This window comes from Falco punctatus, assembly GCF_963210335.1.
Source record: "Falco punctatus genome assembly, chromosome: 17".
NCBI lineage: Eukaryota > Metazoa > Chordata > Aves > Falconiformes > Falconidae > Falco > Falco punctatus.
Window position 1 is genome coordinate 4,517,289 of NC_137597.1, and position 235,104 is coordinate 4,752,392.

Consider the following 235,104-nt stretch of genomic DNA (forward strand, 5'->3'; position numbering starts at 1 on the left):
TTCAAGATGTCATAAATTTTAATTTAGGACCCAAAGATAGCACAATGGGAGAGAGCTGGCTCTCTCCAGCAGTTGCTGGCTGGCTGAGGGAGGTGGAGGTGGTGGGAGGGAGGTGGTGGGAGGGAGGTGGTGGTGTGGGAGGGGGGAGGAAAGAGAAATGAAAGGGCTGGTTTGATAAAAGATGGTGGGGTTTTAAGGAAAGATGGGGAAGGAGGGAAGGGAAGATGTGCCCAAAGGCCGGGCAAGTGCTCTGCCCCATTGGAGGCAATGGAGGAGGAGGGAGCCTGCCGAGGGACGAGCGCTTCCCCGGGAGGAGTGGGAGAAGAGGGGCAGTGCCGGATCCTGCCAGGGCACAGCGTACAGCAGACCTGAGTTTTGAGCCACCAGCACAGCCCAGCATCCCTATTTGGTCCTTCCAAATCCCCTTCCCCGGGAGACATCCCTGACACAGCAGCATCACTGACACAGCTCAGCCCTGGCCCGGTTCTGCTGGGAGATGTCCCCCAGCCACCCAGGGGGAGGGTGGGCAGAGGGCTCCAGCCCCAGCTCCCTGGCTGGAAAGCAGAGACCGGAGGGACAGAAGCTCAGGGATGTGATGCTGCAGCAAGAGCAAATCCCTGCGCGAGGATGCTCTTCATGCCATCAACGCACACTTTGCTTTAGAAGCACATTAATGGTAGATACAAACTGTCTCAAGCAATCCCATTACTGCCACTCCATACGTTACACTCGGCCGAGTGGCGAGAAGAGCTGTGGGAGCACTCGATCCCAGGGGGCTCAGCTCAGCCCCCAGAGCCCAAGTCACTCCCCCAGCTGCCCAGCTCCATACCCACGCCACTTGGACCTGCTGGGCTGGGATGTTTGCAGCCCATGGGTCAGCTGAAGAGTGGGAACGGGCTATTGCCTCCCACAACAAAAAGTTGCTTTTGTTCTGAGTAAAAGTAGCTGTCGGAACTTTATCTGCACAGGGCAGGAGGGGGGTTGTAGAGCAACTTTTGCAGACCTTTCAGCCCACCTCCCCTGCAGTCAAGCCCTGATAATCTCCCTGCCAGGTTTTTGGTACCCTACCCATGCCAGAAGATGCTCTGGTGAGGGTTGCCATGGTCACCCCTTCCCTCCCACCCCAGCCCATGGGTGCTTACTTAAACCTTTGTGAGACACCTCCTCTCTCCCCTTCCCTGCAAACTCTGCCAGGACCAAACACAATTACAAACCTCTTAAATTTTACCAGTTACCAGGCTCCATGATTAATGAGTTCAAGTGTCCACATCTTTAAAAAATAAGGGGGCGGGCGGGGGGGGGGGGGGGGGGGGAGAATCAGAAGAAAAGCAGCTCCAATTATAGGCAGCTGAGGGACTCTGGCCCACTCCTGCGCTATAAGAACATATATCCAGAAAGGTTATGTTAATTTTTAATGTACAAGACTGTAATTAATTTCTGGGGCTGGCTGGATTAGCAGAGAGTGTAAATTCCAGCCTCAGCTCAGGCTGCAGATAAACCAACACCGCGGAGGGCTGGGGCCGCAGGGCTCCCTGGGGCTGGGAGCAGCATCATGCCAAGGCCACGGCTCCTGGTGGCTCCTGGGGACCCTGTGCCCCCACACACAGATCTGGCCAGAACCCCCTTGCCAGCCCTGGTGGATGGCGCTGGTGGCACCAGGGATGGGATTGCTTCAGAGGGTCCAGCCAACCCTGCACCGTGTCCAGCGTTCGAGATGCTAAAGCATCCAAAGCCACTTTGGAAAGGTAAAAAGACAAAATAATCCCTCCAACGGCCTTTGGAGAGACTGCAAGGAAAGGGTCTGGACCCAGCAGGCAGGGATCATGTGGCCTCGAAATACAGTAAGTTTTTAAAGGAAAGAAAAGGCTCCATTATTCTCCCATTAAACTCTCCCCAGCTCCCCCCCCCACCCCCCCGCCTCTCCCTTCCCTCTGTCAGTCTTTCGTTCGCTCGCTGACTTCCCCCAGCCTCTCCGAAGACAGATCGTTCCCTTAATCACTCTGGAAAAGAACCCCAAGCCGATATAATATTATAATTAATTAATTCACTAAAAAGGTATTAAATTTCTTTTCCCCCCTGTGGATATTATCTGAATTCATTGACCTTTAGAAAAATCACCCTCTAATTGTAACCAGGTTCAAGTGCATTTCCAGCCTGTCCCTTTTACATTAATAATATCTTCCAGGACTCCACTATGCTGCTTAAATATTGTATAAATTTCACTGCCCCCTCAAAAAAGGAGAGGGAGAAAGACATGAAATGAAAACTATGAGCTGATTAAACCAGCTCTGGAGTGTGGGGGGGAAGAGGCAAAAGGACTCCATGGTGGCCTGAGAGATGGGCAGACCCACAGCGGGACCCCGAAGGGGCTCGGGATGAGGAGTGATGGTCACCAAGGTGGTCACCAGCTTCCAGCTGGGAGGAAAATCCCAGGGCCAGGATGCAGGGTGGCTCCCAGGTGGAGCATCCTTGGGAAAGCAGATTGCCAAGCACCCTGAGGTGCAGCATGGTGGGAGAAGGGGTCCCAGCGTGTCCGCAGCAACCTCTTCGGGGTGTCTGTGTGGCACAGCAAGTGCCAGAAGACTGGATTTCCAACAGGATTTCTAAACTCTGAGACAAATGGGGCACTGCTTGTCTCAGCCAGGCCCACTCAGGGTCCCAGCACCTCCACGGGCCCCAGGACCACTGCTCCCAGGGTTTCTGTTGCTGCAGCCACTGCTCTTTCCATTCCAGGTGCCCGTTGTCCCCTTTTCTGGTTGCAGGGACAGGGCTCTGCTGCTCTGATCTCAGCGAGACGATGCTCGAACGACAAGCTGGCCAGCAAGTGTTCCAGCATCCGGCACTGTAAATTCAGTGTCAGGCATGGAAAATCCAGCTGGGCTGCTGCTGTCAAGTCTCTCGGGTATTCTGGGCCAAAGCTCCCCCTGGCAGAAATCCCAGCCCCATCAGGGCCGGTGGAGTGGGGCCATTTGGCTCCAGCAGGGATTTGGGGGTGCAAATTCCTGATGCTCTACCCATCGCCCAGCAGCAGAACTCAGCCTCTCCCAGCACCCCGGCTTGTCCCAGCCAGATCCGACATGCGGGGCCACGCACATCCAGCCAGGACCTGGGGTTTTGCTCCACAAGTTTGCATCCCGTGGGGAAGGGGCTGCTCCGCCACCACTGCTCCATGCCAGCTGCCACCTGCACCACAGGGGCTCAGCAGCAAGGGCCGGGTCACCTCCCCTGTGTCAGTCTTTGCATCCTCACCTGGCTGGTAAGGAAACTAAGGCATGAACCGTCTCCATGTCCTTCTCCATGAGGGCTTGCTACCTGCACCTCATTTTCCTCTTCCTAGGGCTTTTTCCCAGCAGATTTGTACCCCTCTCCACACCCAGCAAGCCACTATCCTTCAGCCCCAGCTCTCCTGGCCCTCTGCTTTACAGCACACGGCCGCTCCTGCCGAGGCACCAGGAATCCTGACAGCAGTTAAACTGCCTGCAAGGGCTCCACGCACGGTCCAAAGGGCTCCCCAACCCCGCAGCCTGAAAAAGCTGCTGACGGAAAAACAACAGACCAAACACATCCAGGGAGCAATCCTTCCGAGCCAGGGACTCGCCCAGGGACCAGCCTAGCCCCTTCTCTTTGGAAGCAATTTCTGGACAGGCATCAGAGGTTTTCCAGTCTCTCCCTCTTTATTACATGCAAAGATTTACTTGCAAAGAGCTGCTTTGGTTTCTCAAAGCCAAGGCAGCCTTGCTGCCTATTCCCCCACCTGAAAAAGCCATCCCTTCCTCCTGACCTCATCCCAACCGTTGCCACAACAACCCCCGATGACGTCAAGGTGGAGGATTAGGGCTTCAGGTGGGGAAGGAGCAGTAGGAGTAGCTCAAGTGCTCAAACCACAGAAGGAGCTCGGCAAGAGCCAGAAAGGAAATGAAAGGAGATGGAGGGGGAAGGAAAACACAGCAAGAGCCCGAGACAGAGGATTGCTTCCAGATTGCAGGTCCAGTTGGTCCCATGCCAGGGATGCCACGGAGCCAGGCAGGGATGCTTCGGGCCCACAGAGCCCAAGGTTTGGAGTGGAGCAGGGGAAGTCCTTCGAGCCATCTCCCACTCCTCTTGCTGCCTCTCCACTGCGCTTCTGCTCCAGTATCCAGGGATTTGAATGAGCTTCTCACTCTAGAGTTGCTGAGGGCTGGGCTGGCTTTTGCTCATTCCTTCTTGCTTCAGGATCAAGCCCATCTTCTGTCTTATTGAAGTTTTTTTTCCCTCCCCAAGAAAACCTTTTGCAGAAAATTCTCTGGGGCTTGAGAAACAACTTGCCAGCAGCATTTCTGAGGGGACTGGAGAAATGTCTAGGCAGCAGTGCCTAAAGGATGGCGCTGGGGAAGTCACAGCTCTCTTCACGCAGCATTCTGCTTTCAGACAGGTCCAGTCTAACAACAAAACAACACACCCAAGCCCAGCCCTAAGACCTGCTGCATGGAGCAGCCCAAGGGGATGTGGTTGCATCCTCCTGGAGAGCCTGGTACCCGTGGCTCAGCCTCCTGGTGCTGTGTGTCAGAGGGTTTCAATCCTGTCCCGGTTGGATGTGGGTGCTTGCCCTGTGCTCACACAGCCCCTGCCTGCAGCCCCTCTGCTCTTCTCCAGTCCAGTTCACCCCCAGCCTCTTCCAGGGGTTCATCCTTCCCCCCAGCTTTTACCAGCACTTTCTGCACAGGGAGGTTAAAGACTCAGCAGGCTGGTTTGTTGGGGGTGCTGAGCACAGGGCCTGCTCAGCACCTTCCTCTGTCAGCTGGTTTGGTTTTAACCCTCCTGGGTGTACCAGAGCCAGCTCACCAAGGGGGACGGTGCAGCGGCCCTGGTGAGAGGCTGAGAGCACAGGAGGAGATGCTCTTGCTGGAGGAGAGCATCAGCTCGGAGCTCTCCGGGACCAGCACATTCCAGCATCAGCTACCGGGTGGGGGGCGGGGAGCTGGACGGGGTGATCCCTACATCCCCAAGCTGGGGCCCACAGCAGCCGCGGTGCTACGAGCAGCTCCCAGCCAGCGCGGGGCGGCCCGGGGGGCAGCCGGGGATGCGCATCCCCGGCCGGGGGAGGCTGGGCTGGCTCCCCGGCTTCTCCGGCAACGGTCTGGCTCTCTCTTGTGGCTGCTCAGCCCCGGTGCAGCCTCGCTGCTCCCGCCGGGATCCAGCCCAAATCCTCCGGGATCCAGCCCAAATCCTCCGGGAGCCCGCGGGCGCCCCGTCCACGCAGGGACAACCGCTCCGCACCTTCCGCCGGGAGAAAACCCGCAGCGTGGGTGGGACAGCAGGGAAAAGTGCCACAAGCAGCGTGACAGCAGCCGAGCAACCCGAGGGCACGGGTTGGGGGGTTCAGATGCGAGCCCTCCCAGTGCAGCACCCAAACCCCCCGGGGCATGGCAAAGGGCTGCGGGAGCAGCCGGGGTGACTTGCTGCCCGGTCCCCATCCCTCCGCTCTGTCCATCCATCCCGGCCATCCCCGCAGGCACAGCCCGGCCGCAGCCCCAGCCAGCACTCCCTCCCTTTTATATCCCACTTGGAGCCTTGACACCGATATTTTTTTTTTTAATTTTTCTTTTTTTTTTTTTTTTTCCGTGGGTGGCTCACAGACTGTAATTAAGAGCCCTTCTTCCCCGCCTGCCCCAGCTCCCGTCTCTAGCAGCTGCTGTTTAAGCCAAGGAAACCCCCTTTCGTCCTCTCTCTCCTTTATAATTTTTTTTTTTTCTCCCCCCTCCCTTCCGAACATAAAGGGATGACAGTGCTCCAAGCCAGGGTCTTTTGCATTTCTGAGTTGGTTCTGTTAATTGGAAGGAGGGTTAAGAATCTGCAAGGTCGTTTCAATCTACATCTGACCTTCAGAGTAATCCTCTATGCCAACACCAGAGCATGTCATTAAAATGAGGCCCTCTACCATATCCCGGCATCCCTTTATTCTCTCCTTGTGCACATTAATTGCTCATAAGTTGATTTGATCTCCCTATTCTGCAAGAAGTAAATTGCCCTCTTATTTTGCCATTTTCATCCTGTTTTCTTAATTAGGCCCTTAAAAATCTCTAGGGCCTCAGCCAGGCCGCAGGCCTCATCCTGGGAATAAATTTTGATCTCAGCCTGATAAAGAGTGAGCAAACCCAGAGATTGAACAATGTCATTCTCCCCCCTCCCTCCCTCCGCGCTATTCTCTTGACATGAAAAGGCTATCAGTTTTTCCTCTGTGTTAATATAGGAAATAATTCACACTTCAGGCGTTGTTCTCTATTTAGTGTTCACACTCCCCAGATAAATCAAATCAGGGAATTTTTTTTTTTTAAAGTGTCTGAAACTACTTATTCTTTCTCTCCCCCCAGCCTCGTCGCACTCTTTTTTTTTTCCCCTCCTTCTTTTAATAAAGTTTCCAAGATTAGCCCCTGTGATTTTCCATCCTAGGAAGTCTATTTTAAGGTGGATTTTCTATTATTTTTTTTTTTTTAAACTTGTGTGTGCGTTTAGCACCATCACAGAGGGGAGCGAGGGGCAGCGGGATCCTGGCACGTGGCTCCGCAGGCAGGGTCTGCTGGTGTGGCACGGGATGAGTTGTGCCAGGCATGGGCTCAGCCCCCTGCTCAGCCCAGAAGGAACTTAAAAGCACATTTTCCCCCTTGCCCTGGGCAGGAGGGTCCCCAACCTGCTGCAGGTTTGCAAACAGGAGGTGGGAAATACCCTGCACCAAAGCCTGCCTGTACCAGGGACCCCCAGCATGGTTTTGGAGCACCCAGGGGTGATGCTAAGGCAGCTCCAGCAGTGAGGAGGGGGCAGGAAGCCCCCCCACCAGCTCCAGAGACCACCCAACGTTTAGGATAAACACCCCTAAGACAGCTCCACCATCACACTCACCCACAACCAGGACAGCCACCAAAAACCTGCCCCACTCCTGGCACCATGCTCAGCTCCAGGGACACAGCCCCTCCCAGCTCTGCTCTCTGGGGCCTTGTGACTATTATTAATTAAGGGACCAAGCCTGGTTCCAATTAAGCAATCAGCAGATGGGTCAGCACCTCACAAGTCCCAGCTGTGCTCAGCACCAGGAGCTGTGGACCTCCCTGAAGCACCCAGCTGCAGGGCTGGCACCCTTCCGGAGGGACCCTGAAAACCCCAAACCACCCCAGGACCAGCTGAATGAAAGGAACAGCGGTGCTTCCCCCCCTAACCAAGCCAAGCTTTCCTGCAAAAAGAAAAAAAAAACCCAAACACAGCCCCCCAAATCCAGGGCAGCTCCCCTGCAAGACAGGGATGCTGCTGCAGCCCTACCTCTGGGCACGGCCGTGGCATCGCTGGGAGAAAGCATCTCTGGTGCTTTAAGCATCACGACCCTCCCTCCTCCAAGATGAGAAGAAACAGCCCACGCTGCAACACTCTGGGATGTTGTAAATAAATATATTTTAATGATTCTTCTTCCATTCCAGTTCATTCTTTTATACATTTATTTATAAAACAGTAGTAAAATTTTTTAATCAGAGCACAGTGCATTAAAAAAAGAAAAGAAAAATAAAACAAACAAAAACCCCAAAAGATTAAAAAAAAAAAAAACCACGATAATAATCCACAACTGTTTACTCACAGCCGGGGGAGACACATCTCATGCTGAGCAGCGGATGGTCCTCTGCCTGCTGGTGCCCGGAGCAGGGTGCAGAGCCGGTGTGCCCCCCAGCCAGCCCCACAAGTGATGTGTACCACCAGTGAGGGCCCGGCAGGACCACCCTATAGCCACAATAATCCCAAGCGACGAGGGATTTTGTATGCCCACCCTGAAGCACCTGCACGGACCCTCTGGAGTCATCCACAGATCACCTATAGGCACTCAGCACAGCGTATGGGGTGCTGCCCCCCTGCCAGGGGGGATTATTCTCTTTGCAGGCACCAAGGGCAGTGCACGAAGGATGCCAAGGCCTCCCGTGAATACGCAGGGTGAAGCAGCCCCAAACCCACCAGCGCACAGCCCAGTGCCCCTCACCCAGCACGCCAATGCCCCCTCCGCTCCCTTCCCTGCACCCCTGCAGGGCAGCAGCCAGACCCTGCCCTGTCCCAGCGCTCCAGGACGCCTCCGACACATCCTCCCTCTTCCCTTCCCCCTTCTCCTCCCCACCTTCTGCACTTCCCCACACCCTCACGTCTGACAGGCACTTCTCCAGGGGGGCACCGGGGCTGTCCCCCACCTTGCAATCTCAAATCCAGCCATGACAGAGCAAGCTTGTCCCTCCTTGGCTGACCTTTCCCCTCACGGTCCCAACCCCGTGACATCCCCCATCCTTGGTCCAGGATGGAGTGCACCCAGTGACCCCCATCCCTGCACGGGCACCCATCGATCCACCCATCCACAGCTCGGGGGGTGATGCTGTGCTGTAGTGCAGGACCGTGAAGGGGTCTCCTCTCCCCAGCCTTTCCTCCTCTCCCTGAAGAAATTCGTGCAGTATTTTCCCTGTGAACAGCATCCCCCTCCCCTGCCCAGCCCCCTCCCCGCCACCAGCCAGGCTGAGAAGGCAGAAGATGATGCAGAGCCCAAAGCAGCCCCCCATCACCAAGCCATCCTGGCTGGGGAACAAGCTGGTGACACTGAGAAGAGAAATAAACCCGCCGAGGCAAAGGCAGAGAGCAGCAGCTCAGGTTTGGCAATCAGTACAAACCATTCCCTGGTCCCCAGGCAGAGCCTGGACCTCCGTGCCCAGATGTGGGGCAGGACATCTACTTTCAACAAGTATCCCCCAAAAAAACTGTTAAAACCCTTAATTGTTCCTCCACCTGAAGAACCAGGGCTTGGTGTTAGGGGGCAGAGGCACCTCTGTGGGGATGTCTCGAGGGAGGCTGAAGGCTGCCCAGCACCACACAGCCCCTTGTCCAGAGGCTGGAGAGGTTTTGGGGTGGTGGGTGCTGCCAAACCCCAAGGTGGGGCCCCCCACAAGGTGGGGGGTCACAGCAAGGAGTTGACTGAGCATCAAACACCCCATCCCTGCTGTTCTGGAAGCCTTCAACGTCAACCTGAATTCATAGCCAGCTCACTCGGACAACACCCCCCCGCCCCGTGCCCCGTGAATTAAACGTGCTCCAATTAACACCTCCCTCCAGCCCTGCAACCCAGCGAGGCAGCGGGTGCTCCGAGGAAGGAGGAACCATGAAGGATGTGGCACCGTGAAGCATCTGCAGGGCTCAGAGGCCACCGCTGGGGAACACTCCTTGGGGACGTGGGCTCCCGGAGCGAGATGGAAAGGAGGCAAAAAGCCAGACAGAAAGCTCTGAGCATCGTCCCTCTCCTCTCCTCCCAGGGCCTCGAAGGCTCCTGCCCGCTCTGGGGAAGGGGTTTGGTCCAGGAGGGTTTCGCTGAAAGGCAAAGCAGCCGAGCTCACACTCCCAGGCTGGGGAATCTGCAAGTCAGGCCAACGCCACAGCAAGCCAAGAAGGTCCGCTCCAGCTCCTGGCAAAAAAAAAGCTTGCGAAAGACACGGCGGTACCCGGCGAGCCTTGATCCGAGACCCCCGTTGCATAGAGATAAGGTACTCCTACGTAGATTCAAGTGCGTGGCAGGACGGGCTCCTCCTGCGAGTAAGTGCCCTGTAACTTCACTAACCAAACTCGAAGGTCCAGTCCTCGCTCCCAGCGCCAGAGCAGCTCCTCGTCACAGCATGTCTGCATCCTCCATGCTGAAGCTGCTCCGGCGACTGCTCGCCTTGGAAGCCTCCGGGGACATGGCCGAGAACAAGGGGTCGGAGGCCAGGGGCAGCATGGTGTCCTGCATCAGCATCAAGTCCAGCTCCTTCTTGGATAGGGATGGGAAGGAAGCACTGTGACCAGGCTCCAGGCTGTCCGGGAAGCCCCGGGAGCCGTCGTCGAAGCTCAGGCTGTGGGTAAAGTCCAGTTGGTGGTAGGGAGACTGGGGTGGTGGAGGCAGCGCTGGCTGCGGCTGCGATTCGGGGTCCAGGGGTGGCAGCAGTGGCTCCAGCGTCCCCTCGTCCCCGCTGGCTTCTTGCTTGACCACCTGCTGAGCCAGCTCGGCCACGTTGACGCCCGAGGGCGAGGATGTGGGCAGCCCGTGGACACGCGCCTGCATCTCCAGCTCCTGCCAAGACAGCACAGGAGGTCTTTGGTGGGGACATCGCGCACGGGGACACGGCACAGGGGCCTTCATGGAGGTGGCAGGGACAGAGGGGCCAGGAAGCTCACAGGGAAGGAGCCCACGGCAGAGGTGAAGGATGCAAAATGATGAGCCATGCAAAGCTCACCAACACTCACTGCAGTGACCTGAGCCTCAGACGTCTGGTTTGTCTGAAGACTTTGTTCCTGGTGACTTGACAGCCGTAGGAGGGAGGAGAGTCCCTGCCTGTCCCCTCGGCAGGCAGGAGAGAGCTGCTCGTGGGGCTGGAGCAGAGCGGAGGGAGAGGAGAGCACAGGGAAGCTCACCTGGATGCGGAGCAGCAGCTGCTTATTCGTCATCTCCAGACGGCGCGAGTGATTCTCCAGGTCTCGCGACCTCTGCAAGTCCTTCTGCATCCTCTTGATGTAGTCCACAGATGCCTTCAGGATTGTCCCTTTGTTCCAGCGCACGTCCCTGCCGTGCAGGATGGGAAAAGATTTGCCACCTGCATGCCAGCAACGTGTCCCCTCACCCCAACTCCACCAAAAAGCCCCTCTGCGAGTATTGCCTGCCACGAGACGCACAGCTACCCCAGCCCCCCAGAAACCACCGATACGTACAGGTCATTGGCCTTGGGGATCAGCATCCCCAACTCTTTGATGCGGTCGTTGATGTTAAACCTTCGCCGTCTCTCAACTGCGGGGTGAGAAGAAAGGGTTGGTGGTGAGGAGGCTCCGTGTCCCACAGCTCCCACTGGCCAGCACTGCTGTTCCCAGCTCACGGGGCTGGGAGCCACTCCCAGGCCCCAGCCGGACCCTCCGGCATCAGGGGGCTCGGGGTGAGAAACCTCCTGGACCAACTCTTTGGCACCCTGCTCCCATCCATCACCCCGGCAGGTCCGACCTTCCCCCAGCACTAACGAGGAGGACAACAGGGTGCCTCCTGCACCGCAGGCATTTTGCGGAGCCGGGAAAGAGGGAGCCAGGGCAGGGGGCTGAGGGGGTATTTCCTGAGGGTGAGGTGGGATGGGAAGGGGGACACAGCTCAGAGGGAGGGAGAATGAGGATGAACAGCGATAGTGAAAGGGCTGCAGGGGTCGGGGAGGGAAAGCCAGGTCACCCGTGGGCAGCCGGCGCCGAACTCACTCAGGTTGTGATTGTCTTTCTTCTGGCGCTCTTTCGCCAGGGCTCGGCTCTCAGCATCTGCAACAGAGACCCACCACGTCACCCAGAGGGGACGCGGCTGCATCTCGCCCCACGAGCATCCCGGGCTGGTGTCGGTGCGCCCCAGCACCCTCAGAGCCACCCTCCCCACCCACGGGGACAGGACAACCCTGGCCAGTTTTGGCACTCGCTGTCACTGCCAGCTCTCCGCCAGCTCTGGGGCTGGGGACGTACCTGTCAGCTCTCTCTTCTGGGTGAGGTCGGCAGGGCAGGAGCTGCTGGTGACACCTACGAGGGAGGCTGTCACTTGGGGGTCCCCGCTATAGACATTCATGTGACTGCTGGACATCGGCAGCTGAAAACCAGAGGGACAGGCAGGTTAGCTCCATCCGGGGCCGCGGGATCGGGGTTCCAGTCCAGCTGCCTGGCCTCCAGGATGTGGGTGCGCAGCCCAAGCGGGTGTAATTGCCTTCCCGGGCCCTTAAACCAGCTATAATCAGAGTCGCAAAGAAAACAGGACTTCAAAGGGCACAGCTGATCCCCTCCCACGGCCAACATCTAAAATAGGGCAGATGAATCACATCTGAGAAGGGCTCGGCAGGATGAATCCCACTGGGAAGCACAAGCTGTCATACGGATCCAACCTGGGAGATGGTGTCGCTCCAAGGAAGCTTCTGGCTGGGAAACCTCCCCTGGCACCAGCATCCCCCCACGCTGCAGCAGACGCCCGGTCCCTCCCAGCACCCCTCTCCCGTCTCTCTGGCTTTTTATAAAAGGGCTCCCAACTGTCGTTAAAGATGAGAAGAAGCTGAACTGGCTCTCGCAGTTGCAAAAGGGAGATCTCGCTGCCTCCCAGGGACGAGGCTGGTTGGGCTGGCACCCGGACATCGCTGCAGGGATGTGGCAGGACAGGTCCCCTCTGTGCCACCTCCATCCCTGCAACCATGGAGCTGTGGGACCCCCAGGCCACCCTCCCTCCCGGGGTCTGATCTCTTTCTAACACGCATCGGAAGACTCACTGTGTTGGGCATGTGGACTTCGGGGTTCATATAGCCTAAAACATCATCCAGGCGCATGATGTCATCGATGACCTCATCGAACTGAAAGGGAAAGCACAAGGTGCCAGTGGGCTTCGTTGCCCTTTCCAGCACGGTTGCCTCCGCCAGCAGCACGGTGGCATCCCCTCACCTCCCGCTCGGGGTTGGAGCTGATGTTGAGCATGGCCATGGGGCTGTTGGGCGCGCTGTTGCCCGCCGAGGAGGACATGACGTGGCTGGGTCGGATGCCGGGGGACGCGGCGGGGGGTGGCTTGGGCGAGTGGCTGACGGGGCTGACGTGGGCAGCAAACTTGTTCCCATAGGTTTCAGAGAGATAAGCCTGAACCTTCTTATCCCGCGACTTCTGCAGGTGGTACGTGGTGGGGTTTTCCAGGTAGGACTGGACCTGCAAGGAGACAAACCCTCAGGGACCCCCGCAGGGTCTCCCCTCAGCTCTGGGGTCGGGGGGACACCCCCAGCGCTGTACCTTGAGGACCTCTCCAGGCACGGGCGGTGGGGACTGGTAGTGGACGGGGGTGTTGATGGCCGGGGTGGAGGCTACCGGCATCCGCTGCTGCTGCATGTAGTTCATCATCATCTGCTGCTGCACACGCTCCCTCTCGGCCTCCTGCTGCGCTTGCTGCTTCATCAGCTCCATCCGCAGACCGATGCGGGACGCCATGGTGCAGCGAGGGGGTGGGACACGGGCGCCCACCGGGCACGGAGGTGACCCTGAGAGGAAGACACGGCACATCAGCCTATTCTGTAGCAGGGAAACTGAGGCACGAGGAGGGAGCAAACCTCCCGGAGCACCTGTAGCAGCCGGTAACTAATCCAGGACGATCATCCCAACACCAGACAGACGGGTCTGCCCCCCTGCCGCTGCTTCCCACCACGCCACCACTCTCCCTGGGGACAACCGGGGCACCCCGGGGGAGACAGCTGCGTGTGGACTCACGTACCGCCGGGTTCAGCTGGAGCCACCGATGGGCTTTGAGCCACCGATTTCCGAAACACCAGAGCAAAGCAAGAAGGGATGGGGGGAAAAAACAGAGCCTGGGAGCAGGGCGAAAGGGAAAGAGAAAGCAAGGGAAGAGCAGGAAGAAAAGGCTGGTGGGTGCCAGGAGCTGGAGGCAGGGTCTAACCCTCAGCACGGCCGCCCCAAAACCTCAGCTCCGGCGCGGGACGAACAACGCAGCTTCTGTGCGGGGCCGGCACGCGAGCGCGGGGGGAGGCGTGCGAGGCCCCCGCACGCACAGACCAGCCCTTGTTCCCCCGTACAAAGGGGACGGCGGCCCGTGGAGGGGGGGGGGAGAGGATGGCAGGGTGGGGGGAGCTGCCCAACCCGGGCTCCCCAGGGCACCACGATGGCTTTCCACCAGGCTGGTTTCCCAGGCGGGGATGGGGATGCAGGAGATGATGGGGTCTGGACCACAGCATCCACAGGGCGGGAGGGAAAGCGGAGCACAGGACCCAGAGCAAACGCTGCCAGGGGAACAGGCAGGAGCCAAACACCCAGGGTTTGCTTTGCAGCAGCGTAACCAGACAAATCTGGAGGGTTTTGCTATTTAAACACAATGTGTAATTGCAGACAAAGGGGCCGCGGTGGATACGACACACACCGGGGTTTCTGGTGAGGCATCTGAAACACGGTGCCACGCGATATCCTAAGGGGGAAATTAAATCAAGCCAGCATGGACAGCAATACGATTACATGGATCAAGAGCCCGCTATTGAACGGCAAGAGGAAGGTAATTAATTAGACATGGTGGCCCGTCTGAAGGGGGATGGGAGACGAGGAGCCTGGGACAGTTATCAATCGGAGCTTCGTTAAGACGGCTGTCACAAATGGCCTTAGAGGAGCGCACAGGGGGATGTTTGAGACGAACAAGAGCAGAGCCCTGGAAAAAGACACAGCCACGCTGGGGACAGCCCGCAGCAGATAAAACAAGACTGAAGGGGGTAAAACCACAGCTGATGCAGACGGCGAACGTAATAACCCCAAATATTAAGGGCAGGCTGAGAGGAAAAGCCTCCAAGAGCCGTGAGATGGGATGAGCCAGCACAGCGTGGAAGGACTGGCCATGCTTTGCAAACCCAGCTCACGCTGCACGGCCAGGGCAGGGAGGGGGAGAGGCGGGGGGCCATGCAAGGCTGGCATTTTTGGGGGGCTTCCAGCCCTGGCGGAGAGCAGGAAAGAGATTTCAGGCTGTGCACAAGAAACTTTGCAGCCAGACCCTATGCTCACAAGCAAGCAGCTACCCACCGCCCTGCAAAGCACGGTGAGCTGAGCACAGCCCGTGGGTGGCGGCACGGGCACCCCGGCTGGATGGGTGCAAGGAGGCGGGGGACGATGGAGAGGCTGGCACCTCTGGTGCTGGGGAAACCTGGTGTCAGGGGTGAGGACGGAGCTGCCCCGCTGCAGAGCTGGGGGAGTCCAGGCTTTTCTCAGGAAGGGCAGCCGGTACAGGGGGGCAGGGGGGTGTCCAGTAGAGCGTGCTGAGGCACAGCCACGCACGGCACAGCACCCACACACCCCCATCAGCCCCAGTCCCACCACCCTGCCCGGCTGCAGGACCCCCCCAGCACTGCCCTCTCCACTGGGAAGCTCCCAAAAAGAGGAGCTGCCGAGGGCGAGGATGGGAAAGGGTGGCCAGAGCTGGGCCCAGTAAGGAGAGGGGGAAAATTAGGTCCGGTTTAAAATAACCTGCTTAGTTCTGCTTGGCTTCCCTCCTGCCCCCTGAAACACTGAGCAGCTTCTGCTTTCGCTCTGAGTCAGCCCCGTCGGGAGGGTGGCAGCCGGCAGTGGGAAAGGATGGGGACCCTGCCGACATAACGGTACAGGCACCCCACCCCGGGGCGCACGTCCTGCCATCCCCTGGTCGGGGGGGGGGACAGAAATCAAGCAGGCAGGATGGCAGCTCCATCCAGGATGCCCGTTATTCCTGGGAAGGCATCCCAGAAAATGCATGCCCAGTGGCTCTCCCGCTGAGCTGGAGCCGTCGCCGTGCCAGAGGCAGCCCCAGCCTGGTCCCCACCTGGAGATGCCGGCGAGGGTCCGTCCCAGCGCAGGGGCAGCTGCTTGCCTGGCTCCGAGCGGGCAGCGCGGCAGGCCAGGGCATGCCTGGGCATTGGGTTTCCCAGCGGGTGCTGCCAGGGCACCTGCTGAGGCCACGTCCCCATCAGTCATGGGGAGGGAAGAGCAGGGGAGGAGAGGGAGGAAGGTGGTGGGAGGCCCCGGGTGGGTGATGGAGCAACAGGAAAGGGATGGAGAGGGACAAGAGGGGTGGGAAAGCAGGAGGAAGCAGGGAACGGGTGGACAGCCTCGGCCCCTCTCCACACCCCAACTCCACCTTTCCTGTCTGGGGGGACACAGGGTGGCTTTTCCATGGCCCAGGTGGGCTCTCGACCCCCTTGCCCCGGAGCACAGGGCACACTGCCCACCACTGCCCATCAGCAGGAGAAGCCGTGGAGCTGGGCTGACCCTGACCCTAGCTCCACAGGGAAGCCCAAAGCACCAGCCCTGGGTCAACCCAGGCATGCAGGGAAAAGGGGCAGATTTCCCAAAGGAAACTCAGCCTGTGCTCTGAAAACGCCGTGACACCGCCTCCACCTTCTTGGGGTGCAGGAAAAAGCTAAGCCCATTTCGTTGCAGGGTTGCACCCGAAATCCAGAGCAGCTTTTCGAGGGAAAACCTCCTGGGTGCTGGAGAGTGGTGGGCTCCATCAAGCGCCTGGGGGCTGCCAGGCATCAGCTGTGCTCCACCACCGCACACCAGACCCACCACCGGGACAACGTGCAGGGCTGGAGCCAGGGAATTAATCTCCCTTCAAAATATCTCTGCTGCTATTTAGCAACACGGTTATTTCTGGACCTTTCTTGCTTTTCCTCTGGGGGTGTTATTTCATCAACAGCCCAACACGCTCCCTCCGTGCCAGGGCAGCACTTCAGGGGTAGCTCAAGCCAGAGGATCCCCAGTGGCACCCAGAGCTGCCCTGACCCTCGCTCATCCCTGCAGGACTCTGCACAGCCCCGAGCTGTCCCCCATCACCCCAACCCAGGCTGTGACAGCCACCGGGACTTTTTTTTTGGAGTAACACTGGATGCTGCTCTGCTACACACCGGGCTGGGCTGCCCACGGACCCGCTGCGGAGAGCCGGCGTGGGGCACCCAGCGCCACCCCAAAGGGACAAAACACCCAGAGCAGCACCCCACCCCAGGTGTGGGTTAGAAATAAAAGCTGATTTAGCTTTTTCCAGATTTAGCCCCTGCAAAATCCAGGGGGCTCGCGTTACCCTCCCTGGGCAGCCCACCGGGAAGGGACACCCGCGCTGCCTGCCCTGCCTGCAACATACGGGCACATCCCGTCCCCACGAACGCAACACGTCTCCTGCCCAGCCCTTGGATGGATGGGATGAGCCCTGGAGACAGAGCTGAGAACCCCCAAACTCAGGGCACCCCGGCGCCGCCTGCCCAGCCCCACTCCCTCGCGCGTGTTTATTTCCCGGTCGATCGTGACCATTTATGAGCGGAAAAATCAATCGGCAGCTTCAGCCGGGAGTGGGGACCCCCGGGGAAGGAGGGGAGCTGGGGCGGGGGCCATGCCGCCCACCCACCCGCCGCTCTGGGCTGCTTCGTTGACAACCAAGAGGGCAGCGAAAAGCAAAGGGAAAAGAAAGAAGTGAGAGCAGCTCCGCTTCTTGCTACCGCCAGCAAGCGCCCACTGAGCCTTCCTTCCTCGTTTGTCATTTTCAAATGCCGGGGCGGGGGGGACACGATGGGGACGTGGGGGCCCGGCACACCCCAGCCCGGGCAGGGGGAAGCACCCACCACCATTTCAGGCAGGCGCTGGGTGGCTGGATCCCGGCAGCTGGGAGCACGGCGGGTGTTTGCTCCGCACCCAGATCTGCTCCGACAGCACCCAGCTGCCACCCAGCCAGGCACCCGCAAAGCCACCCCGTGGGTGTCCCCAGCACAGGGACAGGCTCTGCTGCCACCCTGCAGAAGGGGGACAACAGGGCAGGGGTTACCTGCGCACAGGATGGCAGGGCTGGGGGGGTCCAGGTGCCAGGGCCAGTTGGTTGCAGCTCCTCTGGGCTCCTTGCCGGGGCCAGCCCTGGTCCCGTGTTTCCTCATTTTCAGGACCCCGCTTTTAATGTGGTAGCAGCCACACGGGGTGTGCAGGGGGGTGGGGGGGAAGTTGCAAAAAACCTCCAAACCTGTTTGTTTTTCTCACTGCAACACGGGAGTTAGCAACTGAGCTGAGAAAAAGCACGGCAAAAATAGATGCAGCCACCGCCGCTGGGCTCTCCGGGATGCCAGACCCCATCGTGTCCCCTCCTGCAGTGGCATCCCTGCCTGCAAACACACTGAGGGGCAAAAGCCATCCCTTGTGACTCCAGGGGACCTGGCACAGGGACCCCTCACCCTCCGTGTGCCCCGAGCAGATGCAGACTAAGCACCAGCATCACGCAGCCAGATCTGGCCCCGCTGGGCAGCACATGTGGTCCCCTCCAGCACCCACAGCTGGTCCCCACCAGGATGGCGATGCCAGCGATGGCCAGCACCGGCCAGGATAAAGGGATGACAAGGATGCCTGTGTGACACCCCATGCAGCTGGCACGATGCCGGGGACACCCCCCACGGCCCTGTTGTGCGAAGCTGCTTTGCACTGCATCTTTGCACCGCATCCCCTTTGCAGCCATGCTGGGGGTGCCAGCGTCCCATGAGGGCACCACAGCACCTCCCTGCACACCCTGAGCTGATCAAGCTCCCCTGCTTCCCCCCTGGAGAAGCTTTCCTGGGCCAGGCCAGCAAGCCACTGCTGTGCCACCGTGCCACCATGCCAGCAGCATGGCCAGCAACCATCTACTCCCGCGCAGCTGGGACCAGCCCCCCAGTTTCTCCCTTGGGGAACTCGCCCTGACTTGGCAAGGCCACCGCGGGAATGATTTATGCCATGTCAGCATAGCCGTGGTGTCAGAGGTCGGGTAATGCTGGCACCCAGCAGGAAGGAGGCCGGGGTCCTTTCATCTTCATCGGCACGTGGAGGAGCGCAGTGCTGTGGTTGGCAGCCCCAGAAAGGGGCAGTGGCACAGGGTCCAACCCAGGGTATCAGAAGGGGATTCCTCACCATAAAGGTGGCCAAACCCTGGTAGCGGACCAACCTCCATGCTTGGAGACCCCGATCCAACACCAACGTTGGCCACACTTGGGGCTGGACCAGAGGCTCCAGAGGTCCCATCCAGCCTACGCCCCTCTGGGATGAGGATGGGGTGGTGGGAAAAGAGGGGGGACGGCCCCGTTTCCAACCCCAGAGAGCAGCATTGCCCTCCCCATCACCCACCCAGCAGGAGACGGGTCAGGCAAGAGATGGGTCAGGCAGGTGGATGGCCAGAGCCACCCCAGCCCCATCCAGAGGCACCTTCCCTGTGCGGCAAGCACGCAGCCCTGAAAGGGAGAAGGAGAAGGCGGAGGGACTTGGCAAATGAAAGCCAGGGTCAGTTGACAATGCCAGCGAGAGACTGAGTCACTGGGACTGTTTTTAGCCCTGGCATCTCAGAAACGTGGACCGCGACATTGTTAACAGGCGTTTGGGTCAGAGGCCAAATGTTTTCCCTTCCATGCGTTAAATACCGCCCCTGGAAGTGGCCCAGGTATCCAGCACAGTAAAAACATTAACGCAGGTCTTGTAAGGCAGCAGGACCCCGGCTAAAGCGGTCCCCAAACTGCCCAGGTAGGCTTGACCCACCAGGGAGGTGTCAGGGACCCAGTGGAGGGAAAAGCATCACTCCCTGGGTACCAAGAGCCAGGACTGAGCGTCCCTTGTCACAGCATCACTCCCAGGGCAGAATAAATGGGGTCCATAAAAAGGCCCCCTGGTTCTGGTGGTGCCACAGTATACCCACAGGTGCCCACCTGTGAGTGGCAGCCGTTACGGGGTTAATAATACACAGCCTTGCTCTGACACCTCTCCTTCACCCCAAAAAGCCTCTCCCTCACCCCAAAAAGCCCCTCTGCCCAGCGTGGCACACCTGGGGGACACCACGCACGCCATCCCCCTGGCTGAGCATGGCAGGTGGAGGCTGGCACCCACCAGCCGGGTCCCCAGAGCAGGGCTGGGGGAGACGGGGGGGGACACCACCACGGTGGGGCCAGATCCTGCCTCTGTGGTTCCCGCAGAGCGGCTGGCAGGGCGCAGGAGCCCTGATTGAAACATCACTGTCCGACTGACCGCCCGGGGAATTCACAGCCCGCCAGCGCAAACAGCCTGAGACAACAGGATCCTGCCCTCCCCTCCCGCTCCCCGCTCGACAGCGGCAATTAAAAATAAAAGTGTTAACAGGCAGAAGGATGTTCCTGGGGCGAGGACGAGGCAGCGGCAGCGCAGGGGCTGGGGACCCGCTGCAGCCCAGCACCACCCCGGGCTGAGTGATTAATCAGCCCCGTATCGTGTCCGTACCGTGTCCGCCTTCCAGCGGGGAGGCGCGGAGAGGAGCGGGGTGACCTTGGAGGGGCCTCGGCCACGCTGGCGGGGAGGGACGTGCCGCCACGCCGTGTCCTGCTCGCTTCGGCCAGGAGCAGGGCTCTGCGTGCAACCCCTGGCCAAAGAGCGAACCCCATCCTGCTCCAGCGCCGGCTGACTCCGGGCAACTTGGGTGTTGGTTGTTTAATTTGTTTGTTGTTTTTTTTTTTTTTTTTAAATAACTGCATAAATGAACAATAAGGGGAACTGGTAGGACAGCACCATCCTTGGCCCCCGGCTTGCTTACGGCAGGGCAGATGTCATACAGCACAGCGCTGGGATTTGGAGGCACTACATACCCAAAAATCCTAGAAACCACCCCAGAAAGTAGGGACGCTCAGCAAAACCAGCCCTTGAGCCCCAGACGCCCCAAGGTCACGGTGCCACTTGCCATGAGCAGAAGGCGCAAGGTGACAGTGGCCACCCCGTGCTCCCTCCTCCCCGTACCAAAGGCACTCCCAGCACCTCCCCATCCCTCCTCCCTCCCACCACGGCCCCATGCTGCTGGAAGGAGGTAATATTTATAAATACACCCCGTGAGTCCCCAGCACCCAGCCAGGAGGCTTCTAAGGCGGCCAATTTCATGTAACTGTACCGCAGGCGGCAGCCCCAGCGCCGCAGCCGCCCCGTCCATGGGAGCCACAGCTGTTCTCCAGCCCCAAGAATAAACAAGTTGGGGACAGCCTGTGACTTGTCCTCCCAAACAGCCCCCGGGCTCAGCCCGCTGCCATCCCAGCCCCGGCAGCACCTCTTATGCCTGGGGGGGAGCACCCAGCCATCGCCGCTTACCCGCCGAGGACAGGTTTCTCCTCTCCCCTTGCCCCCCAGCTCAGCCCGGTGCTTTCCTGCTCCGTGAAGGTCAAACTCGGTTCTCAGGAGCCCCCGCTGCCAATCCAGCCCCTGCCCTGGCACCGTGCCGCTGCAACCGGGTCGGGTCCTCGCGATGGGTGCTGCCGCCTCCCTGGCACGAGTTACACCGGTTTGACCATGAAGGAGCCCAGAGGTTCTTTCCCACCAGGCTGGGCTTTCTCCAGGCGAGATCTTCACCTGCTCTGAGCCTGGAGCTGTCCCCGAGGAGCAGCCGGGGGGGCCAGGGCTGAGCACGGCACCCACCCCGCTGCAGATAAGACGGGAGCCGCAGCCAGCGCCGAGCCCGCTGGCACCCAACCTCCGCTCCTCCCGGGGGTTTGCAAGCTGGGAGCAAGGAAAATGCTCCCTGCACGCCAGCTGGCTGCAGACCCCATTCCATCAGCCTGACCCGGCTGCAGCCCCCTCCTCACGCAATTCCCCCAAAATCTCAAGGAAAGAGCCTGGCAAAAAGCCAGAGCTGCTGTCGTCGCTTGTCCCCAAGGCTCCAAAAACTCCCCATCCCGTCCCAAAGCTCACTGCCAGCCATTGCCACCGAGGTGTCCCAGCCCCGACCCTGTGCTGTGGACCTCCTTCAGCCCCTCTGCTTGCTCCCGATGTGGCGGGGGGGGGTGGGGTGGGTCTGAAGGTGCCCAGGTCGGATGCCCCCCAGCCCTGCTGATTTTGGCACCCGGGCACTACCGCAGCAGCTGCACTAACTGTGCCGGAGGTGCAGCCGTGCACGGAAAGGAGAATTTAAAACTGAAGGAGACTCCCGGGATAACGCTGTGCCGAGGGGAAGGGACGGAGCCGGGGCTGGGTGATGGGAAACCTTCGGCTTCGCAAGTGTTTATATAAGTAAATCACTTTCGTTAGTAGTGTACATATACATATATATACATAAGACCATGTATGGGAAGGAAAGAGAGGGATGTAACCGGCAGGGAGGAAGGATGCTGCCTGGGCGTTTCAGGTTTATCTGGAAAGAAAGTTGCACTGATTTAATTAAAGGAGGGGATTTCAGCAGACAGCAGGGTGCGGGGAGTTTGTTGGGGGTTGAATGCACTTGTAGGAAGGGTGACAAAACCCCGAGAGCAACTCTTCGAGGAGTCTTTAAGATGCCTCAGCCTCCTTGCAAAGACTGTAGGCACCGTGGGGCTGGGATATACCACTGAAAGACCTCGAACCCTCCCCAGGCAACCTCGTCCAGGCGAACCCACACACCACCCGCTGCAAATCCCCTGGGCCACACTGGGGTGCTTGTCCCCCTTCTCCTGCTCCCAGCCCCATAGCACCTACCTCCCCAAAATGCCTCCCGACCCACACGCTGCACCTCCAGACACGGAGCATCGCCCATTCCCCTGGGGGCTGCTGGGCTCTCCCTCCATCCAACAGACCTACGGCACAACACGAGCTCCCGGCAGGCAGGATCTGGCCCCACACCATCCTCCTGGGCTGGATACCCCCCCCCCTCCCCCCAGCATGCCAAGCTGCTTCCAGGCAGGCACTGTGCAGCCCTGCTCACCTCTGTCACTCAGGGCTCGTTTTTCCTCTGCCTGCAGGGAAATTGTGTGGTTTCTTCCCTCTTTTTTTTTTTTCTTCTTTTTTTTTTTTGCAATTTAATATTTATAGCTTTACTCCGCTGCCTGTTTGTTCAGCAGAAAGTGAGGGGGAAGATGCCTGGAGAAGGGAAGGCTTCTCCACAGATGCTGTCAGCATCTGCTGGACAGGACTGGGGCCAATATCAGTGCCGGGATCGTGCCCATCGTTCCCATTTTTCTCAGCAATGTGCCACCTCCATCTCCAGCCAACTCCTGGAAGGCAAGGAGCAGGAACTGGAGCTCATCCTAGAGCACAGGACTCAAGCCTCCTGCATCCCTGGGCTGACCACGTCGTGGGACCCTACGTGCATGCAAATCCGCAAACCCACCCTGAGTGAAACCCAAGTGCCAGGCACCAACCCTGCAATGAATCCGGGGGAAACATCACGGCTCCTAGATGCACCAGTGGGGGGAAAAATAGGGGGGGGGGAAAAAAGGATGAGCACTTATTTCCTGTGTGTTCACAAAGAAATCATCCTTTTCATCCCTCGAAGCGTTACACCGCCAGCACCTTCCCCTGCTTCAGCTGCGAGGGTGACAAAACCACACTCATCCTGGGAATCACCGGCTTGGGGACCGGTGATCACCAGGACCGCACACCAGCTCACCGAGCTGCTGCCTCGCCTGGGCTCATGGAGGTGATGCCACCGCAGAAAGGCCACCACGGGATGCCCGTGGGGCTGGAGCCAGCATGGCACAGCGCAGCGGCAGGCACGTGTTGCACCTCCAAGCAGCCTCTGCTCTTTTATGGGTCTATAAAACAGCCAGCGCTGGCTCCCGCGGCTGGGAAAAGCCTTGTAAATCTCCCACAGCAAACAGAGGGTCAGGGAAGCTGTCATGAAATGGCCACCACGGGTCAACACCGGCACAGGGTCCAGTCACTGGATGCCACCAGGGTGCTGCCCCAGGGACGTGCCAGCGGCGCGGTGCCACTGCCGGGCTGCAGCACCCACACCAGGGACACCGCTGTGCTCAGTCAACCCCGGTAAGTCGCTCCCCCCCTACCCACCCCCCCAGCCCGGTTCCTCTTCAAGCGGGGAGCAGGGTAACCCCACGCAGGGCAGGATGAAATAGCTCCTTTTCGGTTAGGGCGGCTTGAGGTCCCCCCCAAAAAAAACCCCTAAACCAGCTGTCCCCAGGGACGGAGCCCAGAGGTGATGGGGATGGGCACTGGGAGAACTCCACCACCCCCCACCATCCCTCCGCATCCCCCAGAAAGGAGGGAGAAACAGCAATCCAAGGCTGAAATCCCCCTGCGCCATCGCTACATCAAGACCCCAGCCCCACCTGCAGCACCCCACAACACGGGGAGAGCCACGGGGAGTCAGAAGGGAATTTCTACCACCACGACACGTGCTTTTGAGGGGGGGGGGGCGGGGAACCCCCTGCATGGCCTCCCCAGCCCCATTTCCCTGCAGCAGCTGTTTCTTTCCCCGCAGGGCTGTGCCGCTTGGGCTCCAGGGCCACCCCACCCTCAGCCCTGGAAATGTCCCCCCTGCTCCGATGATTCATCACTTTGTCGCTGCACACGCAGGGCTCTTCCCTTTCCCCACAGCACGGCCGAAACCCAGCAAACAGGGAAACCTGGTCACGGCAAAGGCGATGGCAGGGCAGGAGACCGGGAACACACACGTGCCGTAAACTCGGCGCCGTGGAGCATGGAAAAAGAAATAAAGACCTGGCTGGAATCACAACCTCCAGCCCAAACACCCGGATGCTGGAGTCGCCCCATGGCAGCCAGCCCCACCCCGGAGCGGTTTCCTACTGATAAGGGCGGGAGGCAAAGCCAGCATCCCTCGGGAGGCAAAGCCAGCATCCCTCGGAAAATAAACCCAGCATCCCTCGGAAAACAAACCCAGCATCCCTCCGCACGCCGCGGGGTCAGCACGTGCAGCCGCCCACCCCCGGCCATCGTCACCCACCCCTAGAGCCTAAATCTGGTAGTTTCTCAACTCCAGCAGCCCAATTCCCAAAAGCCCACCGATCCAGGGTTTTTTTCCCACTGGATCCCCCAGCAGCAGGTAAGCGCAGGCTCAGCCGCCGCCAGCCCCGCTCCCTCCTCCGGCCGGAGGAGCAGCCGTGCATGAAGCCAAGCAAACATGGCAGGGGAAACTAAACGGGGGGGGGGGGGAATAAAAACAAAAAAAATCCCCCAAACTCCACACCTTCGCTCTCTGCTGTTATATATAAAAAAGCACAAAATCCCCCCGCCCCCCCCCCCAGTACCCCAAGGGCTGGGAACACGCAGAAGCGCTGCGATTCCTGGGAATGGGTCCTGCTCGTCCCCGGACTTGCACAGGCTTATTTATTTATCTTAAAAGAGCACAATAACCACCATATTTTCTCTCATTTTCCTTTTTTTTTTTTTTTTTTTTAAGTAAATTTCCCCATCATCTGACTCACTGAGGCTTTAGAGGGCATGAGCGTGAGGGCTGTCGTAATCTTTCCTTTTGCGATTTCTTTTGCTTTGCAATTAATTCACGAATATAATTAATCAGCGGCTGTAGGTGAAGTGCAGCCCCCTCCTACATCCCCCTCAAACTCCTGCTGGTTGCAAGCTGGGGGGGGGGGGAGCTACTCTTGGTGATCCCCTAAAAGCTGGGTGACATAGGGTACCCCCCCCCCCGGCCTTTTGCAGACCCCAAAAGCAGCAGGGTTGGGGGGCCGCCAGCTCCCGGGGGGGCCGCACTCTCCTGCTCCCCAGGCCGGGAGGAATTTGCAGCCTGTCCCGGGGGATGGGGCGGGGGGGGGGGGGGGGCACGGAAACCCCCCAGCAAACCCAGCGCTGTCAGCAGCGAGGGCTGGAGCATCCGTGCCTCAGTTTCCCCACGCGTGGGGTAAACGCGGCGGGGGCCGGGGGGGGGGGGGGGGGCGCTGGTAAAGGCGACCCAGGCAAGTCACCTTCGGCTGCCGGAGGGGCTGGCAGCCCCTGGGACCCTCGGCCTTTCGGAGGGGGCACCCGGAGACCCCCGACCCCCGTCCCCCCGGGAGTCACAGGGGTGCAGCCACAGCCACGGCCCGGCTGGAGCCTCCTGTAAGCGGGGGCCGCTGCCGGGGGCGGCCGGGGGAGGCGGGGGGGGGGGGGGGGGGGGGCGTTATTATTTACAGGAAAGGCGGAAAAAACCCAGAAACAACCCGAGTTCCAAGCACCGCGGGATGGGCCAGGGGGACACCCCGACATCCCCCCCTCCCCCCCAAACCGTGCTCCGACCCGAGGGGTCCCGCTGCACGGCCGGTCCCCCCCCGCCCCGCTGCACTCACCGGGCGGCTGCGGGGGCGAGCGGAACGGCGAAGGAAACGAAGTGCCTCGGTTCGGCCCGGCTCGGCTCGGTTCGGCTCCGCTCGGCCCGGCTCGGCTCCGCTCGGTTCCGCTCGGCCCGGCTCGGCTCGGTTCGGCCCCGCTGCACCCGCGCCGAGGGAGGGCAGCACTGCCCGCCCGGCCCGGCCCGCCTCGGCACAACACGGCACGGCCCGGCACGGCCCGCTCGGTGCCGCAGCACGCCGGGAGCTGTAGTCCGGAGCGGGGCCGCGCTCCCCGTGCCTGCCGGGAGCTGTAGTCCCCGCCCGGGCCTCAGCAGCGGGGGGACGGACGGGGACTGCGTGGGGTGGGGGGATGGGTGAGTGGCTCCCTCCCAACAACGGGGCCTCCCGCCCCCCCAGCGGGCCAGGAGGTGGGTGCCGGGGCAGGGGGCGAGGGCAGGGCCGTGCTGGCGTCACGCAGCCCCTTGCACCGGGATCGTGCAGCTCCTTGCACCAGAGTTCTACCAGTTTTACCGCTCCTTGCACCAGGGTCGTGTAGCCCTTTGCACTGCGGTCGCATAGCCTCTTGCACTGGGATCATGCGGCCCCTTGCACCAGCGTCGCATAGCTGCTTGCACCAGGGTTTTACCACTCCTTGCACTGGGGTCACGCAGCTCCTTGCGCTGGGGTCATGCAGCCCCTTGCAACCTGATCACACCGCTCCTTGCACCACAGTTATGCAGCTCCTTGCACTGGGTCACGCAGCCCCTTGCACCAGGGTTTCACCACTCCTTGCACTGGGATGACACAGCTCCTTGCACCACAGTCATGCAGCTCCTTGCACTGGGTCACGCAGCCCCTTGCACGGGGGTTTTATCACTCCTTGCAACATGGTCATGCAGCCCCTTGCACCAGGATCATGCAGTTCCTTGCATCAGGGTCACGCAGCCCCTTGCACCAGGGTTTCACCACTCCTTGCACTGGGATGACACAGCTCCTTGCACCACAGTCATGCAGCTCCTTGCACCAGGGTCATGCAACCCCTTGCACCAGGGTCATGCAACCCCTTGCACTGGGGTCACACAACCCCTTGCACCAGGATCATGCAGTTCCTTGCACCAGGGTCACACAGCCCCTTGCACTGGGGTTTTACCACTCCTTGCACTGGCATCATACGGCCCTTTGCACCCTCACACAGCTCCTTGCACCACAGTCATGCAGCTCCTTGCACTGGGGTCGTGCAAGCCCCTCGCACCAGGGTTTTACCACTCCCTGCACCGTGGTCATGCAGCCCCTTGCGGGGGACGCTGCAGCAGGGGGGAGCGGTGGGGACCAGCACATCCCACTGCACCTCGAGTCCCCCAGTGCACGGCGTGACCCTGCCACGGGCTGCCGGGGTGGCAGCAGGACGGTGCTTCCCTCTCCGTGGCTGGGAGCTCCACGGGACTCGCCGTGGCAGATTTGGCTGGAAACAGCAGATTTCACGGGCGGTCACATGCCCCAGTGGGGTGACTGTCATCTGACTGGGAGGTGGGTGTCAGGCAACCAGCGATGGGGCCCTTGGGTGCCGCAGCTCCCGTGCATCTCCCCGTGCTGCACCTCGAGGACCAGCCTCGGCGCTGGCTCAGGCACTTGGTGCTGGCCCCATCCGTCTGACGCTGCATCTCCTCTTGGGGGGGATCCAGGCACCCCGAACTGGTCACATCTGCAACCCAGGCACGTCTGTCCGTCCGTCCGTCGTCCCCCCCCCCTGCCCCTTCTTCTCATCACCCATCCTTCTGGGCTGCAGCAATGGAGAGATTTATCCCTCAAGAACAAAACCAGGGGGGGGTTCTTCAGCTTGAGTGTCCTCGCCTGACACTTTTTAATCCCTCATTTATTTGCAAATACATGTGGGCAATTCCCCCAGACCTAATGAACTGGGAGCTGTTCACACGCAGCTCCTTGGCGCGGCTCATCCTGCTCTGAACTGGTTCCTGAAGCCTCCAGCGACTGCACCAGTTCAGCCCTGGCGTCCCCCGAGCTGTGGCTGAGCACATGGTGCAGCCTGAATTTCTCCTGGTCATCCCACTTTCCCAGCCAGCTCCAGCAGGGATCCGGGTTCCAATCAAAAGGGTGACCCCAAATTTGTCATTGCTGCCAATCGAAAGGCTCCGCGCTCACCGGAAAGCCCAGTCAGCCCTTGGAAACCTTGAGCATGAACTCAGATTTTGTTGTTTTATTAGGAAGAGCTGTGCCAGATCCTGCTCAGCCGCAGCCCGATGAGACACAAGGCGGTTACATCCGTAGCCTTTTTATTCACTTCAGGAGATTTGGAGCCTACTCATCACTGTACACAGATGCAAGGGAGAATAAAGTCTTGCAGGGACAAATTATCCCACGGGCGATGCTCAGCATCCCTAGGCTGACAGGGCAAAGCCAACTTGGTTGTTTGCCAAGTCGAAGATGGAGTAATACTGCCGGAGGAAGATGTTGCCCAGGATCCAGAGCGGCTGGCCGTTGGTAGAGGGCACGTATGTGCTCTCGACTGCAACGGTGCAGATGCCGTCGTTCTGCCGGGGGAAAAGGAACACGTTTCAGTGCCAGTGAGGAGCACAGGAGATTTGTGTTTCCCATGCCTTCACGGCTGCTTTGGCCCGGAGCAGGATTAGATCCCCCTTACAGTCACATACAGGCACGCAAAAGCACCGTGAAATTAGGTGCTGGGAAATACGGCACTCGGGCTGCTGGAAGCTTCTGCGTTTGAAAAGAAACTCCCGACTTTCTCCTGAGCAAAACTGCCCTACGAGGTTGGGAATGATAAAATCACACCTACGTTTAAGACATAGATAGAGGGTGGCAGCGACAACTGGGTTCCGCTGATGCCGAAGTAGAGGGTGGGCATGCTCGGGACGCTGTTGCAGTCAACGACGTACTGCAAAAGAAGCAAAGAGGGGCAGAGGGGTCAGGACCCCCTGGGCTGGGCACTGTCCTTCCTCTGGCTGTAACCCCAGCCATGCTCCCTAAGGATCAGCACAGCTCTGACTTCGGTGGGGCTGTGCTGATGTGGGTTTAACATATTTGGAAGAATTCCCATTGCAAGGGGAGATAGAGCTCTGCAGTTTTGCTCCAGAGATGCCAGGAGCCCTCCACAGCTCAGCATTACCACCCAGACACATCCTCATCCCATGGCATCAGCCCCTCATGGGCACAGGGCAACCTTCCCACCTACCCCGTAGTCATTCTCCTCTGCACCCAATGCCTGCAGGAATTCTGACATGAATTGTGCTGGGATGGTCAGCAGGAACGTCCCAGTGTCCACAATGCCATGGCAGCCTTGGCTGCACCAGCCCGTGCCCGACTGCCCGATGGAGAACCTGGAGACAGCAGCAGAAAAAGCATCAGAAAAGGCTCCCGTGCCTCCAAGATCTGCTCCAAGCCATCGTGCAGCGCTCACTCCTCAATGCCGATCTTCCAGTAGAGTTCCTGGATCACAGGAGTCCATAAAATCTCCCCAGTGTACAGCTGCGAGGCAATCCCTCCGAGGACGACTTCCCCACCGTACTCATACGTCGGGTTGCTGGAAAGACACAAAATTAAACCCTGAATCAGGCAGGCTGCCCAGTGGCAAGCGGTGTGTGGGGAGAACATGCGGATGGAGAGTGGGAGAAAGGGTGGGATCCAGGCTGGCTCTATGCAAGAGGGAGACCTGCTGTCAGAGGTCCTACCGTGAGAAATAAAAGCTGAAGATGGGTTCTTTGAGCTGGTTCTGCTGCATCATGTTCTGCAACAGCGTGTTGTAACCACTGATGCCAACGCCTGGGTAAGACATGCCCAAAATCCCATCGAAGTCCTGGTAGTAAAAGGGACTGCTGGGCTCATCCAGGCTCAGGCCGAACTCCTGGTTCCTGACGACAATGTTCTGGATCTGGAGGGAGAGGAAAGATGCTGGGAGATGATTTGGGACATCCCCCTTGACAGCAGCATCCCACCAGGGAGTTTCTGGGGAGAGGCAGGGGTGGCCAGGCAGGTCACAAAGGTAAGTCTGCACTGAGAGGTGCTGAGCTCTTCCCCAGATGGGAGATGGAATCGGGAGCAGCCTGGCTCATAGTCTTCGTGCCATCACCATTATTATTTTGTAAAACCAGCCACAAAAAAGCGTTTTGCCTCCGTTAAATTGATTTAAAATCACACTTCCATTGCACGCAAGTCTCGCAACAGAACATTTCTTCTGGCCCGTAATGACAAAGCTCAGCCATCAGTGTAAAAAACAAACATGGCCAAAGATATTTTGTCACCCCTTAGCCCAAAGCAGCGATGAAAATCCCAGGGGATTCAGCCAGAGTCAGTTTGCGGTCTCTGAGTGAGTTTATGCAGACACGCCATCAGCTCTGCATGGGAGGTCCAGGCACTAACAGCCAAAACAAGAAGGTACTTGCAGCTGCGCCGTAAATTTTTACAGAGATTGGGCTGATCACCACCACCGTCCCTTCTTACCCCCGTTACAGCAACACACCGATGCAACCCGTCACTTACTGTCACGGTGTCGTACCCGAGCGCCACCGCCACGTCACCAAACCCGTAGCGCAGGGTGTAGGTCACGTCGATGCTCGAGAAGGTGGACGACATGCTGCTGTTGAACCTGTTATGATTCACTGCAGGGAGACGTCACAGCCCCCAGGTCACATCCTGCCCTGGGTTCAGCATCCCGGTCCCCACACAGGCAGAAATCCCCAGCAAGGAGCTTCACAGGGAAGGGGCTGTCCCAAACCAGCCCCGCCGGTGTCACCGGGCAGAGCAAACACCAAACCCCACCGGCTGTCCCCGATTTCCCTGTCACAGCTCCATCCCCAGCACGCAAGGGATGTCTGAGTGCACCAAAGGGTGAGGAGCCCTGGCCCCCCAGCTCTGCCGCGTCCCCCGAGGGATGCTCACCACAGGCTGGATCCTGGCAGTAGGTGGAGGGCACCCACAGGTTGGCAGAGCCGGTGTCAAAGATTACCAGGAAATTTTGCGGGGGGGTCCCGATGCTGATCTCCCCAAAGTAGAAGGACTGTGAACAAGAGCAGGGGGGTGGGGTGGGGGGTGTCGGTCTGTTTCTGCCTGTTTCTTTGAATGAGAGTTTTCAGCTCTCTGCCCTCTGCTAGCTGAGAAACCCAAACTGCCCAGGGGTCGTAGGAAGGGCTCATAGTCCTTGAGTGCACCCAGGGTGGCTAAAGCACGGAACGGGGCAACGATTTGCCTATGATACAACAAAGTCAGGCTGGCAAGGGCAGCCCTGCCCTATAGCCATCCCACTCCACTCTTTCTGCGAAGGGAAATCAATTCAGGATAAGCCGTGCTGCCTCCTGCCTTTGTCTCCCAGCATCACCCAGCCCTCGGAGCCAGGCTACGAAGCACAGATCCTGCCCATGCCCAGCGCAGCCCCTGGGCTTGGGAGTGGGGATGGAGCAGAGCCGCCTGCTGCGGAGCTTCCTGCGGGCAGCCGGGAGAAGAGGGGGAGCATCCCCAAAAACCAGGGCTGGGCGACCCAGAGGAGGAAGGAAAAGCTTTACTACTTACATGCAGGTAGTTCGTTAGCGCTTCGTAAGTCACAGCATTACTGAACTGGTATTTCCTACCGGGGTCACCTTTGAGGTTCTTCAGGAAACCCTCCGGCACCCCCTTGTCCCTCATCAGCTCCCTCATGGACTTGCCTTTCCTCAGGGGGATCCTGCGTGGGATGGAGATGGCGGTGAGAGATGCTGGGTGGCCCCATCCACGCCTGCACCTCCGCGTGCTGAGGGCCAGCCCTGCACCCTCGCACCCAGCCCAGCCCCAGGGCTCACCTCACCACCCCAGCTCCGAGCTGGAAGCAAAGCAGGGCCAGCACCAGCCACCGCATGGCTCTGGGTGCCAGTGGCTCCATGGCAGCTCCTGCACCGCCTCGGCCGGGGCAGGGTATATATAGCCGGGAGTTGTGCTCAAGACACCGCTTTCCTCTATCGCTGCGCCCAGCCAGCACCAACGCTTGCAGCGCCTTTATCGCCGCAACCGCCTTGATTGTGCCTCCTTACCCGGCTGCTCAGGCGCCAACACACCAGCCAGTACCTCTGATACCGAGACCAAACACGGGATATCTGATAAAAAGCAAAATTCTGTTGTTGGCAAGAAGTGATTTCCTCTCGCCTTCAGCACCAGCTTGATCTTTCCATAAAGCAAAAGCAAAACACACCCTTTATGGCAAATGGAAATTTATGACGCTGGTGTCCAAGGTCGGGCAGGAGCAGCCCCGCTGCCCTTTGCTGCAGGGCACTTGCAGCCTCCCCGGTCCCTGCCAGCGGTGGGGATGGGTCCCCTCGGAGCCTTGCTCCTTCCATCCCAGCTGCCGGCACTGGACCAGTGCTTCGAGCCTGTGGCAGCTCAGGAAAGCCCCCAGCACCCCTTCCTCCTCCACGGCATCCTGATGGATCTGCCTTCGCTTGGACAGATCCTGCAGGGAACAAAGGCAAGAGCAAAGACCAGCAGGGACATGGCCAGCCTTCACCTGTCCCCTCCTGCCACCGTGGCTGCCAGAGCTTCAGCTCTGGGAAACCTCCCATGTCGCAGGAGAGGAGTGCCCTTCGCTGCTATCCGCACCCATCTAATCTCCGTCTTGCTGCGCTCGGCCTGTGTCAATATTTTGACACAAAGCACAGAGGAGTTTGTGTCCTTTCTCCGGTGAAATGACAGAGCTATTAATACATCTGATAATGAGCTCCAAGGATAAAGAGCTTCTAAGAAATGAGTTCGGATTCCAGGAAAGAGTGGTGTCACCTGAGCCTCCCCCGGCCAGGGTGTTCCCTGTCCCCTTCGGCCACAGACCATGACTCCCAATACTCTGGCTGTTGTTTTAACTGACTGAATAGCCCCGTTTCAGGATTTAGGGGTCATTTGGATGTCAGGGTTAACCTAATCTGGCCTCATATTCCCACTATGATGTAACGACAGGACTTTGTTAAACCTTTTCCAGCTGCAAGGAAGATCGGTGCCTTCCCAGATGCACCCTGCTGAGGTTTCCCAATGCCCAGCAAGACTGACCAGCCCCACAGCTTTATCCTCGCCTGGTTGGAGCGATTGCTTCAGCCCTGCAAGCACCAGCAGCAGCAAGAGACAGGATGGTGTGTCCCTGCATCACTCCAAGGTCAGCACAAACTGCAAGCAAAGCAATGTCCACCGCCACCGGCTCGCTCTGTATTTGCTTGAGTAGGTGCTGGTGAGCATCCCCCTGGAGTGATGTAGCAGCAGCTGGGGGAGGATGAAGCCGTCCCATCCCGCTAGGGACCCACACAGCACTGTTAGACCTGATGGCACAGAGCAGAACCAGCTTTTTGTGGAATCCCTGGGGGAACTCCTCTCCCCGGGGCTGTGGTCGGTGTTTAAGACCAAGCCCAGTGACCTTTTCTTTGTGTCCTGCCCCCCTGCACCGCAGCCGGGTGTATGGTGCTTGTCACCTGCAAAGCAAAACCCTTGCAGGGGTCAGACCCTCGTTCTGGGCTTGTCCCCCCACTGAGGACAAGTGGCTGTATTGCGGTTTTGTGGCAGGTTTTGGTAATGGCGGGGGAGGGGGGCTTCTGTGAGAAGCTGCTAGAAGCTTCCGCCATGCCCAAGGGAGCCTGTGCCAGCCGGCTACCAGCTGGACCCGCCACTGGCCAAGGCTGAGCCCATCAGTGCCAGTGGCAGCGCCTCGGGGATAACGTGTTTGAGAAGAGGGAAAAAGCCCTGAGCAACCGCAGCTGGAGAGAGGAGTGAGACTGAGTGAGAGCAGCAGCCCTGCACCCCCCCGGGGCGGCGCGGGGGGTGCTCCAGGCGCCCCAGCAGAGGTTCCCCAGCAGCCCGTGATGAAGACGCTGATGAGGCAGGCTGTCTCCCTGCACCCATGGAGGTCCACGGGGAAGAAGATCCCCCCCCCAGTTCAGAGAGGACCCCATGCTGGGCAGGGGGATGCCCGCAGGGGGCTGTGACCCACAGGCAGCCCACGCCTGGGCAGGGGGATGCCCAAAGGGGGCTGTGACCCATGGGCAGCCCATGCTGGAGCAGCCCCTGGCAGGACCTGTGGCCCCGTGGAGGGGAGCCCAGGCTGGGGCAGGGCTGGGGACCCCCCAGGGACCCCCGCTGGGGCCGGCTGTGCCTGGGGGGCTGTGCCTGGGGGGGGGACCCACGCTGGAGCGGGTCGTGAAGAACTGCAGAAGGGCTCACGCTGGAGGAGGGCTGTGAACTGACCGCAGCCCCATCCCCATCCCCTGCAGGGAGCGGGGAGAGAAATCAGGGGTGAAGTTGAGCCCGGGAGGAAGGGAGGGGTAGGGGGAAGGTGCTTTAAGCTTGGTTTTATTTCTCATTATCCTACTCTGATTTGATTGGTAATAAACTAATTTCCCCAAGTCGAGTCTGTTTTGCCCACGACAGTAACGGGTGACTGATCTCTCTCCCTGTCCTTATCTCCACCCACGAGCCTTTCGTGATCGTTTCTCTCCCCTGTGCACCCAGGAGAGGAGCGACAGAGCAGCTTTGGTGGGCACCTCGCCTCCAGCCAGGCTCAGCCCACCCCAGCAGCCCCCCGCTGGGATTTGGGGGACCCTGCTTTCCAAGGCACAGAGTCTGCAGCCCCTGGCTGAATCGCACGAGCCTCACCGAGGGGACGGGGCTGGGCGGTGGGATGTCTGTGTACCTAAGGGCTCGGAAGGTGGGCTGCACCTTCTGCAGGAGCTACCCCAGCACCAGCGTGGAGAAGGACCAGCAGCTCCTGTCCCTGCACCCCATCAGGCTGTGAGCTGAGCTGCAGCTCGGAGCCCACTGCGCTTGCCAGAGCCACCCCTGAGGTCAATAATTCACGACAGATAAAGGCTGAGACTCAGTCCCACAGCTGTTAGGAGTTGACAGCATGTCATACCCCTTTGCAAAAAACATAAATACTTCGGCTTTGGATTTGAAGCAGCCCAGGGACAGCCTCCCCACCCCTTTCCCCATGCTGCCTCTGCAGAAATCTGCCTAGGAGTTCATCACGGTGCTCAGCTTGCTGGAGAAAGAGCATCTGAGAGATGCAACCCACCGCTCCGCGCTCAGTCATCACTCAACAAACTCAGGTCACAGACAATTTGGGATGTTGCTGTTTATTTGTAACGGGAGACCGTGAGGGCACACTTAGACAGAAATCCTGGAAGGACAGGGAGCCATGCAGGCACATAAAGGAACATATGTTCCTTTAGGCTACAGGAACCCAGTAGCGCTCCAGCAATGCTGCCTAAGGTGCGTTTGGCCTGGAGAGGGGCTGGATTTTGCTGGTTTTTTCCTCTACGCTGACTGGGCGAAGCCAATGCGGTTGTTAGCCATGTCAAAGACAGTGTAATACTCCTTGAGGAACACGTCACCCAAGATCCAGAGCGGCTGCCCGTTCTGGGAAGGCAGGTAGGTGACCTCAATCCCAAGAGTGCAGTACCCGTTGTTCTGTAAAGGGGAAATAACAGGGAGTCAGAGCCTCCAACAAGCACCAGGACCCCGCCAGCTGGGCTGCGGGGAGGGAGAGCATCACTGTCAGGGAGCACCGGGTCCTTCCCAGGCCCCCAAGGGCTCGGCAGGATGAAGCTGCTCAGCTAATACTTACGTTCATGACATAGGCAGAGGGGTAGAGTGGGAGCTGAGCTCCGTTGATGACGAAGGTGATGGCGGGCATGTTCTGCACCTCATTGCAGTCAACTGCGTACTGCGGAGAGAGGGTGGAGAGGAGGTTATGGCTGGAACAGCACCCGCTGTGAGAGGAGAGGGACCCCCCTATGTGGGGGTAACACACACTTTATCCCCTGGCAGTGCCGTGCTGCTCCGTCCTTCCCCGACATGCCTGCCATACCGCGTTCTGTAGGTACCACATGAGTTTTGTGGGACCTGGTCAAGCCCACAGCTTCTGGCTCACGTGCAAGCCTCCCCACCGCTCCCCGCGCATCTCCAAAGCATCCCCTGCACTTACACCCTCACTGGTCTGCTGGGCGCCCAGGGACTCAACGAAGATCTCCATGTAATTCTGGGGCACCGTCAGCAGGAACGTCCCCGTGTCCACGATAGCCTGGCAGCCCTCGCTGCACCAGCCGGTTGCTGACTGCCCAATAGCAAACCTGGGAAAACCGGGAGAAGGACATTACTTGAAGCACCCACTGGCACCTAATCCTGTCTTGGCTGGATCTGTAAGTCTGGGATGCTCTGAAATACAGTGCTAACCCCTGCCTGGAGCCCACACCTGCCCGGTTGGACCATGCCCATCAGGTACAAACACAACTCACTCATCAATTGCGACCTGCCAGTAAAGCTCCTGGGTCACCGGTGCCCACATAATGTCCCCATTGAAGAACTTGGTGTCAACTCCTCCGAGAACCAGCTCTCCCCCATAGTTGTAGGTGGGTTGGCTGCAAAAAAAACAGAGTCAAAACAGCAGATTGGTAAATTGGTGCGATAGGCATGGGCTAGCCAGGGACCAATGCACCAGGAACCTGCGTGGGGACGGGCAGAGGGACACCGGTGCACATAGGACGTGCAGAGGGGCCCCAGCAGAGCTTTACCGAGAGAAATAGAAGCTGAAGATGGGCTCGGTGAGCTGGTTCTGCTGCAGCATGCCCTGCAGCACAGTGGGTGTCCCTCCCACTGCCAGCGAAGGGTAGGCCATTCCCATGATCCCATCAAAATCGGCGTAGTAGAAAGGCTGGGTTGGCTCGCTCTCACTGAGCCCAAACTCCTGGTTGGTGACCACGATGCTCTGGACCTGCAGGGGACAGGGATGCCAGGTCAGGCTGCCTGCTTGGGCAAACCCGAGCAGCCGTCGGATGGGACAACTGATGCTCTGACAGCCCAAAGAGCACACTGCAAGGTCATAGCTGGTGAAAACATCACCAGGCAGCTGGGAAAATTAGCAGGAATTGCATTAAAACAAAGTAAAACCCCAGCTGGGAAACTGATGGTGGCGATAACAATTTTATGTTGGTTCTGCCCATCTCAGGCCCTGGTTTGCCAAAGCCTTGGCTATGTGAGACGTGAGATCTGCCCTCAGGCTGTCCCCCAGGCTCCTGCCATCGGGGCAGCCAGCTGGTGCTGGGGACACAGCACCCAGGAAGACGAGGACGGCGTGGGATGCACTCACTGTCACTGTGTCATAGCCCAGCATCACTGTGAGCGAGCCGCTGCCGTAGGAAAGGGTGAAGGACTGGCCGTTGTTGACGAAGGTGGAGGAGTCACTGGGCTGGAATAACGCGTGGTTGGCTGTGTGAGAGAGGAGGGCAAAGCTGCTGGCACACGCTCGCCTGGCTGCGGTGGGCTTCCACCGCTGGTCGCTCTGCCAGGATAACGCCTGGCAAAGCGGCATCCCCGACAGGGAGCAAGTCCTGAAGAGCAGAACAGGCTGCTCCTCTGCCTGGAGGTTATCCCTAAGGCAGGGTTTGCATCCCAGTTTTGCCTGCATCCCTCTCCAGGGAACAGCTGGTGTGATCACCACCCCATCAGCCACCCAGCGTGAGCAAAGCCATGGGCAGTTACATCCCCATCGCTCTCCCGCTGGCACCCAGCTCCATCAGACGAGCTCTGCCAGGCAGCGGGACATCAGCTCCGCGATTCCTAGCTTTGCTCTTCCCTCCACCCGGCCACGGAAAGTCAGGCACAACCACCAAGATTTCTGCACTCCGGGGACACCCACAGCTGTAGGGATTTGGCCACTTCCATCAGCCAGGCACGGAAGGGCAGAGGGCTCCGTGTTTCCCAAGGAAGGCACCAGCTGGTACCGGTAAGCAGCAATCCCAGAGGGGCGTGCTGGGATCATTTTTGATCTGGTACCCTGATTTCCCCAACCAGGCTGTGCTGCTGGGAGAGCTCTGGGCTGCGTGGTTGCGATACCAGGGTTGTGGTACTCACTGCACGCCTGCGACTGGCAGTAGACGGAGGGCACCCACAGGTTGGAGGAGCCGGTGTCGAAGAGCACCATGAAGTTTTGGGGGGGGGTCCCGATGCTGATCTCCCCGAAGTAGGAGGACTACAGACAAGAGATGGCCACAGGGTCAGGGACAGACCAGGCTTTTGCCTGCCAGTCCTGCGGTGGCATCCCAGTGCTTTGCAGGGCAGTGGGGAACACCAGGCTCACTCCTCCAAATCATAAAGTTGCCAGGAATGGACTGAACTCTCACTTTTTCTCCCCAAAGATGTCATATTAAATATTTATTTTGTCCTGTCTTTTGTTACGTACAGAAAAGCATCGCTTTTCACGGCTGGGGGAAAAACTTTACCAAAGTCTCAAGTAGAAGCTTAAAAAAGAGTGGGGAATAAAGCAGCCTCTCACTCCTGGAGGCTCAGGGATGAGCAGATCGCTCTGGCAGCGGGGATGGAGGAAGGAGGAGGGAGCGCGGTGTACGGACAGGCAGGGACAGGGAACCTGCGGTACTCACATCCAGGTGGCTGGTCATCGGCTCATACACGACATAGTCCTTACTGAAGAGGTATTTCTTAGCTGGATCATATTTGATCTTCTTCAGGTATTCATCCAGCACTCCAGCCTCCCTCATCTTCTCACGTATAGACTTGGCTTTCTTCAGTTTGATTCTGCAGAGAGCAAAAAGAAAAAAAACACCCCACCAAAACACAGCAGGAAATCAGGAGATTTGGGCATTTTCAAACAGTCAGTTCTCTGAGCTCCTTTGAACCCTGCCATGATGACTGCCCTCCCCTCATCTGCCTTGTGCACCCCCAGGGGCTGCCCTCCCAGCACGGGATGCAGCCTGGACTAGGACCACCGTGATCTGTGGTGGTGCAGGAGGCCAGCTCACACCCGGTTAGGATGCTGAGCATCCCTGGGGATGCAGTGCAGCCCGTGCAGCTTACGACTGCAGCCAGGCTCTGCCATCTCCCCTCTCCCCACTCATTCTGCCGCAGGACACCCACCTCACCAACCCCTCCGAGAGCTGGAGGCACACGAGAGCCAGGATGAGCCACTTCATGGTGCCGGAGTTGTCTGCTGGTCCTTGGACACCCTCTCAGAGACCACAGCAGCGAACCAAGCTGCCCAGCCTCCCTGGTTTTATACTGGGAAGCAGCGACACCCCCTCCCTTATCTGCTGACCTCCATTTTCCATTACCACCAGGCGCACCCCCAGCTTCTTTGTATTTTGGGCCACGGGGATTTTGAGGAGTTTGTGTCCTTAACGAGGCGCTTCGGTGAGAATAGAGCAACACACACCTTTGACGGCAAGAACAAATTGTTATCATCCGATAAGAGACCAGCTCTTAGCGCAGCAAAGAGAAGAGTGACCCAAACATCATGGCGGTGGGGCGTTATCTGTGTTTGGTGAAACCTGTTTAAACCATTTCCCCCCTCCTCCCCCCCCCCAAAAAAAAAAAATGGTGCTCGTGGCTCTTGGTGTAGGATGGAAACACATCGGACTTTTGGCTGCAGTCTCAGCCACCCACCTGTGGGGACCTTCTGGCGTGGAGGAGGGATGGCTGCTGGCGCTGGGGCTTTTCCAGGGCACGGCGCACAGAGCCGGGCCAGCTGCTTGTCCCAGGGGTTTGCTGAGCCTGGGAAGTTTCTTCTCTTGTTTTCCCTTAGGTGGTTGCCAGTGCTGGTCCGCCTTCTGCTCTGTCCTCCTCCACTTCTCCATCAGCCTCCCAGTCCTTCATTATCCACTCTTCCAGGTACAGCTCATTTCCATATGTCGCACACCTCACTCCTGCTTCTGCTTTCTTACTCTTTTGGACAGAAATCACCTATTTTTCCTTTTTAAATTATTTATTTTATTTTGTGGAGCAACCGATTCCCCTTCCATCCTGCGTTAGAAGGCAGGTGCTGTGCCTCCCTGCATGGGGGAGGTTTAACCCCCTCACCGGGTCCTCACACCAGCCCAGAAAGTCAAGAAATTCCTTGTTTGCTTTTTTTTTGGAGGGGGGTGGGTGGGTGGGGAAGAAAGAACCACAAACACAGACCTCCCAAACTGCCAACAAACACCCAAACAGGCCAAAACGTTTTGGGTTATAACCCAAATATTTTCTAAGAAATGGACCCAAATGTTTTTGGTCATAACCTAAATATTTTCTAGGAAACAGACCAAAACATTGTTTGGTGATAACATAAATATTTTCTAGCAAATGGGCCAAAATGTTTCCAGTTATAACCTAAATATTTTCTAAGCTTCCTCTGGCACTGCTTTGCATCCCCAAATCTGAGCAGCCTGGCTCTTCACCAGAGGGGAAATCGCGTTCCCCGTCATCTCCTGATAGCCCAGCGTCGCTATCGCTGCACTCATCCCATGTCAACGCGCTGCACAGATTCCATTCCCTCGGGAGCACCGGGGAGTGTGTGTCCTTTGCTGGATATTGAGACTATAATAAAGCAATTATCTTGTTTGCTAGCAGGATTGATAGAAAGATCAACTTATTAAGATTGGATAAAAAGCAAATTCTGGCTGAAAGCAAAGAGCAGTTATCAAAACGTCAATATACCGACTGTTATCTGCCGGTCCCCACGGGGACTCAGCCTTGCCAAAAGACAAAGGAATAAGGTGCCCTCTACAGCACACAAACACATTCTACTTGTGGCATTTCTTGACCCCAAGTTAGACAGCGCTTGTTTGCAGAGGCGTTTAGTCTAACGGGACTCAAGGAATTACAGTTTCCAACATCACGGATCCCGTGTCCCCACACGGAGCAGGACTCGGCCAACAGCACGTACCCATGCCGCCCCAAGGCAGGACTTCTCCTCGGGGCCAAGCTCCGGGCACTTCTCTTTCTTTGCTTTTGGTTTTTTTCCTGTGTTGGTGCAACGGCCCAGCCCATCTGCAAACAGGTCCAGCCCAGGGAATCCCAGCTCTCCCAGCTGAGTAGGGATCCCCTTTGCGTCCCATGGCCAACTCCACCGCCTTTCCCGGGAGGGCAGGGCAAAACACGATGAGCCGTGAGCAGCAGCTGTCCTGGCCAGCCAGAGGGATTAAGCACTTTCAACGTGATCCAACCAATCCTATAAAACCAGCAGCCGCTGCAGAGGTGGGCACCCTCTCCACAAAGCCAGCAGCTCCCAACAGAGCACTTTGCAGGATTAGAAACGGGCTCTAAAGTGGGATCCAGCCCCCCCGCCCCAAGACCCAAAGATCTCTTCTGCCTGCAGACACCACTGCAGAGCCACCGGGGGACAGAAACCTTTCCAAAGACATTGCCACCACCCTGAATTTCCTGGTCTGCTCTAGGTTCTGCTTTACCCATGACAAAAACACAAAGAAGCGACTGGTCCCACCTCCAGGACAATTTACCACCCCAGTTCCTGCGCCTCTGCCCCAGACACAAGCTATTGCTATTTACCTCAACAAACAATAGCACAGAACTTAATAAATATGAATATGGGATGCACAGGAGCTTCTCCTGGTCATTAAAGCCTGTTGTTTTCTTAGGCACTTTGTCAGCTAAAACCCTTCCTGAAGGTGCCAAATCCCATCTGAGTTAATGCTCCCCCTTGAGCATTTATACAGTCTTGCTTTACACAGTTAATTTAAAATAACATTAGACATATTGCCTGGCACACAACTGCTCTCTGCTTGGGTTCTACGACCAAGAAAAGCTGTTGGTGGAAGCATGCATGTGTCCAAAGCAGCTGTGTTTATGATCTGCACACAAGCGCACACGTACCCTTTACTCAGTGCTGCACGGGCTGGTTTTAGTGTTTTATTTCCAAAACAGAAGTTATAGATGAGCAGCTTTCATCCCGCATCAAAATTAGTATCCCTCTTTTCCCAAGCAACCCTAAAACCAGCTCCTGAAATAAACCATTCAGCTCCAGGTCTAACATTTAACTTCCCAAAGCAGGGCGAGGATCAGCCGGTTCGGAATGATTTTCTCTTGCAGGCAGTTTCTGAAGAGACCCTCCGGTCCCCCCCTGCTCAGTCCCAGGCCCCAAGCTGATCCTGGAGCTCTGCACCACCTCCTGAATACACCCCAGAACGGTCCCCACCTTCCTGCATCAGCATCCACTCAGGCGTTAGAAACGCGCTCATCACAAGAGATTTTCCCACGACGCTGATGACTATCCTGAAAACTCCAAGTCAAACACCAGTGGCAAATGCCATGCTATTTTCAGGCAATTTTCTTAGAATCATAGAACATTTTGGGTTGGAAAGGACCTTAAAGATCATCTGGTCCCACCCCCCTGCCACAGGCAGGGACACCTGCCACCAGCCCAGGTTGCTCCAAGCCCCGTCCAACCTGGCCTTGAACATTTCCAGGGATGGGGCACCCACAGCTGCTGTGGGCACCCTGTGCCTCACCACCTTCACAGTAAAGGATTTCATCCTAATATCCAATCTAAATCTACCATCTTTCAATTTAAAGCCATTTCCCCTTGTCCTATCACTACATGATCCAATTTCTTTCTGAGAGCCCCATCCAAGTCTTCCTAGAAAGAGAAATTAAATTCATTGTGTTTTCCTGGGGTGGACACCATAACATGGGGTTATCAGCGGTTGCGTTACCTCCGTTTCCTTTCCAGTTCTTGCATTTTAGAAAGTCACGGAACGATTCTGAAGCAAAGAAACAGACGGGTTTGGGTTGGAGAGCCACCGCACGCGACAGCACGCTCACTTCGGAAGGCACAGGATGGCCCTAGTAGCTGTTCCGAAGTCGGTTGCTGTTGGGGAAGTGTTTCTGGGAGGAATTTTCTAAGCCAAGGAATGAAACTGTGCATGTAACCACACGATTAGTTCTCATTTTTGGAAAAAAGCAAATCAACTCTTTGCAGAGCGCTGGCAGAGAACCCACAGAAAGGCTCTGTGCCTACAGCAGATCAGCACAGCCAGGGAGAGCAAAGCCAAATCTTGTTCAACATTGGAAAAAGCACCTCATTCCCACCAGCCCCCAAATTCCACCATCTCAAGCCACTAGCTTAAATTACCCATGGTGGGAACAGAACATCTTAGAGGGCAGGGATGCCAGAGACCACGAATATTCTTACTTTGTTCAACCGACATTCACGGCACATCGATTTCCAAGGCAACTTCACGATTCCCTCATGATGCTCAGCTCCGTGGAAACGATCTACCCCCTCATGACCAACCACCAGCGATGGCTCTGCCCCGAAGAGAGACACCATGAAAGAGCCCGTGGCTTCAGAGCCTCAGCTCCTGTATGACATGGGCCAGAGAACCTCACCCAAACATTTCTGTGAGTTCAGCCTCCAGCTGGAACAAGCAGCACGTGGAATTGTCCTGCAAAGATACCCCTGGGGTCACCAGCCAACAGAGAGGGAAAGGTTTCCGTCTCTGCATACACGTTTCTTGTCATTTAATTTTTAAGCCTACTGCAGGTGGAAGACAGCACCAGGTAGAACACATAAGGACATAAGACATTATTCCCTCAGGGAGACCTAAAAAAAACAAAGGTTGCAAGAAGTCCCGCTTGAATTGTGGGTGAATTTTGGCCAGGCTTTCGATTTTAAATGAAAGGTAAAGTTCACTTTTAAATGTGACCATCGTTTCTCTGCACCACACACAGAAGACAGGACCACCGGCTAATTGTCATATCCCATTTATTCTGTATACATTCGTAGTGCACGTTAACGTAAGACATGAGCACTCCTCAGGTCCCATCGCGCTGCTTTTGTTCTTCACCTCTAAGTTTACACCCGGCTGAGCTATAAAGAAGAGGGACTGACTGGATATCCACAGAAATAACCTGAAGAAGCAATTACACAGCAAGATCAACCCCTCTGGTCAGAGCAACCTGAATCCCCGGTGGCCAGAGCCCCGAAGCACCTTTGTTTTTCTGCCGTATCCAAAATGTTTTGTATCAAAGACATCGGTACGAGTAACAACAAGGAGAATTGCATGGGAGAGCTTGAAATAACACAGATGCATCTGGGCCTTTCAACTGTAAATTCACATTGACTTATGGAAGAAAAATAAATTAGATTCCTTCTTCACAATTAGCCTTTTCCATACCCTGGCCTGTAATTGCCAACTTCAAAGCTCTCCAGATTTCCACTAATGTATTCACCTCCCGTCCTGTTCGGTAACAGGAATCTAAACCTGTTCTTCTACCTGTGCACGGCATTTCAAGACGAGCCAAGTTTGGGGGAAAGACAAACTTCCCAGAAAGCCCGATGGCAGCCCTCCCAGAAGCTGAATTTAGGCAATGCGTTCATTAATGATCATTCCTTCATGACGCTTCACAGTCAAGATACCACCCGAGAGGGCTAAGCAGCATCAAAGGGAGGGAGAGAGGAAAGACTTTGGGAGAAAATGGCTGAGAGAACAGACGGCTGTAATACCAGGCTCTGGTTTGGTTTTTCTCCCAGTAAACAGCATGGCTTAGGTAATAAAAATAATAATACTTCCGTAATAACTAACACATTTGAGTCTCTTTGCAGAAATACTGATCCTTTAACCTTCAAAATCCAGTCTCTCCTTTGCCATCCTCTCCCCATAAGGCAGGTACAGCTCACAGACATTCCATCCTCCTTCCCTGGAGGAAAAGCAGGCACAGAAAATAGGTTAAAAGCAAAAACAAATCCCAAAATTCTCCCACAATAAAAAGACAACCGAGTGCCAGGAGAAGCTGTATTTCTCCCGACAGGTTCTCAGGAAAGGGAAGGATAAAACATCCATTTACGCATTCACCAGGGAAGAAATACCAGGGGAAGAAGTACCAGGGGAAGTTGTCCGATTGATTAACTCAAAAGTCAAACAAGAGCCACTTTAAAAGGTTAAGACGGTCAAATTCTCTCTGCATAGCACACGGCTACTTACCAAGCCACCCCTTGGACTTCGACCTCACAGGCAGAGGAAGGGGACCAGCAAAGATGTCACACAGCCCCCAGCGGGGACTCCACAACCCCGCTCCGCCACAAAGTACGTAAACCAAGAGCCACGCTCCTGCTGCCGGGTCTTAGCCCTTACCCAGGCTGGCTTCATTTTGCTGCCTAAACCCTTTTTTTCAGAACCAAACAGCGTCTCAGCAAACATGATAGTTGACTGAACATAGCTCCTTTTTCCAAGTTACCAATTCACAGACAAAACGTCGAGGCGAACCATCTGGCTGGCAGAAGCGAGCTTGAGGGAGTAAGAGATGTCACCGCTTCTACTCCGCTTAGGGACTAACTCCAGAGCAGGTGTCAGACGTCCGCGGGCTCGTTCGTTTCCTCCTAGTCACCCGTGTGGCACCAGCTGGATGCACAGAGCCCTGGATGAATCCCTCAAACTCCAAACTGGATTTATGGACGCAGCCACAAAGTGTGAGGTATGCTGCGGTGTGGAGGTGGCCTTTACTGTGGGGGCTGTTCCAGGGTTGAAGGGACAGGAGGAATCATCGAGTAGCCCTCGTATAGTTTCCCATCCAAGCATGCACACACGCACATATTAGTATGCAACCGCTGGAAAAGTCCAACGGACTTGCACGTAAGGCCCAAAGCAAAATCTGTGAGACCCATCTTTACAAGGTGCCATAAAGATACAACATATTGCATAAACAGAATCTTCAAAGAGAAGAAACCAGGAACAAGGTAAGACTCCAGAGAGTTACGGGAAGGGACCCCTCCTGCCCATCACCCGAATCGAAGAACTGAAGGAATGAGAAAACCCCAACCCAGATGTCCTCCTCGCCTTTCAACCCCATACTGGTTTCTCCGCTGCAACCATCTCAAGCGTGGCCACTAGAGGAAGCTGCGACACTGGTGAGCACTGTAGCACTGGGAGAAATCCGACACAGTGACATTCCAGCTCAGGTGCTCCAAGAACTACAGCCTCGGTGTTCAACCACCACTCCGGTCTTTCCTCGCACTTCCACACCACCTGAAAAACTGAATACTAAGAAGTTCTCAACATATCCTGGCTACTTAATGCGGACATTGCTCTTGCAAAGTTTTCCAGAAAAGCCAAAAAAGCAAGAAAATCACTGGGAGGTGAAGCTGACGTGCACCCTGAAAGCTGTAAACGACAACTGGTTTCCTGCCTGCCTGCATGGCATTTCCCATTTAATTGCTTAAACATTAAACAAACTCACTGCAAACAATGAGCTGTGACCGGCTTTTCATTCCCAAAGCTTTCTGGGGAGCTTGCGATCCCACCCGAGCGAAGCCTGCTGAGCCAGCAGGGCTGCTCCCCGACCCGTGGCCCCCACAGAGAACATAATGGGATGTAAAAGCAGAGGACGGCGCGGCAAGGCACCCACCAGATCATGGTGCAGCCTATATTTTCTCATCTTTAAGCTCAAGGAAATTCTTCTTCTCCTTCTTCAAACAGGTGCAGCATCCTCCACTATGAACAGGATAAAGAATGTCATCAGGGAACAGCGGTAACGTGTTTGCTGTCGGAGCACACAGCGATTGCACGGTGGTCTCCTTATCCCTGCTGCTTTCAGCATCCTCGGGAGGTAGGGGAGCATCAGATCCATTGAAGAGGAGAGGGAGGCACAAATCAGACAGCCCGGTTTGTCTGGAGGACGTGAGAGTCAGCAGTTCACAAGGTCAAAGGCAGCTTTCCCAAAGCAAAGCCCATTTAGAGCCACCTAAATGGGATTGCGGCCGGAGCTCGAGGGGAGCCCAGCCTTTCCAAGGAAGCACCAGCACCGCTGTGCTTTCCCTGATCCCCGGAGCTCACAATGCCTGCAGACCCTCCCAGCAGCCTCATCCCACCCGTCAGAGACCAGCAGCCAGGCTGGTGGCCACGGGGAGCACCCAAGCAGCAGCCCCGGGCTTCAGCCGCTTTCTCCCAAGACACAAGCTGCCACCCAGCTGCATCTTCCCTTGCATTTCACCAACCTGCAAACCTCCTGTGCGGGTGGGAAAGGGCCCTCACCTCTTCCTCTGTGTAAACGTAAAACATTTCATCCTTTTTTCCCTTTCTGGGGGGAAAAGGAGAATATGTATTTCGCATTTCTCAGCTCAGGCAGGGGCAAGGCAGGTTCCTGTGGGGGCATTGCCCTGTGCTGGCATGTGGGAGTTGCTGTGCTATCCCAGAGGGTGACACATAGAGCTCAGATAAACTCTTTATTTAGTTTATTTAAAGTCTAACGCACTTAACTTTATATATATATAGATATATAAACAATTTCTTCTCTCACTTCCCTAAATGAAAGTTAGATTTAGGGGGATACATTACTTGTCTTCCCCTCCCCTCCCCCTTCAAATAAAGTCATTTGGTATACGTATAAAAATATATTACTTGGGCTTCTTTTCGGTTATAGATCACACAAGGGCTGGGGTGGAGAAAAGAATGGAAGACAAGCACAAGGACTTCCAAAAAAACCCCACAAGACACAACAACAGAAAAAAACCCCAGTGAACTTAAGCACGTGGTGCACCTTGAATTTATAGTGCAACAGCAAGCCAAGAAATCCATGTTCTGCCAACACAAGCATGGCATTACTCACATTTTTGATCACTTTTTCTGAACTGCACGGCACATGTCCTCGCTCCCAGAAGGGTCACATTGCAATATGACATGACAGCACCACAACCAAAAAAGGCTGAACTTCAAAAATCTGGAAATCAAGTTTCTGGACCTCAGAAGCAGGTTGCAGCCGGGTGATGATCAGCTCCTCTCCTCTTTCACACCAGAGGCTCACTGACTTCGACATAGATCAGGGACAGGGAGAACACAGCAAGGTTTGGCAACGTTTCTGGCAGCAGGACACCTCGCAGAGCACTGGATCTCTCACCTCCTATCCCTGAGAGGACGGTGAAGAATACAGACAGCAGAAAGGTAGCGCTCCAGACTAACCCAGAGTACTTCTGTCTCATTGCAGCAGCTTATAATGGCAAAGAGTAATCCAGGGAGGGATTAAGCTGCAGCAGAGAGGGGTGGTGGAACATCCCGCGATGGGGAAGGAGCAGAGACCCTACACAGTACCTCACACAGAAGCCTGACAGCCCAGCTTAGACTCAGCCCTGGTATCAAGAGAAAAATCCACATCAAAGGCCACAAATTTCCCCGAGAGCCGAAATTTAGCCCTTCCAAGTCCATAGTTGTAGGAAACAAACCGCACATTCACTCAAAACACTGATCAAATATTTCTCATGGACCCAACCAGGCACGTGGGTGTAGGCAACGACTTTGATACAACTCCAAGCTCAGCTGCCTGGCAGCTCTGCTCGCACTCCCACACCTCCAATACCATTTCCCACCCACTCTGTGACAGTCAATCCCAGTTAAAAATTTTTGGATTCACAGCTCCTCTTTTTGCCCAAGTGCAGCTCAGCAAAGCCACCAACCTCTTCCAAGCTCTGTCCCCCAGACAGGAGTGAGCCACAGCAAGTACACATTCCATATTGGCACCGGTCTTGGCAATTACCACTGGGATGCAAAAGAACATTTAATAAATAAGTAAATAAATAAATCAATCAACAACAGTTCTGAACAGCCACCAAAAAGAACCCTTAAAAACCAAAACAGGGTACGGTACAATTGAAATTTTCTACACCAAACCTCAAATCTCTCTCATAGTTGCGGTCTTCCCCTCCTCTTTTAAAGCAGGGACTCTTCTTTAGGAAACCAGGTTTATGTGATCACAGTGTCTGTGCCCATGACTGTCTGCCCTCCTCTATCAATTCCTAGAGCTGCCCAATTTAAATTCGATCTGAGAAAGGGACAGAAGTATAAAAAGATTCTACAAGCTTCAAGAGAATAGGTAACAGTGCAGAGGGCAGAAAGGAGCGAGTTGGGGGTGGAGGGAAAGACCGCAGCATGAGCTCCCACGTCACCAGGGACCAGCGAAACCACAAGGCAAAACCTGACTTTGGAGTGGCCCGGCTGCAGAGCTGGCCTGGAGCCGCAAGGCATGAAATCTACGGGAAACGGGCTTGATTTGCAGTGGAGCTCCTAAAGCAACTCGCTTTTGGAAACATGCCTCCACCATGCTACTGCCTTTCCACTGCAGCCAGGCTGCTGGCACCGCTCACGGAGCTGCCGGGCAATCAGGAGAGCTAACCCGATTCAAGGCTGTATTCACACAGTGCCGGAACTATTGCTGGCACCTCCTGCCCCTCTTGCCAGAGATTTAACCTTCAAACGGTGTGGTGAAATATCCCAAAAGGCGTTCCAAATTGACTACACAAGAGAGACGGCGAGGGGAAGATGGACAGACAGATTGGCCTCAACATCAGCTGTAGGAGCCATCCCGTGACACCAGGTAATGGGGCAAACAGGGAAGCAGAAGGCAATGGCGAATGGAAGTCACACCGGGCAACGGACTGGAGGGCAGGCACCAAAGCCACGACACAGTGCTTGCACTTGGCGTTCCCCCTTACAGAGGCAGGTCAGTGCTGTTATGTCGAGTTTTCCGTGAAGTCCCATCATCTCTTGGCAGGGCCCTTTGCAAACTGGACATGGCCGCTGTCTTTTTTAGGTCAATGACCGCATAGGAGTCCGTCCGGCGGGCTTCATGGGTGGCAGGAGGTGGGACACGGGGGACCGGTGTGTTCTGATGTCCCTTGCACGGCTCAGCCTCCAGTTCCACCTGGATGTAGTTGAGTTGCCGTGGCTGCTCGGGACAGGGCCGGGGGAAGTCGAAGCTGAAGACGCTGGGCACGCAGCTGCGACGAGGCTTTGGCAGAAAGCCGCTGCGCCGCTGGCTGCTGCCCCCGTGCAGCGCGGTGTTTTCTGAGTTCACGTAGTTCTGCAGGGGAACTTCTTCACCGGTCTCGGAGTAGCCACTGGGGGAAGGCGTCAGCATGTCCCCAGCGCCCACGTCCTCCTCGCCCTGCCGGAGCGGCTGGCACTCCCACACCGGCGGCAGCGACGGCAAGTTCTCATAGTGCAGCAACGCCGTCCTGCGATGGGAGCAGCCGGGTAAGCCCGCGTCCTCCCGGGTGAGTTTCAAGCGCCCGCTTCGGCAGAGAGAGGAGGTGCTGGGGGGCAGCAAGCCATTGACGTTCTCATAGGTGCACTGGGGCGACGGGCACTCCTCCTCGCACTCGTTGTTGTTGTTGTTGGGGGGGCAGAAGTGCGTCCTGCACTCCCGGTGGGGCCGACAGACGCGCCTGAAGTTGGATGTGGGACCCAACACAAACTTAACCTCCCCTGGCTGCAGAAAGACCTGGGGATTGCGGTCTTCAAGGGAGCAGCTGCGGTTCCTAGGGGGGAAAGGAGGGTGGACTTCAGGCAAGGAGTGCATACAGTGTTGGCCCCTCAGCTCCTGATCACCATTGGCCGTGTTGACGTAGGTGTGGGACTGCAAGGAGAGAAGCAGAGGGACAGTGAAAGGAAAAGAGACGAGACAAGAGCAAAGCAGCTGTCAGCAGCTGAGAAACCAACAGGAATGGAACATTTTCCGGTGGCTGAAGAAGCAGGAGGAGATGAAAGAATTTCAGAAGTTGAAAAGGTTTTGGGAAGCAGAACACAAAAGCCGTTCCTGGATTTGTGGGCTGAAGGAGAGACCACAAGGAGTCCAACGGCAGAAGATACACATCATCTCTTCCACACTCAATGCATATGGCAACAGAACTAAAAGCAAAGCCACTTGCAAAATATTTCCTTGAGTGGCTTACACTGGTGTTATGGCAGCACTCACACCTACCTAGCCTTCTCTGATAATGGTTGAGACAAGCTGGATTTTGTAGGGGAAAATCTTAAATTCTCAAACTGAGAACAAAGAGCTGAGAATCAAAAATAAAAAGAGTCTGACCTTGGGTATGCATCTGCACATCAGTTTAGGGGTTGCAGCAACAGCTGACAGACAGGGCAGTATGACTTGGGCTCACAAAAGCTGAGTGCTGCTGTTAAATAACTGCCACACAAATACCAGTGGTTTAAGGAAGCCAACTCAAGCCAGCCTTGATAGAATGCCTGTTCCAGTGAAGTGTCACAGAGGAGTCTCCAATGGCAAAATGAAGCAAAAGAGAAAAAAAGGATGACAAGGTATGAGGATCCCCTGAACTTTGCTGAGTAAGAGAAACGCAGAATTGCACAGGACTGTGAGACAAAACAAGCTGCTTGTTCACTGCTTGCAAACAGCAGAATTTAGGACATCCAGGTTTACCTGCTCATCAGGCCCAATAAGGGCATGAGTAGAGTCTTCACCCACAGAGGAATGCCTCAGGCTGCTCACGGAGGGGTGGCGGGCTGCGGAGTATGATAGCGTTTCTCCAGGGAAGCTGGGAAATCCGTTGGGAAATCCTGGAACGGTGTACCCCAGACCTGGGAGAGAATCAGGACAGGTAAGCATTAGAGCATCGTTTGGCACAAGATAGAGTTGACTTCACTCTCACAGTGAGCTAGCCTCTTAACTGCACCCTGCAAGTCACAACCAGCCTGTCTAGGGAAGATCCCTACGATGAAGGACCTAGTACACATGCAAGGGCTAGGCCCTCTTGTTTAAATCTTTAAATCGCTCCTAACGGAGGCAGGAATTGAGCAAATTGAATCCTTCCAGATGCGGTTTCCTCTAGGAACCACCTCATCCTTGTAGGTGTTATTTAAAAAAGGCCACTTGGCAGCGGGCAGATGAAAACCAACTGAAGGATGACAACCCGGCTGACTATTTGAATGGCTTTTTGTTGCTGTTTCCTTGGAAACAAAATACCACTTCGCAGACAGGCGGGGCCTTAAAATAAACATGCTGCAAGGGGTACATATGGACATAAAGATACGGGTCAGCAGCGAGGCAGCACAAGGGAGAGATCCACGGGCTGCAAAGGGCAGTTTCACGTAAGCAACTGCAGACGTCAGCCACGTGCTCCCTCCTCTTCTCCCCGGTCACTGAAGGAGCCTTACTGTTGGGTGCCTGGGGGGTCCGGGAGAGCTCCCGCTCCGTGGGGTGACTGTTCCTGGTGATGACAACAGGCTCTTCCACTACGTTGATACTGTTACACTGCATCAGGTCCTGAAGCAGGTTAAAGATCTCCTCTGCTCTGGAACACTTGAAGGCAAAAATCCCTGCACAGTAAGGAAGAGGAGGGTCAGAAAAGCAAGAAAGCGATCCGGCTTTAACAGGAGTATATGTAATTCCTGGCTCTAAACAAATGGGCAATTCTGATTTCTTTTGCTGCGTTTAACGCAATCAACCCACAGCCACAGGAAAACAACCAACAATTTGGTGGATTATTACATCAACAGAAATACAATGCCATGACCGCCAATCTGACCAAACGGTGCATTATCACAAGAAAAACAGTGAGCATCCCAGTTATCTTACAACGATCAATCCCACACAGAGAAGTGGTGTGAAAGGGACAAGCTAACCGCTCTCGTTTCATCTCTAATCTTCTATTTTAACTCACTTGGCACCCAGTCCAATTCTCACTGCCAGGGGAAAGCCTATCCAGTGACTTCTCAAAGCTGAACTGGGCCCTGTGGAGCGTGCACGCAAGGGAGGGACAAGAATGTCATCTTTAAAAAAAATATGTATGGAATTAAACAGTGTCTCCCCAAACGAGCAGCCCAAACCAGAGCTGGTGTGTGCAGAGCTAACCAATCCCAAGCTGGCACGCACACACACGCACAAAAGCCATAGCAACGAGAACAGCATGGCAACGACGGCTGCTACCCCAAAGAATAAGGTTTTAAAAATTTTGGCAAAAAAATAAAAAACAAAAAACAAACAAAAAAAAAAGAAGAAGAAGAAGAAGAAAAAAAAAAAGCGCTGTATCTGCCTTATATAAGGTGGGGAGCAGCATCAGGAAGGAGTCCTCCAAATGAAATCCTACAAGGAAGGGAGAAAACTCATCAAAACACACCACCATCCCTCTCATTTCTGTCTGCTTTAAGACTGATGAGTAAGTACGTGTCTGCTAAAAAATCTGTAATACATGAAGAGCAAACGGCTCTGCTTTATCACCACTATCTGGACCTAAACAAAAGCAAAACGCACAGAGGGCAGAATTTTAATCACTGGTTTGCATCCTGCAAAAGGCAAAACAGAAACCAAAGGCGAGCAATTCCCATCGCTGGCAACTGACAAGCACAAGACTCCAGGAAAGGAAAACCCCACTCACATAAATATTAAAGAGGAGCATACGGCACTACAGATTTGCGCAGTGTTTTACACAGACACTGAACAGTTACGCAGAGGCCTTTTGGATAAGAAGGAGTTTAAAAACATATTAATAGAATGAGGAGACGAACTTTTTTTTTTTTTTTCCTCTGGGGATACAGATGCCAAGAAAATGTTCAGCTCTTTAAAAGCGAGAGAGACAGACTGGTAAAGGAACTAACAGGCACCATTATAAATCTGGAGTCTATTCCCAGCACTCCTGATGACTTGGCATGTACTCCTGGGTGACTCACTTCCCTCCTCTATGCAGAGCATCCCCATGCATAAAATCAGTACAACGTAAAACTCCCCTCTACGTTACAAAGTGCTGCCAGACACAAAATGCAAAGCATTAAGAAGAACCAGCTCTAATGGAGGCAGAGAGAATGCACCCAGAAAAACAAGATGTGCTCAAACAACTGTTGCTACTGACACGCATTCGGCAGCTCTGCGGAATAAGCGAACCCTAAGAGGGACCAGGGAAGAGGCGCAGGTGATGCTCTTTTGCTTTACCCCCAGAGTTAAAACATGCCTAACAAAGCTTCAGTCTTGCAAAAAGTACTTTCTAGCTCCTAAGGAAAGAAGTCCAGCAACCTTCCTACCACAGCTGTGCATCGCTTGGTACTGAAGCACAGAGCTGACAGCGTAACCAGCATCCTCTCTGACATTAAACACGCCCTGTCTAGCGCTCAAGCCTGCTTCGCCAATTACCTCATGAGCCCCGATGCACTAGCAAAATGAGACCATTAGATTTATGCCTGGGTCCTGAGCCACGACATCGTTCTCATCGGTGTTTTAATCAGGAGTATTAACTGTACGTGCATGTACACTCCGGTATTCTGGGGGAACAGAGGCTGCAAAAGAACCTGTTGATTCATTAGGTGCAGGAATATGGGAAGACACAAACATCAGCGCACTCCAGCTGCCTGGGAACAGAAACCTCGGCGTTCCTTCCGCCAGGAACCTCCACACTCACCCTGCCCTGTCTGGCAGCGACGACCGCTCTCAAAGGAGAAGAGGTTGGAGTCATAGCCATAGCGGCGCAGGCAGAGGTAGGGCCACCTGACAGCATCTCGCTTGTGAGTGTGCAAGATGAGCTCCGTCTGTGTCAGCTCCATAATCCCAGATCCCAGCTCGTTACCTTCATCATCCACGTTCGTCACCTGCAGAGGCCACAGAGCTTACATCAGGAAACTCAGCACATCGGTATTAAAAAAAAAAAAATAAAAAAAAATGCCCACCCACGAAGATACTGTGGATAATCCCTGTGGATTCCCCCTTCATTTACTAAGATGCCTTTTTCTCAGCTGAGAGCATGAATTCATTGCTGGCAGAAGGCGCCAAGCCAGCAGCCCTGGAGACTGTGTGCTTGGCAGTTCAGCCGATGTGTCTCAGCACAGACACTGGAACACAGCCCCGAGCAATAAAAGGTTTCTCTCCAGTTCCCCATTTCCTTGCTCAGGCTGAATCTCAGTGCAGAGGCAATTTCTGCTGCAAATACAAACGTGTTTCCAGCAGAGGTTGCTTAAGAAAAGGAAAAAAAAAAAATCAAACTGAAACAGTAGCATAGTTGAAAATCTTATCAAGTGAAAGACTTCTCTGCAAGAGCAGAGGTTTTCTTTCCCTTCACGACCAGAGTCCAACCCATGCTGGGCTTTGCTAGTAGTCAGTGCTGTCACAGACTCTCTGACGGGGATGAAGGAGCAATATTTACCTTAAATTTGGTGGGATGGTTGTCTGGGATGCTGTCTCTGCACAGACAACTGCAGCAGCTCCCCATGATGGCAGCATAAGAGGCAATCCCTGGGGAGAGGACACAAAACAGAGGACAATCATATTTTCAAACCAACTCCTCCCACCCTCTCCAAACATGCAGCATTTACAGTCTGCATGCTCCTTGATCCCCCTCCACGTGGCTCAGTGGGTTTGGATCTCAAACTCTTCAATGTGTTCCTCAATTAATGGATATCATACAATATAAGGCTAATTAAAAATAACAGCTTTCTTACCATTAGGCAACTGTTGGAATTTTTTGGAGGAGTGAGAAGAAATTCCCACTACTGTCCCTCTATCTCCTTCAGGACTTCATGGTAAGCAGGTTTCAGAGTCACCTAAAACACAAGGGAAATGGTCCCATCTTCCACCTGAGAAGGAGAACACAACAAATTAAAAAAACAGAGAACATTGAAAAGGAGGGGGGAGGTGTTTGTGACTGAAGTTCGCTTCAAATACCACAACGAAGGCAGATGCACTTTTTTGTTAAATTAACTACCTGCATTTCTACGAATATAGAAAATAATTCTGCACAGACCACTCCTGTGATTTCTAAAAAAAAAAAAAAAAAAACAACCAACAAAACAAAACCAAAATTACAGTCTACAGCTAAAAAATCCTAAACCTAAGAGATACTTTATTTCTTGGCTTTGGGATCCTACAGAGGAGTGGGGGTTATCAGAACTACTGTAGTGCAAATAAAACGCAACAGTGATACTGGATGGTGAGGGTGGTGAGGGTATGAGGAATCACACACATCTGCTGCTTCGGAATGTGAAGGCACCTTCATTCAGTGGAAGGTCTTCAAGGGTCAGAGAACCAGCAGCCTTAAACGCAAATGAACACAACAGCTGTTCGTTCTACTTTGGACTATGAATGCCAGAAACAAATGCCAGAAAACACAAAACCTCCACTATCTGACAACAGTCAGCAATCACAAGTATCAAGCAGGCGTGAGTTGCATGCACTAGTAGTGAGAAATAACTGCTGTCTTTGATGCAAACTTTAAGGACTCGACATCCACCTCAGGGCAGGGGATTCAGCAGCAGCTAGCAAGAAAGGGAGCCATGTTTTATTTGGCGAGAACAGCTAACAATCTCTCCATCCGAGGCGTGAGAGAATAAAGCCATACGGATAACCAGCCTGGCACTAGAGCACTAAATAAAATGAAAAGGCTATTGGAAACCTCTCACTCTGCCATGCCAGAATCTGCCTCAACAGTCGCTCCAAATTAAACAATGAATCACAGAGTTGCATCTCTGTGCAAAACCATGTTGCACGGCTGCCCTCAGGCTCCCTCGTGGTGCAGAGCGGTGTGGAGGGAGGGGGAAGAGCGAGCGGTGAGCTGCCCAAGGGGGTCCCATTTCATTTTTTACATCAGAACAGAACTTAAATCACCTTCCACTGCGACCCCGTGCCTTAGCTTTGACCCCTGAAGAATTCCTTACCACATCCTAACCCTGCAAAGTCCCCCAGAAGAGGAATGCTTCCTTTTGGGCAAGCTGAAGGAGCTCGGGCACAAGTCAAGCAAGGTGCCACCTGCCCTCCTGCACATACCCATCACCCCTAACAGTAATAACGCCACACACTCCCTTTTCAACACCGCATCCCGCTCAAACCATCCTACTTGTTTTTCTAGGCTCAGTACGGATATACTCCCCACTGACCTTACAGACTTTGATCAATAATTTAGCAACAGATACCCCTCCGCTTCATCTAATCTGGTCACTAGGGGCCTTGTCTTCTACTGTCTCCTGCTCCCAAATCATCAATTCCCTCAGTAAAAATAAAACAACCTTGTAGAAAACATTACCTTTGCCCCCTCTTTCTTCTTTATTCTCTCCCCCTCTGGTGCTCCCTCCACCTGTGCCTGTCTAACCTGCGAGGGGGGTCGGTTGAAGTGTCCTCGCCTACCTTCAACAGTTATTATGGTCAGAACTGGAAAAAAAAAAAAAGAAAAAAAAAACCCACATTGTTAGATCCCTAACGCTCCCTCGGTGCTTCCCACAACTCCTCGCTGTTAAATATTTTAGCAGCATCCCTTTCAGGCAGACACTGAGACTCGCAAGGCTCCAGCCTTTTTGACACCCACCTTTCCAGCGGCTGTTTACCAGTTCAGAGCCTCAACCAGCTGAACCCACCGCTCTGAGGGTACGACACGCTCCCCCAGGAGCCGCAACACGTGCCCCCTAAGAGCAGCATCCCAGGAACCAAACCTGAACCCTCCTGAAACCTTGGCAGCCCTCCTTGGCTCCAGAGCGCAGCTCACCTCTCCCGATTCCACAGCTGGATGGCTCGCCCTCCTCCCAAGGAAGCTCCGTCCGGACCCCCCCAGCCTGCAGAAGACCCCCCCTCACGCCTTTGCCCCCCTCCAAGCCATTCCCTGAGCCCCAGGGCCACCTGGCTCACCCTCCTCCCAAGGAAGCTCTGTCCGGTGCAGAAGACCCCCCATGCCTTTGCCCCCCTCCAAGCCATTCCCTGAGCCCCAGGACCACCTGGCTCACTCTGCTCCCAAGGAAGCTCCATCCAGACACCCCCCCCAGCCTGCAGAAGACCCCCCCCTCACTCCTTTGCCCCCCTCCAAGCCATTCCCCGAGCCCCAGGACCACTTCACCCACACAGGCCCAGGGCAGCCCAGCACCACCGGGACCCGCACACGGACACCTGGCGTGGAAATGGATATGGCCCCACACCAACCCCCCCAGGACAAGTAGCATGGCCCCCCCCAGCCCCCCACCAGCCTGGGAGGGAGGAGAGGGGCTGCAGGGGGCACTGGGGGGCTGCTGGCATGGCGAGGGGGATGGAGGGAGGAGGAAGGGGCCTGCACCGCCCGTGGGGGGGGACGGGGACGGGACAAGGGGAAGGGGCGAGTCCCGGGGAGGGGGGGGACGGAGAAGAGGGTGCAAGGGGGTGGCTGGGGGGGGTACGAGGGGACAGCGGGGGACACAACAGGGAGAGGGCACAGGGGGCGGGAGGGAGGCCGGGGGCAAGGCGGGCGGCCCCAGCGAGGTGCCGCGGGAAGGCCCCGGCGCGGGTCGGTACCTGAGGCGCTGCCCGGCTCCGCCGTCCGGGAGCTGAGGCCCGGGCCCCCGCTGCCAGCCGGCCCCCGGCCCGGCCCGGCCCCTGCCCGGCCCGGCGGGTCCGGGCTGGGGCTCGGGGACCGGGTGCGGGTCGAGCCCCGCCAGCGCCGCGTCCCCCCAGCCCGGGCCGGGCCCGCCGGGAGCAGCGAGTCCAACCGGCCGCCGCCTAGAGCGTCGCGGGCTGGGAGGACCCGGCCAGGCAGGCGCTCGGCCGCCAGGGGGCGCGCTGGCTCCGCGGCGCCACGGCCCCGGGGGCGGGGTCAGGGAGGGGGCGTGGTCACGGTGAGGGGCGGGGCTGGGGACTGCGGGGGGGCTGGGAGGCAGGAGGTTGCGGGGGTGTCCGTGGAGGGGGATTGGGGGGGGTCTGGGGCAGGAAGGAATGCTGGGGGGGGTCGGTGGAGGGGAATTGGGGGGGTCTGGGTTAGGAGGTTGTACGGGGGGTCAGTGGAGGGGGATTGGGAGGGTCCGGGGCAGGAGGGAATGCTGGGGGGGGCGGGGGGGGGATTGGGGGGATCTGAGGCAGTAGGTTGGGGAGGGTGTCAGTGGAGGTGCATTGGGGGAGTCTGGGGCAGGAAGGAATGCTGGGGGGATCAGTGGAGGGGCACGGGGGGGGGTCCGGGGCAGGAGGGAATGCTGGGGGGGTCAGTGGGGGGGGATTGGGGGGATCTGAGGCAGTAGGTGGGGGGGGTGTCAGTGGAGGTGCATTGGGGGGGTCTGGGGCAGGAAGGAATGCTGGGGGGTCAGTGGAGGGGCACTGGGGGGGTCTGGGGCAGGAAGGAATGCTGGGGGGGTCAGTGGGGAGAGGATTGGGGGGGTCTGGGGCAGGAGGTTGGAGGGGTGTCAGTGGAGGGGGATTGGGGAGTCTGGTGCAGGAGAGGTGCAGGGGGTGTCAGTGGAGGCAGGGTTTGGAGTGTCTTGAGCAGGGAGATGCTCTCAGGGGGTCAGTAGAGGGGGATTTGGGGGTTCTGAGGCAGGAGAGGGTGCTGGGGGGGTCAGTGGAGGGGGATTTGGGGTGCTGGCCAGTGCGCTCTGCACCCAGCCGTCTCATTCAGAGCATACACACACGCCGCCTACCCCAGTTCCACCAGTATCGGGGCACTAAACCAGCACAGGCAATGGCAGCTCGGTGCTGGGGCCCCACAGGCAGCTGCACCCCTGCAGCACCTCGCCGGGGTCGGGCTGCACAGGGTCCTGGCTCAGCCCCGGCACTGCTGGTGTGATGGGCTAAATCCTACCAGCCGGGACCATGCAACTGGGGGGGCCATGGGAGGGCTCAGGGGGCTGCCCCACACGCAGGACAACAGGAGGCCACAGGGAGGGTTAGGCTGGGCTACCAATTTTACAATTACAATTTTTACCAAGTCAATTTTGACAATTGTAGTTGCTCTGCAATGACAATCCCATCGGCGCTGGTAAGGCGTGGAGCTGTTGGACATCAGCGGTGGCTTTGGAAGGGTGACAGGGGCTGCCACTCTTCGGATGTGACGTGTGAGCGCTCCTGGTCTGCTCCAGCGCCGGGTCACCAAGCCGTGCCTCCGCAGCCCTTGCTGTGGGGATGCTGCTGGCTGCACGCCGCGGTCCTTTGGCAGCAGGGAAGCCTGTCGGGCCACCATCCTGCCCATCACACTCACCATGTCGCAGGCGCATGCTCGCCCAGCACCGTGGGGGACCTTGTGGCATTTGCAGGGTGGTGGCTTTGTTGGAGAGGTCCCACCTCAGAAAGCCCTGAGTGATCCATCTGTCGAGTCTGAATCGTGGTGTCCGGCTGGTCTCCTAACGAGCACGTTGCCCATTAATCTTTCCACCGTGCAGAGGGATGGGGGAGCATGGGGAGTGCAGGCAGCAGCCACTCTGCAGCTCGGGCTGGGGAGCTGGGGGGGGGAGGAGGGGGGACCCGCCGCCACCACCCAGGGGTACAAAGTCCATAGCAGCAAACTCAAGATAAAGCTGCGGAGACCAACCTCCTGCCAAAGCCAAACAGGGATTCACTTCCCTGGGCGCGGAGCTGAGACCTTAAAGGGCCTCTGGGGAGCTGCGGCACTGGTTCACCAGCACTGCTGGGACCCCCTGTGTGGGGATGCGGAGCATGGCAGCCTGCAGAGATGCTCCCCTGCCCCTTCTCCTTTTCCTCCTGCTTCTTTCCCCACCCAAATGATTTTGCAGAGATAGAGACCACCGGTGCAATAACCTGTGCACCAACACGGCCTCTCCCAGCACTGCCACCAGCTTGTGGTGGAGCCTGGCCACCTCCTCTGACAAATTACCATCGCTACGGATTTCCACTGCTGTCCTGACCCTGTTCCCGGAGACCTACCTAACGCAGGAGCCACCTGCACCCCTCGGGGCTCCCGATGGAGCCCCAAAACAAGACACAGCCCCTGGGCAGCGAGGTGCTTGGACTACACGGGTAGCAGGGGTCTGGTCCAGTCCACGCAGAGGTGGGATGCTGCGTTGGTGCCCGTCCCCGAAGTCACATCGGCAGGCAGGAAAGCCTTATGGCATGTAAGAAGTAACACAGAAATACAACAAAGACGCTCTGCCTCACGTCAGAGACTCTGATAAATTTTACCCTGACTGTTGCCAGAGCTGAAGCCGGACTAAATGGCTTTTAGGAGACTCGTCAGGTGTTCAGGGCTTGTGAAAACTAGGACATCCTGACTTGCCTCTGGCTAACTCCTTTGTGAGAGCCCAGCCAAAGGTTCTCCACCTCTAAATTGGGGTGTAATGACACTTGCCCCCCCCTCTTTCACGAAGCTTCACCTCTTTCTGATCTAAGTAGGAAAATAATTCACCGCGCGGATCATAAAAGTCATCAAAACGGCAACCCGGGGTGAACTGAGCCGCAGATGGAGGGAAGGGCGCGGACGCTCGGAAAATGAGAGGTGGAGAGAAAAATAGCTGTCATCTGGAGCTCTTTCCCCTGTAGGGTTAATGTTCACTCCCCCCTTCGCCATCCTTTGCTCTTCCCCTCCCTGCCCGTGATTCCCAGCCATTGGCTGTCTCTGTAGGTTTAGGCTAAAAAGCCTGTAATTAGGACCCCGGCTGACACAGATCCAGTTTCCTGGGCAGAGCAGATTAAAAAAAAAAAAAAAAAAAAAAGAGAGAGAGAGAGAAGAAAAAAAAAAATTGTTTCCCTGCCTGAGCTTGGATGTTTTCCTTTCGCTTTGCAAAGTTTTCCCGGCTCAGCCTCCATTCCCTCCCCTCCGCCGGAGCGGGGCGGGCCGGCGGCGGCGGGGCTGGAGCGGGCGGCGGAGCGCGCAGCGGCGGAGCCCGGGGACCGGGGCGCCGGGAGGGGGCAGGTAGGTGAGGCTGGGGGCGGGGGGGGGGGTCCTGGGGTGGGTTACGTGTTGGTCTGGAGTTGGGGGGGCAGCGGGAGAGTCCTCGTCCGGGAATTGTTGCAGGGGATGGGGAGGCGAAGGAGGGGAGAGGGTTTTGGCTGTTCTTTGGGAGAAATAACTAAGGGAAGGGGAATGGTATTGCTCCCCCCGTGGGCTTTTTTTGGGAGAAAATGTCCCCTGAGAGCAGGAGATGATGTCCACTCCATCACCAGACTCTGCCACCCTGGGCCGTGTGGACAGGTGCGTGGGCAGGGGGCTGCCAAGGCTGCCCACCTCCTTCGGCCACCCAGGGGACCAGGGTCTCCACCAAGGTGTGCTGGCTCTGCCATCCCTCCTCCACCCGGGATTCAGCGGGAATGGGATGTTTTGGGCTTGGCGATGGAGGTTTTCACTGGAGGGGGCTGGGCCCCATCACACACCGACATGCCGGGATGAAATCCGGTGGCGGCGGGGGGCTCGGGGGCTGGGTTCGGACCAGCGGGTGTACGAATGGCTGAGTTACGGTGGGTTAATGGGTACCCGGGGCAGCCAGCCGTGCCTGTGCTTTCACGAGGGGGGAAAACACACCAAGAAAAGCCTTTTGCAGCACTGTCACATCCCCCTGGAGAGCAAATAGGCCATGGCGTTGGCCGTGGTCCCCTCCAGTGATGTGGAGGACATGGTGCCATATGGCGGAGTGGGATGCTGAGACACCCCCCTATCATTCGGGGGGGCTGCACAGCCCCTGTCCCTCCACACTGCTGGCCCATGAGACTGCTGTGCCCGGCCAGCAGCACCCAAGCGTTGCTCCACCTCGTGCCATCACAGGTCCAAAAGCCACCCCTGGCTCCTTTGTGAGACAGGCTCCAGCTCAGGCAGCCTGGCTGGGGCTGCGTTGCAGGATTAGCTGCTCTGGCTTGCCTTGCCAGCCATCATCAGCTTATCTCACCCCAGAAAAAGATGCATCTTTATTGTTCTGCATCTTTATTTCCATGTACCTTCGTTGCAGCTGTGTTGACAGGAGCTCAAACAAAAACAGGTTATCCTGTGGGTGAGGTGGTGAATACAGAACTATGCCTCTGAAAGCTGCCAGGGGTTTTGGGTGCTTGAAAGGGGATCCGATCTTTTTGGTGATGGCAAGCTATTGTGTTTCCTCAGGGTGGCGGAGCTAGGGAGTGTTGGGTGCTTCTGAAAAATAGGCTAGAGGGGTCTGAAGGTGGGTCTGCTGAGATGAAGGGGTGACTTTAGAAAACCAAAAGCTGGGGCAGAGATGCAGATCAGCCCCTGGCCACGCTGGGAAGGGGGAGCCTGTGCTGAATGCGAATGGACCAGGGTGGCTGCACTGCAAGTTAATGTGTGACCTTGGCAGGAGAGGGCTGGGAGCCTGCACATGCTCCCATGGCCAGCTGGAGACAGGGCTGCTCCTGGGGAGCCAAATAAGATTAATATTTCCATGCATTTTAGCTTCTCCTACCCAGGGAGCTGTGACTGCTTCGCAAAGGGCTGTCGCTACTGTGGGGAACGTGCTCAGAGCAGTCAGGGGAGTCCTGCGGAGCCTCCATGGCTGCTTGCAGCCGTGCTAACACAGAAAGGCAGGGGAGCATGGTGGGGACATTGCCCATCCTTCAGAGAGCACCAGGGAGCAGAGCAATCAGTCTGGAGGAGCTTCCACAGGCAGGACAAGAGGCTTTTAAAGCAAAGGTAAATGAATGCCGGTGGCACTCAGCCTGCTCAGCTGGCTCGTCACACGTCCCTTCTTGGGGGATGCACCTCCAGCGCTTGGGTCTGTGCTGGCAGGGAGGAGCAGCTCCCCCAAAGTGCTCTCCTGCCATCTCTTCCGATGCCTGGTCCAGACTTTCCTGCCACTAAAGTTTGAGAGCAGAGACAGGCTGGGAGCATCCCGGTATCCTTTGCAGGACTGCCCGGAGGCAGCAAGGGAGGGCAGGAAGGAAGAGGGGACAGGGAGCAGAGGAGACAGACCTGTCAGGGCTGCCTGGCTCCTTAGCATGGGAGGCGCGTACCTCTGTCACTGTCTGGGGCTAATTACAGGGACTTGTCTACGGCCCAGACAGCTGCCAGCCGGTGTAATCACATCAAACTGGGCTGGGCTCTGCAGCACATCCCCATGGATTCACAGCGGGCAGGAGCCCTGCCCTCCCTACTCTCCCCCATCATCACCCTGCTGGGCTCCCTGCTGACAGCCCTGTGCATCCTGCCACGGGGCTGGGGCCACACAAGCACCACCAGCGCCGCTGCATCCACGGAGCATCCGAGGGGTCTGTTTACAGCAAAGCCCCAACAGATTAGACAAATGCAGCTTAGAGGCTTAATAAGGCAAGCACAGCCCAGGACTGCCATCCACCTCCCATGGGGAAGGAAAAGCAGAGATGCATGTTACCCAGAGAGGTGTGTTACCCTCACTCAGCATCCACACGGATACATGCAGTCCTCCTGCACAGCTGTAGAGCTGGGGCTGCTTACTGGCCCAACAGCAGCAGTGGTACAGTGGTCCTTCAACAAGTCAGCAAGGCCAGGACTGTCCTTGAGCTGCAAATACACAGAGTTGAGTCAGATTATTTCATCCCCATCCCCTCCAGAGCTGTACACAGCTTTGAGCAGCACCATGCAACCAGCCCTGCAGACTTTCTGAGCTAACCCCAGGACCAACAGACCCCAAACCCCAACAAAGAGCAAGCAGCCCTTTTGTTTTATCCGGCTGATGAGTCAATCTGTGGCGTTAATCATTGACCCAGGTGCAGGCAGGGAAACTTGAGCTGCCCCGGGCTGATGCCACCTGCTTCCAGCTGCAGAGCTGGCCACGTTTGGGTGCAACATCCCCAGCACCCCATGATGCTACAGAGGAAGGGGCAGCTGTGGTGGAAGGAGCACACTGGGAGCAGGGGCTGAGCTGGGGGTTTTGAAGCTGTTAGTGGGACAAGCTGGTGCTGGGCAGGATGGCCCTGACAGCATGGGCTGGCAGTGGGGGATAAAACAGATGTGCAGAAGTAGCATCCCGTTGTGGAGGAGTGAACCAGTCCTCACGGTGGCAGTGATGCAGGAAGACCTAGGTGCGTGGCCTGGGGGTTATCGCCCCTCAACCCTGAGCCTGTGCCAAGCCACTTGCTGTGTAAAACGCTTTCCAGAGCAGCTGATCAATCCAGGGTGGGCATTGCACAGAGTGAATCCCTGGCGCTGTTTGGTCACAACACCGGGACTTGCCCCCAGAGCAGCAGCTCAGTCCATCCCACCCACATCCCACCCTTGCTCCCCATGCAGGGGCAGTAAGCGTGGGCACAGGGTGTCAGGCTCCAGGCTGGTGTCCAGGGAGCCCCAGGAGCCACCAAACACCATCTCGCCTTTGTTTTGGAAAGCCAAGCCAGGAAGGAAGCGAGCCGAGAAGAGCAGTGCGTGGGGAGGAGGGGACGGGAGCCGATGGGTTTCCACTGCGTAACCATCAGCCCGGCGAGGTGGTGGCGGCCGGGCGAGCTGGCCGCCCAGGCAGGAACAGCCACTCGGGGCAGAACAATAGCAGCCCGAGGGGAATAAATTATTTTCCACTGAACTGCACTAGACCTCCGTCTCCTCCCACTGTCCCACTGAGGGCCAGGCCACTAGACCAGGGATTAGCTGTTGCCAGCAAACGACTGGTGGCAGCCAGGGAAAATCTCCTGCTGTGAGTGAGCGAACGGCCAGTGCTATTTCCCAAAACCTGTTGTGCCGTTTTCCAAAACCTGTTCTAGCTGGAGAACCCAGGGTCTTCCCAGCTCAGCTTCAACCCATCAACATCCTATCAGTGCCTCCTGCTCGGCAGAGAAAGCCCCAGCCCTGCCAAGCACCCATGCCCTCGGTGTGGGCTTGCTTATAACCCCTGCAGAGAAGGGAGCAGCCCCCAAAAGCCCTTGGAATTCTGCAGGGGTTCAGCCAAGGGTCCTGAGGTCGTGGTAGTGCTGAGCATCATCCTGGCTGGACCTGCCCTGGGGTCCCTCCCTGGGCTGAGGGGTTGCTCATCCTGCTGCCACATGGAGACAGGTCCGCGCTGGGCAGGTGGGATGCTACATGTCCTGGGGATGGCCCCCTGCCCCCTGCCTCCCCGGGGGTCTCACCAGCTCTGCTCCTCTCTCCCCAGCTCATGTCCCTGCCGAGCCCTGCATGGCCCCAGCGGGACGAGCCTCCCCCCTGCAGCACCGCCACCGGGCTGCCGCCGGCCTCGTCCGACAGCGACTCCGGTTGTGCCCTGGAAGAGTACCTGGAGCCCCCCGTGGACCCCGTGCCCCCTGAGGTGGGCAGCACCCCGGCTCTCCCTGGGCTCCCTCTGCTCCCCACCCTCCTCAAGCCCTGCGGGTGCCATCCAGGGGTGGTACCCACAGCAGAGCATCCCCAGCCCCGGGATGAAACAGGTTTTAGCAGCTTGGAGCAACGCAGCTTGATCGCCCTAAAAAATCTGTTTGTGTTTCTCCCGTGCCACATCCCAAGGTCCCGCTGTGCTTCGGCACCTGCTCGCCGCCGCCTGCCTCTCCTGCCGACAGGATCCAGCTCCGTGCCAGAGCCCTCCTGCAGCAGCTGCCGCCTCAGGACTGCGATGTAAGACACCTATTTGTTGGGTGCTGCCCACCCCGGGCTTCACCCACCGTGCACCACCTCACCTCCACCTCCCCGTGCAGGAGCGGTACTGCCCCGACCTTGCGGAGGAGGAGAGGAGGCAGCTACGAGCCTTCAGCGCCCGACGGAGACGTGAGGCGCTGGGGCAGGGGCTGGCATGTCCCGTGCCGGGTCCTTGCCATGGCTGTCCCTGCAAGAAGGTGAGGCATCCCCCCAGCACCCATTCCCCGGCGGGGACCTGTCCCCAGAAGCCAGCCTGGCCCCAACCCCGCGTCCCTCTGCCTTGCAGTGCGGCAGGAAGCTGAACAAAGGGGACCCGGGGGTTTCAGCATCTCGGCTGGGGGACCAGTTCTGGCACCCGTCCTGCTTCTCCTGCCATTTCTGCCACCAGCCGCTGGTGGACCTCATCTACTTCCAGCAGGACGGGAGGATCTACTGCGGCAGGCACCATGCTGAGCTATTCCGGCCCCGCTGTGCCTCCTGCGACCAGGTGCGTGCCGGGCAGGGGAGAGGCTTTTACATCCCTTGTGCTGCTGTTGCTGCACATGCTGAAAGAACCACTGATGGGCAGGAGGAAAGGCTCCTTCCTCAGCCTTGCAGCGAGCCCCATGCCCATGCCAAGGCATGGGGGCTCCTCCTCGCTCCTCGGCACAGCAAAGCACCCTCCGGGCTATGGGTTTTCTATCTGGGTGCTTAGGGGATGGGGTTTTTTTCATCCTCCAGCTGATCTTCATGGAGGAGTGCATCGAGGCGGAGGGCCGGCGCTGGCACCTGGAGCACTTCTGCTGCCTGGAGTGTGACGTGCCCCTGCGTGGGCAGCGCTACGTGATGAAGAGTGGCCGGCCCTGCTGCTGCGGCTGCTTTGAGAGCCTCTTTGCCGAGCCATGCCAAGCCTGTGGAGACCCCATCGGTATGGCCCCTGTCCCCCCCAAACCCTGGGCAGGGTGCGCTGGGGCTTCCCTGCCCGGGCAGGCAGCACCTGGGCTGGGAGGGCTGCAGAGCCAGAGCCCCGCGGCTCGGCTTGGCGCGGAGGATGGGGTTTGGCACACAACCATGGGAAGAGCCTCCCCCTCACCCGTGGTTGCCCCTCAGGTGCCGACAGCGAGGAGGCCACCCACCAAGGGCTCCACTGGCATGCCCGAGCCACCTGCTTCTGCTGCAGCCTCTGCCGAAAGCCACTGCGTGGGCAGCCCCTCACCTCCCGCCGTGGCCGGCTCTTCTGCTCCGAGACCTGCAGCCTGGGGCAGGATGCATCCTCCACCGCCTCCGACTCCTCCGACTCCGCTTTCGCCTCGGCTCCGTCCCCTGACTCGACACCCCTGTCCAGAGCCAGCCCCGGCAGCAGGACCACGCCGGGGACGGGCAGCACCTCGGCGGCCGGGGGCTGCAGGCAGCGGGTGGAAGGGGCTGGTAGGGATCCTACTGCTCCACTTGCCACGTGGCACGAGGGGAGCGGGAACAAAGCCAGGCTCTGGGGTGGTTTATGGGTTATGTCGCATGGGTGCAGCCCAACTCAGGGCTGGAGCAGCAGCCACGAGCCCCCAGCCCACCTCCCACAGCAGGGCGAGCGCTGGGGGCTGCGGTTTGGTTGGTACAACCCTCTGTTGCAGCCTGAAGCACTGCGTGAGGGGCTGTGTAGGGCAGGCTCAGCCTTCCTCTTCCTCACCCATCCTTGCTTTCCTTCTTCCAGAGGCTTTTTTGGATCAGGCCCCTGTGCATCCTGCATTCAGGAGCCTGGAGGACTGTGGAGCAGCTGCTAAGGAGCGGAGCAGGGATGCTGCGCACACAGGGATGCTGGGGCCACCAGCCGGCCACCCCTCCACCCTCCAGCCCAGCGCAGAGGGTCCCAACGAGCCTGGAGCCTTGGGCCACCCAGTTTCAGGGGTCCCTGACCCCCGAACACCCACAGGCAATGGAACCCCGCAGTTCCAAGCGGGCACACCCCCTGCCAGGCACAGCCCACGGCCGGAGGACATCGACCTGCAGGACATCACGGAGGAGGACGACTCCTGGTGTCCCACCTGCTCTTCATCTTCGGACTCAGACTCGGAGGAAGAGGGTTTCTTCTTTGGGAAGCCCATTCCCAAGCCCGGGATGAGTTCCCTGGGCAGGGAGCCCCCGGGGAGGGCTGGGGGCAGGACGGCGAAGCTGCGGGGCAGCAGCAAGCACTGCAGTGTATCCTAGCAGTGGGGACCCGGGGGCCCTTGGCTGGCACTGCTGTCCCACCGGTCCCTGCCGGGTCCTGCCAGCCGCTGCCATAGTCTTAACAGGTTCCACGTGCGTTTTGGACGCAGCCCAAGGCTAGTGGGGAGAAGCTGCTGGGATCCTTCCCCCCGGCAGCTGCTAGCAAAGCACAGCCTGCAATTCCTGCCGGCCTCTCCCGCAATTAGGAACTGGTAAAGCAGGTAGGGAGCAGAGAGCCGGCAGCCCGGGCCAGGGCTCCCATCTCAGACACGGCGGCGGCCCCGGAGAGCAGCCGCACGCAGGGGAGGGCGGCCGGGTGCTTAAGACAAAGGCAGCTGCCTGCATCGTCCCGCTGGGGGGCTGCTGCTGAGGACCCATGGCGACAGGAGGGGTGCTGGCCACCAGGCTCGGATCCTTCCCTCAGACACCTCCTTGAAGGATGAGCAACACTGCCAGATGCTCTCCATCCCTGGTGGCACCGTGTCCTGCAGCCACCACGGGGAGGGGACCAGGGGCGATGCTCCAATAAAGTTTGGCTGAAATCCGAACGCAGGAGAGCCACCACACGTCTGCCCCTTCCTCCTCATCCCAGGGTCACCGCGGCACTGACCGTGCCACCAGAGCAGCATGAGCCCCAGGGGTGGCCGCTGCCCTCTGTCACGACCAGGGGTCCCCCACGGTGGGTTCACTGTGGGACCCCTCCCTCACCGGCCCCAGGAGAGCGAGACCAGAACGACAGCAAAACAAGGGCTGCAAAGATCACAGCCAGTTTATTATTAGATTTAAAGCCAAGAACAACCCCCAGGGTTTCTGGGCACATCCCTGTGAACCAGGAACAGAGCGTGGAGCCAGGGCGGCGGGGAGCTCCCTGCAGCTGCTCTCCCTCCCACCACCCTCCAGTCAAACCAGCTCCCCCTTTTGCTGCCCATACAGGTCTGGGCAGGGCTAAAACTAAGCATCCCCCCCCCCCACTCCTCCATCTCCAAGAGGGACGGTGGGACCACACCAACATGTCCATAGTACCTTGCCCCGAGGGTTCAACACCATCACAAGCACCCCTATGCACCAACAGGGCCCCCCATCACCCCCCCAGCCCTGGCTGGTGAGAGGGGGTGTCTGTCTGCTTGCCCTGGCCACCCCCTCAGTGGCTGAGGGTGGATGAGTCGTAGTTGTTGATGAAGTCCTCCAGCTCCTGGAGGTGATGGATCCGGCCCTGGCGGAGGTTGGCCCTCAGTGCCAGCCCCAGTGCCGCCTCCATGGAGGGCTCTTTGTGCAGCAACATTGTGGCCACCACCGCGATGGTCAGGCTAAACTGCTGGTAGGACTGCAGGGGAACAGCACGAGGTCAGCACAGGGCACCCCAAAACCTCCCAGCCAGCAGCATGCAGCCCCGTCCAGGGATATTTTTCCCTCTGAGGTGGGTTCATGAACCCTCTGACAGCATCTGAGCCCCTGCAAACTCCTTGCCCATGAGCACCTTCCCCTGCATCCACCATCACCAGGAGGGGTTTCTCCTCAGCGACCCCAAAGATGCCAAATTCATGTCCCCCCATCACCCAACACTGCTTCTCCCACCACGGTTCAAAGGGTCCTCGGGTGAGCTCCCCCCCACTGCAGCTAGCCCCAGACCCCTGCACTCCTTGGCCAGGGGCCACCGGGACTCACCAGCTCGATCTCCTCCTTCCTGGCGAGGATGGCGGCGGAGCGGAGGTCCGTGCTGGCTGGGGAGGGTGTTGGGAGCGTGGAGCAGAGCTTCTGCTGGCCACCTGCATCCTGCGTGGTGGAGAAGGTGAGGAAGGGTCAGATGCTTTGAAGGGGAGAGGGACTGGGCAAGGTTGGGGCCAAACGGGCTGCCCATACCGATTACTAGCCAGGGACTGGTCACCCTGCGGGGGAACCCGCTGGGACCTTGGCTCCCTGGGGTGCTGGTTTGCCACCCTTCCCTCGGGCGCGAGAGCTGCCCCCAGCTCTCCCCTCTGCCCAGCCCTGGCAGCATGACCACCGAGAGCCCCACCAGCCATTTCTCTTCCCCATTAGGCAGTAATTAAGCTGCTCTGCAATGCTCTCATTTGCTTCGTTAAAGCTTGAGTCCCGGGGTCGTTCACGCTCCAGCACGCTCTCAAGCCTCTAGTTATTTTTTTGGCCTTTCTCCCAGCTGTCTCCCGTTTATCAGCATCTCCGCTGCAGCCAGCTACAGGCTCAAAGCAGCACTTTAACCCCAGCCCGTAATCCTGCAAACAGGGAGGCCAGAGGGATCCGAGGGATCCCACTCCACTGCTCCTGGGCTGTGGCAGTATCCCTGAGCCCTGGGCACCTGCCTCAGGGTGAGCGCGGGGGAGCAGAGGCACCCTGAGCCCCTTACTGGCTCCATCGCACTGGACCCAGGAGGGTGCAAGCTCGGCGTTGAGGTCTCTGGTGTGGTGCAGGTGTCCAAGGAAGCCTGGCTGGGCTGTGCATCGGGCTCTGCGGCAGCTCCTGTCGGGACCTGCGAGTTTTCGGATGGCTGAACACCTCCGAGATGCTGCGGGAGAGAATGGGGCTGGGGGACACAGGCAGCGCTGCCCACACCCCCCCTGCCTGCAGCAGTGCCCTGGTGGGCTCCCACCCAGGGTGGGCGACCCACCCCATCGCCAGCAGCGTGTGCCTCGGTTTCCCCAGCTCTGCTCTGCAGATGCTGCCGTCCCTGGGAACGCGGATGCAGCTCAGCACCGACCTCTCCCACGGAGCTGGCTGCTGTGCTGTCCCTGGGGACAGGCTCCAGAGGGTCTGTGGGATCCGAGGGATGTGACCCACCACCGGTGCCAGCCTCAGGGACACTTTGGCTGCACGGCTTTACCTGTTCAAAGGATTACAGATGCACTGCGGGGTCCATGGGGAGGGCTGGCAACGTCACCCAGCCAAGGGGAGAAAGGGGTTGCAAAGGGGACTGCAAGCTCCCACCACCCCTGGGCACCGCTTTTAGGTGGGAAGAGCAGACGCATTAGCTGGTACCTCAGGGTGCTTCTCTGTCTCAGCAGAGCTCTCCTCCGGGGGGGCTGGCTCCATTTCCAAAGCAGAGGGGCCCTGGCTGTGGCTGCCCGCAGGTTTCTCCTTGGTTTCCGACTCAACCTGGGGAGATGCAATGGTGTGAGACTGGGACACAGGTCTGTTCTGGGAAGAAGAGCTGGGAGAGGGGACAGATGGGGTGCTAAAACCCAAAGGGAACCATGGGGCTTTGCAGCCCCAGAGAAGAGTCAGGAAAATTTCCGTGCCTGGCAAAGAGACAGCAAGGTGAAAAGCGAAGAGGCTGGATGAGAGAGAAGGAAGATGTTACGCTGGCCGAAGAGACACCCAAGCCAGGCACGTCCAAGGGGCACAAGCATCCCTGCCTGTCCCCAGCAGAAGGATGCTGTCCTACCGGCATCACTCCTGCTGCCTGCTCCGGCTCCACAGCCTCTGTCGTCGCAGCCTGAGGATCAGCGGCTGGGCTCCTCTGAGGGGTGCTGGCCGGTGTGGGGGGCTCAGGGACCTTGCTGCTCACTGCTGGCGGGCCCTGGGGGAGACCACCGTGGTTGGGGGCATGGGGGCACCGTGCAGGGCTCAAGACCGTGCAAACTTGGGTCACTGCTGGGTGCTGGGATGGAGCATGTGAAAACCTACAACTTGAGCCTTCTGTTTCCTGCTGTTACATGACTTAGGAGGACCACGGTGCTGTGGGTTACTGACCCTCCAATTGCTCATCCCAGAGAAGGACCTTGGGGGTGGTTTATTCCCTGCAAAGCAAGAAACACAATGGGCGCACCTCCTTGCTCTGCCCCAGGAGATGCTGGTGAGCACCGTGGAGATGCTGCTGCTGCGTGGGGCCCCTCACAGCCCTGAGCAGCTGGTACAGGGTTGGCACAAACCTCTGGAGCGCCAGGTACACTGCAGGTGCTGGAAATTGCTGCGCTTTTGGTGCTGAAGGTGAAGGAGTTGGCTGCATGCCTTAGCACGGCCACGAGAGCCCCTGAGCAGCCAGCCATCCCTGAAGCCGCCTCGCCTCCTGCAGGAGCAAAGGCAGCCCCAGGGTGGGGGATTTAGGCTGGAAGGGGTCTCTGGTGCAGCCCCCCTACCCTGAGCACAGCCAGCTTCAACGCTGCATCACCCCTTGGCTGTGCACCGCTGCAGAGCATGGCCCCAGCGCCCCTGCTTGCCACCCCACCGCTGCACAGTCCCCCCGCGCCCCCCACCCTTGGCATGGGCACCCACCATGGCAGCCTGGCGGGGTGCCTGGGTGGGTGCTGCATCTTGTCCGGGAATTCAGGCCAGGCAATGCAGTTGGGGTCAGGCATCTGTGGCTCCTGCGGGGAAGGGGGTGGTTTGAAGGCACCGAGCGGTACAGGGGATGCTGCAGCTGCAGAGCAGAGAAGCCAGGCTGCTGCTGCTGCCAGCACTGTGCAGGCAAACCTGTCCCCATGCACTGTCCTTGCCACCAGGGCAGTGAATGGCCCCTGCCCCATTTCACCCACTCCCTGCCCTCAGTCCCACTACTGCTACCACCCCCTGCAGCCCACCACCCCCTCACCACCTGCCTCACCTCTCCGAAGCAGCCCTCAGGTCCTTGGTTGCCTTCTCTGTCATCCCAAGGGGGTGCTGGGGGACAGTCATGGGGTCCCCATCTCCTGTCCTCCTTGTCCCAGGGAACATTGGCAGGGCCATGGAAGGGTCTGGGGTCCTGGGGGCCGAACTGCAATGGCAAATCACCACCAGTGACAATAGTGGCATGCGAGGGACAGCCACCAGCTGCCACCATCGGACCCATCTCCCCCTCACCGCCTGCCTCACCTCTCCGAAGCAGCCCTCAGGTCCTCGGTTGCCTTCTCTGTCATCCCAAGGGGGTGCTGGGGGACAGTCATGGGGTCCCTGTCTCCTGTCCTCCTTGTCCCAAGGAACACTGGCAGGGCCATGGAAGGGTCTGGGGTCCCGGGGGCCGCACTGCAATGACAAATCACCACCAGTGACGACGGTGGCATGCGAGGGGTTGCTCCACAGCCGCCACCACCAGACCCATCTCCCCCTCACCACCTGCCTCACCTCTCCGAAGCAGCTCTCAGGTCCTCGGTTGCCTTCTCTGTCATCCCAAGGGGGTGGCGGGGGACAGTCATGGGGTCCCTGTCTCCTGTTCTCCTTGTTCCAAGGAACATTGGCAGGGCCATGGAAGGGTCTGGGGTCCTGGGGGCCGAACTGCAATGGCAAATCACCACCAGTGACAATAGTGGCATGCGAGGGACAGCCACCAGCTGCCACCATTGACCCATCTCCCCCTCACCGCCTGCCTCACCTCTCCGAAGCAGCCCTCAGGTCCTCGGTTGCCTTCTCTGTCATCCCAAGGGGGTGCTGGGGGACAGTCATGGGGTCCCCATCTCCTGTCCTCCTTGTCCCAGGGAACATTGGCAGGGCCATGGAAGGGTCTGGGGTCCCGGGGACCGAACTGCAATGGCAAATCACCACCAGTGACAATAGTGGCATGCGAGGGACAGCCACCAGCTGCCACCATCGGACCCATCTCCCCCTCACCGCCTGCCTCACCTCTCCGAAGCAGCCCTCAGGTCCTTGGTTGCCTTCTCTGTCATCCCAAGGGGGTGCTGGGGGACAGTCTGAGGGTTCCTGTCTCCTGTTCTCGTCCCAAGGGCCATGGAATTGTCTGGGGTCCCTGGGGCCGGACTGCAATGACAAATTGCCACCGGTGAGGACAGCAGCTCGCTGAGTTGTTTTGGCTTTGCTGTTGTTCCCCCTCCCCACCACAGCCCCCAGCTCCTTCTGCCTCTCCTGCTCCTGGCAGAGCCCCTGAATTCTGACCACCCTGGATGTGCAGGTGAACCCCCCAGTGCCACCAACCCTCGCCGCAGGGCTGCTCGCCACTTACTGGGCACATCTGCCCCTCCTGTGCTGCGGGCCGTAGGCGCAGGGCGACAGGGATCCAGCCTGCCATGGACCACGGTATGGAGAGGGCACAGGGAGATGAAAGCAGGATGAGACCCTCACCTTTATCCTTATATCAGCTGGATGCTAACCAAGGATGGGGAGCCAGAAGCCCATTCATCCTCCTTTCCCGGCTGAGGTCCCAGATGACTCCCCATACCACAGTGATGCTCTCCCAGCTCCTTAACATCCCAAGCGATGGAGAGCCGGCACCCATCCTTGCTCCTCCATCGCAAACCACAGCTGTGTGGCAGCAGGAGGGTTGCAAAACCACCTACCTTCCCGCTGAAGTTCGTCTGCCTGCCCACCAGTGAGAACATTTTCCCAAAAGCTCGTCCTGGCCCCAGTCCCAGCGAGGAGAAGGGCCCCGGTCAGCACCCAGCTGCAAAGGGAGAGGCAGGTGTTATAAATTGAGACCACAACAGATCATAATCCAATTAAAATTTTATTAATTATAGCAAGTAGAATATGAGCAAAAACAGCGCTGGACGGCAGGGGAGTCTGCGCTCCGCCAACTGCCGTCCTGAGCAGTTCAAACAGTCCCTTTTTATACATCTTTACTTCCGTGTTCATGAAGCAGTGGAGGTACTCTGCGCATGTTTCAGTTGTTGTTAGGGGGGTCGTTTTCTGCCTCCTGGTGGTCGTTGAGGCCGAAGTAAGAAGTCTTCCTCCTTCGTCCCATAGTTGACCCCTCACTCATATGTCCTTATATGGGGTTGTTTGTCCTGTTTCTGTCGGTTCCTGGACATCTGGTGGTTATCTTATCTTGCACAAGTGGTATCTGGTTTAGTTTGTGTAAGCGATTGTGGTTATCCTACCTTACACAAGCGGTGTCTGGTGGCTGCACAAGCAATTTCATATCTTTTGCTGTCTGACCTTTACATTGGGCTTAACATAAATCTTAATAAACAATACCCTAGTCCATAGTTTCTCACACAGGGGTGAGCACATCCCGTAGGACAACACTGCCAGCTGGGGGACAGCTGCCTGTCCGGTGCCACCTGTGGTGCTCCCAGCTCTGCCAAGCGTTGGGTCACCTCCAGCGCCACAGGGCACCACCACCAGCGAGGACCCGCAGGAGATGCATCAGCTGGGGGCCACATGGACCCGCTCCCCATTTGGGGAGGAGACATGGCACCTGGCAATGCCACGGTGGCTCCCTTGGCACCGGCACGCCTGCAACTTGCCCGAAGCCTCCACTTGCTTGCAGCCACGTTTCAATCGCCCTGTGCCAGCCCCACGGGTCACAGCACCCAGCGGCACCACCCCACTATTGTCCCACGGGATCCTGGCCCAGCCGCTCGCCCTCGCCTGCATCGCCCCACTGGGCTTGGGCAACCTGCCCGCTGGGTGCCCCTGGGCAGCCCGCACCGGAGTGGGGTGCAAGCCCCGCTCGGGGCTGCATCCCCGCCCCCGTGCTGCTCCCATGGGACACGGTTTGGGCTCCCCATAGGGGCTCGGGGCTCAAACCCTGCAGATGCAAAGGGCTCCCTGGGGTGGCCTTTGGGGCTTCCCCACTGCCAGGCTGTGGGGTCAGGGAGCAGGGCTCACGGCAAGAGATGCGGCCGCGGTGAGCAGGGGATGCTCTGCCCCAAAACCCACTGATCCCAGCCCGGCTGGGGCACTGGGCTCCCAGTTAAGACTGGCCACCCCCTCCCCAGGCTAGCAGGGGTTAATGGCAGCACAGGCACCGCTCGCAGGTCAGCAGGGACAGCACCAGAGTAAAAGAGAGAATAATAACGACACTTTTCTCTCCAAATTGAGGGGTTTACCTGGCAGATCAGTCCCACGTGGCCCTGGAGAGCAGCTTGCCCCGCCGAAGAGCTGAAGCAACGAGGGGGAGTGCCGGAGAGCCCCCCGCCCCCAGCTCAGCTCCGGCAGCCTCTCCCAGCGGGGCCGCCAGATCGCCCCCACCCCCACCCCCACCCCACGTGTGCTTTGTGCAAACCATCAGCCGGCGATCGCCGAGGGCAACCAGGTGCCAGTTCCACCCCAGGGAGCTCCCCCAGGGCCTCCCCAGCATTGATTGCCTTTCCTAGAAAGCCACCCTGCCCTAATCCTGGAAGCTTTTCCCTCCTGTTTGCGTTTGCAGCTCCTTACACCGAATTCCAGCTGCTGGGAACAAACCCTGGCTAGCTGGGGGCACGGACGGGGCAGACACCCCCCGCCTCATTTTCTGAGGGCAGCACCTCTTCTGCCGTCAGCCTCTGATCACCGGGGCCAGCCAAATTCCTGCGGTTATCTCCGACCTCTCAGCAAACCTGGTTTAAAGCCCTTTGATGCGAGACCTGAAGATCTGCATTGCATCAGCCTCTGGGCGCTGCTCCCGATCCTGCTCCATCCCCACCTCTGCAGCCCCCGTGCAAGGGGACCCCCTGCATCCCCAGGGCACGGAGCCCCCATGCAAGGGGACCCCCTGCTTCCCCAGGGCTCCATCCCCACCTCTGCAGCCCCCGTGCAAGGGGACCCCCTGCATCCCCAGGGCACGGAGCCCCTCTGCATGGGGACCCCCTGCATCCCCAAGGCACAGAGCCCCCATGCAAGGGGACCCCCTGCTTCCCCAGGGCAGAGCCCCTGTGCAAGGAGGGGGGCCTGCATCCCCAGGGCATGAAGCCCCCATGCAAGGGGGCTCTCTGCATCCCCGGGACAAGAAGCCCCCATGCTAGGGGGTCCCCCTATATCCCCAAGGCACGGAGCCCCCTGCAAGGGGACCCCCTGCATCCCCAGGGCACGGACCCCCATGCAAGGGGACCCCCTGCATCCCCAGGGCACAGAGCCCCTATGCAAGGGGACCCCCTGCATCCCCAGGGTGTTACAAATATTTGAAATCAAATGAGATTTAATATAGAAATATAAGAAGATAAGTGTGATAGAACGGGTACAGCAATAGCAGGTGTGGTGTGTTTTGGCTAACTATAGAAACAATATGTTCTGCTTTAGTATCTATAGAGTTAAATATTTCAAATAATTAACCATGGAGTTGTAACTATAGGATTGTTAAGAAACTGTTAAGGAGACCGTCATGGATACTAGTTACGTACAATGGACACCAGTTACGCTGCTTGGAAATCCCATTACCCTTCTGTCTTGATTTGAATATCAAGGATGCCAATCAGTAGAGCTACGCAGATTTGACCAATGATTGTAAGTTTTAATATATATATATTAGATGTGTATATATATGTAAAATATAGTAAGATTGCAATATCGATGGGATCGTGCGATGGGTGAAACCACCCAATGTAAAGGGTAAATTGAAGAGCGAGCATAGTATGCATTTTTATGTAAAAGAACTTGTTTTTCTTTTGTTCATATGTTCAAATAGGTTCAAAACAAATATGTTCAAAAGAACAATGACTTGACTGAAAAAGTGTATAAAAACTCTGGAATTTTGATGCTCGGAGCCATCCCCCACGTCCCCAGCGCTGCAATAACGCAGTGCCTGCTTCTTCAGCCTGCATTGGTTGTTAAGAGGGTTTATTCCTGATTTTGGTGACAGGAGCAGCCAGGCACTGAGCACCTCTGCCAGGCACCTCCAGCATCTCCTACTCCTTAATTCCCCGCATTCCCACAGGGAACGGCACCCCCGGGAGCCCCTCAGCACCAGCCAGATGTGCCAGTACAAGGTACAGACATCTCGCCTGGCCCCGCGGTGGGATGCATCACCTTCCCGATGCTTAACAAACATCTGGATTGTGTCAGGTGCTGACAGCAGCGGGAGGTTTCGCTGCTGGCTGGGAACACGGCGATAACAAACTGGTCTGAACTGGGCTGCTCAGCGCTACACCAACACGGCAGGGGAAGAGGAGTCTGTGACCTTGCAGGAACGTGGGAAGAGATAAAAGGGAACAGGGAGGCTCCGAGGGAGCTCACTGGTGCTAAACGTTAGCAAGGACGGAGATAAAAGGGAAAAGCCAAAGCTTGAGGTGGAATAAAATCCTTCAAAATCGGTGAACGCGCGGTGCCGATCGCAGGGACGGGTCAGCCCACGGCCCCTCGGAGCTGGCTGATTCTCAAGGCTGCTCCCACCGGGCAGATAACACACAGCTTTCCAGCTGGTCGGTTAATTAGAGGCTCTAATAGCTATAAATCAATTAACTAACTGGGTGGATCAATTAGCTCTTTGGGATTTGGGGTTGGAAGAGAGCAGCAGGGACAAATGTGGCTGCAGCCTGGATGGGTGGTGTCACGGAGAGGGTCCTCGCCACGCTGGAGCCTGGCTGGGTGACCCGGGTGTCCCCAAAGAGCAGAACTGGCTCTCGGGGAGCAGGGAAAGGGGAGTAATAGGAAAGCGATGCTAATTGCTAGAAATTCTGCGTGAGGATAAGCTAAAATCTTTATAGAATAGTAGTGTAATTGCAGCCCTGTGGCCAGTTCTCGTTGCACAAAGGATCCTTAAACAGACCTGGCGCATCCCCGCAAGTGGGTGACCCCTACTGCACCCCAGAAAGGGGCCAACCGCAGTGTGTTGGGGGTCCGCAGGATCACCCCTGCTCGGGCTGGTGCCGTCAGCTCTCAGTCCCACCAGCTGCTTTTTCCAGGCACAAGAGGAGGAGGAGACCACCAGAGCCAGTGTGGGACACAGGTCCCATCTCAGTGCACTGGTCTGGTCCTAGCAAACTCCGCATCCAGCCGGTCACCAGCCGGCACGGTGATGCCAGTTGCTCCATCCTGGCTCGTTTGATGTGACACCACATGGACGTGGTCATCTATAAAACCTTCACAGAGCGTGGAACTCGGGGCAGGGACGGCCGCAGCGCCAGCGGGGTTGGCAGCAGGGCAAGGGGAGGGATGCCCGGGAAAGCATCGGTGCACGGTGCCCTGGCACCAGGCACGTGGGCAAGGCTTAATGACACTAATGAAGTGAGTTTGGCTGGCGGGAAGTCCCATCCCGATGGAAGCAGGAATCTCCTGGGAAAGGTGGTAATGCCCGAGCTGGCAGAGAGAATTTTTTTTCTCCAAAAAGCTGCAAAAGCTGGGGTGGGGGTGGGGGTGCTGGAGCGGGGGGCTGAGGTTGGGGGTTCGCCATATGCAAAATGGAGGGAAGGAGCAGGGAGGAGTCGCAGGGAAATGGGAGAATTTGGGAGCAGGGAACAGGGCGAGGGTTTGGGCGCAGGCAGGGAGGGACGGGGGGAGCAGGAGGAGACATTTTTGGGATCCCCCACCTGCAGTGGGAACGCACAGTCCGAGCGGCACGGCCACGGCCCACGCAGCGCTCCAGCCCTTCCCTCCCTTTCCACACATTCCTCCCATACCTTCCCTCCTCGCCACCCCCCATCACCGCCCGTGCAAACCCCGCTCCCCACAGGTTCACCCGGTTGCACGGTGGGGGACACATGGGGACCCTCCTGAGCTGGCGGCACCCACCAAGGACCCCCAGTGCAGAGCCCAGGTGTGCAAGGGCCCCCTGCGAGCGTGCAAGGCAGGGGTGCCAGTGGGGGGCTTCGCTGGCTGGTGTCCCCCTGCAGCCAGCCCCCTGACACACACGGTGCACCAGTGGCCGTGGGAAGCCACACACTTTGTGCAAGGCCACCCTGCCGGGCTGCATGCTGCACACGAGCACGTTGCACGCGGCACCTGGCACGTGGCACGCTGCACCTTGCATGTGGCACGCTGCACACTGCACCTTGCATGCAGCATGCTGCACCTTACACGTGGCACGCTGCACCTTGCATGTGGCACCTTGCACGCTGCACCCTGCATGTAGCACGCTGCACCTTGCACCTTGCATGCAGCATGCTGCACCTTACACGTGGCACTCTGCACCTTGCACGTGGCACCTTGCACGCTGCACCCTGCATGTGGCATGTGGCACGCTGCACCTTGCATGTGGCACCTTGCAAGCTGCACCCTGCATGTAGCACGCTGCACCTTGCATGTGGCATGCTGCACACTGCACCTTGCACCTTGCATGCAGCATGCTGCACCTTACACGTGGCACGTTGCACCTTGCACGTGGCACCTTGCACGCTGCACCCTGCATGTGGCATGTGGCAAGCTGCACCTTGCATGTAGCACGCTGCACCTTGCACGTGGCGTGCTGCACCTCGCATGCGGCACCTTGCATGCAGTACACTGCACCTTACACGTGGCATGCGGCACCTTGCACGCTGCACCTTGCATGTGGCACCTGGCACCTTGCATGTGGCACATGGCGCCTCGCATGCAGCACGCTGCACCTTGCACGTGGCATACTGTACCTCGCATGTGGCACCTGGCACGCGGCACACTGGTATTCCCACTGAATACCTAATGATTGACATAATAATTTTATTATTTTGGAAGTAAAGTGTGCGCCCTGATCAGAATCAATGTACTGGATTATCCCATATCTAGGTATCAAATGCTCTAATAAAGAATTGCAGAACTAAGGATGAAGGAACTTACCCGGCAGTTATACTTCTCTTGCAGGATTGTTCCTTCTCTAAATTTTTACCACCGTTTGTGTCGTACCTCGTGTTACAGGCTAAGTTTTTACACATTGTGTTAAATGATTTACTATTACCAATAGATATTTTATCCTCCCTACCTCGGGCAATTCAGTGAAATCAACTTGTATTTTCTCAAAAGGTTTGTAAGTTGTGTTTTTCCCTCCCGTAGCTACTTGTCGAAACACTTTCTTATCTTCTGACAAGTTAAGCAACCTCGTGTAATTTGTTTTATTTCAAAAATCCCAATGTAGCCAAATTGTTTAAGGAAATGATCACTTAACGCCTTTGTACCCCAATGTGTTTGTGCATGCAGATGTTCCAGTGTTTCCTAGCACAGGCTTTTTTTTAACATCTCTCGCCCGCCAGGCAGTGTCCATTTTCCTTGTTCTAACTTAGCCCCTATTTTCTCCAATTTTGTTTGCTCCTCAGGGGTAAACTTCTTTTCTCCTTCCTCTCATCTTTCTTCCTCCTGTACTATGTTAATTTTAACGACCTGAGTCCTCAAGGCTGCTTCCTGGGCTTCTTTATCTGCTAAATTATTTCCTCTGGTTCGGTAATCTAATCCCTTTTGGTGTCCTCTTACATGTACCACTGCTCTCTCCCTTGGTTTTCTTAATGTCCTTAAAATTCTTACTATTAATTCCTGATGTATAAGATTCCTCCCTTGAGTATTAATTAAACCTCTTTCTTCCCAAATTTTTCCAAAAGTGTGGACCACCCCATATGCATGTTTAGAATCTGTAAATATAGTCCCACTTTTCCCCTTTAATAATTCCAGGGCCTTACACAGGGCATACAGCTCACAAGCCTGAGCTGATCATGATGGACTCAAAGGTCCTGATTCCACAGGTTCTAGGTCCTTATTAATTATTTCATATCCTGATTTTCTTTTTTCACAGGTTCTAGGTCCTTATTAATTATTGCACATCCTGATTTTCTTTTTCCTTCCACCACTCGGGAGGAGCCATCTACAAACAGTGCTTCTCCTTTCTCCAACTCGGTATCCCTTAAATCTGGTCTCACCTTAGTCCAGGTCTTAATTACCTCTAAACAGTTGTGTTGTAATTTCTCCAATGGTTCTCCAAAAAAAACCTGTGCTGGACTCTGAGCAGAGGTTACCCTCGGTTCTAAGTCAGGGGAGTCAATCAGTATCGTTTCATCCTTTAGGATCCGGCTATCCGTTAACCATTTTTCCGCTTTCTGTTGCAAAACACTTCTGACGTTGCGTGGAGCATACACCTTTAAAGGAGCACTAAAGGTCATCTTCCTAATTTCTTCTATTAATAATGTTGTAGCGACCAAAGCTTGGAGACAAGCAGGCCATCCTCTACTTACTGGATCAAGTAACTTAGACCAAACCCCACGGGTTTCCCAATTCCTGCCCAGTCTTGAGTAAGGACTCCATATGCTGCCTGGTTTGATGTATTCACAAAAAGATAAAAAGGTTTTCCCACATCTGGGGGGCTCAATACAGGCACTTGTATTAATGCCCTTTTTATTTCCTCGAATTTCTGATCATCTTCGGTGAGCCACTTAAGTTGGTTATTAGTTAATTTCTCATATAAGAATTTGACCTTTTTGCTGTAGCTTTCCAGCCATGGTCTACAATTCCCTAATAATCCCAATATTTGCCAAATTTCCTTTTTAGTTTGTGGGGGTCTTAAGGATAGGATCCCAGATACCCTGTCAGGATCTAATTTATTTCTTCCCTTACTCAGCCAATGCCCTAAGTATTTTACTTTTTGTTCTACAAACTGTAACTTTGATCGAGACACCTGTGATTCCTTTTCTCCTAGAAAATTTAACAATTTTAATAGTAGCTTCTCGGGTTCCCTCTTCAGTTTCTCCTGCTACTAATAGATCTCCACATATTGTAATAATTTTACCCCCCCTGGGTAATGTGAAATCTTGTAAGATTTTTCTCCAAAGTTTGTCCAAATAGATTTGGTGACTCTGTAAACCCCTGTGGTAGCACAGTCCATCTTAATTGTTGTTTTCATCCCGTTTCGGGGTCCTCCCACTCAAAGGCAAAATAATCTCTGGATCCCTCATCCAGAGGGCCGACCCAAAAAGCATCTTTCAAATCTATTACGCTATACCAAGTATGTTTGGGAGATAGACGGGGAAATTTAGTGATTGTTCGCTGATTTACAGCTCTCAGGTCCTGTACCATCCTGTATGACCCATCAGATTTCTTTACAGGGAGGATGGGTGGATTATGAGGTGACACACATGGTTCTAAAGTTCCTTTTTCCAGAAGTTTGTCAACTACAGGTTTTAATCCCTTTTTTCCCTCCATCGGTATATGGTATTGTTTGACTCTAATTGGATGAGGCGAATCCATTTTATGGGGTCCATTTTTGTCTTTCCAGTTTCCCCCTCCTTATACCATACCGAAGGGTTAATGGCTTCTTCATCCTCTTGTGTTAAAGTGTATAATTTAATGTGCAATTTGTCCCCTCGACTCTGGATGTTCAAGTTTTTTTCAAAATCAAATCCCTTCCTAATAAATTGTACTCCGCTTCAGGGAGTAAAAGTAAATCATTAAGGTAAATTTTCTTCTGTTTTTACTTCTACATCTTTCCAGACAGGTCCTTTAAAAGGCTCTCCTTTTGCCCCTACTACTGACATATAACTCTGCCCTTGGTAGTTTTTGAATGGTGGATTTTTCAGCCCCTGTGTCCACTAAAAATAAAACTACCTCTTTATGGGGACCAACTGATAATTTTATCAGGGGCTCTGTTGATGCTAAAGTCCCCAGAAGATATAGCCCCTGACACCCCTGTAGAAGAATGGCTGCAGAAGCGTGGCCTTAGAATCTCTGAAGATCTGCACAATCCAGGCCTGGTATTCAGTACAATCAGAATTGTACTGAAGTTGCTGTGCTGAAGTCAACAAGAAAGGTAGCCTTGAGCTATTCTTGAATCCTGAGACCAAATAATTACGTTGTGCCAACAGGCCGTGGCTGTAACAAGCTACAGCTGCTGGGAAAGCAGGTGCAGGGCCAAGAAAGATGGGGACCGGTACGGGAATATAGGGAGGAACAACCTACAAGGCTGAAGCACAGCAACACAATTAGCTACATGGATAGAATGCTTATTTTAGTCATGATAATTAGGGGTGTGAGAACCACGCATGTTTAGAGACTACTAACCAATTCTATTTCTGCTTTACGAATATGCATGTGTCTCGGTTCTATATAAGTAGTGTTAGAAACTAATAAAGTTGAGCAAGATGCACAACTCATATTGAGCGTCTTCTTGACTCCGGCGAACCCTTCTTCCAACACACCCCTATTCTTCTTTGAATATTTTTTCATCTTGTTCCTGCTTACGACAGTTCTTCTGAACACGTCCCTTCTTGTTGCAATAGTAACAGACGGGAACTGTGGATCTTTCTCGATAAGATTGTCCCCTGGGTGTTTTCTCTATTTTTCCCCCCTCTCTCTGGACGGGATCTTATTTTTCTGACTTTCTCTTACTGTTGTTACAAAGACTTTGGCTTTTGCTTTTTTGTTTTTCCTCATCTCTCCTAACATATACTTTCTGTGCTTCCCTAAGTAACTCTTCTAATCCTCTCTCTTGCCAGTCTTCCAGCTTTTCCAATTTCCTTCTTATGTCTCCCCAGGATTTAGCCACAAATTGTGTTCTAAGGAGTGCGGTTCCGGCCGCTGTGTTCGGGTCAATTCCAGAACACATTTGTAGACTTTTCCTTAATCTCTCCAACCATACCACTGGAGATTCATCTTTCCCTTGTTGTTCATTAAATGCTTTATTAATGTTTTGCCCTCGGGGAACCGCTTCCCTTATTCCCTGTATGATTAATGTTCTCAAGTCCCTCATATTCTGTCTTCCTTGGGGTTGTTGATGATCCCTGTGGGGATCCACGTTTGGCCATTTTTGATCTCCTGGGGGGTCCTACCTGATTCTGTCTTCCCCACATTCTCATTCCAGCTTGCCTAATCATTCCCTTCTCCTCAGCAATAAATAAGATCCCTAAAACGGACTGTATTTCTTCCCAGGTGTAAGTATCGGGGCCTAGGAATTGGTCCAGTTCTTCAGCTACTCCAAGGGGATCATCTAACAAGGTCCCCATTTCTTTCTTGACATTTCTCACATCTGTGGTATTCTACAGGACTGCCACAAACCCGATGCCTCCCTGATTGCCTCCGAGGGGCACCTCTCGTAAGGGATATAAGGAAGCTCCCTCAGATACGGCGGTCCTACTCCTCGTACACGCAGCCGGAGGTCGGTCTAATTCTGGTGCTGTTGGTGGTGGAGGCACTGGTGGTACTGGTGGAGATACCACTGGTGGAGCTGCCGCCGGAGGTGGATTATTAGGATACGGAGGTGGTAGGTTATCCAATGGCTCTCATTTGTCATCTTTTTATTTTTCTTGTTTTCCTTCTTCTTCTTCAAACTTCTCATCTGCTTTTAGTGTAAGGATTGAGGCTGGAAAAGGACGTGAAGTCCTGATCCACAATCCTACATAATCACTTTCCCCCTGACTAAAAGGTTCCTTTGAATTAACATCTATATTTAAGGCCTGGCAAATCCAGTCTTCAAAGGATCCAAAACCAGGCCAAAAGACATGTGGTCTTAAAGGTTCCTTTGGTCATTCTACCATACAATCCTGGACCACTTCTAATTTACTTTTTTCCTTTTCTGGGGCCCCTATCGTTCCAATTTCTAATCATTATTCCTAATGGACTTGCTGGTGGTATGTTGGTAATTTGCTCCCTTTCTCCTGGTCCTTGGTCTTCGATTTTGTCTGACCCATCTAGGAATTTTACTGTGGCAATTCCTACAGTCCTTGGTGACCTTAGTAGCAGTGTCTTGCAGGGGGTTTAGGACCCATCACCCACCCACGAATCCTATAGGAATTTCTTCGGTCCTTCACCGGCCAAGTCCCTCGCGGGAGATTGGAACGGCAGATAGAAGACCTCCACAATCGCTTTGGAACAAAGTTCCGTCCCGGTCACACTCCTACACACCCAACCGAACGGTATACGCCTTAAATACTTACAGCTCCGTCGTCCTCATTCGGATCTTCACGTGCAGAATTACGGGCAAAATATAGTGCTGCAGCTGGCAAGGGAGCTCATAAAAAAAAAATCAAATTCTTTGCTTGCCTTTATTCAGGTTCAGGATGGCGTTAGTCCTGTTATAAAAATGAACTAGAGTCAATTTGCAATTTGAACGGTTAATTTATTGAGATTAGCAAGCAAAGCAGTGCTGGGCGGCCGGGGAGTCAGTGCTCCACCAACGGTTCTCAGTTTGCAGGTTTGCAGCTTTCCTTTTTATATGTTCTTCTTTTGATTTCTGAGAAAACCCCTCCTTGCTCCATTTCCTGGGTTTTGCATAAACTTCGGTATATTGCGCATGCTCTTATCTGTTACTAGGGGTCGTTTGTCCTCCTTTGGTGATCTTGGGATGAGGGGAACGTATACGTGGCTGATTCTTGTACAATCGCATATCCTGTCGTTCATTTCTTTGTCTTTATTTAGCAAACCTGCAAAACCCACAGTACACACTTTGGTGAACAGCTTCGCAATCTTTACAACCGCAATTTTCCACTTGATTGTGCAAACACGAATTACAACCGCACTTTCCTTCATTCCAGTACAGACAACCGTTACAGTCCCGACCCGACTCGAACAGGAGCCACCAATCGGTGGGGCGCCCTTCCTCGATCAAGTCAGAATTCAGGAACCAAAGCCATCCTGGACGAGCCCCCAATTGTGATAAATAACTTAGTCCTAAAATAGCATTACAATCAAAGTTTGCAATTTATTAAGCAAATAGAGGCAAGGAAACAGTGCTGGGTGCGCCGGGAGTCTCCGCTCCACCAAGACGCGCGCTGTACAAAATTTATTTTTGGTTTGTATTTCCTAAACTAATACACATGCATAGCTATTTCTAAGAAAGGGTCGGTTTATGTAAATGGATCCTTGGAACAGGCGTGTACTTCGTGGCGCATGCTCTTTCTATCTCCTAGGGTCTTCTTAACCCCTATCTGGTGGTCGATGGATGAAGTCAGCAGTCTTCCTCGGCTCACCCTTAGGATGACCCCAGATTTTATGCATGCGCCCTGTAAACTTCTCTTACTTAACACTATGCGGTTAGCAGCTCAGCCTGCATATCAGGGTGTGTAACCAGATGTTCTTTGCAAGATACAGGAACTAGGTATGTAGCCAGATGTTCTTTGCAAGATGCAGGAACTATATACGTTGATGACTCTGTTTTCTTAAGCGTGTGGTTATGCAAGGGTATGTAAGACAGAAGGTTACATTTCATCATGTGGTCCTAGCATTGTTCTATATTGACACGAATCAAATGAACACATTTCACATAAACCAACCCTTTCTTAGAAATAGCTATGCATGTGTATTAGTTTAGGAAATATAAACCAAAAATAAATTTTGTACAGGGCACGTCTTGGTGAAGCGGAGACTCCCAGTGCACCCAGCGCCGTTTGCTTGCTTCTATTTGCTTAATAAATTGCAAACTTTGATTGCAATCCTATTTTGGGACTAAGTTATTTATCACAGACATGTGGTTACACAAGGGTGTGTAAGACAGAAGGTTACATGTCACCATGCGGCCCCAGCATTGTTCCGTATTGACATGAATCAGATGAACACATTTCACCTTGCATATGGCATACTGTACCTGGCACGTGATTTAAAGAACGAAGTCAACATTTCTAAGTGACTAAGTATCCTTTATTGGCAGCGTTGGATGCACGGGGGATCCTTCCGCCTAACGCGCATGTCTAAAGTAACTAACTACTTTATATTTATACCATAATACAATGAATATTCAATTAACGCCTAGACATAGTCATTACCTAAACCCGCCTACTCTCACTTCGTATGTTAATTAGCTTATCAGTCTTTTGTGTTTGCGCAAATCTTCCAAGAACTGTGGGCAGGTGTCCTCGGGACGTGGGCGGTGGTCTTTGGGAGGAAGGCCGTACATGGTGTACTTTTCACCTTTTGCCAGAAAATGCCGAGTTGGGTGAGCTACCAGTTTCAACCAGCTCCTGCTATCTGTCTTTCCTCCTTGGGTGTGTTTTGTCTTAGGATGCCGACAGATAACAGGATGTCGACAGCCTCACAAGATGTTGGCAGACACAATACGCAGGGGATGTCACGTATCTTATATTCATTACATTTTAACTACAACATTCATTCTATCCTAGAGTGAGCTCATACAATATCACACACGGCACACTGCACCTTGCACCTGGCACCTGGCACGTTGCACCATGCGTGCAGCATGCTGCACCTTGCACGCAGCCTCTTGCACATGGCACGCAGCACCTTGCACACCCAGCACTGCGCACCTTGCACACCGCACCCGGCGCACACAGCACGTTGCACGCCGCACCCGGCACGCTACACTCCGCATGACACGCGCACTCGCGCACACACGGCATTCCGCACCTTGCACACTGCACCCGGCGCACACACGGCATTCCGCACCTTGCACACTGCACCCGGCGCACACGGTTGCACGCCGCACGCGGCTTGTTGCACGCTGCGTGGCACGCCGCACCTTGCACCCGGCACGCTGCCCTTTGCACCCGGCACGCCGCCCTTTGCACGCAGCCCCCTGCCCGCGGCCGGCAGCACGAGGGCCGCCCGGCGGCCCACGCGGCTGGCACGCGGAGGCGCTGTGCGCGCCGTTCCCCCGCCGCGCGCCGGAAGTGACGGCATCGCGCGGCGGCGCGGCGGGGCGGGGCGGGCCAGGCGGCGGCATGGCGGCGGCGGCGGCAGCCGTGGCGGCGGCGGGTGGGCCCGGGCCCGCGCCGCAGGGGCTGCGCGGGTGGCTGCGGAGGGCCTACCGCTTCGCCACCGACCGGAACGACTTCCGCAGGTCGGGGCGGGGCCGGGGGTGGGGCCGGGGCGGGGCGGGGCGGGAGCCAGCGCGGGAGCCAGCGCTGCCGGTGTCTCTTGCAGGAACCTGCTGGTGAACCTGGGGCTCTTCGCCGCGGGGGTCTGGGTCGCCCGCAACCTGACGGACATCGACCTGATGGCCCCGCAGCCCGTCCCGTAGCGGCGGTGAGTCCCCGGGGGGCGGCGGGGGGACAAGGGGCCACCGGGAGCTGCCACCCTTACTTGCCAAACCTGCCTCCAGCTACTGGTGCCCCGATTGCTCACCGGTGCTGGCAGAGCCCCCCCGGGAAGGGGACGGCCCCTGCGCGGTGACCAGATCCAAGCTAACCGAGCTACGAGAGGGGCTGAAGCGAGCGGGAGCGTCAAAGCCGCCGCCAGCCGCTTCGGAGAGAGCTGCAGCGCTGGGTGAAAGCGCCGCATGCCCGCAGACGGGCTGGGAACAGCCCTGCCTAACGCTGCTTCATTGCCGCCCTAGGAAAGGAGCGGAGCCCACCTGCCCTCCCCGCGCCCCAGCACCAGGAGAGATGCCTTCAGCCGTTCCCAGTTGCAGTACGTTCACGGGAAGTACCTGCTGGCCTCTGCAGAGCTGCTACTTGCGCTTCAAAGCTGTCACGCTTGAAGCGGTGACAAGGGGGTGAAGCGTTTAAGTGTGTGGAGCATTTATTTCCAATTTATTCTGCAAGGCACAAGGAGAATAGTTTTCTCAAGGATGTGAAGCCATTGCACATGGAATTTTCTTTTGTACCCCCATACACATGTTTATTAAAGTCTGTAGAATAACAACATCACCCACTGGAATTTCATTTTTTTAATAAGAAACTTCAGCTTACAAAAACAAGGTGTAAAAAGAGTAAAGATTTACAAAAAAATCATAAAAACATGATTTATATTTCACACCCGAAAGACAAAAGGAACAGGTCCAGTCCTGGGTTGTAAGCAGGACCCATCAGCTACTTTTTCAAAGGAAAACTGAAACTTTTCAGTTTTTGAAGCCCTCGGTAAACTCCAGCCACCAGGTTTCCTGGGTAATGTCTGGATGAGATAAAGCTGGGACACTTACTGTAAAGGAAAGACAACTGTGTGTGTGGGAAGAAGAAGCCATTTGGTGTTGCATAGCATTTTAGTGCCCAGGACTGAGGCTGTACAGCTCGCTGTTACCAACTTTAAAGACCAGCTGTGGATGGTGAAGCTGTTTGGGGGACAGCAGAAGCACCACGTGGGAGCTGCGGCTGTGATTCACTCGGCTGCGTTACACAACAGCTCCTCAAAGGTGCTATTTCGTAGAGCAGAGTAACTTCCCAGCTCTGAGCATTATGGCAGTAGGACCGCAACATGGCTTCACATTCTTTGGACAGTTATGCATGGGTTTTTAGTTTAAGACATTCTTACTAGTACTTACTAGGCATACTTACTAGTACTAGTAGTGCTGCCTCCACATTCTGTGACAGAGAACTGCCCCCTTTACCTGCCCCAGAGAGAAACTCATTCCGCTACTGATAAGATTCTTAAAAACGCTGTTTTCAAAGCAGGTATTTTTAACATCCTGTAAAGACATAAAGTTCTTCTGAAGTACAGATAATCCAAGTTATGCAGAAACAGTTTCTGCAGGAAAAGGGGATTAATTAGAACATTTAAGTCATTTTATTGTTAATCTTAGTTTTGATTTAGAACACACTAATCTCCTCTGAGGCCTGGGGTCAGGCAGGGGGCAGTTCATGCAGTTAAGTACATAAGGCTGCCATAGGTGACTTGACTGGATGTTGTCTTTAACAAACCTCAAATAAAATAAAAGCTGCTGAACCTGCGATTAGGAGCAGTGCGCTCGCACCGAGCTGCCAGACAGCTGGACAGATTGCCAGAAACATTCAGTAATTAATTGGATTCTCTCGTCACTTGCTGCTGCCTGGGAGTGTCCTTGAAGCAAAGGCAGTCTCATTCACGAGCACAGCATGGCATACATCAGCTTAAGTCATTAGTGACGTAAGTAACAAACTTGAAGCAGAAACTAGAGGCTGTTCTGACTTAAAAGCCCCCACGAAAGCCCTTGAAAACATCAGGAAACCCACCCAAGCTCCAGCTTGGCTCCTCACCCAAGAAAGCAGCACAGCATTTTGCTCCTGCTTTCACAAGGGCCGCCAGGGGATTTCATACCAAGGGAAAACGGCTCATCTTCCATCAACCCTCTGCCAACAGCACCCTTCCAGCAACCTTAACTTGGAGCGGGATTAACTTTTCTTAAAGTGCTGAAGATTAGCTTTAATTCTGCCCTTCCTCGAGTCAACAGCGAAGCTTCCAGGGCATTAGCAGTAAGTGGGGTCTCCCCTAGCTGCGTCCTGCCCGAGCCCACCATGCCTTAAGGGAGACTGCCTGGGCAGCACTCCTCCCCAAGAAGCTGTTGGAACTTTCTAAGCTGTGTTTAAGGTTCTCTTATGGAAAGGCAGACCTTTAACAAAAAAAATTTTACTGGAAACAAACTTAACCACTTGTTCCTTTCCTATAAACTGCTCATTGGATGTCTAGGAGGCTGTGACTCAAGGGTTTGTGACTGCCTAACCAAAGCTGAAGTTAAGCAGGGAAAAAAACAAGACCCAATTCTCTTTTACAGGGGCTCTAGGTTGCCAGTGGTAAGTGGTTTACACATTGATAAGCTAAGCAAAAATTTGGTTTTCACCTGGGAATATGCTGTTCGCCTTGTAGCAGTAGGAAACAGCCTTAAGGGCCAGGCCTAAAAACCGTTATTTAATAAATGTAGGGAGAGCGAAGATGACACTTGCTATGAAAATGCTATTTGTAAATCAGGTGGAGTTAGGCAGTCCAGACACTATGCTAACTGTGCAGAAGAGGAGCCTCACAGGTGGCTACCCTAATCTCTCAGCTACCGATTCTGTTCGGCGGTGCACCGCGAGCTCTAGCCTGCCCGTGTTACCGTACATTCTTTAACCTCGTCTAGCCACCAACGTGGCACAGATTGGTCCTAACACAGTTGTAGCAGTACAAATTATCCCCATGGTACACGGTTATCTGAGGAAGCAAGGCTAGCCTAAGTACTTTACACTTCACCCTGCCCACGTTGAAGGGAAGCTGTTGTTCCTCTTTAGCAGGAGCAACATTCAGAAGCCCCACGCTCCCAAAAAAAGATGTGCTCAGTCTTGAGTGACACAGCAGAAAGTGGCTCTAAAGCCACAAAAAGAAGAGGAGGCTTTTACTCCAGATTCCGCCAAGTCCTAGTTTGACAAGTCAGGGCACAGCACTTCAGCACGGGGTGGGGGATCAAATCCACCACCTGCCACCTCTATGGGAAGCACGTTATCAAGACTAAAAATTACAAATTAAATAGATAAAGTAATCAACTTTTATCTCCTTTCTCACTTCCAGTTATGCAAAGCATTTACTGTGACATTGTGGGCTTTAATTAGGTAGCTCCTTTATAAAAACTTGAGAATGTGGGGTACTGTTCCTTAGGAACTGTAATATCTAATGGAAAAGCACCATTTGTTTTGCCAGTACGAGGCTACTGATCAGAGAAGTTCTTGCCACAAAAACAGGAAATTGCTGTAAACGAGACTGCGTTTGCATTTCGTTAATGTCTCTGTCTGTAAAACATGCAATCCTCTAGTACACAAGGTCCCCTTATCAGATGCTTCCTGTCTCTTCTAAATTTAGATCGCAGCTTACTGCTGATCTCATTCATCCCAGCCCCTTCCCTACCCCAGCCTGGACAAAATCAGTAGTAGAAGAACCCTAAGGGTATAGCACTTTGCTGTAACTGCAATGCATTTTGTTATCATGCACAAACTTCACAGCAATAAATAGTTAACAGTGGTTAAAGTTGATCATGGGCCCTTTAGGCTGGTCCTTTTCTTTCTTTTTCTCACCCCCGCTCCCCCACTTTGGAAATGTACATTGCAAAGCTCATTTTTAAGACTTAAGAACTCTTTTGAAAGAATTTTGGCCCCACCATCCTCTAAACAAGTACAACCCATACACGCACGCACAAAATAAAAATAAGTACAACAGAAGGAGCAGCCTAAAGGCATATCCCTAAAATCAACTGGGGCAAATAATCACTAGTTGGTACAGGTAACTAAGGTATGTAGCTTTCAATCATTTAAACGTGGTTTTATAAATTCAGAAGCTTGCTAGAATGCTTCACATTCCCATCTGCAATAAACAGGTATCAATATTAATGTAACAGACACCAAAAAAACCCTGAATTGAGGTTTTATATTCCCACAGGCAATAAATTCTCAACCTAAGTCCACCCTATCCGATCTCAAACCTGCTGAAGGGATTAGACACACACAAGAAAGTAGTGTTCAGAGCCGGTGCTTGGGTTTTACTATTTAATTTGAAGAAGGGACACTTGGCCACCTTACACAACTGTATCTATTGCCTATTAAATTTATGCAGAAATTACCAGCACATGCTTTTGCTCACGTGTGGAAGCGTGTGCTAGGCTGCTAAGAGGAAACCTGTGCAAACACTGCCATGGCAATGGGAGCTGTACTTTTTTTCTTTTCTAAACTGGCAATAAGCATTAGGTTTGTAACAGAAGGTGCTTCCCAAAGCTACAGCTGCTCTACCAAAAAACCCACCGGATTTTTTATTTGTTGCTTTATACTACATGCTCTGACAGATGACAACTTACTGACCTGACTGGAGGGGCCTGGATGATACTAAGAAAATCTAAAAAGCCAAATCTAATCCGCCTTTGAACAAGCTGTTATTTGAATTATTAAAAATACAGAGATTTCAAACATGTACCACTAAAATCCTAGCTTCTGAGCTTGCTGGCAAACTTCAGTTGTGTACAGATAAGAAATGTAAAACCGTTGGTGATACTGAGTACTTGTAAAAACACACAAATCTGTCTGCTGCATCAGCCAGGAGGGGGGAATTCACAACTTATTTCCCAACATTTCTGTCCCATGCGAAATATTATTGGATACAAGGCACCAGCTCTAAGGAACCATACAAAATTAGTTCACAAAACTGTATTGTCAGGTAACACTGATCTCCCTCTCTCTTGCTTATGTAGTTCTCGATCTGCAACACCACTGACCCACTGGAGCTCATCCTGGGGTAATCTGGCAACAGCCAGAAGCTTCATTAGTCTCTCTCATTGGGCTGCAATTAAGCACATTGAGGCCTGGGGATGATACAATCAATAACAGAGATATAAATTACCACCAAGACAATATTTATGCTGGAAGCCTTGCCTTCTAAAAGCAAAAAAACCTCCTGATGGCGAGTCCATAGGACACACTTAATGCTTTTACAATTTCCAATTTTATTTCTACACCCTACAAAAAACATCCGGAAGTTCCTAAGTGGGAGTGGTACTGCCACCCAGAAAAGGCGGGTGTCAAGCATTTAATATCCATTACTCCATTTGCTGCTTCACATTAACAACTTCAAAGCCAGACCAGAAAACTCTTCTGGTCAGAACTTACGGGGAAAAAAAGATTGCTTTTTTCAGTCCTTTGCACAGAAACTGTTCTTGCAGTATGCATAGTTTAACTTGGGAATACATGCAGTCAAAGGATAAAATTATACATAAAGGCAAATTTATGTAACTAACTTGCTAGTGGAATAAAGTTAGCTAAAATAAAGTGGTTTCCAACAACCACAGTAGATGCTGTATCATACCTGGCCATGGATTCATCAAGATCCTTCATTCTTAAAAACAAAAAATTAAGGAATGCCAATTTACTCACAAGCTGGAATGGAATAAGGATATACCAGGAACAGTCCCATCCCAAAGGCTGCACACTCTGGAGCCTGAGGGTCTCTCTGCCAGCGTATGATGGCTTCCTACACCTTGAGACAATAACCTGCAAGGTGCCAAGAACCTCACACTTGCTCTGAGCATCTCAAGCCGACTAACTCCTTGCTACAGAATGGAACTCCAGTATAGGAATCCCAACACAGAGAGAAACCAATTCTGCTCCCAGCTGTACCAAAACGAAGGTTTTTATGTTGCAGCCACTTCGCTTGCAACTTAGTGTGACCACTGAACTCCACGCAGGAGTTAAGTCACATCATCCGTCTGTGTATTTACAAAAGCAGAGCCTAAACTTGGAATTATACTGAATACGCACCAGTGTATCGGTGGGATTTGGAGCCAAACTGTTAGAGGAGGGACAGAGTTCGCTTTACAGGCTACCCTTTGTCAGGCATGCACTTAAGTGGGCGTCACTATAATTGCAAATAGTATTTTCATTTCCTGATGCAGAGAGGTAACTTCCAATCAGGATTTCTGGCAAACAGGACACTATAAAACAGTGTCCACCATGGAGGGAGCATTGGGCTATGCTTATATAAAGAAGCCTGCAGTAGACAAATATAAACCAAACAGCATAAAAAATGCTATACGCTATCGCTTCCAAATAAAAGCTAAATATTACAGAAACCTCACAGTGTTGGAAAAAGCAAGCTTATTTACTTTGAAGTATAATTCATTCTTTCCCTATCAGGGCAATCATTTTTTTCTGACTGCAGTATCTCCACATCTCAGCACAACTAAGCTAACATCACATGGAGAGGCCACTAATGTCAAAAGATGTCACCAGCAAATGCTACAAAATCTGCTTGGGCAATCAGATGCAGCAACGGCTACAGGTACACTCCCAGCTCCCCACTCCCCTCTGCAACCCATTCGATCCACATGACAACTGTATTACTACCTGAATTCAAATATTAATGCAAAACACTCAGTCAAAAGATGAGCATTCATAGCAAAGAGTCTCAGCTCACTGCAGGAACAGCCAATGCTGCGTTACAGTTTGCCTTTCTATCGCATTTTTATACAAACAGGGCCAGTACAGCTAAGGGATTCAGAAAGTGAACGTACCATTTGGTAGTCATAGCAAACCATGACTCATTTAGAAGAATATAATCCTGTTAAGGGGTGGACAGGCCTGGAAGGACAGATGCATGGGAAAAATACCAGTCTTCCCTTCCACCTTTCAGATTAAAAAGGCAACATTAATCCCTATTTCTCCTTTCATTTTCTTTTTGAGACACAGAGTCTTCACAGAGCGTATGTTTTGCTCTAGAAAAGAATCCATCATGTATCTGATAATCACAAGCACTTGGTTTTGATTCTTTCAGGAGTGTCAACTTCTACCTGTGCTGAACCCAACTCAGCTTCCCCTTAATCAGCAGTCACATTTACTTTTATCAGATATCAATTTGGCCTATTGCATTTTTAATTAATTTTATTTACTGGTAGCACAAAAAAATTCCCTACCTAGTAAATACGAAGATATACAGACATTCATAAGAAATCCTTCCAGGCTCTGCTACATTTAGAGGAACCAAAACTGAAACTTAGGACCGTTTCAAACCGTCTCATTTCCAAAAAAAGTAAGAGCACATGATCTCAAAATTATACTTAATTGTCAAAAAGTCAGGTTTTGTAGGTTCAAAAAGCAGCACGTTGCTCAGACATAGAGGAAATGGGAAACTTTAAGGGTGGAGGAGACCTAGCGTGACACTGCGCTCAGAGCACAGTAACAGTCCCTTGCTTGCTGTGCTCCTCTCTGCATAGCTGAAGCGATTAACAGCAGCCAAAGCAAGGGAGACCGATTTGCCCATAGGACAGGAGATTAAAAGTCACAGTAACGCCAGTGGAAAGCGAGGAATGGTATTTGGGAGACTTACCTCTTCACCCCCTCCAACAACGTAAGGTTGTCAGTGTGTGTCTGATGGGCAAATGCTGACAAGAACAAAAGGAGAAGTAGGGGGGAAGAGAAACACGCTTTCAGAACTTCTGTCTGAAAACAGAACCAATTTTTTTGAAGAACTCGTAATTCAGATTACTTCACGTTTAACCATTTCAAAAAACAAACCAAAGCATCAAGACTGAAAGAGGTCATGTCTCTTTGCAGTTACATATTCAGATTGATTAAAACATGAAACGTGAACAGCGAAACCCCAAATAGTAAAAACACACCTGAGGTGCAACTGTAGGTTGAGAAGTGACTATGAATAGTCAACTAAGGCCCTGTGTTTGTCATAGAATTGTAAAATCAAGATGATTACAGATACAGACATTTTGGTAGCCTTTCCAAACTCAGTATGGGAACTGGAGATTTAACTACATTCCTTCTCTTTATGGCCCAGCAGAAACAGACTTCACAGGCTGAATTCTGCGCACTACACCTGTGCAACCTCGCGGCCTCCCGTTAGTCTGGGCCTTGTGTGACAACTGCAATTAATGAATATTTCCATTACAGAAGCAGTAACAGAAGCTAGCTCTGTCCCCCACCGCTGTGGTATAACCACCACCCTGAGGAAAACAAGTCACACTTGTAAAAAAGTGCTAGTTTGCCAGTGTTAAGATGCCTCCACACTACCTGCTTCTGCTGTCACAGCCATGCAAGCCAGGGTTCAGACTTCTTTAAAATCCCGATGACAAAGTTATGCCAGCAGAAGCCTGTAGTATAGGCTTTGTTTTTGCCGCCACTGTAAACAGATACGACACACGGGTACATTCCTGTTTTATTTCAGGGTTTTGCTTTTGTTTTTAAACACACTTTCTCCAGAGCAGAACTGTTTTAAAATCACATTCCTAGTGAATTTAGCTGCTTGTTCAATTCAGCCCAGAGAAGAAACCACCAAGTGTGCACACAGCCCCAGTAACACTGAGAAGAGCTGTTGACAGACCTTGCCAGCCATGGGTTTGCCTTCAACTGATGGCAAACAAATTGCTATCAGAGAGATAGCTAAGGCGTGGGGGAATATTTTCTCTGCTAGAAGAAAGTAAAACATTTCTCCAGCAAGAATAGCTCTTGCGACAATCAACTCCATCTATCCCAACAACTGTTTGAATAAATACCTGGGTGACTGTGTGATTCAAACCCTGGAAATCTGAATGGCAATTAAAGGGGAGGGTACTATACCTGTTCCTTTTGGAGTTTCATCAGCATTACTAGGAACTGAATGTTTTTGAAGACAGTGGAATGCTGCTATTGCCTGGTTGTGCTCATTTGTTACGCGCCTTACGCAATTCCTTTTTGATATGAGATGAATGATATACAGCATCAAACTTTCTAATTTCATTTTGTGAGCGTAATTTAACAACGAGATGCTTTAAAAAACAAGATTCTGACTACAATCTCACACGTCAGAATTGCACAGCTTGATACGCTTTTCCACACCCTGGGTGGCAAACATCATGGTCTGATCCCCTTCCTGCAGCGAGCCTTTGTTCCTACAAAGAGGGAAGATGTGAACGCCAATGTTTAAAAAAAAAACCAAGCAAACCAAACTGAGACTGTTGATGGAGTTACAGAGCTCCCCCATCATGGGAATGTCAGTCTTCTGTCCTTATCGCTATTTTTGGACGGCACCTGAGCTTGGAGTTGTTTTTCTGAGATTCTTGCTTTGTCCTGCACTGTTCTTTGAGTGTAAAAAAGAATGTAGGCCTGGGTTTTGCACACCTCCTCCACACTACATACATTCAGTTTGGAGTCATTGCAGTGGACCCAAAAACCTAGGAATCAAAGTGAGAAAGAGGGCATTAGGAAAGGAGGCATAATTCCTTCTGCATGCATTTTGGAACTGTTCGTAGGAAACATCCACAGAGAAAAAGGACAACGTAGGAGGAAAGGCATCTCTATCTTTTCCTCTACAGATGCTTTGGAAAGGAGTTTCTAGTCTGGAAAAATTTTGATCCTTTCTGTGCTATTAACAGAGTTTAGAAATACCAAGTCATAATTTAACCAATCATATGTTACAGCGCAAAAACTCAATTAGGGAAATAAAAATTCCCTGAAGATAGCCAATTTGTAACTCTTTCTCCACAAGTCAGAAGGCAGAGTCAATACTAATTCAGCTGCAGAAAGAGACTGCTGGAAATTCACAAAAACCCTGCGGATGTTATTCATGAATAGTTCCTGTCCAGTTTCAAAACACTTTCTGTTTATCTCATCATCCCAAGGATACTGAGAAAAGACACCCAGCTGGAGCAGCTCCATGGAGTTACATTGCATGAGAAAATGAAGCATTCATGCTGTTAGCAGCAAGCAATAAAAGGCATCCCAAAGGGCTGCAAAGCAAAGAGCAGCAATCTGTGGCTTTATGCACTCCCCCCCCCAAAAAAAAAAAACAACCAACCCAAAACAAAACAAAAAAGCAAACATGCTACTAGCAGTACATTCTGGGAAACAAACTCCTCAATGTCAGGAAATTTGATTCCAAACAACTTTGATCATAAAGCTTTACAACACACTACGCCTATGGAATAAAACCCGAGTTACTTGAATTTGTTTCCCCCATAATAAGGCACACGCACCTCCCTCTGTGTTGTAGCAATATGCTGTGTAGTGTCCTGAGCCAAACCCTTTCCCGTGATGCATCACCACAGCGGAGAGGTCATAGACAAAGGTCTCTTTGTCAAGAGAGGAGAGAGAGTCCCTGCAGCAGTAAGGTTCCATGTTTAATACCTGGTCAAAGAGGACATGGACCCCAATCTTCTCACGGTGATTACGTTCAGACCACCTGCAAACACAAGGGCACGAATCAAAGACTTGGGATCGTGCTTCTCACCAGCGGTGCAGGGCTGTGGGAAGATGCACACAAAAGTAGCCACTGCTAAACAACTCTGAAGAGCTTTCTGTAGTAGGGTTAAGTAGGTGTCATGTAATTTTTTCCATCTGTTTTCACTCTTAACATCTACTACAGTCATCTTTTGCCTACATCTCATTGACACCCAGTTGTTATCATTAGGATCTTGTTGAGATTTGCCACAGCCAAACACAAAGCAAGACAAAACATCTACCATGACAGTCAAACTGCATTTAAAATACTCAGTTATGTAAACATAAAACCCACACACCTCAACTGCCTGGGCTAACTATTTCAGAAACTTTTCATAGTATTTTGACCTTTGTCTTCTATGTTTTTTTCAACAGGTAAATACATAATATGGGCATTCAACTACCACAGGCTTCCAGCTTCAACAAATCTTACACTCCACTTAGCAGCTCATCTACCTCACAGTCACTCTTTCAAGTTGTCTGCAAACTCAGACGAATACCATTAAGTACAATTAAAGGAAGTCGGTATTAATATTTACAACACATTACATTGTGCATATAGTAGAAAACATGCTGTAAACTGGCTACTGACTGTAACGTAAGTAGTACTCTGAGAGGGTATCCCATACGCGGTTTGTGTAAAATGTTTGTACACATGCATTTACCAGAAAGCAAGGGAAGTTACAAGCCCACACTAATTACTTCTTGCCAAAAAAATTAGAGGCAAATCGCTTGCCTGACCCCATGCAGTGCGCCCCACTCACCTGAATCGTTTAAGGTGCAGTCGGAGGACCTGAGGTAGTCTGTAGATCATTAACTGCTTTTTAGCTTCACTCAGAACAAGAGGTTTAGGAGAAGACTTTCGCCGTTTGCCTACCAAAAAAAAAAAAAAAATTAAGGCAAAGATTGTTAGGCACAATTAATTTTCAAAAGGGGAAAAAAGCACATTATAAACTCTTTTTTTTCCAGTAGCAGTAGTCCAGCTCACACGCACTCAGGATGGACACACAAGTAAACTTTTCTTACAAATTCCTTCATGGAGCAGGAATGTCTCTATAATCAAAACTCCCATGTTTAAAAATATTTAAACTTTTTCATTTTTGTGACGCTCATAATCACACAATCAGTTATCACCTTCAAGCTGCTCATGCTGACCTATTGCTCTGAGAAATCCACCAGAAATATTAAGACAGAGCTGCAACCAAAGACATCTAGGGCTGTAGCAGTTTCAACAGGTGAACTACCAGCACACAAATAATACTATTTGACACTGTATTCTGCCTACTACTTTGATCCTCTTATACCACTAGAATAAGGCTCGTAGTAGCAAGCTTTACTAGCTCGAGAAAATTAATACAAGTCAGAGGAAAAGGCTCCCAAGCAAGGTTCCACTTCTTGCAGGGTTTCTGCCTGCCCAAGAACAGAAAACTGCCTCTGAACCGAAACTGGAGAAGAGGGAAAAAGGTTCCTCTTCCAGTCATTACTCTTTCCAGGACACTGAACATACAACTATACCAGGAGGAAGACAGGTGGCTTTCAGAGCTTCCAGTAAGAAATGTACCTGTTAATTAGATTTCTGCACCTCACTGCACCAGTTCAGAACAGATGGGTTGCTCCTCCTCCATCACGTGTGGCAAGCAGTGCCCCCAATAGTTTTTGGCACCTAGACGCAGGCTGGTTGCCTTTCCCTGACTTTTTTCAGCTGGTTAATGTTTCCTTAGCCATTTAACTCTGAAGTAACTGTTAAAATTCAGGCTTTCACAAAGAATCAAAGAAAACAGAGTTAAGGTGAAGCTGTACTCATCCATACTGACACTTGGTGAACATTATTTGTGAATCAGAATCTACTGAAATTGTATTTGGCTTTGTTTCAAGAACATCTAGTCAACCGGTATTTCCTAACGCTCTGTAGAGATGTTTGGTAACAGATTTGCAAGTTGATAGAGAATGGATCTCTACAAATATTTGCTACTTCAGCTGCTTAGTTGCAATGTAAGTCAAATTATTGGCATTTTCCTCCCAAGGGGATGAACATTCGCCATAAATACTTGCATGAAAAAAAAATTTCAAATCCAGCTTATCAGAGTAGCTGAGCTGCATGTTTATACACAGGGCTAAAATTATTTTCAGGCACATAATGACCTTACACTCCAGACTTACTACAGGAAAGCAGAAGTCATCTTCTAGCTGAGTGCTGCAAAACACATGCATTCATATAACAGATAATGCATTAGAGAGACTCCCAGAATGTCAGTTTATTGCTTCCTGACAGCCTACAGGGAGACGGAGACTCTACCCTGGCAGCACACCTTGAGAACTCTGCATTTGTCATTTCTGGTTAAAGGATTTAACCAAAACCATAGCTGATTCATTACAAAAGCTTTCCTGCCATGACAAGATGAGCATACGATAGGGGATAACGTTCCTTCTTTTGTCTCTAAATCCATTCCCCTCTCACCCAAAAGGTTCTTGAGGATGCCTTCCCCCGCAACACAAGCGGCAAGAGCAGGTCTGAGCACAGTTGTATTAAACCCTTAGTAAACTGCGCTGCTGAATGGTGGAGATGAGAGAAAAAGGATGTATCAGATCCAAACTGGTGCCCAAAGGAGCAGAAGCAACCAACACAGAAGAAACAAAACAGCAAGGAAGAACAAGTTTTCCTATACATATAGGCCACAATACATGTTTTCAGACACCCAAAACACGCATTCAGAAACCTCTCACTCGGAAAACCAGACTGTGCTTCTAATGGCAGAGGCAGCAGCAGCATCTGACTTACTGTTGCACTGGTCGCACGCGTATATCCTTCCTTCCAGAGCTTCTGTCTCGGTGAACTTGGCCAACATTTCTGTCAGCATGCACTCTGCCTGATTAACAGGGACGATCCCTTTCTCGATAGAGTGATAGCGCTCGGGGAATTCCAGGGAAAGATCCCAAAAGGGCTCAACGGTGTTGGATTTGTAGTTGCATGTTATACAGGTGACCTGGGAATGAAATGTGTACACATAAACGAAGTTATGTACATGGCCACCCGCAGACTGGCATTTACATTCACATCTGAAGAGCAAGTTCATGCCCAACAGGCAGTGCAGTTTCACAGGCATAAAGATGGTCTGTGAGTCAAGAGAAACACTACTTATTTCCAGTCTGAAAGCTAAGTCTGTCTTGAGCAAACAGTTTAAACTACTATGCTAATTTTCAAAAACACTGGAGACAATGTTCACCTTTATAGGATTTACTTCCTCAGATAAATACCATTACCAGAATAGTACCAATTCACCGTTGGGCAACAAGCACCTTGGATCTGTTTTCTACTACAAAAAGCACATGTTAGCATTTATCATGCGATCTTCCTTCCATAGCTTCTCTACTTGCCTTGCATGTTTAAAAGTATATAACTCCTTTAATGTTTCATCTGTTAACTATATAAAAATCATTCCTGAATGGAGCATGAAAGGACAAATTTCAGATGCGCTCATTTTCTTAGGTCATCCCAGAGTACTATAAATAACAGCAGAAAAGCTTTCAATTAAAATCAGAGGCAGAAAGCGAGAACACGAGGAGGTAACAAAACCAGAAAGCAGATTTGGTCAGACTCTGTGTTATTGTGAGAACCATCCACCAGAAACCAACTTCTAACCTTGCAGCTTCATGCACTGAAGGCACCAGTAACTTCAAGATGGAAGGAAGTCTTCTGTGCAGAGAGGGGTTTGAAATTAAATCCGGTATGGGTACACAAGAATCACATAAATAGAATAAATAGCTCAACAAGTTATTTGTAGCGTATCATAGTAGCAGATAAATGACACTGATCTGTGAACACCTTCACACTGTTAACAGGTAGCACGGAACACTGACCCAAGCCACAAAACACCGTCATCCAGAGCCAAGAGACACAACTGAACGAAGAACATCTAGTTAAGAAGTCCACAAGAAGTTCACGCACTGCAGAGATGATTCAAACAAACCACGACTTCAAGCATCCTTTCCCTGAAAGCCAAAAGCTTTCAACCTGAAAAATACACCTTTTAATCTTTAACATGCACACAAGTTCTTATGAATGGCAGGGCACCGAGAAGGACGATATAAATAGTAATGAGATCACACACATATAATACACTTCGTGGTCTGATCTTGCAAACCCCTGAGTGTCAAGTTATGCACACATTTCATTTCTCCTGGAAAGCAAAGGCAGTTGACGACTTTCAAAATGCACTGGGCTCTCAGGGTCTCCCTTGTGGGGAATAATACATTTCAGACAAGAGAACAGCACAAGAATAAGAGACTGAGCAGCACAACAGGCACTTTCATCTCCTACAGAAACGTATGTTAAGCATGCTCAGTATCTCAAGATGACTTTCATATGCCTACAAAAAAAAAATAAATTGTCACAGACAGCTTATTTTTTATAGTACAAGATGACTGCTTTCTCTGTCCTTCATCATATTCTTTCTAGCCACAAAAACAAAACCAGGAAGGGACAAAACAATTTACAACAACACTTTAAAAACATGGCAAAAATTTAAAACTAAGGGCTCAGAACTTCTGTACTTATGCAGATTTCATTCTGAGGTTGCAGAAGTCAACTGGATTTACAATACATGTGACAAGTATCAAAAATGCTGACAACCTGCACAGCAACCCAACAGATTTCTTTCTCAGGAGGTGCTCCTAAGCAACTCCTCTTATGTATCTGGTGGCTCCTCAAGAAACAGAGCCCTGGCTTCTTGGTGTGAATGGCTCCAATTGATTTCTGTGCAAAAGCAGGTGCATACCTGACTAAGCAACTGCCCATGAAAAATGGTGTTCACCACCTTCAGGACCTGCTTGGTGAGCTTCCTCTGCGAGAACGGGATGAGGATCCTGCGCTTTGTTCCTTCTGACTCCAGCTCCTGCTGTACTTTATCCAACAACTCGCAGAGAAATTCCTGAGCGTCCTGCTGATCGTAACCTCGAAATGCCGGGATCAGACTCCACACAGAGTGCAGCATGGCAAAGGGGGACACGAGCGCCCACTTGCCAGACCACATCACTCTGAAGAGGGTGTGCAATTCGTGACAGAGGGAGATGTGCTTTGAACTCGGTTCCTTGGGTTGTATTAGTTCTAAACTCCTGCTTATTGAGGAGCCACCATTTAAGCCAGCTGGCAAGCTCTGCGTGCCATATGATCCCACTTTGTCAGTCTTCCCTGACTCATTAGCAGCAGACCCATTTGCCAATTTGCCAGGCATCCTAGACTTCCCATTCACAGTTTTAGCTAAGAGTTCTTCTGTTTCACAGAGATCAAGTGTCAAAAAACATTCTCTAAATTTCTGGAGGTGACTTAGCACTTGCAGAATAGAATTCATATAACATGTGTTTCCCAGGTTCCTTAGACCCGTTACCCCGGGAGTCATCAGAGGCTTACGCCGGATGGAATAAAACTGTTTGAATCTGCTGCTCTGCATCTGCCTTGAGGTAGGGGAAGCGGTCGCCACCTCCCTGAATTTCCTTGGAATCAAGTTTTCTCTGTGCACATGAGATAACAGCCTTGCACTCTTCCGCGGAGGAGTGTTTGCCAGCTCCTCCAGCAGTTGCCTCTTCATCTCCTGCCGCCGCTGCCTAGCTGCCTCCTTCTTTTTCTCCAACTCCTCCATTTGTTTCTTTTGTTTTAATTTTAGCTGGCCTCTAGAGCTCTTATCAAACCAGGTCCGCAGCGCCTTCGCAAGCAAGGTCTGGCGCCTGTGCCAGAGAGCTGTAAGCATCTGAGATTGTCCCTGAGGGCTCCTTTGATGGCTGCACATGTCCTCTCCCAAAGCCATTGATCGCAATGTCCTGCCAGTTCTTGTTGACGGATCATGTTTTTGACTTTTAATTGCTGACAGAGAACTTCTCAGCAATTTCAAATCACCCTCCGGGTTATCATTCAAGACATAATCTTCACAAAGATAACAAAAGACGTACAGATCATTAACTTCCATTGCCAATGGATGCCGGGTTTCTTCAAAGTGTTTAAGTGCATGCTCCTCGATGTACCTCCCACAAGCTACGTGGGAACACTTCAGACAAGCCCAGATAGATTCAGTTGTCTGGCAATCCACGCAGTGCCACTTCTGGGGGTTCAGGATAGAGTGGTCCTGGGCGAGTCGTAGCCGCCCAACATGTTTGCATCTATCCATGTCTTACAGAAGTCTTCGCTGCTTTGACCTTGGACGGCAAAGAACAGAAAGAAAAGCATTTTAGAGCCATGACACATACTTAAAATGATCTCTTTTGTACCAGCTGTAAAGACCTATAAAGATACAGATGTCGCATCTTGTCACAGCAGTTTTCCCTCAACAGACTACATTATTTCTGCCTGCATTATTTTTTTTTTAAAGCAGATTTTAGTACAAGTGAAAGATACTGGATTGACAAGGTCTACAGAATAAAACTGTCTACTAAGGACAGCCCAGACAGCTGCCAGCATACCTTACCCAAACTGAATGGCTCACTTCCAAGGAGAAAAAGATTAATTCAGTCCACACACACGTTTGATCTTTAGCTGCCCTCTTGAAATTGATACATACAAAATGAATTTGGAATTGGCATGCATGTTATCAGGAACTAGACTGAGGTTACCAACTTCTCACAGAAGCCACAAAAATACCAGATAATTGTCATAACCAGAGCATTTGCAAGTCCACAGGCTTTGAATTCTACCCTCGAATTCTCCGATTCCTCACAGCCTCCCAAACATTGAAATGTTTTAAAAAAACAGCAGGGAAATGAAACTGAACTGTGAAACACCATGTTATAGTAAACCTAAAGGAACATCTGCACATGTACATGTTTGCATGAGTACACATAAACAGAAAAAGCAACTGATTTACTGAATTACTATACTGTAACTGAAGAGGAATCAAAGCAGGGATACTAGAAGGTGCAAAAAGCTTTCACTCCGTGTCCCGCACCCACACGTTTTACAAAAGATACTCAGCTGTACAAAAAGCACAACTGAAATACTGCGTGCCAGCACTGTGGTTTTTGTACAATCCCTCCACTGCTCTGATCCAATGGAAAGAGATCAGGGTGCAGAAACAGCATCCAGACCCATTCGCTCACACGCGCTACTCACGGAGTCATGTTTAAACATCCTTTCCTCCGCGACGCAGCATCCAGGGTGCGGAACATCCCCATTTCAGCCAAAGGAGTCTTGGCGGTTCTTCTAGAATTTAATTACTACTTAAGTCTTCATTGTAAGGCAGCACAGCTTCAAAGCCCTAGAGAGAGAATATTCTTGTGATGCACATAAACAAACTAAGAATGCTGGCAGGGTTGCTTTAGAATGCGATTAATCCCCTCAGTGCGAGAGCTACTGCAGAGAACACATTTATTACAGAGAACAGAATTATCCGGAAGTCAAAGCATAAATGTACCTAGGAACCCAAATACTTAGATGTTAAGAAACATCACATGGAAGAGGCTCTCTGCAATTTCATTCTTCTGCTTTCATTTTCTGATAATCTATAAATCTGCTGATCACATGTAGCCTCTCCATCACAAGTCTTTTGTAGTGGATGACCCAACATATGGCAGAGAAAAAAAATCTGAGTTAAAAAAAAATTGAGCGAAAACGTGCACCTCCTGTGATCACTTCAATTTTGGCCACTTCGATAACCTGGTGAAAGAAGCAGGGAGGAGATGGGGGAAAAAAAAAATAAATCTGTCCTGAATTAAATTTCATTTCTAGATGATTTCTCAAACAATAAAAATGAAGTAATGAATAGCTGTCGAGTGTGAACTGCAACAAACTAAGAACTACAGAGGAAAGAAAAATAGGAAAAACCTGCATTTTGCCAAAGGCAGAAAAGATTGTACAAACATATCTATTGCAATAATTCTAGAAAGACTAAATTAACTTGCTTACACATCTACGACTACAGTACTTGAATACAACACAACGTAGCGATAGAAGGGACAGCAATAAGAGGCACAAAGTAGTTACAGATGCCACAGAGAGTGCTGGGTCTGGCATACAGAATATTTAGTTAAAAAAAAATCATTTTACAAGGGGCAAAGTTTAACACAACGAAGGCACAGCACGCCTTCCCAAAGCTCTAAGATAGGTATTGAACAGTTGCCTCTGACTGGTATGCAGAAAACCTATCTGACCAGGCTAAGAAAGCATATTTTTAGGGGCACCCAAATTATGCTAATTTACTTCAATCGCTATCTTTTTCCAGTGACATTCCTGCTAAAGATGGAATTCGTTAACAAAAAAAATCAAAGCTCTCCTGTTCTTTAACTCTTCTCTACTTCAGATTAAAACACAAGTGGCCACTTCAGAATTCATCTCCACAGAGTGATTCTGCAGTGTTGAAAAAACTATTTTAGTCGTATACTTAAACCAGTTCAAAAATCACTACACTTCTCCTTTGGGCTGTGTTCGCTCACTCACAAATCCCAGGACCTGGAAAGGCACTTTCGGAAATCCTACACTACACAAAGGACTCATTTGATCTCCTCTTTCCACATTGCAAACACCCCTTCCCACCTTCCTCTCACCTTCCTCCCTGACCTTTTTTCCCCTCTTCCTTCTTTATTTTTCTGCTCAGGTCTTGATAGCAAATTGTGGAATAATCCTGTCTAGCTTTGGTGAGACCAAGTGGCGTAGATTCCAGCTTGAAAGAGTATAGACACTATGGTAACATTGACAGCCTTCATTTACATAAAAGAATACTAATTATGTTGTATCATCAACATCTGTGATTCTGCTCACTGCCATATGCGACAGTGTTGGGAATTTAACCCTTGAGTCTCACCAGCATATCTGAGATTTGTACCATGTAACAAAAAGTGGGCCTTATAAATACAATTTTCTAGAGATCAATTAAACAGCTGCCAAGTGCAGTTGCTCACCAGCTCTGCAAGGTCTTAGGACACAACACTTTTCAAAGAACACTGAATTTATCCTCAATTTCCAAGGAAGAAGAAACAATGCTGTACGTTGCTAGTTTCAGCTGGGTAACAGGCTACAAGGAAATCAATCACACACCAGATACAGTGCATTAAAGAATCGTGTTTAACAATGAAGTAGGCTGTCAGTATATAAATTACAAGCCTTTTGTCAACTGCTTTTGCTTTTCCTGTGTGGGCCAGCAAGATTTCCTGTTTGAAAAAGGAAAGAGATTTTAACAACGCTGGTCAGTTAACAAAGCAGCTTTGTTACACCTTAATTCAGTAATTCTCAGCACAAAAGCATCTTTGATACTGCATGTGATGTTCCCCACCTGTTTCTCCTTAGGTATCTATGGATACTTCCCTTGCATATCTAAGCTCTAATACCATACACATTCGGCTGCTCTGCAAATTAGAAAGAAATGGTGTTTATTTAACCCAAACTGCTTAAATGATACATCTTTTCAACTTCCTCAAATAAGATCTCTTGCTTTTCATCAGCATGGTTTTCATGTCAAAAGCCGAGAAGGCAGAGCAGGCTGCCGGAGTATCAGCATCGCTCATGACAGCGCGCAGTAAGCTCGCCCTCCATGCACCTGGCTGCTGCGTCAGCGGAGCTTCTCCACATGAAAGATGCCTGTTACTGACTCACGTTTTTGAGCCCTTCCATTAAAAAAAAAAAAATGAAAATCGGTTCTCTCACATTATGCAACACATGTACTAAAAGGCAGCTGGAGGTTCAGCCCTGACACCCCACACTCAAACAGACTACTAAATAAGTCATCAAAAGATATGCACATGACTAAGAACAAAATTTGTTCCTCTCTTTTACATACATGAACAAATACCTTGCCACAACCTACTAGCAGGAATAAAAAGAACACTCTAACAGGAGAAATTACAAAGCTATGATTAAAGGAAAACACAAAGATGAGTCAGAACCTGTAAACAGTTGCACAAGGAGGAAAACAAACCTTGCAAAGATTACAAGGCTGCAGCTATTTAAGATACTGCAACAACTAAAGACAAGTTTATGTGGTTGATGTGACAAGCCATGAGCAACAAGAGAGTTTAATGATGGAGAATTAACACGTTACATTTTAAGGTCTTGGAAACAAACAGACCTGTTCCCCTTGCAATTACAGTGTATCAGGTTTATTTCTTGATTTGACAATTTTTCTTTTTCCATCCAGGTAGATCTCATTTTAAGAAGTATCTATAAACTCGTCCTTTCGCACATACATAGATATTTTCTTTTCCAGATAAGGGGTGGGGGAAGGAAAAGAGGGGAAGAGGAACAACTTAATCGCTCTGCATGAAGAAGAAGTACCAGAAGTGTGGAGCTGCATTGCAATGCAACGAAAGAGGAGTGAAAACTGAAATAAAATAATAGGAAATAAAATGAAAATAGTTTAGCCAATACTGTTTTAGAGACAATTTGAAAAATTCTCTTCTTGCAAATCACTCAATGTTTAAACACTGGGTTAAATCCTACTTTCTTTCCTTGCATGGCTCATAATTCTGAAAAAACTTATGGCAAGATCCTATAACAGCTTCAAGAACCAAATGCAGCAGAAACAATTTGGCTCTTGACCCTAAAAGAGTGTTAAAATAAAACACATGACTTTATTATGTTTCTTTGTACCATTGTTACACATTTGGAAACTGATTAAAGACATCTGTACAGATCTGTTGACACTAGCTACTTTCTTTTTCTAAATAAATGTGCACAAAGCAGAAAGAAAAGTTCAGGGATCAAGAAAGGTGTTAGATGTTTAGCCTTGGAAACTAGATGCATCTTTCATCTGTCCAAGAGTTGATTCCAGAACAAGTATCTTCAGTACTGACACAAACTCCTTTAGCTGCAGTCTGGAAATCATCTTTAGGGACAGGTGGGAAGCTCAGACTGAACGATTCTTTCATTCACTCCTTCCTCTCCTGGGAGTAGCGAAAGTGAAACACAGCAGCATTTCACCAGTCCGTTGGGAACTGGTACTACTTTAAATAAAGCATGTTTGCTGCTTCCCCCCCTCCTTCTCATTTTGTTTTAAAACACTGTAGGAAAAACCAATATCCTTAGATACTCTTGGTTTCCATCAAAACTACATATCCTCCACAAATATACTGCATTTGATCAAATAGGTTTAAAAACCTTGGATGCAAAAAAGCAAGCACCTTCCACTCTCCTAATAATTCATTTGTTACGTGCAGCTCTAGAGTAGAATTTCTATCCTGCTGCAAATACTCAAAAATGCAAATAAGGAGATATCAGAGAGGAATATATATCTAAAAATTGCATACAACTACTAAAAAACTTTATTCCTCTGATTATTTTAATGTACTTATTTGTGAGGAAACAATTATTCAACCAGATGTCTAACGAAAACAAGTAATCTGAGCTACACAGAAGATGGTGAAAAAAATTTCCTGCTCAAGACATTCACGTTCCTCTGCAAGCAAGAGCCGTCCGTGTACGTACTCCCAGCAAAATCCTGTATTTGCTTCTCAAAGCCACTAGCAACGGTGCTTTTTCCAACAGAAAACCTCCTGCAATTGATATTCCATTAGAGAAAAGGAATTGCTGCACGAACGAGCGAATGTCACCACACACGCTACCACGTCACAGGTACCCTCCCCTCTGTCCTCACAATGTCACTGCACGGTCCAGAACTACTCACTCAGTAACGGGAGCAAAGAACGCAGGAAAACACACAAGAAGCTCTTTCTGTTTCTCTTTCTCCAAAGAGCCAGTGGCTTGCTCAGGCAGCAATGGGTTTCCCCCTTTACTCCTCTAGTGCAAACCCTGCTGGTTTTAGACTTTCAAATTGCATCTCCAAAGAGTAACAACAGCCCTAGAGATTTTTTTTTCAATTATTCTGAAAGCATATTTTCTTGAAAACTGTCAGCTTTATATCCTACAATTGCTGGATTCCCTCTATCCAGGATGACATACTATCAAGTTAGTTACAGGCAAATTAACACAGCTGACAAAGGGAAAAAAAAAAAAAAAAAAGGAAAACACACAAGGAAGAGTTACAGATGATTCAGGATTCCGTGTTTCTTTGAAAAGGCAAGCAAAGCAAAATTAAATAGTGACTGCGAATATGTGAATAAGCCATGACTGAAAAAGACCCACAAATAAGACAGGAGACTTGAGCAGTGACAGCAAAAGTGGTCACGATCCCACCTCCCTCCTGGCCAGCCCACTCCTCGAGCATCAACCTCCCCACCCAGCCAGAGCTCTGACACACCAACATGCTCCACCTGAATGCAAAGCTTACCAAACCCTGAAACATCCCACTCGCACGTGCCTGGAAGGTGGCCGGTGTCCTGCAGGAGTCATAACAAGCTCAAAGGACTTCAGCTGGCTTCAGCCGTTCAGTACAGGCGCTGGAGGACCCCACACACCCCACCATGCTCTTGACTCTGAAGCTATAATCACAAAGGAGCCTGACGAAAATGTGACTTTCCTGCCAACTTCCACAGCAAGTTCTGTTTTACTAACTCCTTTAAGTTAATTATAACTATGTCAATGTTGAACTGTTTCTGGGAGCTCACACTGTGCTGTAAAAAAATTTGCTCTAGGCTCATACCCAGAATCTCAGGAATCAGTTTTCAAATAGTCAGTCATTGCAAAAAAAAAAAAAACGCCAAACCAACCAAACCCCAAAACCTCAAAAAACCCAAAGTACTCAAAAGCACGAGGATTAAGAAAATCCTATTTCCTGCACTGGCATCCTCAATGGGACTAAACGTGACTTCTGCAGGACTTGGTTCTCTGAATCATCTTGGGAAGCAACATGAAAGTTGGTGGGTGTTGGTCTGTATCTTATTTTAGAGTACAACAAAGAGCACAGACACTACAATGTATTGACTGCAATTAGCTTCAAACATTTCATACTCAACAGCAAAAACCCCAAGGTTTCACCAGGCCCCAATTTTTCCCTAACACTAACCCACCTGCAAAAACTGCTCACCCTCCCTATGAAGTTCAGTTCACAGATTCAGGGGGATAACTGAGAGAAGACAAGCAATTGCTTCATGTTTTGCATCAGCTGACAGATGTAAATGTCCCAAACCTATGAATTAGAGGTGTTAAGATCCCATTACCACAATGCACAGGCAGCTACAAGTAGGAGAAGGGGGGTGGGGTGCGGGGGGGAGACATTTACAGGCTAGCAATCTAACCGCCAAATTAATCAGATAAATTGCTCAAGCTGAATTCAGTGCTCAGGGAATGGAGCCCCAGGCAAGGAGCAAGGATGAAAAAACTTCTCTTTTTCCTGAAACTCTGGAATTTTGAGTACTTTAGAAAAAAGTTTTAACATCTCCGAGACTGCTTTAAATATGACCGGTGGACTTAGATTTAAGGCCTCACATAAACTGAAACGTGCTGTTAACCTGTCCATACTGATCAAAACTGGAAAAAACGTGCAAAGTTCCCCAGTCCCTATTCCTAAAGCTAGTCAATGCCTGGAACAGATAAAATAACCTCATCCTACCTTTTTTTTTGCTGTTACAGCTTACTGTGTGTGGTGATCTGGTTTAGCTATACTATCCAAACCAACCTTTCTGCAGATAAATGCTCTCTCTACTTACCAGAGAGGCTTGCTGGCAAACTCCAAGAAGTCAGAAAAACCACCAAACTCCTTTTGTTTGGTTAGAATAAATTTATGACTAAAACAAAAGACTTCACACTGCCTGCATCCTCAAAGAGCAATAATTCATACTTTATACAGGCCAACAAATAGTTGCAAATGTGCATGTGTCTTTTATCCACATTCTTTCCCGATGAAGATCCTCTTAAACAAGAGAGTGTTCAGCCGGAATGGATCCAGCAGTTTATGATTTGAAAATAATCACAGAAAGGCAAAAAGAAGGTTAAATTCTTCGGTTCACAAAGCATTTTAATACAGCCTTCCTTAGAAACTAGCTATTCCATTATTTACACTGGCATTCAAATTCTCCAGCCATGCAAGTTTAAACTTGGAAGTTTTTAAAATTTAAAGTATTTTAAAGATGAAATATGAATATTCTTATTAAGCTAAACTCACACTGTTTCTCACCTAAGTGCAAAAGATGAATAAAAATAAGTGACTAAAACCTCAGGTAAAGCCCCTGGCTACCTGTATTCTCAATTTTCACCTTCCGACCTTAGCTTTAACAGTAACTTTTCAATATGCAACACAACCAATACTATTTATTCTTTAAGGTCACTGTAAGACAAACAAACAGAGATACACGTCCTACAGTTCCCTGAAAATGTGGTAAGTTACTATATAATGACCCTGGATGTTAAAAAGCATTATTAAAATGCTATATACTTCTTAGTTCATGGCCTTCTAGAAGTTAATGTTTCTTCATTTATTGCAACACATAAAATCCTGCCCTCCCCTTTCTTTTCATAGGCTTCCGAGTTTTATATTTGGTTTGGCTTTTTGAAGTGTTAATAAGCTAGGAAACACGATATAGAAGCGCTGTATAAAAGAGGCACTTGCTCTACATTAAAACAACTCACAGCATTTCCTCTAGTCCTAGTGAACCATTCCAAAAGGGAAAGAGTCAACGCAGTAATTCCACTGGTACTTACAACTGTAGAAGCCTGAAGCAATTACAGTAAACGCACACAATTTGACTTACCAAACAGGAAAAAATGTTTTGCATTAGGACAGTCTGAAAGTAGATGCTAACTGCCCAATATAAAGTAATAATTTCACTTTATGGGTCAAGCAACCAGCTTTATAGAATCCATGAATTCCCAATGAATTCTATTTCCATAGTTGTGCCAACATCAGGGACGTGCCATAGTGTTTTAAAGTCTTTCTACACATTTGCCCCCGAACATTGCCCCTGAAAACCCTCTCTGCCAGCGCAGACAGTAAAAGAGCTTTAATGGGTGCAAAATTAGTGGCAGATGTAGCCATCAGAGTGCTACATCAATATCCACTATCTGCAAATTCAGTTTTTTATACCACACCATCCCCAAACTGGTGGGATTCATACTAAACTGATGTCTGTTTTAATTCCTTTCACACTTACCACTGCCCAATTCGGCACGCATTCAGGTTTAGTAAGACTGCTCAAATGGATAGTGTACGTGCTTATGTATTCACGGGTCAGGACCTGCGCACAAGTGAACAAGGCAGTTTAAGAATAATTAACAAGGTACATGTTAAACAAAACAAGCCATGTTATATTTCAACGTGGCCTAACAAAGCAGGAATAGAGGAGATGATCTTCTTGTGTCCCTACTTTCCCTGCCTTATTATTCCTTTTAATTGTGGCCTACTACAATGCAGCCAAAAAGCAACATTTTTTCAGAATGCCAAAACCATTATTTCTTTTGACCATGCTTTTGAAGCATCATTTTTTACATTCAGCGTATATCACATTTATCATCAACTGTCACGTAAACAACACATTCAGAGTTGAGGTTCACAGCAACAGTTCAGACGTTATGCATTAAAAACATTAAAAGCCACACTCAACATCTGCTAGGGAAGATTCTACACAATTTCCACCTGCCTTCACAATAACATCAACAAAATTAAACATAACTTTCCACTGCTGGCAAAGAGCTTCATTTAGCAAGGTCAGAACCGGTTACATCTTGACTGATAGTACCTTGCTCCGTTCCCCCCTCATTTGCAAAAACTGATTACTCTTGATCAAAAGACACGCAATTTTAATAGAACAAACCAGACCCAAAGCCTTTCACTGCACAGGTACGAGGTGAAGTTTTCTAGCTCCAGCACATCAGAAAATCCTCTTGCTGCTGCTCAGGCACACAAAACTGCCGGCTGCAGCAGAGATCAATTTAACAGCCCTGGTACCCAGCAGCAGACTAACAGCCTCTTCGAGAATCTCTTTGTGACAGACACAAAGACGGATTATACCAGAGAGTGAATACTTGTTAAGTTATGGGTAGTCCTCTGCTGTTCTTCCTCCCCCATTTTAATTCATATTCATCTTGGCAAAATCTTAGACAGACTATTAACTAATCTAAAACAACATCACAGCTGATACAACACATAAAGCAATCAGTCAAATGAACATGTCAGTGCCATCTACTGAAGCAATAAAGAACAAGACAACCCCAGCAGGCTGTGGCTTATTATCTTCACAGCCATAATGAATAGGCAAATAGTATTAAATGTAAGTACAGTATTCCACAGTCACATTTTGCTATGTTTTAAGCAGGAAAGGTGCCTTCGATACGTTTGAGGAGCAGAGATTACAACAAGATGAAAATAACGAAGGGTTTCGGCACACCTCTCCATCATTTTCTTTTCCTTCACTTGCCAATCAACCACTCCGAGGTCTTTTAAAACCCCAAGCAAGTGAAACTGAACAGCAGCTAGAAAATTGTCTATGGGTTTTAATAAACGCTGTTGACTGGTAAACAGAGTAAATCACAGCGACCAATTTATTCAAATGCAGCAAGGACTTCTGTCTTTTTATTTGTCTAACCAACAAAAACCAGACATCAGCACAAGATGCTCAACAGTATTTGTCCGTATAAGACCCATAAGCATGCCCACACCCCTGTACGGGAGGGTGCTGCCATGTCCTCAGCTCTAGGAGCAGCAAACGATCTGAGCCAGCCTTCCCTTGGGCTGCTGGGCTCGACCAAGGTCTTCTCCGTTTTCTTGTCAACAAAGAATTAAGAGATTTACATGTCCCCTTCCTCTGCTCAATTGATGTGCCTGTTTTGTGCCTGCGTAAAAACCTGTACAGCAAACCCTCCTCTTGCTAGGTGTGCAAAAGGAGATCTAAAAAGTAGCACTAATAACACTAAAGAAGAGTATTTTCAGCCTCAACCTTCCCTACATCCAGCCTGCCAGCTGACACACAAGCTTCTATTCTCTGGTACGTAAGGAACAATTTCACTTGCTCAAATGCACCTTCCCCACCGGAATTATTCCTAATTTGCATATTATGAATCCTGTTCTGGCTGAAATCCTTTTTGAGAAATTACAGGCAATATCTGAGTAGTGCCTTTGTCCTCACCACAACATAGCGACGTAACAGAACGAGGTAGGAAATGGGAACTTGATTTGCAAAATATCAGGTTGTTAATCTTCCTTAAGAACTGAAGATCAACTCAGGCCCAATTCTATAGCATCTGTTATTTTAATAAGTTATCCTACTAAGAGGTTAGAGTTCATCACATCAATTTGTCTTGAGACAAAACGACAACAGAACAAGCAAAGAGAAGAGGGAGAGGTGAATTTGGTTTTGACGCCACAAACCTGTGCCTCAAAAAGCTAGTCCTAAAACCTTCCAACGCTACAATAAACGGGATATTATCTTTCTTACACACTGACTCACTCACTTCCACAGTGTCCAAAAACTGCGGGTTAAGGCAGGTCAGGCAGCCACACTACTGAACCATCCTGAAAAGTTCAGAAAAAAAAGAGCAGTGCAAATGTCAAAGCAGAATTTTTCAGTCTACCTTTGAAAAACACTTGCTATTTTCACAATCGCAAATATTACATTTTCTCAAAATAAACTAACTCTTGTGAGAATGATCTTCATCCTTGCTCTCATTCAGGTGAATTAACTATTCTTAGTTAAACAGATTTGCTTCTAGTCTTAGTCTGATGACAGATTAACTCATGACTGGTAGGATTATAGACTTACCTCTGGAACTAAATCACTTTTGAATCTGAGTTACAGCTATTAGTTCTTTAAAGCTTAGCTGAACAGCTTTTAGTACCTCCTTTGTATTTTTGAAAGAATGATTAAACATCATTAAATCCAAACTAAGGGCTCTTTCTCACAACTCCAGTGAATAAACAGTTTGCTGATTTAACTTTTTCTTTTTTTTAAAGAACAGCAGAGTTTTACATGGATTTTTTCCCAGAACGATTAATAAGTCTAAAATACTTGTCCTTAAAATTAAAACACCGTTTTCATGTTTGTGTGGGTTTTAAGCACATCAAAAAACCCCAGCCCTTTTTTCTCCTTAGAGAGAAACAGCTACCCAGATCAACCTGCTCCTTTGTACCCAGTGTGATGCTTCTGTTCCCATTACATTTCTCCAGGTGCCAAAACCACCACCAATTCCAGAGACAAGCAGCGAAGCTCTCCCATACAGCAGCAATCATACATTTAAGCATGGTGTGTTCTTACATGAAATATTCCAAATATGACGCTGACCATTTCCATGCCATCAGCAGTTATACTACACACCAACAAAGTTAACACAGAAGAAGCCGCTACGCAGGTATCTGAAGAGGCATCCTTTCATGTCCTGCTCCTGACATTCCCTTCGGCAGCATCAGTAGGGAAAGCAAGGAGCAGTCTTTCCCCATACTTTTGTTTCTTGGCAGAGGGTGGAGATCTTTAGCCATCACTCTCCCCATTTAATTAGATGGGAGCCAGCTTGATTCAACGAGCTGCTTTAATTCATTGCCTTTGCCTTCTGTGTTTCCATGAGGGGAGATAATGATGGGACAGGGAGGAAAGAAAGTTTCCCCTAAGAAGCAAAACCAAAACCACCCTGCAACTACTAACGAAGGTCACTGGGTGGAAGAGCTGGAGGCATCACTCCTCCAGGAGCGTGACACTGAAATTATACAGTTTAGTTGCACTCTGACAGCTACAGGCAACAGATCTCCTTGGTTCCCCAGCCCAAGCAGCCAACCGCCGATTTACATCCCCATCAGATGACGTGTTTTTCTTTTTAAGTAACACACAATCCAAGTTTCTGTTAATTCATCTTTAAGCAGCCCTCTGGATCACACTACAGCTGCAATCTCCAAACCAGAACGTATCGTTTTTCACTGTTAATGACTGGAAAACCCATAAGCACCCAAAAGCAAATCATGTTGTCTGGTTCTAGCAAGACATCTATAGATACATGCAATACACGTCTGTCTAAACCAATCCTTAGATCTCTGCCTCCACCCAGAAAAACCAACTATTGTCACGTATTAAAACTCCACAGCCAACATAAATGCAATCCCCAATTAGTCAAAGACATTAGCTCCTCATTTCACCAAGCTACGCAGATCTGCAGGGGCGGGGGGGGGGCAGGCATTCATGCTGAACTGCATTTGCTAAAGTTTAGCGTATGAAAAAAATCATTTGTCCTGATCAACTATAGTTCAATATTTATGCAGATAACGTTCAAGCTAGAAGTCAGCCACAAATCTCTGTATCTTCTTAATACACAAGGCACTTGTTATTCAGCTGGAACACATTTAATATACAACATAATGTGAGATTCTAAACTATCTAACATTAGTGAGTAAAGTTAGCTTCAGCACCAGGCAAGAGACGAAATGGGTCCCCATCACACCAAAAGAAAGAAAGGATTTAATATAAAATACAGTTTCTCTGTTTGAAGAAAAGGAAAGCACGCTTGTGACAAACTTACTGGAACGGAGTCAGGCTTAAAGACACTGATCCTTTCCAGGAAAGTGGGGAACAAAGCCGCAGCAGTACAGAAACACAAGCCAGCATTGACTGCCCTTCTTAGGATACTCTTAGTATTTCCAGCTAAAAGCTACTTATCGCTTCATCTGCATACCCACCTAGCCAGGCTGCAAAGACCCTCCTCCTGTACCGTTTTTATTTAAAGTTCAAAACCTTGAATTGTCTTCAGAGGCTTTTCATAGCATGAGAGAGAGGGACAGAATGTAATTATAGGACAGTATTTCTTAATCAAATCTAAGCCGCCCACTGAAAGTGAATGGGAAAATATGGTTGCAAGGCAATGCTTCTCAATCAAGTGGACGGATTTGCTTTTCAGAGCGAATAAGGGAATGGAGCTGTGGTCACCATTTCTTAATCAGCTCAGCTGATGTCCTATAGAAGATCTCAATGGAGGAACACAGCTGTGGCCCATAACTCTTGACTTGATCTTCCATGGTTTGACTGAAAAGCCTGAAAAGAACATAAATGCACTAAAGCTTTTCTCCATTAAATTGGTTCTTTCAAAACCGTCACTGGCTTCACCAGGGGTGTGTGTTTGTAGTTTCTTTTTCAGTATGCTTAGTTAGAGGTTGAGTGTAAAAGTTTTTGTGACATATACTACACAACAAAGTATACTATAATAGGCCAAACTATTATTTTCTTTTAAAGACCAAAATGGAGCAAGTTATTTAGTAATTCCAACCTTCTGCAGGGATTCCTGTGTCTGAGTATGTGATTTTTGCTCTGGCTAAAGCACCCTTTTGCATTTCAGCTAGCAAAGTTACAAAACGTTGAAAAAGCATCTCCTTAGATTTTTTTTTTTTTAAAGAGTACATTCGTCATGACTGACATGTTACGGAGGATAGATTTCAAATGCACTCATACTAACTTTGAGCTGTCAGATTCACACATTCAAGTTTTCTGTCTTCATTTGAAAATGCGGCTGAATTATACAGCCAAGGCAGCGAGGTAAGAAAGCAAGTGTGCGCACTGTGGGGAGGAACAAGGAAAAAAACCTGTTTTTCAGATAGCTGCCTGTATTTTTCTTCTACTTTCTCAGTAAAGTTCTTAAAAGGACAACCTTCTCAGTGAATTACATTATAATTACCGAATTAAAGGAACCTACCTAGTGAGCCTTCTTTAAAAAAATCTCAAGGTATGCCCCAAAAAGTTTGCCATTTTTTGAGATTTCATACTGATCTTTGTAATGTATTGGAGGTATAATAGTTAATGTGCACTCATCACCATCTCGTAAGCAAAAAGCTAATTAACAACACTTAGCACAAAGCAGCCAAGTCTATTTTTTCTACCTATGTTACATCTGTAAAGATACTAACTCACTTCTTAACCTGCTGCAAAAAAAGGGATTTTTTTCCTTTCAAAACCTGCAGAATGCAGTGTAATAGAGTGCGCATTTTAATCTGCATTTTCCTCAATACATGATGATACGTATTACCGCAAATATACAAATAATTAGATTTAGAGCACTTAGAAATTATTTCCCTGCAACGCTGGCAAAGGACAGAATCTCCACCTCCATTTTTACCTTCTCTCCCCTTACTCCCACTTTAATCTTTTTTGTTTCAGTGGCATGTTATAGCTGCTCCGTAGCTCTGCTGCCAGTTACGTGATGAAGCCTGCATGCTGGGGCTGTAATTCAATGGCTCACAAGCCACATACGACTTAACAGCCTCGCATGAGCCATCTTTGATCTAAAGTCTAATAAAAACAAAAGTGAAGAGCATTAGCATTGGTGTACACGGAGATGCGAACAAACAACTGAGACATTCTGATCTATACATCGGGTTTTGAAATGGTAGTGGTTCCTGTTAAACAGTTTGTTGAATTTGCTCAGTATACTCCAGAGCAATGATTTGTTAAGGGTTTCATGCTAACGAGGATGGTCTTCCATTCACTGACACTGAAGGGGGGGGGGGGGGGGGGGGGAGCTTTTTTCTATACAACCTACCCGCATCAACTCAACAGCCTGTTCCTTGTGGTTAAGTGTTTAGGAAAGGTGAAGTGTTTATACACTGAGCAATTAACAACAGGCTGCTGAGAGGAGAACATCTCTGAAGGTTTCATTCCCCAAAGGGAAAAAAAAAAACACACACCAAACCAACAACAAAACCAACCCTTGATGAAATATTCAAGATGAAACCCACAAAGGTTGTTAAACAAAGTGAGAAACTTCCAGTGTTTCTCACCCACTGGAGAGGATTCCTACAAAAATAAAGGATTGGGGGGATCTTTGGGAGCACGTCCCACCATGCAGCTCCGAGCGAGCTGTCGCTAGAACTACCCCAGCTTCCTTCTCCCCCATTTTGATCTGAATTGCTACGCCCAGTTATAGGCAAAGTTTTCAAAGAACTTATCTTAGTATCTCTCTAATAATTTCCAATGAGCAATTTCAAAACAACCTTAGTTTTGTTTTGACTCAGAGCTGAAGTCAACTTCAGAAACCCTTTCACACTTCCCCAAAGCAAAAAATGCATGTGAAAGAATTCACACAGACCTTGTAAGACAGAAACTGAATTTTGTAGTATTTTCATTTGTTAGCTATTTTAAAACTATCCACTAACATCTTCTAAGGGCTGAGAAAACACTAAATTTCACTTTATGAGTCCCAGCAGAAGTCCTAAGAAATTTCAGTATAAAAATAGCTAATGAAAGAAAAAAAAAAAGGCCAATAAAAATAGGATTTTGAAAGACATTCATAATTTATACCACCTTTGCCACCAGAGAAAGTGATTCTCGTCACTTGTACTTAGGAGCTGAGACAAAACAGTAACTACTGTCAAAAAAACCCAATTAACAAGTAAGTGTATTTTAGGACTGAAGGAAACAACCTGTGATGTCTGATGTGGACAGAATGCTGCAAACAAGCAAACACCAAGCAAAGGATTACGATTAGTCACAAGAAATCCACTGCAGCAAAAAGCTGCACTCAAGGCTTTCACACTCAGAAGCAGAGAGGTGATACACCAAGCTAAACGTGCCCTTTTTTTTCCCCGTCAGCAGTATTTCCATGATTAACTACAACACACGAAAGATAGATTCTTTGCCATTCCCTTGGAGTTTACCAATCCAAATACAAATCAGACCAAGCGCTGTTTCATTTTGCAAGCCGCAGCACATAAGGCTTATTCACAATTTCTCCATTCTTACAGGCCTTCAGCGTGTCTTGTTGACCACAAGGCTTTGTACCACATGCAATCTGAATCTCCGCGGGAACTGCAGCGACAGATTCTTTACTAACGATCTTTGGACACACAACAGCTAAATAAATCCCCAGTTTTGACTTACTAGCTGTAACAGTCTATAAACCGTTGCATATGCGACTATTGTTAAGCCCTGCTCCTGAATAAGCAAAATTCTTTGTAACAAACAGAACTTGCGCAAGACCCAAGAATTATTCCAGACCTGAAAAGCTGCCAACTTCAAAACACCCTTTTCACTTGAAGTCAGCTCATATTAATAGGGAGAATGATTAGGGGGAAAATAAACAAGCATTTACCATTTGCAGCCTGGTGTTTGAAAGCACGCCTAGCTCAGAGACTTCAAATGCTGCTCATGTTTGGCACATAATTTTCAAATATTTGCACCTAACCTATTTTCAAAGCAATTAAAACCAACACCAAATGCTTTCGCTGACCTCTCTTTTTTTTTTTTTAACATCATACCAACATATCTGACAATTGTTAAACAACAGCAACCCCCAAGCATAGCTGCCAAAGGCAGAGCAGCAAAAAATCAGCGCAACAGCCCTACATTTACTGCTGGCTATAGACAGGGTGCAACTCCAGATACTTCTGGCAAGAGCGACACTCATTTAATCCAAGGGCAAGTTTAATCTACAGCGTTCACACCCACACAAGAGTTTTTATATTCACAATTCCACAGATTTACCCACTTGCATCCTCCCCACTCCTGCAGCTCTTGCTCCTGTCCTCGTTCTCATGTCCCAGCCACGCGTTTCCTTTTCTTGAGCAGCAGCTTGGATCTCATCCCCACCAACAGCACCCCTTCCTCCCCCTTCCTGACACCTTATTTTTGCTTCCAGTCCCACCTCCCTATCATCCCTTTTAATCTGGTCCCTATTTTTTGCCTTGCCTTCACACCAGAATGGTTGATATTACTTCAGGAGAAGCTCCCACTGAAGTCAATTAGAGTTTTGCTGGAGCTGAGGAATCCGCAGCGCCTATCACATCTTTCACCGCACGCTCCTCAGCTTCCAGCCAGCATCTCCTCTGAAGCAACAGTGGATAAAAGGACCAAATTTCAAAACATTTCGCACCAGACGAGCACAGCGACTTCAAGAGCTCGCAGCATCCTTCCCTGACTAAAAGTACAAGTGTAGCTCTGAAAAGCAAAGACACTTTTCCCACCTCCCTCAATGTATTTCAAAATAACGGGGTGCTTTCATCACGCGTCCGTATTCTCCCGCTGGCCGTACCTGCAGATCGGGAGCTGTTCTGACACACGGATCGTGCTTCTTTTTCCTACGTACAATTGCACGTAACACAATTAGCAGGCACGTTTCCTAAAATAAGCAGCTTTCCTACAACCGACTCCCGTCCGCGGGGGCTTACAGGCACAAGCAGTTATTTTCTTGGGCTATCTGAGCGTTCCCCGGGGGGGGGGGATATAAAATGCTGCGACCCCCTCGGCTTCCAGGGATGTTTAAAGCAAGATTTTAAAGCACACTTTGCTCCCCGAGGCAGGACCTAAACCCGAGGTGCCCCCCCCCCAGCCCCCCCGTTAACTTCTGCTCCTGACCTTTGCAGGCAGGCAAGGCACAAGACCCACACAGATTTTTTTTTTTTATTTTTTTTAAAAAATAAACAGGAATCGGCACGGATTTTCCTCAGTTTTGTGTCCTCTCCCCCACTCCAGCACAGCACGGAGAGACTGAGGGCAGTTTTAGGGAGCTCTCCCCCTCAGCAGTAAGGCCACGGCCCGCGGCGGGACGCGACCCCCGGTGCTGTGCGACACCCCTCGCCTCCCCCCCCCGGGAGGGCCCGATCCTGGGGGGGTGAAGAGGGGCGCTCCCGCAGCTCCCGCGCCTCAACAAAGGGAAAGTTGCGGGGCCGGGGAGGCCGGCGCGGGGCTCCCGCCCGCAGACAAAGGCGGCGGCCGCCGGGGCGAGGGGGGGGGTCGCGGGCCGCCTCAGCCCCCCCGCGCCCCCCAACCGCACAGTGGGGGCCTTAAAGGGGGGTGTGTATGTGTGTGGCGGAGGAGGGGGAGCTAAAGCCCCCCTCACCCCCGCCTCACAGCGGGGTGACCCCCTCAGCCCCCCCGCCCCTCTCGCCCCCTCAGCTCGCCGCCCCCCCCCCCCCGGCCCCTTTATTTACCGCCATCATCAGCACGCGCGAGCTGTCACCCAGCGCCAGACACCCCAACGGCCGCTGGCCACGCCCCCTACCCGCCCATTGGCCGCCCGCCGCGGCCCGCCCCGCCTCGCCATTGGCTGGAGAGCACGCCACACAGCGCTCTTGCCCTCCCCCTCGGCCCGCGCCGCCAGCCAGCGCCGCTGCTTACGCCAATTCCGTAAAGCCGAGCTTGGCACTAAAGGTGCGGCTGGCGCACCGACGGACGCCCTTTGCGTAGCCTACGCAGCCGCAGGCAGAGCTCTGGCGAAGCTTACGAGCTTCGCGTAGCCGCTAGGGAGAGCTCTTCAATGGCTCACGGTCGAGTAGCGGGAGGGCAGAGCCGAGAGGCGGGGACTGCCCGGCCCCGGCCCCGGCCGGTGACGTACCAGGCTTTGTGAATCCCAGGCTGAAGTTTGGTTGAGTCACAGGAGGGTAAATAAGGATGTTTCGGAGACAAAGAGACTCTTAAAGGGGCAGCGCGGGACGTGGCGCGTTCCCGCGGGTCCCCTGAGGTGGCTGCGGGGCGTGGGAGATACCCCACGGGGCCCCTGAGGTAACAGGGGGAGGAGGACACCCCACAGGACCCCTGAGGTGGCTGAGGGGTGGGAGGTACCCCACAGGGCCCCTGAGGTGACTGGGGGAGGGGGGAAACCCACACAACCCCAGAGGTGATTGAGGGGGGGCACCCCACAGGACCCCTGAAGTGACTTGGGGGGGGCGAACCCACACAACCCCAGAGGTGATTGAGGGGGGCACCCCACAGGGCCCCTGAGGTGGCTGGGGGGGCACCCCACAGGGCCACGGATGGCACACAGACAAGGGCCCCTGAGCCATACTGGCCTTTGCCAGAGGTCACTCAAAAGGCCCCTAGGTCACACGCTCATCGCCACAATGCAGGAGCCATGAGGGGATGAAAACGCATTTTATTAGAGACAAAGGGTCTCAGCACTGGGGCCGGGGGGAGACGCCTGTCACCAGCAAGGGGCAGCCATGCTTGGGAGTCACCCGCACCCACTGGGACAACTCACTGGGACAACTCACAGTTCAGAGGGACCATCAGGGACCTGCCAGGGAGTGCTGAATCCTGCTCTCCAGTCAGCGCTGAGCCAGGACAAGGCTGCAAGCAAGGCGTTGTGGACTATGCAGCACTGATGACATGAAGCACAGGTCAGCAGTGTCACAGACACGATTCCTTTGCACAAGACCAAATGTTACCCCTTGGTCTTGTCCCAGTAAGTTTTGAGGCAAAGCACTGCAATTTACTGCGACAGTTAGGAGCCTGCTTTCTTCTGCCAGAACAGGACACTCCACAGCCTTGTGGTCTCCTTGTGAGCTCCTTCACCAGCCAAGCTTTCCACAAATTCCACTTCCTGTGAGCTTTGCTGTCCCTTCTCTACACCCTCCCTTTCTGACCAGTGCCTGGTCTGTTCTGAACCCGTACCTGCACAGAAATCCAGTCACACACCTCTCAACTCAACAGCTCCCCACTGCAATGAGCCCTCAGTCTGCAGTGTCTGCTAAGAATTAAAACTGAAGATTAGTAAGGCTCTTACGTCCTCACTCTCTTTGTAAAGCTTAGCAGGGTGCAGCTGCTATGTAAGTACTTCCTTATAAAAAATGCCACAGCACAAAACAGAACAAAAGCCAGCAGCATCCCCAGGGTGGCAGTGAGACTTGGACTCTCTGCTACCGAAGTGTTAGTGACCCCAGTAACATCACCCAGCCTCTACTTAGAGCTAGGAGGGGGGAAAGCTGTAACGATGCAAGGGTGAGACCCCCATCCCCAAGATCCTCAGTCCCCTGTACGTCAGGCTTCAACTCATGGAAAGCAACAACACTGCCAGGGATTTTGAAAGGTGTAGAAGCAGAAAATAGGATCCACAGTGGTACAGGACTACAGCTTGGCCACCTCTCCCTCTAGATCTTGCGTTCTCTGCAAAAACACTGGGGAGCAACAGGAAAACAACCTTCCAGACCATGCCCTGACAGGCAAAATTAGGGTGGTTTTCAATTACACTGGCTCAATCCATTAATGTAACACAATTGAAAGCCCCCTGAAGACTTGTTAAGATGCAGACCAGCATGTTCGAAGCCATGTTAACCTGCCATACTGATGCTGGGGGGGCCAGAATAAGGAGGATTACTGCAGCTAATAAGATTGAAAACCAGTCATTTTGTCCATCAAGAAAGCAAAAAGCCCCAGAGTAAAAGGAGCCCCTCATGTGGGGCAGCTGATCCCCTTGCTCACCGAATGCAGTTACAGCAACAGACATTTTTGCTAAGACATAAAGGGCTAAATCCTACCCATCTTTACACACGTGGAAACCTACTGACGTCAGCGGCTGTAATGGTGTAATTGAAGGCAGAATGTAGCTCGAGGGGTCCCATTTTATTACTCTAGGAACAGTACAATGTATTAATAAAAGCACAGAAGTCCCCAGAGATTCCAGCACACATTTTATGTTTTTTAGACGTGACCAGAGTTTTGACATCTCTGGTTACAGAACGCATCTTTTGGGAATTAATAAAGCATTAGCAATATTCAGCATGACTAATCTGATCATTAAATGGTTTTTTTTTTTAACCTTAAGACCTAAAATGGGAAGCAGAACAGAAATAACTATCCTTACAAAGACTACAGTTTGTTTTCTTAAGTTTTCCCAGCCGCACTTAACTGTGTGGAACGACAGCAGGTCAGATTCTCACTGAATTTTCATCACTGGAAATTAATAGTCCCACTGAAGTCAGCACACATGTCATGAACTTGAGCTAAGAGTTGCTAAAATTCAGTGCATTCAGCATGCTGGAACTTCTAACACACTTATGGTACATTATGCCATTTATTATGGCTCATTAACCAGATCTTTCTGGACCCAGTACCAATTAAATTTATTAAATGCCCACACTAAAAGCTCTAGGCACTTGAATAGTTAATTAGGTTTACAGGTATAAATGCTAATCACAAAGAGATCACATCTAAATAACTAGTTCTCCACCAGACAGCAAATTAAGTAACAAACCAGCTTCTCTTCCCCCACTGCTTCAGAAGGAAAAATCCATTTAGGAGAAATCTATTTCTGTTTTACTCACTCTTCAGACTCTTCAAGACTCCTGTATTGGCAAGGAACCAAGGATATTTCTGCAAGCAAGATGCACACCGCTTCTTCACGAGGAACCCACTGTCCTTTTTGCAAATCTCCCTTCTTTAAAACGTCCTTAGACCTTCTCTACACCTGCCCTTTGTGCCTGGGACACGAGCTGCAGAGCCAGAACCCCACTACCCAGGAACCATGAAGGAAGCTCAGCGCAAAGGCTGGTGGCTGAGTAAGGCTGTTTCTGCATATTCTGAGACCGAGCAGGGGGTGGAGCAGGGAAGAGAAACAAAAATAACAGCTACAAGCCAGATAAGATACTAAACAAGTAAAACCAAGGGGGAAGATAGCTCAAAATGGATCTAGTTTTCCTGCTGTAAAAATAAATTGCCACTAAAAAAAAAAAATATTCAAGTGATATCGTCTTATAACAATTTTTTGGCTCTTGTTCCCCGAATCCTTCCTTAAGCCATTAAATCTGCTAAAGTCACCAGGATTTCTCAAATGAGAAATGTGTGCAGGGATAGGACATTTATTACCTACCTTTCAAACAGCAAGATAAAGCAGCTGGTATTCTCTTTCAATGCATGAGAGGGCTCCTGCCAGGCTTATTTATTTATTTATCATGAGGCTTCATCGGTATCATCCGAGAGGTAGAAGACTTTTAATACTCCCATCAGATATAAAAGATGAAGGCAAGCTAAGAACATACCCATAATAGAAACGCAAGAATTCCTGTAGATTTTGCCACGGGGAAATTAGTTTGCTTCAGGGGTATAAAACTCTTGAACCAAATCAGAGATGAAACTCTGCTGAGTAATTGTCTCCACGCAACAGAAAATTTCAAAAAATGTAAATAAACAATACAAAACAGCACACCACTTGCTGTGCAGAAAGACTCCATCTCCCCACAAAATACAGCTTTTTATTTTGATGAAAAATAACAAGACTCTTTCACGTGGCTATCTAAAAGTTTTTTTAAAATAAAAATCTCTCATGTAGCTGTTTGCAGTCAAGAAAACTCTGCCCTTGCATGTGTTTGGCTGGAAATTCTGCTGTTCCCTCCTGCTGACGAACATTAATCCCCTGCATGAAGCATGGTACAAAGAACCGCCAGAACCACAGGCCCGATCCCAGACATACTCAAAACCATGAAGAACAACAAGAAATATGCACAGTGTTCAAAACCTTTGCTTTGAAACAGGGGGAAAGAGACTGAGAAGAAAAAATAAACCTTGGGCTGCCTCCAGTGCCGCTTTTTGGAGGAACTCCTGATCCAGATGGGCAGGCAGAAAAGAGGATGCACTTGCTCTAAACCGGGCTCCAGGGGAGTCCTTTCATCTGATCCCCGCTACAGGCACCTGCTGCTGCTTGCGGATCTTGTTGAACAGCTCCATGTACTGAACCATCGTGTCTCCTGGGCTGTAGGTGCTGTCGTGCTTGGTGCCGAACACGGACGGGATACCGGGAGTGTGGTTCCCCATGAAGCTCTGCATGAACTCCATGAGCAGGTTCCAGCAGTCGTTGGCTACCACGCAGGGACAGTACTCCACCTGACAACAGAAAACACAGCCCTGAAGCTCGCAGCAGGGGCAATAACCATGCAGGAGGCAACTAGAGAGGAAATGCTTTTCATGAAAACACCTGAGAATATTTAGTGTGTAAGGATGGACAAATATGAATGAACAGGACATGCTGGGAACATGCAAGCTACCCCTTCGAAAGGGAAGGGGAGGCAAAACATCCCCTGTAAGGGCATTACTTTTATTAAATCTCCAATAGTGGAGGTCTTGGGACATCGGTTCAAACTTTACCCCATCCAAACCCAAAATCCATTCCCACATGCTGGCAGGTTGACGACTCATGTGTGGCTGTGACATCTTTCAGGTGAGTACTGGAAAAAGCCTTGGGACTTAAGGACTTGAAGTGTTTTACTAACTATGAGTCTGGTCCCAAATCAGTAGGTCCTAATGAAAACCCTGAAAAAACCTACTAAACCAGAAGCAGTCAGACCGCTTGGCAAACCTGGTCCTGGACTCAAGTTGAGGTTGAAACAAGCTTCTGTTTAACTCTGATCAATAGCAACAGTAATGCTCCAACATCTGTGTTTATTGCAGTGAAGAAATAAGCTGTTTCTCAATCCTCATCCCTGCTGGCTAAGAACACCTGCCTGAGTAGATGCAGCGTGATCACTGTGTATCAAATAGGATTTGTGTGTTTAGAAAAGCACAAGCTCCGATTTTGAAGGACTTCTAAGCATCTTAATTCTCAACTACCTTGAAGACTGTTAGGCATCCATATATTGAGATGTCCGGAGTCTGACCTACCCCACCCCACCCCTCCCTGCTCCTTGTCTTTTTCCAAGATGTTTTTCAGCCCAGCTGAGGCTTACCCACAGCTTGTGAGCCTTCGACTCATTGCTTGCACTCAGCCAAAGGTCTCCTAAAACACCTTCCTAGATCCTCCCACTCCCCTTCACGTGTGCTGAAGGATCTCCCTTCAGAGTTTGCTTCAGCTCAGCCTCCACCCCATGAAATATCTGTCAGCAGCTGGCAACTGACGCTCTTGAGCCTCAGCATCAGGAGAGGAGAGAACAGAAGCTGATGGCAGGCTTTGAGTCCACGGTGCAGTGATCCAGGTCGGCATGCCACAAAGTAGGACTGACACTGCCAAAAGTTCTCTGGTGAGGAGAGAACCATCTCTCCAACGTGTGAGCAGAACCTGGGGCAAGAGGGCCCTGCTCTTGATGGAGAAAGAAAACAAAATCCAAATCAGCATAGAATTAGCAGCTGAAGAGGTTGTTTTGTCCCCTCGGCATGCTTATGAACCTGAAGTGTGCTACTAGTGTTGTACATCAGGACTTTAATCAGCTTTTTAGTTCGATGGCACCCCTTCAGGGTTTTGCTTGACACTTCAACTACAGGCTTTTGCGTAGCTGCAGCTGAGCCCCAAAGTACCTGCCTGAATTAAACCTCATTGTGAAAAGGAGAGAAATAACCTGCCTGCTGCATACGTGAACACATCTGGTACAAACTACCAGCAATGAGCAATACAATCGAGAGACTGAATGCACAGGGGATTTCTCATCTAGCCTCCAACATCGAATTCCCCTGTCTCTGGTTGTATTTCATACCCTTCAAAGACGATTCTTACCTCCACAGATATCCCACGGGCACTGGGCCCCATTGTAACCGTGCCCACCTTCACCAAGAAGTCACAGTACTGGTAGCGGGTGCCCCGGCTCTCTATCTTGTTTGCCTTGGCATTTTGGAAGAAGCCTTTCAACTTCACCATGAGGATATCAAAGTTGGCATCTGCTATGAGGCAGGGACCATTTTCAAAGAGACCGAAGCAGCTGAGGGGGTATTCGGAGTTGTGCATCACATACATCAGCTTGCCTGTCTGCCCTGAAATAAGAGCAATGGTATTTGGGCTGTAAAACCAGTAAGTTTTGCGCCTGTATGTGCTTTAAAGAAGCATCTGTTTTTTCCTTTGTCCTCTTAGTCACTTTAATTCCAGGGTCTTTGTACCACTCACACGTGCTTCATGTTATCCAGCCGTTCAGTGAATAGATTGTATTTCCTTCTTAAGATTTAAAGTTAAAAAGGAAAAAAATCTTCTGCAGCCCAAGGATAACACACCAGCACAACTGAGAGACGAGAGGGCGAGCTGAACATGAGATCCTCAGCAGACTGGTGGGGGGGTCAGCAAAGAGCACCCACCTCCCATCCTCAAAGACAGAGCCGGGTGTCCGCTGACATCCTCCTGCCCCAGGTCATGGAGGAAGGCTGGGCTCTGCCTCTCCTCCCACTCACCACCAGTCCTGCCAGGGGACAATGGGCTGGGACACACTCAGGAACACACGGTGTCCAGAGAGGATGTGCCTGGCATATACCATGCTTTAAAAGCTGGAAACAATTCTCATTTATCCACAGAGATCAAAAAAGCCTTTCCACGAATGTGGCCCTGCCGGTTCCAGCTGCACAAAAAGCAGCAAAAAGCTGCTCCGGTAGTTTCAAATGGATCTGTCAGGGCAAATTGTGGTGCAGAGCCCTGAGGCTGCGCGGGGCTCAGTGCTGACCTCTGCAGCCACGCAGCCACCGCGGACGTTGACACTCACATTGATGTTTTTAAATTATATCAAAATTGTAAATGGAGACAGACAGACAGAAAGAGGCTGGTGCAGCCCTCAGGTGAGCAGGCCATGCCTCTGGGCGCCTGTTTTATGTTAAATCCAGAGGCGATTCGGGGTCCTCTGAGCACATCCCTGGAAACAGCTGGGTCATCTCATGCCTCAGGCCCCCCTCAAGCTGCTCCCCACTGCCCAATCCCCAAGCTCCGCTCCACTTGGCCGCTGCTGCCTGCCCATGAGCACTCACCCCTTGGAGGCGGGCAGAGCAGGCAGATGCTGCCAGGAGACTTGCACCTATCCCCTCCAGAGCAAGACGCGGCCTCCAAAGCACCTCAGCAGCAGGATTTTATAAAATTCCAAGGAAAAACACGCTGACAGCAAAGACAGCCAGCATGGCACCTAAGGCTCGAGTGGCAGACCTCCAGGCTGGGCTCCCCAGTGACACCACTGTCCCCAGCGCACAGCAACGCTGGGGCACACAGGGCACGGGGCAAATGGCACTGGCAGAGCAGCCCACCCCTGCCTGGCACCGACCCTGCCGGCTCCCCAGCACGGGGCACAGGGATGCTCCGTCTCCTGGAGGAGGGAAGCAGCAGGCAGGCAGCGCAGCCGTGCTGTGGGCAGCCCGGGGCCACCTGTGACAAACAGCTGCCACCACCCGCAGGAGAAGCCTTGGCCCCACGGCAGAACCGTGCTGCGGGTGCACGGACCAGACCATGCTTGGCCAGACTTCACGTTCAGGGGCTGGATGTGTCCCGGGATTGTCCTGGGATGGTCCCGGGGCTGACCTTGGCTGCTGATGGTGGAGGCGGCCGTGTGGTAGGTCTCGCAGTCCACGCAGAAGGTGCCCTGCTTCTCGGCCCCCAGCAGCTCCAGCTTCCGCGTCAGCAGCTCCACCGTCTGCTGCACGCTCTTCCCCTCCGCCACCGGCACCTGCGCCACGCTGCAACAGCGCTCAGGGCCCGCGGGCACCGGGCTGGGGAGTCCCCCCTCTCCGCCCCACCGGGGAGCCCCTCCCCCCCGCCGCCGTCTCCTCCCTCCCCCCACCGAGGAGCCACCCCCCCACCACCTCCTTCTCCCCACCGGGGAGACCCCTCGCTGCCTCCCCTCCACGAGGGAGCCCCCCGCCGCCGCATCCTCCCCCACACCGGGAAGCCCCCCTCTCTGCCCCACCGGGGAGCCCCCCACTGCCACCACCTCTCCCCCACCGGGGAGCTCGTCCCCACCGCCGCCACCACCGCCGCCTCCTACCCCCCCTCACCGGGTAGCGTCCCCTTCGCCGCCTCCCCTCCACGGGGGAGCCTCCCCCGCCGCCCTGCTCCTGCTCCTCCTCCTTCCCACCGGGCAGCGCCAGCGTCCGCCGCCGCCTCCTACCCCCCCCCCCCCCCCCCCCCCGCCAGGGAGCCCCCCAGTCACCGTCACCTTCGCCTCCACCTCCCCGCCAGGAGCCCCCGCCGCACTTACCAGGTGACCCCCATGCTGCACCCGCCCGCCCCAGGCCCGCCGTGCCGCCGGAAGGGGCGTGGTCTCCCTTCCGCCGGAAGAGGCGGGGCCAGAGCGCACGCGCGGCCGGTGGCGGAGAGGCGGCGGCGTCCGGGCTTTCGCGTCCCTTCCCCAGCCCCTCCGCCATGCCCAAGACGCGGCGGGCGCGGGCCCCTGGGCCCCTGTTGCCGCTGGCCGAGCAGATCCTGCAGGAGGCGGCGCCGCGGCCCACGGCGCGGGGGAAGCGGCGCGGCCAGGCCGAGGAGGCGGCGGGCGGCGAGGCCTATGTGGACGCCCGGCTGTCCCGGCGCATCCTGGAGCAGGCGCGGCGGCAGCAGGAGGAGCTGGAGGCTGAGCACGGCCCCGGCGCGCCCGCCGCCCCCAGGCAGCGCAGCACGGCGCTGGGTGAGCCCTCGCTTCGCCCCCCGCGCACCCCCGGGCGTCCAGGGTGCGAGGCCCCGGGCTCAGCCAGCGCCGCTCCCCCGCAGGCCCGGGCCGCGGTCCCGGCTCCGACTCGGAGGACGATGAGGAGTGGCCCTCGCTGGAGAAGGCGGTGGCGGCGGCCGGCCGGAGCGGGGAGTACGGCGGCGAGGTGACCGTGGACCCCGAGGACGAGGCGGCCATCGAGATGTTCATGAACAAGAACCCGCCGCTGAGGTGAGGAGGCGGCGGCGGGAGGGGGGGGCTGGGCCGGGGCCCCACGACTCATAGCCCTCCTGCCCCGGCCCCAGGCGCACGCTGGCGGACATCATCATGGAGAAGATCACGGAGAAGCAGACGGAGGTGGAGACGGCGCTGTCGGAGATATCGGGCTGCCCCATGCCCCAGCTCGATCCCCGTGTCCTGGAGGTCTACAGGGGCGTCAGAGAGGTGAGGCTGGGCCCCAGGGCCCGGGGTGTGCCACGCTGAGCCCCACAGCCTGCCCCGCGCTCCTTCTCAGGGCCTGTCCCCACACTCACTCTGCGTAGGCATTTCTGTGGATCAGCTGCGATCTGTGTAGTATCAGGCACTGAATGGCCCAGAATGTTTCTGAGTGACAGTCACCTGAGTGCCATGCTCAGGGTGGTCCTGGGACGGTCCTGTCTTTGGACCTGGATAGTCCTTTCTCACCAGAGATGCTAAGGGACAGCTTTCTCATTGTCACGAGACAAGCCCCACAGCCCTGCTATCAGTGCCCATATGTCACGGCCTGGCTTCTGTCCATGTCTTTGAAGGTGCTGTCCAAATACAGGAGCGGGAAACTCCCCAAGGCATTTAAAATCATTCCTGCCTTGTCCAACTGGGAGCAGATCCTCTACATCACAGAGCCGGAGACGTGGACGGCAGCTGCCATGTACCAAGCCACCAGGTAAGATCATCTCTGGGAGCCGCTGATGTGGGATTTTTTTGCTTTTTCTTTCCATAACTGGAACCAAATTTACAAAACACCAACCTGTCCCCCGCTTGGCCTCCTTTCTCCACACCTCACTTTTGTGCTTTGCTTTGCCCAGGATATTTTCATCCAACCTGAAAGAGAGGATGGCCCAGCGGTTCTACAACCTGGTGCTGCTGCCGCGGGTCAGGGATGACATTGCTGAGTATAAGCGCCTCAATTTTCACCTCTACATGGCTTTGAAGAAGGCTCTGTTCAAGCCAGCAGCCTGGTTCAAAGGTAGGGACTCCCTGCAGCGCTGCCATTCCTGCCGGGGAGCCTCTCGCCATCTGTGGCAGCTAGGAAGCTCAGCAGGGGTGCCTTGCACACCGTTGCCCAGTGTGACAGCACTGTCCCCAGCGTGGTGTGGCCCTGCGGGCTTAGTGGGAAGGAGATGTGGAAGATGCCAGGAATCCCCTTCAGCAGAGCCCTTTTACGGTGTTCAGGGTGGAACACCTTATGCAGGTGCTGCTGCTGAGTGCCAGCAGGTATTTGGGTTCTTTTGGAGGTTGGTAGCAGGTTATGAGCTGTCGTGGGTCTGATCTCAGTCTTGTCTGCAACTTGAGTTGAGTTGTGTGGCAGGGAGATGCTGTGACCCCTGGAAGTTTATTCCAGGAGTTTACCCCAGGGTCAGATGTGTCCCACGACAGGGGAAGGGACTTAATCACAGGGTTCTGCCTGCTGCCGTGAGGACGGGCCATGCCTGACTCTTCCTTCCTCTACAGGGATCCTCATCCCCCTGTGCGAGTCGGGGACCTGCACACTGCGGGAGGCCATCATCATCGGCAGCATCCTCACCAAGTGCTCCATCCCTGTCCTCCACTCCAGGTAACGTGCGGAAAGGCTGGTGGGGGCAGAGATTCTCCCTTAGGGACACCAGTGCCACGCCTCAGCTCTGTCCCTCGGCCTCTCCGGTATCTCTGGGGTGGGGGTATTGCCGGGTTTATCATCTTTGTATCTGGGTGCTGGGTGCCCCGTGGCTCCTGCCTGCCCTGCCCTCACCTCCGTGCTCCCCTCCCCCCCGCAGCGCGGCCATGCTGAAGATTGCCGAGATGCAGTACAGCGGCGCCAACAGCATCTTCCTCCGCCTGCTCATCGACAAGAAGTACGCCCTGCCCTTCCGTGTGGTGGATGCCCTCGTCTTCCATTTCCTGGCCTTCCGCACGGACCAGCGGGTCCTGCCCGTGCTGTGGCACCAGAGCTTCCTGGCCTTCGCGCAGCGCTACAAGGAGGACCTCTCCTCGGAGCAGAAGGAGGCTTTGCTTGAGCTGCTCAAGTTCCACAGCCACCTGCAGATCTCCCTGGAGATCCGGAGGGAACTGATGAACTCCAAGACGCGGGATGTGGAGGTGTTGCAGCCTGTGGCCATGGAGTGAGCAGGAAAAGCTGCAGCCGGACCTGTGCCCGGGATGCTGCTGGCTGCAGCTGGAGCCCGCTGCGTGAGCAAAGCTGTGGGGAGGCACAGAGCACCTGGCCCGGGCTCCTGCTGCTCCAGGCGGGCGCTGCGGGAAGGCTGTGCCTGTAGAGCTGGACCGTGCTCCCTGTGCTGCTGGCGGTGGGGCAGGGCAGCCCCTGTCCCACCCAGGAACCTGGTGCCACCAGCACCGGGGAGAGTTTGGCTTCTTTCCTGTATTGGAAAATAAAACCTGAGCCGCGTCCCTCAGTCAGGGTGGTTCTGCCCCGCAGCTGCACCTCTGCGGTCGCATCCCTGCGCCGCGCTGCCCTGTCCCGGTCCCACCGTGTCCGGTCCCCAGCAGGTGGCAGAGCAAAGCCACCAGCCCCGGGCTTCTGGCAGAGCCGCAGGTGGAGACCGCGCTGCCGGGGCTGCCCCCAGGTTGCACAGGGAGAAGGGACCCCTGCAACCCCCGCTCCTCCCTGTGCCCTGGGCAGCCCCTGCGTGGTTGGGCAAAGGGCGGGGGGACAGGGCTGGGACCCCCAGACTGTTCCCAGAGCCCAAAACCACGCTGGGGTCGGGGATGGGGGGGTGGAATCCTGTTGGTGCCTGAGGGTTTCTCAAGCACTTGGTTGTCACCAGGGCCTGAGCTGGGCCGCCATGGTGCTGGGAGCAGAGGGGAAAGCCCTGGGGGGCAGCAAGGGGGGGAAATCCCCCTGAGAGCCCCTCTCCTTGCGGGGGCTTGCAGTGGCTGGGACAGGGGGCAGCCTTCAGGCCCCTTCTTCCCCCATGGCCACCCCATGGCCTGGGCCCTTCTGCCTGGTGCCATCACCAGCCTCGCCACTGCCACCCTGCCTCCAAAACGCCAGCCACGTCCCTTCCCCAGGGATTTTCCCGCAACACTCCCCTCCCCAGCCACCAGCTCGCTTTACCTCTGCTTGGTGAGGCTGGCAAAGCCGCGGGGCTGCTGCCCTCGTCCAGCCGTTGAGGCCATGTGCTGCTCACAGCAGCCTGCCCACACACACACGTGGCCTTTCTGGAACCCCCAGTGGGAGCTTTTCCTCCTGGAAAACCCAGGGGCTTTTCCTTCCGTGTTCCGAGGCACTGCACTTACCCTGGGGAACTGCTGACTGTGATGCTGCGCGGCCGCAAGGTTTGTGCGTTGAGTACCTGGCCTTGGCCCTGGAACCGGCACCGATTCCTGCAGGTACAGCCCGTGGAGACAAGCTCCTGCAGCTTCCCACAGCTTCCCGCAGCAGCGGGGCTGCCGACAGCCGTCTCCTGCCTGCTTCTCTTGGGACTTGGCACCTTCTCCCGTGACAGCAGCGGTGGTGGGAGCAGAAGCCGTGTGAAGCGGAGCAGCACTGAAAGCCCAGCTGCCCAGGCTGGTTTGCACACCGCAGTGCTTTTTCCTTGGCTTCCTGATTTTCTCTTCTTTTTTTAAAAGAAGCCAGAAGCTGGTGAGCGTGAGAGAGCGCCCCGGCTCCCGCAGCGCATTGGTGAGGGGAGGCTTCAAAGCTGCTGGGAGCACGGTCACTGCCTCCTCTCCAGCAGCCAGCACCTCGCCTGTTCTGTGCAACGTGGCCCTCGGCCACCACGGCATCTCCCCTCTGCCTCACGGTGTCCTGCCCGCCTGCTCCCTCTTCCATCCTGCTCTCACGGCCCTTGGGAGCAGCGCGGGGGGATCCCCCAGCTGCTGGGCTCCCACCCCAGCAAAATCAGATCGCAAAGGGAAACCTTCAAGGCCTTCAGATTTCTTTAAAATACTTTATTGCAACATCATATGGTCCTCTGATTGTCCCAGCAGCGGGACTTTTGCATCTGAAACCAAACCAGTTTACTCTTAAATTAAAACTCCTTTATATATAAAAAAAAAATTTTTTCTTTTTGTACAGACAGGCTCTGCGCGCCCCCCAGCCCTCCTGCTAGCAGGAGTCAGCGGCAGATGGCTCTTCTTTGACGAGTCGAGCGAGTGGAAGAACAGCAGCCCCATCTTTCTCCACCTGATAAGACTTTTGTTTCTAGTGGCATCCAAAAAAGAAGATTTCAACCTCCTTTTCCCCATCCCCCACGGGAGGACAACAGCCACAGCTCCACACATCCAGAGGTCACCCAGCAGCAACAGTCTGCCTCCCATCCCTGCAGAGTCTCTCTGGCTTCTCCTGGTTAATACAATTCTACTATTTAATGGTTTTCTCTTAGAAAAGCAGCATTATTTTTTTTTAAACAATTTTTATAAAAACTAACAGGATCAACAACAACAATACAAAAAAATGCAGTAATCGCTTTTCAACTCAAGTGCGCAGCAGATTTTTACACCCTTGTAAGGATACGACTCGGACCCACGTGGATATAAATGCAACGCAGCCCCCTCCGGAACGCGATCCGAGATCCCTGCCTTGGAGGAGGGAAGATGCATTACAGACTATAGCAGCACATTCAAATGTATTTCTTCCAACTAGTCTGATGTCTAAGCTACCTAAAAAAAAAAAAAAAAAAAAAAACCCAAAAAACCAACAACCAGCTTCCAAGTGAGAGTCTCCCGTTGCCCAGGGAGCTAGGGAAGGGGATGGAGGGTGAAGGCACTCTTTCGGAAGGAGAGGAGACCAGCATCCAGGCCCCACACCGAGGAACGACAAGGTCTTCCTCCCTCCCCATTTCCCAGCAGTTAACAATAAATTAAGCAGCCTCAGCGGGCCAGCGGAAAGCCAAGGGGATTGCGCCCGAACGGCTGCTCCCCCAAGGCGAGGGCTTTTCTGCTGCCCCCACAGACGGGGAAGCACGTCCCCCAAGCAAGCCAAAAACCCCACAAATCCCAAATTTAACAGCAACAAGAAACAAGCCGCACGTTTTCCCCTCCAAGCAGAAGCAGCCACGCCACCCCCCCAGGAGCCACAGCAGCCTGGCACGAAGCGATGGGGACCGAGGGGCCAACGAGCACCTGCTCCCTCCTCCCGGACACCCCGTGCTCTCACGTGAGCTGCGTGGGCACGTAGCACCCAGACCGGGGAGGGAGGATGGGGGGCTCTAAGGATTTTGGTCACACAGGTCAGGGTAAGAGGCTCTATCCATGATTGATGGCCCACGCGGGGCTGGAAGTCGTCACGGTAAACACCCCCGAGGAGACGGTGAACAGTGGCCAGTCGGGCTACAAGGAACACGAACTGAGAAACATTTTACAACTTCGTTTTGGGTCCTGCTCCCCCTTCCCCAGCAATTCTCGTGCCCTGCCACCATGAGAACGGTCGCTTCACCCCGGCCACCTACAGAAGCTGATGAGCAGCATCAAGCTCCGCCAGCCTGACCGCTCGCTCCGACGGACGAGCGCAGATCCTGCTCCGCACTCCCGGCGAGCGGAACAAATCCTCAGCAGGCATCAGATGGAGGGGGCTGGTGGACGGGTAGTGGGGATGCAGCGACCTTTCGGTGTCCAGGGCGAGGTCCTGCTGTGGCAGGGCCAGGCAGCTCTCGGGAAGGGGAGGCTGGTCACAGGTTGATGTCCGTGACGTCTGTAGGTGTGCTGGTGGGCTGGCTGGATGAGTAAGCAGCAGTCTTGGCGGTGCTGTATTCCTGTTGGGTTTGGGATGCCTGTTTCAGGCTCTCGGCTAAGGCTGCCTCAATCTGCTCCTGACAGGCTTTCAGGCAGTCCTGCGGGAGAGGGAGCGAGACAAGAGGCCTCAGTTCTTTGCTGCTCGGAGGTGGGAGCCTTATAAATAGCTCTGAGCAGCTGCCGGGCTACACCTCTGGCCCCCGGAGCATCTAAACATGCCAGACAAAGAAGCCTTTCTCCAACAAGGGGCAGCTCCAGCTTGTCTGTGCTTTAGGCCCCTCCCCAGAACAAGCCCCATGCTCTGGTTGTCTTCTCCCCACCTCTCTGCTCCACCACCTCCTTGAGGAACGGACATTGTGCCTGTCAGAGCTTCCCAAAGCATCCAGGCTCGTGCCCGGACGCAGTGTGTGATTTCAGCATCACAACAGTCAGACGCCGCTGACGATTGGGAGGGCAGAGCAGAACAGCTCTGCGTGGGCTGGCATCAGCCTTTACAGCCCAAGCTCCCCAGCCCTGCGAGTGATGGCGGGTGTGCAGCAGCACGGGCGCGCACGGGGACCCGCCTGCCTCCCCCAGGCCCCACAACCCAGGTCCCCCAGCGCGATCCTGCACCTCTGCAGTCACCCACCCGCTGCGGAGAAGCTGTGCCACAGCTCTGCCTCATCCTGTCCCTGCCCGTGGCCGAGCCAGGACAAGGTGAGTCCCTGCTGGGTGCCCGAGCTGACACACGCTGCATCACTCCGGCGATCTCCAAGGTGGCTGGACCCGACCATCCAGACCCACCAGCCGTCCCGGCCACGCATTCCCACCCAGCATTCCCTCCGCCATGCTCTGTGGATGCTGGGCTGTTCTGAAAACGATGCTGCGGCCGCAGAGCTGCTCACAGCCTGTCATCCCCTCGGGAGCCCCCCCGTGCTCTCCGCACCTCCCCGGGACCCAGGGAAGCCAGTGCCATGGGACACACCAGCCCCACAAACAGGGAGGCAGAGGGGACTGCATGCAGTGGCACATCACTTGCAATAAAAGCAAACTCCGCCGCGTCTCCTCCCCACGCGAGCTGTCACTCAAACTCCTCCAATTTGACACCGGAGCAGTGTGACAGAAGACGGAGGGCTGCGGGGGGCAACGCCAACGGGCGCACCCGGCCCAGCTCCTACACCGCGGCTCGGCTCTCGCCAGGGTAAGAGGTGGCATTTGGCACCTCGCGGCTGGAGCGGAGCTGGACACCGCGCGCTGGGTCCTGTCACACATCAAAATCTCTTACCAGGAATCTGCTGGCGGTTCTTAGAAACTGACAGAGGATGTGGGGAGCGAAAATAGCAACGCCCACCTCCTCTTCCCCACCCGCTTCCCGTCAGCGCAGCCTCCGGCCCCTCGCCTGCTCGCAGCCCCAGGGCGAGCTCGCTGCAGGGCCTGGTGCCACGGCCAGCGGGTCGCAGGGCTCGCCGCAGCCGGGCTCTCCAGCGGCAGGTTCGGCAGAGATGCTAAACGCCAGCCTGGCCACGCTCAGCCAGGCTCTTCTGCTGCCTGGCGAAGCCTTGGGGGTTTGCAGCCCTTGGCTGTGCCCCCCACTCTGCGGAGCGGCGGTGCCCTGGGGCTCTGGCTCAGACACCCGGCGGGTCCCAGCTGTGCTCCCAGCTGTGCTCCGTGAAGGATGAGGGCTGGTTCGGAGCAGCTCCGAGTGGCACCTGAAGCGGCGGCACAGCCCGCGACGAGCCAGCCTCAGCGTGGCGGTGCGGCTCCCGCTGGCCATGGAGCTGGCACAGCCCCGCGCCATCGTCCCCCCGCTCCGTCCCCACGGACTCCCTGCACCTCCAGCACTGCCCAGCTGAGCCTCAGCAGCTGCGGGAAGGGGATCGCTCCCCCGGCTTGGTGCCAAAGGGCAGACCGAGCCACAGCCCGGGGACACTGCGAGGCCAGATTTAGGGAGAGGCATCAACAGCACAAACACGGAGGCTGAGCGCGTCCTCCAGGAGCCCTGCAACGCCGCGGGGACAGCCCCAGGCTTTCCTTCTGCCACAGGAGCTGCCGTGGTCCTGCCTGGGCTGTTTGTGCAGCCCCTCGCACCGGGCAGGCTGGGGGACTGAATGGATGCCCTCTCCGGGCTGGAGGGTAGCACGAGGTGCACTGGGCCCAATTTCAGCTCCCTCCCTCAGCGGTGCCCCCCTGCTTCCCACCTGTTCCTTCCACCAGCCATGACCTGGAGCAGGTTTCAGCCCCTGCCCCACTCACCGCAGCAGCTTGAGAGCAGCTGGCTGCACTGACTCTCCTTAAAAAGGCTCCGGCAAACAAACAAAAAAAAATAATAAAGCCACACAAATAGATCAGGACACCCCCCTGCCCAGTCCCCTCCCTGCCTGGACAAAGCCTCGGCACAGCCTCCCACCCGCTGCGGCACCGGCACCTCTTCCAATTCCCGGCGCTGCTGTCAGGGGACTGTAACTAAGCCCGCTCCCGGCTGCCGGCATTAGCGCTCGGGCAGAAGAAAAGATCAAAAGGGGCCCCTGGCAGAAGAAAGGCTGCCGAGCGCTTCCAAAGTCACCTGGAAACGGGGAGCCTGACAGCGTCCCCCTTCCCCATTCAAAGGGCAGCGGAGGGGCAGGCAAACCCCCCTCCCCATCCCAACGTCCCCAGCAAAGCCGCTGTGCCAGCACCCTGAAACGCCTCGTGCCCCTGACCCCCTTCCCAGCCGAGCCTGGGCACCTGCAACCAGACACCGGGGAGGTCAGCAGATGCCGAGCCGGCTTCTCCCGCTGCCCCATCCCACCTTGTCAACCCGATCCCACCAACACCTGCCTGCACGGGGAACAGCCGCTCCCCTTTGTGCTGCTTTTCAAAGGCTCCCGAGCTGGCCAGCGCTCGGCAGCCAGGAGCCCACTGCAGCCACGGGACTGACGAAAGCTGCTGCGTTCAGAGATGCTCCCTTACCTCTAACCCTCCTCAAACCAAGGTCAGCATCATTACCAACAGCCCGTTCCCTCTCCCTCTAAAAAGAGCGAGCAGCAGAAGGAGGAAGGGTTTCCACCAGATCCAACAGCAAAACCGCTTTGCTGTTCCCCCCCGAACACTCACCACCTCCGTGCCAGTGATGCTGGCCAGCAGCTCGGTGATCGCCTCGCTGGTGAAATCGTTCACCGAGACCGTCAGACCGTGGATCGCCGCTCCAATGCTGCCCGTTGCAATCATGGAGGGGGGGTACATGGCAAAAGTGTAGTCTAGAGCCGGGAGAGGGACACAAGGAGCAAAAAGAAACGGTTAGCAAGGATGCACACGGTAAGTTCTTTCCCTGAAAAACTAGAGAGGGCCAGAGGGGTCCACCCAGCTTAGCAGAGAGAAAGAGGGGTGCCGTACCAGCGAACAGCCTAGGCATCAGGGCAGCGAGCTTCGTCAAGCTGTTTCTCTGGGTCTGTCTCACCAAAGAAATCCTGAAGATGAGGACGTAGCGACTTCGAGCAAGGCTGACAAAAGCTCAGCCTCAGCCCTGCCTTCACCCTGGACACCCTCCCGCAGCCGCAGCCCGTGCAGCAACAGCGGTGGCACGCTGGTTGTGCTCTCTCCTGGCATCCTTCAGACACCCACTGAGAGCCTGCGGGACCGTTATCCCACTTTGTCAGGGATAACAAACCTGTTCCTGAGCAGCAAAACGCTCTGATGTGGATGAAGGGCAGGCGTGCAGCTCCCCAGAAACCAGGGCGTTGGGAGACCAGCCCCAGGTTACTCAGCAAGCCCGGCTCAAGCCCAGGCTGCCCTGCCTGCAGCAGCCAGCCCAGCCCCCCCAGCATCCCAGCAGACGGCTGCACCGGGAGCAGGCACCCACCTGTGGCACACAGGGCGATAAAGGTCTGTGCGTGTTTCTTCACCAGCTCCATCTTGTCCTTAGGCAGCGGGAGGCGATGGAGGATGTGAGCCAAGAAATCATTTGCTATCACTGAGACCAGGTCCCACTTTAGCTTCTCCAGGACTAGAACCTCCCAATCCTGCGGAGTCAGACAGACAGCACGTTATTCAGCAGGGCTACGCCAGGCAGAAAAACTCAGCGGATTCAAGGGCAGAAAAGGGCAGCGCTTGGGGAAGGGACAGTAGAACAAGTACAATCCACAAGACAGGGAAGAAAAGAGGGACCATCCCCTGCTCTGCGATTATGGCACAAATCCAGCCTTGCGCTGCTGCAAAGCTGGGAGTAAAGATCAGAAGAGGAAGCGATAAATGTGGTTTCTTCTTTCCAAGGTGCAGCCGGATTAGCCTCCCTCCGACGCTTCTCTGCTTTTCAAGGTTGCTGCAGCTTGCAGAGGAAAAACCTGAGCAAGGAGCAGCAGGCACACCGTTCCCATATTCCTTCTCCACTCCCGAAAGGAGAAGCTGCCATCCAGGCTCCCAGGAGCAATCCAGCTTGAGGCTAACGCCACTGCAGCAAAGGGAATAGAGAACGTCACCGCTCTGCACGCCCCTCGGAGCCGGCCAGCGTGTTGACTCCCTCCTACAGCGGCTCCTTGGTGGGTGGGCGAACCGCAGGGGGCAACGGCTGCTCTGCAGCCAGCCCCTCTGCACAGCACACTGAAGCAAGGGAAGGGGGGAGAAACACGGCTGAGCTTTCAGGGCTGCATCCAGACAACCCAAGCGCCTGTACGGGACCTTCAGTCGCTACAGAGCTCAGGGGCTGTGACCAGGTGCTGAGGTCTTCAGCCCAGCAAACACCGGGCATGCAGCCCTACGGAGGAGGAACCAGGTTGGGCACCAGCATTTTGGCAGAACCTCCCCTACTCAGCACACCTCTTCTCTAAGAGAGCCTCCAGGCACGCTCAGCAGAGCATCCTCAGCAGCTTCTCGGGGGGGAAGACGCACCGAACAGCCACGCTGACCCCACCTCTCCCGCTGACATACGAGCAATGGCTCACCAGTGCTTCCCAGTTACACGCCAGGTGGCTGCCAACGTCCCCATCCCATGTTGTGGTGCTCCCTCTAAACCTCTACCAGAGATTTCTCCAGTATCTTCCACAAACCAGTCTCTGCAAGCTGGGGACCAGATGGTGGGAAGGCCGGATGCCCCCCGTGGATTTCAGCTGGAGCCCAGGCTGCTCCTCTCATCTGCTCAGCCTCTCGCAGGCTCTTCCAACCCTGGGCATCGGTCCTAACGCCAGCAAGGAAACCAAAGGGCAGAGCAGCGACGGGCAAGCGTGTGACAGAGCCACCACCCAGCAAGCCCTGGTGTCACCAGTGGTACCAAAGCACCCATCCAGCAAGATATAAGCAAGGGGAGCCCCACAAGTGGAGCCACAGCACAGAGTCTGGGCCCCCTGCATTCAGTCCCCTGCTGCGCCATCAATGTCAAGGTCTCCGTGACTGACTCAGAGCAGCAGCTGAATCAAACCCAGAGACCATAGACGTACTGGTCTCACTGGGCTGGGCGGTTTTGATGTTACATCTGGGTACAACTATGCCACTGACAGAGCAGTCCCGAGAGGCACAAGTGGCGTCTTCCCAGGATCATTTCCCTTCCCATCCCAGCAGCAATGTCTGCCGTCCCATCCCATCCCATCCCCACACCCAGCCCACCCAGCCTCTCCCGGATTCCCCCGTGTCCTGAGCCATGATAAAGATCTCTGGCTCCCAGTTTCTCTTATCCTCTGGATCAGCAGCAAACCTGGTCTTGGCAACCGGGTCCAGGTGTGCCAGGAAGGCCAGAACATGCCCCCACGTCCCCCCTCACTGCTACCAGGGGGGTGACAGTGGCCCTGTGGATGTGCTGGGAAAGGAAAACACCCTGCAGGGGCTGAAGCTCCGGGTCTGGAAGGACAGAGCTGAACTGGGATTTGTATCAGGTATCTCCATTGCAGGACCTAGTCCCACCCAGCAGAATATCTATTCTTTTTCCAAGTAGTCTAGGATTACCGGGTCAATGCTGCTCACAGACGTGCCAAAGGGCTGCCAGAGCAGATGGATTTGAAGAAGTGAGATTTTTTTCATAAAGGCGATTTTCTTTTTTTTTTTGCCTTTTTTTTTTTTTTTAAATCCACTCTTTCCCCTTACACAACAATACCAGTTTTGAGTTGCTTAAATGAGCAGCATTGCTCAACCTGCTCCAAATCCCCCATGAGGCCAAACGTGCCGTTTGCCATTTCACAGCCTGTGCTTTTCCAACCAGAAAGCAGCGTTTCACGAGCGCACGCTCGCTGCTCTCCCATACGGACGGTCAGCCTGCAAGTCTTTCGTCTATATTTTTAAGCCAAATCCACAGGATAAAAGCAAGAAGGAACCTAGCAATGAGCTCCAGGGCCTGGACAGTGCAGCACAGGTCACTGACAGTGCCTGGTTCAAGGTGGGGATTAGAACAGAGGGGAAAGATCAGGCTTGGGTAAAAAGAAAAAACAGCAGCGCTGGCCACTGGTTAAACTGCAGCAACACAGCAAGGTGACGCAAGCAAAGAGCTGCTGGAGATGGAGAGCTCTTGTGCTCTGTCCCTACCTGTTGCTCACCTGGAATCCACCAAAAAGCCGGCTGCTTGCTCGTGCGTCAGCCCAGTTCCTTGGGAAGGGGCACAGGACACTGCTGACACCTTCAGCAGCCACTGCCCCGAGGGTGGGAGGCCAGGGCAGCTCCAGCCCAGTCTCTCCACACAAGCACGGCCCCTTTGCAGACCCAGGAAGGTCAAAAGGAGGACCTGGAGATTGCTGCTCGTGAAGCAAACCCCAAAGGGGTCACTACACCTGAGGGGAGCTCCTGAGCACAGAGGGGACATCGGCCCAGCATCATCCAGGCTCTTGTTCCTTGCCTTTCCTCCCAGAGCTGCAAGCCAGCTACTGGGAGTCACCAGAGGCAGACGATGTCCACACTGGTGGGGCAGAGCGCCTGCCCCTGCTGGGACACGTTTTGTCCTAAGGAGAAGATCCAGGGTGCAGACAGGCTCAGCCGTGAGACCTCACCTGGATCAAGCTGGCTCCTGCCACGCCAGGACTGACCTGGGACAACAGCCTGCCCGTTCGCAATGCTCAAGAGCAGCTCTTTTCCAGCTAGCACGCAGGTTCATCATCTTCTCCAAACCCTCGTTGTTACAAAAGGCCTGATCCCAAGACCCAGCCGGCACTCTAGATGCCAGCTGAAGGCAACAGGCGCCAAGGACTGTCACCAGCTCACACGATTTAGCTCAGGGAAGCCTCTCTCCTGCCAAACCACCCTGCTCCTTGCTTCTCTCCTGCTCACCCTGGGGACTTCCTGCTCTCAGAGCAGCATGTCAGAATCTCTGAATCATTTTATCTGTGGAAGAAGCAGAACAAAAGGCTGCAAGAGATAGACAAGCAGGTTTGCGACAGCAGCACCGCTCAGTATAGCAAACATCCTTTTCCTGGCATTTTGTTTTGCACCTAATTGAATCAGTCTCTGCCTGGCTAGTGAAAGAGAGGAAAAAAGTGGAAAATGTTTGTTTCTCCCGCCTGCAGAGCCCACCCTCATGGAAGGGCTCTGCAGGCTGCCAGCACTGCCCACCGAGCATCCCATCACTGTGAATGCATCAAGTCCCTCTTCTGCAAGATCCCCCAGAGCACAGCTCGCCGTGCCTGGCCAGCATCTCTAGGGGTGAAAACTGCACAGCGGCTGAGTTTCCCCTCCACAAGCTTGCTCCCTCGATCCCTCCTGGCTGCATCCCGCAAGAAAAAATAAAAAATAAAGGAGGAAGGAAAGCAGCAACCGTTTCCCATTGCCTCCCCTGCTCTGCCCAGGTGACCTCAGAGCACCGTCCTGCTGCAGTGAAACAGCCTCGAGCCCCTGGCTGCTGCCTCCGCACCCTCACTAGGACAGACCCAAGTCACCAAGCAGAGACTGTTTTACTCAGTTTACAGCTCTGCAAACTCAGTCTGGGATGCGACAGTCACACCAGCTTCTCTCCTTTTCATGCAGTGACAGTCGCTCCATACACCAAACTCTACCCTCAGCAACACCCACACACCTGCTGTGCCTACACGGAGCCTGTGTAAACCCAGCTGGCGAGGCTGAGCAAGGAGCAGGGCGCCCAGCTCCCCTCTGCAGCAGCCCTGCCTGCAGGAGAAAAGGAAGTTGCACTCAAATTTTGTCACTCAAGTTGCTTTACATTATCACAGGCTTGATGAGCAAAGCAGGAGCAGCCTGCACCGTATCGTGCTCGCAAGCTGACTCAAAGAGAGGGTGAAAAGAGCTGCTGATGTTGCTGCTGGCCACCCACCCCACCCAGTAGCTGAGGCACCGCTACAGAAATGAGCGGCCATGAAAGTCCATTTGCAAATAGGAAATCTGGGGGCAACGTTTGTTTCCATTCCCTGATTAGAGTTCAGGTCTGGATGTCAAGGGGAAAGGTGCCAGCTTCAGATGCAGAAACGGCCACATCTATCCGACCCATGCAACAAGCAGAAGGGAAGACAGTAAAACACAAGCACACCTTCTGGAAAGTCAGTGTTCTACCACAAGTGAGCATCCCTTTCTACTCAGCTGTTATCCCCCTTCTTTTCACTCCTCATGGCCTGCTGTCACGGCTGCTCCCTTCATTATCTACCTAGTGGCTTGACCCTGCTTAAGGTCTTTGCTAGGAAATACCTGGCAGTTTGCAAAACTGACCTTAGGTCAAAGATTTCAGAAGCAAGCCAAGTTACTGGGAGCAAGCCAGGCAGATGACGGTGACCTACAGCTGCTCTCCCCAATCTTCAGGCAGCTGAACACCCTCCTGCACAGGCCAGAAAAGCCTCTATTTAATAAATAAATAAATAAAGGTAGGTTAGATAACGCCTTTTGACGGAAATCCAACTTCCTCCAAATGGACGAGTCCCTCGTTGCATCATTTCCTTCTCCCTAGAATAACTTCATCAAGATTTTGTTTCAAATGTGTCTTTTCTAAACTGCTGAGCTGGTGCCAAGCATCCCGGAGAGAAGGAAGCAAACCTACTGGGAAAGTGAGCCAGCTTCCTCTGAAAGGCTGGGGAGGACACGCTGGAAGCTGACATGGCACCGATCCATGAGAAGAGGCCAGGATGCAGCATTGTCCAAACCTTGATGAAGAAGCTCCCCTTCCCCTCCCCACCCTCTTCCACTGCAAAGATTGTGAAAGAGAAGTCATTACCGCAATTAGCACAGAGGAGGAAAACAGCAGCTCGCCCCGGTTTTGTAATCAGGGTATTAACTCTTGTCAGGTCCCCAAGCAAAAACAATGCCTTTACGTATCTTCAGATGTTACCTCCACTCCCTCTTTACAGCAGGGAGCAATGGGAGACTGAAGCAGGATTTGCTCCAAACAGGGTTAAACATCTCTGGAGAGCAAGTCTTGTGGTGGGCAGAGAAAGACGATCACCAGATCGCGGACTACAGAGCATCTCCTGCCCAGGTATCTGCAGATGCCACAGCACCTCTCCCTAAGGGCTGTGGCTGGTTTGTGATGCCTTCTGCTCAGCTCTTTGACTAGCACTGGTTACCAGGAATAAACCCCTGCACTGCTCCACGATCACAGCCATCTCCTTGGGAAAGAGAAAAGGGACCCTATTTTCCTGAAAAAGCTATCTTTGGCTATTCCAAGAAAGGACTTTTGACTCCCAAAATGAAGCCATTCTTGTCCATCTCAACTGCATATTGATTCTGGAGCATAATGATGACAGATCTGTGCCGACCATCCCCTGTGCCTCCTGTTGCACCGAGAGCAACAGAAAAAGGGTGCAGGGAAGGAGAAAAAGAGTGCAGGGACCTGCACAAACAAAAGCGAGCAAGAGGCAGCAGCCAGCACCTTCCTCCATCTCCACCCCAATGCTGCCAGGAGGAAGGAGAAGGGAAGATGAGCACTGTGGCACCGCTTAGCCACAGCTTCCCGCTGAGAAATCTCTGGGGGGAAGAAATAAAAAAAGACTCTGAGTGAGGATGCATTCACATCTGAATGCAAGAGTGAAGGAAAGCCTCCAAGGGTGTGTCACGCATGCCCTGCTCACTACCCACCTGCACATCTCCTAACCGTTCTCCTTTGGAAGGAGCTTGCTACAAGCACAGCTCAAGATACAACTGAAAAAAAGCAAATCCTCACCGAGAATAAATGACCTAATAAATCAGAATGAAATACAACTGGGATCCACAGGAGATACGCATAAGGTGCCCACCAAGAGCAGCCACTTGTAGCCCAAGGTCCATGCTGCAGAAATCGCTAGAGAGGGAGACAGCGGTGAAGCACGGCAATAAATTCACCTTCCTGCAACCCATATTCCTGTTGGACACAGAGCTTATCCATCACTCTGAAGGGACAGAAATCTGACACTGGCCCACAAGGTGCATTTTGATCAACTTCACGTTCCTGAGGGCACGGAGAGCACAGTCCATGCTTTGAAGTGCAGCCTGCTTGCCCACAAGAAGACCCACAAGAAGGTACCTTCTGCTCAGCTTGTTGTTGCCTCTGCAACAAACAGAGGCCGCTTTTGCCAGCCCAGCAGAAGAGTGAATGCAAACCAACTCCCATTCCCCCCCCCGCCTTTTTTTCCAGCTCAGTGTTACCCCCCCCTCATTATCACAGGGCCAACAGGAACCCTCCCGTTACAGGCTGGGATTAGCTTCATGTGATGGATCCCACTCCTGGGAAGAGAGCCATGCAGAATCCATCGCTGGATGAGAAGGTGCTCTCAAGGGTGAAGTTTTACTGACAAAGCCTTTGCACACAGAGATTTTGTCTCAGCCCCCCCCAGCAGGATGCCGCAGCGCGACCACAGCTCAGCATCCAGAGAAGCAACAAGCACTTGTGTTTCCTCTGTTCGTTCCCACTTCTCACCACTATTCATGGTAACGATCCACATACTTTTTTCCACAAGTGCTACTTTAAGGCAACAGCCACCCACAAATGACTGCAGGGAGAGAAGTATGGAGGCAAGGGGATTTTCCCCAGGCTTCACTGGCACTTGGAAAAACCATGTTCATATCAGAGTTCCCCAGTTACCAGAACCGTCTTCCGATTCACACCTGAAAGTTTTGTGGGTTCACTCCCCACCCTGGGGACAAATCATACTCAGATCATCTCACCCACCCCAGCCCAAAAAAACAGGTATTTAATAAGGTGATGACTAACCCTGAGAAATTTTCATAAGGCAAACTGTCTCCAGGGATGGTTGTTACTCGAAGTGAGGTGGCCGTTTCCTCCCGAGGGCTCTGATCTGCCAGCACGGAAGGCCCCCAAGAAGAGGGGTTCTCCAACTTCCTCCCCCATTGGCAAAGTTGAACTCAGAGGTTTGGATCTTTGCTTTGAACTTTTATCAGACGTGAAAATGCTTTGCCTTTCAAAGCCTACACAGCTTCTGCCCGAGTGTACAATGGGAGAGCTGAAGTAGCCCCGCTTGAAGCGTGGAGCAGGACCTGGGTAGCAGCAAGGTCCCACTCGTTTCCATCACCTTGGCAGCACTGTCAGCCTCGACGGTACAACCCGGCCAGCTGGATCCCTGGTCAGAAAAGCTCCCACCCATTTTACTGGTTAAATCTCCACGGAAAGCTTCATTTTTCCTGCTGGTGTGGAATTGCATCTCCCATGTCACGCCCCTGTCCAACCAGGGCAAGTCAGAGCTGCACGCCCCAGCGGCAGCCCCCGCCTTGTGCCCCACCAGCTGCGCAGGCAGGAGCCTTTGTTCTCCAGAGCCGTCACTGAGAGCGACCCAGCGCCTGAGAGCGAGCTCAGCATGACAGCTCGGCACTGGCAACGAGCGCTTCAGGCACAAGGAACATTCTCTGTAACCTGGAGGTGACAATTCTGCTTCCACAACAGCGAGGGTGGAAAGGTCCCCACCAACAGACATCACACCCAGCAGGGCAAGGAGGAGAGAAGGCTGGTTACGGAATGCAAAGGAAGGTGAAGAAATGGGAGAAAGAGAACAGGAGGAGACACAGAGGCAGGTATGCTGCCAAGGAGCAGGATGCAGGAGATAAGAGAGCCGGGGAGGAGGTAGAGGGCTTTTTGAGATAGGGGTGGTTACCAGGAGCTGCTGAGGCGTGATGGAATTGTCTGTGTAAATGCAGAGTTTCTCCACAGTCAGCGGCATGGTTTCTCGCAGCTTGGAAGCCAAGAGCATGCAGACAGCTCCCAGAAGCTGCAAGTGACTTTTCCGTGTGGAGACTGACGACAGGTAGCGATCCACGTAATTCATGGCCAAGGGGAAGACCTCTTCTTCACACTTCTGCTCCTCACACACCTGACAAAACCCAGTTACAAAAATAAAAAAAAATAAAAGGAAGTTTTAATCAGCACAGGACTCCCCAGACCCTGCCTGCACTGCAGCTTCAAAGCTTCTGGGCATGATGGTGTTTCACACTTATCTGCAGGGCTTTGAAGACACCTCGGCGCTAAGGAGTAAATTACCTACAGGCGTTAAGCCTGCAACGCCGGTGGGATTACACCACCAACAAATTTGACCAATGCCTTAAGCCTTCACCTTCCTGCGGAAAAAGGAAACTGCTTTATTTGGCCCCTTTTCTAATTTCTCCTGTTGGGGATGTCTCCAGCCAGCTGTACAGCAAAGCTGCCATTTTCTGCTCTGTGGGGACCTCTGGAGAAAATGAGCAGTTCCAGCAGATCTCCAGCTGGAGATCTAATAGGGCAGGATCCACAACCACTGCTGGCAATCCCACCTGAAGTGGTCCAGAGATACCAGCAGCATCAATGGCAGAGCCCAAATCAATGGCCGAGCCCGAAAGTCCTCCTCCCTCAGTCACACGTGTACCACAGCCACGAACAGAAGCTGGGAGCTCCGAATTTCAGTCCTCTGCTCTTATCTCTCCACCAGTATCAAAACACTTGTCATATTTAACTTCCTTCTTTAAACACAACCATCAAAATATTGAGGTTTCTCCTCATGTAGCAGCAACCACCACCATCCTCCTTCCAGCAGCAACTGCCTCCTCCTGCACAGACTGTCACAGCGCCAGGGACACCAACACGCACGGTCACGACAACTGCCAAGTGTCATCTGCTTCTTGACTGCCTTTAGGGCTTCACAGGAACAGGCTCCAAAGCAGCATTTATCTAACTACCCTTCTCAGAAAGGGAATTGCAGAAACAGAACAATAATAGCTGGGGGAGGAGGGGAATAAATTTAAAAAGCAAGATGTTCATTATTTCTTTTGACAGAAGCAGGCAGCTTCTTGCAACAGCAGCCAGGGTGGAGAGCAGGCAGGCTCGATCCCAGCGTCATTTGTCCTTTGCAGAATCTGTTCTTTTTTTCTCTATTGAGACTGTTCGTTCTGGCCATCTCATGAAGAGGCCCATGAGATTTTCCCCACTGAACTGTATCCCACAGAGCCGCATTCATTTTTAATTTAGGGAAGTAAATGGTAGCAATATTATATTCCCCCTTTAAGCAGGCATTTGCAGCCTCATTCGGGAAAGGCAAGCCGTCAGCCCGCCGGCTGTGCGGCTGAGCGCTCTGCCCAGAACTTTTGGGGGGCAGGGGGTGATCAGGGGGGCCGATGTGGGGTGCGCACAGGTGGTGGGTTTGGGAAGGGATCTGCTCCTCTTGCGTGAGGCCACCACAGCTTCTAGCACAGCCAGCACTCGCAGAGCCACTACAAACTGCACCCCCCTTCCTCCCCACCGGCACAGCCCCCCCCATGCCGCAGACCTGACCTCCGGCGCATCCCAAGTGGACTTGAGGGCCTTCCTGTCCCCTGGGTCGCCCCTTGCACCCCTGCACGAGGCGATCCCCCTGCACCCCCCAGCCAACAGGGGTCGGGTGCTCCTGCCCCGTGCCTCCCCCGCCGCCAGCTCCCTCCCGCCGCAGCAGCAGCGCGCACGCTTGCAAGCGCGGCCGGCGGGCAAGGACCGGCGCCGGTGGCCGGGCAGGGAACCGGAGCTGCGGCGGGGAGAGGCGGCAGCGGAGGTTCCCGTACCTCCAGCATCCAGAAGGCCAACATCTTCCGCATGTAGGGCTTGATCTCCCGCTGCACGCAGTGGAAGTAGGAGACGCTGGGGCTGTATCGCTCCTCCTGGCTCAGCAGGTTCTGCAGCACCCGCCGGTCCCCCAGCAGCTGCGGGTCGCGCCCGGCGCGGGGCACACGGGGAACGGCTTCCACGCACAGCAGCTCCATGGGCGCGGGCAGTGCGGGCAGTGCAAGCAGTGTGGCCAGTGCAGGCAGTGCGGGCAGCGCAGGCAGGCACCCCGCCGGCTCCGCTGCAGCCGCCGCGGGACGCCGGGAACTGGCGGCGCTCCCAGGGGGCGGGGCCGCCGCCCACCCCGGGGCGACCCGCCAAACCTGGGCCGCCGAGGGGCGGCGCCACCGCCGCCTCCAGCCAATCCGCGGGCCGACCGGCAGCGACGCGCCGAAACCGGGCGGTGACCACGCCTCTATTGGGCGGGGCCAGAGACGCGCCGGCGGGCTGACAGCACGTGGGGCGGCCGCGGGGCGCTGCTGCCATGTTGGAGCGGGGTGGGGGTGGCGGGCCGGACCCCCAGGGGCTGGCCCCGGCCCTCCGCTGCGGCACCCCCTTTGCTGCCAGGCGCCATCCCCGCTGCCCGGGCGCTGCCGAGCTCTCTGCAGGCCTGCCAGGCTGCAGAGGGGCAGCCCCCCAGTTTGCAGGGAATCTTCAGTCACCCCCATCTACAAATTTCTGAGCAATTTTTTTTCAGTATTTAGCCCCATACCTTCTAATTTTCGTGTGCATCTGACCGAAGCCCTTCAAGGCCATGAAAATAATCAGCTGTGCACATGCTTGGAGCTGGTCCACACCGAGCCTGCAGTCCTCCAAAAGTTACCCTCATGTTACTACTGGTGCAGCTCCGCGGGAGATAGCAGCCTCAGTGTCTGCCGAGATAAGGGTTTGTCAGGCTTGGCTGGTTTTTCCAAATAATTAACAAATTGTTTGGGAACACCTTTGCAATTGTACACTGCATGGCTGCTTACTCAGGGAATTTCAAAGGCTTTGGAATAAGTTTGTACGGATACTTGCACAGTACCGCTTCTGCACCGGTACCTTGAGTCTGCTTCTACTTGACCCAGCAGGAATTGCTTTCTGGTATGGAAAGCTGAAGACAAGGCACTGTACTACTAGCCACATTGGCTCTCTGATGTTTGTCACTGGCTACAAAAACTGCAGCACCTTGACTTTGCTAGTGCCAATGGGAAAGGTCAGAAAACTGGCATAAAGCATGCAAGATTCTGCAATTGGAAGGGGGAATGGATTGCCTTCACATTTGCACACTAAAAGCTCCTCACTGAGTTGAGAGAATTAGCTCAGGAGGCCCATTTTCAATGAAAGCTGCCAACATCGTTTGCAAAGGCAACATGCCTGAGTGGGATGACCTGCCTTGTATAAGCCCCTCCGCCACTGGGACGGTGCCGCGACACGGCATTTGCAGCAGCAGTTGGAACCAAACGATGATAATCACAAACACGAGGGGTGGGTAATACATTCCACCAGCACCTCTTGCTCTGCTAGATGACATCAGCCAATTCTGACTGCCTTACCACCTGAAACGCAGCCCCACAGCAGCATGCACTCCTCTAACACCTCATTGCACAGGGCAGTGTATTCCGTTGCACAGTGCTGGGCTGAGAACGTTGTACAGGGAATGGGATCGAGAAGCTCAAATTCAACTTGCAGCAATAATCTGTATCTGCAGTCCTGGTGAGAAAGCTGCTCCTGTGCAGAAGGAGAAGTGGAATTTGTAGAAATCAAGGACATTGGGGATGCAGTATCATCCAAGGGGACTCAGATGAAGCACCTCCGACCAGTTCTGCTGGAGTATTTCTCAGTATATACACTTGTATGGATTTTTAGGCTAAGGAACAAAGAACCAAAGCAGTGATGTGTCACAATAGCTACTCCCCTCCCTTCCTGGCAAGTCACTTCAGAGTGTGTCATTTTGACACATTTAGTACTTTTTTGTATTTTCAGTCATCTAAAAAGAGCCTTTTAATGAAGAAAAAACACACGAAGTTAATAAGTGTAAGTAAAACAAGACTGAAGTCTTTGTTCTCCCTTCTCAGGATTTTTTTGTTGTTGTTGAAAATGAAAAACATCTTTTTGATCAGAGTTTTAGAGGTTCAAAATACTGCTCATGACAGTGAACACAAAGGTCACATACATAACACACATTTCACGTGCTGGAATCCCATTTCCACACTTGTACAGATGGCTTTCATTTTCTGCAAGGTATACGATACATTGCAAATTTTTAATGATGCTATCAGCATTGATTTGTTGTGCTGAATGCCCTGAGAACACCATACAGCACAGTAATGCGGAACTGGAGAAAAGAAGGGGGGAGGGGGGAATCAGATCAATCCCATCCCTGCCTTCAAATGAAAAAGAGGAATTTTTATAGATGAGATGAGATTCCCAAATCCCTTTCCCGACTAACTTTCTTTTACCTTACAAATAAATCTCCCAGTGGTGTGGGCAAAAAATATTTGAACAATCTATGGGAGAGATTTCTGTGGACGAGTCAGCTGGTTTTAATCCGGGATGACCCCCCTTCTCCACTCCCCCACTCTTTCATTGTGAGCAGCATCCCCCATTTGTGCAGGGGAAGAGAAGGGCCCCATGTCCCACATTTTTAGTAAAAATAGACAGCAGCTATTTTCTTTAGTCAGGCAAAGGGAAACCACAGCACTGGGTTCTTGGTCCTTCTGGTTTCTGGGCTATGCCTTTTGAAATTGAAAGTTTCAGGCCCTTTCCCAGACTTCATGGTCTTTCTCCTGTTTCCCAGTGTCTGCACGGTGGTTCTGAAACAGCCCGTTCGGCTGGAGCTGGGCTTGGTGGCAACCGTGGGCCATAGGACACGGAGGGGGAAAATGAAGCCTGTTGCATAAGAAAGCGTTCCTTCCAGATGATGACTTGGCAAAACTGATGCCTCTGCAAGCCACATTATCAGGCTAGAAAGGCAAATTACAGACTGCAGGCGTTCTAAAAAGCCTATTGTGTGGGTGTGCGGAGGGAAAAGAGAAAATTCCAGGAAAACCAAATTTTGGTCAGTGTTGTCCAGAGATAGTCAGCTTCCTGGCTTTGGCAAGAGAGAGCACAGCAACATTAAAAAAGGAAATTCCTTCGGAGTAAAAATTAAAAGACCTGATGGCTTCCAGACTTCCAGGATCTCGAACCAGCAATGTTATTCTTTGCTGAATCATAAAGGGGGGTCATTTTTTTGGTATGTTGATGATGAATTAAAACAAGTAACCAGCAGCTGGAGCTTTTAAAGAGGCAGTGCAGATGCAGGTCTGTTTCCGATTGGCAGCCGGTGTCACACGTGGCCTTGGATGGAGGCTAATGCCATTTATCGGGATGGTCATTCTACAGGGACATGTCCGTAAGCCCTTTGCTGCAGAAAGTTGTTATCTCTGTCACTTTGCATAAGAAGCAGACCTGGCCCTAAAGGCTGTCAACAAACATGATCAGTACCTTTTCTACACTGGTTTCTGTGTGCCTTCTATTTTACATCTACCTTCCGTCCAGTTTTGATCTACCAAGAGCTAAACCATTTTCTTCCTCGGTCATACTGCAACTACAGCATCATCAGTGACATCAAAATGAAACTGCCTAACTTACATGAAGGACTTGAGAACCAAATCCAATGAGCAAATAACTATCTAATTTGCTGTAGGAAATCCCCCAAATAGAATGAAAAACAGGTACCATGTTGTGCATGTGTGAGAAAGAGCGAGGACAGTATTTCACACTTTCTGGTTTGAGGATTTCAAAGCACTTCAAATGTCCTGCTCTGTTATATTTTACATCCAGTTTTCCCTAAAGGGACAGTGCGTAACTATTCCCAGCAGGAAAGAACAAGGGCTGCAGCACACAAGGGCTAGCAAAGCGCACCGTGGCAGTTTGGTGTCACGCATCTGTGTTTGCCAGAAGTCCCTGCTGCTTTACAAGGAGATGGCCCAGTTTATGGTCCATCACACGCGCTTAAAGCACTGCTAAAGATGGACTGATACTAGCAGGTCAGGCTGTGGGATGCACAGCTTCGTCTGCTGATACGGCAGCAACAGGGCAGACCGCTGCAGGGAGGTGGCTCGCTGGCCCATCGCAGATGTTTGCTCCGGCACACAGGAATCAGAGCTTGCAGGCACAGGGAGCTGAGGCATCTTCCCCGCTCGTTCAGCCATTCCCTGGTCCAGCAGGCAGGAGAGCCGAGGATTTCCTGGTCTCGGTCCCATGCTTAAACACAAGGCTGCCGCCTCCCCTGCCCGTAGCTGCCTGCCTCTCCTTTCTTGTATCTCATTCATTCTTAACATAGGAAGAATGCTTTCACTGAATTGAAGGGAAGTTTGGTTGAGTACTAGTTTAACATTTGACCCAGGGGATGTCTTTCCTAATATCTTTCCCATTACTGGCAACCACTGCATTCCCTTTCCTCTGACTTGGTCAGACTTCTGAGTACAACTAATTAATTCTGAGTGGAATCATCTGAACACTGAACCTCAGCAATGCTTAGATGCATCCAGTAGTGATATACACAGGAATTCTGAAGTTTGCTGCTTCAAAGGCCAAAATGCAGTTTTTTCATTGACTTAAATCCCCTTGTTAGAACAGCTTTTGGTACAGTTTGGACCAATTGTCTATTTAAACAAACATAAAAGCGTGACTGTTGATACCATTTGCGTTTATGCTATATCTCTCATGTCTGCATCTGAGCATACCTGCTCCTGGGATATATATCAATTTAATAATATGAGCTCCTTAACCAGGATTATTAATGGAAAGAAAAAGTTGGGTGTAGGGAAGCCCTTCTTTTAGGAGAATCACAAAGAAGCGATTGGAAAGAGGTATAAATGGATGAAAAGAGATTAATTTGTAAACATGTATTTAGCAAGCAATTCACTTTCAGCAAATCATTCAGGAGAAAATTTCCAAAGTGGTTATGGCTTTGGAGTGTCTCAATTTTGGAGCAGTTGGGCCAGATTTGACTCCAGTGGAGCCAGCCCAGTTTGCCTCAGCTAACAGTTTAGGCTAGCAGAGACTTAAATGTAGTTTCACCTGACTTTTTATGAAAAGCATCAGGACCAGTTTGTCTTCATCTGTCATTTTAGCAGCTGTTTTCTGCCTTAGTTCCCTTTTCCTAACGAAATCTAAAATTAAGTCACATTTTCATTGACTCAAACTCATACCATAGCAAGCCATCCCCAGGTGAATGTTCAGTTTTGCTCCCAAATCAGCATTTTAGAAACCAGCCAAATTCAGCTGGTAAAGACAGAAAGAAAAACCATAGAAAAAAAATTGCAAAGCTGAAACCAATCAATTTCAGAAAGCAAACTAGGCTTGGAAAGCCCCCAGCTGTGATATATTTAGTTCATTTCAGGGGATTATCTGTGGTTGCCAATTATGCAAATTGTTAAAAAATACTGCCCTGAAATTTTACATATAAATTTTTATATTTTTTTTTGCAACACCCTTCCCTTGTCCATCCTTCCTGCCTTTTCCTGCCCTGAATTGATCTTGTTGCCTACATCTCGCACACCCCATCCCGTAGATCAGATGCGTTTAGGTTTTTCTAAGAATTTTTGGTTACATTGTATTTTTATTTGATGTGGCAAGCCCAGCGCCTAGCGCCCGTTTGCCAATGCAAACTGCCAGTCAGCGAGTCAGAGCCAACTCAAGGCTTTTCAGCAGCATGTACAGCAAAGATTTGTGCTGGAAGAAGGACCAGTCCCACCTGGTGAAGTGATGGGGGAGACTGGCCCAACTGGAACAGGAGCAGTGAGAAAGGAAGATCCTTCAAAGCTGGGCTTGATGCTCCTGCTGCAAGAAGTGGAGTCTGTTCTGGGATGAGGGTGTTTGCAGCACCACGAGCCTGCGTCCCAGCCGTTTGCTGCCCGGTAGCACTTAGCCACATTTTCCAGGACCCCACAAAGCAAAGCAGGCAGCAGAATCATGGCAGCCGGGCTGGAGCCAGCCAGCCCTCCCGAGGGAACGGTGTGTGATAGACCAAGCACTGGACTGGCACGCGGGATGGCTGGATTTTAATCTTGGCTTGGCCAGGTGGGAAATGGGGATGGAGACTGGCTAGGTCTTTGGCCAAGTCTGGACTAGGAGGATCGTTCCCCTGACAAGGGATCACGTCAGGACAGGATGGTGGGCTCAGAGTAGGTGCGCTACCCCGCTGCCAGCGTTGCAGTGGAAATACAGCGGGACCGAGCCCTGGAGTGGGCAGGAATCTTATCAGATCAGTCAAGTCTGTGCTAGGTTTTGTTCCTTGGAGGGAGGGAGAACTCCGCTGTATGAGTGTTTTTTGGGGTAGACAGAAAACAATTGATACCCCACTGACTCCCCCCAACTTGTGGTGCACCTGGCTTGCTGTCACCTTCAGCACAGGCTGAGTATAGGCTACAAGGGCTTTGAACTAGAGGCAGACCTTGCAGGCAAGAAGCCTTTACTAGGAGCTTGCTAGCTGCAGTCGGTTCACCTTTGGTGTAACTGAAAGGAAACATCTTGTACCAACCCCACATCAGCCAGCATATGCCTACGCAGCCAGCAAGCACCACGCTGAGCCGCTCTCACGTCCAGCAGAGCAGCTGTGTCTGTGTGTGGCAGACCCTCCGCTCTGACACCCCAGGGACCGTCCCAAAGCCCACCGTCTTTGCTGTCAACCTTGCTTTGCCGCACTGAGCCCATGCATGCGTAGCGTATGTGTCTTCCCCCACCTAGGCAGTGAAGAATGCTCACCCCTCCAGTTCAAACTGCAAAGCCAGAAAAGGAAAATTTTAAGGACCTACAAATCACGGTGATTAAGTACAGATGAAGAGGAACGTCACACCCCTGTGTTAATAAATGAAAATAAAATACAATCCACAGAGCACCACGGGCATTGTTCAGGGAACCTGCAGCTTTGAAGGCAAATCTTCTCTAAATATTACACTATGCTCCCAGAACAGCTCTCCCTGAAGAGGCACAAGTGTCACTATTTCTTATGATTGTCACAGCCAGGTACCTCTGTATATCCCCGCAGACGTATACAGATCAAATTCATTGAGATGCCAGTATCTGTAATAAAATACGGATGCATTTCTCCCAGCAGTTCTGGTAGTTTTATATTATCTACATATGCTTCTGCATTCATGTCATCAATAATTACTGACATTAACAACATGCTAATGAGATACACTCTGTGAACGCACACACATCACTGGGCAAGCGGTATTCCCTAGGCAGCTTTTTGGTGGAGTGATTCCAGTATTTGCCCGATACATTAACCATTACTTCCAACACTAACCTGCTGCTTTGCATTTGCTCTGAGCCTTACAGCACAGAAGATGCTGTTCCTGCCGGTCCACTCTGCCCCCTCCTAGCACCACAGCAGTGAGGAACACATCAGCTGAAATCAGCAGTGGTTTATATGGCTGACTGAGTTAGAAAAAATGGTATCGTGTCCTATTCAGCTACTCCTACTACAAAGCCAGGCTTCAGCCACCCCAGCTAGGCGTGCCAAAAGCAAGTCTACAGCTAATGCTCCTGCCTTGTACGTGTGAGCAGGAATACTGTCCTTCTCACTGGACTACAACAGCCTGAGCAGAAGGGAATCAGATCTACTGCAGTGCAGCACCAGCCAGCCTCTGACCAGGATACTGTCTGTAGCAATTAAAAGACTAACTTCCTTCCCACTGCAAACTGACAAACAAAGAGGTTCCTGCAATCAGGCATGAGTGCTTCTGAGTTTATTTTTGTAGCTCTTCAGCATTATTTACAAGGCAAGCTGGCAGACCATGTCCCCAAAACAAGTGTTAACGTTGGGGCAGCAAACAACCCGCTGTGGGTGTTAGGGGCTGGGCCAGACCGATTTCAGGGGTGGAGGACCTGAAATCCAGCTGGATATACGCTCTACTCTGTGGCTGCCGACACAGGGATGAATCCATGGTATCTGGTCCACACTGCACAACCCTGTCTTGCTACCACTGTTTTGAAACTGTGCAGCATAAGATGCTAGTGATGGAGGAAAGATGAGGGGATGGCAGTGCTTAGCAGACCTACAAGGAACGCAGGAACATACCCACTTACTGACGGGGAAACTGGGGCAGCGAAATGACCGATTCATCATTCCCCAGCAGATGACTGCCAGGCCTAGAAGGGAGTCTGAAACTTCCAGATCCCAGCGTGATGCTGTGCCTGAGACCCACCACAATCAAAGAGGTCGCGTGCACAACATCAGTACCACGTCCTGCTCAGGCACGCTCTGGTGTGCTTGGTGTTGGTGACACAGCTCTCTCCCCCAGGCACTGATCCGTATGGCACCCACTTGCACGTACTTTCCACTGCTCTGCGATGTAGGGCTGTAAAGGTGCTGAGCAGTCGCTCCTCCCTGGGTGACTTTCCATAGCCCAGCAAACAAGGGGACCTCGCAACTGTTGTTGGCTCTTCACCTCCTTGGTGGGGGAGACTCCCTGCTGCACAGCCACCTTGCCAGTCCCCGTCCAGGCTCAGGGCAATGGTAAGTGCAGAACTGCTGACCAGCCCCATCATCGGAGCCACTGATTATCTGCACAGCTTGGCTCAGGCAGTAAGGAGTGGAGGGTTTGCCAGACCTACTAGGAACTGCCATTACCATAAAAACATCCCCTCCTTCCTAATGCATTTGAGCCAAAGCCCATTGCAAGCAGCTGAAGGATGCTGGCCCAGCAGCTTTAGAAACAGCTGGAGATGCTGGAATTGGAGATGCTGGTTCACACCTGTAAGGTGTTACAGGGCCAAATAAATGGCTGTCACAGGGGCATTGCGGGGATTACTGAGCAGTGCCAGGGGAAGTGACCTCTCTGGGAAGCCATGGTCCTTGCCTGCTAAAACCTATGAGGGAATCAGGAGCGTATGACAGATGAACACACGAGGAACATGGGGACAAGGACACACAGGTCGTCATGGCCTGGCAGGTGAGCGGTGTTAGCTTTGCTGTTCCTTGACCTGGAATGCCCCTGCCTTTGTTCTGCAAGCGTGACTTTGGAACAGAGATCTCTGGAGTCTCTCCTTTGGCTTTTCCTTCTCTTTTGGACCAGCCTGGTCCCCTGGCCAAGCTGAACTTGTTAACATGACCCTAGGGAGAAGAAAAGGAGATACACCTTCACCACCCAGCACAGGAGGGCAAGCAGGCAAGAACTGAATAGGTGGAGAGCTGCAAACAGCAAGTGGAGGAAGCACACAGAGAACTGGGCAAAGCAGGGAAGATGAGCTGCATTGCTCTGCTCATTCTGTGACAAATGTGTGAGGCTCAGCTGGCAAAGTGCCAAGAGGAGACGACTGGTCAGACTCAGCCAAGGAACTTTCATTTCCCAGGCTGAGCTCTGAGAAGCACACATGATGGAAAGTAGTGACTTGTTTCTCCTCCCACCTGAGCTCCAGGGGCTTCTTGCACTCAGAAAAGGCAAACGTCAAATTGGCACGAGAGTTTGACTTCTCAGCCCAGAGACAGACAGAAACTGGGAAGATGCATGCATGCTTAGAGAGCCAGAAAGAGAAAGAAAAGGGAGGATAAGGAGAGAAAAATAAAAGCTAGATCAAGGGCTGAATTTTCAAAGGCACTCAGCAGCCAGCAAATCTTTTTGTTCTTCAGGCAGTGGAAGAAGCAGGGTCTGGAATATTCTCAGCAAAAGCTGAGCTTTTTTAGAAACCTGCCCCCTCCCCTTCTGTGCCTATGATTAGAATTTCACAGAGATGAGAACTGTTTGATTTAAAGTATAATCCTGTGGTTGTGGATGTAATGCACAGGTCTGGATGTCTGAACAGAGGCTGCAAGAGACTCACCACCCCTCTTCAAGCAGCCACCTGGGAATGCATGCCAAGCCCAGTGTGCTCTGAAGCGACTTGGCCATCATCTTCTGGAGGACCTGGCCTCTCAGTTACGGCCTTCACTGTACGAACACCACTGTCCTACCCTGTTTGGCAGCTGACAGACCTTCTAGTGCAAAAAGTGAGTGTAAAGACACAGAGACTGGCTGAGCCAGCCTTTCAATAATGGTCTGAAAACTTGGGAGAGAGTCGAACACAAAGCACAGCAGCCAATTCCTGGGAAATGGTGACTGATGAATTCAGCTCCTGTCTTGACCTCATCAAGGCTGGGGAGTACAGTCAGTTCGCAGCTGCCTCCAAAAGTTATCAAAAGACTCCAGGTCAGCTGGGATCTTGCCTTTTCTTTGCCAGAAAAGAATAAACCCTTAATAGCTACAGAGGAGGAAAGACAGGAGGCCCTAGAGAGATGCAAACAAGTTGGAGGTGATGGGAGATGACAGTTTGACCTCACTGCTACTAAAATTTCTGGTATGCCCTGCAGTTCCAGGGCCTTAGCAAAGGAAACTGGCGTTATCCCCGGTCCTGTGAATCCCTCTCAGGAAACAGCTACTGAAAGAGGGACCTGCCTGATGTTGGGAACAGCCTCTTGGGAGATGCTGGGATTGCACCCCATGACATGAGAGAAGGCAAGACCCTCCTTCAGTACCCACTTGGGAAGAATGTTTCCTCCACACTGGCTGTGCCCAGTACATACACAAGCAATAAGGAGACCCTGGGAGTCTCCCCCCAGCCCTTGCCACCCCCACTCCCCCTAGCTGAGGCCTGAGGTGCCCCCTTGAAATCCGTTGGCTTGCCTGGAGCTGCTGAAAGGCATCAACGCATCACTTGCATTTTGGACGGAGCCCCCCTCCTGCGGTCACGCTCTGGGGCAGAAGGGTTGTATGCACTATTTGCAGTTACCACTTGGCTGCCTGGTTCAAGATGCAGCTGTTTGGTCACTCGGGGGAATCAGTCAGCCCCCTCCCAAGCATGCAGGGTGAGCAGGAGCTCACTCGTACTCAGGCAAGGATCAGGTGATGTCTTACTGCACAAAGCACAGCCGAATACGGAAGGGCTTAATTTTTGAACAAAAGCTGTGACCAGCTTCAGTGGAGCCAGGAGCAGATTCTACTTGAATTAAAAAACAAAACCCAAACCCTTTCTGCTGGCAACAGTAATGAAAGGAACGAGATCTGGGTCTTCTTAGCAAACTGCTGGGCCTGGGAGTGCTTGAAAGGTTTCCTAGAGACAACAGCGCAGTGCATGGAAATGTTTTCCATTTGCAACAGCACTCCTACCTCGTTCTTCTCAGTGCACCAACCTAAGCATGACCTTTTGGGATTTGACAGCTAACAACCAGTCCTGGCTCCTGCCACTTCCTTTTGAGCCTACAATGCCAAGTTCTTGCGATTCCTAAGCAAGATTACAAGCCAGAAAGAGCTTGGGTATTCTCTGGATATCAAGACTATCTTGTATTCTAAAATGCATGAGAGGAGATGCTAAACCACATGCTTCAGAGTCAACACCATTAACGGTTCTTGCAAATTATCCCTAGTCTGCTTGTGCAGGGTTCTTCTGTCTTCCTCTGAGTCAGCTAATACCGGCCTCTTGGAGAGAGGAGACTGTTGAATAAGCCTTAGGTTTCACCAGCACAGCTATTTTTATTTTCTAGGATCTTAACAAGTTTCCCAGAGAGAACAAGGAGCATTATTTCCCTCACCCAGATAATATGACGTACAATAAAAATATTTAATACATGTTAACAGTGGAAAGAAAAAGTACATATTGGAAAGAGCCAGGAAGTGTCAGGGCTTGGGGATTAATTTCCTAGCTCTTTTCTGCCTTGCTTGGTGGCCTAGGCAGACAACTTAGCTGCTACATGCCTCAGTTTCCCTCCAGACAAATAAGATAAAGGAGGTATGTAAGTCTCCACGGAATTCAGGAGAACTGTGGCCAGAACCCTCCGATATGTGTGCAAGTAGAACTCCAGCAAATGCATTTATTCTGCACTTACCTGGCACTAAGCCTACTCCATATTTAGATGATTAATCATTAATGATGTTCGGTTATTAATGGTGTCAAAGGCCTTCAAGATGGTGGAAAATCCCCAGGTGAAAGATGGCCCAAGATTTTATCTTCAAAACAACACTATAAACATGTAAACAAAGGCTTTCATTCTCCCTGAAAATGACATCATGCAATAGAACAACTGCATCAGACCCTTGGAAAGAGACCTAGTAATTAACTTGGTGTAAATTAATCCACTTTGGTCAGGATTTAGAGACTTCAATAGCTGAGTGCTAGCTTTTGTAGTGACAACTCCCAGAACACACTTGGAAGTGACCTGCCTGCCTGAAGTGGTGGTACAGGCTCTGGGACTCAGGAACCAAAGCTATTATTTGCCTTACAATGGGTAAAAAAGCATCCTGCACCCCAAAATTGGGGCTTTTCAGGCCCCACGCACACCAGGGGAGACAGAGAAGGTGCCAACCTTGCTAGATAAGGTGGACAAAGGAGCTGCATGAGAAACCAACTGCACAGGGAAAGCAAGGACAATCTGGGATCTGGTTTCCTGGGTTGCACAGGGAAAGCAAGGACAATCTGGGATCTGGTTTCCTGGGTGAAACCGCTGCAGCCCAGGCTGGTGCCAAAGAGGCTGTCCTGTTCTCCCCCTGCCTGGTGCCAGTCTTGCTCCCTTCCTTGCACGGAGGCTGGTCTTTGTGCTGGCTGCCGGGTTCTGACTGGGTTAAACGCTGCCAGACCAGGGACAAGACCTGGCTGGCTGCAGAGCTGCGTTACCAAATGGGCAAGTGAAGACAGGAAAGCTGTGCCCGGGAGGGATTTAGGTCCACTATCTCAGAATCAGGTGGGCTTCTCCATTTGCTCCATCCAGATGAAAGCTTTACTCTTTTCACCATGCAAAGGATATTGTGGTGGCAAACCCATTTAAGCGTAACTACATTTAAATTAGTATATACGTAAAATAAACTGTGATAATGTAAAGTATGCCCATATTTGTATAAGAGCATCTAGTGCTCTAATTATGCTGGCAAATGAACCTCCCCCAGCTCAGGAACAATTTATATTGGTGAAGCACGGACTAGACCTACATCTGCTGAGCCCCAGTGGTTACTAGGGCAGACAGATATGCTGCTTAAGTGATAGCCGTAATAAAGGAAATGCTCATTACTACATGAAACACAGAAACCGAGACTACTGCAATTAATTAAGAGGAAATCAGAGCTGGGTCACTACAGCCTAAACGGGGGGTGGGGGGAAAATAACAGTATTCTCAAGGCCTCACAAAGATAACTATCACCGGCTACACCCCAGCTGACCCCAGGTCACCCTGGTACATGGCTACTGAAAGTGCAACTCCTCGCTGGCAGGGTGGGGCTGCCAGCATCTGTACTGGGGATCTGTCCCTCCGCGGCTGGAAACACTCACGAGAAGCCTCAGCAAAACAAGAAGCTTTAGAGGATGTTTTTCTCCAAAGAGGCTTGGGAAAGTGATTTTTCTACCTGAAAATATACATGTTACATTCTGCCCAGTTAACCGCTCTCTGCTTGTTTACCTCAGGGTTATGCTGTACTGCCTGTCCATTTTGGAGTGGAAGAAGGAGGATTTGGCTGGGATACCATGAAGGGGAATTTTTACTGAGGCTGCTGGACATAAACACACCCTGTGGTCCCCCTCTGTCTGTCCAGGCCCCATCGCTGCAGCCCAGGCTTACCACAATGGGTCTCCCTACGCTGCGGCACGGACTGGAACTGGGCAGGAAACATTTTTCCCATCCCACAAAAATCTTCCTGTTCTGCATCAGGATGAACCCAAGACCTTTCAGCACTTCTTAGCCTTGTTTTCTGAAGAAACAAGCCATATGCAATCCTGCTGCGTGTTTCTGTCCTGTGTTTCCCATAAATTCTTAATCTTTGGCCAATTTCAACCAAGTCTGACTGACTTGATCAGGTAAATGTGCCAGCAGTTACATTCCCAAAAGTCTCACACAAGCTCAGGAGAAGAGACACTCAAACTACACATCCACTGAGAAATAAATTCAGTCTTTTGCAGACACCAGATAACGCACACAGGAGCTTCAGTTTTGTCAGAAACCAGCTGTGCCTGTAGTTTCTGACAAATATTCCAGGCAATAATGTCTGGAAAGCTCTGCCATACTGTGGCATGACCTGGGATGTGGGAAGACAAAGCTCAGGTCCAAGACTTGCTTTCTCCTGGCCCCAATTCTTAGTCTGTGCCCCAAGAGGGTGGCTACAGCCAGTGCAGCAGGGTCACACTTTCTCTCATTCTAATACACTTCCAAGCAGGTGAAGAAAAATCGGCATTCTCCTCCAAATGTTTGCACTAGGGAGTGTTAGCCAGCTCTAGTACAGACAGGTACAGAGAGCAGGAGGGGGCTGTTCACCGCTGCCTGCAGCTGGTGGAGCAGGGCTGGGTTTTGCATAGAGCAGGGCACTGGTCCGGGACCGCTCTTCTCCAGCATCCATCTCATTGAACCCATCACCAGCAAGAAACCTGCAAAAGCTACAAGCACTTCCTTGACCCTTTAGCAAAACCACTCCAGCTCCCTGGACCAGGACACTACCCCACCACATCCCTCCACCCCAGCTTTTTACCATGCTTTGCACAAGAGACTTCCTTTTTTTTTCCCCTCTCTTCACTGCCCCCTCACAGGTCTTTACCAGATCTTTGCAGACCATGTCTCAATGCCTAATCGTGCATCCCAGCTTTTGCATTATCTGGGCCCTGGAAGCCACCCTGCTACAGGCATTCAAGCCAGAAAGGTCAGAGATAAGCAAAAGGTCCTTTTGTGCTCCTGTTTCCCTGCCTGTAGCTCCCTGTCTGGGTTTCTTAGAATCCAGCTGCCCTCAAAAAGAGAAAGATGACAAACAACTGTATGGGGACAGTGCCTGATAGTGCTTCAGTAAGCCCCAGCACTGTCTTTTAATGCCCAGGCAAGAGGGAGAGGTTGCCCTAAGGTATTGGCCAGCTCATAACCCCCCACACAGAGAAAACCAAGGGCAGCAAGGTGGGGGGAAAGAGCTGATTGCATTTCAGAGGTAGCTGTGCAATCAAACTTGCAGGCCAAGCAGCCCATCAGCTTGCATAGGAAGATACCTACAGACACAAGGGAATCTACTCGCTGCCTGTAAGAGGTAGAGATGCATTGCACTAGTGCACTTCAACTGCTGCAAACTGCAGGCTGGCAGGAAAGTTCTGAGCAAAAGGAGCATTTGAAGAGGGTGAGAATCATGCCAGTACCAAGAGCTAAGCAACAAAGCCTCAGACTTACCTCCACACCCTGAACTGAGGTTGGTGATGGATAAAAGGGACGAGACACTGAGCTAGTGTCTAGGCTAAGGCACAGAAAAATATCTATTGCCGATTGTTGGCTCTAAGCTGGAGGGGTAGGGGGGTGGCAGTTATCAGGGAGACTGTACTGGAGGAGTCTGTGAAGTGATTGCTGAACAGAGTGAAAATAACCTCCTGCTTTCAATCAGTGATAAGTGAGAAAGTTCTTGGATGAGGGTGGATGGAGAAGCTCATACCTACTGAATCACATCTCCCTAGGCCTGTGTATTTTAAAGTGTACTTAACTTTTCCATCACAGGTGCTGTGAATTTTGCTCCCAGTTTAGGCCAATAATGACAGCTTTGGAAAATCCCATCACTGCAGTTTAACAACAATGAATTAGTTAATACCTGCAAAGTGCTTTGATGATGTAGATTTCGCAAGCAGGCAGTGCAAATACTGCTGCTGCTTTTGGATGAAGAAAACACATGGGATAAGTGTTTAGCTTGTAACTGGAATGAAACAGAGATGTTCCCTGCCAGTCATACTGCCTGACCCCTTCCCCTCTCACCAAGAGTGGAGGTGAGGAGCATTAATGTCTAAGAACCAGCTTCCCTGTAGGGCTGAGGTTCTGCATGACCCTCAGTGGCAAACGGACTCCATGCACCAGGCCTCAGTTTCCCCTTCTGTAGTACTTGGAAGCTGATGGAAAGACATTCACAGAACCCAGCATTTTTTATAATTTGTGATTTTGTAGCTTTTTTTTTTTTTGATTCTTGACTGGGCATATAAATACCAGCTGCCCAAGGCTATAGTGCAGAAAGTCAAAGGCGTATGTCTTTGATTTATGAGGTCTCCATTCAGTTCAGTTTGCCTCCCCCTGTAGTTCCCATGGGAAAAGTTGCTCTTCACTTCCTATCCAAAAATCTCTTGTACAGTATGGCTGCGAGCTGTTAGACAACCACTTCTTTCTGCCCTTGCTACAATTTTCTCAGTGAGCTGGACACGCTGCTTCTCCCTTCTGTCATGCTAGATTTGTTGAAGAAACAAAAGGTACCAAATTAACAGGAAATGCAGGCACTATGGTTTTGCTTAGTAAGGTGGTGATCAGGTTAAAAATCTTGGTTATCCGACCTAATGCACAATGCAAAGGAGGAAATCAGCATGTGTAAGTGCTGATGGAAAACATCCTACTACACAGAGCACCTCACCACTGTATAAAACTGCTATACCACAACCTATAGAAAACACTGAAATATCCAGTCCCCCTCTGCTCCCAGGAGAAAGGCTGGTGCCAAAGGCTGAGGTAGGACTGGAGACAGCTGGTTTAAGTGCAAAAGCCTGTGTAAATCAACAAATCCCTACCCTAATCTTTTTGCTTTAAAATAGATGCACGATCTTTTGTGTTAGCCCCCTACATTCCTCCAAGAAATCCATTCTGCCTTATTGTTTGTGTGTACAGTGTTTTGGACAGCCATGCTGCTCAGGCCTGGGGCTGTAACAGCAAGTAACGATCTGCAATAACATCCAGCATTAATGTTTGCACCCTTTTTTGTAGCGACTCCTGTCTCCTGCCAGGGCAGCTCCCTTCTCCTACAGCCATGCTCTCCTCTGTATCACTGTTCCCTGATACTAGGTTGTTATGAAGTGATGCCAAGTGTCTGCATGAATTGTTTCAGGACAGAGATTATGATCTATCTGAGAGGGGAGACACATTCATCTAAGTGTCAGCTATTACTGTGAACACATCAACCAGAGGCACCAGAAACTAACAATGTGCCCTGGAAACTCCTGCTTGGGTCAGTAGATTTAGTCAGCTCTGTATACCAATTTGATGTCCATGGAAACAGTAGATTTTATTTCAGGCATACACTGCTTGAGATTACAGTTGATCCTAATTAGTAATAAACTATAAACCAGGGACAACGCATTCGTCCTTCTGAACCTGACAGGGCTCTCCTACTAGATGGGGTTAGGAGATGCTGTAAGACAAAGACCAGACTCCTATCTTTTGCAACTATAACCATCAAAATTCTGGAGGATTCCTTCCCTGATGTCAGTAAGAGCACCCCGAGCCCCTGCACCCCCAAGAGCAGGAAGGTTAGCCTATGACTAATGATGGCAGGGCTGCAGGGTACCGTTCCTGTGTGCCAGCAGCTGAGACAGCGAGATACAAAAGATTTAAAGACAGGGCTGATGTTTGCCATCAGTTATACCCTTGAGACCCCATTGATTTCAATGGGCTCCCATGTGCAATATGAAGCAGCGCTCAGCCCATTTAGCCCCACAATACTTAAACCTATTTTTACCTGACAAATATGTTAAAAGTATGCGTAAGTGTTTATTTACTTCCTGCACAGTAAAAGTTAAGAAGGACAAAATAGATGCTCAGCAACGATCTTTGCTCACCTGCAGAGATTGATGGTTGGATGCACAGCTGAAAACTACAATGGTGCCCTAAAGACAGACCAGTTTCCACTTCCCATCTCTTGTCACTTCTTGCACCTGCAGATCTGGCTCAGCCAAGCCCTTGCCGGCACAGTGAGGTGCCTAAGGAAGACGTCTAGTTGCACACGTGGGTGATGCTTTAAGCTAAAACTGCAAACCACTGCTGTACAGCAGAGAGACCATTTTGAGAGCACAGATGATGGTGGCAGTCCTAGCCACCAAAGAAGCCTGCTGTATTTAGGCCCACTCCACATCCTATGTTTAAGCCTTCAGCTTTGCAAGCTGACTCTTTCAAACAGCTTTAACAGTTGCACTAGAGTTGAAAAACAACTGCAAGTGAGGCAGAAAATAAACGTGGCACAAAAATCTTTGAAGAGAAACAGCAGCATGAATATCACACAACCTATCTCAGCAGCAGCCTCCCTGCACATGCTGTCACAGCTATGATCACGTAAGATCCTGCCACTTCTGGGCGCTGTCACCACTGTCCTCATACTCCATTAGCTATCTGCATGTCAGCAGCACCTCTGCTGAACTCCATGCTTGCTCTGATGGCATTTGTAATTTGGTGTATCACAAGCAATATTGGGATTGCATCCTTCCCTGCATTGGCCGAGCCACACAACATAGGGCAAGTAACCTATATATCTATACCCTACCAAGCCAGGGCTAGAGAGGTGGCCTGAACAGCCACCGCAGGCTCTCTCCTGTGCAAGGTAACAGAAAAATGCTGAGAGAGTTTCTGGGTAAAGATGAGAAGTGTCATCTCCCCCGATGAAGAATTTGGGGAAATCTGTGCAAAATCTGAGACTTTTTGGGGTATTTCCGATAGAGAGGCTGACCCGGGCTCTCATTGTCAATGCAATTAAACACATCAGGGGAAAAAAAAAAAAGGCAGACCTCCCATATTTATTTCTTTGTTTTCTGGCTCAGGCTAGAAATCTAAACAGGGCTGGTTTGAAAGGTACTTTCCATAAGCCTGGAGTCCATCTGTGCTTGCCCGGGCCCAGCTCCCCGATAAAACATGTGCATATAGAAACCTGAGCTGTCCTAAAGAACACAAGTCCCTAAATACTTGAGTTTTGAACAGCCTGTTTTCAAATGAAAGGCCCTTGCAAGAGAAAGCCCCATCCGCCTATGGCAAGGAGTAACACAAACCGTGCAAACAACTCCTGGGTTAGAGCAAGTGGATTTGTGTACGACTGCATGAAGCAGGAGACCTGCTCCACTCTGCCCGCCTTGTGCCAGCAAAATGCCTGCCAGCAACAACTGTGTCATGGCTGCAAATAAAAATATGCAGGACTGAGCCACGTGCACAGGGGTATGTTGCTCCTCGCCCCTCATGATGGTGATATAGCTGGTGTTAGGCTGCAAGCCCACAACAGAGCTACTTTGGGCTTCATCCAGTCTTGGAGTTCAGGCACTCATGCATGTCTCAGCACCCGGGCATTACAGGCAGAAGCACAAACAGTTATTTTGCCGCTTTGCACAAGGAGTTTGACACAGGCCACCAGCCATGGACAGCTGAACCCTGCACACAGGTGAGAAGAGAATCTGCAATGCTGCAGCAAGCAACCAGGGAGCAAGCGGCACATGCAGCATGGCTGGCCGGTGGTGTGATGCAAAGACTAAAACTGGACCCTTTATCTCACTGAATCTGTGGCTGTTCCCTACCCTTGATCTCCCATTTGCCCAAGCTGTGGTTCTTGCATTGCCAGCGCACTGGTTACCTCAACTAAATGCAAGGGCACAGGGCAGAAGGACACAAGGCAGCACTTCACCAGCCTTCCTGCAGCACCTCCGACTTCTGCTCTGAAATAGGAAGTTGATAAAAACCTCACTTAGTTGCAAAAAGAAAATCAGATTTCAAAACCACTGTCAAAAGGGGCTCCAAAGCCTAGCAGCAGTCCTGGCATTAACCCTTTCCAGAAGGCAAGCCTCTTCCCAGCTGCACCTGGGGCCGAGGAACGGCTGGGGCTGACACCAGATACCCTGGTCATGCCTTGCTCAACTCTTTGGGGGCTTCCCCCCCACCCCCCCAACTGTTGCTTACATTCTCTTGTAACATTGCTTTTATCTTGGGACCTATCACATGCCAAATCTGCTTTCATCAATAAGCAGGTTGGAGGGTGGAGGGGAGGGAGGAAAGCAGGGGAGGGTAGGAAAAACTGCTGTCTCAGTTAACATGCTCACCTACTGAAAAAATTGAGCGGGGTGGGAAAAGAAACCCAGTGCTAGGATGGATGGCAAAACCCATCACCCTCTCAGGAAAACACTTGGCTTCTGGTAGGATGATCCAGCTCCTCAGTGATTGCATGGACTTTCCCAATTCTGGGTCCCAGCCCCAAAAATCCTGATTCCAAGGGACTCCTCACAGAAGAGCCAAGTTTCACCTCTCTTTTGGACCTTGTGTATTTTCCACCCAGCTGGGACATTCCTGCTTGCCAGTTTAACTGGGAATCACTCCTGCAGCTGGGAACAGATACACAGTGACCCTATATATCCATACCCTACCAGCATAGGGCTAGAGAGGTGCAGTTCAACACCCGAGTTCAGCAGGGAACCCCCTGGTCCATGCTCAAGAAACCACTTAACACACAGGACATCCCAGAGAACCGACACCTCCCATTTACTCAGAGGATCAACAGTGCCATAGCTCTTTGAAGACTGGACGGAAAAGATTTGGCCAGGGGGCTTCAGTTTGGGAAGTCACAGTTTTAGCATTCTTCCCACTAGCTATGGAAAATGCCACTAGAAGAGAGCAGTTTTCAGCTTTATTCTTTCCCTCCCACCTCCTTTGCTGCCCTGGTCCAGAAAGATGGTGCTCCCCTTGACACTGGGGGTACAGCAAAGACAACTGCAGCAGCCAGAACACGATGACCACCAGCTCAGCTGGCAATTCTCTGCACTTGAGCTGCTCCTGCTGCTCAAGTTTAAAAGCTAACTTTACTATACAGATAGGGAGCAACCTGGTCTCAGGAAGAAGAGATTTCTTGGTTTCTGGGAGGCAGCTGAGGAATAAGACTTGTCTCCTCTCAACACACACATCATACTGCTGCAAATGTCCCTTTGGAAGCCTGCCGCCACGCAATGATTCTGCACAAACCCTTCCTACCACCCCCGGCCCCTTTGCAATGTCCCTGTCATTCTTCCACTCCACCCAGCTGTATATTGAAAAAACAACAAAAAAAAAAAAAAAACCAAAAAAACAAAAAAAAAAAACTCTGCAAAAGGTCCCAGCCATCTGACTTTCCACCCAGGCAGGATCTGGGCAACTCACTTCCCCCTGCACCCTCACTACCGGCTGTGGATTTCCTGGCCCTCCCGCATGCGCGGCCTGACCCACAACAGGGCACGCTGCTGGGGGTAAAGCAGGTGCTTTGTGTTTCTCACCCTTTTCTCCTCTTTTTAATGTGTCCTATGTCAGTCTGTGATTAAATCAAGCCTGTTTAACTGCCACAACCAGATGTGGGGACCCCCTTCATTTGTTATAGAAAAAAAGAAAGGAAAGAAAGTTACATGTGGTGACAGTTGTCTGCATGTGAAACACTGCCTGGAGCCCTCCGTATACCCTGAAGCCACAGGATCTTTGCTTGGGCTGTGGGAAACTCCATTTATCAGAGCTTCAGAGACCCGGTCTTCAACATTTACCCCAAAATAGACCCTGCTGTCAGTAAGGCTGAGGAAATGCATGCTTTACCAGACTCCATGTGCCCTCCCATACAACCTACTCTCCCTCCAGAGGTAGTGCAGAGCTCAGCTCCCCTTGCCCAAGGACCCTTCTCCACCACAGACCCACTCCTCCCCATCTCCACAGACCAGCAGAAGTCCGGCTGCTCTCTGAAATCCCCATTCCCTCCAGCCAAACTGTTTTCACAGCCACAGAAAACTAGTTCCACATCTGCCCCTGGAGCAGCCTCCCTTGCTCCCAGCCCAAGTGACTTCTCTGCCACACAAGAGTATCACCCCGAGTTCCAGCAAATACCCTCTCCACAACTTTTTAGTAGGTGTCTTATTGCCACCTTCCCTGGGAAGAATAGTTCTTGGGGTGACACCAGCATCCTCCAGGTTTGATGGAGGTCCTCAGATAAACCTAAACTGGCACAGTCACGTTCCGAGGAAAACTTTGTCCAGGGAACACGGTCCAGTGTCAACAGTTTCTAGCAACAAACTTTTTCTTCACTATATTTTTTTTCCTCTCCTAAATTGCATTTCCTAGGACAGAGAATACTCTGGGATTTCCCAGCCCACCATCACTAGGTGGGACTCTCAAAGGGAACAAGACTACAAGTCCCTGGGGAGTTGCACAACAGAAGGTCAGCAAGCAGAGCCAAGCCAGAAACTCTGCCAGGGCAAGTTAACTGAGGTTATGGAGAAAACTGCAGCCTTAAGAGAGGAAGAGACAGAGACATGAGGGAGGAAGGAGGAAGGGAGATGATATCCGTCCCCATGCTCAGAGCAGGGAGGTGAACAGACAGAGTAAGCAGCAAAGCCTATCGTTGCCTCCCAGCTGCTGCAGAGCCCTGGAGACAAGCTGTGGGTCACAGCCCATTGAGGATAGGGCTGTCATCTATGTGAAGCTTTATCAGTGGCTGTTTCTTCTTTCTTTTCTGTCTTGCTCCAAATGCGCAAATTCCAAAAAGGGTGGGAGATGTCACAGAATCAGCAACACATCCTGAACAGCTGCTGCCACCCTCTATCTCTGCCTCACCCCTTGTGTCTCACTGCTGCTTCTGAAGCCCCCAGAGAAACAAACTGCTCTGCCTGGCTAACATGAAGGGCCTGAGGAGCGACAGTGCACCACAAGTCTAGAGGAGGGCAGATGTCTGGTGGGATTCAGTTTTGAGTTCCCGTTAGGTCTGACTGATTCAAGACTTCCACAGACGAACCGCCTTTGGGTCAGGCTCCTATGGGAAGAGCCATTTGGAGAAAAAAGTTTTCTCAGCTCAGGCTTATGTTGTGACATGATCTGGAGCTTCTTTCCTCTCAAGGAAAGGTTAGGGAGGTTTTTTGAACACCTGAGACTTCTCATGAAGCAGCTAGTGTGAAGATAGCCTGGCTGCACATTCCACCTAGGCAATGAGATTTTTCCATGGCCACAGGTATGTACGGACATCGTCGACTAGGTCTCTCCACCCATGTTCAAAGATACTTAAGCATCTAATTCCAGCTTGAATATGCCTCTGTGCTAGCAAAGGAAACACTTTTTGAAGCATATATGATTTTTAGATACTAAACAACATAAAGAAAGGCCATAAAAGAACCAGCTTCTTTGGGGAGGGGGAAGTCCTTGAAAGAAAAGTGATGCTATTCAAGGGATTTAGCAAGCCTCCCTCTCCCAACAGCCTATTTCAGGATTTCTTCCCAAGAAGCCTCCCCCTTCCCTGAAGATCCTTTTTTGAGCACAGATGTATAAACTTCAGGTTTTGTTCTTAGGAAGAATCTTTTATCAGCTTCTTGCCCCGATAGTGACAATTTTTGTTTCATCTGTAAAGAGGGACAGGGAGCTGGATTTGATCAAAGAAGAATTAGTCCAAACCCAAACTCTAAACTCAGCTTGAGCCGGTTGAGAAAGTCTGATTAAGTTCACAGAAGTTCATATATTTCATTCATTGCTGCTGCTTCTGTATTTCCAGGATCTCACTGGGAAGAAAAAAGGGACTTTCATGAGACTCTGAGCTCAAATTTACAGACATAGGCATTTGCTGAAAGTGCTTTGCTAAGAAAGACCACTGTGCTTAAAATGACAGATTTAATGGGCAAGTAAAGGTGGCAGCAGTCCCTCTCAACCCCATTATTGCCACCCGCTCTTGTAACAGTAAGCAGCTGCCTAACTTTGCAACTCCTCCAGTCAAATCACTGATGTTTCTTAAGCTATTTCCCACCACCCCATTTTAAAGATGGGCAAAAAACAAGCACAGAGAGGGAAGCTTGTTGCTATATTCAAAGAGCAAGAGCAGAGGCAGAACCAGGCCCTCCAAGGCTGGTATTCTAGTCATTGCACCCCAGCAGCACACAGAAGTCTGTACTACATAACCTATTACTGTGGGAAGCATCTCCAAAAGCTAGTAAAATCCCAGCATGCAACCTGGAAGAATTTTAGCAAGCCATGTTCATGCATGAGACCCAGCTGAGGCGCTTCAGAACCCATTCAAACAGCTTCCTCATCCTTCAGAAATGGGAAGTGCTCAAAACAGGACCCCAAATCTAGCTGGCATAGGCAATGTCACACTACCACAGCTCAGAAGAATTTTCCAAACTTTCATGTTCTACTCTAAAGCAAAGCCAGGTCAGCCCACTCACAGCACAGCCCATGATCTGCTGCAGGAATTACTCATGCTGGCCTTGGATGCTCCCTACCAGGAGGAACGTGGGCAGCTTTGCCCTGCTCTGATCTGCAGCCTGTCCTGGAGAGCAGAGGTATCCCACCACCCCATCTCCATCCCTGGACCTGTGCACGGAGGAGCAGGATTCCCTCCCCCACCCCTCCCCTGAAAATACAACACCCGCTGTGCGGTTTCCTGAAATGATAGCGATATTTGTCGGAGGCAGCAGTGAGAAACCCAGATGTGGTAAGTGGCCTCTTCTGAGTTGAGAGGTGCTGGTGCTTGTGCTCCGGAGTAAGGCTGTCACCCTGTGGGGCCAGCAGCAACACCCTACTCTTTGCAGAATATCAAAGACACATGCGATGCAGCTCTGGCTCAGAGCAGAGATGGCTTCATCTGGCAAGCTGTCAGCCACAGAGGGAAGTCTGCAAAAAACATGCAGGAGAGACATTGTCCTGGCCCAGCTTTAATGCTGACATCTGCTGTACCACAGAGAGGGTGCCCACCTTGCTGTGCAGTACTTCCTCTGACAGCCTGAAGGTCTTATCCTCTGAAGATGACCTTTAAAAGTCAGACAGATACTTGAGGTGAGGAATGGGCTCATGGCCCAAGGCAAGATATGCCAAATGTGGACACAGGGGTCAGAAAATAGGGATAATTTTGGTTTTGCTGCAATTACACATCACATTTGCCACTTCTTGGTCAAGGATGAGCAGGAAGAGGACGATTCAAGATTTGAAAAAGTTTAGCATCAGATATATGGCTCTGACTGACCATCCATGCTAGGGAGAAGGCACAGGCCACATGCCTCAGAGTCCCTCTAGTTGGTTTTAAGGATCCCTAGCAGCCAAATCATTGTCATCATCTCTTGACAAGAGATGAGAAAGGCTGGGCCAGACAAGTACCGGCTTTCTGCTGAACATGCCATTGGCTCTCCCCGAGACCGCTGGGGATATTTTGATTTACAGCATCCCTGATACCAAGGGACTGCATCAGTGGCTGTTACATCCAGCATCTGGCACATCCAAAGCAGCTGCAAACAGTCTGCCCGAAGCAAAGATGGGAAATCAGAATGACAGCTTGCCAGTAAGATTGGTCAGAGAACTTGTTACCCTCTCCAGTGCCAGAGGGAAGGTGAGGACCATTTGCATTGTCTGTAAGAATCTGCACTGGAGAGCATCCCCTAAACCTGGCAGTGTTCCTCCGCCTGTCATCTGAAACTAATATCTGCTGTTCCTCGGAAAATAAAGTTCACATCTAACTGGTTGCACAAAAGCAGACTTAACCCACCTCATCACCTTTGGACCCTAAAGCTTCAGGCAAACAGAGGGACAAAATGGAGAAGAACATCTACTGAGTCACTGATGAGGCAGGACAAGCTGACCAGAGCTCTGCAACAGTTCTTGGCAGCAGAGACTCTGGACAGCCTGGAGGTGTGGGTTTACATGCTTGGTGGATTAGACATGGCGCTGACTCAGAAACATAGCTATGAGCTGGTAGAATGGGAATGAACAGTTTTTACATCCACTGACTAGTGTGGAAACAAAAGGCCCAGCAAGCATCAATCACCCCAGCCCCACTTCAAGCATTAAAGATGCTATGATATTCCAGTTTGGCCAAACAGACCTCCTGGGGCCTTCTTGCTATTGCAGGCTCATCCTTAAGGAGCCAAACTTGCAAAGGGAGACATGGGGTGGGGGGAGCCTGCCTGAGTGGCAGAGGAGGAAAGCCAGGGACCCTTCAGGGTTAATTCCAGCACGTAATTCCATATAGTATAACCTCAGAAGGGATACTAGCTCTGCCTGCCCGCTTAAGAGCTGGCTATAAACACCCAGTTTCTCCATCTAGCTCAGCAGCCTGCAGATGAGCTACAGCATTATCATCTAGAAAGGCAGGCAGTCCCGACTGGGAGCCTTGCTATGTCTGGGAGCACACTGCACCCTTGAGGAGCCCAATTACATTCCCCTATGAAGAGATTCACCTTATTTCCCGTTTTAACTGTGCTGACCTGCACTTCAGCACCTGGATCTTGTTATGATTCTTAGATCAAAGAGCTCTCTACCACCAGACACCTTCTCCCCGTGTGGTTATTTATAGGTTTGACTAAACACCTTCAAGCTTTACTCTGGAAAAACTCCGCAGTTGGAACGCCTAACTTGCACACAGAGATGCATTTTGCATTCTAGAAAGTCTTCTCCGCCCCCTGTGGATGTTACACCTCTTTGGAAGGTGAATGGAAATCCCAGGTGTGACCCCTCAGCAGTACCTGGAGAGCTCATCCACATCCCCACACCTCAGTATGAGCCAGGCAGCGTGGTCCTTTCTGCCAAGGATCAGCTTCCTCCACCACATAACACAACCAGCAAGAAATCTGCAAGGGGTTTACTTCAAGAAGCTTTAATTAACACACATGTATATTGCCAACAATAACACCACTGCTGTTTTAGAGAAGAGGATAACAACACTAACAAATAATATCTCCCCAAATAATAAAACACAACAGCAGCAACATGGCTATAAGCTCTCTGTATTTGAGTTTTCATTTCTGCAAGGGATAAGCCAAGGTCATTAGGGGGAATAAACACCCCAAAACACTCTCAGACATGCAGTTTATTCCTTCCTTGCCCAGTAGCGGCTTCCTCTGCATATCAAGCATTTGTCTCTGTTAAACTGCATGACAAAACCCCACAGAGCTGGTCAGTCAAGGAATTTGGGGACCTCACAGGAGCTTTTCAGCAACAAATGGGTGCAGGAAGGATTTTGGTGGCATCCTCGAAGCTAAGGGGTGTAAACAGCCAAGTTAATTCAGTACCAAAATGCCAACAGTGAATGAAGTTGCTCACAAATAAGCGCATATTGGTCACAATGTGCCCTCTGGTGGCAACGGTGCTGGGGTGGCTTGGGGCACACTCAGACCATGCAGGTGGCAGCTGCCTCCTTTCAGGGCTGGGTGAGGCAAGGAAACCAACCTGCAGCAGCTCAGTCCTCTGCTCTGGGCCAGTCCAAGGCACATCTCTCTGGCAAGGCAGAAGCATAATGAAGTTTAGGAGCACAAAGAGACATTAGATCACTTGGCCTGGCTTCCTGTCTTAACACATGCTGCAAAATTTCACCCCTACGTTGAGTTCAGTCATTTCCATCTGACTAACCACCTCTCACAAGGCTGTTATTTTAAAACATCGAGGTCAGACAGGCAGCCTTCTGCTACACTGAGCACCTCCCAGGCTCAAAAAATTGCAAAGCCTTCAGCTTTCCCTAGCCAAAGAGTCCAGAGTTGTCAGTTCCCATTCTTCTTTTCAAATATGAATTTCAACAAGCTTTACAACCTTCCTTCTGGGATTGTACATATTAGAATTATCAGCTGTAATTCAAAAAGGTTAATATTCTTCTTGTTTGGGGCCAATCCACCTGGGAATCCTAACTCCTATCTCTTAAAACAATCTGCATGCAATTCAGAGTAAAAACACATGAACTTGCTTCCTTTCTCAGTCTGACACCAATGTGAAAGTATTTTTTGTTGTTGCTAAAAGTGGAAAACAAGAGGAAAGGTTCCAGTCTTTGGGAAAACACAACATGCCCAGCAAGGCACGCAGACTATTGCCATCCTGCATTTTTTTTGTTTTGCTGCCAGATTACTGATTTCACAGTGCTGCAGAGGAAACTGGCACATTAAATTGGCAAATTCTTCCAGTGGCAGCATCATTTCCCACTTCACATGGGCTCCAAAATAAAGATGCTGCTCTCCACCTACAGCCACAAACTGCCAGCAGGGTTCTGCTTCCAAATTCTGTCCCTTTCAAATCGGATCCCTGGCAACATCTTTTAGCATGGCACTGAAGCACTCCTTTTTTGCTAGTCTCCTCTTGTCTCAGCTGGCTAGTCTCCTCTAGTGGCTGCTAGCATCTACTTCCGAGCAGTCAGTACTTAAGACATGCAAGAAACTCTTAAATCACTGAGTAACTAGATCTTTATGGAAGTTTTCTATTCCCACCCCATCAGAGGGGAGCTATGTTTAAGGGAAGAATTATGTACCCACACCACAAAGAGGGATGTTGTACCCATAGTTTTAGGACTGTCTATGAATCTGTGGACTACTGGATTTCTGCCAGGCTCTGGATACTCTGCTCATGATGAGTCCAACATGGACTGCACTGCTCTGGAAAGAGCTTTCCAAGCATACAGTGCCACTGACAAGAATATTTTGATGTCATATGCTGCTTTTTATCAGCTCTGAAAGCATCTCACAAGCAATGCCAGTACCTAACAGATGAGAAAATGAAATGCAGAGGAGCAGAACTTGCCTATGGTTACTGAGCAGGCTGGATGCAGAGCCAGGACTACAGCCCAGAATAATACCATGCAATGCCCAGCCTCCCCTAGCATCCCTCACTGCAGGACTTCTCCCACCACCCCCTTTCCAAACCAAAGCCTCTGAAGTACAAAGAGCTCAAGACTTAAAACAGTTTTGTCTTCTGAAACTTGTCCATGAAGTTTTGTGAAGGAGGAAAAAAGAATATTCCCAAGAGTGAAAAATGGGCAGCACAGGGCTATGAAGTACACATATTTACACAATAGCTCTCACACATGAATAAATCAGGCAACATAGTATGTAACAAGGAAAGAATCAACAAAAGGTATCAAACGCAGAGGAGCATCCGCAAGTCAGGCCAAGCAGCTCAACTAGAGCAGGAAATACATGCTTGTTCTGGAATTTCATACACACATGAGCAGTGGGACCCTGCCTGGGTACACACGCTTGTGTGACACTGTGTGAAGGAAGGCACTGCACTGGCCTGTCTCTTTCCTGGCAGATTCCTCAGCTGCAGAAGGAGCTTGCAGGATGCAAGTGGGCACAGGAAAGTTTACATTTGGTAGCCTCATCTGGCCTCCTAGCTGAGCCTGATTCTATCAGGAGTCTGGAGTAGAGACCTCCTGATAGAAGTCCCCTCCAGCCTGAATTGTCCTGTGGGACATCTGATTCCTGATGGGAATACAGGCTAGATTAGGCAAGGCTCCCTCAACATTGCTTGGGTAGAAGCTGGGCATTTCAGAATCCTAAAATAACTAGCTGGGAATTAACAAAAGATGCAGGGGTTTGAAATCTTGCCTCTGCAAGGCTCCTTTCCTACAAAAGCTGAAGGAAGAAAGACTGTGGCCATGTTCTCAGTAACTGCTTGGCCTCTCCACTTTCCAGGTCCCAGAAAGATGCTCCAGGTCAGCTCAGGAAGGCACTGGATGCCCTGCACCCACATGGATGGAAACAATCATTGTGCAGAAAAAACCACCAACAAAAAACCCGAGTCAACTGGCACAGAGGAAAGCCGAGTGGTTCTACACATCAGCGGTTAATCCTCCAGAGTAGGAGAAGGATGCTGTGTCTCTGTCTGTTCTTCAGGATTGTGTCTGGGTTTTTTTTACACAAAGCAATTCAGTGCATAAACAGTCCTGAAGGCAGGGACTGAAAGTCAGGTTTGCTTCGTTCTAGGCAAGTACTTGAAACAAGAGATGAAGAAGAGACTGTCCTCATGCAATAAAACAACCAGAAGTTATGGCTCAATTATCACATGCTGTATTTATATTGCACCCTTCACAATCTCAGTAAGGGAACTCGGCTAAATAATGTCCTCATCCTCCTCACTGCATAGACAGGGGAGCAAAGGAAAGACTTAGGCAAGTCAGTAGCAGAGATAACAGCAGACTGAGGTCCTGACCTGCACACATCTCAGACATGTGCGTGCTGCTCCTTTGCTGCACTGGACCCCTACATGGATATCTCTCCTGTCCAAAAGATTTCAGCATCTAGCGCCATACCACTAGTCACAATTTACTTTTCTTCCCCCCTGCTGATGAATGTTATGACTGATACATTATGGAGAGAAAATGCTGCCTTACTCAGTACTCTAATGCACACAAAGTTCATCAGCAGAAGCACCTGTCTACACTTTCTTCCCCATTTACTCATCCTCTGGATTTGCTACAAGAGCAACATGTAAATCAATTGAATAAAATCAATGGCAAGCTGAGACTAAGGGGCATAGTTCTTCTCATAGTACCAACCAGTCTGAAATCCCGCCAGCGCTCCCATAGACATTTCTGGCTCAGCCCAAGCCTGTTTCTGCAGCAGCACTGCATGAATGTTTTCAGTCCAGACCTGCCAGAGTTCACTTCCCTTCCCATCCAAACAACTGGGGTCAGACACTTCAAGAGTTACCCAGAAAACTGCAACATACCAAAATTAGGCGCTCACATCTCCCCCTCTTTTAGCTTCATCTACAATGCCAGCTTAGTCACTAGTATGCAGACCTCCAGAAGCTCATCAGCTGGAAGCCACAAGGGCTCAGCATCTCTGCTAACACAGCTCTACATCTCTTCTTAACATGCTAGGAGGCTGAGAGCCTGCCTCACCTCCACTACAAAGCCCTGGCATAGACAGACATCCCCACTGAGGGATGGCAAAGCAGCTGCCTCATGGTTCGGCAGAATACTGACACCCTGGGAATTCACATCGGCAAACTGCAGCAAGATCCCGTTAGTACCAACCCCCTCACACACAATCATTTCAAGCTACTTTTAACGTCCTCAGAGCAATTATACTCCACCAGTCCTCTGCCAACTGTTTTGCACATCCCGGAGTACAGAAGACATTAAGATTGCCCTCTATATCACATTTTCAGTCTCTGAAACTATGTTGCCTCCTACCTTTGATGATCAAGAAATTGGCTTCTGCAGGCGTGTTTGCTTTGAACAATCCAGCCTCCACCTTCCTCTACCTCCTCGCTTTCCCTATCCATTAGCAGACCTTGCTGCTATTGTTGATAAGCCAGCAGCACATAGAAGCTGTGTCGCCATACAAACCAAATGTGATCAGGACCTTTAATTTCCAGCGTGGCACCTGTTGTTTACATCACTTTTTTTTTCACCACCCCCCCCCCACACACACACAGTAATTGGTTCTTATAATGTTCTTGCTCTCCCACACATGTACTTACACAGGAAGCAAGGGGTGGGAGTTGTAGCCTGGGGTTTCCTGTTCTGTCTTTCTGAAACACTGAACTGACACCAAAGCTTTGATCAAAAGATCTAAGAACACGAGCTGGTACACCGAGGTTCAGCTAAGAGTACATATTGCTTACAACAGGAAAACCAGAAGTGCCTCCATGGTTACAGGGTTTCTGGCACACCACTGGTGCTCTTCAAGGGTTTTTAAGTCAATAGTTTTTGAATTAAATAATTTTTTCACGGGAACACTGCTAAAGCAAGCACAACGGCATTACAGGAGGCTTTGCTCCTGTTGGAGCCACAAGCTCCGCCACCCCTCAGGAGATGAAAGGGGCGCTCTACGGGCTGCAGCCGGCGCTGGGAGCCCCACGGACGGGCCCAGCAGCGGGCCCGGGGCAGCCCAGGCAAACCCCGCCGCGCTCCCTCCCTCCCACACTACAAATCCCACAGCGCCCCGCGCGAAGCACGACGCACACCCCCTCCGCCGCACCTGGCGCGTGCGCACAGCTCCATATGGCTCCAAGATGGCCGACACAGCGTCCGGTGGCTCCAGCACGGTAACGGCGGCTCCTCGTCAGGACACGGGGCCGTTGTGGCGGGCGGCTGCCGCGGCGGGCGGGCAGAACGACAGCGGCCTGTCTGCCCCCCCATGCGCCTGAGACGCCTGCAGCCTGCCCGGGGGGCTTTGAGGCGAAGGCTGAGGGGAGGGAGGCGCTGATTGGCTGAATGGCCGGGGGGAGGCGGGGCTACGCAGTGGCACTTGATTGGCTCAAGTTTTTCTACTCTGATTGGCCGGCGTGGGATCAGCGGGGCGGGGCTGCCCGTGGGGCGGCTTTTTTAAAGGGGCCGCGGCCCAAAGGGCCTTCTGCTTTGCGTGGTGCCTGTAGCACTGTGTCTGTATGTGTGTGTCTGCATATATGCGTGCGTGCACGTATGTGTGTGCCTATATACATGTGTGCATGCATGGGTGTGTAGATGTATACGTATAGGTTGTGTGTATGTATATGAGGGTGTATATGCATATGTGTAGATTGTGTATATATGTGTGTGCATGTATACATGTGCATAGATTGTATGTATAGATTGTGTGTATATGTGTGTGCATACACGTATGTACATGTGCACATACGTGTGTCTATGTATATGTGTGTGTGCATGGCTGTGTAGAGTATATGTATAGATTACGTGTATGTGTGTGTGCATATATACCTGTCCAGGTATGTGTGTGTATGTATATGTGTGCATGTATGTGTATAGATTGTGTGTATGTATATATATATGTGCATAAGTACATGTGCTTGTATGTGTGTGTCTGAATATGTGCATGTGTATGTAGATGTCTACTATAGATTGTGTGTGCATATACATCTGTATGTGTGTGCTTATGTACATGTGTGTACATGTGTGTGTGCCTGCATGCAGCAGGAGGCTGGCCCATGACCCTTGAGCACGGGCAGCACGTGTGCCACCCTGCCTGCCAGCCCCTGGCGTGTCACAGAGCCTGTCACCTGGCCGCGTCCAGAGCCTGGGGGTCCCAGCCCAGGGGTCCCAGGGCAGGATCAGTGCCCTCGCCCTTCCTGGGGCCAGCCGGGCTCGGGCCTCGCTGCTCTTCCTGGGGTCTGGAGGTGGCTTCGTTTCTCTGAGCTCTCGTTTGGGGCGGGGGGCTGTGTCTGCAGAGGTCGGGCAGCAAGCATGCCACCACGCCGGCTGATAACTACTACCTGGCTCGGAGGAGGACGCTGCAGGTGGTGGTCAGCTCCTTGCTCACCGAAGCCGGCTTCGAGAGCGCTGAGAAGGCCGCGGTGGAGACGCTGACGGAGATGTTACAAAGCTGTGAGTATCCAAGCTTTGTCAGTGCCCAGTCACACTGGTCCCCTGAAGTGCCTTGGTTCTCTGTTTTCAAATTTTTATTATCTTGTGTTAATAATGTTTGCAAAAGCAGAAGGGTTGAGCAGTGGCTAGAGCACAGCCCCGGAGTTCTGTGAGCGTGAAATGCTTGTCCGAACTCAAAAGTACTTATGTTACTCACTGAGTACTCATTAGATACTCATTAGGTGTCCTAATAAGCTCCACATACTGAGATGCTGGCAGAATAAGTAGAGAAGTAACAAAGTCCCGGACATTTGGTTAGTTAAGGCTGCAGAAGTGCCTGTATCTGGCAGCTCTACTTCTGCTTTGCTGGGTGATGTGCCTAGGATCTCGGGTTCCGTATTTTTCTGAAATCAAAATTTGATCAAGTTTTGTATCTTTTCATGCTTGTGATGCAGATTTGCTTTTTGCATTTGCAGAAAACATCTGACTCTTTGATCTTTAGTGTCTCCATACTTCGTGTGTGCATGTGCTTTAATTTCAAATACACAGGTTGTAAGATGCTGGATTCCGGGAGCTGTTTTTCATTCCTTGCTAAATTTGCTAAGAATTCACTAGGATTGGGCTGATACTTTTTTTTTTCCCCTCCAGATATTTCTGAAATTGGAAGGAGTGCAAAGTCCTACTGTGAACATACGGCCAGGACGCAGCCTACGCTCTCTGATATAGTGGTTACTCTCGTGGAAATGGGTGAGTAGTAGACTGGTCCCATTAATTCCAGCTGCCCGCATTGCAGAAGATCTGAGTGTGCTGTGTTGGTAGGAAAACCTGTCCGTTGTGTTTCTGATATGTGTGTGATGCCCGCAGTTCTGGGCTTCGTGTGGGCACTCAGATATCGTTGCACAAATGCAGTATAAATATATACAGAGTGCGTGATTTTCTTTCACATATAATTATTCTGGAGAAGCCTGAGAGAAGGGATTTTTCATGGGGTAAACTCTGGGTGTGATTTCTGTTTCCTGTTTTGTATTTCAGGGTTCAATGTTGAAACGCTTCCTGCGTATGCCAAGCGCTCCCAGAGGATGGTCATCACGGCCCGTATGTGGGAAATTCTCTTCTTATGCAGGAAATTGGAAATAATTTGGCATTCCTATGTGCTGGCATCCAGAGGGCTCCTGCTTTCCTGGTGGATGATGCAGTCCAGTGCCCCTGGAAGTGCAGTTTGTCTTAAGAAATCCTGTAATGACTGTGTAATAGGTACCCTCTGCCAAACTGGTTGCCTTTGCCTCAGCATCTTTATTGCACATGAGAATCCTCAAGATAGTTTTGTTCTCCTTGTGTAGGAGGGAGGGGTCAAGTAATCCTTATTCCCTTTTGGAATGCCAAACACAATCTGAAATTACTGCTCGTGGGATGTGTTCTGTCCCTTTTGTAGGACCTGGAGACATGGGTTGCAGTTCAGTACGAGCTAGCACTTCATGCCTAACTCTTGGCAGAATGAAGCTGGCTGATTTATGTGTGTGCATGTTTTTTAACTGTAGCTCCTGTGACAAACCAGCCTGTGACTCCCAAAGCCCTGACAGCTGGACAGAACAAGCCACATCCATCCCACATTCCTGGCCATTTTCCGGAGTTTCCAGATCCTCACACTTACATCAAGACACCGGTGAGTGAAAAAATATATTATTTTTTTTAATACCATTTGGGGTCTGTCTGAAGTCAGTGACACCAGGAGTGGTGTATAAGTATTTTTACTGCAGTGCAGGTACTGTTTATCCACAATGTTGCTTCTTCTGGCTTAATATCTCGCTTGCTGGTTGTGGGTTGCCCTTGCTGTAGACTTCTGGCTGTTTGAGAGCTGTAGCTCTCTGAAAATCTGTGAATGTGAAGGTCAATGCTTGCCAGTAGCATCTGCCTCCTAGTAGTGTTTTGAGCTTCAGCTGTCTGCGTTGCATCCACTAACCGTGTTCTTTTCTTTTTTTTTTTTTTTTTTTTTTTTCCTTCCTGCTGCACAGACATACCGGGAGCCAGTATCTGATTATCAAGTCCTACGGGAAAAGGCAGCATCTCAACGGCGCGATGTAGAAAGAGCTCTCACACGTTTCATGGCTAAGACAGGAGAAACCCAGAGTCTTTTCAAAGATGATGTTAGCACTTTCCCACGTGAGTTATCTGGGACACTTTGTGCTGTAAATAACAGCTGCCTAGCTGGGTATACACTCCGTTAGTTCTTGCTACTGCAGGAGGTGAGCAGTGAATGATCACAGTGTGTTTGCCCTTCTGAGACACTGGAAGGCTGGGAAGTGAGGGTTTTCTTTTCAAAATGGGGATGAAAAACAGAATTGAAGCCAAATGGTAGGCTTCCACCCTCACCAAAAGCTCGCTTTCTTCTGCTGGTGGAGAAGGCCTTGGCTGATAGGTGCTAAATTCAAAGCTCATCCCAATCCTGTCTCCGCCCCTCTGTAGCTTCTGAATAAGTAATTTCTTCTCTCTCATATTTTTATGGGAGAGAGTGGAGGTTTTCCTGTTCTTCTGCCTGCAAAGCAGTGATGAGAATCTTCCCAAGGCTCACTGACAGCACAAATGTCAGTGTTATCTTAAGGGGGCCTAAGTGATGCTTCAGCCTGTGAGATAATTGAACCTTTATGGAGGTCAGGAAGGATTTTTTGTGTTAGTATAATGCTGTGTTTGTGGCTGGAAAAATAAGGGGGCTCCAGAAAATATGAAATTAAGAGACTGCCATCTTTTAGGAACAGCGTATTTAATTCCTGGTCTCTGGGAGCAGCAGGCAAAGAGTCTGTGTGTTTAAAACCAGAACCAGTGGAAAGCGTTTGGTCTCTAAATAACTGGTTGGGTTTTTGCTTCCTGTCCTCGGAGTTGAGTCTTCTCCCAGCTTGCTGACTGGGTCCTTTTCCCTAACCCTAGTGATTGCTGCCAGGCCTTTCACCGTACCCTACCTGACTGCTCTTCTCCCCTCTGAGCTGGAAATGCAGCAAATGGAAGAAACAGATTCATCTGAGCAAGACGACCAGACAGACACTGAGAACCTTCCCCTGCACATGAGCACGGTACGCCCAGCCTGAAAGATCAAGGTCTCTTGGGCCCAGTTTCTTAACGAAACCTGGTTCTTTGCCTGTCTTCCTTGCAGCTGGGCACAGTGGGTGGAAAATGGCAGTGGGTTGCATTTTACCAGGTGTAAAGGCCTGAACATTGTCATGGTTCTTTAACTTCCTGCAGGGTGCAATGCAAGCTGAGGTTGAATCATGAGCTTTCAGTACAACCTTCATCTCAGTGTTAGGGGAGAGAGGATTGTCGTTGGATCCCACACTATTCCCAAAGGGGATCTTCTTGTGTTAGAAATCAGGAGTCCGCACCTTTAATGCATCTCCTTGTGTGCTGCTGTTTATCTTGGCTGTTGATTATATCTAATTTGGCCATAGGTTATGTGGTCTAAACTTCTAAGCCTTGTTTAGCCTAACTTTGGTTGTTTATGCTTATGCTTTTTATTTAATGTGGCAGGATGATTCAGGACCTGAAAAGGAGAACGCTTCAGTGTTACAGCAGAACACATCCCTGTCAGGCAGTCGGAACGGGGAGGAAAATGTGATAGACAATCCCTACCTCCGGCCAGTGAAAAAGCCCAAGATCCGCAGAAAGAAGTGAGGTGTAGCCAGCCCACTGCTCAGAGAAACCCAGGGGTTTCACCTCCGCTGCTGTGGGTGAAAGGCGTGGAGCAAGACAGGAGAGACAATCCAGCTAAGTGGCAGAAGCAGAAGAATGATCTGTCTCTGCCTAGTGAACTACACTCTCCATCCTGGTTTGCAGTGCTCGCACTTTCCCCTCTGCTCTCCTGCTGACTTGGAATGGTCAATGGTCAATTGCCTTAAAAGCGTTGAAGGCCATCGGGTTACAGACGGGAATGGTCTCGTTTACTTTGCTTTGTTCTCACTGTCGGCAGGATTTACTTTCTGAAGAGACGAGGGACATGAAGGTTCTTGCTGCTCAGTGCTTCCCAGCAGGCTGTGCAGAATACAAAGGCATAATTCGTTTATGGCTGGCTGGCAGGCTAGAAAAGAAACGTCTGCAGTCAATGCTGCCTGGCCTTCTAGTCTAAGAAGCATGTTTTAACAGAGACAAAAAAGTCCCAGAGAGGTTTCTTTGGATTCTTGGCAGTTAAAAGCAAACAGACTTTTCTTTTATAAACTAAAGGCATCTGATGTGTTGGTAAGAGAGTGAAGTGTAAATACAGAGCTGAGATGGAATTTTATTCTCACTTTTGTGACTGCAGCTGGACTTCTCACTTAAAAGCAGTAAGTGTGGTGTTTACCCTGTTCTGCTTTGAGATCATTTTCTAGCAGTATGAATGGCACAATTTAACAGCTGCTTCAGGCTATTTTTCAGTTTTATTGTTAGTTTCAACACAGCACAACTCCTTGGAGAGTTCATGCCTTCACTAGTTGGTTTGAAAGATGCTGGGCTGAAAAACTTGGAATACAGAATAAAGCTGTATTGGTTGCAGTCCACAAGGCCATGCTATTGATCGCACTTTTTTCGTCCATTTTCAAATCCAGGCATTTATTAATGGAAGTTGCTCCCCCCTCCCCTTTATTCCCCCAAGAGTAGAAGACTTTATTTCAGCAGTGAAAATGACTGGTGATGGGATTATTGTAATTATTAGCTGATTCTAGTAGGGCTTTGCTTTAATTTTCCTTCCAACGTTTTCTTAGGCAAAATATGGGCTACATTTCTTTGACAAAAGACTCCTGTAGTTTGGTCCAGTCTCCCAAGCATCTCTTCTAGATGAAAATGTGGTGCTGGAAGAGGCAGCCGAGACTGTGTGCTACAGACTTCCAGGCAGCTCACAGTTTCCTAGAGTAGCAGCAAGGAATCTGTTGCAGTCACCAGGGAGATCAGAGTTGTGCGTGTACGTGTTCCTCTCCATTCAGTTAAGGCATCCTTCCAGGCCTCCCTCTTCCCCCGTCACCCAGGGAGGAGGAAGATAAAAAGGAGTAATTGTTTCAGTGAGCATGGAGGTGTTCCTGCCAAACAATCTGAAATTAGATCTCTAGCAAAAAAGCCCTGCATGTGCTGTTGCCACGTGTGCTGGTGCCTTGGTTGTACAGAATAACAAATGTACAGAGACATTGTGTATGTTATGTATATATATATAAATTTATATCTTTTTTTTACTTGGATTAAGCATTTTTCATAATGAGAAAATCCCTCGCTGGGTAGGGGAAAAATGTAGAATGAAAATAGTAATTTTTATGTTCATAATAAAAGAAATTTTATCTCCTACAAGCAAAACTGGCTGAATCTTTTAAGTTTCAGGAGTGGAAAAGCACCTGAACGGAGCCCGAGTGTGCTTTCAGTGGGGTCTACAAGCAGTAGGAAGTCTTGTCCTTCCCTCTGCATCTCTTCCTTTCTTCACAGCAACACTTGATAGCTGAGAAGGTTGGGAATTTTCCAACAAAAACTCTGGTTCATTAGAAATATGCTCAGTGAGGACAAAGTGCCTTTTGAAATACCATCAGTTTTGCAAAAGCTTTGATAGGTTTCTCCACTTCTCACAGGTGGAACGTGGTTAAGGACTGCAGTATCATAGGTACTGCTTACTTTCTTTTACACCATCTTTTACACATGTATTTTTCTCCTGATTAGAAAACCAGGACAGATGGAGGTGAAGTGTGCAGTATCAGCCACGAATACAAAGGTGAAGCCTTAAACAGCCATAAACCCCAGGTCTTAGGACAGTACAATTTCCCGTGAGTCATACCCCCTCCTTCAAAAGTTTGCACCAAAAGGGGCAACTGCACATCAGCAAGGACATCCCTTTTTAGCAGCTGCAACTACAAAGCAGGCTCTTGTGGTGGGGAGGGAAGGGGCTGGTGTGCCTAGAGAAGACTGGCCATGCTGTTGCAGTGCATATATGAGAGCACTGGAAGACCAAAAGTGGGAAACTGGAAGAATATATTGTGGTTTTACAGCTGAAATTGGGCTACAGGGGGAATTTGCTACAGAAACAGGTAAACAGACCCCGAAAATTTGAAAGCCTGCATTGCAACTGGTAGTTATATCAAGAATGAATGTTGCCTGCTCTTAGTTTTCCCCTGAGATTGAATCAAGGCTGTGATCACACAGATCAAGTTGCTGTGTGAAGGTTTGTAAACATTTATAGAAATCCCTAGGGTCTGAGTTGTACATTACAGGAACAACCGATGATGAGCACCAGAACCTTTCTGTTTCAGACTGAATTTATTATCATGGCCAGATTCTTAATTAGAAGCATGTGGCTTGCTCGTTGCTTGAGAATATCTTCTTTGTGTCAGCAGAGGAAAAGCTAGTAATGCAAAATTAAGTCTTGCAGGCCGTCTGGTCTAACCTGTCCCAGCACAGCCTCCTTCCCTAGGAAGTTTGCTGTGTGCTGCTTTAATATAGCTGCTGGCTGTGCACAAAGCCATTATACCCTTCCTGAACATACCTGAGGGCAGTGTAGTACGATGTGCACCCCCATGTTTTGTCAGCTCTCCTCAGGCTGTGGGTGAACCCCTGGGCCCAGCCTGGAGCATTCGCTGGGGATGAGGAGATGGTGGTGAGGAGGCTGGGGAAGGCAGGTGGTGGCTGCGGGGAAGATGGTAGTGTCCGCTCCCAGTGCTGAGGAGACGGGGCAGCAGCCCGGCTGCCCTGTAGCTGTGTTAATTTGGCTTCTTTCCGGTGCCAGGGAGGACTGGATTTTTGGGGGAGAAGGCCCCTGCGCTGAGGGAAGCCATGTTGGGGAGGTCAGGTGTTTCTGTGGTGACCGACACAAAATGGCCGCCAGCCCTGCCTGGGCCGAGGGCTGAGGGAAGCGGGGCCGAGGGGTGCTGTGCGCGGGCCCCAGCGGCACCCCAACACCTACACAGGCAGCAGACACATGTCCCAATCCCAGGTAAGCACAACTTGCAGCAAGAAATCCCTCTTTGTTTTATTTTGGAGAGGCTGGGTAGTGCGGATGAACACCTCCATGGGTGGCGCAAGGCCCGAGCTGCGCTGCCGGCAGAGAGGACGTGTGGCGACGGCCCTGGCTCCTCAGCTGTAGTATAAACTCAGGTAGGCCACTCGATTCCGGTGTTTCCAGAGTTCTTTGTCTATGGTCAGCTAAGAGACAGCTACTATCGGTTAGATATTAGCAATGACAAGCACTTCAGAAAAGCGCGGGAAGGTGCAAGAAGGTTTTATTTTCAGCAGAATTACATGGAAAGTCTGCACTCTGGTTCTCTCATTTTGTGGATGGAAACTTCCAGAGCAAATTTCTTAATGTAAGGTTTTTTTGAAGGACTGTAACTGTGTTTGCAAACCAGCATTTTCTGATAGAAAATCACTTTGTTTCTTGTGCCCCAGGCTAGTAAAGCCATGTATCCAGCAGGCCAGTGAGGGAAGGATGACAAAACATAGTCCAAATGCATTGAAATAATCATACATTTTCCTTTGTCACAACCCTTGAACCAGGAATAACATCCCTTTATCCTTGTCCTTACCTTCTGTACCTCCATTTTTAGCATCCTCTTCGCTGGCATCGGCACTAAAGACCAGTCTGGAGACCCAAACTTCATTGGCCAAGTGATTTTTTTGTGTAATGGCTTGTCTGCATTGTAAGCTCCAGGTCTAAAGAAAAAAGTCACAAAATACCTCATCTCTGGAGCTAGTGTATGACATTTGTAATACTAGAATTTACCAGCCTTGCCTTGATCCATGGGAGAAATGCATGTTGTGGTATTCATGTCATCATGCTAAGACTAAAACAGGGGAGCTTTTTGAAGATAAAAGCATTACTGGGAACTCAGTTACCTATCTCCCATTTGTGTCTTAGTATTTCTTTCCGCTAGTACTCCTGCTTATTATTAAAAGTGTAAGAAAATGAGTTACATTACCCAGGGAAATTTTTATCTGAAGGCTTATCTGGAAATCGTGGTGTCCTAGTGGAAAATGGAGCATAGGCAGGCTGGCGTTTTCCCTCTTTATTCCAGAATGACTGGTACGTTGCTGGGCTGGGAGTCACAGTCTGCAAGAGAGAAAATTTCTGTAAGGAAGATCTTTTTCTGCAAATCATTCCTACATGCTCCAATCAGCAGCCAGCTGGGTATTGCCGACTGCTGTTCAATGCATGCTTTGGCTACTCTGATAGAGTAAAAAAATCAGAATAAGTCAATATGCACTCCCTACTCCTTACCCAGTGAGGCCTGTGATGTTTCTGCTACTATATTGTTATTCTAGAGAAGCTGGGCCAGAAAACATAGCGTGTTTGTTCAGGTAGTATAGCTGATTTTGCCTCTATATGTACATTTACATGTGTGTGTATATGATACAAAGGTATGTGTATATAGAGATGCATGTGTTGATGTTGTTAGAGCTCATATGAGTCTTGGGTCTCTAGGCTCAACACCTCCTACTAGAATATGTGTAAGGAGTTCTGTAGGTACCAGATACATTAAGTTGGAGGCAGCCCCAGCAAACGTGATCGAAACTGATGGTCTGTGTTGGGAACAGCCTACAAATTCTTGCAAAGCTTCAGCTCTGCCGCTGTGAAGTGTGCTTTTCTTACCTGTGGCTCTGGTATGAAACGCTGGGCTGTTCTCGCTCCTATCACATAGCCTTTCTTGCTCAAGGGTTTGTTTTCCAAAGAGTATCTAAGGCTGCCGCTCTGCAATTCAAAAGCAGAAGTCTCTTACTGACATTTTTAAGACACCATTTCCATCAGGGGAAGGGCAGAAGTACATGAGCAGCAGACACTATTCCTGTTAATTCCTCTAATTTCTTGCTAACGTAGAGTGTTAGGGCAGCTAGAGTTTTGAGGACTGGTACGTTTGGAAGGGGAAGGGCATTTCTTTTTCTACGTATATGCGGGGACCTTGTACGATGGGTTGGCAGGGTAGGTGCGGGGGACTCTGTGCCTGGCTGGCCGTGGTCCTGTTGCTCCTGTACTGTGCGTCTTCTGTGAAGGAAAAGCTCTGAGCACAAAAACTGAGTAACTTACCTCGTGACTCAAGTAACAGCCTGGCCCAAGCGAAGGGTCTCCCCTGATGGGTATGAGCTGGATTGCCAGCCTGTCTGGGGCATGGTGGAGAGGGAACATTTTCCGCTCTTGACATGACCCAAAAGAGATCCGCTTCCGTCCATCTGTGAGATCAGGAGAGGAAACGCCACCAGTGTGGTGACCACTTGCCACTGTTTTTCCTTCTTAAGTGTCTGCTGCTCCCTGCCTGAGGCCAACCTTCCCCTTATCTCCCAGATGGGAATTTTCCTTGACCCTGGATATTTCAGGAGGTCTGCCCTTTGGATACCTGTTCCCTCCTGCCACGAAGGTTTCTTTTTCCCCAGCCTGAGCAAAGAGTAGCCTAGCAGCCCAGTTGTGGGGAAGGTTGCTGGGGAAGCCCAACGCCACTGGGGAGCTGCACAAGAAGGAAAGCCCTTGTGCCCACACCCCTGTCTCCCATGGCTCACCTCTCCGCTGCCACTCCGCTGCCATGCTGCCCTGTCAGCTGTCAGGGGGTGTGTGGGGGTGGGGGTGTGTGTGTGTGTGTACTCCGGTTGCCATAGACACGGAGGGGGGAGCGCTGGAGGGAATGCTGGTGACGGCAGCGCCTGAAGAGGGCAAGGAAAGAAAGGATGAATAATATCATACCTGTGGATTGTGCTGTGCTGGCTCCTAGTCCGAGGAGCTGCTGTGTTCGCACCGTCAGTCAGTAGGGGAGAGATCTCTGGGGAAGCAGTCTATAGATCGTGCCAGCAAGACCCTTCTCTGTGATGATTCTTGTGGCATGGCCTGATCTGCCCTGTTGTCTCCTCCCTGTCTTTCTCCCTGTACCTGACTGTTAAGGCAGGGCAGTGAGTAACCCCTGCAAACTGCCTGCGGAAGACCACTGAAGTCACCAAAATGATACCCGAGGGTTTGCTACTCACTGTCCGATCTCGGGAATCTCATAGCCAGCCTGAATGTTGGAAATTCCTGCAGCAACAGCCGCAGTGATCATGAGACGGGGCTTGTTGACCTGGGCGGCTTCCTGCTCAAAGGCTGCCAGCATTTCCTGAGGGATGCCAAGAAACGTGTCTCACGTGGAGTCTTTGGGCTCAGGCTTTGCAAGCAGAGCTGTGCAGAGCAGAGGGCTTGACCAAAACCTACCTTAATCAGGACGGTAAAGAGAGTCTTGTCCTGGGCTGGGCTGCCCCTGGACCCAGGGTACTCCCAGTCAATGTCCAGTCACACAGGAAAGGGAACGTTACCCTGGGCTGCACTTAGGAGTTAGTAACTGCATGAGGCAGATATAATCAGAAATGATTGGGCCATGTTTCCTTGCAGGATAAGGTATTCAGAGAAAGTGAGGTAGGGTTAGTTATCCATCTCAGAACTGACCCTCCAAGGATAATAATGGATTTCTTTCCTTCCTACTTTGTTTCAGTAGATGAGTCAGTGTAGGAGTATTGCACCCTTAAACTCATGGGTTGGTGGTTCTGCAGGCTGGGTCTCTTCCCTAAACTGAATCTTTCCCCTTTGCTGCCATGTAAGGAAGAACGGAGGCAGCAGGGATCTTTGGTGAAGTGCCTGGAAGGTGGGAGGCTCTTTGCGTGTTTGCTGGGCCACCTGTTTGACCTGCCTTTGAAAGCTTCTGCTAAGACCTAGCAAGTGGCTGTGCTTGTGCTTCATTCAAGCTGAGCAGGAAGGAGCTGCTAAAGAGGAAGCTTACATGAGAGCAAGCAACATATTTGCACTTTAGATTGAGCATGCCATGCTTCGTCAAGCTTTTGTCTTCAGAGACATCATTGCTGTGTGCCTGTCTGCCTCTCCTTCCTCCTCCGTGGTTTATAAAAGAATTTTTTTATACAAGTCTGTTCCAGTTCCCTGCATGTGCCATAACTGAGAAGGGTTTGGTAGAATTGGTTTTGGGGTAGAAAGCACATACCCATCTGGGCATTCAGCAGGAGGGCTAGACCTTTACAGAAAAAAGGTGTGGGATTATGAACTTGTAGAAACTCTGGTATATATCCTGTAATGCAGACAATAAAATTGCTTCTGTCAATGGGCCTATTTTTTCTCTTCTTCATGAAGATCTGTCTGAACCCAACATAACCTGTCTTCCAGGTTACAATTCTTTCTGATCCAAGGGGGCACACAGGGTAGCTCATGGTCATTAACAGCTCAAAGTTCTGCTGGTTCTTTCAGCCAGGGTTGAGCAACAGGTGATCTTGAGGCCTATAAACATGGCTAAAATAGCAGAAGCCTTTTGGAATATACTCTGCTATGGAGACAGTAATAGCCTTTCTATCAGAATGGTCAGTTTTCCTCCTTAGAGTGTCCTTTTCTTAGTCCATGATAGTTTTTCAATGTAATAAAGCAATTAAATCAGGAATTTGCACAGTTAAAAGAAATCAACTGCAAAAGTAGTGCAACATATAATCACCCCGAAAGTAACTGCTATATATTTTCCTTTGTCAGAAGAATGTGCAGCATTTTAATCCCTCAAAGCCCCCTGTATAGCCACCCAGTAGAACAGTGAAAGAGCCACAAGTAATTGTTATAAAGGTAGAGAACTAAGGAACTAAGTTTTGAAGTGGGACTTATTGGTAATCAAAGTGAGCTTGGCCATCTTTGACCTGGAATCTGGTGCAGACTGTTTCTCACTTTTGCATGCTTCTCTCATTTCATGCCAGTCTTGCATCAACAAAGATGGACAAATATTACAAAACTTGGGAAAGATCAGTACCACAAACAAATGATACCAGTACAATGGGCCTTAACACTCCAGCTGGAGATACCAGTATATCAAGCTGTGCTATGTCCTGGTGCTGCGAGGGCAGTTGAAGAGCAAGATTAGATAGGTTTTATTTTTGGATTTTTTTTTTTATTGCAAGAGGCTTTGTGTCAACACTGGTGATTCTGCAGTGAGAGATGGCTGAAGTGTTCAAACTCGCACTGTCATTGTGTATGCCCGGAGGTGTTAGGCACTGCCAAACCAAGGTGGTTTACAAGGGTTTTGTCTCCTTGGCTGGGGCAGTCAGTGGGACAGGACTGAGTAGGCCTTGGTCTCACAGCAATGGGCTTTTTGGATGACACAGAAACGAGGCTCACTTGCTGTAGTCAAACTGTCTGTCGGGACTTATGGGACTTTTATGTGGTTTCTTTCCTTTTGCACACTAGGCACTGTCAGGGCTAGTGCAAATGTTGGAGTAGGACACAGTGGGCAGTTGCTTTGCACTGAGATGCTGCTTAATTCATGTTAAGATGATGTGAAGGTGAATTTCCAGTAGGTCACCCAGACTTGGTTGGATGGGAGCCTGGAAAACAGTCTCAAAGTTGTCCATATCATGTGGAGTCACTGACCTGCAGATTAAAATGTATTAGACCAACCCTTCAAGTTCTGTGCATGCACTCGATGAGATATGGCAGATAATGAAAGAGACAACCGTCTTCAAGGAGTATTTTTCCAGTGTATTTTTTGGTCGATAAAGTAACACAGTGCAAACTCAACTGGAATAGATCTGGAAAATCCTACCCTCCATGACCTCTGGAGCCTTGCAGGTCTGTTATCTGTAGAAGTATGTTTTGGTGTAAGAAGGAAAGCATTTGGGGAAGTATCAAGGACACTAATTTGTCTGCATGTGGTGGTAACAAATGTCAGTTGGTCAAATCCTGGAGTTTTCCTTCAGGAGGTTTTCTGCCTTCTTTCTGTCATAAGAAATGTTGTTTGCCATCAGTTCCTGAGGAAGTGGTACTAGGCCTTAAGCAAGGGCAGAAGAATTGGTCCTCACTGAAAGGATTCAAGTTAAAAGAGTTGAGTATGGAGGCAGAGGCCTTGCACATCATTCCTGTAGCTGAAATGTTTGGTTTCAGAGAGATCCACCAATCTGAATTGTTTCTGCTTTATCTTCACTCCATGTACCAACAAAAATTGTCACTATATTGATTCTGTGACTATGCTAGGACTAAATGTCTCTGCCCTTCAATGGCCTGGGCTCTTTTCTGATGGATCATGGAAAGGAGACCCTGATTTTCATGTTGTCTCCAGCTGAGCAGTGCCCAGGTGTTCCTTTCCTGGTGTGGACCTCCAGGATGGTTCCTTAAGCTTTCTCCTCTTGTCAGGGCCAGAGATAAGTCACATTCAGGCACGATGTTTACACAGCCTTTCACCCATCTCCTGCGAGATGTGTCTGACAACTGACGCTCAGCAAAGCCTCTAATAAATGCTCTTTTCCCCCAAGACCTTAGCTGGCCTTGCAGCCTCAGCGTACAGGAGCCATTGCTTTAGAGAGGTTGTTTTGTTCTCCTTGCCCTTGCTGTAGAGGTTAGGCAGGTCACTGTGGAAGTCTAAACTGTGGAGAAATGCGAAGGTCAATGCAATGGTGCCAGGTGTTTTGGAAAGCCCTATGCTAACCCTTATCTGGATGCAGAGGTACAGGTATCGGACTCCTGGTACGGAGACACTGGAGCTGACAGCTGATACAGGCATTTGTGCTGATGTCTTTTATGACAGCCAAGGTTCATGTAGCAATGCAGAGACATATTAGGTAGATAGGCCCTTGGCAAGATCCGGCTTTGGATTTCCATGTGAAGCAAGGCTGCAAAGATGCTGTTGAGCTAGCTTAAATGCATTCCGGGTTTATTTTTTGAATATGAAAAGCTATGGGACTTTGACAAAAAAAAACCTGGGGCGAGCTATGCCTGTTTTGGGCTGCTGATCTGATGTTCCTTGCTTCAGGCACATAGCTTACTACCTCGATGGACACATTCTGTTGCCAGAATGGTCCTCCTTAGTGTGGAGTGGTGTTCTTGGAAATCCCTTGGGCATTTTCCTAGGGGTTTATACCCCAGATACATCCACATATATGTATATATGTATAGCCTACGTTGCTAGAGCTCATATGATGAGTCATGAAGCCCTAGGCTTAGTGCAAGAATTTTCCTGCTGCTAGGCTATGTGTATGGAGGTCTGTGACTACCTACACTGAGACTGGTCTGCGTTTGCCTGTGTACTACAGCCACCACCACCTAAAAGCCTACTGCTTTTCCAGCTCTCTCTCTCTGCTTTGCAAACAGGGTCTGTTTCTGAAAAAATGATTCATGATCAATGAAGGTGAGGACAAAAATCTGGAGCAGCTGATGCATGCAGGTGATGGAAGACTCTTGAGTGACTTTTCTGTCCTTCTGCACATCGGCCAGAGCTGTACGGAAAGCTGAGCGTGCTGATGGGCAGTGGAGGCTGACGCTTGCCCTTGGGCAGGTCCCCACAGGACCTGTGTCATTTCAGTTCTGCTTCTCAGTGGGGTCTGAAGTGTTCCGTGGAGCTGGAGTGCTGTGTGCAAGTGAACTGCACCCCCAGCACATGTGATCGAAACTGATAGTCTGTGGTGGGAACGGCCTACGAATTCTTGCAAAGCTGCAGCTCTGCTGCTTTGAGACTTGCTTTTCTTGTGGGTCTGGTAAGAAACACTGGGCTGCTGTTGCTGCTATCACAAAACCTTTCTTGCTCTGTTGTTTCTTTTCCAGGGAGTATCTGAGACTGATTCTCTGTCATTTAAAAGCAGAATACTCTTGCTGACATTTTTAAGACACCCTTTGCATTAGGGGAAGGGCAGTAGTGCCTTAGCCGCACAGAAGGTCGCTCCCACTCATTTCTCTTCTCTGAGCAGATGTTTTTTAAGTGAACCTTTCTTGGGAGAGGAGGAAGAACAGTTTTGCAACTCCACCCTTAGGCTGTTGCAGTGGGGCATGAGGGTCCCTTGCTGCTAAGACCATGGAGAGGACTTTTGGGGCTCTTGAACACATCAGGAGTCTGCCTGTGAATTGATACATGCTCAGCTGAACCATTCCTGCAGCAGGGAGTAATTGACACCTCGTGGCCACAGAACTGTGGGAGCTTTGAAGACTGGTCCCCTTGCAAGGTAGCTTTTCCAGGAGGAGAATGCTCTTCCCTGGTCAAATGCACAGACCTTGCTCTGTGGGGAGTCAATGTCCTGTTTGTACCACTGTGACTGTTCTTTGTGAACTCTCTGATGGCACAGCCTGATCTTCCTTGCCCTTTCCTTCTGCTTTTTTTCCCCTCTCAGTGACTGCCCCACTGGCACAGCAAGAAAGCCCTGAAAAATACCCATTTATGGCTGTTTAAAACACAGCTTGTGGACTCAGGCTCTTCTCTGAACATAAGTGTAAGTATCACAAAAGAATCTAGGACCATCAAAATAGTAAGAGTGAAATGAGTCGAAACAGTGAGGATTGTTGCTTATGAAGAACACTTTATTTAATCATTGTTATTCTAGGCAATAAGATCAGTCGGGTCTGTTAGCTGTAATAGGACTAGTATCTTCGTGGCCAATTGTAGCAGGAGCAGCTGGTATTATAGACAAGATCATCGTGGCGATTCTGAAACAAGATTTGATGTTCAGACATTAGTAAAAGCTGCATTGGCTGGTTGAGTCTGGATGGCTTTGCCAGCACAGAAAGCACTCTCATCATAGGCATCTTGAATTGTTACTGTAGCTCATGCCTGCACTCCCACTTCCACTTCATGTTTAGGAGCTACAGGACTCTAAGCTTAAAATGGAAGCAGAAAGCAGTTTTCCTTTGGGAAGGGATTATATTTACAATGGACTCTCCTCCCTACCCTCCCTCCATGGTCCCATGGCATTATGAGCACACCAGCTTTTTATAGCTGACGTAAATAATCGCAAACCCCATGTTACTCAAGCTACTCACCACAGCTTTACAGACCAAGACCGTTACTCAGGGTGGTGATCAGGGGATATTTGCCCTGATTGCAAAAAGAGCCAGTGAAGTCATCCATATCAAGGGCCCAAACCATAGCACCTCCAAAGTTGTTGTTCTTTAACCAGTCAACCTGTTCAGTGCCAGGGGAGAAATCCCAGTTAGTGCCTAGGACCTGCTACTGCAGAAGGGCTCCCGTCTTATTATTGGCACAGCCACACATCCCACTGTACCTTGATGCTGAAGCTCTTGATGTTATCATAGCCAACCCATTCGCTGTCCTTGTAGGCATAGGGCACATCCTGGGGGGCATCCCAAGCCTGGGTGGCTCCAGAGCCCAGGAATGTGCAGATCTAGGAAAAAAAGGCAGAGAGGGAGAGGTTAGCAAGTGTCCTACAAAAAGGGATGGTTGGCATATTGCATGGGTTACAAATGCCTTGCTGGGAAGTCTGAGGAATGTTTATGCTGTTCTTGGTGGCCCAGGTGTGAGGGAACACACATACCTCATAGTAAGCCAAAAGCCCAGCCTGCCTTGTGTAAGGTCCAGCTGGCCCAGGTCCTGATGCTGGTGCCCCAACAGCAGTGTTAGATGGGTTTTGAAGGTTGAAGTTATGTCCATAGGTTGGGAATCCAACAAGGAGCTTCTGAGCTGGAGCACCGTTGTTCTTCCAGTAGTTCATAGCATATTCCTACAAAAAATAACCATCACAGTTCAAGTCTGTGCCAGCTTTTATAGGCAGAAAGATGACTTCTGTGACAGAGGCTCCCAAAATATACTTACAACACTGAGGTCGATATTACTGCCACCATACAGAGGGCTGTTCTCCCCAGTGTATCCTTCCCAGGAGCCATAGAAGTCGTAGGTCATCACATGGATGTAGTCCAAGTACCTATAGAGAACATGTTGCACATCCGTCTCCTGGCCAGCTCGATCACCCAGACCTGATCATTCTCTTAGTGCTGCTGTTTACCCCACCACATCCCTGGCCATGTCCCCACTTTCTGCAATTCTGGTTTGTTCAAGACCTTTTTGAGCTGGCCTTGTGAGTGCTGGAGCCAGTTCTCTCCTCCAGAAGAGGGAGGCGGAGGTCAAAGCAGAGTGGGAATTGTACTGGTATGCTGGGAGCAAAGAGCTGTTCCCCGATGGCATTGAATGGCTGGAGCCAGCCTGCTGTTATGCTTGCCTTCCCGAGGTGTCCCCTTCCCCACCAAACAATCACCACTCGTAGCATTCTTGCCTTACACAAGAGTAGGGACCCCACATGCAATGAGGATGGTTTCTGCTGGATAATGGCAGAGTTTCACTTAACTGCTTGAAGAAAGACCACTGAAGTCACCAAAATGATACCCGAGGGTTTGCTACTCACTGTCCAATCTCGGGAATCTCGTAGCCAGCCTGAATGTTGGAAATTCCTGCAGCAACAGCCGCGGTGATCATGAGACGGGGCTTGTTGACCTGGGCGGCTTCCTGCTCAAAGGCTGCCAGCATTTCCTGAGGGATGCCAAGAAACGTGACTCACGTGGAGTCTTTGGGCTCAGGCTTTGCAAGCAGAGCTGTGCAGAGCAGAGGGCTTGACCAAAACCTACCTTAATCAGGACGGTAAAGAGAGTCTTGTCCTGGGCTGGGCTGCCCCTGGACCCAGGGTACTCCCAGTCAATGTCCAGTCCATCGAATTGATACTGGCGTAGGAATCTGATGACGGAATTGATGAAGGTCTGGCGGTTCTGTGGAGTGGAAACCATTGTGGAGAACCTAGGGAAGCAGAGCAGGAGAGAGTTGGGATTTGGCTGGTGCCTCTTTCCCTCACTTCCTCCCTTTTCACAAAGCCGTTATGAGAAGGAGATGGTTTGAACTTACTTCTGTGTCCCAAAATTCCATCCTCCAACCGACAGGAGGGTCTTCAGATTACTGTTCCTGCAAAGGAAGGGACAGGAACATGTTTTTCTGCAAGTGTTTGGTGTAGCTGCCTTTGTAGCCCATAATCATTTGGTGTGAAACCTGAAGAGCAAGTCAGCAGTGCACTGAGTCACTGTCACCACCCTCAGAGGACCAGTGCTGGCAGCCTGCCCTGCCCTCCCCACCAGCATTTGGTTCTTCCTCTTGGCATCCCTCAACAATGGATTGTGCAGAGAACAGATGCTGAATAGTGGGGCAGGACCTGAGAGGGAGAACATGTGATGCCCTTTGCTGTCAGTACGTACTGGTTCTTCAAGCCGTTGAAGGATCTGTAAAGGGTCTCATCATTCCATTCATAAGTCGTGATCTGATTGTTGGACATCCCAGCAAAGGCGTAGATCAGGTGGTTGCACAGGTACGGGTCGATGTTGTCAGGCATGAATCTTCCAAGGCCAGGCCTATACTGGGCCCAGTTGGTGAAGTAACATGACAGCACATAGGCAGTGCCTGCAGAGGAACAGAGGAGGTGGGGTAGACCTGGACTGCACTGAAGAGATACGAGTAACTAAATGAGTATCATAACTAGATCTGATGAGAAATGATTGAGTCGTGTTTCCTTGCAGGGTAAGGGGTTCAGAGAAAGTGAAGTAGGGTTGGTTATCCCTCTCAGAACTCACTCTCCAGGAAAATAATGGATTTCTTTCTTGCCTGCTTTGTTTCAGTAGATGAGTCAGTGTAGGAGACTCTTGTACCCTTAAATTTATGAATCAGGGTCTCTTCCCTAAACTGAATCTTTCCCTTTTGCTGCCACGTAAGGAAGAACGGAGGCAGCAGGGATCTTTGGTGAAGTGCCTGGAAGGTGGGAGGCTCTTTGCATGTTTGCTGGGCCACCTGTTTGACCTGCCTGTATATGCTGATGCTGAAAAGGGTTTGGTAGAGTTGTTATTTGGAAGAAAGCACATACCTATCTGGGCATTCAGCAGGAGGACCAGACCTTTAAAGAAAAAATTGAAGAACAAAGGTTTTAGAGTTTGTACTTAAGAATACAAAGTTCTTGTGCAGAACTGGACTGAAGCAAATATAACCGTGTCTTGTGATCACTGTTTTCTATAAAAACCACACAAGAATCTGTGTTTCTCAAGCATGGGTCAGCTGAGTGTCCATATGGAAGTGGGTAAAATCTGTCAATTGATTTCAGGTACAAACATAGAAAAGAAACCAAACAAGTGACAATCCAGTATTTTGATTTCTAAATTTTTGTTCAAAAAGCGCATTTCAATCTCAAACAGCTATGAATTAATTTTTTTTTTTCAAAACATAACATAACCCTTCCAGCAGTACTAAAAACATATAACTATCCCTCCTGAAAGTAAACTGCTATATATTTGACAGAAAAGAGATTGCAGCATTTTAATCCCCCAAAGTCCCCTGTATAGCCACCCAGTATAACAGTGAAAGAGCCACAAGTAATTGTCATAAAGGTAGAGAAAAGTTTTGAAGTGGGACTTACCGGTAAGCAGAGTGAGCTTGGCCATCTTGACCACAACTGATCTGCTGCAGACTGTTTCTCACTTTTATACACTTCCCACACTTCACACCAGTCTTGCATCAACAAAGATGAACAAACATTACAAAACTTAGGGAAGATCAGTATCACAAATGATACCAGTATAATGGGCCTTATCCAGCTGGAGATACCAGTATATCAAACTGTGCCATGTCCTGGTGCTGCGAGGGTAATTTAAGAACAAGATTAGATAGGTTTTATTTTTGGTAAACTTTTTTTATTGCAAGAGGTTTTGTGTCGACATTGGCTCATGATTCAGCTGTGAGAGATGCCTGAAGTCTTCAACCTTGCGCTGTCATTGTGTGTACCCGGAGGTGTTAGGCACTGCCAAACCAAGGTGGTTTACAAGGGTTTTATCAGACTTTTTTTCTCTTTAATGGTGGTTATGTTTCCAGCTCTGGAGTCTTTTTCTTTCATCTCTTTTCAGAAATTGTTAACATGAACAATAGGAAGCTATTCAGAATCGTGGAAAGTCTGTTGAAGCTAGTTTGCTGAAAGTTTCTGAGGAGGAAAAGGGTAATATTTGGAGGGAAGACATAGAGGTAAGCTCTTTCTGCCAGTTTGCTACATTTTTCCTTTGCCTCTTGGGAAAGTAATTTCATTCTATGCTTAAATTCTCTTTACTGGGGTGGGGCAAAAAAAAGCTGTGCATGAAGGAATCAGGATGATTAACTTTTTAGTGTGAAGCACTTTACGGGTTTTAAATATGATTTGGCACTATGGTAAAATGTCATAAGCTCTTTCCTTCAAACCTCAATGTATATTTCATTGTAATATTCATAAAATTCGAATGTATATTTGGCTGGGTAGCGCTTTCTGATGTGCTCTGAGAGGTCAGTATGGGAACCTCATTGCCTTATGAGCTTGAAGGGTTGAGTCTCCTGAGAAATCAGCATGCTCTCTCACTTAGTATACAGTACAGCCTTCTCTGATACTAGAAGCATTTGTTTTCAGCTCTTTCATTTTTATCAGCTAGCCTCATAAAAAAATATCACTCTAAAAAAATAATCTAATCCTGTTAATTAAATGAAGGAAGAAATTGAGTTAAAGGAAGACGTTTCCCTGCACATGCAGCTTCTCGGTTTGCAATTAAGTGCACCTTGAAAGCACTGTGGGAGACAAAATAAAAGCAAAATAAAACTATTAGCATGCAGTTTTGACTAAGGAGAGCATCTTCTTCTGGCTTTACAAGGGTCTTGTACTCGGTGGCTGGGTACTATCAGCAATTAAAATATTCAACAGTAGGTGTCAATGTTGCTTGCTCTTCCCAGTCCTGGAGATGGACTGTTTTTCTAGCAGCCTTTTGATAACATTTCAAGAAGAAATGTGCTTGCAGGCCAGAAGGTTTAGTTGCTGCTCCTCTTTGTTTAATCACAAGTAGACATCTGAGGTTAACAGGGCCTTTTTTTGCACTTTCAAATAGAAACTGAGTGCTTCATTCTTGCTATAGCAAAATACCAGGATAAAAGCTAGTCTTTGTTCAGTTCATTTCTCCAGAGCTGTATAACCTACATAAGACATGACTACCTTAGAGTGAAAGAGGGGCTATTAAACACATCTGTGCAAAAATTAGCCTAACCTTGCAACAAGTCAGGATGCCTATTAAGACATTAGTCATTCTGTTGATATGCCCAGGAATTGCATCCCCTATAGAAGAGCATCCCAGTGCCTTGGCAGAGTACTGATAAATCTATGCTTTTTGGCTGTCTCAAATGTTTAAGTCACCTGCTTATATCTCTAACAAAGAATTTAGTCTTACTTTCTGACTCTTCTGCATTTCCTTACCAGCATAGTATTTATTGTAGAGGAGAATGGGCTTGAGTAGTCAGTTTAAAGACAGAAACTCCAATTTTCCTGGGTCCATGTTATGCATGTGCAGTATTTGTAATATGCCTAGTTTTATTCAGGTGGCTTTGGGTGAAGCATGCCTAAATTGCGTGCAACCTTGGCATATGTCCTTTGTTAATTTGCTAGGAAAAGGAGATTTTGAACCATCTCTGATGTGTTCATCATTCCCAAACCTTTCCTTTAAATTGGGCACTTTTTTGCTGTGGAGCAAACCTTGGTTTTCACACTGGCAAAACATGAGACAAAGCAGTTGCACCACATTAGTGACTTCAATGATAAATGTTGCATCCTGACAGCAGTTCGGCAGGTTCTCCAAACAACTGCCTGGTTTTGCTCAAAGCTCTATATGCTTAATAAGCATCTTGTCATGAAGATCAGAGCAATGTTATCTACTCCTTCCTGGCAAACTACATCTAAATGCAGCCATCTCCTTCCTGGTTATAGTAAGCAGCTTCAAACTCCTACCCAATGCTTGATCCTTTTGGAATTCAGCTCATGCTCCAGGGCCTGTAAAAGACTTCTGCTGCCAGCACATGTCAATGGCCTATACCATAGCTCTGCCTAAACTGCACTGTGTCAAGTATCAAACCTTTGGGAGCAGCAAAGAGCAAGCAGAACAAAATCAACGACCCCTTCATGCATAAATGCCTGCAGCAAAAAGTAATGCTTTATTTTTACTTTGATAAAAGTGAGAGAGCTGTTGTGTCATGATCAGGACAGCTTGACTTAACAGTGGGTTAATTTCTTACAAGGTCTTAGCTTTTACCGTGCCATCTTGCCAAAGGCTTCCCTGCTTGACTTGGTTTAAATTCTAAGGAAGGAATATCAACAAATCACTGACTCTTACTTTCAGTTGTGTTGCTTCCAATGCCCAGTCTGGGAAGTGTTAGGAGATAACCTCTTCTTGTCTTCCTTTGGTTTCTGCTTTAGATACAGGAACGGTGGAGTTTCTTCCTTTTGAAAGCAGCTTGAAAAGTATCAAGATTCTGGCCATCTTGGACCTAAAAGAATGACTGGGAACATCTTTACCTGAACTTTAATGTTCTGCACATCCTGAGGTTGGAGTTGAGCTGGACACAGGGGAAGGAATAGACTCTGCAAGCTGAAACTCAATTAGGGATGCACGGACCATATTGAAAGAGATCTATCTGGGTCTCTTATCAAAAGCTTTGATGATACTGCTAGTTTCTCAGTGGCTTAACAGCTTTTAATAACTGAGCTGTACTTGAGGGCTGCTGACCTTCTCGGAAATACTGTCCCACTCTTCAGGAGTCTGACAGAGAACTGAAAAAAATACGGCCACAGAATCAGTGGCCAAACATGAAAATCTGGGTCCGCATCCAATTTGGTCTGTATACACTTGCTTAAGTAACTGCCAGTATAATCTGATGCCTGTAAATGGAGTCATGAAAGAGGGTATCTTCTGCCTCTAAGTCACATAACCCTTGGACGTGTCCTTCGCTGTGCAGCACACGAGAGGCTGGTGTAATAGTATCTGTGCAACGAGGAGGCAGCTGGAATGCCTACGGGTCTGGCATCTGCTCAGCTGCCTGACAGAGAGCTTTCAGAGTGATCTGGGAGGTGTCCTGCCCCAAATCTCTCTGTTCTAAAGTGATCACTTGGTATAGCTGAAAGACTCATGTTGCTGCTGCCATGAGAACCATCCTGTGGGAAGCCCAGGCTGAAGAGCCAGCACCGTTACCTGCAGTGCGACACAGTCTGCACAGGATGCACAGGAAACGTCTGGCATCTGTTCCTGTTCAGACTTATGGAAAGAAATTAGGAGCTTTAAAGCTCCTCAAATTCCCTCCTCCAAAAGATAATCACACCGTGTAGGTCCCCGGCAGGGACTTTGTGCGGACAGGCATCAGGGCACTTTGCCTATACAGCCAGCCAGGAGAGACTCTTATCTCTTTCATTCTTATGACAGCAGTTCATTTGTTTAAAGGTCTCTATTTTTAAGCCTACTTTCCCCAGTACTAACTCCTTGTTACAAAGGCTGGATCTGTTCTGCTTCACGCCATCTTCCTCTGGCATTTGATTTCTCTTTTCTCCACAGCTCATTGAGTACTGCTGATTTTCAGATACCAACCATTCCCTACCTCCCCGGGGAAATTCTTGCCTTCTGCATGTATGTTCCCAGAAATACCATCTCTGACTCACTCTGATTACGAAATGCTGAAGCCATTTCCCCCGCTACTTCTACTGAGTGTCATCGTTTATTCACCTTTTGTCCCCAGGTATATTTTATAAGGACTTAGAAGAGTTCTTTATATGAGGAATTTGATGCAGTACTGCAATCACCCATTGCATATTCTTCCCTTATAGCACATCTTTCATCTTTACTTGTTCTCTGTTGGCACTATACTGCTATAATTAGGCTCTGTAAACAAATCTCAAGCTCCTCTGACGTTGTGAAACTCTCAGAGTTGATTTCTGACCATCCTGTTCCTCAAATAAACCTTGACTCTGCACTGCAGGCATCTTACTAACATTCCCTGGTGATCAGGATTGAGGCAGTGAGTTCACCAGCTCTCTGGGGTGGTGGTGAACTCCAGTGAGCAGGGTGCTCTCTGCCTAGGACCAGGCTGCGGATTCTTCCACGTAGCCTTGTATCCAAGTGTAAGTCCCAGGTCTATTTCCTGGTCTGTTAGCAAGTGAGAACAGGCCTTTGAAAGAGGGCATGTGTGCATATGATACAGGTTCACAAATTGCTTGCTTGCACATAAATATCTGCGCACTAATGCAGGTGTGTGCAGGTGGGCAAAACGTACTGCAAAAAAGTTATATATGCATGAATGAACATGCGCATGGGTGTTATTTTAGCTAGGGAAATACCACATGAAGAATGCTTTGTTTCAGCTGCTCTGGATTTTTCTTTCTCTATTTTTATGCACCTTGTGTTAGATGAACATTTTTTATAGCCTGATCTTTTAAAAATTGGATTTATTAAGGCATGTAATCTTCAAAAATCCACTTAAGATTGATAATGCATATTACAGCCTAAACTTTTGTAATCTATTATTTAGGAAAATATCAGCTCCAAGCATGCAGATCTTGAACTTCTTACAGTCAGGATTCAAAGTGGCAGGTTCAATCAGGCTGCTCCATGTAACATGACCTGTTTTCCCCATCCATCTCACCCTGCCAATCCCCATTATCTGTGAGGAAAGAACCAGATGCCCTGGATTGCCAGCCGAGACTAGCCGAGAGCACTGGGGCGCTAATCCATCACTGCACGCTGCAGCCGCCACCAAGCCAGGCACTGACATTGCCACCAGTGTCGTGCATTTACATCCAGCGGTCATGAGACCTAGTTGTTACCAGTAACTTCTACCAGGGTTACAGGAACTTCCTTTCAGGCTTGGCCTTTTTCCTCCGAACCCTTCAGGGGAGGCTCTGCCCCCACAACAGCATCCCAGCTCATCTCATTACTTACTAAGCTCTTTTTCTGGTTAGCTGACATCTGCCCATTTCCAATTAATCCTTGTTCACAAGCTCAATAACCTGAGCCATCTGTATAGGTAAGAGAGATAAGCTTCCCATTAAACATTTACAGGACATAACAAGAGAGTACTGAAGCAACAGTTGCTGAGACAACCCAGGTGGGGTGTCTGCGTGCAGGGAAGTTGCTGGCCCTGCGCCTCTAACTGCCAGGCTGTAATCGAACGAGAAAAATATATGGGTCTAAAAATGTATGTGAACCGTCATGCACCCCCAAAAGGGTATGTGCTCCTCTCACTCACATCCATGAATGTTCTTGCTACATTAGTATGATAAAGACTTTTAAAATAATTCAATAGCATTCTGAGCCGTGGAAGTTGTAGCAACCAAATAGCCTTTAAATAAAACATTCGTTACTTAAGCAGCAGCTCTGATGCCCTTTAACCTCAAATGCTTAAAATAGCTCAGAAGTCAGTCTGACCCCCAGTTCAGCTTTCCTGAACAGGGTGAAACGTGTCCTTAATTCTAGGCAGAGACATTATCTTTGTCCCCACACTTCATCAGTTACTGTCCTTGTTTTGAAAGAGCATTTTCGTTCCAAAATTTTGCTCGGATGGGGTTTTATCTCGCAGAGTGCCTCTGTCCTTTTTCCCACTCAAGGTTTCCATCTCTGGGGCAGCACAGAGGACACGATCCTTTGCCCATATATCCCATTCCCCCAACAGCAATGAGTGGCAGCAGGGGGGTGAAGTCCTGCCTAAAAACCTTTCGGAAAACTGATGTGTCTCAGGAATGAAGCCAGGGCGTTGGCAAATGTTTAAGTCTGCCTCCCAGTCCGGGGTGGGGGCTGGCAGATAATCGCTTGTAAGGGTGTAAAGAGTTTAAGGGGCCACCAAAGGGGAGAGGGTGACTCCTCTGCTCCCTCAGCACGAGGCAACACACAAACAACTGGGGCAGAAATCTTCTGAGCTTTGACTGAACTTCGCCAAGGCCTGGGGGACCTGAGGGGCCTCAGGGGACAGCAGGGGCCTTGGGGGACCTGGGGGGCCTCAGGGGACAGCAGAGAACTTGGGGGACCTGGGGGGCTTTGGGGGACAGCAGGGACTTTGAGGGACCTGAGGGGCCTTGGAGGACAGCAGGGACCTTGGGGGACAGCAGAGAACTCGGGGGACCTGGGGGGCTTTGGGGGACAGCAGGGACTCTGGGGGACCTGCGGGGCTTTAGGGGACAGCAGAGAGCTCAGGGGACAGCAGGGACCTTGGGGAACGTCAGGGGCTTTAGGGGGCAGCAGGGACCTTGGAGGACCTTATGGGCCTCGGTGGGCAGCAGGGACCTTGGGGGACGTGAGGGACCTTGGGGGCCCTGAGGGCCCTTGCGGGACAGCAGAGAATTCGGGGGACAGCAGGGACTGGCCCCTTGCCGGTCAATCCCGCAGGGAGCCACGGGGGGGCGCCACAAGCCCCGCCGCGGGCCGCGCCGCCCCGAATCCCCCTGGCGTGCGGAAGCCGAGGGAGTGCGCAGCCAGGGCAGGAGCGTGCACAGGCGGGGGGTACACACGGGGAGGGTGTGCACATGGAGGGTGTGCACACATGGAGGGCGTACACGCATCGAGGGCATGCACATTGTGGTCTTAAGCCTAGGGCAGAACCAGCAGCACAGGTACCTCCGTGCTGGCTGGCAAGTTGCTGCTTGTATGAAGTTAGTTTGGAGCTAGCTGAGGAGGGAGAGGGGATCGGCTCTCCCCCTCTTCCACATGTGTTCCAAGCTACTGGTGTAGTTAAACACACAGACCTACACCAACACCCTTGAAAGAGCACTCACTTCCCTTAGCTAATGACTCCAGGAGACTCCTGTCCCCGGTGCAGACCGGTCAAGATCTCTCCAATCATCATTTGCATTAGTAACTTTTTCCCTCTGACGGTGTAGGCTGTCAGCCTGATTATCTCCCTGCTCAGAGCTTGAGTTTCAATTCCAAGGGAACATGGCTGACACTCTAGCTTTTGCCTACTTTGTGCAGGTTCTCTGCTGTTCGGACTGCGGTGCTGAGCGGCGGGGATCTGGTGTGGTTTGTAGCGTTGCTGTCAGCAGGTTATGGGAGAATCTGTGTGCCCTGGGGACAGGAGGCTGGATGCCTCATCAGGGTACATTGCTTCCAGCTTGGTATGCTCTCAACTTTTGCTTACAACGTAGGAGTTGTACTTTAGTCCAGGAACTGAAACAGCTAGCGCAGCCTGCTGTCTGCCTGGTCGTATCTGAAGACAGCTTGAATTTCACAACCCCCCTGTCTGTGCTGACTGGTGTCACTCAGAGCAGATTCAGCAAATAATTCTTAATATTGCAGACATGAGAGAAAACCCAGGTAGGCTGAGGACTGTGGCTAACTTGAAAGTCATAAAAGTGAAAATTCATCAAAGAAACTACCAATTACTTACTTCACTCAGGGACACGCTGCAGGGAAGGAAGCACTGGGTTTCTAGCATTTGAATACATTTCTGCTCAGCGCTTGCACGCTGGCATGTTCAGTGGGGCGTGGGAGTGGGGAAGTTGGAGTAAGGGCATTGTCCTGGGTTTAATCTTGTATTCATATCTTTCAGTATGGGGACTCTCCTGGGGCTGATCTAGGGCAGAGAGAGCCTTGAAGGGCTGCCAGGGTTGTTTGGGGGGTAGAGGAGAATGTGGAAGTAGGAGCATCTGTATAGTAGTCTCTTGAAACAGCAGTCGTTTCTCCTCATTGATCAGACATGGTGAGGGGGTGCGTGAAGGGGCTTCCCTTCAATTTGCTAACCCTTTGTTATACCCGCAGGGAAATGAGCACACCCTGGTCCCATCAGTGGCTGGGACATAGCCACCTCTCTGCGCAGACCCGAGATGCTCTCTGTGCCTCTCTTCCTTTCCTTCCTCACTTACAGGCTGGATGCAGTCACTCCAACCGTCCAGACATGCTGAATGTGCTTCTCACTGGGAGCCCTTTGTTGTCATGCCAATCTCTATAAAAACTTTAAAATCTGCCGGTGCCCACAACAATACCACAACCCCTGGCACTGCTGGCAGCCACGCAGCAGGCTCCGGAGGCCGTTACTGTGCTTTTGTTGCCAAGGCAAGCAGCGTGCGGGCTTTCCTTCTTTGGAAGCGTGGCTCTGCTCCACATCCCCACTCCTCTCTGCCCTCTGTGCCGAGGGTTTAACCGTGCTGTGTGGCTGTCTCCTACGTCACATGTTTTTGAGAAGCTCTCGCCAGCTTCCTGCTGGGGAGCTGATCCTGCTGACGTCTGCAGAGCAGGCCACCTCAGGCACGGCCGGGAAGGGAAATACAGCCCTTTTTTGGGTGCAGACTAGACCAAAGTCTGTTGGCCCCAGCGCAGAGGAGGGCTGAGGTTCAGGAACAGCTGGGCTCTGTCAGTAATTTAGCACTAAGAGCTTAAACAATACCCAGGATAAACACACTCCAGGGCTGGCAGACCTCCCTCTTTTTTTCTCAGCTCAGCACAATATTTTCTCTTTTAAAAAATCTTATTTCTCTGCTGATAATTAATTTGAGTGGAATGCTTTTCCAGAGTTATATTTAGATTTTCTCTGATGGCACTCCCCCATTCCAACCTCCCTAACGCAGCTGTATTGCTGTGCTTCTTGAAATGGAAACGATCGTTTCCCTTTCGTAAAACTTAGTAGTTTCATGTCCTGAGGCAGCACCTGAACTGGGGTGCTTTTGAGGGTTCAAAAAGGCAGTGTGTGCAGAGAAAGAGAACTGGGGGGGCTTTCAAGTGCCTGGAAAAGTGGGGACAAAACAGCCCTGGATCAGACCATGCTTAAAGTGGCGTATTATTGAGAGTAGGTTATATATATGCGCACATATTTGGAAATGTGGACAATTTACAACAAGTCTTTAAAGCTTAAGTCAAATCCCCACCTGATTGCTCCTCACCTTCTGGGAAAACCCCAAACTAGACACAAAACCCATAGCAAGGCACCTTTCCCCAGCACACACGTTGTACCTGCCTGGCAAGGCTTTGCTTTCTCTGCCTTCCCTGCAGCTCTGATACGGGCTGTACGCTGCAAAGTTCCTCCTTTCATGTGGGTGGTTGTGAGATAAGACAGCTCTGTTCTGCGCCTACGTGGTGTAGTTGAGAAAAAAAATAAATAAAGAAATCAGGCTACCAAGGTTACAGAGCTGTGAGGAGGAGATAGTTAATCTGAGAGCATTTTTCTATCCCTGATAAACAGCCCAAAATGAAGGACAATTACAGTGCTGCCATTGTGGGATACTCTGCTCAGCTGGAAAGTCCCTTTAACCCCCGAGTCCAGCCTGACCCGGGGCCTCCTGGCACTCCCGCCTGGTTTAAGGGCTATGGTGCCATAAGTAAGGATCACACCCAGGTCTTTAATCTTATCGGGCAGCGGTGGAAAACCTGTTCAGCAGGGTCATGGAGCAAGATGCAAAGTGGGTCCATCAGGAATACTTCTGTTTTTCTCATGTTGGTCAAGATGTGGTCAGAATCTTTTCTATCCCATGTGTGATGCCTTTCTTTGCATAGTTAAAGCTGCATAAAGTGTAATTAGGCAGCCCCATATAATTAAGACAATTATGTAAGGTAAGCACCCCACAGAGTAATTGTGGCCAATTTTTAGCATACCCAGGGGCATTTATAGGGACCAAGGTGGCCCTTCAAATGATTTACCTGCTTACATGTCTCTAAAGCACTCATCTTAGGTGTGTCTTAGGTGACATCTTTGAAATGGACATTATTGTTCTGCTCCTGCTGAGAAACAGCTGGCTGGAGAAGTAGTACTCTTTTTTTTTCTTTCTTTCTTTCTTCTTGAAAAAATGGAGTTTCATATCTTGTTTCTGTTCTGAAGCAGACTGAAACTGAGACTCTGGATGTGAGTGACCCAGATTCAGGTGTGACCTGCCAGAAGTAGGGCTTGACTTTGAGAGCTGTTACTCCACAGGGAGAAGGTTGGTTAGTCTAGGCAGAGGCTGGCTTGCTGTCTTCCTGTCTTGCTTTTTGATGAGAAATTCCAGCCTGCTTCTGAGAAAATTTCCTAACAAAATGGTGCTGACATGAAAAATCTTCCTTGAAGTGTTTTGTTGGTTGTGGAAGGGTATGTCAGTTCTCCTGCAAATACCATGAAGTTCCTTCTTTAGATCCTGTTCTTTTGAAACAAAAGTCAGGTCACTTCTTTCTTCTACCTTTTTACTGGGTTCTTGAAAACCATCTTGTCCCTTCCCTGCCTGACAATTGGCCTCTGCTCAAGCAGCAAAACGCCGGAGGCAAGCCATATCCTAATGTGCATGTCAGCTCTAAATCTGGAGTCACTTCATCCTCACCCAGAAAAATACAAGCCAGTATCTGCCCATGATAACTGAATGTCAGCCCCAGATACAGAAGGCAGAGAGTCGCCTGAGCATTAGGAAGGACAGTGTTAAGATCCAGAGTCTGTAGGAAGTGGTAGGTTGGAAAAAATTACGTCATTGCCCACCCCCACTAGCCAGGAAGAGCCCTTCTTGCTGTGTGCTGTTTGTGCTTGGAGGAGGGGGCGTCATGAGCACAAAAGAACTCGTCTTGGAGGCAGCAGAGCTGCCCACAGGGTACCTGCTTGCTCTTTGGGTGGACCAGATCCTTCTCTAGCCTGCCAGAAGCAGCACATACGTGTACATCTGGGATATTTTCTGTGTGGCTCACCAGGGCTAGTGTTCTGCTGCATTGGTGTTCATCCAAGGCAGCTCCAGAAAAGTCAGTTAATTTAATTATTTCAGGAGCTTCTAAGATGTTTAAAATCACAGTGGGTCTTCTACTCTCTCCCTGCCCCAAAACACGCATCAACATCCAAAACTGACTTTTTATTTTATTCTTTATTCTTTTTCTCAGCTTCCCTTAGATGACTCCTGTGTTTCAGACCTTAACACAGATCTGCAGAGCCAGTTCATGTTTTCAGCTTTCTTCTTAGCAATAACCATTTTTTAATTAAAAGCTCATCCCTTGCAGGAGGGAAAGAAAAAGCTTCAAACATGAGAAGACTTGTGATGAGATCTTGAGTGTTGGCAACTTTGAGCTGGAATTTCTAATGGTGGAACGGAAGAGTTTGAGCACAATGTGGCCTTGCTAGGAAGAAGGAAAACAGCCATTTATGGCAGACAAATGTGTACAATCGCCAAGCAAGGGCCCTCCTGGGCTCTGGAGCAGGCAGAGTGAAGGCTGCCTGAGTTATTATTAGCTGCTTTGTATGGTTAAGAGGACCTTCAGTTGCCTGGTCTCTGCAAAAGCTGCTTCACTTAGGAGTACTCTTGAGAATGAGGGAGTGGAAGGCAGGAATTTGAGACCCTTTTAAGGTCTGTTTACTCTTCCAGCCTCCGCAGATTTCAAGGGCATGTATATGAGGCAAATCTGAAATGGTTATCACGGTGAGAGCTGCAGGCGCGGGAGGGAGTGGAGATCCCTGGAGCTCTGTCAGCCAGGACTAATGTATCACATGGGAATGTTTTCCTGCTCCACTGGGCAATTTCCGTACTGAGTGTCCGTGATCTGGGTTGGGAACGGCCCCTCTGCAGAGACCATAAGAAAACAGTCCTGGGCCTTGTTTTTTTTGTATGACTTGTTGCTACAGGGAAACTGGAAGGCAATTTTCTCCTCCCTTCCCCTCTTGCGTAGTGTTTTCTGTGGGGAGACCTTCAAGGCATTCATCCTCTTTCTAGCAGGGGGTTGCCTCACAGCTACATTCCCAGCTCCTTCCACTCATTAGAAATGCACCTTTTCAGGTTCATAAGTCTCCAGGTGATTTTATAATGGGAAGTGAGCCTCCATGTGCATCAGGAAACTGAGGCACACACAGAAAAAGCGAGTTGCTTTTGCAAATACAGAGCAGGCAGATGCCAGCAGCAGGATCAACCCTATTGTGCTTGTTCAGCTGCTTTTCAGGCCAGCTGGGAGGAACGCGATCCTAAGTGCACACAGCGGAGCGGGACAGAAATGGATTTCAACCTGGCTTCACACCTTGAGATGGGTAGCAGAGATGTAGTTAGCTTCTGAACTCTGTGAGCCTCCAACAGGCTGCTGCATCAGAGTGGAAAACCTTGATAAATGTCCACAGAGTTCCATACTTGAAGCTTGCAGAAGCATGTGAGCTATAACCCTCGTTTTACACTGCCATAACAGCTCCAACGCTGAGATCCAGATTTCCCAGATGCTGGTGATCTAAGACACAGGTTTGGGCAGCTCTTTAGCCGTGAATATTAACTTTCAAATCTTGGGCTATCCAACAAGATTTAGCATCTGGACCTGAGTCTGGTCAGGGTGAGCAGACAGCTAGAATGTAGACAGGTCTTAGCTGCAGAGATGCTGTGCCTCTGCACGGCTCTGACACAGCAGACGGGGCTCACCTTGTACTGGAGCTGCTGGGAATGCTGCTAACAATACATGTGTGACTTAGTGGTTAGGAATCTGAATTTTGGGGGCACATCTCAGTTCGATTCCTGGCTCCATCACAAAACCGCTGGCCTGCTCCAGGCATGCCATTCTGCTTTCCTGTGACTCAGTTTACCTTCTGGGAAATAGGGGAGAAGAAATAGCACCCTGCTTTGTGGGCTAATGTTGGGGAATAGCTATACTAAAGAAGTTTCAGTCTTGAAGGCCTTGAGATATCCTGCACAGGTGGGGATGAATTGCTGATCCCACGGTGCCCAGGCAGGGTGGTACTGGCTGTGAGGGGAAGCAGCAGGATGCATCCTGCTCTAACAGAGGGGCTCCAGTCCCTGCCTGGTACCTCTGTCCCCTTCCCTGCCCTGTGCTGATGTCTTGGCAGATCGGGTTGTGCTTTCCCAGCTGTGAGGAAGGTTTCCTGACACAGCCCTGTGTATAATTCACTCAGCATGGCCTCAGCCAAGGCTCAGTACAAGAAGGGGAAAGTGGGTTATTGTTGTTACTGTTTTTGCAAGCCTCCTTTTGTTTTCTAAGGAATGTGGCTGCAAAGCGCTGCTGCCAAAGCCTCACTTGAGAGTCCTGCTCTGTCGGCAGGCCTTCCTTGGGGCTGCTGTGCCCAACGGGGGATGTATGCCAGCAAGTGAGCTGCATGTTGTTTCTTTTACAACCGAGTAGTTATTCCCCTTGTGACACAGCTCACTCCACACTCCATCCTCCCACACACTGTGGCTATCACAGATCTCAGTGTTTCCTTTGCACATCTTTTTGTCTGTCACCTCGTGGGAGACAGTGTCCAAGCTCTGGATTTCCAGTCATTATTCTTGTCATGTCTTAGCCACCATGCTTGTTTTTTGGTGCCTGCTCAAATTCCAGAGGTGCCGAGATCCCAGACAGCTTCGCTGACCTCCCTGTGGGAGACAGGGACATCGCAGTCTGGGATGGGAGTGGGACCGTCCCTGCCATTACTGGTGGGTGGGGTGGGGCAGGGCTGGGGTATAACTGGGTTCCCAAAAGCATTAATTATAGTGTGAGCTGGTGATGAGCATGTGGAGGACGATCACTCCAAGGAGCTGTGGGGAACACTGGTCAGCAGAGGTGGACTGGAGCAACCTGGGCCAGAGTGGCTGGTCTCTCAGGATCATCTGTGCTCTATTTGGGCCAGGTCTTTGACCTTCACATCCCTGGCATACCTCAGGGCAGCCTCCTGGAGACTGTTTACAGGATATTGAAGTCATGTTTAGCTTAATCAGGTTTAAATGTGCCTCTTTCGTTGAAAACCTAACTTCTACGTGAAGCTCCTGGGTTTTCATAAAGCAAACCCAAAGTTCTGAGCAGAAATTGAGTAACAGATCAAGGTCTTGGACAGGCACCAAGGTCTGACCTGAAAATGGCTCAGGAGTCCAGCCCCCACCTCCTCTCCTCAAATGTACACAGATAAAATCGTGACTCTTAATTCCTCTAAATATGAGTGGAAAAATGCCTCCAGAGACTCTGCTAAAGCCTTGGTTGTTGCTGAAATGCTGAAATATGAAGACAGAGTTTATGTGCTGCTTCTGTGAATAACAGATGTGGCTCTACCCTGAAATTTCAGATCCAAACTGAGATGAACTCTATGTGCAATCTAAAGCCATGCCTAAACCCAGATTTTTGAGTAAATGACCCCTACTTTAATAACTAACCAACTCCTTCCCTCCCTCCCTTCCTGGTTGCACACACCCTGGCAGTGCGGGACGAGTTCCAGCTCTGAAGCCAGATACCTGTTCAGCTCTGGCCTCCCTGACTTTCTGTGGGACTTCTGCAACAGGCAGAGTGAAGAAAACCACATCTGCTTCTTTGGCGGGAGTCTGCAAGACAGCAAGCAAATGCATGAATACTGATAGATGCTCAGCTGGCCTTTGGTGTTAGCTACAAAGGAGTGGTTAGGGAGAGCGTGCTGTTCACATGTAAAATTGCGTTTTGTGAGGAGATTTGCAAAGCACTGGCGGGTGGATGCATGTGGTACACGCTGCGCCTGCCTCCCCCTGCCCAGGTGCAGCACCCCACCAAAAATCAATTAGCTGGCTTTGCCAGGGAAGGTGAGGAATCCTTGGGAACAGCCTAGAGCAGTCCTGCAGAGTCCACCTGCTACCCAGGAGGTATCTCTCCGAGCAGGGATCAGCCTGCCTCTTGGGAAAGGGCACCACCCAGATCTAAGCTCTTGTAGGGTGTTGCCCAGCTTTATCTGGGCCGGCTTTGTGCACTAATTGATGTTTGCAGGGGTTGGGAGGTTTGCTGGGCTCTGGGAAGCAATGGCTTCTTTCATATTTGTGGGTGTAGCCTGAGAAGAACCCCAAGGACCTTCTCCCAGTGTCCCTTCTCTCCCACGCTGGAGCTGGGACCATCCACACGTTTCAGCTCTTGCTGGCTGTAAGACACAAGTCCCCCTGTGGATTTGCAGTCTGGGAATATAGAGACCAGCAGCGAGAAGGGTGCATTGGGCAGAGCTTTGTCAGTATAGCAGCTATAGATTATGCCTGACATAATCCATGCTGTGGAATTGAGCTGTGGAACAAGAAGAGGGCTGGTGGGGAGGGAGAAGAGGGGAAGCCAGATCCATATGGCCAGATCCGTAGCCTGTGATGGTAATGAGATTCTGGAGTTTTAGCCCTAACCAGGTCAGCTTGCCATAGAGTAGGCCGAAATCTGGAAGTCCTAGAGCTACTTGTCTTCTCTTTTGTCACCCAGCACCTGCTACACTGAGTCTTTGAAGTCTGTATGGGACTGGCTTGATCTCTTCAGCCTTGTGGGAAAACACAGAACGTCCCAGAAAGATCCCATATTTTCTTTCACACTGTATGTCGTATAAAACACTCAAGCAAAGGGTGCTGTGGTGGTAGCTCAGGTCTGATGCCGCAATAGAAATCACTTCTGTCTATAACTGTCTCCTGCTCTTCACCTCCAAAGTGTGGGTAAATAAACTGCTCTTCACAAGCCTTCAAAAAACACATTCAAGCCCAGCAAAGACCCCCACTCAGTGCTGAGACATCAGGCATATGAGACCGGCAGCTCAGAACAGGGTCAGTAAATTCACTTACCAGCTGCTACAGCAACAGTGCCTTTGGTGCTCTTGCCCTTCTTTTTTTTTGCCGATGATTGGGGTTGCTATGGTGCTGCAACACATGTTACTCTGCATTAATGCTTTATAAGCAATAAATGCAGATTTCGGCAATGTGCTGCTTTGGCAGCGCGTCACGGCGTTGCTCCCTGCCTGAGCTGGAGTTTGGCAGACAAGCCATATTCTCACCACCTAAAAAATCCTGTCTTGTGGTTTCAGCCAGAGGGTTGGTTTTTTTTAACTTCTTATTTCTAAGAAAAGAAAATTCCTTTTTTCGTAGCATGGCTGCATGTCAGTGAAGTGTGAAATCCCTATATATAACCCTGTAGCCTCCCTTAGAAGGAGAGGTGTGAGAAAGACCCAAGGAGGGGGATTTGCCTGGAAAAGTGCTGGCTGGGGGGAGGAATGCTGGCCCCTTACCCCAGGGGCTGCAGCACCGGCACGGCACAGCTCATGGGAAGCGCCCTGTATTTTGCCTGTGCTTTGTGGCTTGGAACAAGACGTGGCATCTCTTAGGCTCAGTTTCCTGCCGTGCTGGTTGTCTGTCTCTCCCACGTTAGACCTTAACTCCACAGCTTGTCGTTGTTCATATGTGTCTTTGTGGTGCTGAGGAGGATTTGGCTCCGGTGTCCTGTGTTATTGGTGGGTTCACCATCAGAGTTAGTGGTGGGTTTACCTGTTCCCAGTTGCCAGGACGGAAATCATGTTTTGACTGGAGCCAGCCACTCAGGGACTTTCGAGAGGGGAGAAGAGCAAAGCCCAGGTAGGCAGACACACCCCAGGGTGCTGCGATAAGGGAGAATTACCAAGGGGCAATTTGCCTTTGCACACATCTGTGTCTTACACGTGCTGTTTACCTTGTGCTGGAGGTGAGGACTAGGGGGAGATTTTATCACCAAGGGCTGGTGAAGGGCAGAAAGGGTGGAGCAGGACAAGGGGCTGTCTAGGGGCACGTCTTACTGCAGTGCCTTACTCCCAGAGTCCTGCTGCTCCCTGCTCCATTTCTGAGATAAAGACAGGGCTCTGGACTCTTTTTATCTCATAAACTAACAAGCCCGTTCCAGGCTTTACAGCTGACAACTTTCTCTGACATGGCTGTGCAAACACCTCCTTCCCCACACTGCTGCCTTGGTGAGCGCTCCTACGGACCTTCTCTGTTGTCCCCTTTCTACCCTCTCAAGCTTTGTTTGACGGGAACAGAGGTAGGTGGAGGCAGTTGCATCCTGCAAAGAGGATGTGGAAAGAAACAATAACCAAATGCAAAGAACAGGAAACCATCTCCGAAATCAGCGTGAGGTCATCTATACACCTTCCCCAACGAGGCAGCTTCGTGAGGAACTGTAGTTTGAGGCTTCATCTCTGGCTGATAATATTGAGCTTTGAATAAATGTCATCTTACACAAGACACTGTCAACAGGGGTTCAGCAAGAAGCTAGTAAGGCCAAGGAGAAAACCCCAGAGTGTGCTGAAGGCAGCTGGAGCCAGCTAGTGTTCAGGACCGTTGGAAAACTAGGTCCAAAGTCCTAAGGAGTTTGAAGAAAAAGCAATTCTTTCTGCTTGCGACTCCCTTGAGTACAGCAGTGTTTGCTTCCCAAAATACTTCTGAACAGATGTGACATTCGCATGGGTCAGATACGTTGTTTTCCATGAGGAAACATGGCATACAGTAAGGAAAGTGGATCAGAGGGAGGCTGTTCTGCAAAAGACCGCTCCTAGGAACTCTGTGATCCCTCACTGAAGCCTTGGGCTTGGGCTACAAAAGCCAGCATGTTCAAATGCTGTGGGGAAAAGCATCCAGCTCTCAGTCCACGTAGCAGTACGCTCAGAAGCAGAGGGGAATATTTAAAGGTCGCCGATAGTCTACAAATGAAACGGCCCAGACATGTCCAAAACGTGTCCTGACACGTCCCATCCACAAATCCCAAGGCACTTGGAGCTGGCACGGGGACTCAGGTTACAGGCGACACAGACCTGACAAAGGACCAAGCTGACAACAAACATTCAGGCACCAAAATAGGTGGTGAGGTGCTGAGCAGAGCCCAGCACCACGGAGTCATGCAGGACAATAAGCTTCTAGGAGTTCGGCCTGCCTAGAAGAAGCTATGTGCTTGTCCTGACTGCTCTAAACTGCCAGGAATTATTACGTGCTGTAAAACATGGTCTCATCTAGCAGCTAACAGGTTAAAAAGGCTTTGTTTTCTGTCCATGTCCTCCTTCTTCCCCCCCTGTTGCACTTCACACGGTTCAGTCACAGACTTATTTCACAACTGTGTGTTTTGAAAGGACTTATTAGCTCTAAGTGTAGGCTGGGCTTAAGTCTCTTGCTTTATTGTTTACCTTGCCTGCTAGGCCTGTTTCTGGGGTCAGACCCAGGTTACCAATTACAGCTGTGATTAAACATACTAGCCCAGCTTACCCCTGGGCATTTTTCCCCTTAAATTCCCAGTGATTGTGCTTAACTGGTGTTAGCAACCAGGTGGCTGCTGGCACTGCCGTCACAATTGTCTGTGCCTTCTCCAGCAGTGCCAGATAATGAGATTTGAACCGGGCCAGTACATCTATTATTTTTACAGCTCTGAACTGTTCCCAGAGATTTTTTCCAGTTGTTTTTTTTTCCATAACATAAAGAAAGCCAGCCCTTGGCTTCCCAAATCTCCATAGATAACCTTAAAATCTTTCTCAAATGCTAGGGTGATTGGGAGAGACCTAGCTGGGAGAAGTGACAGCTAATTTGGCAGTCTGTGGGACACGTCTAATCAGGAGGATTTGAATGTTAATTCTGTGTAACTATTTTACTGCTGATAACTGGGGGTGCAGATTCACACTGTGGCTGTTTGACTGGCAGCTGACTCTAATGGTATTCAAGGACAACTTGAAATTGGGTTTTGTGTCTCATGTCTCATGAACTTAAGGCCAGCTGACTAAAAAACCTGTCGTCACCCCCAAAAAAACATAACAAGTCAAAGCGTGGCATGGGAACGGTTGCCTTTTAGGTGCACATAAAACACTGTGAGTTGCTGACTCTTGAAAAGCCAAGTCTGCTGAGCAGCTTGGTCTGTCCATGCTGAGTTTTAACCCTTGATTGAAAGCCAGATGTTCCCCTTTTATTGTAAAATTTCCAGCTCAACTGGTTTTGAACCTCATTTGGATAAACAGGGCCAGAGTGTTTGAAAGCCTATCTGAACTTCTAATTCCTGTCAAACCAGTTACAAATCTGGTCTAGCCAATTGCTATGGAGAAGTTTATTGTTTTTTCTTGTGTTGTTTTTTTTTTTTTTTTTTGGTAATTGAAATCTAAATGCTCTCAGCCATTTCCAGCTTAACACAGGGCAGAAACTAATCTAGCCAGAACAGCATTAAAACCAGCTCTAACTTCTCTTTTAGAAATGAATTTTATTTACTAATTGTTTGTTTACTTTATAACTCCTCAAAGCAATTGGAAAGCATGTATTAAGTCTTAATGCCCTGTCTTTAAGACTGCAGTCTTCTTGTAACAGGGCCAGAAATTATGGGCACATAACCCACTTAGAGGTCCTTGAGCTCCACAGGAAATCTCTTATTGGAAGGGCTTAACGAAGACAATCAGATTTTGGAGACCAGGGCCTGTGCCTGACCATATGAACACACACAAGACAAAGGCTTTAAGCTGTGCAAAGGGAGCCTGTAGAAAGACGATGATTAAGAATAAATGGAAGATGTGAATTTGGAGAATGGTGCCACCACTTACTTCATCCGCTTGCAGAGCAGGGGGGACCAGGGGAACCTGCTTGCCAAGGTTAGATCATCATCAGCACTTCATGAACACTGTTAGCCCTAATGGCAAATAAACCTCCACTTGCTATTAGTGCTATTCTTGGCAGGCTGGAGGACAGAAGACCTCTTGCTACAATTGCTGTCCAGTGACTCAGGACTGGATGATACCATCCAAGTACTTCTTAATGTGATCCTTCTGTTGGATGGGAGAAACAAGCCCTTCTCCCTGCGCTCAGCTAGTCTGGTTTGATGGCAAGCTCTGCTCAGACCTCCTGTGCTTTACTATGGTAGAAAAGCTGAGGGTTTATTTTTGCTTTGGCTTTTACTGATATATTTTTTTAAAGGTATCTTCTACCAGGAAGGTTTTGCTTGCTTCCTAATTTTCTGCTGATTATGACTGTACCCACGCGTTGTTAGCGTGTCTGCTAGCTGACAATACAGGTGTGTTTAAAGTAATGAAGCTGTGCGTGGACAGGCTCGGGTTGTATGTTTGTGTAGCCTCTTCCAGGGGCCTCTGGCTGCTGCTACATTATAAATAGCGTCCCCCTGCCATTGTGCTGTGCTCTGGGTTTCACATGCCCCCATGTGCTCTTTCATGTGTGTTGCTGACTTAAAAAAAAAAAAAATTCCTTAGACTTTAATCCTTGGGTTTATTTCAAAGCTTCCAGAGGCAAATCTGGTTTATAGCAAGAGATTTGCTTGATTCCTTGTGCTCTGCAGATGAATGGAGTGGCAGATGGAGCGGGGAGGGGAGGACTCAGGGACCCCTTGGCTCTATCTTCTTGCTAGCTTGACCCTACTTCTGTGCCTGCTGCCCAAAGCATTTTCTTTTAAGCTGCGCAGAACATGAAATGAGGTCAGTACAGACCTCTGCTTGGGCACTATCTGTTATATCCTCCTCTTCTGTGATTTCAAAAGCTATTTTCTTAATCTTTGCTCTGGCTTGTTGGTTACACATTGCTACATAGCCATACCCTTGTGCTTCAGAAGGTGTGAAATCCCATGTATAGTGTGTGCACGCAGGAATGACAGAGGTGCGAAAAAAATGAGTTGCAGACTCTGGAAGCAAAAGGCCTCAAAAAATCCTATTATACCCTTGGTCACAGGAAATAATTGGAGTTTTGAGACCTGCTGTACAAAGAGGTGCCGGAAGGGCTCCCCCTGTCCTGCTGCATGAAATACCCTCTTTTGAGGGGGACAGGCAAGGTGGTGCTGCTGTCGCTACCCCCTTGCAAAGAGCAGTGCCCAAATGGGACAGGACCCCGAGCAGTTTGATAAGAGTGGCGATAAGGTGGAGCTGCGCTGGCAGGCTGTGTGCTGGCAAGCGCATGCTCCTCCTTATCAGGGAGCGCCGCGGCAAAAGCGCTGTACCAGCGCCGGGAGTGGCACTGTGGGAACCAGCGATGGCTCAGCCTCCGCGAGGCTGTTCCTCGGGCAGAGACAAACCCAGATGATCTAATTCCTTGCCTCGGTTTTCTCCAGCTGCACCCACTGCTTGTGGAGATGTCAAATGAGGCCCCAGCCATAGGAGGAGAATGCATTTTCACTGGGGATCACATCAGAGCTGTGGCTTCAGATCCTCCCCCGGTACACACCAAGGGAGGCATTTGGGGCTGTGAGACAATGGCTTGAAACCATCCCGGTTCTCTGCCAGGGAATATTCATTCAGAAATCCCATCCCGTTTTGATACTAACTCTCTCATGGTTGATCAAAGCGAAGGCAAGAAAAGAGCTTGGCTTCCTACTGTTGCTTTAGCTTCAGGCCAGTTTCAGCAGAAGCTGGGCCAGTGCCTTTATCCTGGGCAGTGTGGCTGGCAGCTGGGCCAGCTGGTGCAGCTCCCCGTTTTGTAGTGGCTTTAAGGTGCTGCTTGCATCTCACTAAGCATCAGGGCTGTGCACCGCTTGCACCGGTTCTCCTCTCCCCTCCTGCCGGGCTGGACGGAGGCAACCAAGGACGCTCGGTTCTGCTCTGTGCTTGCCTTGGCTTGCTCTCCCTGCTCCATGATCGGACACGTCCTCTGCGCTGCAGCCACCTCCTCCTGGATCCTGCTCTTCCTTCAGCCTGGCTTTTGCCTGGAGGGAGACACCAAGTCCTGGGGTGTCTGCCCTTACTCCTCACCTCAAATGCTCCTCAGGCCTTTGAAAATGGTTATGGCAGTGTTCCCCCTCTTCTCCCTCACCTGTCTGGGACAGTGCACATGATGGCAAGTTCTCCCTGCGTGCTTCAGGGATCCTCTGGAAAGGATTCGGCCTTGTCCAGGGAACAAGGATCTGCACATTTCTCTCAGGGAAGGAAATTTGGTGATGGAAACCTGCCTGTATGCTGCTGGGGAGAGGAGACCCCTGCATAGGGGGCCAGATCCCACCCTGTACTGAAGACAGGCGTGTAGGAAGGGCTAGACATCAGGGATGGGTCACTGTCACTGACTGCCCTGGGTGACTGATCCGTGTCATTCCAGGTCAGCAGAAACGCTGCTCCATCGATGCCGAGAACGCCCCGACGCCGATCCAGCACCGAGTGCCCATGTGGGACCAATGCCCCGGCAGAAGTGGCTGACCCACTGGTGGGGCGGGTGGAAGCCTGACCCTGGGAGTACCCGCTCCGGGGTTCCCTGCCACGGGCCAGGCAGGCTGGGATGGGGCCAGCTTCTCGCAGGCCACCAGCACCCCAGAGACACACCCCAGCTGGAGAGGCCCCGGCGCAGCAAAGGGCACCTGGGCCGATCAGGGATCTGGAGGGGTTCTCCACTGCTCACCCGGAGGCCAGGGAGGCCTTGGCTTGGTCCCCATGGCTGCCACCTCCCCTGGGTCACCTTGACCACAGTCAGCTGCCGGGAGGGACCCACGGCGCCCAGGGGGCGGACACCGCCGCCCAGGGGCCCTCTGCCGTGGCGGGGGGGCTGCGGAGAGCTAGGAGGGTTGCGGAGAGCTGGGGTGGGCTCTCCGCCCCCCCTTCCTCCTCCTCCTCTTCCTCCCAGGTCAGCCCCAAAAATAGCGCTCCCGTAAATGCCCCCCCCGCCGTTGTCATCGGCGGCGGTGACGTCACTCCTTCCAGCGCGCTGAGGTCAGGCGCTATTAGCATACGGCGCCCCTCGGCCAATGGGCGCGGCCGCGCCGGTGACGCCTCCGCGGGCGGCGCTATTTAAGGGCGGCCCGGCGCCGGCGGCCCAGAGCGCGCTCGGGTGGTTGCGGAGGACAGGTCCACCTCGCTGCAGACTAGCATGAGCCAGCGCCAGAGCCAGCGCCGCGGCGGCCCGCGGGCCGACATGGTGCCCGAGATCGCCGCCGCCGTGGGCTTCGTCTCCGGCCTCTTGCGGACACGGGGCTGCGTCAGCGAGCAGCAGCTGCGGGTCTTCAGCGGGGCGCTACGGGAGGCGCTCGCAGGTGAGGCGCGGCTCCGCGAAGAGGTCGGCTTTGTGGGGATGAAGGCGCGGGGTGAAAAGAACCTACTCGTGCCCGTCCTCTTGCTTTCCGCTTGGGGGTCGGATGCCCACTGGTGTCCTTCCTCGGTGCATCCCGTGTTGCTTTTGCGGCTTAGTGTCCCTCCCTGGGTGCCCATCTGTGTCTTCTTGGGTCGGGCACCTATCTGTGTCCTTCCCAGATGCCTAGCTGTGTCATCCCTGACGTTGGATACCTATTTGTGCCTTTGCCTGGGTGCCTACCCGTGTCTGGGCACTGGCAGGTATGTGTGCCTTCCTGGGCACCCACCTGTGTCTGTGTGGGGTCTGGGGCAAATGGCTGCCTCAGCCCTGAAAGTAAGCATATCCCTTGCCTTACCCTCTGAGGGTTTTGTGCAGCCCATCTGCTTGAAGCTGTCCTTGCTGGAGCTTGGTATAGATGATCCAAAGCTAGTCTGCGTGCCCTATCCCGAGAAAGAGGTGCTTGGCCCTGTGCCAGTGGAGTTTGGCACTCCCCTCCCCACAAATGTGTCCGGGGCTCAGCATTAGCTGGGTGTTTCAAGGGTCTCCTCCCAGCCTAACATAGCTTTGTGTTATCAGCCCTAAGAAGGGATGGTTTGTTTGCCGCTGTGCTGAGATAAGGGGTAGCGACATGCCCCTGAACTTACAGAATTGACCTGGATGTTAGTCCATGACTGTGGTGCTTTGTTCTTGGTGATACGGTATCTACTCCAGCCACCCCAGCGGTTGGAGTGAGGAGGTGGTGTGGTCCCATCGCTGCAACTCCCCGTGGCACTGTTCTGCCTGGGGTTTCTGGGACCTCCCCTGCCTTGGAGCAACTGTATAGTTGAGCACTGGGCTCCGGAGGCAGCCGAAGGAGGACTAGTTTCCTCTGCCTGCAGTGTGGCGTGGGACCTCCTTGGGACTGCAGTAGGACACAGACCTCCTTGCAGCTGTTGCACGCCTGCTCACAGCTCTTCCCTTCTCGCTTCCCTTGCAGAGCACTACAAACATCACTGGTTTCCTGAGAAACCGTTCAAAGGCTCTGGGTATCGTTGCATCCGGATCAATCACAAAATGGACCCCATTATCAGCAAGGCAGCTAGCCAGATCGGACTCAGCCTACCACAGCTCTACCAGCTCCTGCCCAGCGAGCTCACGCTCTGGGTGGACCCCTATGAGGTCTCATACCGCATCGGTGAGGATGGCTCCATCTGTGTCTTATATGAAGCAACTGCATCGAAACCTGTGAGCTCCTATGGGATGCTTACTTGTAAGAACCAGATGATGTTAGGTCGCACCAGTCCTTCCAAAAACTACATCATGACTGTCTCCAGCTAAATATTCCTCTTGTCCTCACACTGCCAAGACACAGGCTACTGTATACCTCACCTGAGGATCTATTTTTAAGATGAAGAGCTATTTATATTTTTTAAAAAAAATCCAAGAAAATCCAAAATTAAAATATTGGGCACTGCTTTGAACAGAAGCAGTGTTCTTGGTGCCTTTTTTAAAGCTGTTGCAAGCTTATGAGTTTTTATTATGAAGCCGATATCTACCTAATTAGTGTTGGATGGCAATTCTGGGCTGGCTTGCTCACTTGGGCAGCTTGGAATGGAGGATGAGGGGAAGAGCCAGGCTGGGAAGTGTGGCTTGGTGGTGGGAGATGTCTGTCACCTCCTCACCATCCTGCTACCCAACACTATTGCTGTATTGCAATACTGTTGGAGAAGGGATGAGGGAGTTGCTGTCTGTCTTCCACTACCTTCTTTACTCCCCAGCTGGTCTGATCTCTGGGGCCTGGATGTGCTGTTTGGGGCAACCTAGTCTCAGGGCTGGGTGATGCTGGGGGACCCTGGGATCACTCTCCTTTGCTCTCACACACTACTTTTGGACCTACTTGTGCTGTGAGAGTTGCAGCTCTGCTCTGCCCTACTCCCAGCACAAAATGAGGGGAAGCATGGCCTGTTTCCAGCCCCTCCATCTTTCCTATCTGCTGCTGGACTAAAAGGGGGCCACATGGCTATCTGTGTCCTGTGATGTGGAGCAAGGCAGAGATGTGCTGGGTGTCAGGCTGTGCAGAGAAGGTGCCCCAGGTTAATATTGCAGCTCCTATGGTGGCACGGGAATACTGTTTGTTCCTGGTGCTCCCCAGTACCTGGCTATTGCCCGCTTCTTGCTGCACCCAGAGAAGGGTACTCAAACCATGAAACCAGCACTGAACAGCTGTGAACTACCAAGTCTTTCTGCTATGTGTGGCTTAAACATCACCTGTGACCTGCTCTTGTGTGGCCTCTCTGTGCTCCAAGGGTGGAGTCTGGCCTCTTGCTTGCATAAGTTGCCTAATGTGGTGCTGATGACTTGCTGTGTCACTTCTCCAGAAGAGCTGAAGCAACTCACCTTGTGCCGTAGAGGTTGGTGTGTGAGAATTCCCTTTGCCCTGTCTCTTAAAATCAGAAGTATTGGGGGTCTCTTCTCCATGTGTGTGGGTTGCTTTGGTGTCCTAATGTTGCTTTTAAGGTCACAGCACTTCTTCCCTCTCTTCCTCCTCTGGGTGATCAGCATGTAGCTGTCCCTGAGAGCTGTCTCCACCGATACCTCGGTAAGGGGCATTGTTTGGTTCTGTCTTGGTACACTGTTGTTTGGCACAAGTCGTGCCCTGGTTCTGTGTTCTGTCCAAGCAAAACTTCTCTTGGAGTCCCAATGGTACTTGTATTTGGGGAGACTTTGCCCAAATGGTGTTCAGCATTTGGCCCTTAAAACTGCTCTGGCAAACCACAAATGGGGTGGGAGCTGAAAGTGCTGCCCCAAGAACTTCGCCTTCCTGTTGGGAATGAGCCTTTACCAGGGTGTTGTATGTCCATTGCCTTCTTACTAACCAGCTGGTGTTCCTCCAGTGATCCTGGGAGAAGTGATTGGAAAAGCAGGGCATTTGACATAGTTTGCAGTGAAACTTTCCCCCATTTGTCTCAGCACACTTTTTACCTTCCTCTTTTTCTGACTGGCATAACCAGAGTAGTTCTTGCCCAGCCTTTGATGAATCAAGTTCTCAGACATTTGTGCAATATGTTTCCAAATCTTGGGTGCTCTGGGAGAGGAAGGAAGCTTCCCATCTGCCACAGTTCTTAGCTTTTTTTAAAAAGTATATTAAAAATCAGCACAGCTCCCCAGCTCTTGTCTACTAATGTGAAAAAGTAAGTTCAGATTATTGTAAGCTTCAAATAATGAATTCCAGAACTGGAAAAACGTCCTCAGTTATTAGATCCTTTTAAAATGGCTAGGTTTTGGCAAGTTGTTTGTCCTTGCACAGTAATAGCAGACTGGCTCTGAAGTTGCATCACTTCCCTCTGCATCACTTGAATTTCTTATGTCAGCAAACAGAAGCTGAAATGAAGCACTGGGGCTTTTCCCTTGGTGAACTTGTGCAATAGGTGACCTCACCAAGAGGGGAGTACTTGGGAATTTCCAAAAAGCCAATTCCCTTTTCAAGGAAAAGGGATCTGAGTGCTTCTTGGAGTCCTTGATTAACCTGTTTGTGTGGAAAGCCTGTGATGAGAACTGCATCCAGGATGAGCAGTGTTTGTTTTGCTGGACTCCTTGGCTGGATGTGGAGTTTCCTGAAGGCTGGTACTTCCTTGAGTTGTAATTTGTCACGATCAAAGCAGTCTTAAGATTTAACACACACACCCCTCCTGCTTTTACTCTGTTCCCTCCCTCTTACCAGAAAATTTTTTCAGGAACAACAGCCCACACCAAAGGAACACACTATAATTGCCCTTCACATGCCCCCACTTCCAGAACCAAAATAGCCAAGTCTCATTCTTTTTTTGTCCCTGGTGTGGAGGAGACTAATGTTAAAGGTGTCTTTTTTTTTTTTTTTTTTTTAGCTTCAAAACCAGCCAAACTTGGGTATAATCCATTTCTCTCTCTTAGCTGGTTACATGTAAAAGCTGTGAATTAGTGTGCTCTGTTGCCTTCTGTCTACAAGCCTGATGAGCAGAATGGTGTGTATTTTGAGACAGTGTATTTGAGGGGTTTCCTGTAATTTTTTTAACAAGCTGGACTGTTGAACGGGACCTGCTTTTTGTATTTGGTGAAAATGGTAGAAAGTTTGTAAGCTACACTCGGAGGAGGGAGTGGATGGTTACTAATTGTATAGTAGTCTTTTTATATACAGAATGTACAGATCCTTTGACAGATGTATGCTTTTGTTACTTTAATAAAAATGTAGCAGAATAAATGAGCGCTGTTTTCTTGCTGGGAACTGTTGTATGCTTGCAAAGAGGGTGAGGGTTGGGATTGCAACCTAAATCCCATGCTGAATGCTGTGGGCTTGGTTAAAATGTTGGATGACTTATTATCCAGCTGTGGCAAGGAGGAGGTTTAGGAAAAAGCTGCTTAGTCAACGTGCTGATTCTAAGCCTAACCCTCTAAACCTGAGGAATTAAGGCTGGGAATTGGTTTGATGACTAATGCAGGGCTGTGGGTGTCCTGCCCTCTCCTTCCCCATGCTGGGTTCTGGCTTATGCAGTGGGGATTTATTCCATGCAGGATTGTAGAAAGTGTGTCCTGCCAGGATATGAAGGTGTTAAGAGATCTGGCAGTCAACTGCATCATCCAACCCTAGGAATAGCATAAAGGAAGCCTTGGAAGAGCGAGGCATGGGGCAGTTCCTGGTTAAGCCTGCCTGCCCGCACTGGCCTTCCAGGAGTGAGTGAGCCAGCGGAGGAGGAAGGGTGAGAGATCATGGGATCAAAATGTTCAGGCATGCGGAGGATGCTCTGGGCCTGTCATGATAAAGGCAGCTGGGCTGGATGCACAGGAGATCCTGTTTTGGCTGTGGCCAGGCTGGTGACGGCAGCGTGGAGCTGTAACCCTGCTCCCCAGGATGGGGGTGTCTAGCTTGTGTTTAACCCCTGTCTGCGCTCATCTTTGAGCTGACCCTAGATAAACTGGCTTGTGCTAGTTTTAGTGCAAAACGCTGTTTTTCAGGAGGGCTTGAGTTGTCGGGATCCTTGTGACCCACCCCAACCTGTGCCCTCCTGGCAGTGGTGATGGTGGGGGGGTACAGGCCTGGTTCCACTGCTTTCCCTGCAGCCCAGCTTCCTCCCCTTCAGCTTTTACTGTAACACACCACCTCTAAGAGGAAAACAAGTTGTGGGCTGATTTTGGTGCTCTGTCAAAGCCACTCCTTTTTGAAGTCATCCCTTTATTAGTTTCCATAAACACACCCAAATTGCTGCTGCTTGTGAAACAGAGCTGTTGGGGAGGAATGGCCGTCCCAGTCGGTTGCTGGTTAGCTGGGGAGTCATCCAGGTTCAAAGGCTTGGTGAAGTCAGGTGATGGCAGCCTTCCTCCCTCCGGCTTGTCCGGACCGGTGTGGTTGGCCTGGACCTGTGTGCTGTGCTCCGTGGCCCATTTTCAGGCTGGCACAGTCCGTGCCATGGCCAGCCTGGTGTGGTCCTGCGTCTTGTGGCCCGTGGCTGGCATTTGAGCCCCAGCAGGCAGAGCCAAGATCATCTAAAATTTTTGTTGCTCACAGCCAAGATAAAAATACAGCTCTTACACCATAGAGTTTTTATTGAGGAGTTGATGCTACCCGCACCGCAACCAGATCCCCCAGCTAGCCTTTCGATAGCTGACTCATCTACTATTTTTATTTTGCTCATCGTTTTTCTTCTGGTAGGACTGCGATATCTGATGTACAAGCTGGGTTAGCGTAGGGTTGCAGCTTTATCTGCCACCCACCCCCGCCAAAGCCCTTTTGAGCTGAACTGCAGATTTTCTCATTGTGAGATCCCCGAGCACGTCGCAGGACCAGCACCGGAGGAAGGGGGTGTGGAGGCACAGCCCGACCATGCATGGGGGACCCAGCTGCCCCCCCGGTGTGCTTGAAGAAGCTCTGAAAAAGACCGAAAGTAACTCAAACCATACTCGCCCACTGCTGCCCGCCTCCTGCCTGTTGAAACCTGGACTTGTTTTCCGCTGAGCCTTTCGCTGAGTTTCCGTTGGGATTTTTTATTCAGGTGGGGCAGGGAAATGCCCAGTTCAAGGACCCTGGGTCAAACGTCGTCCTCAGTAATCAGAGATCGGTGTGTTGCGTAAAAGAGCATTTGCCTTTGACGTGTCCTGGGTGAGAGCTCAGCCCTTTGCCTGGTGGCCCTGCCTGCTCGCCTGCCTGCTTCCCGCGGGAGAGAGGAGCTCTGCTGGCACAGCACCGGCCAGGGCTTAAACCCAGAGGGTCTCCCTCTGCGTGACACCCACCTGGAAATGAGTTACCCCCGCAAAAACCCCGCTGCAGGGAGGGAGGGCGGCACAATGCTGTGTCCCGGGGGAAAATGCTCCTGTCCCAGCCGTCTGGAAGGGTGTTTAGAGTAAAAAGGTGGGTGGACTTCAACGTCCCTGGGGTGATGAGGATGTTTTGCTTGATTCATGGTGAAATATTTGTTTGATCTTTTTTGTGTGGTTGTGTGCTCCTCTTTCCTGGGGGTCCCTTTCGCAGAAATCGGGCGTTTCTCAGTTCTGTCAGAAAAGCAACATCAGCATTTAAGATGCAAAAGTGCTTGTTGGGGTTATTTCTGCCCTTCCCACAGAAGCCAGACCTGGTATTACCGTCCCTTGAAGCGCTTTTACCCCTTCCCACCCTGAAGAGAGGTGGACCCCTTTGAAATGTGGCAAATGGGACAGGTTGCTCGGAAAAGAAGAAGGTGAGCGGGGATGGGGACAGCACCAGCGCAGCAGCGGAGGCTCTGCGCTCTCCGTTCCTTGCCTCTGCAGCTGCAGGAGGCACAGAAGCGCAGGCGGGCGCTGCTCAACCTCCTCCCCACGCCAGCACCTTCACGCAGGGCTCAGCCTCTGCCAGGTGCTTCCTGCCCTCTGTTTGCCGACACGGGGTGATGGGAAGCCACTGGCTATTTCGGCTTGGCCGAGGCCAATCAGGCACTCGTGTGGGTGCAGCCGCACTCGCCTGTATCTGGGGAGATGCAGCTGGCAGCACCCAGCCCCAGCCCTGGGAAAAGGGGGAGGCACGGGCCCCGGGGCGCTCCGTTGTCTGCGGTGCTCCGGAGCCTGGGTGATCTTCCCAGGATCCGCCGGAGCTGTAGAAACTCTGAATTCACGTGGCCCAGCAACGGGCAGATGGTTTGCAGGGTTTGGAGGGGTTGGTGCTGTGCCAAGCCCATGGCGCTTGGGGCTGCAGCCCTCCGGCAGACTCCGGCATCACTGCTCGGAGCTGCCAGCAATTGCTGCCGTGGTGGAGCCCCCACGCAAGCCCTGCCCCAGGCGTGAGCCAAACCCTTTGGGTCCAGGGTTGGGTTTGGCACGTGGGCTCCTGTTGGTTTCTGTCCCCTGGCTGGGATGGCAGCATGATTCCTGGCTGGGGACCCCACTCCCTGCCTGCCCTTTGTCCTGACAGACCTTCCTCTCCCTCCTCCTCCCTCCTCCAGCTCTCTGGCCTCTGCATCTGCCCAGTGGTCGCGGCCAGACCTTGAGCTCTGCCCAGCCACGACCCATCTTTTCTCTGCTTGTACATCTCCAAGCACCACAACAGCCTCGCACACACCCAGGGCCCCCCAACCAGTGGGGAAAGCGCTGCTCTGCCTTTCCAATCCTTGCTCAAAACCGTACCACCTGGTGGAAAAAAAACCCTCCTTCCTCCAAAAAGGTCACGGGCAGATGCAAGCGCGTGTGCCGCAGCCGCCGCACGCCCACTCGCCTCCCCCCTGCGAGGCGCAGTAACCGTCTCAGCGCTCGCGGCTCGCTGTGCTTGGAGAGACTCCAGCAGCAGATGGGGCAGGCTGCGGCACTGCTTCATGTTAACTCGAAACGAAAAAAATTACCCTCAACCAACCAGAAAACCTGCCGGCAGGCTCAGCCCCAGCCCTGTCTCCGCTCCCTGCCTGCCCCCTTCCTCCCGTGCCAGCTTTCGGGCAGGAGCGCACACGGAGCGGGTGCTGCACAGACCCCTAGTTAATTAAAAATTACAGTGGGGAGGAAAAAGGGGGTCCCCAAAGGGGAGTGGGGGGTCTGCTGCTGGTGCCCTGAGAGTGGGCATGTCCCATGGCCCTGGAAGGGGTGATTCCCCATCGAGGTGAGCAGCTCGCATGGGAAAAAAGTGGGGTCTGGAGAGGGATGGTCCATACTCCTGCGGTGTCACTAAGAGACTTGGGGGTCCCAGGGGCCAACTTGTCCTGGCCACCCCCCCTGCTGTGAGTGCCTGGGCGAGGGGCTCCTGAGGCTGGGACAGATGGGCTTGGGGAGAGGAGCCACTTTCAGCTGCTTTTTTGTTTTCCACTGAGCATCCCATGGGAAAAGCTGTCCCCGTCCCCATC

General features: G+C 51.4%; 16 protein-coding genes and 3 long non-coding RNA genes across 50 annotated transcripts; 7 read left to right on the top strand and 12 right to left on the bottom strand.

Moving 5' to 3' along the window:
* Positions 1-7,402: 7,402 nt before the first annotated feature.
* TFEB (transcription factor EB) lies at positions 7,403-25,668 on the bottom strand. Of its 4 annotated transcripts, none has more exons than XM_080367643.1 (9): positions 25,539-25,668; positions 12,793-13,037; positions 12,457-12,711; positions 12,288-12,368; positions 11,503-11,623; positions 11,251-11,307; positions 10,726-10,801; positions 10,432-10,579; positions 7,403-10,090 (listed from the first exon to the last, which is right to left on the bottom strand). In XM_080367643.1, exons 2-9 carry the CDS (start codon positions 12,985-12,987, stop codon positions 9,650-9,652), a joined length of 1,374 nt encoding a protein of 457 aa, XP_080223769.1. In that variant the 5' UTR covers positions 12,988-13,037; positions 25,539-25,668; the 3' UTR covers positions 7,403-9,649. The 4 variants fall into 4 exon arrangements, with proteins under 4 accessions (XP_080223769.1, XP_080223767.1, XP_080223770.1 ...); XM_080367641.1 differs by lacking the exon at positions 25,539-25,668 and adding an exon at positions 17,336-17,461; XM_080367644.1 differs by lacking the exon at positions 25,539-25,668 and adding an exon at positions 17,340-17,439.
* On the top strand, positions 23,127-24,626 carry LOC308054582. Its single transcript, XR_013924160.1, has 2 exons — positions 23,127-23,262; positions 23,717-24,626. It is a non-coding gene; the product is annotated as an uncharacterized lncRNA (long non-coding RNA).
* Positions 25,669-25,764: 96 nt separating the features above from the next.
* LOC308054580 (pepsin B-like) lies at positions 25,765-31,422 on the bottom strand. Its single transcript, XM_080367649.1, has 9 exons — positions 31,325-31,422; positions 31,059-31,209; positions 30,432-30,549; positions 30,033-30,151; positions 29,225-29,424; positions 28,954-29,076; positions 28,729-28,873; positions 28,333-28,431; positions 25,765-28,069 (listed from the first exon to the last, which is right to left on the bottom strand). Exons 1-9 carry the CDS (start codon positions 31,402-31,404, stop codon positions 27,917-27,919), a joined length of 1,188 nt encoding a protein of 395 aa, XP_080223775.1. The 5' UTR covers positions 31,405-31,422; the 3' UTR covers positions 25,765-27,916.
* Positions 31,423-31,437: 15 nt separating this feature from the next.
* LOC308054579 (pepsin B-like) lies at positions 31,438-42,895 on the bottom strand. The gene is made up of 9 exons (XM_080367648.1): positions 38,421-42,895; positions 37,928-38,081; positions 37,401-37,518; positions 36,637-36,755; positions 36,062-36,261; positions 35,786-35,908; positions 35,476-35,620; positions 35,116-35,214; positions 31,438-34,958 (listed from the first exon to the last, which is right to left on the bottom strand). Exons 1-9 carry the CDS (start codon positions 38,474-38,476, stop codon positions 34,806-34,808), a joined length of 1,167 nt encoding a protein of 388 aa, XP_080223774.1. The 5' UTR covers positions 38,477-42,895; the 3' UTR covers positions 31,438-34,805.
* Positions 42,896-43,024: 129 nt separating this feature from the next.
* Positions 43,025-57,518, bottom strand: FRS3 (fibroblast growth factor receptor substrate 3). Of its 12 annotated transcripts, XR_013924154.1 has the most exons (10): positions 57,294-57,518; positions 56,065-56,189; positions 54,488-54,622; positions 54,193-54,281; positions 53,455-53,641; positions 51,221-51,382; positions 50,487-50,644; positions 46,881-49,679; positions 46,270-46,352; positions 43,025-45,943 (listed from the first exon to the last, which is right to left on the bottom strand). XR_013924154.1 is itself a non-coding variant. In XM_080367646.1 (9 exons), exons 5-9 carry the CDS (start codon positions 54,256-54,258, stop codon positions 48,753-48,755), a joined length of 1,500 nt encoding a protein of 499 aa, XP_080223772.1. In that variant the 5' UTR covers positions 54,259-54,281; positions 54,488-54,622; positions 55,009-55,078; positions 56,065-56,189; positions 57,294-57,518; the 3' UTR covers positions 43,025-48,752. The 12 variants fall into 12 exon arrangements, 3 of the variants coding, with proteins under 3 accessions (XP_080223772.1, XP_080223771.1, XP_080223773.1); XR_013924151.1 differs by lacking the exon at positions 46,270-46,352 and having other exon boundaries at positions 43,025-43,976; positions 47,722-49,679; XR_013924152.1 differs by lacking the exon at positions 46,270-46,352 and having other exon boundaries at positions 43,025-43,976.
* Positions 57,519-58,151: 633 nt separating this feature from the next.
* Positions 58,152-68,083, top strand: PRICKLE4 (prickle planar cell polarity protein 4). Of its 2 annotated transcripts, none has more exons than XM_080367746.1 (8): positions 58,152-60,634; positions 64,775-64,927; positions 65,122-65,229; positions 65,310-65,447; positions 65,537-65,737; positions 65,971-66,157; positions 66,340-66,657; positions 66,938-68,083. In XM_080367746.1, exons 2-8 carry the CDS (start codon positions 64,778-64,780, stop codon positions 67,429-67,431), a joined length of 1,596 nt encoding a protein of 531 aa, XP_080223872.1. In that variant the 5' UTR covers positions 58,152-60,634; positions 64,775-64,777; the 3' UTR covers positions 67,432-68,083. The 2 variants fall into 2 exon arrangements, with proteins under 2 accessions (XP_080223872.1, XP_080223871.1); XM_080367745.1 differs by having other exon boundaries at positions 58,152-60,630.
* Positions 68,084-68,182: 99 nt separating this feature from the next.
* LOC308054620 (uncharacterized protein) lies at positions 68,183-95,425 on the bottom strand. Of its 12 annotated transcripts, none has more exons than XM_080367737.1 (16): positions 95,368-95,425; positions 73,650-73,753; positions 72,967-73,113; positions 72,719-72,880; positions 72,472-72,633; positions 72,223-72,384; positions 71,987-72,136; positions 71,659-71,750; positions 71,316-71,452; positions 71,071-71,183; positions 70,829-70,963; positions 70,423-70,539; positions 70,055-70,267; positions 69,794-69,952; positions 69,097-69,204; positions 68,183-68,755 (listed from the first exon to the last, which is right to left on the bottom strand). In XM_080367737.1, the coding sequence occupies exons 2-16, from the start codon at positions 73,689-73,691 to the stop codon at positions 68,573-68,575; spliced, it is 2,082 nt and encodes a 693-aa protein (XP_080223863.1). In that variant the 5' UTR covers positions 73,692-73,753; positions 95,368-95,425; the 3' UTR covers positions 68,183-68,572. The 12 variants fall into 12 exon arrangements, with proteins under 12 accessions (XP_080223863.1, XP_080223867.1, XP_080223865.1 ...); XM_080367741.1 differs by lacking the exon at positions 95,368-95,425 and adding an exon at positions 84,828-85,104 and having other exon boundaries at positions 72,979-73,113; XM_080367739.1 differs by lacking the exon at positions 95,368-95,425 and adding an exon at positions 84,828-85,104 and having other exon boundaries at positions 72,731-72,880.
* On the bottom strand, positions 74,159-79,264 carry LOC308054625 (uncharacterized protein). Its single transcript, XM_080367753.1, has 3 exons — positions 79,243-79,264; positions 79,089-79,151; positions 74,159-78,997 (listed from the first exon to the last, which is right to left on the bottom strand). Exons 1-3 carry the CDS (start codon positions 79,247-79,249, stop codon positions 78,081-78,083), a joined length of 987 nt encoding a protein of 328 aa, XP_080223879.1. The 5' UTR covers positions 79,250-79,264; the 3' UTR covers positions 74,159-78,080.
* Positions 87,521-88,490, top strand: TOMM6 (translocase of outer mitochondrial membrane 6). The gene is made up of 3 exons (XM_080367765.1): positions 87,521-87,682; positions 87,766-87,867; positions 88,178-88,490. Exons 1-2 carry the CDS (start codon positions 87,564-87,566, stop codon positions 87,860-87,862), a joined length of 216 nt encoding a protein of 71 aa, XP_080223891.1. The 5' UTR covers positions 87,521-87,563; the 3' UTR covers positions 87,863-87,867; positions 88,178-88,490.
* USP49 (ubiquitin specific peptidase 49) lies at positions 88,496-123,066 on the bottom strand. 4 transcript variants are annotated; one of them, XM_080367731.1, is made up of 8 exons: positions 122,942-123,060; positions 113,205-113,288; positions 105,343-105,487; positions 103,022-104,432; positions 101,026-101,230; positions 99,011-99,119; positions 98,003-98,208; positions 88,496-97,201 (listed from the first exon to the last, which is right to left on the bottom strand). In XM_080367731.1, the coding sequence occupies exons 4-8, from the start codon at positions 104,402-104,404 to the stop codon at positions 97,011-97,013; spliced, it is 2,094 nt and encodes a 697-aa protein (XP_080223857.1). In that variant the 5' UTR covers positions 104,405-104,432; positions 105,343-105,487; positions 113,205-113,288; positions 122,942-123,060; the 3' UTR covers positions 88,496-97,010. The 4 variants fall into 4 exon arrangements, with proteins under 4 accessions (XP_080223857.1, XP_080223856.1, XP_080223855.1 ...); XM_080367730.1 differs by lacking the exon at positions 113,205-113,288 and adding an exon at positions 122,044-122,089; XM_080367729.1 differs by lacking the exon at positions 113,205-113,288.
* Positions 123,067-126,956: 3,890 nt separating this feature from the next.
* MED20 (mediator complex subunit 20) lies at positions 126,957-131,773 on the bottom strand. Of its 2 annotated transcripts, XM_080367759.1 has the most exons (4): positions 131,648-131,773; positions 130,972-131,126; positions 129,205-129,458; positions 126,957-127,604 (listed from the first exon to the last, which is right to left on the bottom strand). In XM_080367759.1, the coding sequence occupies exons 1-4, from the start codon at positions 131,659-131,661 to the stop codon at positions 127,389-127,391; spliced, it is 639 nt and encodes a 212-aa protein (XP_080223885.1). In that variant the 5' UTR covers positions 131,662-131,773; the 3' UTR covers positions 126,957-127,388. The 2 variants fall into 2 exon arrangements, with proteins under 2 accessions (XP_080223885.1, XP_080223886.1); XM_080367760.1 differs by lacking the exons at positions 130,972-131,126; positions 131,648-131,773 and adding an exon at positions 130,431-130,869.
* BYSL (bystin like) lies at positions 131,734-134,739 on the top strand. Its single transcript, XM_080367758.1, has 7 exons — positions 131,734-132,070; positions 132,154-132,322; positions 132,397-132,535; positions 132,880-133,013; positions 133,156-133,316; positions 133,802-133,904; positions 134,104-134,739. Exons 1-7 carry the CDS (start codon positions 131,812-131,814, stop codon positions 134,450-134,452), a joined length of 1,314 nt encoding a protein of 437 aa, XP_080223884.1. The 5' UTR covers positions 131,734-131,811; the 3' UTR covers positions 134,453-134,739.
* A 1,483-nt stretch (positions 134,740-136,222) lies between these two features.
* CCND3 (cyclin D3) lies at positions 136,223-152,606 on the bottom strand. Its single transcript, XM_080367750.1, has 5 exons — positions 151,874-152,606; positions 149,965-150,180; positions 141,837-141,996; positions 141,092-141,234; positions 136,223-138,117 (listed from the first exon to the last, which is right to left on the bottom strand). Exons 1-5 carry the CDS (start codon positions 152,579-152,581, stop codon positions 137,956-137,958), a joined length of 1,389 nt encoding a protein of 462 aa, XP_080223876.1. The 5' UTR covers positions 152,582-152,606; the 3' UTR covers positions 136,223-137,955.
* A 20,095-nt stretch (positions 152,607-172,701) lies between these two features.
* LOC308054636 lies at positions 172,702-183,288 on the bottom strand. Of its 2 annotated transcripts, XR_013924164.1 has the most exons (4): positions 182,519-183,288; positions 176,326-178,836; positions 176,000-176,244; positions 172,702-175,136 (listed from the first exon to the last, which is right to left on the bottom strand). It is a non-coding gene; the product is annotated as an uncharacterized lncRNA (long non-coding RNA). The 2 variants fall into 2 exon arrangements; XR_013924165.1 differs by lacking the exon at positions 172,702-175,136 and having other exon boundaries at positions 175,143-176,244.
* Positions 183,289-183,306: 18 nt separating this feature from the next.
* On the top strand, positions 183,307-189,822 carry TAF8 (TATA-box binding protein associated factor 8). The gene is made up of 8 exons (XM_080367757.1): positions 183,307-183,375; positions 184,495-184,651; positions 185,279-185,377; positions 185,663-185,725; positions 186,169-186,293; positions 186,643-186,790; positions 187,553-187,695; positions 188,147-189,822. The coding sequence occupies exons 1-8, from the start codon at positions 183,343-183,345 to the stop codon at positions 188,288-188,290; spliced, it is 912 nt and encodes a 303-aa protein (XP_080223883.1). The 5' UTR covers positions 183,307-183,342; the 3' UTR covers positions 188,291-189,822.
* Positions 189,823-189,927: 105 nt separating this feature from the next.
* CIMAP3 (ciliary microtubule associated protein 3) lies at positions 189,928-194,866 on the bottom strand. The gene is made up of 6 exons (XM_080367763.1): positions 194,787-194,866; positions 193,641-194,691; positions 193,209-193,307; positions 192,538-192,668; positions 192,145-192,271; positions 189,928-191,764 (listed from the first exon to the last, which is right to left on the bottom strand). The coding sequence occupies exons 2-6, from the start codon at positions 193,737-193,739 to the stop codon at positions 191,696-191,698; spliced, it is 525 nt and encodes a 174-aa protein (XP_080223889.1). The 5' UTR covers positions 193,740-194,691; positions 194,787-194,866; the 3' UTR covers positions 189,928-191,695.
* A 4,078-nt stretch (positions 194,867-198,944) lies between these two features.
* On the top strand, positions 198,945-206,526 carry LOC308054635. Its single transcript, XR_013924163.1, has 3 exons — positions 198,945-199,078; positions 199,706-199,804; positions 204,252-206,526. It is a non-coding gene; the product is annotated as an uncharacterized lncRNA (long non-coding RNA).
* Positions 199,872-203,864, bottom strand: LOC308054627 (acidic mammalian chitinase-like). The gene is made up of 11 exons (XM_080367756.1): positions 203,768-203,864; positions 203,222-203,251; positions 202,563-202,764; positions 202,219-202,275; positions 201,948-202,113; positions 201,728-201,852; positions 201,142-201,250; positions 200,864-201,049; positions 200,594-200,713; positions 200,352-200,493; positions 199,872-200,018 (listed from the first exon to the last, which is right to left on the bottom strand). The coding sequence occupies exons 1-10, from the start codon at positions 203,790-203,792 to the stop codon at positions 200,359-200,361; spliced, it is 1,155 nt and encodes a 384-aa protein (XP_080223882.1). The 5' UTR covers positions 203,793-203,864; the 3' UTR covers positions 199,872-200,018; positions 200,352-200,358.
* A 20,004-nt stretch (positions 206,527-226,530) lies between the features above and the next one.
* BTG2 (BTG anti-proliferation factor 2) lies at positions 226,531-231,017 on the top strand. Its single transcript, XM_080367764.1, has 2 exons — positions 226,531-226,760; positions 227,775-231,017. Exons 1-2 carry the CDS (start codon positions 226,598-226,600, stop codon positions 228,113-228,115), a joined length of 504 nt encoding a protein of 167 aa, XP_080223890.1. The 5' UTR covers positions 226,531-226,597; the 3' UTR covers positions 228,116-231,017.
* Positions 231,018-235,104: the final 4,087 nt, after the last annotated feature.

Bases quoted from the DNA above. Each gene is read 5' to 3' on its own strand.
- TFEB (XM_080367641.1), bottom strand. From the start codon at position 17,441: ATGAGGAAACACGGGACCAGGGCTGGCCCCGGCAAGGAGCCCAGAGGA. The intron at 12,369-12,456 runs GTGAGGGGATGC...TTTCCCTTTCAG, and splicing joins GCTCCAACCCCGAGCGGGAG to TTCGATGAGGTCATCGATGA. The intron at 10,091-10,431 runs GTGAGCTTCCCT...CTGTCTTGGCAG, and splicing joins AGCTGCTGCTCCGCATCCAG to GAGCTGGAGATGCAGGCGCG.
- LOC308054580 (XM_080367649.1), bottom strand. From the start codon at position 31,404: ATGGAGCCACTGGCACCCAGAGCCATGCGGTGGCTGGTGCTGGCCCTG. The intron at 31,210-31,324 runs GTGAGCCCTGGG...CATCCCACGCAG, and splicing joins CTCGGAGCTGGGGTGGTGAG to GATCCCCCTGAGGAAAGGCA. The intron at 28,874-28,953 runs GTGAGCGCTGCA...TGCTGTCTCCAG, and splicing joins TGGAAGATCGGCATTGAGGA to GTTCTCCATCGGGCAGTCGG.
- LOC308054579 (XM_080367648.1), bottom strand. From the start codon at position 38,476: ATGAAGTGGCTCATCCTGGCTCTCGTGTGCCTCCAGCTCTCGGAGGGG. The intron at 35,621-35,785 runs GTGAGTTGTGTT...CGGTTTTCCCAG, and splicing joins TGGCAGGTCGCAATTGATGA to GTTTGCTATTGGGCAGTCAG. The intron at 34,959-35,115 runs GTAAGTATTAGC...TCCCCTTTACAG, and splicing joins CCTCTGCCTATGTCATGAAC to AACAACGGGTACTGCACTCT.
- FRS3 (XM_080367645.1), bottom strand. From the start codon at position 54,258: ATGGGGAGCTGCTGCAGTTGTCTGTGCAGAGACAGCATCCCAGACAAC. The intron at 53,642-54,192 runs GTAAATATTGCT...TGGCCTCTGCAG, and splicing joins ACCATCCCACCAAATTTAAG to GTGACGAACGTGGATGATGA. The intron at 50,645-51,220 runs GTAAGGCTCCTT...ATTCTCTCCCAG, and splicing joins GACCCCCCAGGCACCCAACA to GTCTGGGGTACACCGTTCCA.
- PRICKLE4 (XM_080367746.1), top strand. From the start codon at position 64,778: ATGTCCCTGCCGAGCCCTGCATGGCCCCAGCGGGACGAGCCTCCCCCC. The intron at 64,928-65,121 runs GTGGGCAGCACC...CCACATCCCAAG, and splicing joins TGGACCCCGTGCCCCCTGAG to GTCCCGCTGTGCTTCGGCAC. The intron at 65,738-65,970 runs GTGCGTGCCGGG...TTCATCCTCCAG, and splicing joins GCTGTGCCTCCTGCGACCAG to CTGATCTTCATGGAGGAGTG.
- LOC308054620 (XM_080367737.1), bottom strand. From the start codon at position 73,691: ATGTTCTCACTGGTGGGCAGGCAGACGAACTTCAGCGGGAAG. The intron at 73,114-73,649 runs GTAGGTGGTTTT...TTGTCATTGCAG, and splicing joins AGACGAACTTCAGCGGGAAG to TCCGGCCCCAGGGACCCCAG. The intron at 71,453-71,658 runs GTGGGTGCCCAT...TTGCTCCTGCAG, and splicing joins CACCCCGCCAGGCTGCCATG to GAGGCGAGGCGGCTTCAGGG.
- LOC308054625 (XM_080367753.1), bottom strand. The intron at 78,998-79,088 runs GTGCAGCGTGCT...GCTGCATGCAAG, and splicing joins TGCTGCATGCAAGGTGCAAG to GTGCAGTGTGCAGCGTGCCA.
- TOMM6 (XM_080367765.1), top strand. From the start codon at position 87,564: ATGGCGGCGGCGGCGGCAGCCGTGGCGGCGGCGGGTGGGCCCGGGCCC. The intron at 87,683-87,765 runs GTCGGGGCGGGG...TGTCTCTTGCAG, and splicing joins GACCGGAACGACTTCCGCAG to GAACCTGCTGGTGAACCTGG.
- USP49 (XM_080367729.1), bottom strand. From the start codon at position 104,404: ATGGATAGATGCAAACATGTTGGGCGGCTACGACTCGCCCAGGACCAC. The intron at 98,209-99,010 runs GTGAGTGGGGCG...TTGTGTTTGCAG, and splicing joins CTGCACCTTAAACGATTCAG to GTGGTCTGAACGTAATCACC. The intron at 97,202-98,002 runs GTGCGTGTGCCT...TTTGATTCCTAG, and splicing joins TTGCTACAACACAGAGGGAG to GTTTTTGGGTCCACTGCAAT.
- MED20 (XM_080367759.1), bottom strand. The intron at 129,459-130,971 runs GTCAGCCCCGGG...CTCTTATTTCAG, and splicing joins CTCCACCATCAGCAGCCAAG to GGCAGACAGGCAAGCTGATG. The intron at 127,605-129,204 runs GTAAGAATCGTC...TTCTGTTGTCAG, and splicing joins CCCGTGGGATATCTGTGGAG to GTGGAGTACTGTCCCTGCGT.
- BYSL (XM_080367758.1), top strand. From the start codon at position 131,812: ATGCCCAAGACGCGGCGGGCGCGGGCCCCTGGGCCCCTGTTGCCGCTG. The intron at 132,071-132,153 runs GTGAGCCCTCGC...GCTCCCCCGCAG, and splicing joins GCAGCGCAGCACGGCGCTGG to GCCCGGGCCGCGGTCCCGGC. The intron at 133,014-133,155 runs GTAAGATCATCT...TGCTTTGCCCAG, and splicing joins GCCATGTACCAAGCCACCAG to GATATTTTCATCCAACCTGA.
- CCND3 (XM_080367750.1), bottom strand. From the start codon at position 152,581: ATGGGGGTGACTGAAGATTCCCTGCAAACTGGGGGGCTGCCCCTCTGC. The intron at 141,997-149,964 runs GTAACCACCCCT...CTGACTCCGCAG, and splicing joins TCACGCCTCAGCAGCTCCTG to GATTGGGAGGTTCTAGTCCT. The intron at 138,118-141,091 runs GTGAGTGTTCGG...CCTCTCCCGCAG, and splicing joins GCATCACTGGCACGGAGGTG to GACTGCCTGAAAGCCTGTCA.
- TAF8 (XM_080367757.1), top strand. From the start codon at position 183,343: ATGGCCGACACAGCGTCCGGTGGCTCCAGCACG. The intron at 186,294-186,642 runs GTGAGTGAAAAA...CCTGCTGCACAG, and splicing joins ACACTTACATCAAGACACCG to ACATACCGGGAGCCAGTATC. The intron at 186,791-187,552 runs GTGAGTTATCTG...CCCTAACCCTAG, and splicing joins TGATGTTAGCACTTTCCCAC to TGATTGCTGCCAGGCCTTTC.
- CIMAP3 (XM_080367763.1), bottom strand. From the start codon at position 193,739: ATGTTCCCTCTCCACCATGCCCCAGACAGGCTGGCAATCCAGCTCATA. The intron at 192,272-192,537 runs GTAATGTAACTC...TTTTTTCTTTAG, and splicing joins TCAGATAAAAATTTCCCTGG to ACCTGGAGCTTACAATGCAG. The intron at 191,765-192,144 runs GTAAGGACAAGG...GCTGTCTCTTAG, and splicing joins TAAAAATGGAGGTACAGAAG to CTGACCATAGACAAAGAACT.
- LOC308054627 (XM_080367756.1), bottom strand. From the start codon at position 203,792: ATGGCCAAGCTCACTCTGCTTACCG. The intron at 203,252-203,767 runs GTAAGTCCCACT...TTTTCTTTAAAG, and splicing joins CAAGCTCACTCTGCTTACCG to GTCTGGTCCTCCTGCTGAAT. The intron at 200,494-200,593 runs GTACAGTGGGAT...GGCACTGAACAG, and splicing joins TCAAGAGCTTCAGCATCAAG to GTTGACTGGTTAAAGAACAA.
- BTG2 (XM_080367764.1), top strand. From the start codon at position 226,598: ATGAGCCAGCGCCAGAGCCAGCGCCGCGGCGGCCCGCGGGCCGACATG. The intron at 226,761-227,774 runs GTGAGGCGCGGC...CTTCCCTTGCAG, and splicing joins GCTACGGGAGGCGCTCGCAG to AGCACTACAAACATCACTGG.